Source organism: Thrips palmi, unplaced genomic scaffold (genome assembly GCF_012932325.1).
Source record: "Thrips palmi isolate BJ-2018 unplaced genomic scaffold, TpBJ-2018v1 HiC_scaffold_12, whole genome shotgun sequence".
Classification (NCBI taxonomy): domain Eukaryota; kingdom Metazoa; phylum Arthropoda; class Insecta; order Thysanoptera; family Thripidae; genus Thrips; species Thrips palmi.
Window position 1 is genome coordinate 5386246 of NW_023144623.1, and position 225012 is coordinate 5611257.

Genomic DNA, 225012 nt, shown 5'->3' on the forward strand with positions numbered 1-225012 from the left:
GCGAGATACAAAATGAATGCAGGCAGGCAGGCAGGCAGGCAGGCAGCCAGCCAGTCAGCCAGCCAGCCAGGCGGGCGGGCAGTCAGCGCTGGCAGACTCCTCTTCGCCATGCTCCGCCGGTGCAGCAGACTGATTCCGAAAATCGTTCTATCTCTCTCGCACTCATGGGGCGTCGCGCACAGGTGCGGGAGAGATAGAACGACTCTCGGAATCAGTCCGCAGGGCGGCAGGGTGGCAGGGTGGCAGGGCGGCGGTCCCCGGACTCCTCTCAGTTCAAATATTAGAGTGACACGACACGCTGGGGAAGCACCTGCGCGAAGCGGCGAAGCACGGCAGTATGGCTGCCAGGCGACACTCGGCTTGCCCTGCACTGGAAACCAAAACGGAACGGGCTGCCCAGTTTTTTAGTCCTTTTTTTGTTTTGTTTTTTATTTTCGACGTAAGCAAAAAATAAACGCGCCCACTTTATTGGTCTAACATCTATGAAAAGTCAACGCCGCGCACATCGACCATCAAGTACTCCGAGTCCAAGACTCGTTTTCATCGCTCTGTCCCTCTCGCACTCATCGGGCGTCCCCTACAGGTGCGAGAGAGACAGAGCGACAACAGCACGGTGCAGCGCGTCAGACTCGTCCACGGCCGGCGCTTCAACGTCTCCAACGGGATGGCCTGGACGTGTCGCACTTTTGGCAGTAATATGTTCTTTGAAATCCAGCCGGGTAATAGATGGCTGGAAATCACCCGGGGGAGGGGCGGGGGTGAAGGGGTCGCGGAGAGGGGGAGGGGGAAGGGGGAGGTGGCACTGCCGCCACCCGCAGCAGCGACAGGAGACCGATGCGATTCTGATGACCTCCCCAACCCCACCCGCACCCCCCCTCCTGATCTTTTCCCCATCCCGCCCGCTCTCCAGCACGGCGCTGCCAGCGCCCGCCGCGAGCCCCGCGAACGCAAGTGGAGCTTATTCCGCCCAATCCCGCTCGGCCACACAACGCCACACTCCTCGGCGCTTTTTGGCGCGACGCGACGGGCGGCACGGCGGCGCACAGTGGGCCAGAAGACCGGTGGAGGCGGACAAAACTCCCGACGCGTTTTGAGCTCCAGAGTCGCTAAGCAGGGCTCGAAGCGAGCGTGTGACCCCACCAATGGATTCCTCGTTCGGAGAGCAATCCATTGGTGGGGTCACACGTTCGGTTCGAGCGACTCTGGGACTCAAGAGTTTCGGCCGCCTCCGCCGGTCCTCTGGCCCACTGTGCGGCGGTGGCGGGTCGCGCGAAAGCAAAACCCGGTGGAATTTGAATGTTTTTTTGAGCGCGCTCCGATTGAAACCGTGCACACCGGAAGGACCCGGCCGGTGAGTCTCGATTCTAACGAGGCGGCCATCCGAATGGAAGGGCGCCCCGTCCCAGCCGAGGGACGTCCGAGGGACGTCCGAGGGACGGGGTCGGTCCGGTTCACGCATCGCGTGATGGATTACGGAGCGTGACGGTGTCGGCCGAACGCCCGCCCCCCCCTCCAGCGCCGTGTTACAATAAATCCGATAGTGACACTGCTGCCGCTGCTGCCCGTGTTCACCTAGTATCCCTGAGGGGGGCGGGGGAAGGAAGGGTTAGAGGCCATGTACCAGTGTACCAGCACTTGCAGCAAAGCACAGCACGGCAAAGCGGGTAATGGCAGCAGCAGGCGCTTTCCGAGCGGCCGACACTCTGTCTCTCTCGCACGCGGTCGGGCCGGCAAGCGAGAGCGAGAGAGACGGAGAGAGAGGGGCGCCTGGACGACAGGAATTCGCGCCATCGGAATTTCACTACGCTGCACGCGCTGGCTCCATGCTCCATGCCCGCAGGATATTATACCCGATATCTGTTTGCGCCGCCCGACACGGGAAATAACGAATTGGCGGGAACGAGGCGGGCATTTGAATTGTTCGGAGCGGAAGGGAGCAGTGGGGGGGGGGGGGGCTCGAAAGGGAAACGATAGAGAGTGGCGAACCGGGCCTACCGTCACAGCGCGCTTGTAACGCGGTCCGGCCGCGGCTACAAAAGAACAGAGGTCGTCTCGTGACCGTGAGGTTCTGGGTTCGAATCCAATATTCAGTCGGTCGTGTCAATTTCTATCAGCGTTTTCCTGAAAAGTAAACAACATTTCAAAACAGCTTTTTTTTTTCAAAAGCAGCACCGCAGTCACGTGCCAACTTGCCGGATTCCGCTCCAAAGAAATGGGCGGCTGTTCGGTTCGGGATCACGTCGTCCGTGACGTCCTTGACAGCACCCCCCCCCCTTGCCCCGACTCTCATCACCCCCCAGAGAGCATTAAGACCACTCCCCATCGGAATTATTTCCATGTCGGAGTCATCAGCCAGCCAGACGCGTCACTCACTGCCTCTCTCTCGCACTTACAGTGCGGCGTACTCTCAAAGCCTTGAAAACTATTCAAGGGAACGTGTCATTGCCGCATTCGTTTTGACGTGACCGTTCCAGATTCCGGGGGGTCTACAGTGTGTTAGTCAGGTTTTTACAGTAGAGCTGTCGTCAAGGGCCGCCAAACAGTGCGCCGCAGTAGACCGGTGGAGGTGGCCAAAACTCTAGACGCGCTTTGAGCTCCAGAGTCGCTAAGCAGGACTCGAACCGAACGTGTGACCCCACCAATGGATTGCTCTCCGAACGGGGAACCTATTGGTGTGGGGTCACACGTTCGCTTCGAGTCCTGCTTAGCGACTCTGGAGCTCAAAACGCGTCTCGAGTTTTGACCGCCTCCACCGGTCTTCTGGCCCGCTGCGGGCAAGGCCGGTGCCCTGCACGGCCTACGTGTCGTGCCCTCGTCCCCCGCGGTCTATCCGACCGCCATCGCAGTCTCTTTTCATCTTTGCCTCGTGTTCCGTCCTCGGCGTTGCGGCGTCGGCGTCCCTCGGCGTTCTACCGCCACACCGCAATAGCAAGACCTCCCTCGCGAGCCGCGCCGCGCGCTGCCTCAAAACTCTTCCCAATTTTCCTCTCCCTCGGGTCTGCGCGGTTTCGTCCTCTGCTCTCTCTCTCTCCTCTCTCCCTCTTCTCTCTCTTTTTTCTCTCTCTCCCCCTCTCTTCCCCTCTCTCTCTCTCCTTCCTCTCCCCCTCTCTCTCTCTCCTCCTTCATCCGCCTTTCTTTCGCCTTATCCGCCTGTGGCAGGCTTCGCAGGCTTCGCAGGCTGCAGCGCGTCACGGTAACGGCCGGCCGCTCATTGCGTCCGGACGGCCGTCTAAGACAAAGAGGAGCTATATGCAGTAATCCAGGGGCGGCCCGGGCCGGCGCGGCCGAGACGCAGCCAAGGCGAAGCCCGGGCCAAGCCAAGGCCCGCTGGAGAAGGTCGAGCTAACTGATAGCTGATGGTATCTGACCTAGACATTCCCCGGGGCTCCAGCTAGCTCCAGCTGAAGCCCCCTCCGCCCCCCTTTCTCTCTCTCTCCCTCTCTCGGCTCGTTGGGCGTCCCGTATGGGTGCGAGAGAGACAGACCTCGTTTGGAATCAGCCTGCGGTGCCCCGCCCCGCCCCTTCCAGCAGAGCTTCCTGCCTGGAGCCGCTGGAGGACACTAAACGTGACCAACAGAACCCCCACCCACCCCCACCCCCTGCCTACTTAGCTGGCCGCCCGGCTGCCCCCGCCTGCACGCGTGCGGCATCGGGGATTAGGACGCCCGGACATTCTTCAAAAGCTCAACCAGCGGCCCCAACCGGGCCTTCGTCGCTCCGTCTCTGTCTGTCTCTGTCGCACCCGCGCGGCGTCCCGCAGGGCACGCAGGGGTGCGAGAGGGACGGAGAGTGTTCGGCGGAGGCACGCGGTTCGGAGTGTCAGCCTTGTCGGGTCGCCGTTTGCCACCGAATAATACCCCGCCGCAAAGACGCAGCGGCGCGGCGGCGGAGGAGGGCGCGGTCCTGGCGCCGGGCGATAGCCCCGCCCCGCCCCGCCTCGCCACTGGGAAAACGTTTGTTGCGGTAGTTTAGGAATGAAAATATGGTTATGCCAGAAGCAATTTGGCGCCCTACCTGTCAGTTGCGGGGGACAGCGGAGGGGGGAGGGGGGAGCCGCGGCAGGATTTAGCGCGGCGCTGCCGGGCTGCCGTGGCTGCGGGGCAGACGGGAAGTGGTGGTGGGGGCGCCAGACGAAAGGAGTGAGAAAAGAATCCCGCCTCCCCTTTCGCGGCCGCGCCTCCAGACGGAACGCAGCGAGAGAGAGAGAGAGAGAGAGAGAGAGAGAGAGAGAGAGAGAGAGAGAGAGAGAGAGAGAGAGAGAGAGAGAAAAGAAAGAAGCTCTGACCGTCGAGAGAAAACAAGTCCGAAATATTAGAAAAAGAGTTGGCCTGCCGCAAACGCATTTAACACGTCAGCCGAAAAGGCGCCATATTTCTCCCCCAAGGAAAGTCGGTCGGCGGCGAGCGGCGCTGCTTGGCTGCATGGAATTAATCCCGGTCACCTCCTCGCAGCCAATTATTGGAGTCGAGAGGACAGCGGATGAAAGAGAGGGAGAGAGAGAGAGAGAGGGGGGGGGGTAGAAAGGGGGCAAGCGCAAGCCCTCTGTGCTCAGACTGGCAGAGAGTGTGAAATTGCTGCCATAATAGGACGGTCCGGCATGCAACAACTTTTCGAGGCCCTCTGAGGGCTGAGGGCTGAGGGCTGAGGGCTGAGGGCGGAGGGCCCCCCGCTGGAACGACTGCTGGCCGGGGAAGATATAGATGTCAGCGACGGCGGCCAACTTGGAGCGAAAAGCGAAAATAAAACAAAAACCAGAAGGATGCTGCAGAGCGATTATCGTAAAGAGTATCGGGTGACAGATCAGAACTACATTTTATTTGGGTCACCAATCAAAGCTGCGCCGGATAGGCGGGGGTTTCAGCAGGAAGCGTGGCTGGAAGCTGGGGGCTGGAAGGGCATCCAACTTGGACGCAGACTGAGAGTCGTTTTCGTCGCTCTGTCTCTCTCGCACCCGTATGGGGGGCCCAGTGAGTGCGAGAGCGACAGCAAGACGACAACGACCCTCGGAATCAGTCTGCTGGGGGACCGGGACCGACCGGGACCGACCGGGACCGGGAGCAGGGGAGCGTGGCGGCTGCGACTTCCACCTGCAATACGATTCCCTTCCGACACAAATTCCCCGCCAGCGGAGCTAGCGGGGCCACGGCGGGGCCACGGCGGGGCCCCAGCCGGGCCGGGCCGGCCGGGCCACGCGAAAAGACCAAAGAAAATAGTGTTGTGTTGGCGGTCCAGGTCGCTTGCAGGGGCGGCGAGGGGTGGCGGTTGGCGGGGCGGCGGGGGCGGCGGGGGGGCGGGGGCGGGGGGGGCGGAGGGGGGTAGCGGAACGTGTGGGGCCTTTTGTATGGAAATGAGAGCGCGGCGGCGCGGGGCGGACACATAGCACGCTTCTTTGGAACAACCCACGTGAGAAATTTATTGTGTGTTTTCCTCCTCGTGCTTCTAATGTATTTTAATGAGAAATAAGGCGTGTGCCCCCACTTGAGACTGGACCGCGCCTTGCAGCGCTTGCAGACTCTCCGCGGCTAATTACACTCGTATTAGATGTTTGAAAAAATTCAAACGAGGCCGACTTAGCCTCACTTGGCACCGCTTTAATTTACGAACTTTGTGAGTTTACGTGGAAACCTTTGGCAATATATTTTTCCAGAGTAACCTTTGTTCATTGCAAATTTACTCCTTACAGTAGTATATGCAGACCGTGACAAAAGTTCAAACTTTGGTCAGCAGCAGCAGACAGGGATAGACAGCTTCGTCCAAGTCTTTCATAGTTTGAGCACGCAAGCCCATCCTCTCTTTTTTCTATCATTCTCCTTTCTTTTCGGAGTTTAATTCAGAATTTTCCGGCCTGGCCGCCGCGAGTCCGAGTCGAGTCCTCATTGGCCGCCGGAGACAAAACAATAAGATCCCAGGAACGGCGGGGGCGCTGCGCTGCGCTGTGTGGCGTCGCGAAAAAGAGAGAAAACCAAACACAAAAAAAGAGGAATGGAGGCAGCCAAGCGTCCCGGCTCAACTTTTCCGATTTGGCAAAGAGTCGCCCTTGGCGCGGCACCGTACGTTTCCTGGCCGTTCCGTAATTTGCATCTGTTTCGACGCGTAAATCGGCGAACGAGCCGTAATTCCGAGAGGAGGCCCTCGGCCGAGAGTCCTATTTCTGTCTCTCTCGCACTCACGGGGCGCCGCGTGTAGGTGCGAGAGAGACAGAGCGAGGACTCGGCCGCGACGCCGTTTTCCCCCGGGCGCCCCCCTGCCCTGGTTCCGCCCTGTCCCGCCCTTGGCACCATGGCCGTGACACGCACAGTGGGCCAGAAGACCGGCGGAGGCGGTCAAAATCCCGGACCCCTTTTTAGCTCCAGAGTCGCTAAACGGGACTCCAACCGATCGTGTGACCCCACCAATGGATTGCTTTCTGAAAGAGTAATTCATTGGTGTCACCACGTTTCGTTCGAGTCACCTGGAGCTCAAAACGCGTCCGGGATTTTGACCGCCTCCACCGGTCTTCAGGCCCACTGTGGTACGGCCCGCTCCGATTCACACGGAAACAAACTAAAAATGGAGTGGGTTCGAAATCCGGAGCCCCCTTCTTTTAGAGTGTCGCGGAACAAGGCCGGTCTGCCGGTGAGGCGGCATCGCCACGGCATCGCCATCGAGTCGCAGTACAGTGACGGAGCGCCCCGTGAATTAATTACTGAAATCAAAACAGGATTTTCTCCTTTTTCTCCACTCGTTTCTTTTTCTTCCCCTTTTCTTCCTTTTTTGTTTCACCCTTCTCTCTCTCTCTCTCTTCTCTGGCGCCCCGCGCGCGTTCGGTTTTGGTTTCGCAATCAGAGAGTTGGCTCGGCCTGGAGCCTGGGACTCATTCAACGCGCGGAAAGGGGTTTGCAAAGTTAAAACAGGTGAACGTTATTTTTCGATGTGAGGGTACGTGAGTCTCTTTTTGCTGTTGTTGTTTTTGTTGTTTTTGGTTCGACAAACCCTCGCCTTTGCTCACGCGGCTAGTCGGAGCAGACCCACAAAACCGCAGACCGTACGTAAAGCCAAGGTTTCGACGTGTTGTGCACGTGATCCCCAGAGTGGAACCCTCCCCCCATTATTCTCCCCCCCCCCCCCCCCCCCCCCCCCCCCCGCGCGCCGGCGGCGCTTCCGAAACTTGACCTTCTTTTCTGCGCTGTCACTGGCAGAGAATGGGCCGGGCGTGGTATATGAAGGCAAAACTACCCCGCGCTGCGCCGCTGCGCCGCGATAGTGCGTCCGCGCAACTCGGGGCCGCCATTTGTAATATTCAAATAGAATGGCAAAAAATAAATTAAGTCAAGGCGGAATGTGCGGCGCAAGTGGCATGATTTATCGTCGCCGAGAGTGATGGTCCGATCCGGTGAAACGCGTCTCCCCCCCCCCCTCCCCTCTGTTTTTGCCCGGAACAGCGAATATGCGCGAAAATTCTTTCCACAATTTTAAAAAAGAAGTTTAGCTGGCACCTTACGGTGACTGGTACTGTTAAATGCGTGTTTTATAGAACAGGTATCAACTGCTCAAGAAATGTCAGCGCCTCATAACCTTGATCGAACAATGAACTGCAGAATCTCGTTTAAATTTCGATCCGTTCTCTCTCTATCCTAAACGCCGTCGTGGCATTATAACCCAGTTACGCTCGCATTAGGCGCACACCTTCCTTATCCATTCAGACGGACGAGCAGACAGGCAGACAGACAGGACAGACAGACAGCAGACAGCAAAAAAAAACCCCCCAGGAGGACAGGACACCCCCCCCCCGGGACGGGGCGGGGGGGGACGACCAGGAAAGCTCCTTTTCCTTGTTTAAGGGCGCCGGGGAAGGATGCCATTGTTTGTGTGGAGGGGGGGGTTTTTTTGGGGGAAGGGTTTGGTCCCCAAACCATTTTTTTTTGGGGGGCGGCGTAGGTTGGGTAGCCCTCTCCTCGCGTCCACGCACCCTTACCCTTAACGTTTTAGGGGCTTTACACGGGGGGGCCCCCCCCCCCCGGCGGCTCGAAAGGCCGCGACGCCCCCCTTGCATGGGCCCAAAACCCGGGGTAGGGGTCAAAAAAGGAAATTCAAAATTCGTAAATTACGAAAATGGTATTTTACCGTTTATAGGGAAAAAAGGGTAAAAAAAATTTTTCGACTTAAAAAGTCTGTGTTTTTTTGTGAAAAAGGGGGGCGGTGGGGGTAAAAATTTTTCGGGCTGTTAAACTGGTTAAACCCAAAACCAAACGCGTTTTAAAAAAGGGGGGGCCCTGGGGTAAAATAAAATTTCTCCCCCTGCCCTCCCCCAAAAAAAAAACGATCTTTTCCTTTTCCACGGGCTTTAGGTGGCAGAAATTCCCCAAATTCTTAAAAATTCAAAAAAAGGGGGCCTTTTTCCCCCGAAACCGTTGTCTCAACCATGAAGCTTTTTCCTTAAAAAAAGGTGGGGCCAAAAACCCAAACCGCTTTCATTTTGCAAAATTTTTAAACAAAATCCCCCCAGTTTCCCTCTTTTAATTTTGGTTTTATTCGGGGGAAAAAAAATTTTTGTTTTTTTCCCATTTTCCAAAGGGGTTTTTTTTCCTTTTCAAAAAAAAAAATTTTCACTTAAAATTTAAGGGTAACCTTACAGTCATCGGGGGGCTCCCAAATTCAAAAAACCTTTTTCTTACGTTTTTTCTAGGGAACAAAAAATTCATAACTTTTTTTTAAAAAATTAAAAAAAAAACCCAAATTTACCGTCCCGTAAACGGTTTTTTAGAACCGTTCTCTTCAGCAACAGTGGCCAGCAGACCGACGCCGGTGGCCAAAACTCTAGACGCGTTTTGAGCTCTAGAGTCGCTAAATGATGCTCGAACCGAACGTGTGACCCCACCAATGGATCGCTCTCCGAACGAGGATTCCATTGGTGGGGTCACACGTTCGGTTCGAGTCCTGTTTAGCGACTGTGGAGCTCGAAACGCGTCTGGAGTTTTGGCCGCCGGCGTCGGTCTTCTGGCCCACTGTGCGCCACCGCCGCCGCGATAAAACTTTATCGCGCAGTCGGCGCATCGCGTCCGGATTATTCCGCGGAGGGCGTGGCGTCGCGCGTCGCGGTCTGGCGTCGCCGAGCGTCGCGAGTTGGGAAAGGACACGACATCAAAAACGCATCACCCGTTGGATTTGCTGTATCGACTGCCCGGGCTCGGCTCCGCCACTGGCTCCGGCTTGGCACGGCTGGGCTCCGCTTGTCTCGGCTCGACTCGGCTCGCACAGTGGGCCAGAAGACTGGTGGAGGCGGCTGACACTCCACGCGCGGTTTGAGCTCCAGAGTCGCTGAATGGTACTCGAACCGAGCGTGTATTGCTCTCCGAACGAGGAATCCATTGGTGGGGTCACACGCTCGGTTCGAGCCCTGTTTAGCGACTCTGGAGCTCAAAACGCCGCGTCTAGAGTTTCGGTCGGTTTCGGCCGCCTCCACCGGCCCACTGCGACTCGACTCGCCCTCTCTCATCGGCCCGCTCCGGCGACATCTTCCGTTCCGCTTGTTCTTGCAGTCATTAAGTCGCGCCGAAATCCGCGAATCCCCGGCAGACGAAAAGCCCCGCATTGTCGAATCGTTGTGCAACCGTTGAAATGTGTGGGTGCCTCTCGTCTCGTCTCGTCTCGTCTCGGCGGGGAAGGACGACGTGGGACCGGCGGGCGGGCAGGGCGCTCGCTGCGGACCGGTTCGCTCTGTCTCTGTCGCACTCATGAGGCGCCCCGTAGGGCGGAGAGAGAGAGAGAGAGAGAGAGAGAGAGAGAGAGAGAGAGAGGGGGAGGGAGTGCGCGCTGCGCCCGCTGCGGGTCGAATCAGACGGAAGGTTCGCCATCGGCAGAGACTAGAACCGGCATTGGCAAGGATTGCGCCGCGCGGCGCTGCCAGGAGGGGCCTGGAGGGGCCTGGAGGGGCCTGGAGGAGCCAGGCGGGTGGAGAGAGAGGTGGCGGTTCGGCGCACGAACGCTCCTTGTTTATCGACGTAACGAAATATTTGAGCACATAAAGCAAGCCGAGGCGGCCGAGGCCCCAACAGCCGAGGATGGGGCGCGGCGGCCCGAGGAGAGCTGGCGCACAGTCTGTCTGATTTGTCCCCCGGACTTCTTTCGGCGGAGCTGCCAAAACTTGTGTACGCTCTCCCGCTTGCACTGGCTTGCGCGCCCTACTCTCCAAAAACGAGCACAACACGGCGGCTGGAAATTGGCAACACTTCTGGGAAGCTATCGCCGAAGCGCTGAAACTCCTGGAAGCCAAACCTTCAGCTCGCCGAGCCGAGCCATGCTACGCTTGGCGGCGGAGGGAGCGAGAGCGGAGACGCACCACGCCGACCGGGCAGGCACACTGTTAGCGGCAGACTGATTCCGAGAGTCGGTTTCGACGCTCTGTCTCCCTCGCACCTCTAAGGGACGCCCCGCGAGTGCGAGAGAGACGAAACGACTCGCGGAATCAGCCTGCTGCTAACAGTGGCTCCGGATGGGGTGTCTGTCTAACAACGTGGTGCACCGAGCGGATGGAGCACTGTGCCGGACGAAAACTTTGTGCTTCCAAAGGACCCAACGGCGACGGGGTTTCAAGGTAAAGCCACTGCCACGGGCCCTCAAGTCCGACGGCAACGCCTCGCCGCAGCCTTCACACAGTTCGCCGAAAGACCGGTGGAAGTGGCCAAAATTCCGGACGCGTTTTGAGCTTCAGAGTCCCTGAAAAGGACTCGAACCGAGCGCGCGGCCCCGGATTCCTCGTTCCCGGAGCAATCTGTTGATGGGGTCACACACTCGGTTCGAGTCCCATTCAGCGACTCTGGAGCTCAAAACGCGCCTAGAGTGTTTGCCGCCTCTACCGGTCTTCTAGTTGAAACCCTGCGCTTGTCCCGTGCCGCTTGCCCAACGCCTGCGAGTTTTAGGGTAGGCAACGCGGTGAACACCTCGCCGTGGCGGGCTGGCCTACACTGTCGTCTGCAGGCGACTCGAAGCGCGAATGTAACCAACGTGCATCAACTCGCCAACGCTCATCCATCACGTACATTTCTCATATCCCTTCCGATGTTGTTTCTCTCCTTTCGCCTCGCGTCATCTTTCGGGACGGCGTCCTATTCTTTTACGGGTAGTTAGGCAATACCAAAGGGAACTTTCAGAGCGGCTCTATGTCACTTTCCAGCAACAAAAACGTTACTGTTGTTACTGTTAACGGCAGCAGCAGCAGCAGCAACAACAACAGCAGCAGCTGACAGACGCACGGCTTGGCGGGGTGCCTACGCGTAACTCACCCCTCCCCTCGCCGAGAAGATTTCTCTCTCCTCCTAAGGTGTATTCTGAGTAGCACCCTCTTGCTCCGCGCGGCGGCGCACAGTGGGCCAGAAGACCGGCGCAGGCGACCAAAGCTCTTGACGCGTTTTGAGCTCCCAGTCGCTAAATGGAACTCGAACTCAACGTGTGACCATTCCTCGTTTGGAGAGCGATCCATTGGTGGGGTCACACGTTCGGCTCGAGTCCCGTTTGGCGACTCTGGAGCTCAAAACGTGTCCGGGATTGCAGCCGCTGCCACCGGTCGTCTGGCCCACTGTGCGGTGGCGGCCTCGGCGGAGGGCGCACGGATTTACGGCGATCCACGACGTTTCTCGCGCCTGCCGCCCGAAGGACCGTTCTCGTCGCTCTGTCTCTCTCGCACTCACGCGGCGTCCCGTCAGGGAGTGAGAGAGACAGAGCGACGACGCGGCGCCCCTCCGGAATGGGCCGGCTGCCCTCCGTCCTCGCCGCCGTCCCCGCCGTCCCCGCCGTCCCCGCCGTCCCCGTGGCCCCTGCTTCTTTGCGCTGTCGTCGCTCCGTCTCCCTCGCTCCCCCGCGGGACGCCGCGTGAGTGCGACAGAGACGGAGCGACGAAAACGGTCCTTCTTTACGGCGCCACGTCCCACTCGGTGCCGAGCCGCGCTTGCGGTGTAGGTGCGAGAGGCAATGGTGGAGCCTATTACCTTCACGCCCAGCAGCAGGCTGATTCCGAGAGTCGCTGTCGTCGCTCTGTCTCTCTCGCACCGATACGGAAAGTCCCATGAGTGCGAGAGAGACAGAGCGACGAAGAACAGTGCTTATCGTCGCGCTGTCTCGCTCGCAACCCCACGGAGCTGGGAGACCTCTTGAGTGCGAGATCAGAGAAAGCACTGTTCAGGCCAAAAAGGAGCTATTTAGTGCTTTTAAAGTACAATAATACAATAACTTTACGACGTCCCATCTAACCGTATGCCATGTGTTGACAGGTTTTTTTTTGTCTTGTCTTGTCGAATCCATTCCTCCCGTAAAGTGATGTCGATTTGCTACGATCGAGTTGAAGATCGAGGCCTGGACCATTCAGAGAGAGGGAGGGAGGGAGGGAGAGAGAGAGAGAGAGAGAGAGAGAGAGAGAGAGAGAGAGAAGCAGGGGAAGTTTTGTGAACGGCTGCACTTGGGCGGGAATGACCCGTCGAGTTGCGAGGCAGAAAGCACTGCCATTTGTAAGGAAAGGCGGCGGCCGTGACTTTGTTCTGACTCCGCGAGGGGAGGGGGAGGGGGGGGGAGGACCAACAAGAAGCGAAGCAGGCGAAGCGAGTGAAGTGGAGGTGTTTGACACAGTGGCAGCACGCTTAGAGCGGTCCCACACAAATGGACGATAGTTATGCCGATAATGGGCAGGGTGCAACGCATCCGTCCGATCCGACGCCGACAGTGGGAGCACAGCAGACTGATTTCTTGTCACTCTGTCTCTGGCGTCTCCTAAAGATGCGAGAGAGTCACAGCGGCGAAGCACCTCAGTCTGCACTGATACGGGAAGCGGCGAAATTCAAGATAGGAAAACGAAAATAGAGGACCAGAAATGAAAAGAGAAAATGCGGGAAGCAAAGAGGAAGAAAAGGAAAGAAGAGGAGAGAAAAGACAGGAAAAGAAAAGCGACTGTGTGTGTGTGCGCGTGTGCGTGTGTGCACTGTTTGTGCGTCTCCCTGTGGTAATGGCTACTTTATGTCCCCCGACCACGCCCGGGGCAGTCCGGCCCGCTCCGGCCGCCCCGCCCCGCCCCGGTCGAGGCTCCGGGCGAGGCTGAGGCTAAGGCTGGGTGTAGGGACCCGCGGAGGGGACGCGGCGGCATGAGGGCAAGAGGGCCACCCCCCGCGATCCCCGCACCAGACTCAGAGTCGCTTTCGTCGCTCTGTCTCTCTCGCACCTGCACGGGGCGCCCCATGAGTGCGAGAGAGACACGGCGACGCGGCTCGGCAACGGCCCCGCCAGGTTAGGCAGTGTTTCTGGTTTTTGCATTCCGCGCGAGAGGGGGGACCAAATGACGCGACCGGGGCGCACTCTGGCGGTCGCAGGCGGCACTGTCGCTTTCTCTCTCACACCATTACGAGACGCTCCGTGAGTGCGAAAGAGACAGAGCGACGCTCAGCCTGCTGGCGGCGTGGGCCTGCTGGAAGATTCGTCCCGTTCGTCGCGCTGTCTCTCTCGCACTCTCGGGGCACACCGTAGAGGCGCGAGAGAGACACAGCAAAGAGAGGGTCCTTGTGAATGAGGCGGCTGGTGGCCTTGGCTGCCGGCGACCTTGGGACTTATGACCGTCGGGCGCGTGGCGGCCGTGGCGGCCGTGGCGGCGTCCTCTTGTTTTAGGAAATCGGCGGGGTAACCAAAGGGCTGGAGGCGTGACGTCATCAGGTTGCGTCCGCGAGGGGAGGGGGAAGTGGCGCGAAGGGCCAGTTTATGTCCTGCTGCCCTTGCCCGCCGTTCTGGAGGCCCTCCTGGAGGCCGGGCGCTCCGGGCGGCCACAATAGTGCCACCACTCCGAGGCCTTCTTCGACCCGAATTCGGGCGCCGTGCTGGATGGCCTGGATGGCTGCATTCCGGGGGTACACTGCACAACTCACGACGTCGACACCGGCGTCCAGTTTTCGGCCTTGCGGCCGTTCGAGACGGAATGGAGCTCTCCCGGAAGCGGAGAGAGGCGAAGCGAGGATGCGGCAGCGCCGGCAGCCCCCTCTGTGGACTGATTCCGAAAGTAATCATTAGTCGCTCTGTCTCTCTCGCACCGAGACGGCACGCCCCATGAGTGCGAGGGAGACAGAGCGACGAAAACGACTCACGGAATCCTTGGAATCGGTCTGCAGGCCGCCTGGAGGGTAGGCCTGCCCGTCGAACCCGCCGTTCTGCCGGGACTGCCTACCCTCGACTGGTCAGGCGCTGAGAGAGAGAGAGAGAGAGAGAGAGAGAGAGAGAGAGAGAGAGAGAGACCCCTGCCTGGACCAAGGCAACCAAGGCGCGCGTGAATGCCGCGCGATGCTGGGGTAGTTTGTGGTGTAGGAGATAAAAGGCAAGGGGGTGGGGGGTGGTCGGGCGGGTGGCAACGGATTCCGAAAGACTCGTTGTTTACGACGAAGGGGATCGCGCATTTCGCCATCACCACCGCGCCAGCCACGCCTCTCTCTGTCTCTCTCGCACCCACGGGGCGTCCCGCAAGAGTGCGAGAGAGACAGAGCGCTCGCAGCTGCCATGCCAGTGTGGTGTGGTGGTGGGAGAACTCGCTGATTTGCTGGGTGACTCTCCTCTTCACCCAAAAATAAAAATAGAAAAAAAAAGGAATTAAAGCATCGTCAGAAGACATCCACTTCTCCGAACAGACAAAGCGACTAGACTAGTCCGACGGCCAGCAGCCTTACTCCGCCACTCCGCAAGCCTTTTTGTTGTTGTTGTTGTTGTTGTTGTTGTTGTTGTTGTTGTTTCTGCCCCCTTTTCCCGCGCTTTTGTTTCTTTCGATCCACTCCGATGCCTTTTCCGCGCCCGCTCTCTTTTTATTTTTATATGCGAACGCGCGCGCGCTCGCTCTGTCTCTCTCACTCGGAGCATGCTCTCGCAGACACACGCTCGCGTCGCCGTGGTAGTAGTGGTATGCGCACACACGCTCACTCACACTCGTGGAGAGAGAGAGAGAGAGAGAGAGAGAGAGAGAGAGAGAGAGAGAGAGAGAGAGAGAGAGAGGGAGAGGGAGAGAGAGAGAGAGACATGCATATATGCGGCCGGCCGACAAACACACTCGGAGCGGACGCGTCGCGTCCGTTTTTCCCGAGGGGTTGGTTATACTGTATGGGTCGAGGACGGATGGACCACGAGGGGGAGGGGGGAGGAGGGAGGGGAGGGGTTGATAGGACTGACGGGCGTCGCCATTTTGGGTCGGTCGTCCAACAGGTTTACTGCGCAACAGGAAAGGGAGGGGGTCGTTCTGTTGCTGTGTCTTGGCCGCGCGGTGTGGCGTGGCGTGGCGTCGGCGGGCGTCATCAAAAGTGGGCCAGCAAATGCCGAAAAATGAGAAGGCGGTGAGGGGAAGTTGGAGACGAAACAAAGGAGAAGGCGCGGCCGACGAAATGACGGTCGGCGAAGCCACACCGGTGGAGCGCCGAGCTGGCCGAGCCGAGCTGGCCGAGCCGTGCGGCCCGGTGGTGTACCTGTTGTTCGCAGCGGCCGGCTGCCCCGGTGGCCCTGGCAGCCCTAGTGTTGCGTCGGCAAGCCTTCCCTTCGGCCGCCCGCGCTGCGGGGACACTGGAGGAGGGAGTCCCACTCGGGCGAGAATCAACAGTCACAGCCCATGGTAAGGCTCAGCAGACTGACTCCGAGGGTCGTTTTCGTCGCTCTGTCTCTCTCGCACCTACACGGGACCCCCCATGAGTGCGAGCGAGACAGAGCAACGAAAACGACTCTCGGAATCAGTCTACTGGTCTGGCTGCTGGCGGTAGCAACAGCAGACTGATTCCGAACAGTGCTTTCGTCGCTCTGCCTCTCTCGCACTCGTGGGGTGGTCCCGAGAGGTGTGACAGAGACAGAGCGACGAAGCAGTGGTCGGAATCAGCCTTCTGGCAGGCTGCTGGCGGGCTTCCGAGGCCGAGACGCCGAGACGCCGAGACGAGGACCTGAAGGGGGAAAACTCCATATGCCCGCAACAGCCCGGAGTGCACGCGTTACACCCGCACGCCTGCATTATTTAACGCACACTCACTCCGTCCGAGGCAAGACCGGGCTGGCGGCGCTTGCGGCGCTGGGACAGGGAGCCTGGCCCACCCCGCCCCGCCCCGCCCCGCCCCGCCCCGCCCCGCCCCCCCGCCCCGCCCGCCAAAACATTGGAGGTTTCGTAATTTTTTCAAAAAACTGGAGACTATTTTTTTAATTTTTTTTTATAAACATTTTTTTTTACAAGATTTTTTTAAGATTTCTTTTAAAAGTGTTGCTTTTTTAGTTGAAGGAGGGTTTCGTTGCGATGCTTGTTTGGCGGGGGAGGACGACGCCGACGCGCCGCAGTCGGCGACACTGTGCATGACCTGCAAACAGACCGGGCCGCGCCGGCGCACCGCCCCGCCGGCAGGACCACCGCCACTGACCCGACTGTAGAAACTTTCCCAAACAAACTTGACAACTTCTGGGAATAAAATAATGCTGGCGGATCCCGATGGATAGAATCCCTCATCCCAGCCGCGGGCTGGTTTGCCTGCTTTGCCTGCTTCCCGGAACCTTCCCTCCCGCTTCGTCAAAGGGGCATGCTGCCGAACCATTCCGAAATGAACGCTTCCCCGCGGGGCGTCGCGGGGCCCCGCGGCCGGGACACCCCAAGGAGGCGTGGCAGGAGGGGGCACCACGGGCACCCACTGTGTAGCTCGGCGCGGCTTGGCGCCCAGCCAGACAAATTACCGGTTCCGTAATTAGTTCCAAATTTCAAAGTCATTATAATGCGATTGATACAAAGGGCGCGGGTCGCATCCCCCCTTCCCCTCCCCCCCCCCTCGTTTTAAGTGGCTCTGTGATTGTCCCTCGCTGATTACGTGGATAAAGTTGACTCAACCTGTCGTTGGGAGGGCCCTCGCTTTCATCTCGTAGCCTATTCTTGTTTGCCTGCCTGCCCGCCTGCTTGCCTGCCTGCGTGTCTGCCTGCCTGCCTGCCTGCCTGCCTGCCTGCCTGCCTGCCTGCCTGCCTGCCTGCCTGCCTGCCTGCCAGCCTGCCTGCCTGCCTGCTTGCCTGCCTGCCAGCCTGCCTGCCCTGCCTGCCTGCCTGCCTGCCTGCTCTGCCTGCCTGCCAGCTTTGCCTGCCTGCCTGCCTGCCTGCCTGCCTGCCTGCCTGCCTGCCTGCCTGCCTGCCTGCCTGCCTGCCTGCTGCCTGCTGCCTGCCTGCCTGCCTGCCTGCCCTGCCTGCCTGCCTGCCTGCCTGCCTGCCTGCCTGCCTGCTGCCTGCCTGCCTGCCTGCCTGCCTGCCTGCCTGCCTGCCTGCCTGCCTGCCTGCCTGCCTGCCTGCCTGCCTGCCTGCCTGCCTGCCTGCCTGCCTGCCTGCCTGCCTGCCTGCCTGCCTGCCTGCCTGCCTGCCTGCCTGCCTGCCTGCCTGCCTGCCTGCCAGCCTGCCTGCCTGCCTGCCTGCCTCCTCTCGTCTCGGCCTGATAGTGTTGGCCTGCAGTGCTTGGCAGCAGCGCTTCACAAAGTACCCCATTCCCCGCCGCACCGCGCGGACCTTCTATTCTTCATCCCCTTTCTCCTCCTTCTTCTCCTCCTTCTTCTTCTTGTCTCTCTCATTCTCCTCCCGCCCCTCTATCGTCTCGCTTTTTATGTCCCCGCCCTCCTAGCCTCTGGCTCAGTCCATCACCACTGAGAGTGAACTAGAGTGAACTAAGACATTTACCCGGGACCATCCGCCCCGCCCCGCCCCGCCCCGCCCCGCCCCGCCACGGCATCTCAAATCCAAATGCGGGGGCGGAGGGCGAAGGCGTCGGCGCAAAGAGCCGCCGACGCCGGCTGCACTGCGAAAAGAGAGACGTCTTTTCTCTCTTTTTAATTGCGTCCATCCCTCATTTTCTTTTTTCCTTTTCCCCCTTTCTCGACCTTGCGCGCCGCGCGGACACGGCGGCGTCTCGGTCGAAACAAATTTGGTGAGCGCGGTAAGCAGCACGCTGATGGCAGGACAGTGCTGCGTCGCTCTGTCTCTCTCGCACTCGCGGGCGAGGCGGGCCGGACCGACACCCATTCCAGGAAGGCCCCGAGGCGCGGAGCCCCGGACCCAACTCCGGCATCATTCTCACCCCAGCGAACCACTCTTCGCAGCCCGATACCGCCAGACCGGCCGAACCCCCGGACCCCGCGAGGCCCCGCCAGGCCCGGCCAGGCCAAGCCGAGGGCCAAGCCGAGGGCCAAGCCCGGCGCGCGGTGCGGTATTTTCCCTGCCAAAGTTGTGATCTCGAGCTGAAAAGAGCCCGCCTTTACATACTTAGCTGACTCGCGCGGCGTGCCCCCCCCCCTCCCCCTTACCCGTGCCATTCCTCCCAAATCCGACGCCGGCCAAAGAGCAATGCCCCAAATGGGGCCCCTCTCACCCCCTCCCGCCCCGCCCCGCCAGACACGCAGTCACTCAGGCATCGGCCATCAAATTATGAGGAGCGGGTTCGTCTTCATCTGGCGCCGCGGAATTTTATTATTTTTTGAAATAACCTTCCTGAGGAATCGTCATCGGTGTTCCCCGGCCTTCGATAGCATTCTTTTCGAGGCGGACTTTTCCATTGGCAGTTTTCAATCGAACGAGGAAGCGCCCACGATGGTGAAACTAACGAGTAGCCTGAAAGCAATACGTTCCTAATAGGGCCAGAACGATGGGTCCTAATGAAAAAGTGCGATCTCCAAACGACGCGCAAAGAAAGTTTGATCTCCTCTGGCCAGGCATAGATCGAGAAGACCCAGAGGCGGCCAGAAGAGGCGGTCAAAATCCCGGTCGCTAAATGGGACTCGAACCGAGCGTGTGACCCCACTAATGGATTGCTCTCCGAACGAGGAATCCATTGGTGGGGTCACACATTCGGTTCCAGTCCCATTTAGCGACTCTGGAGCTCAAAACGCGTCTATAGCTTTGGCCGCCAGCGCCGGTCTTCTGGCCCACTGTGGCTGCGGCTGCCGCGTCCAGCGTGTTGCCTATGCCCGACTCGGCGGGCGCGCTCGCTGCTCCCTGGCCTCGCGCTGCCCCGCCCCGCCCCGCCCCGCCCCGCCCCGCCCCGCCCCGCCCCGCCCCGCGTCACTCGAGAAGAGACTCCACCCACAACGCCACGCTTGTCGCGCTAGCTCGACCTCACACATCGGCCGATTCCGCAAATCAGAATTCTTAATGTCTCTCTCGCACTCACGGCGCCTCCCGCTCAGATGCGACAGGGAAAGCGGACGAAACGCTGCCCGCTAGCAGTCCGCAGTGTCCAAGGCAGTGCCTGCTTGACTCACCTTCAACCTCAGGACATCCTCGACAACCCGGCGTCTCCTTCGCCCATGCAAACCAGATTCCCGAAAGACCAAAATGAAGCAGGAAAAAGAAATGAGGAAGAAAAAACCGCTGGTGAAACGGTTCATTTTCCCTCGCCAGCTGGCCTCTTCCCTCTCAAAAATGACGGAAACATTTAACTGCGGAGCCCTTCATCACTCTTCATCACGCCTCATTCTTCACTCGGTGCCTGACCATCAGCACGCCCCGCCCCGCCCCGCCCCGCCCCGCCCCGCCACGCCCCGTCCCATCACGAGCGCTCCAGCACGATCCTGCGCGATCCGTTAGACGGCTATCCCCTCCAAATCCCGGTCCTTCTCGCAGAGCCCTGTCCCCCTCCCCCCTCCCCCGCGCTGTTCCAGGGTGGCATTATCCTCTTGCCGGCCCATTTAGTTCTTCCATAATCTTCGGCGGATTTTCTTCCGCACTGGCCGATGCCGCCGGCCACCTCCGCACCGCCACCGCCGCGGCGCGCCGCCTCCACATCATCCACTCACGCGCACCGCCCGCCCCCGCGCCGCCCCCGCGCCGCCCCCATCGAGCTTGCAGGTGCCCCGCCGTTTTTCTAGTCCCTCTCTCCACCGAGCTCGTCTCGTCTGCCTCCGCGTCATCGGGTAATTTCCAAGGCCATTTATTTCCCGGACACTAAGCTCGCGGAAGCGCCGCGCTGCCCCGCCGTGCCGCGCCCTGCCCCGCCTCCCCCCCCCGCCCCGCCCCGCCCCGCCCCGCCCCCCCGCCCCGCCAGCCCCGCCCCGCCCCGCCCCGCCCCGCTACGCCCCGCCACGCCCCGCCTCGCCACACAAGTCATATGGCCGCCGCGCTACGCCGCTGCGCCGCTCGGACTCGCCCGTTAGTAAACCCGAAATGAATGACCCGCCAGGAGAAATATATCCACACAGGGCCGAAGGCTTAATTGAAAACCAGGATTTAGCGTGTCACCTCTCGGCTCCGGGCCGCCAGGCCGCCGCGGCTAGCTTCGGTCGGCCGCCCCACTGTAGGGGTTGGGCCCCGCCGGGGGGAGGGGGAGGGGAGGGGGGCGGGGGGGCTCTCTCGCCTGAATACTAGGCCTGGGCCAGGCGGGGCGACGCGACCCGTCACACGGAATCATATCGTCTCGTCGTTCCGGCTGCCGCCTGCGATTCCGAAGGCTCGTTGCGTCGCTCTGTCTCTCTCGCACCCTTACGGCACGCCCCGCGAGCGCGACAGAGACGGAGCGAGGCGCGACTGGCCCGTCTAGCTGGCCCCGCCCTGACAGCGCCGCTGCCACCACTGCCGCCGAGCCACCGGCAGACTGAGTCGCTTTCGTCGCTCTGTCTCTCTCGCACTCCAGGGCGTCCCGTGTAGGTGCGAGAGAGACAGAGCGACGAAAGCGATGTTCAGAATGCTGGCAGTGCACGGCTGTCCGGCGTGCGTGCGGAATGATCAGCATCACCATTCGGCCGAAGTCCCCCCCCCCTCCTCCCGCCGCGCTTGTTCCGCCACTGCGAATCATATCAGCCGGAGAGGCGTGCCGGCGCATGGGGCGTTGCACTACGAACCGGCCAGTACACTGCACTGCATAATCACGGTGATTTGCATCAAGAAAGACGGCCAAAAATAAGTTCTTTTTTTTTCTATGACGGTTCTTTGCTCGGCTTCCTGCTACCCGGGCCGGTTGGGCTGCCTGCCTGCCAGGCAGTTGATGTCGGCTTTGATCGCTCTGTCTCTCTCGCACCGCTAGCGGACGCCCCATGAGTGCGACAGAGACAGCGCGTCGGAACGACTCCCCGGCATCAGCCTGCAGAGCCGATAACACGGTTGGAGACCACGGCCCAGGAGGACGCTGTGCTGCTGCAGACTGATTCCGAGGGTAGCTTTGGTCGATCTGCCTCTCTCGCTGCCGGGACGGCCCATGAGTGCGAGAGAGACAGAGCGACGAAAACGACTCTCGGAATCAGTCTGATGCTGCCATGCCCCATCGGACCCGGCCCCCGGCCTACGTCATTGGTACACCGCGGTGTGCAGGCATTCTCCTCCACCCTAGACCCTCCAACCTAGACCCTCCACCCTCCACCGTACACCCTCCACCCGGCACCCCACACCTTCAACCCTCCAGCCCGACCCCAGACCCTAGCGCACCGGCACCATGCCCGGCCATGCCCGGCCGTGCCGCGCGGCGGGACGCACACACGCGCACACAGCCGAGTCCCAAGCGTTTCCTCGCTCGAGGCTAGCTGGGACTGCTGGGGCTGCTGGGGCTGCTCGGGCTGTCAGGTGAGGGGGCCGGAGTCGGGAGTGCGGCCGCTCTGCTAATACCAACTCCAACTTGCTCCCATCCTTCTCCTGTTCGGGCTTCTTCAAACAGACTGCGCCGCACCCCGCCCCGCCGCACTGCGGCCCTTCAGTTGCACCCACACACCGCACCACGTTGACAAGCGAAGCGAACGGAGCGAGGCGGCACAGGCACAACACAGCAGACTGATTCCGAGAGTTGTTTTCGCCGCTCTCCCTCTCTCGCACTCGCGGGGCGTCCCGTGTAGGTGCCGGAGAGACAGAGCGACGAAAACGACTCTCGGAATCGGTCTGCAGCGACGCCAGGCCGCCTGCCAAGTTGAGGGTAGGCCACCCGTTCGACAGCTTGTGCGGCGTGCGGCCGACGGCGCGGGCCTCCCCCTCCCCTTCTCCCACACCCCCCGGCCAGCGAGATGAAGCGATGTGCCGCCGCCGGGAATCGAAGCCAGCAGCCAGCAGGCAGCACAGGCAGCGGGGGCGGTTTGGTCTGCAGTCTGCACTGCGCCATGCTGCGCCAGTTTCGACGTGTGATCCCGTCGGGCGGAAGGCGTGAGGTCTGGTCTTGCGGCCTGCGGATCCAAGTCCTGCGGGCTTTAGCGGCTGGACCTGACGAGTCGAGGACCGCGCTGGCGGTCAGCGCAGGTGCACCAGACAGTTTTATTTTCTGATGCAAGGAAAAAAAATCGAGATCCCTTTTTTTTAGGACTTCCCCTCCACCTCTTGCCGGCAGGCCGGCGCCGCTCTCTCTAAACGATTCGTTTGGTCCTTTGAGACGAATGGGTAATGCGACATCACTGCAGGAGAGTGTACCCGACCCTCTCGCTCCTTCTCCCCGGATTTCTTTCCCTTCCCCTGACACTTTTCCGCGGAATCTCTGCTTCAGCATCGGCCTCCCTCCGGCGCCCCCACCCCCTACTTCTTTTCCAACCCCGGTGTGAAGTGACCTGCCCCGTCTCATACCGTACCGTCGCGAGAAACAGTGTCACTTTTAGAAATGGGGCTCATTAGGGCCAAGATAAAGACGGAGGCAGCCACTTTACTTTCGTCGCCTTCATTCCCCGACGCTCCCTCCCCCTCCCCTCCGTCGTCCTCCACAACCAAGGCCAAAATTAACCACAGGCATGAATGTCCTCACCGTTTTTGCACTAACTTTCAGGTGCCAGAGAGTGGATGACTGCTTGCAAATACCCAGGAAGAATGAGACGGAGTTAAGAGAAAAGGAATCATATCCACTTTTTGCTTGTCAATTAGTTTATTTGTTTTTCATTCGTGAAAGAAAAAATGATAAAACTTGTGAAAGTGCAAATCAAGTGGAAAGTACATAAATCCACTGGTTTGCATGGGAATGAGATTGGATGTCTACAGTCCAATTGCGATGATCACAATGAATCCAAGCACCGTCACAGGCATATTTTGGTTCAATGATATCCCTTAACTAGAGAAAAAGTAGTTGACTACATAACAAAATAAATATAATGGCACACAATGTCTTCGTAAAATATGATGTACTGTATGTTAAAATATTTCACTTACAAAGGAAACCCACACATTGTTCTTGCAGAAAATCCTGCAGATCCTGAATATAACATCCATAACATCTTAAAAAATAAAACCACGGTGAAACAAAGAAAAACCTTGGTCAGCTAAATCAAATAGACAATCATTAAAATGCAAAGTTTAAAAATATAAATTTGAAACGACAAATTTTACACGATTTGATTTAGAATTTAAAAATCTAACATCACAAAACAATGTTAAAACATTCAATCACATGAGCAATGTTTAACAAGAAAAACAGTTTTCACAGAAATATGTGTTACAGGCACATGTTTAAGAAAAGAAAAAAAATCACAGACAAGTCATTCAAGACAGAATTACAACACAATAGCACGGAATTCAGTGAACTAAAGATGAAACTCAGTTTCTGATGCTTCAATCAATTTAATTAATTAAATTATCTGAGAACAGTCGGAGTTCCAAGTTCTATTCAGATTACATATATCACACTAATAAGAGCAAAAATTAATAAAGTCCTCAAAGAGAAGTAATTTTGAAATTGGATATTGTCCGTTTGTCAGCTGCACAGACAAATTCCTCACAAGCTGCCCTTAATTTGACTTTACATTAGGTTATAGAAAAAAGGTACACACAGTTCACAATTGCATTGTATCTAACACACCTTTGTTAAGGAATGAAAAATAGAGAAAAGCATCTACTGGTAACTGCATTGCAGCTAATCAGGTCCCTGGAATGGTCAGAAAAATCAAACCAATCATATCCACAATAATAGATATGGGTTATCATGTCATCATCCTGCAAGTCTGCATACTGTACATCAGTATCAAATTTGACGTAGAAAAAATAATTTGACACAACCTAGATTTTAAAATAAACAATTGAAGTCTTACAAATTAGTGGTCAAATCTATATATTTGAACAGATAACCTGTTCTTGGGGTAGTAAATGCGAATGATTTTGAATCTAGAAAAATCACATACACTTAGTAATAAAATTAATAATAATAATAAAATAGTAGTTTTCTCTGTCATGTACAAATTTCCTAAACTGGCTTCAAATTTTTCTGTTACCATGGCCAGTAGCAGGGTTTAGCCATCGATTCTGCAGAAAAGATGTCCAAAATTGCATTGTATGTTGAAGCTGTTCCACCAACAAGACCAATCAATATCAGCTCCCACATGTAGACTCGCATGTGCACCGGAATGAGTCTGCAAAAACAGGTTGATTAGCAGTCAACTCCGATAAGCTCTGCTCAAAAATTATCATTTTGGTTTAAACTCATATCTTACCTTTCAGGCCAGTCAACTCTTTTCTGGTCACATAATACCATGTAAAACAGTGGTGGGAAGACAAAAGTCAACAGTGTTATGGTTGATCCCCCAACCAAAGACAAGATTTTTCCAAATTTGGGCACAGTTTCACCGACAAAGACCATGATGCACATCATAATAGTCCTTAGCCCACAGCGTTTCAAACAAAACTCTAAAAATACAACACCATGTAATCCATTAGCAAACCATAAATTAAGCACTCTTTTTTTCTAAGCAGGAAGAGATGTGTAAATTTACCGTGTGGAACTTGAAAGATTTCCTCCAACTCTTGGCACACCGGATTGATGACAATGAGGAAAGCCAACACCAAATGGATGGCCATCAACACATTTGCCATGCTGACTAAGCTGCTGTGTCCAAGGGACAGAATAATATTAGGATCCACCAATTCACCGTATACAAAGTAGCCTCCGACGGCCACAGGGAAATAAAGAGCCATGATTGCTGAAAGAAAGAAGAGCATGATACGAACATTTACATTTATAATTGAATTTTGTCACCATTAGTTTACAAGCACCTTTGAGGGAACTTACTTGCAAATCCAATTAATATGCTTTTTGAAAACTGATGTTTTTCAGCCATGTCATTTTGAATGGTAGGGAAAGTTGATGCTCCTCCAAATGCAAAGAGTATGGTACCAAATGATAGGAAAAAGTTACTGAAGCCATGAGTTTTAAATGGAACAGGCTCTGTATTGTTCAAACCATCCATGACCATTTGGGCAAAGATGAATACGCACGCAAAAGCTGTAGTAAGAAGGGCTCCAATTCCAACAACCCTAAAAACAAGAGAATTTCAAAGATTTAAATCATAGCCAAGCTACGGACAAAAAATTGCTAATTTCCAGAAAGTTTTGAATTAGTTACTGCCTTACCAAAAATCTTTGGGAGATCCAAGCCACATTGGTACAGTAAGGAGAATGGCAATGAATATAAACCAGACACAAATTCCAACTTGAGGTAAAACATCACTCATCAAGTCTTGGAAAATTTGAGAAGCAAGCTGGAGGTACACAGTTCCAGCCCCAAATAATGTAAATTGAATGCAGCCTGATACAAGGTAGCTGTTGCAAAAAAAATCAGTTCTATGAATAAATTTCAAATTCAAACTAAAATGGGAAGTAAAATCAACCTTTTCATTACCTGCCCCATCTTCCAACAGCACGGAATGCAATTGTAGCATAGGGGTTCCGAACACGCTCTCTATACTCTGGGTATCTTTCCTCAACAATGGCCCAACATGCTCCAAGACGGGATCCTCCATAGGCAGCATTAAAGCAAAACACTACCAGCAAAACGATTCCAATCCATCCTGCAGTGGAAAAGAAACATGAACTCTGATAAGATAGGTGATCACATCTTCGTCCCGCAACTTTTTTTCAACAGCAAACAATGACTAGGAGAAAACAGATAACAACGTGAAAACTGTTAAGACTGACCTGCTTCAACCAATGCCCGTGGCAGGGCTAGCACACCACTGCCGGCCATCTCCCCAGCAATGAAGATAGCAGCAGAAGTGACATTGAGTCCTTTTCCAGTGCTGGATGAACTGCATTGAAGCTGAATCTGGAACAAATTTTTAAAAAATGTGTTTTAGACAGGGAAAAATACCCTGGGTCCTGGGTGAAACATAATCAATTAAACTATCCTCAGAAATTTAAAGAAAAGGTTGACAGAAAAAAATGGGAAAAATTAATAATTGAAGAGGTGTCAATAAGACTATCAACTTCAAAAATTCAGGGGAAGTTTCTTTTTTTTTTTAATATATGAAAATTTGAAAACAAAACAATTCAAAGTATCTGAATGAAACCACTGAAATTGGTCCGATTGGAGTTGGAAACTTTGTCAGGGCATCTGAAGAGCAAGTAAATTTGACACTGCCTCAAGAGCTGCTGCTGTTGCTGTTACATAACAAGACCCCTTCCCTTATCAGCCATACCTGCCATGCCAATAACCTGAAAGACACTTGACTGTCTAAAGAAACAAAGGGAGCGATTAGATGTGCTGCTGAAAGAAAACGGCGACACACTACCGATTCTGACACTTGTTGCAAATAAATTAATGTATGCCATTCTTGACAAAGCAAATCACCACAACACTAATACAAGGATGACAGCCCAGGTGCAATCGACGGATGAATAAAGGGAACCTTTCATTAGAATCCTGATCGAGCAAACTGTATAGTTCAATATTATTCAAAAGTAAAATGTGGCTTTGAGAAAGATCAAAAAACAAAGAATCAAAACACACCACTAACCTTCTCGTCAGTGGACCTAGAGCCGTCTGCTGAGCCCTCGTTTCCGGGGTCCCCTGAGACGCGGGTCCAAATAGGGTCCCTGGAGCCTGTGGACTGGTACCTCGCGCTGCTGCCAAAGCCCTTCCCTTTGCCTGACATTTTGACGATGACTAACTAAACGAAAACTAAAACAATGACATCCTTCACAACCCTAAACACGGACACCCACACCTCACACCCCTTGAGGCAGAAGTCCTTCCTTCCGTGATTGAATGTGAATGTGGATTTCCCTGTGTGGCCAGCTCGGAAGCACTATTTGCAGATTTAGTTCCCGTGTCGCTCCCCAGAGAGCGCAGCGGTAGCGGATGTGAGGTGGGGTGGGGGCACGACCGTCAACTGTCTTCAGTTGTGTCTCTCGTCTCTTCCGGTGCGTTCCGAAGACACACGTGTGAGTAGCGTCTCCTCCGTATTTTTGTAATATTTTGGAATAATTGTGAGATTTTGGACCTAATGTCCTACGCCTCATGGGCTCCAGCTTCCTGTTTCTCGATTACGTTTTCTTTTCCTGGTTCTATGTCACGATTTACTCGCATTGTCGATAAGTCTAAACCACTGTGCTTGCAGGCCTAACCGCGCCGCTCTGTTTTCAACTTTGGCTCATGTGTTAACGCATCCCCTTTTGTTTGGATAATATATCTGATTATAGCAGCTTTTCATTAATATTACATCCTAAATTCCCAAGTTTCGACTTGCGCCACCTTGTGACATGTCCTCTTCATGGGCAACATAACCCTCCGCGGGAGGCACCTGCGTGTACTCACACCGTAAGTCATCTTTGTCTTTCTTTGCTTTGCAGAAACATGGCGGACGCTGCGCCTGCCGCTCGTGGAGGTTTCCGAGGAGGTTTCGGGTCTCGTGGTGGTGACCGTGGCCGTGGCGGTCCTCGCGGTCGAGGCCGTGGCCGCGGACGCGGACGCGGCAAGGAGGCCGAGAAGGAGTGGGTGCCCGTCACCAAGCTGGGCCGTCTGGTCCGCGATGGCAAGATCCGCACCTTGGAGGAGATCTACCTCTTCTCTCTCCCCATCAAGGTCTGAAATTGCTTTTGTTTCGCAACAGGTCGCAATTTTGGTCTGTGGGATTTTGCGTCATTTTTATCTCTCTCTGTTTCAGGAAAGTGAAATCATCGATTTCTTCATGGGCGTGACCCTGAAGGATGAGGTGCTCAAGATCATGCCTGTCCAGAAGCAGACCCGTGCTGGTCAGCGTACCCGTTTCAAGGCCTTCGTCGCTATTGGTGACTCCAACGGCCACATCGGTCTTGGAGTGAAGTGCTCCAAGGAAGTTGCCACCGCCATCCGTGGTGCCATCATCCTTGCCAAGCTGTCAGTTGTGCCTGTCAGGCGAGGCTACTGGGGTAACAAGATCGGAAAGCCCCACACCGTTCCTTGCAAGGTGAGACGATTGTGGCTAAGGTCCGCATTTATCCACATGGAGTCAGCAGGCACTGTCTTACCCCTTGATAGTGCTAGCGTTACACCTGTGGTAGAGTAAGCCTGGTTGATGGTCTTTTAGGGTGCTCCGTTCTGGAGTAACCTAATCTGATATCTGCTTGGCTGTCCCTTGAGAGTTGATTCCGGTGCTGTCATCTGGATCTTAGTTTAGGGACGTACAATTTCTTCAATGCTGTATCGCAGAGTTATTTATCACCTTTCGTTATTGTTCATTTGTGTCCATGTGGAGTCAGCAGGCATTGTGTCAACTACTAGTGCTAGCGTTACACCTGTGGTAGATTAAGCCTTGCTGATTGTCTTTTAGGGTACTCTGTTCTAGAGTATTCTAATTCGATGTCTGCTAGGCTGTCCCTTGAGACTTGATTCCTGTGCTATCATTTGGATCTTAGATTAGGGACATACAAGCTTAATGTTTCTATAAGTTTTGATGTAACTACTTGACAAATGTAAAATCCTTGTCAGTAAAGCCTCGTAATGATTATGGAAACCCTGTCAATGCAATTTTCGCCCTCATATTTACTTGATAATGGTTTTCATTTTCCTTAATGGTTTTCTTTCTCTTTTTCCAGGTTACTGGCAAGTGCGGTTCAGTCCAGGTGCGTCTGATCCCCGCTCCCCGTGGTACTGGCATTGTTGGTGCTCCTGTCCCCAAGAAGCTTCTGCAGATGGCTGGTATTGAAGATTGTTACACTTCCGCCCGTGGTTCCACCGGTACTCTTGGCAACTTTGGTATGTACTCAGATACTAGTTATTCTTTAAATTGTTGTGAAGGGTTTCAATTGCTAATTTGCTGTGTTTTTTTTACAGCCAAGGCCACCTATGCTGCCATTGCCAAGACTTACGCGTACCTGACCCCCGACTTGTGGAAGGAGATGCCTCTTACTAAGGCACCCTATGCGCAGTATGCTGAGTTCTTGAGCAAGAACCACCGCCCTGTCACTCAGAGGCCTGATGCTTAAATAAACTCATTGGACTCCATTCCATCTCCACAACTCTGGATATTTATTTCTGATGTCATTTCTTGTGTGGTTGACAATCACACTTCACCCCTCTAATCCTAAGCCAAGTGCCCCCTCAGTCTACACTAACAACCTGACTTGATAGTTAATGATCTGAGTAGTGCTCCCCTCATGATTGTAGTCACATTAAAGGGGAGCCCAGTTACAAACATGGCTAATATTGACTATATGCCCAGTGTTTTGAGTTATTGCACCTTAAAATGAGCATAATAGGTTTCAGAATTGATTGGAAAGTTCTGTGACTAACTTTTCGGCTTTCTTGGGTCAATTATTACAATAGCTAATATGCTTCTCTGTAGTGTCATGTTGACTTAAAAAATTTGTTACCCTAAGACTTCCTGGTTTAAGCCTACATAAGGTGTTATGCTTGGAATCAGTTCAGTAATCTCTCATCTACAATTAAGTACGCTTGAAAATAAGTTGTTAAGTCCAAGGTATAAGAAGAATCAACCGGCTTCAAACAATTCTTTATTTACATATAAACTATAGGAAAACACTAAGGAAGACCATTACAGTAGAAAGAAAGTACACGTTGAAACACTTCTGGGTTATAGTCTTGTAGTTCTGGTCTTCCCTTAACATATGCACATTCACTGAACAAATCCATTGTTTGTGGAAGCATCCAAAAGATATTTCTTTCTTGAGCAGTTCCATCAAGATCCAATGTATTCAATTGTAATACAGCAAAGTGAAATCTTTTGTTATCTGTGTGAACAGCTTGAATGGTGATGGGTTCAGGCAATTTTTTCACATTATCCTGGAAGACATTCCACAAATTGAATGACAAGAAACTCAAAGTAAGGCACAACGAAAAATAAACTTCAGGTTTAACTTACACCATAAAGCTGCTGAGCTCGGGAAGCAGCGACTGCAAATGCCTTCACTAGAGTCCGAGAATAGAATTGGGATTCAGTCACTGGTTCCTCATACAAATTTTTCACCTCTGATGGGTCATAATGAAAGAATGCTGTGTGTGGATGGGACTTGGTGAAACCTTTTGCAACAGCTGTTTTGGGGATTAAAAACAAAAAAATAATGCAAAGATTCTTGAAGTTCTGAATGAGAAATAGAATCAATACTTGATGTTACATACGATAAATGCTTTCGTTGTGGTAGAAATGCTGTTTGGGAATTGAGACAGCAAAATTAAGAGGATGCAAATCTGGTAAGGGTACTGAGTTTCCAGCTGTTGAAGATGTTAGAGGGCTCATCGGACTGTTGGATGACACTAATACATCAGCTCGGTTGTTGATTTGAACTTGAATACCTAGAAATATCAATGAATTAAGTATACTGGATTATGTTAAAAGAACTGAAGGGCAGTACCCTAAAATATACCTTCTTTTACTAGATTTGCACAGCAATAAGCATCATGAATATGACTTCTTTCTGCTAATGAAGCATTTCCGGCCGCAAAATCACATAATTGCAACATTTGGGTAATGGTTAGCCGACTGTAATCAAACAAACAAACAAACAAATAAACAAGCAAAACAAAATACATCCATTGATATGAAAAAGAAGTCCATATTTACACAAAAAAAAAATATATATTAAAATAAAACTTACAATTTACGCTTGGCATCAATACCATAGTCACGAGCAAAGTTCCAAGCAGGCCTTTCGGGGTCTTTTCTTTTAGGAAGAACTACTTGCATTGCATCATAAACGTTTGAGTACATGACGAGCCTAAAACAATTTGAGACAGTTGTCACTTCTAGGGTTTTAATTGGGACATTTCTCAAATTCCTTTTACATTATTTCATGCTACCTCTTAACTCTAGTGTCTTGGAAGGGAATGGCACGAGTCCCAATGTTATCTTCCAACTCTTCTGGGAGACCTTCTTGAATTTGAACGGAGTTCAAGAGAAGCTTTGATTGTTCCAAACCTTCAAGCAACACATTACTGTCATCTATACAGAGACACGGGTCAGGTTTGTATAAAGGGTGACTCTCGTCCAGTTGCACTGGTTTGAACAGAGGCTCGCCAGGTTTAACATCATCATTGAATCTGGAGATTAGAAAAAAACAACAAATTTTGTTCAATTGCACAATTGCACATCATCACAAGTTTTCAGAGGATAGATAAAAGTGGAACTAACTCGACGGGGACAATTTCTTCTTCAACCTTTTGCAGAAACTCAGACGAGTCAACAGTAGGAAGCCCCAACTTTTTCACATGGATCAACTCTCTGCTTTCGGGGGCTTTCCTTCGTTTGATTTGCTCCCAGCGTAGTTGAAACACTCTGTATCGATTGATTTTGCCCAGTACTTGTGTCAGCCTCATATTTGGGCTGGGGCAGTACTCAAGTTTCCTAAAAACAAAGTGAAATGTACATTGATTCAAAGTATACAAAGTAGAATTCGTAGGTTAAGTTGCTGGTATAAAGTTTTACGCTGAATTGGTTACAAACTAACTAAATTTGAGAATTCAGGGTCGATTCAATTTTCAAGCCTGTGGATCTTATCCTTTGCCAAAACAAAAAATCTTCGTCAAATACGGGTAAGAAAGTTTTGAACCACGAGCAAGATTTAAAGCCTTCTGCGGTTAGGGGGGGAGGGGCGGCGAAACCATCCTGCCAATAATGTTGTCGTCTGCTAGGGAACAGATGAGCGGGAGCGCGGCGCGGCGCGGCGTCTGCTCTGTTTCGAACTTTTGCGAGTCGTCCGTGGTGTGTTTATAACTGAAAAACAAGTCGGAGGCATTTTATCATGGACAGTAGAGTATGTGGTGTGATGCTGATGATGATGCACCTACAGAATTTACAGGTAATGTATCCTATATTTACATGGAATGTTCTAGAACGGAGTACAATTGTCTGTCTTGTTTAGGTTAGGTGGCACTAATGGCACTTTGTTTGACATTTTGCATTTGTAGGGTGCCTTGTACCTTCTTTTAAAGATGCGAGAAAGGAGAAGAAGGAGGAGGTTGGTGGTTGCAGTATACCGACGGATGATGATGAGGAGGCTTGCACAAGCCATGCTGCTGGTCACAATTCTACAGCCGAGGCACCGAAGAATGTGGAAACGAGACAGATCCCAAGAATGGTGGAATGGTACTGCTCCTAATTTTGATGATGAACAGTGGCTTGAAAATTTTCGTGCACGCAGGCCTTCTTTTGATTATATACGTGACCAGGTAAGAGATGCCTTAGCACCAAACCAAACACCAGCGGATGGGGCAGATAGCTGATGTACGCTGCGAGGGAAAATTGAGAAAGAAACTAGACAGTTTTATCTGTACAAGCATGGACGCTTTTAATTTAAAAAAAAACAATTTGTACAGAATGGCTTTAATACAATAAAAATATGTTTATAATACACAACATTAAACAATTTTACATACTAGTAACAAGAATGTGCGTCATCATACCATATCATAAAAGATTATAATATGTGACTGCTAAATTTCTGAGGTACTATCATGGAGCATGAGCTCCATTTGATGAATGTTGACAGGAAGACGCCGTAAAAGACTAGCTGAGCCTGTGCGAAGGACATCAGTAGACTCTTGAAAATGCAGTGTTCCCTTTCAATGCAACCATAATACTTGCAGTAATGGTGACAAATGTGCACATTCTTATTAAGTGCTCAGAAATAACAAATGCCTTTAAATACATTAAAAAATATGGCATCAAGAATGTACGTACCCTATCACTTTAGAACAATAATGCTACATACCTTATGCAGCACTCACAAATGAAACAATGCTCATCTCTAAATTGGCAGCAGCCAAATGACAAGAATAATATTCAGTTCGCAAATTGGAAAACCTATGACTACAGCTATGTCTCTTTCCTGCACCAACTGATGAAATATTTTAAGTAAGGTCATTCAAGATTTTCCATCATTCAAGGTTGCCAAGATAATGAAGAAATGATTCTAACAACAAGCAATGCCTTAGCAAATGTGAGGTAAGTGATGCAGTCAGCAAAGTTAGCAATAAAAAATTGCAACTTTTTTTTAGAGAAAAAAAAAGAAGTTATTTAGAAAGGAGAAAAAAAAGTCTGACAAAGAGGAGTGCTAGTAAGAGCAAACATTCTTCCTTTGAGTTGGTGAGATATTTAGAAAAACCTTCTTTGAGAGGAGGTTGCTGTTTGTTGGAATTACGGAAGACATTGTTCACAATGCACCAGGACAAAATAAGCCTTTCATTTCATTCTTTTTGTTTATCACATTAGAATTTTTTACTAATTATTCAACATCACAGAGGTGCATTAAAATGTGATACATATTAAATGTAAGTCACATACAATAACGCAAGCAGACTAACTCCACAAGAAAAAGTCATGTGTACAAAAATAGAGAAAATCTACACGCATTACATTTAGCTGAGAGGTAGAAGTGCAGTTGAAATAAAAGATTTAAACCAACAAATAATGACTGAGTAAGATTATGAAAATCTTCATCTGGTAGATAATCTCAATTACTGCTATATCTGACTAAATTTCTGTTCTTGGTAGTTCCCCAACAGAGGATCCACACAAAAAAAATCAATGCAGGACTGAAACAAAAAAATCACAAAAGAATTGACAGTCTGCCAATGACACTCAAATTTATCTAAATATGAAAAAAATATTTTGGCCTTATAAGTTATATCTACTGTTAATTAGATAGTACAAATGGCAATTGAGAACTATCCAATGCAGGTTTCATAACCCTGTTATTTCTTTTTGTTGGCATGGTAACTACTGTACTTGCATACACTTACAGAGAAATTTCAAAAAGGGGTAAAAGGAGGAAAAAGACAAACAACCCTTTCAATTACTCGGAGGACTAATCTGCCATCAGGCTTATCTACAGTGCAGGAAAGGCCATCATGAGCAGAAGCCATTATTTTCTAATTTGTTAAATAGTCAAGGATCAAAATGAACTTATGTATAAAAGTGTTAATGAGGCTGCTGGATACCAGTGAGTCCCAAATATGAAAGGAGAAGGAGGAGCAAACCAGGTCTACTGAGAAAATAACACTAAAATGTACACAAAATTATCATTCTCCTCCAAAGATTTTAGAAATAGTCTGAGGCATTACACAAATTGAATCCTTAAAATGAAGCATAATGTAAATTTGCAAGGGAAAAAAAATCACAATTGCGGCAAGTGAAAAAGTTCATTTTCTACATTTATCTAAAATTATGACTCTTGATTGAATCATTTGTAACTGGATGGTGGTTAGTACATCTGAGCTAAGCACTCACAAGATAGTTATTACTAGAGATAGCTCATTCCACTTCTTGTCATGGATAAAATAAAGTACATAGCAGTCAAAACTTTCTGAATTCATAAATCACACCCCTGACCACCCTCTACAGCCTTCAAGAACAGCAACACATTTAAATTTATAACAAAAAAAAAATACTCACACAAGAGGCAAGACCCAATAGAATGCAACACCCATGAGACTTCTGACTGATTATCAAGATACTGTCCAAATGGATGCTTTTTTCCAATGAGTGTTTGAAAGAAATATTATTCACATAATGTAATATTGAGCACTGAAATAAGGTGGCAGATCAAATAAATCAATTTCATGTTAGATTGGGATTCTCAGTAAGACATGCAATAAAATGCCTGTGGACAGTGAGTTAAATACTTTTCTTGATCGACCAGATGTGTAATTCACTCAAATCCCAGAGAAGCAGAAATGCATGATGACGATCACTATACCATTGTTAACCAAAAATCAGAACAGTAGATCTAGACAAAATAATAAACACAGGTTGTCAAATTGTTAACATTACAAGGCTGAAAGTAACTGGCTCTAATTCACGCAAGAATCTGGTTCAAATTTTAAAATAACAAACAAAGAAACAGCCTTTTAAAAAACTTTGATACAGATATAAAGGCAACTTTGAAGGGACTACCTACAAAATTATAGTTACTGGATGGAAAATTATTATTTTGACTAGTTTTCCTAAAGACACAACAAACAGCTTCCACAGCGCAAGGAAGAGACTCATTGCCACACATTGTCACTGATATCAGTTTGATGTCTACGATGCTGAGATACGTAGTATGATTCACGGCATGTCAACTTTCATCTTGATTGGTGCTCTACACATAGGACATTCATGGAGTTGGTCAGCACACCTTGAGCAAAAGCCCCTAAAAAAGAGAGACAGATAACATATGTTATGAAAACTCCTCAGTAAACTAAGTACAAAATGCAGTGAATGCATCTTAATTTTACCTGTGGTGACATGGAACAAGTCTCACAGATGCTTTTTTGTCAAAGCAGAGAGTGCAAGAATCCTCTCTGACACTGAGCTTACTAAGTTGTTGCAAAAATATATGCCTGAAATGGGTGAAAAATCAAATGAGTACAATATTAGAGTGCACTTATCTTATTACCAAAGATCAACTTTCAAGAAATGTACCTTGGAAGGATAACCTTGTCTTCAGGATTTAGGTGAGCATTACTATTAAAACTTTTGAAATCTCGGTCAATAGGAGGAAAGCGGAATGGTTGAGAACCAAAGTTAAATCTACATTGTTGATAGGACATAAAGCTTGCAGCAGCAAAAAATCCAGTGCTGCAATGAGGCAAATGTCATTATTAGAAAAGCTCAAGAAAAATATTAAATGGCAAAGTCATCATGAAGCACATCCAACCTTGCAGTGTGGAAAACATCTGTGCAAGGTGGAAGGGGATCTCCATTGATATAAAATATGATTTCTTGCTTATCCATGTCAAGTAATGACCCTAGAATATCCCCAGGTTTCCACACATCTCTGTTTTGTTTCTGACTATGTGCTTTGTACCAGACCAAACGTCGGCATCCATCATAAGATAGAGAGTGTTCGTCATCACCAATCCCATATCCATCCTGAAATACGGTCTTCGGTTAAGAAATTTATCTGAGTTTCGATTTAACTTAGGTATATAGATCATTCTGTTAACATACGTGATTCAAAAATGAACTGTCTTTTGTGGCCCAACCAATTTGCATGACACCAGGAGTAATTATTAGTGTTTCATAATACCAAACACCACTATCAACCTGGAATGTGCAACGAACGCTTTCAAAAGAATAAGCATCACACCGTGCCTGCAAAAAAAGAGGCAAGTATTTAGCTCACTGGTGAACTTCAATTCTTTTATTGACAACAAATGAAGTTTAAAATTGTCAATGCCCTTACTTCCAGCCCATCTGGTGAGATTTTCAGGTACTCGCTCACATCCTTAGTGTTAAGCATAACATTGATACCTTCGACATTTACACATTGGTAAGAAAATACTCTGTCCTTAACAATAACTGGAAACAAAGAGATCAAACCAAGCATTAAAATTTTTAAAATGTCATTTTCTGCTAGAACAAATTAAGAGTAACAAATAGGAACACAATCTTACAGATATTGTCGAGACACCATTGTGCACAGAAGCCAACTTGGCGTTTGAAAAAGCATTGAGAATCAACCCATTTTTCTAATTGCAATATTGGGTGTACATCCATAGATTCTAATTGCTTATTGATAGTCACTTTGTTTTCAGCTAGAAAAAAGAAACAAAATCATTGTAATTATTCAACATTGAAAATGTTTACACAATGCCTCTCTTATTCAGTACTCACTGGTTTGAGCAAACTTTTCCAGAGCTATGAGGGAAAATAATATTACGGGTGGTTCTGCATTTGGGTCCTGCAACATAACGTAACTCATTTACAGTTTTACCTTCATCTGAACAGCAATAAAAAGGATGAAGAAGACTGGCTCATACCAAATTTTTGATAAGGTAGTTTAATGTTGTATCTGTCAAAATAGCTATGCTACTAGGTCCTGATAATTTCTCTGCTAATAACCCCAACAAGACGCATGTATTTCTATGTTGAGGTGCGCCTTGAGAGTAAAGTTGCATCGAAAGGTTGAGGATGGATGATAATTTCATGACACATTCCTGTTTAATACACAAAATAAAATAAAAATCTTTCTCAAACACAAATTTAAAAAAAAAAATTAAGAAGAAAAATATTTTGTTAAGATGGATATTTACCTTAGTGGGCAGGGGGCAGTCATCAAAGAGTAAAAATATGACAGCTGGACCAAGTGGGTGGTGAATTGGAATCACTCGAATCATGGAAGTAACAACTTGAATCCAACCATCTTCTTGATCAGCAATAGCATGTAGAGTTAATATTGATGATGGAGGTTCTTGATCTCTGGATAGTAGGACAAGCAGCAGTGATAAAAAAATTAAGATGGATAAAATTCTGCTTTATGTTTAAAACACAAAATATTTAAGAACTTACGTTTCAACATATGTATCTATTACATTTAAAGTAGCAAGTACTAAGTCATCTACCACAGTATCCAGAGCAGCAGCAGCTGAGGCCGATTTAAATCCACATTGAGAAATAGGTCTATAGTGGTCATCGATGAGTCCATTGCTGGAGCTGTTGGGCAGAGGGGTGGTGTCCTCTTCTTTACACACACATCCCCCCATCATTTGCTGAATAACCTGTGACGCAAAGAGAAGTAATTTATAGATATTAGTAGCACTGCTATGACACGAATATCATCTGATCTTAGCACAACATGGAACGTCCTTGAACAGAACTTAAAATAAATGAAATAGTGGTAATGGAAACTAACAGGACACTGGAAAAATTAAGAGAGGAAAATAATTGTAGTGACACAGTTAGAAGTGTTACCTAACGAAATCCGACTTTCCCTTGCTTTCAGTCAGGGAACAATCAACTGATAGGAGGGATAAAGCTAACTCCTAAACGACAGGTGGTAATATTAACGGAAAAGGCCACAAAAAAATCATACAGATATAAAAGTAAATTCAGAGGTTAGGGCGCAAGCAACAGAAGGCAGGTGGCACAGCCGACACAATCAGTTACACGGGAAGACCAACCTGATTATCAGGTTCAACACAAAATAGGATCCTCTGCAGACGACGTACCTTAAAATCGAATGGGAGTTTTCAGAAGGCAAAGGTTATGCTCTGCCGCAACATTCCACGGACTAATCTATAACCGTCTGTGCGCTAGTCGACCCACGGGCAGATCAACACAAAAATGTAAATAAGGTCACAGACAAGCTGTTCTCGCCCTTCATGCCTGCTCGAAAGATACAAATGCAATAATTCTGAGAAATTTTCTTCAATTCCTAAGTATTAAAAAACATGCGGACAATAACAAGAAGTGAAAGTCATATGTTTTGTTTTCCGATTTAGTGAAAGAGTACGGCAAATTTGGTGGGGGTGGGGGAGGGGCTGCAGGGGGGTGGAGGGGAAGGGGGAGGGGAGAGGGAAGGGGGGAAGTGAGAGTGAAATCGATTCATTCATTCAATAGGTCGACAGTCAAACGAAGCGCTACTCCATCTTGGAGAAGTCCTACTCTCATGGCTTCGGAGATGGAAGAAAAAAAGAAATACTGTCAGTCAATTCTTTATTGACAAAAACAGATCATGTGTCAGCTAAACAAACCCATCATTCTCTAATGAACACTCCGACAACCTCTCCAACCCTTCCAAAAGTTGGTACGTACTTTGGATACCTCTCAGAGACAGTCCAAAGTTCCTCCTCGTGTGTGGGGGAAGGAACGTTCGCTAACAGATAGACTGGGGCTTAACTGCCGACAAGAGTTCTGCCTGGGCGATCACACCGGGCACCGCTCTCGACTCAAAGCAAGGACTCGTCCCCATTCATTCACACCTGTTCGAACGTGCTAATCAAACCGCTTTAGCCATTTATTCTCGATTTGTGCTACTCTCTTGCCGCCGCCACTCCAAACTTCAACCGCGCGGGCGCGTCGCTTCGCACGTCACCCACCACCACCACCACCACACTGCGGCCCGCTCAGATGTTTGCGAAGTTGGCTCGCAGCTTGTTGGGTCGCCAAGTCGTCCTCGCCTCCGTTATCAAATCGCCTGCCCGATTCATCATGCCTTACACCACGATCGAGAGGGGACAGCCCAACAGCGTCGACTACCGTCTTTACATCCGTAAGTCGCCGTCGCTAGAAATTCGACTGGACGAGTGCACTCCCTCGAAATATTGAACAGTGTACTCGGTGGCTGCCGTGCCGGCGTTTTTCCCCCCATTTGGGTCGTCCGACCGTTGTCCCGTTGTCCTTGGCTAATGACGCAATTAGCTTTCCTGAGTAATACGGGCAGTATGCCTCCTGGCCTATCCTTGACCCGACGCAGTTGTAGTTTTGTCCTCGGTTGCGAAAGGGGATCTTTGTAGGTTAAGTGGATGCAGACGTCCCATTCCTGTAGTCTCACTTTGTATGAGCTGTAGGTGTCAGCTCTTGTCACTGACGTGCCTGTGACTCATTCTCAGCTCTGCATTTTTTGTGTCCCCCTAAACTCATCCTAATGTTTTCTTTTTGATCTCCAGAGGATGAGCAGGGACCAATCTCGCCACTCCATGACATTCCAATTTATTCCGATGCCGCCAACAAGGTGTTCAACATGGTTGTGGAAGTTCCCCGTTGGACCAATGCTAAGATGGAGGTAAGGACTCTCTTCTCATTTTTTGTTTTTCGTTTTATAAGCTCCAATAGCTTCATTTATTTATTTATTTATTTTTTTTTTCACTGATTAAACATTTTGCAGATCACCATGAAAGAGATCATGAACCCCATCAAGCAGGACACGAAGAAAGGAAAACTTAGGTTTGTTGCCAACTGCTTCCCCCACCATGGGTACATTTGGAACTATGGTGCCATTCCTCAGGTGAGCTTGCTACAATTTTGTATTTTGTGCCCTCATTTATGGGACGTCCATCTGACACCTTATTCTTTGTCAGACCTGGGAGAACCCCGAGCACCTAGATGAGTCCACTGGATGCAAGGGAGACAATGACCCTATTGATGTCCTGGAAATTGGTTACCGAGTGAGTACTCTACGTCACTTCAGTCTTCAATCCGGTACCATTTTTTTCCCTCCTTTCCTGATTTTTTTATAACTATTATTTATCAGGTTGCCAAGAGAGGAGAGATTCTTCAAGTGAAAGTCCTTGGCACTGTGGCTCTCATTGATGAAGGTAATTGAATCAAAATTTTGCGACCTGAAGAAAACTTTGTGCATGGTGACACCAAGGCTATTAGATTGAAACTCTTTCTCCTTTTTGTTCTTTTTCAGGTGAAACTGATTGGAAAATTATTGCTATTGATATCAATGACCCCCTGGCATCTCAGTTAAATGGTAATTTCTCAGTGGTTTAAAAAAACAAAAACATTTTTGTCGGCTTTTGAACAAAAAATTCCTACTCCTGTACTCTTTTTTAGATATCGGTGATGTTGACAAGCATTTCCCTGGGCTTTTGAAGGCAACCCTTGAGTGGTTCAAGATTTACAAGATTCCTGATGGCAAGCCTGAGAACAAATTTGCCTTCAATGGAGAAGCTAAGAACAGAGACTTTGCCCTTAAGGTCATTGATGAAGTGCACAAGTTCTGGCGTGCCCTTGTCAAGAAAGAAGTTGATGCTGGTGGCATTTCATGGTGTGTAGCTAGCTCTGTACCCTTCCACTTATCTTGCAATTTGCATGTGTTTATCTTTCTTATTTTCTGTGCAGTGCTAATGTGACAGTTGGAGACAGTCCATTTGCTGTTCAGCGTTCTGATGCCGTGGATGTAGTGGAAAAGAGCCCCAAGCCTGGAGATGCACTCCCCATCGAACCTATTGGTATGTGTCAATTTTCAAATATTTCCCAAATTATAACTTTCTTGATTGTGCCTTATTGTGCCTGTTGTGATTTCAGGCCTTGATACATGGCACTATGTCTCCCACACCAAAAAAATTTTCAAGCTCTAAGTGGTTTTTGCTCTTTTATCCATCCCCTTCCATTCTTCCCTGGTCTTGGGTGCATCCCTGTTTAAGATGCTGCAGTTGCAGCTACAAGATCTGCCATAGAAATAAGGTGCTCACATTAAAAAGAAATCAGTTCATCATTTTAATTTCTATTAATTTTTTATTATCAGATGTTGGCTAGTCCAGGCTCATTCCCTTTCCTTTCCCTAAGCTAGTGTTTTTTCAGATGTTTTCAACTGAGTTTTGTGGCTGATCAAATTGCATATTTTTTGTTACAGTGGACAAGTGGCACTATGTGTCTCTGAAGTAAGAAGGCACCTAACTTATCATGCGAAACTCGCTCTGCCAGTGCACCTGCTGCTAGTACTCTGCTGTGATCATCACTTCTTTATGTTACATTATTTGGGGATTTTAAGAAACAGTGCAGAATACTGCAAATAAAATATTGTTTTTTTAGAAATTTGTGGAAACTTTATTCACTTTACCAATTATGTCCTCATTTTGTTTTTGTGGAGAGGTGGGTGGGTCCAAGAAAACGCTGCAGTATTGTCTGCATTGTCCTCAGAAACATGACCGCGAGTCACTGGATAGCATGGCTATTATGGCTACCAAATGATTCCCCGGGACGCTCCGCCCTCTCATTGGTGAAATTGGCCCCAATCCGGCCCTTCACCGGTCAATATTCCGTCAATAGTGCGGCCTGAATGCCACGTTCTATCTTCCTAGCAATGCCGCCAGTGCACCTGCTTGCTAGTACCACTGCGTGATATCACTTCTTTATTTAATTTTTGGGGCTTTAGAAACGTGCAAATACCGGGCCAATAGGATATTGGCAGCCCCCTTTTGAAATTTGTGGCTTTATTCCTTTACAATATGTCCTCATTTTGTTTTTGTGGAGAGGTGGGTGGGTCCAGAAAAGCTGCAGTATTGTCTGCATTGTCCTCAGAAACATGACCGCGAGTCACTGGATGGCATGGCTATTAGGCTACCAAATGATTCCCGACGTCCGCCCTCCTTGGTGAAATTGGCCCAATCCGCCCTATCACCGGTCAATATCCGTCAATATCGCCGAATGCCAGTTCTATCTTCCTAGATGCCCCCGGAGCACTCAGTCATTGCGACGAAGCCACTGCGAGATAGCCCAACTGATTAATTAATTTCGTGATGGCGGCTGGGCAGGACGTTGCAATTATCCTGGTTCCGCAGGCATGAGGTAGTGGCAGTCGCCCCCTCCTGCGGCGTGGAGTATTGCCGTGTGGTCGGTGGTGCCTCTGGTGCCCGACCGCGGGCCACTAGGACTCCAACTTATTCGTTGCCAAGGTCAAAGTACAGTACCGATGACATAAGGCCCATAAGGCTGCCAATAAGTTCCCCCACCTCCATTCATTTCCTGCTTCTCATTCAACAGCGTTCAACAGTTGCCCCGCCCACGCCCCCCTCCCCCACCCACCCTCAGACCCACGACCCACGCGCCAGCTCAGCTCAGCTGTTCTTCCTTTGCTTTCCTTCACTTGGTTTTATCACACGGACCTCGCCGGTCACGGAACTTCCCCGTCTTTCTCTCTAATTTGAGAGGTCTCTCCTCCCCGTCTCAAGTCTGTCAAGCCAACTTGATCGAGGATGTCTCAGTTTGAAGGAAAGGTAAGTTGTTAAGATTGCATTGGCTTTGTTTCTCTGACATGGTACAAAGGTTAGAATCTTTCACCGGCGTGTCGCTCAGCATTTCTTCTAGTGATAAAATTGAGATGTTTTAAGAACTGCATTGGATTTAAAGAATCGAATCGGCACAATGAATTGAATTGGAAGAAAGAAATGAACAGTGAAAGCTTTCTAACGATTTGTGCAATCCAAAGAACAAACACTGCACCGTCTGTCATCGTTATCATGCGACCTTTCTTGATAACCGTGACTGATAGTTGGGTTATCAGTGAAACTGGTGCTTTCACCACCCTTATCGAATAAAGAAAGTTCTGTAGTATTCCCAAACAACTGTAGATTTGTTCTATTTTTGGAGAGTCATTTTTGGGTTGTACTTGAAACAAACTGTTGCAGGTCATCAAGTGCCGGGCTGCTGTCGCTTGGGCAGAGAAGCAGCCCCTCACCTTTGAGACGATTGAAGTCGCTCCTCCTAAAGCTGGAGAGGTACGATTACTCCTGGTACACATCTGTGCTAATTATCTGAATGTATCTCTGGGGGTTCTAACGTGGGCATGTTCACAGGTTCGTGTGAAAATCACATCCACAGCTATTTGCCACACTGATGCGTACACCTTAGATGGCCATGACCCCGAAGGCATGTTCCCCTGTGTGTTGGGTCATGAGGGTGGTGGCATTGTCGAGAGTATTGGGGAGGGAGTCACTTCTGTGAAGCCTGGTAAACATTTTGGTTCTGACTTTTTTTTTTCTCTTTGGAAGTTTCACTGTCTCATCTGAACTTTTGTTTCCCAAATTCCTTAGGCGATCATGTCATCCCTCTTTACATCCCTCAGTGCAGAGACTGCAAGTTCTGCTCCTCTAAGAAGACCAATCTCTGCAGCAAAATTCGTCTTACTCAGGTATTGTTTCAATTAATTAAAATGAGTTATAATGAAGTTTTCTTTTTCTTATTTTTGTCCTCTCCTTATTTCTATCTTTTATTTTCTGTGTAGGGCAAAGGTGTGATGCCTGACGGCACTTCTCGATTTTCTTGCAACGGCAAAACCCTGTATCACTTCATGGGCTGCTCCACGTTCAGTGAATACACTGTGTTGGCAGAGATCTCAGTTGCAAAGGTAAGTTGAGAACAAAAAGAAAAATTTTGTTGTATTTCATTTTAATGCTCTTTCAGCATGCAATTTTTATTTCATTTTAATCGTAATCCAATGACTGGGGTACGTTTTACATTTTCTGTTCCTCTGTAACAGATTGATGCAGCTGCTCCTTTGGACAAGGTGTGCCTGCTTGGCTGTGGTGTCCCCACTGGATATGGTGCTGCCTTGAATACCGCAGGGGTGGAGGCTGGTTCCAACTGCGTAATTTGGGGCCTGGGTGCTGTAGGTCTCGCTGTTGCTCTCGGCTGCAAGGCAGCAGGAGCTAAGACCATAATTGGTGTCGACTTGAACTCTGACAAGTTTGAAGTTGGTGGGTACCACTTTCTAAACAGCCGGAAAAATTTTTGAAACTATGGTTTAGAAGTTAAATTTTATTGTTTTGCTTTTGTAGCCAAGAAATTTGGATGCACTGACTTTATCAACCCTAAGAACCTTTCCCGCCCAGTTACTGAGGAATTGATTGAAAGGTTAGATGGAGGTGCTGACTACACATTCGAATGTGTTGGCAATGTCAAAACCATGGTAAGGAACTCAGTGAATTTATAAAAGACAATTAATTATGATATTTTATAATAATTCCTCAAATTTTGAACGCTGATTGATTTTATTCATTTTTTTTTTAGCGGGAAGCTCTTGAGTCTTGCCACAAGGGATGGGGTGTGTCTGTAATTGTTGGTGTGGCAGCTGCTGGTCAAGAAATTTCCACCCGTCCATTCCAACTTGTCACTGGCCGTGTTTGGAAGGGTACTGCCTTCGGAGGTAGGTTTGCCTTGAATTTTTATGCTTTATCATGCCCACTCAAGGATAAAAATTATACTTGAATTGTTTCCTTGTAGGTTGGAAGAGCCGTGACAGTGTTCCCAAGCTGGTTGATGACTACATGAACAAGAAGCTGATGCTTGATGAATTTGTCACCCACACCTTTACCTTCGACAAGATCAATGAGGCCTTTGGTGTTTTGCACGCTGGTACTGGGTAAGCCTTACATACTTTGAACAATTATTTCTGTTGATATATTTCTGTTTCTCAGAATTTAAATATTTAAATCTGCTTTCAGCATCCGCGCAGTGGTCAACTATTAAGCACATTGCTCATCAAATTTTCTACGAACATTGCTGTGTTACTTTTATTCTATTTTTGCTTGTCAATAAAAGTATGATGAAGATATTTTCAATCATGGTGTGAATTATTTTCTTTCTACACAGCAGTCAGTAAAATATAAATTCATTTATTTTTTTTATATACATTGACAGATGGACAGACTTAAGTTCTAAAAACTAGTTTTCCTCTTGCACCTCTGTTAGAGACAATTAAATTATGGGCATCTTTGGCAGAGTCAAGGTCAAACTCTGTGTCAATTATGGGATTAATCCACCCTGCATTGGCCCCTTTCAAAAGAAAATCTCCCATCTCTTGCATTTCCTCCTGAGTATAAAGAGCAAGTTATCAGTCTTGCTTTGTTGATGGTAAGAAAAAATTGAGATGTACAAGATAAATACTGACCTTTGTGTTTGCAGAGAGCTTAATGCCCACAATTGAAGCTTCTGTGTATATGAGATGCCTTGGAATAATTGTTACCTCGTTCCTGGAACCCACCACCTACAAAGGAAAAAAAGAATCCTGGTCAAATTTCCCAAAGAAAAATTTAAAATAGGAGAATGCAGTAGGAAAGAGCAATATTTTACCGCAAGTCTGGCCTTTTGGCTCAAAACCATTAAGTCATTGCCCAGGTTGACATGGGCCATATTTTCTAGGAGAACATCGAACCCTTTTCCATCGGTGACCTCATGAGCCTTTCTTAAGTGGTCCTCCTCTCTATGGTTGAAAACATAGTCAGCACCTGCCTTTCTGACCACCTCTAATCCTGCTTCAGTACCCGCCGTTCCTACCACACACAACCCTGTGAACAAACGGATATAAGGGTATGATTACACTTATAAATGAGGTCTACCAGAAAGTCAAATGGACATACCTTTGTGTTTGGCAAGCTGGACAGCTGCGATTCCTACAGCGCCACTTGCCCCATGAACAAGTAATTTCTCTCCTGGCTGCATCCTACATCTGTAATTTTTAAAAATTGTAGCCAAGGTAAAAGTTTGCTGGCAGATGCAGTTATTATCTACAAAGAATATTCGCTTAAAAGCGAATGCTCACCTACTTGATGACCAAAGCACGATATGCTGTGAAATATGGAACATACATTCCAGCTCCTTGAGAAAATGAAAGCCTATCTGACAATAAAAACGTATTGTCCTCTGAACACACTAAATTTTCTGCATAACCACCATTCCATGGCAAGCAACAATACACTCTATCTCCCTCCTGAAACCAAACAAAGTTTCATTTCTTACATACACAAAATAATTACCTACTAGTTAAGTACAACATTAGGAACAAAAAAGGGACTCACTTTGAATTTTGAAACATTTTTGCCTTTTCTTAATATTGTGCCTGAAGCTTCCTTTCCAAGTACAATGGGAAGAGGGGGAAGAATTGCAAAACCACCCTCTCGAGTGTATACGTCAATAGGATTTATACCACACCGTTCTACTTTCACCAAAACCTGAATAGGAAATAAGGAAATTTTTTATTGATTCAAAGTGGCAGAGTTCCAAAGGTTTTATGAATTTCTTGCGCAATCCAACTCCCATTTTGGATCGTTCTTGAAACTTACTTCGTTGTCTTTTTCTTCAGGTACTTCAATGTGATCTACTTGTAGAACCTCAGGACCTCCAAATCTATGAATTTGCACTGCTCTCATAAGAGACCGGATACTGGAAATAAAACCATTTAATATTACGTAAAGTTTGGTGATCCCAAAGACGTTGAACACAACCAGGTTATGGCATAAATGGTTTTCTTTGGAAAAAGTGATCCGAAACTTAAACAAGTTTTTAATTGCACATTTTTAAGTTTGAATCTTGTTGACAGTAGCAGAAAAATACACAGTTACCTAGTTTTATGAACTGATGAAATTTGTGAGAGTATGGTGTGTCCATGGCTCCCAAGTTTTGAACACATGATGGACTTTCCGATTGCTGTCAGCTACTTTTGGTTAAAGAAAACGAAAATTGCAAAACTTCAAAAGCTATGAGCAAGGAAACTAGCTTCTGACACGGATATATTTACACGGCTGGCCGTGTCCTAAATTAACTTCTTTCCAAGGTACTTTGAACTGGCAGACGACACGGTCGCTTCTGACACATGAATTTCTCATAGAAGATGAATAGCCGCCAATATTTCAAAACACTTTTTGTGTGGTTGGCAAGAAGCTACTTTTCCGCCCGGGGCAGTGAGGGGTTTGGGCGAAAAGCGATGCACAAATTTGGGCAAATACACAATTCGTCTGCCATAAAATGCAACTGGGATAATGGGTGTATGTGAGAGGGAAAAGGGTGTTGCAGAAAAACCATGAGTAAATAGACATATAATATATTTGTCTTTAGCGTATCTGTCACAAATATTTACGTACCATGGACAAATTTCAGTGCGAGGATTAATCTGAATTTCATTAGAAAACTGGCAATTAAGGAGTTCTTACCCTACCATATGCAAAGCAATGATAAGATATCTAAATAGCACTCCTCTTGTGTTTTTTCAAATGATTCTAACATGAAACAACAAACAATAAATATGAATCTTCTGTACAAGTTTCTAACATTATCACAGACTATTTAAAAATAATATGTTAAAATTTCAGAACGAGAAGAAAATCCTTACAATATAATTTACAAGTTGTGCTACTTACAAAATGAGTTATTATAACTTATTAACAATAAATGGTGCAATGCAATAATATCCTCTGTAGTCTTATTTGTTACAAAGAATATGAAGCATCATAGATAACACTAACATAAACCAATTTAAATTTGTTACACACTGCAAATTATTCAATCTATCCACAGAGTGCAACAGGTTTTGATGGATTAAACAAAATGATAATGAATTTTGCATAATGCTCTAAGACTATATTTTATCACTGGTGAAAATCAAGAATGATATGACTACTCTAACAGGACAACACTGGGTGGGCGATCAATATGTACAATGCCCATGCAATATAAAAGGCATCAAGAGTTTATTTGTCAAGACAAGTAAAGTTTGATACTTAAAGACACAATTTTAAAAAGAAAAGCTTCAATACATGAAACCAAAGGCCCACAGATGTAGATAATTATCAGGCACTGAATACAGCTTTTAATCTCGTTTCGGTTAATCATAAGACACCTCTTTCACTAGGGTATCTTAATTTACACATTGGGCATGATTTCAGCCTCTGTACATGTAACGATCACAAAACCAGGACACTAAGTCAGAGGGAGGAACGTCAATCCAACATACTATAGTCAAAAATAAAACTAAAATACTAAGACTGAATTTATATTCTGGAAGATTTGAAAATTTAATTACTGTCTTTTATGAGAGGCAATAGCCACAATTGGTTTACATAATTAATTAAAGAACCAAATTTTTAGAACAGTTGGCAGGATGAAAACATTTTTATCCACAAAGTTAGCAGAGCAAAAAAATGAAGTGAAAAAATTTAGACATCAAAACATTAGATTGAAACATTGTCAAACTTTAAGATTCACAGCCTGTGCTTCATTAAAGAACAGTTGAGAGTTAGAAGACAGGCCATGAAAATGAACACTGGGTAAAAATGGACTAGTAATTCCATACTTTACAGGTCTTAATCCAGTTTGTCGTATTGCAGAATGCTAATAAACAAAACAAAACAAAAAACGAAAACAACAATCAAGGCACCAGTACTTGCTACACATCGAATCAGTTGTATAATGTCACTCCTGTAAAAGGACAGCTCAAATATCAGCTCTGGTACCAGAGCTTCATCAGTCTTTACCATTTCTCATTTCGCACAAGGCCCAAGTGATTTTTTTTAACAACATAAATTACCAATCCAGTTGGCACACAAGTATGAGATGGTGAGTGAAGTTTATGAGTGACCGACTCAAAACCAACATTCTTGTGGTGGACCAAATGGCAGCCTCAGTGCGACGAAAGAAGAGCCCAATTTGTACAGCAAATACTGGCACAGCACTACCGGTGGAAGCCGAGAAAGTCTGTCAAACGGTCGTTCCAGTCCTGCAGCCATTGCGCTAGTGGGGTAGGCGGGCCTGCTTTGGTCGAGTTGCCAGGCTCCAATGGCATGTAGTCCTCCCCTCGTATGCAAAAGTAACTCTTGATGGGGCTGCGGCACATTGGACACCTGTCCAACCTGGAAACGAAATGTATTTTCAGACTATGTGTTAACCAAAGGGAAATCCTAACCCTACTGTTCCAGATTTAAGAAAAATGCACAAGGCACTAGGCAGACTGTCTTAAAGGTTTGAGGTAAATTCCAGAAAAATTTTTCGACAGATCAAAGCCCATAAAAAATTATTGTTCTCACCTGTTGAAGCAGCCGGCGCACACGCAGGTGTGCCTGCAGGGCAGCAGCGCCCTGGACAGCGGGTAGAACTGGCAGACGACGCAGAGCTGCTCCTCGCAGAGCAGCGCGGCGCGCACGCCGTTGGCGCAGCCGTTGCCGCCGTTGGCGTTCAGTCCGTGGCCGGCGAGTCCCAGTGGCGTCAGGCCGTTGGGGCAGAACGCCGTGTCCAGGGGGCTCGTCTCGTCGTCGTAGGACGTCATGGCGTTGCCCGTGGCCAGGTACAGTTGCTGCACAAAAGTCGAGCAGTTTGACGGAAAAGACGAAACCACAATGGAAGGTGAGCCGGCCGGGCCGACCGATACACCGCAGAGATGCGTATCGGTTCGCTCGCACTGCAGTGCACTGGCGGGGTGGCGTCGGCAGAGCCATTTCCCTCTGTCCCTCTCGCACCTATACGAAACGCCGCAAGAGCGCGAGAGAGACAGAGCGACGAAACCGCAGCTCGAAAAGGTGGCGCCTACCTTGAGACACGACAGCTGGCCGTTGGCCTGCTTGAGGTACTGCGCCAGGATGCTGGTGGGCAGCGTGCACACGGAGTCCTTGATGTGCACCACGTTCACCAGGGCCACCGACTCGTCCGGGTGCAGCTCGCCGCCCTGGCCGTCGTCGGGGTCGTCGTCGCGCACCAGGAACACGACGAGCGGGTAGCAGAGGCGCGGCGGCGTGCCCAGGTCCAGCACGGACGACGGCCTGCCCTGCCCGCCCTGCCCGCCCTGCGCCGCCGGGCTGCAGGGCCGCGGCAGGCTCAGGGACACGCAGCGCTCGCCGTGGCCCGTCGAGGAGCTGCAGAGACAGAGAGCACGATTAGCAGTAGGGGATCGATGACCCCTCACAGTGGGCCAGAAGAACGGCGCAGGCGGCCAAAACTCTACGCGCGTTCTGAGCTCCAGAGTCGCTATGTGGGACTCGAACCGAACGTGTGACCCCACCAATGGATTCCTCGTTCGAAGAGCAGTCCATTGGTGGGGTCACACGTTCGGTTCGAGTCCTGCTTAGCGACTCTGGAACACTGTCCCCACGGTGTACTTACTGCAGGACGGTGCCGGCCTGCTGGTAGTGGCCGTGCAGCAGTTGGCCGCGTCGCGCCGCCTCGCGCACGGCGCTCCAGGGCCGCCACAGGAACAAGTGCAGCTCCCGGATGGAGACGCCCCACAGCGCCAGCAGCGTGTAGGGCACCTGGCTCGACACGGAGCACTGCACGTCTGCAACACAAGGAGGCGCGCCACGTGAAGTCTCCACTCGCTTCGTACACATCCCGACAGTGCACAGGCGGCCAGCGCCTTACGGGCCGAGGGTAGGCAGTCCCGCCAGGACGGCGAGCTCGACGGGCAGGCCTACCCTCCAGGCGGGCCGTGCTCTCGAGGCATGCAGACTGATTCCGAGAGTCGTTTTCGTCGCTCTGTCTCTCCCGCACTCAAGGTGCGTCCCTTACAGGTGCGAGAGATACGGAGCGACGAAAACGGCTCTCGGAATCAGTCCGCCGCGCAGTCGCGCACGACGCGTAGCGATAACGGCGCGAACGTGCGAATCGGGCGCGCACGCGACTCGCCGACACGTGACGGACGCGTGCGGAGCGCGGGGAAGGGGGAGGGGGAAGCGGGGCCAGTGCCGCCATGGTGCCGCCATGGTGCCGCCATGGTGCCGCCGGCGCGCTGTTGTCTATTTACTGTTTACCAGCGGGCCGGAGACCTGAACGCACTAGCGGCAGTGGCCGGACAGACGGCTCGGGCCGGACAGACGGGCGTGCCGGCGTGCCCCACGCGACGCGGAGCCTTGGCGATACCGCCGACACCGTGTCCAATAACCCCCGACTAGGTCAAGCGCGTCGAGGGCGTGCGCTTGCCTTCACTTCACTGCAGCCACTTGCAGTGGACTTGCACTCAGCGGGCGACTTCCGCATCCCTGGAGCAGACTCCTGCGGCGGAGTTCCGGTGCGTTCGCGCACACACGCGCATGCGTACACACACACACACACACACACACACACACACACACACACACACACACACACACACACACGCGCACAGTGCACACAAACAGGCCGCGCGACCGGCCGGCCGGCGAGATTGGATAACCTTGCCGGCTCCTCTTTCGAGCGGCAAATATAGGAAAACTCCACAAGTCGCTACACGGCGCGCTCGGCTCGGCGGGCGCGCGGCGCGGAGCGGTACGGCGAGGCGGGCGGGGCGGGCGGGCGGGGCGGGGCGGGGCGGGGCGGGGGGGGGCGGGGCGTCCCGGAGCAAATACGGCGACCCCAGCCGAGTAGTTCCGAGCCACTCGCTGCCCGGAGAGGACCTCGCTGCACCGTAACAGAGTCCTGGGGAATTATCACGTCGCGGTCGCACCGCGGCGCCCGGCAACTCGCAGCGCTTTCGTCGCTCTGTCTCTCTCGCACTCGCGCGGCGTCCCGCGGGGGAGCGCGACAGAGACAGAGCGGCACGCCGACCCGCGACGCCAAACTCCTCGCCTCTTCTTCAAGCAGGACGTCGAGGAGCCTCGCGCTTTTTGCCTGGCTTCACGCGCGCCGCGCCTTCGCGCCTTCGGGGTTTCCCAGCCCCGTGTGTGGCACACTGTGTGCCCAATGACTAAGAAGAGTGACAGAGAGAGCGACAGCGCGGACAAAGAGCGCCGCCAGTAGCGAAGCGCGACAGACAGGAAAGTGTTCGTCGTCGCTCTGCCTCTCTCGCACCCACACGGGGCGCCCCATGAGTGCGAGAGAGACAGAGACAGACATGCAGGGAGACGGCTGGGCGCTGCGCTCGGTGCGCGCGGTCGGTGGCAGCACACTGATTCCGAGAGCCCTCTCCATCGCTGTCTCTCTCACCCCAATGAGGGCGCCCCGCGAGTGCGAGAGAGACAGAGCGACTCTCGGAATCAGTCTGCAGCTCGGCAGCAAGGCGACAAGGTCACCGCTCGCGTGGCCGGCTGCCCGGTGCTGCCCGGCTTGTGATTAACCAGCTCACCTAGGCACACCAGCACACCCATTCCGACCAGTCGTTTCTCGCCCCGTCTCTGTCGCACTCGCGGGGCGTGCCGTAGGGGTGCGAGAGAGACGGAGCGACGAAACGACTCTTCGGCATCGCTCGCTGCACGGCGAGCTTCAGCCAACGGTCGCGCCGCTCGCCGCGACTCGGCGGACCCCGGACCGTTATCGCCTTGCCACCCCCTTGGGGGCGCCGCGGGGCCGCGGAGCGAGCCGACCGCTTTACCGGCAACGGGCCGCACAGTGGGCCAGAAGACCGGCATCGTGCCGCCGGCCAAAACTCCAGCCGCGTTTCGAGCCCCAGAGTCGCTTAACAGGACTCGAACCGAACGTGTGACCCCACCAATGGATTCCTCGTTCGGAGAGCAATCCATTGGTGGGGTCACACGCTCGGCTCGAGTCCCATTTAGCGAGTCTGGAGCTCGCGTCCGGGATTTGGACCGCCTCCACCGGTCTTCTGGCCCACTGTGCGCCGCCGTGCCGCGCCGTGCCGTGCCGGTCCCCAAATAGAACCAATCCGATGCGAGTGGCGCTGCCGGCACTGCCATTCATCTGGCGAGGCGCGGCGGCGCGGCGGCGCGGCGTTCCGGGACCAGGCGGCGTAACCGGCACCTCGCCGATGACGCCTTCGTTTTGTTTTCGCGTCTCGGCGCCGCGTCGTCGCCCCGGCAAGGCGGCAAGGCGGCAAGGCGGCGTCTGGCGGGGCCAGAGGGGGGCCTGCTGCTGCACTGCAGTCGGGCCCGCTGCCCGCTGGAGCCGTGCTGGAGGCACGCTGGAGGCACGCTGGAGGCGCGGCGGCCGAGGACGGGGAAGGGGACGGACATGGGCTGCTCCGTGCTCCGCGCGCTCCGAGCTCCGCGTCGCTACGTGACTCTCGGCAGGTCTCAGTCCAGATAACCTGGCCGGGCCGGACTGGACCAGTGACCAGCCGGCCGGCCGGCCGGGCGTGGCGCGGCGCGGCGCGGCGGAGCTGGATTGGCGGCAGACACGACTCGCGACACGACCCGGGCAACGCACTGCCAGGGGCTCCGGCCGGACGGACAGCCAGGGGCAGCCAGGCCCTCCCGGCGCCGGTGCCTTTGCCGGCCGGCAGCCGGGGGCGGATCCAGGCGCCGCCCTCAACTCCTCGGTGGATCCGCCCTCGTACCGCACAGTGGGCCAGAAGACCGGCGGAGGCGCCCAAGACTCTAGACGCATTTTGAGCGCCAGAGTCGCTAAATGGGACTCAAACCGAGCGTGTGACCCCACCAATGGATTCCTCGTTCGGAGAGCAATCCATTGGTGGGGTCACACGTTCGATTCGAGCCCCATTTAGCGCCTCTGGAGCTCAAAACGCGTCTAGAATGTTGGCCGCCTCCACCGGTCTTCCGGCCCACTGTGCGCCGGCCCCGCGGCTCAACGGCCCAGCGGACTCGCTGCTCATCACAAAGAAAACGCGGAGCGCCGAAAACGCATACCGCGGTGCGCTCACTCCACTCCACTCCTTAAGATGAGCACCTCATAAACAGAGTCATGCATACACATGCATGCGCACACCTCTCACGCGCGTCAGCGAGGGCCAACGAGAGCGGTGACCCCAGCGCCCCCCCCCTCCCCCTTCCGCCTGCCGCACCGGCCCCACAGTGGCCCCACGCATGGGTGTGCAGCAGGCCGAGAGTCGTTTTCGTCGCCCTGTCGCTCTCGCACCCATACGGGGCGCTCCACGAGTGCGAGAGAGACAGAGCGACGACTCTCGGAATCAGTCTCAGTCTGCAGCCGAGGGCCCAACGCGACGCCGAGAAAGAAGACCGGCGCCAACAATAGCAGCCGCGTCGCCCGGGTGGCCTACCGTAGGGGTGCGAGAGAGACAGAGCGGCGGAGGGCGGTTTGCGAATCGATGGCGCCTGAAGGACCTACCCTGCATCGATTCCGTCCATTCCGTCCCGGTTCGAAGAACGCGCCCGGCAGCACGGGCAGCACGCCACCAGGGCCCTGTCTCTCTCCCACTCGCACCGCTCCCGGGCGCCGCTCCACGAGAGCGAGAGAGACAGAGCGACCGGCCCGGCGAGGCGGCTAGGCCGGCATAGCTGGCATTGAGCTGCACGCGTCCATAATGCCAATTCAATACGTGCCGGCAGCCAGCAGCAGCCGGGAAAGGCCCGGGCCGAGTGAGAGAGAGAGAGAGAGAGAGAGAGAGAGAGAGAGAGAGAGAGAGAGAGAGAGAGAGAGAGAGAGAGAGAGAGAGAGAGGCGAGGGGGCCGTCCGTGCGCCTTGTCGCGTTCGTTGGCTAGATTGTTCCAGTGATCATAGCACGCCAAAGCTCGACCAAAGGACGTACGTACGTACTTGGTGTCGTGCGGCTCGACACGGCACGCAGAGGTGCTATCGTGCACGAACACACACTCGCTCTCTCTCTCTCACACACTCACACGTGAGCGCGCAGCACAGCGGGGCGTCCAAATATTGGCGGTGGTATGGTCCGGGTGGTGCCGGTTCGGGGCACACAGAATTTTTAGCGGGATGCTCTCCCTCTCTCTCCCTCCACCGAAGCCGGGTCCGCAGATAAATACTCGCGATACGGCCAACCGGCACGCTCATTTCGAGCAACGCTTCTCTGTCTCTCTCGCACTCCTCTGGGCCCTAGGGACGCCCCACGAGTGCGAGAGAGACAGAGCGACTGCCGCCCGGCCGTATCGGACAGCGGCGCTGCAAGGGCAGCTGCAAGGTGCAATGCTTCCGTAAACACAAAAGCCCAGCCACCGCGGAGCCGGCACGCCGAAGGCACGCTGCACAGTGGGCCAGAAGACCGGTGGAGGCGGCCACAATTCGAGACGCGTTTTCAGCCCCAGAGCCGCTGAATTGGACTCGAACCGAACGTGTGACCCCACCGTTCGGCGAGCAATCCATCGGTTGGGTCACACGTTCGGTTCCAGTCCCGTTCCGCGACTCTGGAGCTTAAAACGCTTCTAGAATTTTGGCCGCCTCCACCGGCGCACTGCGTTGGAAGTTTACCCAACGCATCTCGGAGCAGCACCGACGGGTTTATCGCGAACGATAACAATCGACAATCGCTGCGGCTTGCCACCACTTTCCTTCGGTCGAGTCGGATTAACTCACGCTGCGGTAACCAATCTTTTTTATCCGTGCGACCCGGCACGCCGGCACACCGCCCGGCCGGTATGCTGGCTATGGCCATTTCCGGGACACTCACACACTCACATGCATTCACACACACACACACATACTTTACACTCGCAGACACACACCCGCGCGGCGCAGTCTGGTCGGTTTCTCTCTCAGCAGCCCTCGCCTCCCCCACCCTGGCCGGGCCGGCAGGCGGCAGATTGGCAGAGAAGCGAAAGTCGCTCGGGAGGCGCCGCTTGCGCCGCCGGAGAGAGAGAGAGAGAGAGAGAGAAGGAGAGAGAGAGAGAGAGAGAGAGAGAGAGAGAGAGAGAGAAAGAAAGAGAGAGAGAGAGGGGGGGGGTAGCGACACGCAGTCCAAGGAAAGGACACCGAGGAAAACAAACAGACGCGCATACGAGATCCCCGGCTCGATCCCGCACACTGTGAAAATGTGTTGCGTCACTTTATGACAAAAACGAGGATCATATTTATATCCTCTTTCAGATGTCAGTCTCATTACAAATTGATGAGATTTTCATCAAAGCTCCTTGCATGGGCGTGATAACGATGGCATCAATTGTTTTGATGGCATTGTTGTAAGGAAAATCAGCCATGAAACTGGCATCAAGTGACGACTCAAATTTTCACAGTGCACATCGCCGTTGTCCCTGTCTCTCTCTCGCACCCATGGTCCGGTCCGCTTCTTCGCGTGGGTGCGAGAGAGACAGAGCGACGAAGCGCTGCGCGGCGGAATCTCGAAGCCGGGACGATCAGGTCGCCTTGATGCATACAGGGGGCAAACACGCACAAACTCTTCCAACCGATGGAGTGAAAGTCGGAGCGACAAAGCCATTTCGCAACCACTGAAATGACCGGTGTATTACGTCGGTGACGGCATTAAAAAGGAGACCCTGCCGCCTCGCCACTGCACAGTGGGCCAGAAGGCCGGCGCCGGCGGCCAAAACTCTAGACGCGTTTTGAGCTCCAGAGTCGCTAGGCAGGACTCGAACCGAACGTGTGACCCCGCCAATGGATTCCTCTCCGAACAAGGAATCCATTGGTGGGGTCACACGCTCGGCTCGAGTCCTGCTTTGCAACTCTGGAGCTCAAAACGCGTCTAGAGTTTTGGCCGCCGGCGCCGGTCTTCTGGCCCACTGTGCGCCCCGCTGCTCCTGGCACGGCCGAAACGCCGGCAAAACGTGCGGGGAGGGGAATTCCCAGACCGGCCGGCCGACCCAGTGGAGTGTGCATCCAGCCGTGGCGTGCGGGTTCAAGGCCCGCCCGGGCCGCCCGACCGGCAAATCCGTTTTAAATGCCTCCAACGCGCCACTCGTCAACATTTACATCCATTACACTCGCGCAAACGTTACAACCTGCCGGCGCCCGTTCAGTGCTTCTTTTAAAAACCGTTTTCGTTTTCATTAATTTATTTATCACAGTGTGTTCGAAACTGGTTTGGCGGCTAGGACTTTCCCCGTCGCTGTTAGATAAGCGCCGCCGTCTTCGGCGTGCCGCGGCGTGCCTCGGCCAGACTTGGCAAATTTGGCCAACTTACAGTGCAGGTGCATTTTGGCTGCAGCGCCGTGTCGGTGCACCGCGAGGCGTGGCGAGGCGTGGCAGCGCGCAGCCCCCACGGCTCGGCTGCAGACCGGCCTGCCTCGCGCCATCATCGGCCAAACCGCAGAGTCGTTCTCATCGCTCTGTCTCGCTCGCACCCACACGGCGACGGCCCACGAGGGCGACAGAGACAGAGCGACGAAAACGTCCCTCAGTCCGCAGTGCAACGCAGTGCAACGCAGCCGAGGAGAAAGGCTATCATTTTCCCAAAGCGCGGTGAGGCGGCCCGAAGGCAGACGCCCGTCCCATCTGGAAAGAGTCACTGCACTTCGCGTGCGAGAGACAGGGGGAGGAGAACGGATAAACGAAACAAAATGGAAATGCACATTGGCCGTATGCATTCCGGTCGTAGCAGTGTGCCTCACAAGAGAGGACAGAAATCAAAAGCGACGCGTCAGCACAGTGGCCCAGAAGACCGGTGGAGGCGGCCAAAACACTAGACGCGATTTGAACTCCAGAGTAGCTAAACAGGACTCGAACCGAACGTGTGGCCCCACCAATGGATTCCTCGTTCGGAGAGCAATCCATTGGTAGGGTCATACATTCGATTGGAGTCCTGTTTTGGGATACTAGAGCTCGAAACGCGTCTAGAATTTTGGCCGCCTCCTGCGGTCTTCACTGTGGGCAGAGCGCCCGCGAGCCAGAGGATAGGCAGCCCCGCGCGGCAGCCGCGTGGCGCGGGCTAGTCTACCCCGCCGACGGCGGGCGCTCGGCGGTCAGGTCAGGGTGGCCGGCCGGGCCGGCCGGATGGTTATGCAGGCGAGACGGACGTCCTCGGAAGGATCACTTCGCTTCCATGAAAACTGTGGGGCGCCTCGCCGCGCCACGCCACGCCACGCCACGCCACGCCACGCCACGCCACGCCAGCCTGCAGGCTGCCAAGCTGAAACTCTCACTACGGGTTTCTCCGACCGCATCTCGGATGAGGCCCCGTTAAACCAACAGAGTACCGACTATACCAGTGGTTCTCAACCTTAGGGTCGCGACCCCAAGTGGGGTCGCGAAAAAATTTTAAGGGGTCGCGGCGAGGTAGCTGGGGTCGTGTTTTGGGCCGATTTTAAGCAGCCACTGCGTCTGATCCGAGGCGGGCATTTTGCTCCCTCAACCGGCAATTGGTCTTTGAACCTTCCTTTAGCATGCCTTTGTTACGGAGTGTGATTATCAGTCTTAGTTTGGAAGCAGTATTGTCTCAAAGTTTACCAAAACGGTCAGAAATGTCTTTGAAAAATCGTGTTTTGGGCCGATTTTAAGCAGCCACTGCGTCTGACCCGAGGCGGTATTTCGTCCTCCTTCAACGGGCAATTGGTCTTTGGACCTTCCTTTAGCATGCCTTTGTTACGGAGTGTGATTATCAGTCTTAGTTTGGAAGCAGTATTGTCTCAAAGTTTACCAAAACGCTCAGAAATGTCTTTGAAAAATCATGTTTTGGGTCGATTTTAAGCAGCCACTGCGTCTGATCCGAGCCGGGCATTTTGCTCCCTCAACGGGCAATTGTTCTTTGGACCTTCCTTTAGCATGCCTCTGTTACGGAGTGTGATTATCAGTCTTAGTTTGGGAGCAGTATTGTCTCAAAGTTGGCCGAAACGCTCAGAAATGTCTTTGAAAAACCGTTGTGACTGTTTTGGTCAACTTTGAGACAATACTGCTCCCAAACTAAGACTGATAATCGCATTCCGTAACAGAGGCATGCTAAAGGAAGGTCCAAAGAACAATTGCCCGTTGAGGGAGCAAAATGCCCGGCTCGGATCAGACGCAGTGGCTGCTTAAAATCGACCCAAAACATGATTTTTCAAAGACATTTCTGAGCGTTTTGGCCAACTTTGAGACAATACTGCCCCCAAACTAAGACTGATAATCGCACTCCGTAACAGAGGCATGCTAAAGGAAAGTCCAAAGACCAATTGCCCGTTGACGGAGCAAAATGCCCGCCTCGGATCAGACGCAGTGGCATGCTAAAGGAGGGGTCCCGTGGGGTCGTGAAACTTTTCCTGGGGGTCGCGGAAATTTTTGGCTACAAATTTGGGCTCGCGAGCCGAGAAAGGTTGAGAACCGCTGGACTATACCCACACCGACACGGAGACAGCCGATATCAAAGCCATCAGAACAACCCCACCTCACCCCACCTCACAGCACACTGTAGTCCGCCCCTTGCCGCTCTGTCTCTCTCGCTCCCCTAGGGCACACTCCACGAGTGCGAGAGAGACAGAGCGACGAGGGCGGGCAGCGGAATCGCACTGCTGACTATAAGGCACACTGGCTTGGAGACAGCCGCTATTGAAGCCATCAGAAAAATGCACGCATGTCGCGTACCACTCCACTGCACAAGTCGGCCGCACGAATCTGCAATTCATCGCTTGTCCTCGAAGCGAGCCGAGCGGGGATACAGTATGGGAACGGGCGCCAACGCCAGCGGGCAAGGAGGCGCTTTGCTTTGCATGGAGCGGCGCAGCGGCGCAGTGGGTCAGAAGACCGGCGCCGGCGGCCGAAACTCTAGACGCGTTTTGAGCTCCATAGTCGCTACACAGAACTCCAATCGAACGTGTGACCCCACCAATGGATTCCTTGCTCGGAGAGAGATCCATTGGGTGGGGTCACACGTTCTAGGAGTCCCACTGAGCAACTCTGGAGCTCAAAACGCGTCTTGAATTTTGGCCGCCGGCGTCGGTCTTCTGGCCCACTGTGCCACGAAATTTTAGTTGGTAAATCTAATAATTCGTTGCCCTGCGTAACGTTACTGCCAGTTACTGTCACTAAACTTACGTTTTTGTTACTGTAAAAACTTCAGTTGGTTGGAATGGCTAATTCTCAATCTGCAGGTCGTCACAACCAATAATCTTTTTCGTGCAGGGACACCTCACTACACACGCAGCACACACACACGAGCACTCGCTTGGCAAGCATGCACGGCCGGGCCGGTCCTTGAAACACTTCCAGTGGTATCGACAGGAACTGTTAACCTACTAGGCACGGCCGGAACACGGCAGATTACTGCTTGGTGCAGCTAATTGCAGAAACAGCTTCGAATCCCGCCAGCGCTCCATAGCTTAAGCAGCTGCCTCGGCGCAAACCCTGACCTCGGCTGCAGACTGATTCCGAGAGTCGTTTTCGTCGCGCCGTCTCTCTCGCACTCACGGGGCGTCCCGTATGGGTGCGAGAGAGACAGAGCGACGAACGCGCGACTCTCGGAATCAGTCCGCCGGCCACCAATCCCCGTCATAGCCCGTACACTGCCAGCAACTGGCCCACTCGCTGAAGACAGTCATTACTAGGCATAATGCGAACGGCCAAAGGCACCTATCTGAAAGAAAAGAAGGGGTATTCAAAACAAAATCTTTTGTTGTTGTTGTTGTTGTTGTTGTCGTCGTGGCGGGAAACGCCAGCATGCTTCGCGACACGATGCACTCGTCGGGAAGCCATTCGACTCGACCCCGAGGAGACGAAGACGAACGTAAATCACCCACTGGACGCGTCTCGTCTCGCAACCTTTGAGGGCCCCACAACGATCAACGTGGCACAGCACTGCAAAAACTTGTCGTCACTTCATGCCATCCCTTTCAAAAGATGACAACAAATTGATGATGTTTTCATCACAAATCGATGACATTTTCATCACAAATTGATGACATTTTCATCACAAATTGGTGACGTTTTCATCACAAATTGATGACATTTTCATCACAAATTGGTGACGTTTTCATCACAAATCGATGACATTTTCATCTCAAATTGATGACATTTTCATCACAAATTGATGACATTTTCATCACAAATTGGAGAAATTTTCATCACAAATTGGTGACATTTTCATCACAAATCGATGAAATTTTCATCACAACTTGATGACATTTTCATCAAAGCCCCAGCAACTAGGCCACAAAAGTGCTACATTGCCTCTCCCCCTTCTTTCCCAAGCCCCACAGGCCGTCTCTGGATCCGCCACTGTAGGGTGGCTGCGCTTCGTCCGCCGCCGCCCGCTCATGTCAGCAGTCACGTGCGGGAAGGTTAATCAGCAAGTGCCAACTTAACCAGAACTGCAACTTTTTTACGAGTCCATACATCTTGTAGCAGTAGCAGAACGCGGCTTAGTTGGCCCCGCTTACATGCGCCTTATGCATAAATTAAAACACGATTAAAAGTTTGATTCGAAGTTTTCCGATTTGGGCTGTGAATCTTGCGACAGTGTCATTTCAAAGTCAAGTTGTCATGTTCTAGTCACGTGACAATCATTTGAAAGTCAAAGGAGCCATCTTTTTTTAAGTTGAGTGACAAATATTTGAAAGTTGTCATCTCAAAGACCATAAACAAACAACCATTTTTTTTGCTAAATTTTTAAGGTGGGGGAGGTGCCCTAGTTCTGTCCTGTCATGCTGACTGCGGTCGTGCCGGGTGGTGCCCTCGGCGGCCCTAGGCTGCCCTGCACACGGCGAGTTGCTGGGCACCGCGCTCGGCCCGGCGGGGCAGCGAGGCCAGCCAGCGGCCAGCCACCACCGGCCGGCCAGGCAAGGACACGAAAGGCGCAAATACGGACTGCGCTGCTGCTGCGCTGGAACGGATGCAGGAATCGTTCCAACAACATTTAAAGTGGCCGTGGGGGACGCACCGCACCGCTCGCGGGGGGGGGGGGGCTCGACTGGCCGGGGCTGGCCGGGGCGTTCACCTAGGCATAAGCAAGCCAGCGCGGCCGGCACGGCCAGCGTCGCCAGCAGGGCATCCTTGATCCATTTGCAGCGAGCGCAGCCTGGCGCAGCCATCCCCCGCTGCATCCCGGCCTTCCTTCCCACTGGCAGTGTGCGCACTGGTCGTGTCCGACAGTGTGGTGTCGCTACGCAGCGCTGGCGAGAAACGCGACACTGTCAAATCAAACCGAACCGAACGTGTGACCCCACCAATGGATTGCTCTCCGAACGAGGAAGCCGCCATTGGTGGGGTCGCACGCTCGCTTCGAGTCCCGTTTGGCGACTCTGGAGCTCAAAACGCGTCCTGAGTTTCAGCCGCCCGGTCCAGTGTGCGCCGCCGGAGCAGCGAAGCCATATGCACAGTACAGCGCGGGCACTCGTGTAATATGCACGAGCCACGCCTTGCCACGCCACGTCTCCAGAAGTGCAGCGGTCAGGGCCGAGGCAACGGCCAAAAGAACCGCCCTGTTGATTTGCAGGCCGGGCTGGACAGCCCGCACACCAAAACAAAACAAAAAACAATCGTTTCTTGAACCAAGATATCATTTACTTGGAACAAAAACCTTCTTGCTTGCAAGAAATATTCGACACCAAAGAATTTCCTTTTCATTTTTTACGGGGATTAGGTCACCCACGTGAATGTTTCACGAGAGAAAAAGCACTTAGGCCTATCATGCAAACTAACTCCATAAAAAAGACGCACGACAATTGACTTGCACCGAGACGAGTTTTTCAACAACCACAACTCGACGACACACTTTTTATTCAACAGTGCAGTACCCGTTGGGACGGCGAGGCTGTGCTCCTCAATTGAGGACGGGCCCCACAACGGGATCGCGGGCGGAGATGCGGGCCCCTGGAAAAGGAGAGAGAGAGAGAGGGGGGGGGGCAGGAGGCCTGCCGCAAACAGCCTCACGAGGAGGCCTCACGAGACCAGGTGGCGTCACGTGGCCAGGTCAGCTGGACTACAAACACAACACTGGGCAACAACTTTCCCCCGGCAAACTAAAAAAAAAACTGACAAAAAATCGCGACAAAACGTAGCGCCGGCTACGTTTTTTTTGTTTTTTTTTTTAAGTCGCAAACAAACGTGTGGGTGGATTAGCGCTTCACCGGTGGCAGTCTCGAACGCCAAGTGCTCGTAGTCACACCCACACCAACAGACACACACACACACACGCGCGCGCACACACACACGCACACACTCACATGCCTGTCGGCGAAGGGCCGACCTTGGCAGTGCGCCGAAGCCATGAGCACCTCGCCCACTCCACCAGCAAAACACACTAAGCGGTTTAATAAAACCGTCAAACAGCGGCGGCCCGCGTGCAGTGTGCGAGACTCTTGTATACGCACACTTACACACGAACAGAAGATTTTAAAAAAAATATATTATCCAACGACAAATAAATTCGCCGATTCCGAGACAGCAGAAAAGAAATTATCGTTTGGCAAAAGGGAATTATGTACACTGGTGCGGCAGATCGTCTGATGGCGCAACAATTAAGAATTCGACGATTTTGTAAGTTTATGTTTATAATGATATGCAAAATACTTTTGCAGAAGCATACGGCGGTGTGCCCGTCCGACCCGCGGGTCCGACCTCGTCTGGAGGAGGATGGACGTCAGCAGAATTAGGTCATCGACTCGGTCATGCCATGGAAATGGGCGCGCCCGATACGGCCATTTCCCATTCATACGCTCCTCGCCTCTTTCATTTTCTGCTCCGGACGCCAACTTTGTTTCGCAGATCATTTACGTAAACAGATGCCGCGACCTCAGCGCGATACAATGCGGGCACACGGCACTATTAAATCAAGGTGACGCGACCGCTGACCCGGCCGGGGCGGGGCGGGGCGGGGCGGGGCGGGCATGGTGTGCGGGGGCGGGGCGCCACCAACTTGGCACCGACCCCAAAACAGTAAACTCCCTTCGCCGGCACGGCGTGCTTTTTGGTTCCGAGGGGCAACAGCCTGACAGGCAACCAACACACCAGACCGCCCACTCGTTCAGTCATTCCTGGAGCCTCCTGGAGGGTATTTTGCAGGGTTTGAAGGGTGTTTTGCCCGGCGTTTTGCACGGTGTTTCGCACGGTATTTTTGGGCGCGCGGGTCCTGGCGTGTGTTGGTCTGACCGTGAGTGCACGCAGCGACGGCGACGACAGGTGTCAATGTCACTTTGTTGATTCAGCCAAAAGCGTGCGAGCAGGCACGCCGAAGCACGCCGACTGCCGACCCGGCCGCTTTTCCTTGTTCTGCCAGACAAGACTGTCAGACAGCCAGTGTATTGTGAATTTGAATCACCAGGCGCGGTTCCAGGATTTTTCCAGGAGAGAGGAGATTGCCTACTTACAGAGATTTTTGATTTTTTACTACCTTCCAGGCGACTTATACTAGTAGTAATAGAAGAAATGATGGGAGAACGATCAGTCCTTCTGCGTGCTTCGAGCATAACAGGACTCGAATGGAACGTGTGACCCCACCAATGGATTCCTCGTTCGGAGAGCAATCCATTGGTGGGGTCACAAGTTCGGTTCGAGTCCCACTAAGCGACTCTGAAGCTCGAAACGCATCTAGAATTTCGACAACCTCCGCCGGTCTTCTGGCGCACTGTGCACTGCAAAACCGCGAAGCACTTCTGCAGTTCACGCCGTCCGTCACGATAGAGATAGCTTCACACCTAGGCTGCGGTGTAACGCAGTGCAGACGCCTTGATTATAGTGTAGTCGCAGCTCAGCCTATCGCAGCCAATGAAATGCGCGGGAGCCGCCAGCCTGCCTGTCTGTCTGTCTGCCTGTCTGCCTGTCTGTCTGTCTGCCTGTCTGTCTGTCTGTCCGTCTGCCTGTCTGTCTGTCCGTCTGCCTAGGTCGCCCAGCCAGCCTCGGCCAGTGCCTCCGCCCCGCGCCGCACCCCGTGCCCAGCCGCCCAGCCTAGTCGCCCAGTCTCCCAGTCTCCAGCCAGGCGACCGTCACGGCGGCGACCGCCCGGCCGCCCGGCCCATGGGATGGAAGCTTCTGGACCGCGCACCGCGACGCAGCGCTCCGCGCAGCACCGCGCAGCGCAGGCCGGCTGGCCGCGGCGCAGAAAGCCCTGGACGCGGACTCACCGTCGCTCTGTCTCTCTCACACCTTAAAGGGATGCCCTTCAAGTGCGAGAGCGACAGAGCGACGAAAACGACTCTTGGAATCAGTCAGCTGGAGTCTGGAGGCCACCGTCGCGGTCCGAAAACACGTCCCCAGTGCAGTGCATCTCGACTGGTATAGCGTGGCGAAGTGTGGCGTGGCGTGGCGGGGGTCGCAGCGCCACGCGCATGCCTGGCCACAGCGCTCAGCTCACATTCCAATTATCCCCAACACCTGTCCGCCGCGCCGCGCGTCCCCGTCCCCGGCCGCGTTTTAAATCGAGCGCTGCTGCCTCCGTGGCTGCCTGCCTCCGGCCCGTCCGTCCGGATCACTTCGTCGCTCTGTCTCTCTCGCACCCCGACGGCACGCCCCATGAGTGCGACAGAGACAGAGTGGCGACGGGTGAGGCGGACAAAACTCTAGACGCGTTTTGAGCTCCAGAGTCGCTAAATGGGACTTGAACCGAACGTAAGACCCCACCAATGGATTGCTCTCCGAACGAGCAATCCATTGGTGGGGTCACACGTTCGGTTCGAGGCCTGTTCAGCGACTCTGGAGCTCAAAACGCGTCTAGAGTTTTGTCCGCCGGCGCCGGTCCTCTGGCCCACCGTGCCGCGCTCGAGTCCACCCACGGCCGGCCGGCCGGCGGCAGGCGGCCCGTCCCACAGAAAGTTCCAGCGCCAGAAATTACACGCGAGGCCCGCCGAAGAAAACAGTCGTGTTCCCACAGAGAAGTATCTAATTCAGAGCTGCTCGGCTCGGCTCGGCCGCGCCACGCGGAAACGGGCCCAACAGGCCGATTCCGAGAGTCGTTCTCGTCGCTCTGTCTCTCTCGCACTCACGTGGCGTCCCGTGCGGGTGCGAGAGGGACAGCGCGACGAAAACGACTCACAGTGTGCACAGCGCGGTAGAGCCGGGCAGAGCACGGGCCCGGGGCGGCGCTGCTGGCACTGCGAGCATCCCATCCAGAATTAACAGATTCTTCCGAATTCACTGGAGACGCACATTGACCCTCATCGGGGGCTCTTTAACTAAGGCCCTCAGCTGGACAAGTTCTGAAGAACCACGACAAAGTTGTTTTCATTTTCGTGCGGCCCGACGGCGCGGATGTCTGCCGCCGCACAGTAGGCCAGAAGACTGGTGGAGGCGGTCAAAATTTTAGAAGCGTTTTGAGCTCCAGAGTCGCTAATTGGGACTCGAACCGAACAAGTGACCCCACCAGTGGATTCCTCGTTCGGAGAGCAATCCGTTGGTTGGGTCATACGCTCGGTTCGAGTCCTGTTTAGTGACCCTGAAGCTCAAAACTCGTCTAGAATTTTGACCGCCTCCACCGGTCTTCCGGCCCACGGTGCGACGGCGTGGCTGTCTGCCGCGCCGATGCCGACGGCAGAGCGGGGCTGGAGCGGGTTCTAGTTGATGCTGTGGCGTGCTTTATGTACAACAACTCCCGTTTTGTTTTCGTTTTTGAGCGTGCTCCCGCTTCAAAGCGCCTTTTGGGCGCGTTGCGAGGTGGAGCCCTGGAGCCGTGCCGTACGGGCCGCCGCTCCAGTGCCGCTCCAGCGGAATCTACCGCGCCATCTGGGCGTTTCCAGAACTGGACAGGGCGGCCTGGGCCGAGGCCTGGGCCGCCTGCGAGGCCTGGACGAGGCGCGGACAGCAAGGCCCTTGGGGCTGTAGACTCGCTCGCCCTGTCTCTCTCGCACCCCGACGGGGCGGCCCGTGAGTGCGAGAGAGGCAGCGCGACGAACGCCCTGTTCGGCGCGACCAAACAGTGTGGGCCCCGCCCCGTCCGCCCGCCCAGCCGCCGAAAATGGAAGTGAGCCGGTGTTCGAACCGCCGGCCGCGGCGGCAAGGGTCGCTGACACGGCGGACGCCTCGGAGGACGCCGCCATAAGACGAGACGACGGCGAGGACCAGTCGCCGCGCGAGTCGCCGCGTCACGCGAAGGGCTTCGTCGCTCCCTCTCTCTCGCACTCACAAATAAATTATTTTTTTCGCTCTGAACCTTTTATGTTCTTTCAACTTTCATATACCGCAAATATGCGGGCTTTTCCAGGCCTTCGTCCTGCTAGTACCGTACAGCGCGGTACAGCCACTACACCGCACGGTGGGCTGCGGCTGGGACTCGCTCCCACACGCCTTCACAGAGTGCCTCTGCCTGCAGACTGACTCCGAATCAGTCTGCGGACAGGCTCGACTTAAGAGACGGCTCGGGCTAAAGGCCCCCCGAGTTCGAGGCGGCCCCCGCGTGCAAGTCTCTAGGGGAAGTAAAGTAGAGATAATCGACGAATCCACCGCTTGGTCGAGCCGATGGCGAGGCAGGATCTCCGGTTTTAGCCCACGCACCCAGCTCCAGTCTCACATCAGGCTGATTCCGAGGGTCGTTTTCGTCGCTCTGCCTCTCTCGCACCCATACGGCACGTCCCATGAGTGCGAGAGGGGCAGAGCGACGAAAACGACTCTCGGAATCAGTCTGCAGAGTAGCTAATTCATCCATTGGCCACAGGCCATCATTGGCACTGCACGCCCCAAGCCACGCCGCCATGGCAGTGGCGTGGATGACGCGGCGCCGCGCCATGCTAATTCACTGGGCCGCGGCCTGCCGGGCTGCCCTCGCGTCGCTCCGTCTCTCTCGCACTCCCAGCGGCACGCCGCGCACGCCGCGCACGCCCCACGAGTGCGAGAGAGACGGAGCCTGCTGGCCGGCGGGGGTGGCCGCGCGGGGCGGGGGGCACAAGGTCGCACACGTCCCCGTCATTGGCAGTCCGACGACGCGCCGCCCCCCTCCGCCCCCCGCCGCCCCACTCCGCCCCCCGCCAGCCAATCACATCTCGCGCCTCGGAGGCGTCAAAGTCAAAGGCACATAGCCCAAACTACAACCGCACACAGGGGAGGTTGTCAACCCGAGGGAAACGTGTCACGTGTCCAAACCCGGCGCAGGAGTGTACCAGAGTGCATCAGAGTGCGACAGAGACAGAGTGCTCGTCAGGCCGACGCACGCCACTGGTGCAATAAAAAGAGGAAGCTAAGCCTCGCACAGTGGGCCAGACGACCGGGGGAGGCGGCCAAAACTCTAGACGCGTTTTGAGCTCCAGTCGCTAAATGGGACTCGAACCGAACGTGTGACCCCACCAATGGATTGCTCTCCGAACGAGGAGTCCATTGGTGGGGTCACACGCTCGGTTCGAGCCCGGTTTAGCGACTCTGCAGCTCAAAACGCGTCCGGAGTTTTGGCCGCCTCCACCGGTCTTCTGGCACACTGTGCCGCGACGCGCACCGGCCGCCACGCGTTCACACATAGCGCAAGTTTTTACAACCAACAACAACACCAACAACGACAACACTAGGTCCGGTCATCGCGAGCGGCCCCGCGGCCTCGCTTCGGATGAGTTATATTATATGACAAAAGCCGTCCCCCGTCTACCCCGCCCCCAAAAACAACAACAACAACAGGGCCCAACGACAGCGCGCGCAACACGGCGAAAATGGGCCCCGCGACCATAGCGCCACAGTAGACTGATTCCGGGAGTCGTCGCTCTGTCTCTCTCGCACCTATACGGGAAGCCCCACGAGTGCGAGAGAGACAGAGCGACGAAAACGACTCTCGGAATCAGTCTGCGGCGTGCCTAGCGGTGCCAGGCTAATAACCCTCATCTCATCGGAGTCACTGATAAGCGGCGGGCTGTACACTGGTACACTGGTACACTGGTCTACCACACTGTACCGGCCGGCAGGACAAACGCGTTCGCGTTTCGCCTCCAGACGCGGGTGCGCCTAGACGCCGCCGTTCACAGTGCCGCGGCACGTGAGAGGGAGAGAGGGGGGAATGGCGGAAGAGGAACACGCAATCCGACGACAATACGCCGCGCCCCCAAGCGAGCAGCCCGAGCAGCGGACTCATTCCGACTCTCCTCGTCGCGCTGTCTCTCTCGCACCTGTACGGGACGCCGCATGAGTGCGAGAGAGACAGAGAACGACTCTCGGCATCAGTCTGCAGGCCGAACGACGGCAGGCCCCGCGGGGCGCACCACGGGGACCTCAACAATGGGCAAGCAATGCCGGACCGGACCGGCCAGGCCGTCCAGAGATTCAGTCGCTTCGTCGCTCCGTCTCTGTCGCACTGACGGGGCGGTCCGCGGGGGTGCGAGAGAGACGCGTCGCGGGGCGCTAAAGGGGAAGGGACTCGCTGGTCACGCTCCGCTGCGCACGCTGCCGCTGCGCCGGCCTGCTGACGTCACTAAGGCTCCCTGCGGACCAAGGCACCAAGACCGGCCGCAGGGCCGCAGTGCCGTGGCACTCGCAGTGGCGTGGCGTGGCGTGGCGCGCGCAGGGACCGCGTCCAAGGCATCCTCGCGGCCCGCCCGCCCATGGCCCGCCCGCGCCGTCCCGAGTCCTGCAGACCGAGAGTCCTTTTCGTCGCTCTGTCTCTCTCGCACTCGCGGGGCGACCCGTGAAGGTGCGAGAGAGACAGAGCGACGAGAAGACCCTCGGCAGAAAGGCCGGCGAAGTGGCCTGCCCAAGCTGAACTGCCACAAGCCGCCCTGGAAATGGCCTGGCCACGCCAACGCACCGACTGGTCCTGCCTTCGTCGCTGTCTCTCTCGCACTCGTGGGGCGTCGCGGAGGGAGCGACAGAGACAGAGCGACGAAACTCGTCTTCGGGATCGCCGCGCTGCCGCTCCGTTTCTGGGCGCGCTGGCCGCCGTCATGGCCCCATGGCCCGCCCACGCGCCACACGGCTTGTCGCTCTGTCTCTCTCGCACCCTCGCGGCACGCCGGCACGCCCCATGAGTGCGAGAGAGACAGACTAGCAGAGCAGCACGCCAGTGCCGTGGGAGCGACAACCCGGGGCCAGAGTCCTGCAGGTTGGTTCGCGCTGTCTCTCTCGCACTCCTCCGGAACGCCCCAGGAGTGCGAGAGAGACAGAGCACTGTTCGGAAATCGTCTCGCGGGACAACGCGCGGGGCGCGGCGTGCGTGCGGGTTCAAACACCTTCCAGCCGGCTTGTCACTGTCGCACGCAGTCACATCGCAGACTCACGCCGAGAGTCGTTCTCGTCGCTCTGTCTCTCTCGATCTCGTGGGGCGTCCCGGTTAGGTGCGAGAGAGACAACGACTCTCAGTCTGCTGGTGCACCGGTCGGTGCGACTGACCGGAGAGGAGAGCCTTTTGCCTCCAGTGACGCACGTGAGGGGCCGGCGCGCCGACGGCGAGCCGACGGCGAGCCCACCCCACGGAGAAAGGGGCAACGCAGCGTCGCAGCGTCCACAGGCCAAGGCGTCACCACACTGACATTTCCAGGTGTCCCCTGCAGAATGATCCCGAGAGTCTCTCTCGCACTCATGGGGCGGCCCGTGTGGGTGCGAGAGAGACAGAGCGACGAAAACGACTCTCGGCATCAGTCTCCTGGTACCAGCGCACCTCTGGCATACAACCAGCCGCACCCGGCATACTGTACCATTCTGGTACCCCATTTCTGGTACCGGCTCATCCTTGGAGCCTTACTGCATGATAACCCAGTAGACGGACACTTTCCCAGCAATGGTTTGGAGGGCTCTACACGGGGAACGCCTGCTGCGTAGGCAACCGCTCCCCAAGATGCACCGGTGCTGTGCGGTCTGCCTACCTCAGCCTGTGTGCAGGGCTCTGCGTACTTAAGGCCTGGCCGTTGTAGGGCTTCATGCGCACTATAGGCAGCTAGGCAGACCGTGCTAGACCAGACCGGTGCATCGCGGGCAGTTGTTGCCTACCAGCCTGGCATCAGCCACAGGCTACACAACCACAATCACTTTGGAACGTGGTTGGGTACCAATGATCAGTGCTAGGCAGTCTGGAGAAGTGTGACCACCATCAAGACCACCGCAACCATCAAAGCCAATGCCCTCTTCAAGTGCACAATAACTCAGGTCCGACAACATTCCCTCCCCTCATGGGATATGCAACCAGATTTTGTCAGATGATAGCAGTACTCACCAGCATATGATGATTTTGATGATTCCACAAGCTTGAACGTGAAGGGTATGTGCACTTTCATCATCTTCACTTGAGGTATTCTTGGGGCCACCGGATGGACAGTGCTTCCAAACATCATGTCTTCGCCGTGAACACGGAACACCATCATATTCCTGATAAAACATTTCAAGCTATGTCGGCATCCACAGGCAAAGTTGTCCAAGATACAAAGTAAAGTTAAAAATGTGCCAATAGCTAAATAAAATCAGTTAAATCTGCTTTTGTAAGGGATGTGCTGGGACTTGCAACTACTCTATTTTTATGACAGTACTTCATGAGAATATTCTAATTATTTTAGCAGATCAACTGTGATTGGTCTCAGACTAAAGTATAAAGAACGGGCTTTTCCTGGGCACGAAAGGGCCTGAACATCAATTCAGACACCTCAGATGAACGGTAAAGTGGGGCAGCTTTGGCATGAGCCCAGCCATCATAAGGGTGTCCTGTCCCTGATGGGAGCAGGGACTCTAAATTTGCACAGTGGGGTAGGTTAGGGAAAATTTGGGCACTGACAGATGGAGCCTCACTTGCACTGACAGAGATTCGGACGCAGCTCACCTCATTATGAACAAAACCATCCCGCACAGACATACGAGCACGACAAACACTGAGAAAATGTTGGACAGTTCGGCGACCGACACCAACATCGCTGTCATCGCGACCATCATTGTCCTTTCGTGTTTGGATTGGAACAACAACACGTCAAAAATATTGAAAACACATCAAGAAGTCCTCCCGGTTCGCAGAAACGGCGACGCGTTGCCTGACGTTCGAAGGCGAGCCTGACGTTACACTCCGTTACACAGCCATGGCGTTTTCAAAGCCATCGCGGAGCAGACTGGCGAATGTGAAAGTGTTAGCGACAAAATAAAGCAGAAGGTTTAGTGGGGAGAGACGCCATCTTTGATACAGAGACCGCAAGCGCCACCTGGTGGGGAAGACTGGAACTAATTTCAACGGCATCCAACATGTGGATCAAAATTTCCATTGTAAAACACAATTTCACTCAACATAACTCATGTACCATACGTAATATTTATTTCCATCATTTTAAAAGTATTTTACTATCAAATTAGCGGATAAAAAGATCACTTTAAAAATAAAACTTCGATGACGTCGTAGTAATAAAAGTTGGTGCTACTGTTCGTAGTTTGTCTTCTGCTACCAGACAGTATTTTGTTGATGTTGTCGTTGGTAACCAATTGATGAAATTTTGTTTATTAGCAACATTTTTGACGTGCTTTGCACTGATAGCTCCTCTCGGACCCGTCATGGCATCACCCAAACTTTTAAGTCTTGAATTTGAGGTTTTCGGCAGAGTGCAAGGTTTGTTATTCGAGATCAAGCTGTTTCTTTTCAATGGGATAGGTTATGGAAATTTCTAGTGCACTAAATACACTTCACTAATTTCTTATTTAATTTTGTTGTTTCAGGCGTTTTCTTTAGAAAAGTGAGTATAAGCAAAGTAGCTTCTATCAGCCTGGCACTAGTTTCATGAATAATCAATTTGAAAAATATTTGTATTTATTCATTGTAATCGGTGAAGTAATCATTGCAATGCCTCAATTCTTGTGTTGCAGTACACGCAAAAGCAAGGCAAAGAACTTGGTCTTCGAGGGTGGTGTATGAACACGCCACAAGGTAGCGTCCTCGGTCAGCTTGAAGGAGAAGCGTCCCAAGTGGAAAAGATGTAAGTTAGCAGCGAAATTTTAGTTCTGTAATTCATTATAAATATTCTTTTAAACAATGGGGCCTTTTATTAACAGGAAAGTATGGTTGCAACGTACTGGAAGCCCAGAATCAAAGATTGACAAAGCGGAGTTTAGAAATGTTAAGGAAATTGATTCATACACATTTACCTCATTTGATATACGGGGCTAATGTGTGTAGTCAACCTGTACTATGATTCAAATGTGATATAGATTTAAATTTAATCAGAAAGTTTGTTGTACTTTTTTTCACCCCTTACTCCAAAAAGAAATACCAAAAAAATATGAACCATTACATAGTGTGGGCAGATAATCTAAAATTATTGCAGAAGTGGCAATCACTAGTACCAATATGCTAGTATTGTTGACCAATTTTGACTCAAGGTACCTTACTGCATGAACCTTGTCTTTCTTTCAGGAAAAATTGGCTCAGGAAAACTGGAAGTCCTAAATCAAGAATTGACAAAGTGGATTTCAGAGGAGAGAAAACAGTACCAGAGTACTCATTTGTTGACTTTTCTGTCCGCCGTTGAAGATAAGGCACGCATAATTGAACCTTTTTAAATCATTAACTTATGAGTTGCTGAAATGCCCACTTAAATAAGACTGAGATAATGACTGAAAAGAGTGACACTGACTTTCTACATTTAAAATTCCAAAACTGGAATGGCTTGCCATCCATTGTGATAGTGATACAAATTTGCTGTCCTGTCAAGTTTTATGCAAACAATCAATAAAATAAGCAAAACAGTCAATGTGAAAAACGTTACTCTGGCTTCCGCCAACACATAAAAGATAAATCCCTTTATTGCCACGCGTGCTTCGCAATTAAATATACCAAGATCACCCGGAGGGTAGGCAACCCAACGTGCTCGGCGCCCGCCGGCAGGCAACCCAACGTACACGCTATGGGTGCGCGCTCGTGGTTTACTGGTTCACTCTTGACGCACTCCGCACACGAACGGCCCCGGTCCGATTCCGGAGGGTCGTCTCGTCGCTCTGTCTCTCTCGCACCCCTGGGGAACGGGAGGCTGCATGAGTGCGACAGAGACAGAGCGACGGGACGACTCTTCGGAGTCGGTCTGCTTCCGCGGCGCACAGGTGTGCCGGTTAGGGCGTCCCTGCACGCCGTTTCCGAACGGCCGTCGCTGTCTCTCTCGCACTCACGGGGCGTCCCGTAGGGGTGCGAGAGAGACAGCGCAGGGCGACGGCACGCGGCCTAGGCTAGGCCCAAGTGGCAGCCACGCGCGGCGCGGCTCGGCGCGGTCGAATGTCGAATCGGATCGAATGGAACTGGTCGGATACTAATTACACGCAGACACATGTACACATGTGGCTGCGGCAGATGCACGTCCACGGCCCCACGGCGGAGGCGTGGCGCGGCGGCCGCCGATACTCCGCACTCCCCGCACTCGAGTGCTCGTCGCTGGTGGAGGCAGCCGCGACCGCCGCGACGGACATGGACAAGACCCCCAGCAGCGCGGACGAGGAGGCGGCGCTCACCGATCAGGTCAGTGAGCAGACTGATTCCGAGAGTCCTTTTCGTCGCCCTGTCTCTCGCGCACTCGCGGGGCGTCCCGTTTGGGTGCGAGAGAGACAGAGCGACGAAAACGACTCTTGGAGACAGTTTGCTGTCAGATCGAGTGCGGACAGCGGCGGGCTAATTCAGCAAATCTGTCAGCGATAGCTGGCCGCAGCCCGACTGAAGCCGTCCCTCGCGTAGCAGTGTGGCAGTACAGGACAGCAAAGAGGCGGCCAGCCGTCGCTGACTGATTCGCTAGATCATCCCGCGGGCTGCTTGGGGGTGTCTATCCTGCGTGGTGTGACGACACGACAGGAGAGAGGACATGATTTCGAACGAACAGTGCTTCCGCTCCTCAATCTCTCCTCACACTAAAGGGGCGTCCCGTGGGGACGCGAGAGAGATGCAGAGCGACGAAGCACAGTTTTCTCTCTCTCTCGCACTCATGGGGCGTCGCTTAGGGCCTGTAGGGGTGCGAGAGAGACAGCGACGAAACGATCCTTCGGCTTGCTGGACGGCCGGTGGACGGTGTCCGCACGCCTGCGACTCCTTGGCTTAGGCAGCTCACATCACTTCCGCGGCTGGTGGGATGCCTGCCTGCGGGCTGATTGCGAGCACTGCTTGTCTCTCTCCCACCCTTGCGGCACGCCCCGTGAGTGCGAGAGAGACAGAGCGACGAAAAGGACTCTCGGAATCAGTCTGCTGCACCGCGGGCCCGCGGTGCGCGAAGGGGGCAAGAGGGAAGGCCGGGGAGGGGGGACACGCTGGACACCACAAAGGATTTGCGGGGGAGGGGTACAGGTGCAGCGTAAAACACCGGCTGAAGGTCGCGAGCTCGGTCGCGAGCGGCAAGGCCGCGGTGCCGCGGTGTGGCGGCAAAGGCTGCGGCGAGCTGGCCAAAGCGCTGCGCTCCTCGCGGAGTCCTGGTGGAGTCCTGGCGGAGTCCGCGGAGCAGTAGAGGGGATCGGATTGAGGAGCAGGGAGCAGACAACGGGGCACACTGTGGGCCAGCAGTGCTCCAGCGGCGGCCCAACTGGCAGGCCCACCGCGACGTCGCGGCGAGCGTGTCCACGACACTGCCGCGTAGAGATCGAAATCCAACTTGGAACGCGCCGTGCGAACCGACAGCCGATTCCGGCATGACGCGTCGACAACGACAACGACGAGAAACTCGGTGATTCCTCCTCGCGTCCTGCCGCCATGGTGAGGACAGCGCTCCGTCTCTCTCGCACCCTCACGGGCCGCCCCGTGAGTGCGACGGAGACAGAGCGACCAAACGCCCTCCTCCTTTTTCCACGTTTCGCTTTCATTGGCAAGGAGACGACGCGCGTGGAGGAGATGGCGATGCCGGAGGAGACAGGCCGAAAGGTCAATAGACCAGTCCAGTCCAGCTGCTGGAGGCTGGAGCGGCCTTCCAGCACACTGATTGATACCGACACTCCTTTTCGTCGCTCCGTCTCTCTCGCACCTGTACGGGACACCCCAGGAGTGTGACAGAGACAGAGCGACGAGAACGACTCTCGGAATCAGTCCGCTGCTCGTCGCGTCGCCACGGTAACCCGGACCCGCAAACGGATCTTCAGCTCCAAATGTATACAATCAAGTTGTAGAGGTCGACCACGGCAGTGTAGTGCCTGGCCGGCCTGGCCGGCGAGGTTCGCGTGCCGCCAGTGTGCCGCGCGTCCTGACTGTCATTGTCGGTGACTTTGGTTGGTCCTTCCCCGTCCCCGTCCAGTGGCGGCCGGCCAATCCGAGCATGCGCGCCGCTTGGGCTGGCGTAGCGTCGCGTAGTTGACTTCCCGTATTTCGGCCGTTTGTTGTACGTAGTGTGACTGCAGAGGTCGCGCGGCTAGAGAGGGTCCCTAGCGCGTACCGTTCCGTAAACACGCGACTCGCACTCGACGCGGCGCCGCCTGCGGCCCGATTCCGAAGAGTGGTTTTCGCCGCTCTGTCTCTGTCGCACTCACGGCGCGTTCCGGCCGAGTGCGAGAGAGACAGAGCGACGAAAACGACTGTTCGGCATCGCCCCCGGCTGGCGCGGTGCCATCCCACCAACCTGTCCTACACCGCGGGCAGCATTCGCCGCTTCGACTTCACAAGGGCCTGTCTCTAATAGGAATGGGGAGGGGGAGGGAGAAGGGGAGGGAGTGACTCGACCACGCCGCCGTGCACGCCGGCGGCCGGCGCGTTGAGCGCGTTGAGCGGCCCGGTGGCGGGGCGGGGCGGGGACGGCACCGCGCACCGCACCGCGCCACACGCGCCCCATCAGTTAGTAGAGGCCGAGTCCGAGCATCGGCTGCCCGCGGCCCGCCACGCCCCGCCAAGCCCGCCGAACCGCCGCCGCCATGTGGCGGTGACCACCGCGACGACGGCGACCGCGGTGACAGCACGCCCCGGCCGATAGCAGCGATGCCCGCCGTGCCCGCCGTCGCGGTCCTGTAGCGCAGCCTGTAGTGCAGCCGGCACCACAGCCTGCAGTGCAGCGTCCCGCCCAGAGGCCATGGCCACCTCCAGGTCCACGTCGTGGGAGGGCCGCGGCTGGGACGGCCTCCCGATGCCCGCCAACGGCAACGTGCTCAATAACACCGTGAGTGTTCCGCCCCCGAACCGGCCCCGTCATGCCGTGCGACATCCATAGCCCACAGTGGGCCAGAAGACCGGCGCCGGCGGCCAAAACGCCAGAGTCGCTGAGCAGGACTCGAACCGAACGTGTGACCCCACCAATGGATTCCTCGTTCGGAGAGCAATCCATTGGTGGGGTCACGCGTTCGGTTCGATTCCCACTCAGCAACTCTGCAGCTCAACACGCGTCCGGCATTTCGACCGCCTCCACCGGCCTTCTGGCCCACTCCCACTGTGCTTGTACCAGCCGGCCGCGCCGGCCGTTCGAAATCTCGCGCCGCCTCCCTCCGCGTCGTCAACGTCCACCGCGTCACCGAAGTGGCGGCGCAGCGTGCAGCACGGATGTCTCGGGTCAGCGGGCGCGTTCGGCACTCCGCGTTCTGCGCCGGCTTTCGCGATAAGTGTTATCGGCCACGGTTTGTGGGCATCACGGACCGGCTCTTTATTGTGGCGCGTCCGAGGCGACGACCGTCGTCTTCGACCCAGAGTCGTTTCCGTGGCTCTGTCTCTCTCGCACCGACACGGGACGCTCCACGAGTGCGAGAGAGACAGAGCGACGACTCTCGGAATCAGTCTGCTGCCGGGAAGCTGCCGGTGCAGCGCGCTCCGTGACGCTGAGAGCCCTGCAATCCTCGAAGCGGCATCGCGAATGAGCTGTTTTCTGTTTGCATCACTGTTGGGGTTGTCCCTGTCGCGCGTGTTTGCGTCGCGGAGTTCCGCGAAGCTGCACTCCTCAATCCTACGACCTGACGGCTGCCGCGCTGCCGCCTCCGAGACAGCCGATTGTTGTCCGAGCCTCTGTGATGCTGATGCACTGATAAGCGCGGCTGCGTCCGAACCGAGTCCGAACGACCCACTGGGTCATCGGACGCGAGGGGCGCGGGAGCGGCATCCATGACGGCGTCCATGACGGGGCCGAGGTGCGTGCTGCCGAGCGATTCGCGCCGTCTCTCTCGCACTCATGGCGCGTCCCGCAGAGGCGCGAGAGAGACAGAGCGACGAACCGCGGTTCGGAAAATGGGTCTCGGCGGCGTGCCTCTAGACGGAGTCATGAGTGATCAGTGGCAGGCCGACGGCGCTGACGGCGAGGGAGCGGCGACCGCGCTGGCGCCCAGTCCCGGACCCGAGTCCCGTTCGCGGAAGTAAGCCGGTCGCGTCTCGCGTCCAGCAGACTGATTCCGAGAGTCGTTTTCGTCGCTCTGTCTCTCTCGCACTCATCGGGCGTCCCTTATAGGTGCAAGAGAGACAGAGCGACGAAAACGACTCTCGGAATCAGTCTGCAGTGTCGTCGCCGAGGTCGCTTAGCGCGCGGGCATCGCACGGGGACGCCTCGGACCGGAGTCGCTTTCACGCGCCAACACCGTCGCGTTACCGCCACGCCTTCTTGCACCGTGGCGCCAACCCGGCAGGCTCATTCCGTCGCCCTGTCTCTCTCGCACTCACGGGGCGTCCCGCAAGGGTGCGAGAGAGACAGAGCGACGAGCAGCGCTCGGAATCAGCCTGCGTCGCCCGCCCGCTAATTATGATTACTGAATGCGGTGGAGCGCCGGCGGCGTGGGCGCCACACTCGGTGCGAGCGCCGCAGACTGATTCCGAGAGCCGTTTTCGTCGCTCTGTCTCTCTCGCACCCTTACGAGGCGCCCCATGAGTGCGAGAGAGACAGAGCGATGAATACGACTTGTCTGCCAGAGCCTGCGATCGGGTGGGTAAGGCGGCCGCTGGCTACCCGGCCGGCCGCGCCTGAGTTGACTTGCCTACCCGGCCGCCGGCAGCGCAGACCCAGACCCAGACCCACCCGCTGTTGAGGTGGCCGGGTAACGCGCTACCCGCCACGGGTGCCTAGACCCAGCGTGCCGACGACGGCTCGACCCGAGCCAACGCGGCCGGCTGCCGTCGCCGGCGAGGCCGGTGGCAGTCAGCGAGCCGCCAGTCGACACAGCTGTCTCTCTCTCACTCGTTGGCTGCTTATGGGAGTGAGAGAGCAAGATGCCACTCGCCTGACGCCTGCCAGTCGCTTGGCGCGGCTGCGGCTAGGTTTGTCTCGCCGTCGGCGCTGTGGCTCGTCGAGCGGGCGCTGGTCGCCGCCGCTGGCCGCTACGAGTCTGTGTCAGTCTAGGTCCGGCCGGCCAGCGCCGACTGAACCTGTGCTGGCACCGGGTAAGAGCGCTCACCCGGCCGAGGACGGTGGGTGAGAACCCGGCAGCTTACCCACCCGATCGCAGGCTCTGTTGTCTGCTGGCGGATCGGGAGGGGTGGTGCAAGCCCGGCAGCATGCCGGCAGCGCTGCAACAGGCAAGGCAGCCGCGCGTTTCGACGTCGAGGCACAGTAGCCTGGTTTGGCACTGCGCTTTCGTCGCTCTGTCTCTCTCGCACTCATGGGGCGTGCACTGTAGGTGTGTGCGTGAGAGTGCGAAAGAGCGAGAAAACGCTGTGCGGAGTAGACGGGACGCACAGTGGGCCAGAAGACCGGTGGAGGCGACCAAAACTCTAGACGTGTTTTGAGCTCCAGAGTCGCTAAATGGGACTCGAACCGAGCGTGTGACCCCACCAATGGATTCCTCGTTCGGAGAGCAATCCATTGGTGGGGTCACACGTTCGGTTCGAGGCCTATTTGGCGACTCTGGAGCTCAAAACGCGTTGGTAGTTTTGGCCGCCTCCACTGGACTTCTGGCCCACTGTGGGACGCCTGGGTTTCTGCGATAGGCAACCCGCCGCGCCGCCGCTCGCTGCGGGTCTGCCTGCTGCCCGGGCGCTTCGGCGCCTCGGCGCTCCAGGCGGAGCCGCGCCTCCAGCCGATTCGACGCTCTGTCTCTCTCGCACTAATGGGGCACTCCATAAGGGTGCGAGAGAGACAGAGCGAAGAACCGCTCTTCTGAACCGCTCGACTGCAACCTGCTCACGGGAGTGGTCCTGGTTCTGCCGGAGCGGGCCTGGATGCCAGCAAGCTGAGTCCGAAACGGAGGTTCGTCGCTCTGTCTCTCTCGCACGCACGGCGCGCGCCGTTCGGGCGCGAGGGAGACAGAGGAGCGGTTCGGAGTGAGCCAGGCAGGCCGCTTGGCGTGGGGCCGTGGGGCAACGGGTTGCGCAACCTTTACGTTAGCTCGATGGAGCACGGCGGGCAAGGTGCCTCGCACAGTGTGCCGGCAGGGCAGGCAGTACAGCCCGGTCCAGGAGCCGCGCTGGGAGGCTGGGACTCTGGGACGCGATCCCGATGGACCCGCGTGGCCCGCTGAGCTTGTGTTGCGCCAGGCCTGGCCTCTAGGCCTGGACACCCCAGCTGGAGGGGTTACGATTGCACGCTCGGTGGGTGCCCCTTGGATCGCCTGGATCAAAACGCGCGCGAAAACGTCACTTTGGGACTTGCCAAGCAGTGAAAGTGGGTCGTGTGGACACGGCCAATGTACCCGAACGCTCGCACGTGCGGTGCGTCGTCGGTGGGGCGCACAGTGGGCCAGAAGGCCGGTGGAGGCGGCCAAAACTCTAGACGCGTTTTGAGCTCCAGAGTCGCTAAATGGAACTCGAACCGAACGTGTGACCCCACCAATGGCTTCCTCGTTCGGAGAGCAATCCATTGCGTGAGTGCGAGAGAGGCAGAGAGACGGTAGATAGCCCCACTAACCCTTGGACACCTGTTGCAGATGGACAACGCAGCCTTTGAGCGCGACGCCAACGGGGCAAGCCAAGCGAGCCAGTTCGGCGCGGCCACCACCGTGGAGATGGGCGAGTTCGGCGCCGTGCCGCTGCCGGCGGTCCCCGGCAGCCGGACGTCGCCGTCGTACGCGGCGCGCGCGGCCTCGGGGGCGCCGCTGTGCAAGCCGGACCTGTGCCGCGCCATGGGCGCCATGGCGCCGGGCCTGGCCAAGTCCCCCGGCCTGCGGCCCAACCCCTGGCACCGCAACAAGACCATCCTCCTGGTGGCCACCATCGCGGGGCTCGTCATCTGGGCCGTGGCCTACTTCGCGCTGCAGAAGACCGGCATCTTATAGCGCCCCGACTCCCGCACTGCGCGCGGCACTCCACTGTTATGTGTGTTTCAGTGCGTCCATATACTCTAACCACCGCCCCCGGACTGTGTCCTTGTTGTGAGAGTTTCTGTCACGACGGAAGAACAGATTCTGTGATTTTTGTAAGAGGCTTGTGACAATACTATTTCTTCCTTTTTATGTACACAATCGGGTTTTCCTCTGAATAATGGCCCTCAACTTGTTAAGTGCCATTAAGAGCTTGTCGCTCAAATGTGTCTGTGTATTATTTAGTGTATTGAGTGCGCAGAAAGTCCTTCTATTTCCTTCTCTTTTTTTGCCACCACTGCACGCTGCGTGCACACTGCGTGTCCTTCGAGGAACGTGATGGGTGTCAATTTGACTTTGACCGTTGTCGACCATGCATCGTCTGCGCGATCGTCTGCCTGGACGCTTTCCAAGTTCCAAAATGTGATATGTGATGACTGATTGAATAAACTTATGATACAACCGTGACTATTTTCTCAATTTTATTTCCTACGAATCACTACTTAGATTTGTCTCTTCACGACTTCCTCCAAAGACCGTTCACCGAAGTCGTTTGAAAATGGCGCCCTCCCGTCCAAAGCCATATGGATCTCTTCCCGTTTCTTGTGGGTCGAGGGGGCCGTGACAGACAAGTCACAACACGCGAGGGAAACTGTTCAAAATGGAGTGTTAGGAACACGTTCAAAGTTGTGTAGATTTTCAGTGTTATTGAATGAAAGGTTTCTGCTTCGGTCGCTCCCAGTTGCGTACTTACTTCAGCCGCGTAAGGATTGTGAAGGTTGTGTGAGGCGTCTCGAGAGTTATTTTGAAAGTGACGCATAAAGGCAGTGGGGCCGTTGGAAGTTCGTTACTTTCGAATCAGTTCATTGTTCCTTCAAAATGTAAGTACTGTACTGCCTTGATTTTGTTACGCACTGAACAAATATGGCATGATTTTGAATGTGGTTCCCCATGTTTCGCCGTAACCAAATGGCGAATCTTCATCTGAGAGGCCTGTTTCTGAATTCATTGAGAGAGCAGCTTCTCTGTTACAGCAATGTTGTTTTCTGTGTCAAGTTCTCCAATCAGATTTATTAATTAGTGTCGATTTTAATTCTCTAGATTGTTGACACACAACCAAACACTATGGAAAGATTTACATCAGTGCCTGGGTCGCCTATGACTGACACACCAATATGTGACAGTGACGAAGAAGTGTTTTTTGGACCTGTGACTACTAAGGAACTTAACAAAGCCTCCCAATTAAAACGGCGAACGCAGTTTTATTTCCCAACATTTAACTGGAAACCAAGGTAAAATTTATCCTTTTTTTTGATGAGCGAAGACTTTCTGCTGTTCTCTAGCATTGTTTTATTTTTCTGTATCGTAGCACTCCCCTTAACAATGCAGCCAATTCAATTGATGATAAAGGTATTCTTTTCTTATTTAGATGAATACTGTTACTAGTTTTTTGCTCTGTATTAATCTCATTTATGCAATTACAGAGAGTGGTACTAAAACTACATCATCAGATACAACAGATCGGGCCAATTTGTCACTTTCTGCTGATTCTTTGGAGACTGAAAGTTTTGTCACAATTTCTGACAGGCCAGAAGATAGTTCGAAAGGAGAATTTTGCTCAGCACTTTCTGGAAATACGTCAAACTCTCAACCTTCTCTGAATGAAGCCAACTTTTATTCGAAGTTTTCTGAGGACAGTTTAGAGTCTGACAAGCCTGTTGGCCTTGACAATACTGCACCAGAAAGCATACCTAGGATGAACTCTCACACCCCTCGGAAAGCATCCTCCTTTTTTTCCAACATGTCTGAAGACAGTCTTGAAAATACGGAGCATGCAATGAATGTTGCTCGACTTCATTCTGGACTCTCAGGAAATACCTGGAATAATTCTGAAGATCTATCACAAGAAGCACAAACATCTAATGAAAATATAGAGAGTAAGAATGTCTCTAATTTGAATGAGACTCAATCGGGGTCAGAGAGTGGCTTTAATAATGACTCGCTGCTGAGTACACCCAAGGTTGGTGCCAATGGCCAACTGCTGAAACCAGGTTGCATTGAGTCTAAGTCAAATAAAGCGCTTACTTCCACATACGAAGTTTTGCCAGAGATTGAGGATAATGAGACTTACACAATTGATGATGACTCGTGCGAAGTTATCGAGCCAGCTGCTTCTACCAATATTAATTTATCGGATGAAGTGCCTGTGGACAAAGATGGAGGCTTCCTCTCAATTTTGTCTGAAGCTGCCTTGTATCATGCTTCACAGCTTAAAGAAAATGAAAATGTGCCCTTTCATGGTGCGGAAGATTCTACCTCTACAACACAGTCCCTTGAAGATCGCTTTAAAATGTTTGGCATTGGTGCTAACGATCTTGAGGATCAGCAGCTTTCAAATTCTATCATGTATACGACTGGAAGGGAGAGCAATGTCCTCTCTTCTGAAACTGAATCTAATACTTACTACACTGGCTTAAATAGTGGTCCTGGTAGCTCCTTCAGTTCTGAGGAGCATTATAATAAACAATCTGTGGAAAATCTAGGGAACTGTGGTGCTTCATACTCTCAGTATGAGGAAGAGTCCACAGAATGTAGAGAAAGCAGTGTGGTAAATGTGACGAGTGGGAGTGAAAGTACATCAAGCAAGATGCAATATTCAAATGTACTCAACCAGCCCATTTCTAACGGTACTTTAGGGAGTGCTGGTAGTACTTTTGAAAGTTCCAATCATGAGAACTCCTCATCCAATGAAGTTCATCCTTGTAGTGAGAATGAGGGTGAGGCAATGGAACATACAGATAGTTATGATAATGAAAGCTCTGAGATATCTGGTGTGTGCAGGTTGAATTCAGTTTCTGAAAACCAGAGTAACTCTTCAATTCAGTCTTGTCATGATGAGGATGTGTTGACTAATGACTCTGACGTCTCATCTTATGCGGGAGAGTTGAATGACACTCTTGAGGAGTATGAAATGATGATGCGTTACGGTGTGGAATATATCCTTGGCCGTAGAGGCAACAAGAAAGGTAAAAATGCTGAAAAGGATGAGGAAAATCCCACAGTGTCTCCATCTCCTCTTGAACAGAATGTGTCTCCTTTGCATAAGGCTCCCTTGATGCCAAAGACTGTGAGTTCACCCCATACTCATCAACAGAACTCAAGTGCGAGTTCATCTGAGTACCATGACGCAGTGGATGTGTCTCCAAGGCTGAAACAGACAAGTTCTTGCAGAACAAATGACCATAAGGGTATCTCTCCTTTGCACAAGCAGCTTTTCAAACATACACCCCAGAAAAATGTCAAGAACATGCAGGGTGTCTCTACCAAGGGAAGCTCTAACAAGCTCCCATCAAAGCTCCCTCGTGTAGCCTCTATGACCCCTACAAAACTGGTTCCCATGACATCTCCTCAGACCCCCAAGCAATTTGTTCGTCCTATGACATCGTCTTCAGAAAGTAAGATCACTTCCAAATATCAGAGGCCAGTAACACCTAGTTCAGAACCTAAGATTGGTTTCTTCAAAAAGCCAGTGGCCCCAGTTGCAGGTGGAAGTCGCATACCCAAAAACTTTACCTCAAAACCTAATAACAAGGTGTGAATGTGGATCAGAAAATCGCGTTTTTGACAGGTGATGGTGTTAGTGGTCTTAATGTCTTCTCCGCATTTCAGGTATTGGAGAATATTCAGAGTCCTGTCGGTGCTTACATTCACAACAGCCCCTCACCGGTACTTGTTACAAACATTAAAGGCAAGTGCTCAGACCGATCTGGGTTTGAAAAAGAAATGCATGCCCGTGCATTATGGCGGGCTGGTGAGGTGAAATCATCAATTCCAAAACCAACAAGTTCTCAGGTATGTTCACTGTGCATAAAAAAACTCTTAGAACTTACAAAATAAAATGCATCCTGTCTTTTTTCTGCTGTGTACTATTTGTAGGTATCAAACATGGAAAACATAAATCCCAACATTGGCTGTGGTCTTCCACCAGTCAAATATACGAAGGCACCATGCGTCAAATTGGTTCGTGTTTCTTTGTCCTTGTAATTTAACATTTTAGGCTACAATCGCGGGACTCGAAAAATTTGTCTTGAACTGAACATATTTACAGGATGAGGCAACAAAGCTCCCAGTTCCCAAGGGTGGAGAAAAAATTAGTAAACTTATGGATGCCCCTGCTCCACAAGTTATTAAACATGAGGGTGAGCTCTCTGTATTCATGCTGTTTTCTGCTCCATTTCATTCTATAAACAATCACAAAATATCTAATGAAACCAATGGTTATTAACAGGTCGTGTTCGCGTGAACTGTGGAAGTCCCCAGCTGGCAGCCAGAATGCATTCTATGGCAGATACATTTGATGATAGTTTGATTGATGTGCATTCAGTGTCTGGTGACATATCTGTCTGTGTGAGCCAAGATGCTTGCCGTACAAATACTTTAGGGCATCATTAATTAATTTTTGCCATCAATTCCATATGTACATAAAAAATATATTCTTGACATGTGTCACAGATTTCACTAACAATCAACCATTGCTAGATTGCCTTGATTTATGTAAAAAGCTAGAGATACATATTCCTGCCAGCATAATGGTTAAATCAGGACTACATATCTTGTAGGCCTCCTTTAGTCTAATATCTTTAATCCCACTTCATGGTATTTCAGGTCTATCTGTCAACTACTAGTGTAGTGTATTTCATTATATTGGCAGTTTTCTGTCAGCCTTCTGTTGTCTATGCAAGTGAGTTCCTTTGCTTATAATCAATATGATGTGTGTACAAAGTTTTAATAATTTGAATGTAACTTGCAAAGCTTGTGAATGTTTATTTTACACAGTACCTTGTGACCAACAATACATATATTTCAAGTTTCATAGAACAGAATCATGTACTCCATGCCAAGGAGGCCAAGGAGTAAATGTACTGGTAGAATGTATAAAATCAAATTGAGACATGACTTTCATAAACTTCTCTCACGAACATGTCAATGCATTTATCTAATAAAATATATAGTGAACACTAGATGCAAAGCCTCATTATCAATTTTCTCTGGACGTTACAATTCTTAAATAGAAATGGGGGAGGGTCAGCTTGAGTAAGAGCTAATGCATCTAGCTGAAATACAGTCACAGAAAATTTTCAATATCAATACGTGCAGCATGACACCAGTCTTTTGGCTTCTTATTAAATGAGAAAACAACTTACACAGCCAATCAAACAAAGTTTCCATCCCCTTTTTGTAGCTTTGAGGCAACCTTTATAGATACGTCCTAAACTACAATAAAGTTTAAGATACCAAACATAAAGGATTAGAGTCACAAATGTGAATCAAGTAGTCGAGCAAATACATGAACCTAATATAAGTACTCAAACTTTTAACATTGGCTTTGCTTTTGAAAATAACGACCAAACATGGATAGAATAAATTTTAATCAAAGAATTAACAATGGAGCATTGGATCACTAACAGTAAAGTGGTCTAATAAAGAAACTACTAAACATCAACAGTCTCTAAAGTGATTCAAAAACAAACTATAAACAATAAATCTAACAATCAGTGGGTAAATCTCTGAAGAGAAAGACAACTGAGAATTAAAAGCAAACTTTAAATGTCTTATACATGAGGCTTTTTTAAATGATAAAATTACTAGGCCAGAATTAGTGTCAAGGTAGCAAATAAAATCATATTCCTTTTCAATCAAGTCCAACATCCCACCATGAAAATACACCTCAAGACCACAGCAAAGCAAAAGCTGATAGTCCTTTGGCATTCAAACCACTAACAGTGCAAAATATAAAGCTCCAAAACCCAGCTTCATATGTAAATTACCATGAATATACCAAAAAAAAAAAAGAATGTGATTCTCAAAAATTGATTACAAGTTTTAAAAACTTACAGAAAAAGAAAAAAAACCTTCTTTCAAACATTTTCAATGCACAAGATTCACACTCATTGTGAGCAGCTTATCATGAACACATTATTGTCAACTTTCCATACAGTAATAAAACTTAAATGAAAAAATGGTAAAATGAAATACCGTTGAGAAATACAACACAAGCACAAGTACATCAAACAGAAGCAGCTTCATGTGAAGCACAAAAACTAATTGTATGTATGTGGACGTATACCCGCACTTCATAAACAAGTAAGAAAAAGTCCCAGTCACTATTTAATAAAGCAATTCAATTGACATTGTCTAGTTAAAGCTTACGTAAACCATGGGCACTGGACATGAGAAATGATTGGAAAATATTCTCAATACAGATGTGGGCAAATAACATTTAACACAGAAAGAGAGGCAAGTTGTGCACATAGTATCTGGTTGAGATAAAAACACAGCCATCTAAACCTGGTAAGTACCACACTTCAGACTTACCTGTAATTTGACGAATAAACAATTTTTATCTATTACTGTGCTGGTAGTACTATCATGGTACTGCTAAATATCAATTGATAAATATTTATATAGCTATTCATCTTAAACAGGAAATATCAACAAGAATAATTTGTCTAAATATACCAGCTCACTGATTAGCGAGGAAAAGTGTACTATATGTACAGTTCTAGAAAATATATGCTACAGCATTTCTTGCAATCCTAACAAACATAAAACAATGAAAAGAAAGGAAAACAAACACTTGTTCAATTAAAAATATTGGTGGTTAATCACAGACAACTGGTCAATAAAATACAGCTGGTAATATGCCAGTAAATACTTTACTGAAATGATTGCACTAAATAGGTCACACTTTTCTTGCTGAGGATAGATAGAATAAGCAAGATCTTGAGAACAAACTGTCTGTTTCAAGAACAACAGAAAAAATATAAAACTGGAAATTTGTGTAACATAAAAGTCATAAGATTATAAGAAAGTGATAAGGTCTCTACTTTGATGGACTTTGTGGATAGGAGGGAATTAACTCGTTCCGTACTTTCCAGATTCAAACACACCCTTTCTGAAGAATGGAGAAAAATCTATCAAAACTGGACGGGTAAGATTATCCCTAGCCTGATGGAGAGGGCAACTTGCTACAGTGGAGCACACTCGAATGAGTGCCCGTAGATAAACCTCAAGTTGAGCTCGTCTCTTGCCAGCCACCACTTCAGAGCGCTTTGAAAACAAGCGACGTGGAGGAAATTCCAATGATGAAACCTTATACAAATGCACAAAATATTCTTGAATTAGTTGCTTGAAGGCTTAATAGTAGCCCCAAGACTACTTGAAGGCTTAATAGTGACCCCAAGATAATGCAACTTTTTACATAAATACCGGTACTCACCACAGATCCATACTTTTCACGCATTTGCAGGTGAAGTTCACGGAACCTCCTATAACGGCGCAACAGTGTCCAACGTTCGCCACCAGCATTAACACGCACTTCATACTCATAGTGAGTAGATGAGCCAGCTCCTCGTATTACGTAACTCGGAATGTGAATGAGTTCTCCATCATCTGTAAGCATTCAAGTAGAAAATCAAAATTAACATTGGAAGATTTCAGTGTACATCCCTTGCTAAAACAAGAAAGACTCTCACCACAAGAATGTAAAGATGTTCTGGAGCGTGCTAAGCTGACACTGCTGAAGTTATCATCTTGGCTCTGAAACAAGATGAGTTTGTTTGGATTATTTATCTGTGACTAACAACCTGCACAGAAAGCCTGGTAAACTTCACCAAAAAAAAAAAAAAAAAAAGCTCACATTTAGGGTGGCAGGATTTAAAGGTGATAGGGTGGCTTCCCTGAAAAGGGAGGAGAGATGTATAACGTCAATTTACAATCAATCAATCAAAATCAAATACACAAAAGAAAGTTAAGAGACTATAGGTTTTACTTTACCTGAGACCAGAATGGTCAAGAGATTCACGATGCCCATTAGTATAGCTTGGCTCAGACATTCTAAAATTAAATAAGGTAAATATTCAAAGTCAGCTGAAATAATTTTTAAATGACTCCTCAATAATTCTATTTGATGGTAAAACTCACATATCATCAGCAGATGTGGACATATCATCAGAGTCTTCGATGGAACCAAGAGTTGGAAGTGTTGACAGATTTCCAAGAGATGAACGATTTTCTTTTCCTGTGTGCTGCTCAAGAGCCAATTCGAGGCAAAGATACTGCTTTTGCAATTCTTGCAACACCTAATGAGAGAAATATTTAGATCAAAAAGTTATGGACATCAAAAGCTGAATTAATCCAGTGTAATGGTAACATATCACTCACAGCGATGCGCTCATTCAGCTCCTGTTTACCACAATCGTCCTCTAAACTTTGGATAACAAGCATTTTTTGGTTTGCGACACGTTGGTATAAGGCTTGCATGGCTCGCATTGCATCCCTCACATTAAGTTCAGATTCACCTCGACGCAAACTGATAAGTCCATTCTAGGAGCACATATCAAACAGATTAGGAAAACTCTTAAAATATTGGATAATGAAGGATCAGTACTACCATACGATCAGTTTAAAAAGGAGGGAACAGAAACCAAAGATCACCTTCAAATGGCGAGGAGGGCGGTGGTGAGGACGAACACGGCTTGAACTACCTTCACCTCGGACGTTAGGGGGCTTATTAGAGAGACAATCCTCTGTGCTCGAGACATCATCACTGTCATCACAATTTGGAAGAGCCCTTGCAACAATATTGTTGGTGCTTGCCTGCAGCTGAGGACCACAAAGTAGGATAATGGCAAAATAGTACTTTAAAATCAATAGGAGTGTAGAAAAAGGATGGAAAGCCTACCCAGCTATGTAAAAGAGGATCTCTTGCTAGACTACTCCTCGTGTCCAGCTCCACACCACTGTCACTTAAAACACCTGTGTCCACTCCTGCATCGGCACTTGCATTGTCTTGAATGGCACTGCTGAAACTGGCACTTAGCATAGCAGGTGACGCACAGGCAGTGTGAAACGAAGCATCATCAACGATTTCACTCAAAGCAGGCAGGTAAGGTGTTTCTAGAAACTCTGTTGCAGTGACCATTGGCGTTTCAGCTTCAGCTTGGCCAGAGAGACCCTTACTGGTGGATGCGCCAAGAGTACTCTGCTGAGAAGAGGAAGCAGCAGGAGCAGAACTACTGGGGGCTAACCTTTCCTTTAGGTCTAATCTGAATCTGTCCAGAACATAAGAAAAACAGAGTATTAATCACAAAAAGGGAGCTTTTCCAAGAAGTCTGATATAATTTGAAAGTTTTAAACCACTTACGATTTTTTGCGTTCCATAATGCGTTGCAATTCTTCTTGTGTACGTTCACTTATCAAACGTTTCAGATCTTCTATTGGTAAGCTGTTTGACTCTGCGTTTTGCACTATATTGATATCAGACTCCAGCCTTTCGGCCCGAGCGCGACCCTCAGCCAGAGCAGCAACTTTCCTTTGGAACTCAGCATCCAGCATCACCATGTGTCTCTTCTGGACAATTCAAGCCAGTAAGAGAAACTTAATTAGATCAACTTAACAATATAAAAATGAAATCGTTTACGTAAAGGCTTAAACTTACATGTTGTTCAATCAGTAACTTCATTGCATCGTTGTCCCCAACTTGCACAGCAGACCCAGGTGCAGTGCTTGCCCAGGAGTCAATACTTTCAGAGTCAATAGCCGAGGGGGATGAAAGAGGAGGGGGAGAAGTTGGATTGGAGCTGTCTGTAGTTGGAGTGATCTCACCAGACCACGAACTCAGCTGAAATTTACAGACAAGATGTTTTTTTAGAAACATTTCAAACCTGATTTTTAAATCATTGCCCATGGTAAAATACACACACATGCATTTCCTTAAACCCATCAAAAGAGAGAGTGAGAAATATAACAAGTCAAATATGGAAGATCAGATGAAAAGCACAGAAATTGTAGTATAAGATTTAAAACTGGAAGAGGAGAACAAGTGAATTAATTCTGGGAGATGCAGTACTATACCTTGGCTTTAAGATTACTCAATTCCCGCCCTCTCTTTTCCAGTTCACTTTGCAGACGTGCAACTTCCAAATTATCAGCCTCAACCTAAATACAATGCAAACATAAAAGAAAGTGTAACGTGCATACTACATGGAGAAAAGCTAAAATAAAAAGGTGCAAGGCACTTCTAAAAAAAATTGTATTAAAAAAGAAAAAGATCTAAACAGTAAAACAATGTTGAGAAGGAAACTGTAACTCTAAAATACTCTTGAGAAAATAAAAATAAAAAGAACAGCTAAAACTATATAATACTGTAACACGGCAAAAACAAACTCACATACAAAAAATAATAATTGAAAAATAAGAAGAAATTGGGCATTTGTACGGAGCTTCCCATATTCAACTCACCCTGGAGGCCTGCTGAGAACGCTCCCACTCTAATGATTCTCTTAACTGCTGCAGCTCAGTTTCTCTTTGAGCCAAGGAGGCTCGAGTTTCCTGTTGTTGCTGCTCCAACCTCTGCCAGTCCTCTGCTAATCGCCTACTTTGGGCTAGGTAACTTTGCTCCAGGCGCTCTCGTTCCTGAGAAAGAAAATGAGTAGTGTGAATAGAAGATTTCACATGAGGACTGAGTTATACAAACAATAAGTTCGAAACATAAAAATTATACTTCATCAAGAGCTTGTTGTGCCTCCTCCAGGGCTTGCTGTTTCATGAACTGGTCTCTTTGGGACTGTAAGATAGAAAATGTGGTCAGACTAATGTGATCTTGTGGTCATGAATGTGGCCAATAATAAGGTAAAATTGAACAAAAAAATAATAATGATAACCATCAAAGATAGTACACACTTTGCTTTCATCTTTGTCTCTCAGCAGCAATGATGAACGTCTCAGTTTGGAAGTTCCAGATTCATTTAACTCACTGTCTTGACTGCAAGTGTAAAACAATTTAAATTAATGCATTTCGTATCCTACAAACCACATGTTCTGGTGAATAAGTACTTACTTCAAGTGCAAATTTTCAAGAGATGCATGAAGATCTGGAGTAGACCAGCTCAGAAGTGACAAGCGAGATAAATTAAGATGAGAGCGTGAACCTTCCTTCCTTAGCTTTGCTGCTTCCACAGGATCATTGTACCGGAACATATTGGTACGCCCCAACAGGATAATGCAACCTATCAACAAAGGAGCCATTGCTTAAAAATGTACACTGTAATTTTGGTGGTAATAACAAACACAACTCACCCTGAGAAAGCTTAGTGGGTTTATCAACAGGCACAGTGTTGACCCAACACTGAGCTTGGGGAGCGGGCAAAAGTGTGGCCACTCCATTGCATAGCTCAATTGTGCAGTGGTGTTTCTCAACATTAAGTCCGCTCAGCATGATATCACAATCACCTCCTTCCTCAGAACCAATATGCGTTTGTCCTTCCTGAAATGCCAAGAACATCATGTTAGATGCACCACATTTTGAATGGTGAAGTGAGAGAGGGAGTTTCTATGAGGCAGATGGCTTACCTTAAGATGGTACAAAGTGACCCCAGTACTTCTCAAGTCGTCATCAATGCCAACTAAATGTGGACGATCTGAGTCTAGGACAACTCCTTTACCAGCTTTCCTTAAGCCTAGAGCATGCTGCTCACTCAATATTTGGGCAGTTTCTCTCCACTTTTCTGCCCATTCTTCAGTAAGAGCTTGTGCTCTTGCTTCTGTTTGGTGTAACTGTGCAAGAACCAGTCCTGACCCTGATGTACCTCCTGAAGTTGTCTGAAACAATGTTTGTCAGAAAACACTAAAACCTGTGGCACAAGTACAATTTTCAAGTCAAATCTGACTTAAAACTGATAAATTAATACCATTTCTGAATCTCGAAGAGCACGAAGTCGAGCTATTTCTTCTCTCAGCTCTCGAATAAGGCGAACATTAGGATCTTCATTGACCGTTGGTTTGTTCACAATATTCTTTGCTCTATTGGCATATCGAAGAGTGCTCAATGTTTCACCATAGTTACAATCAGCAGGTGAAACAGCTGGAATTAAAACATTTGTCAAACCCTAAAAATTTCTTCAATATTAGTGTTAACTGTTGTAAAAAATTACTGACCAGCAATCATTATTGTCTTTGAGTTACCACCCAAACTGTCTTTTAATAACCATGTCAGAACAGAGTCTCTGTATGGAATAAAGCTATTTTTTCGACCACTTCCATTACTTCCATCTGAAGCCGGACTGGATACATCAGCTAGAGCAGAAATAACTGACCCCAGCGTAACAAGGGATTTGTTGATGTGTGCCCCTTCTTGAAGACGCTTTCCTGTGGCTCCAGTTGCATCAGCACGCTCACTTCCAGCTAAGTCCACCAGATGAACCTAGAAAGTTTATGAGTACAGTAAATGAAACAATCAGACACCGACAGTACAATCTAAAAGATTTAAACAAACCTTAGATAAAGTTTCAGTGGGTAAGTCACCAGAGAAACAAGCCTGAGTGAACAGGATAGTGAATATTGCATGACTCCGGCTACTGACATCATTCATGTTAGTCGAAGCAGTCGTTCTCACATTGTTGCCTCTTATCATAAGCTCCTACACCAATAAAAATGGTTTGTATTAGTTAAAATCGAGTTACACAAGTTTGCATATTATCTGTGATGACACTATACCTCTATCTCAGGGTAATTTGTAACAAGATGTCTGGAGAGATCTTGCACATAGGGTCCGAGTCGCGGATGTTCTCGCACCCGTAAACTATGATTTGTAGCTGGGGTAAGGAGATCCCTTACTCGTTCATTGTAGATTTCAAGGTAACTGACTTCAGTGCGGTATGTATATTTGACCCCAGAGTGGGCCATATTTTCCTGTTGCTTTCTGAATAGAGTTTGACATATCCTTGGTATAAGACCGATACATTCCTAATCAGAAAGAACAAGAAAAAAATTAAGAAAATTTCATAACAGGTAAGGTAAATATAGTAGGAACAGGAGCTGTACGTACTGGAGCACCCATCATAGTGAAAGTTTTTCCACTTCCGGTCTGTCCATAAGCAAAGACACATGCATTATATCCTTCAAATGCACAATCTATCACATCCATTCCAAGATCGCGGAACACCTTGATTAAGAAAACAAAAATGAATCAAATGCACAATGCACACTTGATGAATACTTGTCCAGATTGAAACAATATTCTCACTTGTTCTTGTGATGCATAATGAGGGTCTCCGTGGTCAAAGGACCAGTATGAGTAATCAAATGTAAAATCCTTGTAGCGCTCTCTCCCTAAATCTCCATCTTTTCCATCTGCCACCTACAAATACACAAATTTATTGTGTGGAAAAAAAATCATCAGACTTTAGGAAAAAGATTCTTAAGGATGAATACCTTTGAGTTGACAATACGAGTTTTCTTCCCTTTCATATCTATGATCAGCTTAGCCTGCATATCAGTTTCCCTGAAAAAAAATAATGACAGAGCAAATTTTAATGTTTGCCACTAAACTTTTTTCTGCCCAGACATAAATTTTACTGATAGAATGTAGGCTGATGTTGGTCCTTGAGAAGAAAATGAGCAGGGCCCTATTGGTATGGTTGTGAAAATTGACCTCAAGGAGATGAAATCGATGCAGAAATGAGCTGGAATTTAGAGCCAATTCAGCAAGAACATGAGCATGCTAAACTGACATGATTAAACAAAACTTAGTCTCTTTTGACATGTATTGATTTGCTAGGTTAGGAAAAGTCTGTCATGTCCCAACAAAGCATATTACTAAAATAGGAATTTAGACTGCACATCACAAGGAAACGTAACTGAAGCGTAGTGGGTAAAAACGACGCAAACTCGATTCGGAAGGCAGCAGTGACATTACCTTTGATTAAAGGGCCGAACCCTTACGGCTACCTTCACAGACGCCATAGTTAAGTCGGTTCTAAATTACAGCCAACTTAGAATCACGACACTCTAATGACTCCTCACAATACTTTTGCCCAATCACTCCCAGTCTGTGCAGCATCTCTTCAGCATTTCCTTCCCTTCAAAGTTGCAACAGAATGTGTGAACTGTCCCACGACAGACAGCTGATGAGGACAACGACAGGAGCGACAAACAAAAAACACACGGCCCCCTGGATGTCCCCAAATCCACATGATTTTGCAAACTAGGGGTAGGCTACCAAAACATATCTTGGGATGAAAGAAATCAAGGCGAAAAAAATTAAACCTAAATAAAATTTTATTTCCGCCCAAAGAGGATTTACCAGTCCAAATTCAAAATTTTCTACCCCCTCCCCTTTTGTACGACGCTACCCCCACCCTTTCTTTTCACCCCCTCCAAGTTGTGTCACTTTGCGTGGTGAATCTGACTTCATGTCCACTAAAGGACACATCTCCCGCTCGTTAGGTGAAGACATAAATCCTCGCCACCCATTGCATCGGTTTCCTGCTAAAATGTGTCCTGACTGCATGTGAAATGATAAAGTGGGCTGCCCAAGTTGAGAAGATCTTTATACTTGGCTGGTGGCGGTGGCTTGGCGGATCGCCATCTTGAGGCTTGCTTGTTGTAACGGCTGCAACGCCCTCACACGATCATTCCTGAAAAACTAAGGTATGTGTTCTGGCCACAGCGCTAGTGGAGTCAAAACATCTCGGCAGCAAATATATTATCCGCGGGGATTTCGGCAAACTAGATACTATGTTCTCAAAGTTCAATTTTGCTTCAAAAGAATGAAATGTTGTTCCCGCTTCCTTAGTATTAGACGGCTCTGTCATAATTTGCTTCCACCATCTTGCTGCCTTGGCTTTGCTGTAGCCTGTGGCGCTAGAGCTCATTTGAAGAAATTTTCAAACCTAAGTTGACTTTGTATCTAGAAACTGGCATAACTGTGAGTTGGCGGTGTGCCGATAGATAGAGTTTTCTGACGGCGGTATTTTGTCGGCGGTTTGATTAAATGGAGACTTTTACTTCATGACCTTTGCGGATCCCATAGCCTTTCCTGACAATGTTTGATTTAAAAATGATCACTCACTTTGCAATGTATTCTCCGGTTAGACATAAGTTATTCATCTACAATTAGAAAGGTACATAGTTCTAGTAAATAACCAAGAATTGATTATGATATCTCCAATTTAACCCCAAAAACCTGTGCCAGGTTTTCATGTTTTGTCCAAATTCAACCATTAGCTGTCAAAATTTGTCTTTCATTGCTCTAGAATTAATTCAAGCTAAACAAAACAATATCTTTAGCCTACAATTTGACAAGCACATATTACTTCCTTCTTAGCAAGTCATTTATTATTCAGAATTCATCATTGATCAAAGTTTCTTCAAGATTTATTTTTGGCCAATTTTCTATCTATTGTGGGTGGTAATTAACCTATTGCGTTTTATCTTATTTTTTCCAGGTTTTGCCACCGATGACCCCCTTATAGATTAAACTTATTTCAGTGACTTCAAGATGAGTGCCCTCAAGGACAAGAAAACAAGTAAATATTGTGTTTTTGTGCAAAATAAACAGAGGACTCAAATTCATTTTATTCTTATTCTCCCTTGCTCTTTGCCAGTAAGTGTAACTTCTTATTTTCAATTATTTTGTTTTTGCAGCGCAAATAAAGCTTGAAGCAACTTCAAGTGAGACCATCACTGACATTCAGAACTACCTAGACAATTTTAACAAAGAAATTCAAACTGGTGATGGCACTACCACTATTCAGCCTCTTTCAGGTAAACTGCTTTTTCCACTGTAATTGGAAAATTACAAATCTTGTTTTGTTTTCTTAGTTTTAACTTCTATTTTTCATTTTTGCAGATGTTCAGCAATTGATCACTGACTCTGACAGTGCCAATGAAGGTACCTACTTTATGGACGAAAATGGACAATATTACTTTCAGTCAAATCCAAGTGAGACTCCAGTCCTTGTTTCAAGTAAGGTTCCTAACTTACCATTCCTGTGTGTCAGCTAAGCAAACTGTCTGAACTTTTTTTTTTATTAAATATGACCTTATATCTTGTAGATATTCCAAATGCTGCTCCTGCTGCAACTAATAATCAGACAACTTATGTTGCAATGCAATCCCAAGGAAATCAAAACCAAGCAAGCACAGTTCAAACTATCCAAACAGTTCAAGATGTAAGTAATTCTTGTCTACTGAAACTCTCGTGAGTCATGGAGCATCTTAGGTTTCATCTTCATGATGCATTTCTTGAACATTTTCAGGGGCAACGCATGATAATAAACCCCGGTGATTCATATCAAACAGTCACCATTGTCCCATCTGATACAAATCCTGGCGAAGTGAGCTATGTACTTATAGTGCAACAGCCTGAAGATGACAAGGATGGAGAAGAAGATGAGGACGAAGAGAAAAATGATGATCAAGACCTCACTGTTTATGACTTTGATGAAGGGGAGGATGGTGGACCTGGACCTTTGGTACTTAATTTATTTCTTTATCTTTTTCCTTTATTGTTGATGTTAGGATATGAAATCACTCATTCCAAACCTTTTTATTATTATTATTATTAGGAATCTGGAGATGAAGACGACAAAACCAAAATTGTGAAAATACTGCCAAAGAAATCTCAGACTGTAACCCAAGCTCACATGTGCAATTACTGCAATTATACAAGTCCTAAGAGGTGATATACTTATCTATTGGGGAGATTCTTTGTTATTTGTTCTGTGTTATTGGTTACTTACTTGTACTTTATGAATAATTAGGTACCTCCTGTCACGCCATATGAAGTCCCATTCTGAGGAACGGCCTCATAAATGCAGTGTGTGTGAAAGAGGTTTTAAAACCTTAGCATCTCTTCAAAACCATGTGAATACTCACACGGGTACCAAACCACACCGGTGTAAATTTTGTGACAGCTGCTTCACAACATCAGGTAACCTTTGTCTCTTTGACAAGGGAAATGCATTTTTCTATCTTATGATTTTTTTTGACTTATTAGCATGATATAGCATCATATTACCTGTTTTCTTGCGATTTACTTTTTGTAAAGCTAAGCTAAGCCAAACTTAAGTGACTAGTCCTCTAAAATTAGAGATTTTTGAAGAGCCAGTTGACCTTTTCTGATTTGTACGCGTCTTGATTCAGCGAAATAGTTTTTTCTTCTTTATCCAATCATTCTCACCTCTTATGGGCACTTTTTACAAGTTTGTATTAATTATTATTTGGAAGATTAAGCCTTTAAGTCATACTTCAAACTTCTAAAATAATACACACTGTACTACAGGAAATGCTAAACTTAAGTGGTTTGTACCGAATATATCTCCCTTGCTCTGGTCCTCAATTTTATAATCTTTATACCTCCACACCCTTATGCATGATTGGCAAATTTCTTTAGCTTTGATTTTTTTTTACCTACTTGAAGCATTTATGAAAAACCGAGTAAAATTTATTTTCTTTATTTAAAGTATAGCTTTCTTTATTTTCATAAAATTTTATTTGCTTTGAGCTTCTGTTTTTTTTTTGTTTTTTTTTTTTGGTTGATTTTGTTTGTTAATGAAAGTAAACACCTAAATGAGCTAATCTTTTCTTTCTTTGCCAACTTTTGGAGAGGTTGAATGCTGGGACCAGTAGTCCCTGTGTGAAATGAATGTTCAATTTGATATCTTCCACAGGTGAACTTGTAAGACATGTTCGGTATAGACACACACTCGAGAAACCGCATAGATGTAACGACTGTGATTACACTAGTGTGGAATTGAGTAAATTGAAGCGGCACTTGCGATGTCACACTGGCGAGCGCCCTTATCAGGTGAGGCCCTTTATGTTTGCATTGATTTTCACAGGTGAACTTGTTAGGCATGTTCGGTACAAACATACCCATGAGAAACCCCACAAATGTAGTGTTTGTGATTACGCCAGCGTGGAACTTAGTAAAATGAGGAACCACATGAGATGCCATACAGGTGAAAGACCGTATCAGGTAATTGTCACTTTATATTTCATGTTCTTCCCAAAGGAGATTCAATGATACGTTTCCAGATAACCTTTCATCTTGAATCACAAATGATGGTTATTGCGGTGTATGGTTCTCTTGGCTCTCTGTCATAAGTGGTGTCGAAGGCTTCCATGCATGTTGTTTCTTCTTCCTTTCCTTACCTGTATCATTACTCACAAAACAAATTAAAAATTTGGCCTGATAGTACCCTTTACTTTTAACTGTAAAAGACATAATTAACAAACTTGGACTAGGAAATGATAGTACAATCTTATTTTCTCGACTGGTTAAGCAGTAAATTATGTCTAAGTCACCCATGTGGTTATCTTGTGGATGTGTTCATGTACTGCATACATTACAAATTTTTTAAATGTGAATCAACTGAGTTTATCTACCTACATTGCTTTAAGCGGGATTTTCTCAAGGATTTAGTGTTGTACTGTTTTTGTTTTGGTCTTTTATAATTGCCTGTGCCTTTTTATCGGAGCAAAATTTTGTAATTTTTTTGATGCTGGTATTTTATGTTTAGTGTTTGCCTTATTTATCTTATTTAAATTCATATGAAATTTGATGGTTTTAAAAATTAGGGACTTGCTTAATGCAGAATTTTGTTTCTGGCTGATTTTGCTTTGGGCGTAACTTCATTGTTATTCCGTATAGCCAAGCACTTAGATGTGTTGGGCACATCATGTTGTGTGTTAGCTGTACCTGTACTAATTGTCTGTCTTCTGCCCTTTTTTTAGATGAATAAGTTTTTTATTTCTTTTTTTCTTTGTTGATTATAGTGTCCTCATTGCACATATGCAAGCCCTGATACATTCAAGCTGAAGCGCCACCTTCGAATTCACACCGGCGAGAAGCCATATGAATGTGATTTTTGCCGTGCAAGATTCACTCAGTCGAACAGTTTGAAAGCACACATGTTGATACATAGAGGTAAGTCTTTCTTTATTTTTAAAGAAAAAAGTGATAACTTGCGTATATTTTGTTCATGGGTGTTAACAATTCACTAATAGGTGATCCAAATTTCTCTTCTGAAGAAGTGGGAGATAAACCCATCTACAGATGTGAGCTTTGCCCAACTACGTGTGGACGGAAAACTGATTTACGCATCCATGTTCAAAAACTTCACACTTCTGACAAACCTTTGAAATGTAAGCGCTGTGGCAAAACGTTCCCTGACCGATACACTTATAAGGTGAGTAATAAAATGTGCAGTCATAAATTTACTTATGTTGAAAGAGATTGTGTAGGAGTTCTATTATCTGTGCTTTGCATCATTATGATTGTATCACTTTTCTTTTCCTTGTCAGGTTCACAATAAAACTCATGAGGGAGAAAAGTGTTACAAGTGTGACTTGTGCCCTTATGCATCAATATCAGCAAGACATTTGGAATCTCATATGTTAATACACACAGACCAAAAGCCTTATCAGTGTGAAATGTGTGATCAGGTTGGTACTTATGATTATTTCCATGATGTGATGTATATTTTTATGGTTGTACTTATATGCATTTTGGAAATTTGCAGTCTTTCCGGCAAAAGCAGTTACTTAAGAGACATCAGAATCTTTACCACAACCCACAGTATGTACCACCATGCCCACGAGAGAAGACACACGAATGTCCTGAGTGTGGACGGACATTCCGCCACAAGGGCAATTTGATCCGTCACATGGCTGTTCATGACCCTGATGCAACCACACAAGAAAAGGCCATGGCTCTGAAACTTGGACGACAGAAAAAGATTCAAATTATTGATGGCCAGCAGGTAATCTTTTGTCAAAGTGTGGTTTTGCAACTTTTGCTTTGGTGTCGTATGGGTGTGCCTCTATTTTTGTTTCTACTTCTGCAGGTGGAAGTGATGCCCGAAGATGAAATGGAAGATGAAGAAGATGATGAGGATGAAGACAGTGGTGGTCAAGGAATGATGGCTGTCCAAGGCTCCGATGGGCAACAGTATGTGGTTTTAGAAGTTATTCAACTACAAGATGGTGATGGTCAGGAGCAGGCTTTGGCTGTCGTCACCGACAATATGACTGGTGTTCACAATTCTGTTGGACATGACAGAGATGATGACAGTGACAGTGGAGAGCTCATTACAGGACATCATCCCTGTAAGTTTGTCCACCTTTGAACTGATCTATGGCTTATTGTAAAAGTTAAAAACAACATAGTAATTTCTTGAAATTCCCTCTTTAGCATTGACGAACGAACAAATTCTTCAAGTTCAAAAGATGGAAGAAACTAAAGATGGGATAACTCTGAAGAGAGTTGTAGATCCCAAGAGTGACATGCAAAATTGCTTCGGGTTTGATGTAAGTAGAAATCTTTTTTAATTACTAGTATTAGCTTATGTGCCAGTATCAGCCATGTGTGGAAGACTTACTCTGTATATTTCATTTTACAGGAGGATGATGATGATGCCGATATGGAAATAGAAGGTAGTAAAATTCATATATTGCAATCAATTACTTAAAGTATGAATTTGTGTGTGAAAAATCTGATAAGTACAATTTGAATGTGTTAAAATATCTCAGCATGTATATTATGTATAAAGTATTTAATTGTGTCTTATTGTAAGTGTACATTTGGTCATTGTAACACAATTGTGCCATTGTGTCATCAAGTACTATTAATTTGTTAAGCTTGTCATAAATTAGATTTATATAGAATATAACATAAATAAATTGTAATTAAATTGACTGTAAACAAGGCCAGAATTCTCATCCTCAGATACAATCTATCACACGTTTTTAGATGCTATGGTCAAGAAATTCAGTTCTGCTTCAACCATTGAGACACCAATGCCCTGATCTGCTTCCGTGCCGAAACCAGTTGAGGAGGGTCACTTTTGATGCTTGGATACATCACAGCACAATGGGCAGTATCTGGGAGGAAGAGACATGAGTCAGTACATGGAAGATTATTAATGGTATGTTACTTCAGTTCAAAAAACCAGTACCTTTAATATAGATTGCTGGACTTTCTTTGTGGAGAGTCTTTATGACTCCCAGAGCATGCCATGGATCAGTGGACCCGTGGGCAAACACTATCCTGCTGGCTTGGATATGGAGGTCACCATACATGGTATTTGTACGTCTTATGGCATTATTCATGAGATCAGAAGTAAACCTGTGGTATGCAATTGGTTAATAGTTAGTAACATTTTCCATTTATGTTAAAGCAAACTCTCAAAATTTCCTACTGACTTTGCTCCAAAGATGTCTGAGCACTGTTTCGTAAAAAAATTAACTGGGAATTTATTTGAAAAAATTTCTTGAGTCATTGTGGATGTCTGATAAAATCCAAATTCCACACAAGTTTGATAAGTCCACTGTCTGCCTGAAAAAGGTAAAAAGGTAATTCAAGACAAGTATTCTTTCAGAAGACAGAACATGAACAGTCTACACTGCTTATTACCTCCTTCTGCCACAGAACTTTCCCATGTAGTGTTGCTCATATCTTTAATCATCTTTTTATAAGTGTAATCTAAACATGACTGGTTAGTTGCTTTCAGTAACATATCATTTACAAGGGCCAGACGATGAACTGGTACGCCTTTCTCTCTGTCCGACATAACATCACAGACAACGTCAATGGTGATATTGTGCGTAGGAGACTTGGGTCGGTTATCCTTATTATATTGAACAATACCAGCGAAATTGCTGGCAAGATTTTCAAAGAGACTAGCAACATCATCTTCATTTGTAACATCAATCTTATCACACAGCCTGGAAAGTAGCAAGACAAGTTAGATTGGTCCTATCTGAAAGGGTTAGTGGCAAATAAAAATATTCATTTGCATTTGATAGTAACCTAAACTGTTTGTTCAAGTCTTGTTGTCCAATCATGTGTTTCAATAAAATCTCAACTTGTTGGAAGGCTGATTGTACAGATTTGATACAATCTTTGCTGTACTCAGACAAAGCATCCCTGACAACAGCATAATACTCTGAAACAAAAGTAGAGGACCAAATAAGAAATTTGCACCATTCATGAGTCAACTGCTGTGTAGGAAGACATTACCTTTAAAATCGAGTTTTGCAAGAAGTGGTCCACTTGCTGACATGGCTCCATGAACTAGGTGCGGATAACGCATTCTCATCCAAGCTGCCAAAGAACCAGGGTATGATCCTCCATGTACAATCCACTTAGTGCCCACAGGCAAATCAACATTCATGGCTTCAATGAAATACGCTAAGTCAGCTAGTGCTTGCTCACTGCTCAGATACACGAGGTTTTCTGTGCTGATATCACTGAAAATAGAATGTGTATATTAATATTTATGTTGAGCTAACATTAATTAAAGGGATTCTACAGTTTGTAACTTACTCGGTAGGATGACTTTTGCCATAGTATCGGTGTTCTAGCTGGAAGCAAAGGGCATTAAAATATGCAGCGTCTTCAATCCACTGGCCTTCCACCATCCACTTGGCAGTCGCTTCACCTTCACCACCAATCATCAGAAAAACAGGACCGCCCTGTTTGTAAAAGGTGTTGTTCGTGAAGTACCTCTGTAACAAGAATCTTTTCAGTCGAATCGATACCTTCCTCTGCCTCACCTATGTCATTTGACCAAAAGCCTACCTGTTTCCAAGTCCGTTGATTGGTTGGATCGAAATGGTCCAACTGTTGGGTGAACCATTGTTCAGGAGGAAGGAGGTTTTCAGGGAATTGAGATTTGGTCCACAGCTGAACATTGCCTCCATGTTGACGGCCGCGGTGAAAGAACCTCAGGCCGTTGGCTGTCCAAGCCATGCAGGCCAGACTCGTCAACAGAACCGCAAACCACACCGTTCGAGCCATCTCAGGGCAGTTCAGGTTCCAGTTTCAGGCGTTCCAGGCCTAGTGAGGTCCACACTTGCACAGATCAGCTGAGCGCCGCCGGCTTCTGCCTGGGTTGTGGGCTGCGGCGGCTGTAGCTTTGGGAAGACGATGTCGGATGACCTTTGCTCTTTCTCGTTGCGACTGCGATTTTCAGAGCCGAGCAGCGAGAAGTGCATCAACCAGCAAAATGGGACTCCAGACTTCTGACTTGAGGCAGACGACTGAACTGTGATTTGTGGTTTTGTTTGAAGAGTCGCTTTGTTGTGGAAGGGAAGGGAAGGGGAAGGGCAAACGAGGCAGAGGGGAGACACCGGCCATGAATGGAAGAAAAAAGGGGGGGGGATATGGCCGAGGAAGAGGGCAGCGTTATCCAGTTGTTCTCAGGCGTGGATCCAGGATTTCCCTGAGGGGGAAGGGGTAAAGTCTTGTTCTTTTTGCCTACTTACAGGGGTAAAGTGGGGCTTGTCTACGAAAATTCCTCTACTTCGGGAAGATTGGTTGGCCGGGGCTGCTTGGCTGCTGGGGCCTACAAGGGATTGGAGTTCTCGGAAGCCCGGGGTCACCCCAGAGAGGACGAGGCCACCCCTTGAGTACACGTCGTCTGTTTCCAGCCATAACTCTGGCCAACGGGAACATTTTCATCTTGCAAGAAATAAATCTTATTGCAGTTGTAGCGAAGCGAGAAGTCAGCTCGGCGCATGGCCCTCACCGCGACAAGGAACGGCTGTGAATGACAGAAGGGGGAAGACATTCGATGCGATGTCTATTTGTGCTTCTATTGGATGCCATCGAGTGAAAGTCGTCAGTTTGGCAATAGCTAGCTGAGTGACATCATCTGCTAAAATGAGCCAGTTTGGTGATAAATCGGGGCAGACACCGATAAGCACAGCACTGAGCCCACGCTTCACGCTACGCCCCCGCATCAGCGCGAAGCGCCCTCCCGGCGGCACGGTCCGCGGCACGGTGGCTGACGACCAGGATTGCCATTTTGCGGCTCTCCACCTACAGCGGCTGAACGATGCATTGGCATTCCCTTGAAGACAAACGCGGCTAACGCGGCTCTATTACCGTTCACAGAGCTCGTCGACAAAAAAAAACAAAAAAAAACGAAGATTGGCTCCAAAAATGAGATTTGTTTCGAGCGAAATGGAAATTTTTCCTTCGGTGGGTACTGGTCGTGGCTGACAGTGTACTGTAGAGAGGCGGCTACATGCCCTGTAGGGCTTCCGAGAGCTCTAGTCCCGCCCCTTCATTCCCCGTAGGCCTGGAACTGGACTTCCCGAAGCCGCTGCTGGACTGCTGGACCTTCGGCCAGCTTCGGCCACCTTCGGCCGCTTCGCCTGGTGCCTCTACCCCCTCCCGAGTGCCGATCATGCCTAGGGAGCCTCTCCCCCCTCCCTCTTCCTCTCCCCTTCCCCTCCTCGTCCAATGTTGTTTTTCAAGTTGAGCAAGTGGAGCCGGCAGCCGGCAGCAGGCAGCATCAACAAGTCAACAAGAGGACGGAGCAATCTTGTTCATCTGCGGCTTCAAGGAGGGCCCAGTCGCTCTTTCGCTTCGCCCTTGCTGCTCTTCTCTCCTGGTCGTGTCTCCGCGCAAGTGTTGCCGAGAGCGTCTCTGTGCCTAGTCGTGCGGGCCGCACTCGCACGTGTCCTGGATAACTTGAGCCTCCGTGCAGATTATGTAAGCACCTGCACTTTTCCTTGGATCTGACACTCGCGTCACTTTTGCATGTCCTTGCTTTTAAACGTAAATTACGGTGTACGCGCCACGCTCGATCTGCAACCCGTTGCTTGTTGGATTGAACAACAGGTGGTTTCCAAACGCAAGCGAAACTTAAAAATAAAACTTCTTTACTTTGTCGTGGTTTTTCATTGTGTGTAACTAGTGCATTATTTTGTTTCTATTTTCAGATTCGTAAATCATGGCATCTCAAGGGGATGGTGTGGCGAAGGTGCTCTCTGGCACTGAAGTCGCCAAGTAAGTTGTGTGGAGCTTACGCCCTGCGGAAGGTTCTGAAGGTTGGTCTTGTCTAAATTGTAATTTCATTTATTTTCAGGGAAATTCGTCTTGGATTGGCGGATGATGTTGCCAAGATGGCCAAAGTGCTGCCTGACTACAAGCCTGGTCTGGCAATCGTCCAAGTTGGAGGACGAGAAGACTCCAATGTTTACATACGCATGAAACTTAAAGCCGCTGAAGAAATTGGCATCTCTGCAACCCGCCACCAATTTCCAAGGACTATTACTGAAGCAGAGGTGAAATTTGGAAGATTCTTTGAAATATTTCAGTGTCAAAAGTTTCATTCTAACTTAATTATACTAAACTGCTCTAAATTGTTACAGCTCCTCATGAAACTCAAGAAATTGAATGATGACCCTAGCATTCATGGCATTATTGTGCAGATGCCTCTTGATTGTGACAACAAAATCGATTCTCATCTCATTACTGATTCAGTTTCTCCTGATAAAGATGTAGATGGGTAAGCGCCACTTCAAATATTCTTTTGCTGCATGTCACGGACGGTTGTCTAATTCCCCTTGTTCCAGGCTGAACACTATTAATGAAGGCCGTGTTGCTGTTGGTGACATGGGGGGATTTTTGCCTTGCACTCCCAATGGTTGCATTGAACTGATAAAACGGTAATGGACCTTTGTGTGTTTTTCCTATTAGTGTTAAGACTGTTGTTTAGTCTTTCATTACATTGTGTTTCTTTTTATTTACCGTTTAGGAGTGGAACTCCTATGCAGGGTGCTCAAGCAGTTGTCTTGGGAAGAAGTAAGATTGTCGGAACTCCTGCTTCTGAGCTCCTGAAGTGGAATAATGCCACAGTTACAGTATGCCATTCCCGCACTAAGAATTTGGAGAAAGTTGTAAGTATCTTCTCTTTTCACAAACAGTTGAAACCTACTACCACAAAAATTACAATTTTCTCAATTAATTTCAGACTGCTCAAGCTGATATACTTGTTGTGGCCATTGGTCAACCTGAGATGGTCAAGGGCAGCTGGGTCAAACCTGGAGCTGTGGTCATCGATTGTGGTATCAACGCCATCCCTGGTGGGTATTAATGCACTGAGAAGTAATCTGATAATCCACTGTTTTCAACAAAATGTGTGGGTGGATTGGGCATTTAGTGGAGCTTGCTTCAGTTGTTTGCTCTGTGATAAGACAGGTCAAAGGGTGAAGTCTTGCCTCATCCAATGCACGGCTCACAGCCGACCTTAGTGATCTTCTCATTTTTTACCGATGTGGTTTATGCTTTCCCAATCTTTGCTGTGATTGGAAAGCTTTTCTGAAGTTAAATGCATAAGCCTTCTCAACTGTTGTAAATCATTAAGTAGCTTGAATTTTATTTCCTCTTTGCCCTCAGATCCAACTAAAAAGACAGGCCAACGTTTGGTGGGTGATGTGGCCTATGATGAAGCTAAGTTGGTGGCTTCTTACATAACACCAGTTCCTGGGGGTGTTGGCCCTATGACAGTTGCCATGCTGATGAAAAACACAGTACTCTCTGCTCAAAGAGCCTTTGATAAACTTATCAGTTGCAAGTGGAATTTACGCCATCTTCCTTTGAAGTTGCAGTCTCCTATCCCCTCGTAAGTTCTCACTTAAATTTTTGCTTTTGGTAATGTATAAGAAAACTTTGCTGACAATTTTTTTATTTTTTTTATTTTTTTTAGGGACATTGCCATTGCCCGAGCCCAGGAGCCCAAGGATATTATGCAACTGGCTCAAGAGATTGGTTTGTTCCCTGGTGAAGTGGAGCAGTATGGAAGCAAGAAGGCTAAAATTAACATTTCTGTAGTTGACAGGCTGAAACATTCTAAAAACGGCAAATATGTTGTTGTTGCTGGGTAAGTGCATGTGTCTTGTGTCTGATAAACTTTTTGACATTTTTTAAAACCCTTTCCCTTTTTCTAGTATCACACCCACACCTCTTGGAGAGGGGAAGAGTACTACAACGATTGGTTTGTCCCAAGCCCTTTCTGTACACAAGGGTAAAAATGCATTTGCTTGTGTGAGGCAGCCTTCTCAAGGACCTACATTTGGCATTAAAGGTACAGCTTGGAGATTTTTTTTTTTTTTTTTTTGACTCTGTTAGAGCATTGACATCAGAGATTTCATACCGTTTATTTTCTTCAGGTGGAGCTGCAGGAGGAGGGTATTCCCAGGTGATACCAATGGAAGAGTTCAACCTCCATCTCACTGGTGATATTCATGCAGTTACTGCTGCCAACAACCTTCTGGCTGCTCAGATCGATGCTCGTATGTTCCATGAAGCCACTCAGTCTGACACTGATCTGTTTGACAGGCTTGTTGCAAAGATTGGTGGTGTTAAAAAGTTTTCCGAAATCCAGGCAAGTATTCATAACAAGATATTTTTTGGTTATTTAATGCTTTGAATTGTTATAATAACGGCTATCTACTTTTTTATTAGTTGAGGAGACTGCAGCGACTTGGCATTAACAAGACAGAGCCAGATTCCCTCTCTCCAGAGGAAAAGAAACGCTTTGTTCGTCTGGACATCAATCCTGAAACAATCACATGGCCAAGAGGTAAACAAGCAGCGAAAACAGTTGAAGCGGCTATCATTACATGAAGTTTGTTTAACAATATGATATTTTTGTTGCAGTACTTGACACCAATGACAGATACCTCCGTGAGGTAACCATTGGACAATCTCCCACAGAGAAAGGCAAGACTAGAAAGACTGGATTTATGATTTCTGTTGCTAGTGAGATTATGGCCATATTAGCACTTGCCCAAAGTATGGACGATATGATAGAGCGCTTGGCAAAAATTGTTATTGGCTATGACAACAATGGAAACCCTGTAACAGCTGATGATCTCGTAAGTAAACTCATAATTCATTTGTCTGTATTTTTTACCGTCCAAATTTGTATGAATTTTGTTGTTTTTGTAGGGTGTGACTGGAGCGTTGGCCATCCTTCTGAAGGATGCTATTCATCCTACTTTGATGCAAACCTTGGAAGGATCTCCTGTGCTTGTCCATACTGGTCCTTTTGCCAACATAGCACATGGCTGTTCCTCTATTGTGGCTGACTCTGTGGCTCTGAAGCTGGTTGGCCCTGAAGGTTACGTCATAACAGAGGCAGGTTTTGGATCAGACATTGGCATGGAGAAGTTCATGAACATTAAGTGTCGCACCTCTGGCCATGTTCCCAATGCCATGGTCCTGGTGACGACGGTGCGAGCCCTCAAGATGCATGGAGGTGGCCCCCCAGTCGTCCCCGGCATTCCCCTTAAGCCAGAATACACCAAAGAAAACCTTGAACTTGTCAAGAAGGGTGTTTGCAACCTGCAGAAGCACATATCCAACGGATTGAAGCATGGTGTGCCTGTCATTGTCGCAATCAATAGGTTCAAGGAAGACACAGATGCAGAGTTGAACCTCATCAAGGAAATGAGCGAGTCCAGTGGTGCTTTCCGTGCTGTTATTTGTTCTCACTTTGCTACTGGTGGTCCCGGGGCCCTGCAACTTGCGGATGCCGTGATCGAAGCCTGCAATAAGCCCTCCTCTTTCAAATTGCTCTATCAATCAAGTTTGAGTCTTAGGGAGAAATTGAACGTTGTTGCCAAAGAAATGTTTGGAGCGGGAGAAGTGGTGTGCTCACCTCTAGTGGAGCAAAGACTGAAGGACTATGAAGCCCAAGGATATGGAAATCTGCCAATTTGTATGGCTAAAACATCTTTGTCACTCTCTGGGGATGCTAATGTGAAGGGAGCTCCCACTGGGTTCACACTTGCCATAAACAATGTTACTCTCAGTGCTGGTGCTGGATTTGTTGTGTTGTACTGTGGCCAGATTACTTTCCTGCCTGGGTTGAGCACTAGGCCAAGCTTCTTTGACATGAAATATGATACAGCTACTGGTGAAATCCATGGCCTGTTTTAATCTATCTATATTGTGTGTTATGTGCTTGCCCCTTATACTCATGCTGTTTACTTCCTGTTACATTTTTTCTATATTCCTTGTAACTAGTCACTTCTCTTTCACTTTGGAATTTTTATTCAATCAAAAGTCGTAGGATATTTCCATCTAATACATAAAATTATTTTTGTACACATATTTTCAATAAATATATTTTTTTAAAATAACTTTTAACTGAATTCTGAACTGTTCATTTCTACACTATTCCACAGTCCATTGCTGCATTCCACTTTTATTCTCATTTTGTTTGCTAACGGTTGCTCTCGAGGTTCAAAACAGCTGATATCCGTGCACTCATTAAGTAAGCCCTTAAAAGGCACTTTAGATGTCACGCTAAAAAAGCGAGGCCTTGTTGGTCTAGTTTGAAAGAGTCAGTTGAAGTGGGCTATTTCATTTAATGTCTTTCAACGTTTTGGGTCGAAAATTTAAAATGGCACAAATTGGAGTATGTTGGGCTAGCACTCCCTGATCATTCCTGATACTCTTTGGAGAACCATTTCAGCCATGAACAGGCTTTTTCCACCAGAAAACTGGAATGATTTGAGTATGCGCCGAACTGGTAGGCAACCCATCGTCCACGACCTCTTCGCCGCATCAGAGCGCAACTAGCGTCCCAGGAAAAGTCATTTTCACGCCAAATGAAAGGCGTCAAAGACCATTGGATACCGGGCATCTGTTCCTCAGTCGCATAGCAACGTTCCACTTGAATTTCAGACAAATCGGAGGTGGTCGACCATTTTTGTCGAAAAAAAGCTAAGCCTATACATCATGGTTTTTTCACGTTTTGGGCAAACAATTTAAAATGGCCCAAATTTGAGTATGTTGTGCTGGAGTACTCCCCCAAGACTCCGGACACTATTCCGAGGGTGATTTAGGCCCTAAGTCTTTTTCTGGCGAAAAACTGATATGATTAGAACATGCGCCGCGTAGGTAGGCAACCCATCGCCCACAGGCTTCTTCAACTCAACAGTGGCACGGGAAAACTCATTTTCACGCCAAATGGAATGCGTCAAAAACCATTGCGTACCGGGCATCTGTTCCTTAGACCCATAGCAACGTTCCACATGAATTTCAAACAAATCTGAGGTGGTCAACCATTTTCGTCGAAAAAAAGCTAAGGCACATCATGGCTTTTTCACGTTTTGGGCAAAAAATTTTAAACGGCCCATAGTAGGGTATGTTGTGCTTGAGCACTCCCATAAGACTCCCGATACTATTCCGCGGCCCATTTAGGCCCTAAAGAGTTAGTTTCCAGCAAAAAACTGGAGTTATTTGAGCAAGCGCCGGGTAGGTAGGCAACCCATCGTCCACAGCCTCTCCTGCACCAGAGCGTCATGGGAAAAGTAATTTTCTAACGAAATAGAATGTGTCAGAGCCCATTGGCATTGGGCACCGGGCATCTGTTTCTAAGGCCCATAGCAACGTTTCATATCCTGGCCTGGCAAATCTGAGGGGGTCGACCTTTTTTGTCAAAAAAAAAAGCTAAAGGCTAGCCTTGCATGCTCAAATATTTCGAAGGTTTCGCTAGAAAAAGACTGGTAAAAAAATCTGTTTTCCCCCTTTTCCTGTTGGCCTTTCGTTATTGTCGGCATGTTTAAGGCAGGATGGGAGATAAGTAGGAAATTTGGTATTTTGAAGGTAGAATTATTTTTATTAACTTATTTTAATTATTATTACATCACAGCCTAGATTAATTTAAACCAGTAGCACAGAAACTTTGGCTAACAAAAATAAAACTCAACGCAAGATTCAATTCACTAGTTGGTTTAAATTAGCAAACAAAAACAACAACATAACAGTAATTCAAGACGTCCACAGGACGTAAACAACTAAAATATATCTATACATCTTTCATATACTGTACACACATTTCATTTTGTATATACACAATGTAGATGCTACACATATTGATTTTGTACACTATGCACAAATATTCTATTTTTTATTTATTACAACTGTGTTGTGTATTTCCATAAAAACCTCATATTCTAATACATTTGCTGGACATATTGGCACATATCAAGGGGAGCATTTAAACTAGAAGCTTTAAAAAGGAGGGGCAGGGATGTTAGATGGAACTATACAAAGTTGCATTTTCCCTAATACGTAGTACATAATTTTATGAACTTAATTTCAGGTACTGATTATTTTTTCCAAACTACAGAACAACACTAGGAGCCAAAGCTAGAACAAATTAATTTAAAAATTTTACTTGGATATTCTGTATGATGTACTTATTGAATAACTGAGTAGGTGTGGCGGTGTGGCTGCCAAACAGGCCAGTAAAATTTGTCAAAGAAAAAACAATTATTAAAAGTTGGAATCGAGCCACAGAGGACTTGGAATACAACAACCGGTGACCCCTCCTCGAGCACAATGGATTCTAACATAGAACACGAACAAGAAGAGGAAAATCAAGTTGAGCCAAAAACAAAATTTGACACTGACCTCTGACTTGAAAATTATTTGGGCGCACACCACACCTCACTACACGGCACATGCTAGCGTGCAGGGCGAAGGGCGCGTCCGGAGCGTCCGACACGGCCATGCCGGCACGGCCATGCCGGCACGGCCCGAGGCCCGGTCCTGCAGCTTGACCGTTCGGACGCCGCCCCCCGCCGCCCCCCGCCGCCCCCCGCCACGCCACCACGACCTGGTCGTTGATTGCGTTCCTCGTTCCCCTCGAACACAACACGGTCGTGGTCCTGGCAGTGCAACTGCAGCAACTGCAGCAAGCCAATGGAATGGAAAGGGAATGCACATGCACAATGCACATGCACAAGGGCCGTCTGTCCTTGTCGAGTCCTGGGCCGGGCCACTGCCGGGCCACTGCCAGGCCACTGCCAGGCCACTGCCAGGACTGCCAAGCCCTCCCCTTAATTGAAGGGAAAGGCAAAGCCCTTGGCGTCCAGTCCCTTCGGATGCTTCTGCTTTTTGTTCCTCCCTCCCTCCCTCTCTTTCTTTGCCAACAACAACAACAATAACAACAACAAGCGAGTGAGAGGACCCCCTCGTTTACATATCACAAATATTCCCGGTCGAGTCCACGCCGCGGCACGGCGGGGCACTGCACTGCACGGCACGGCACGACGGCGCAGCGCGGTCGCACGGTGTGTCTGCCGGGCTGGCTCGGCCTGGCAAGGCGCAAGGCGCTGCCCCGTCACGACGCGCCCGGGGCGATGCGATGCGGCCGTCACGTCCAGGACGTCCACGACATTGTCTCAGTCTCAGACGTCCGCCCGGTCGGGCCGGTCGGGCTGCTGCTCCGCGGCCTCGGCTCCAGCTGGGGCTGCGGCCGGCGGCGTCGACGGCGGCGATCCTCCGCGCGACGTCGGCGCCACGGTCGCGGCGTCGCGGCGCTGCTGCTTGAGGCGCCTGGCCGTCGCCGCCGCCTTGCCGGGCCTGGGGCTGCTCCTGGGGCTGCCCCTCGCCGCCGCCTTGCCGGGCCGCGGGGCGGAGCGTCAGACGTAGTCGGACGGCACGGAGCTGTCGGCCGGCACCAGCTGCTGCGGCGCCATCTGAATGTGCTGCAGCTGCTGGAACTGCCGCTGCAGGTGCTGGTGCGCGAGCTGGCGGCGTCGCGCTGCCTCGGCCGCCGCGGCCGCGGCCTCCCAGTGCGGGTTCACCTGCAGGCTGAGGCAGGGCATGGCCGACGGCATGGCGGGCACGGCCATCATGGGGTTGCCCACGCCGACGGCCTCGTAGGTGCGGTCGGGCGCGGAGAGGTCCGAGTAGTACGCCGAGGAGGGCGCGGAGGGCGTGTCGGGGCCGGGCTGGCCCTGCGGCACCAGGCCCTGCCCGCAGTGGCACGGCGGCGTCAGGTTGGCGAGCGGCGCCGCGTTCTGGTACTGGTAGGCGCCGCGCACGCTGGGCCGGTCCAGCTCGGCGTACAGCGCCTCATCGCTGGCCCCGGACACCCCCGAGTACGCCAGCTCCTCCAGCGTGTAGTGGTTCTCGGGGGCGGGGCCCTTGGGGCCCTTGCCCGCCCCCTTGGGCGCCTCGCGCCGCCGCCACGGCCACCCCGTCAGGCCGTGCGACGACCGCCCCCGCCACAGCGCCAGCAGAGGTCCAGACACGTCCTGGGGCGCCGCGCCCCCCACACCGCCCACCGTCTCCTTGTCCTCGCCGACAACCACGCCGCCCCCGGCAAGCGGGCTGGTCGGCGCGGACACACGGCCCGCGTGCGCGCGGCCCACGCACAGCGTGCACAGTCCTGGAACAGAGAGCCGCGTTAGCACGCCGTCGACCACCACAACACCACCAGTCACTCAGAGAAGTACGCTTACCTCCAGAACCAAACCCCGACGACAGCCGCGACCGGCAGTGCAGCACGGTGACCATGACGGCCGCGCCGATGGCCGCCGACAGGAGGGACACCACGGCCAGCGTCAAGACCCAGCCCAGCTCGGCCGCCGTCTCTGCTGCAACAAAACGAAGGCAAGCATGAGCGACCGCACATTGACACTGACACTCTCCGACAGGCCGCCTCCGTCTCTCTCATCGGCCGGCAAAGCGGAAAAGGGGAAACGGTCGCGGCGCCGGGACTCGAACCCGCGACGCCGCCATGCCGAGCCGCCTTGTGCACACAGATTGCACAAGGCAGTTCAATTGTTCACCCGGGCAGCGAGCGAGCGGATTCCGAAGAGCGTCGCTGCGTCTCTCTCGCACGCGCAGGGCGTTGGCGTGGGCGCGAGAGAGACGGAGCGCGGAGCGACGAAAGCACAGCACGGCTACCGTAATGAGTGGTCTGCCTTCGGCCTTCGCGCGCCGATCCACTCCGCGCTAAACTTCTTCCCGTTTTTCTCCATCCTCGCCTTCTTTTTTGCGGGCCATAACCCGTACCGCCCTTCCCGGCCCTTTGGCGAGCTCTCCCGCGGCGCGGCGGCGCGGCGCGGCCGACGGCCTGCAGGGCCGCAGAGAGGTGCCGCCGCCACGCCGCCAGCAAACTGATTCCGAGAGTCGTTTTCGTCGCTCTGCCTCTCTCGCACTCACAGGGCGTCCCGCACAGGTGCGAGAGAGGCAGAGCGACGAAAACGACTCTCGGAATCAGTCTGCAGGTCTGCAGGGCCGCCGCCTCGACACCTTTATGGCCACCTCGGAGTGCCTCGGCACCTCGGCGAAGAGGAGGCAGCGAGGCAGCGAGGCAGCGAGGCAGCGTCACGCCGACCTTTCCCCGCCGGCCGATCCGCCGGGCCCTACACCCTAAACCGTCCCTTCCCGCGCACTTTTTTGCCCATTTTGCGGGCGCGTCGCCGCTGGACTAAAAAATAGAAGGCAGCGACGCCCAACGTTGTCGCACCTGGCCGCGCTCGCTAGAATAACCAACAACAACAACAACAACAACAACAACAACAACAACAACAACCCCATCATCTTAATGAAGCCGGCCGATTTTATTGGGTGCCAATGGTTTTATGGGGCGCGCATGGCGGCGCGCGGCGGCGCATCGCGGTGAAGGGGAAGGGGCTCGGTCGTGCCTTACGGCCTTCACGACCAGGTAGGTGTCTCTGCGCCGCCACAGGGCCGCCACCCTGGCAGTGTATACGGCAGCGGCGTCGCTCCGTCTCTCTCGCACCGCGACGGAGCGCGTGGAGCGGCCCTCGAGAGTGAGAGAGACGGCTGGGCTGCCGCCTTGGCTGCCGCCGCCCAGGTGAGTGCCGGCATCACGGCCCTGCGCTGCTCCGCGCTGCCCCGCGCCAACCGCAATAAAACGCCATCCGGTGCATGCGCCCTTCCCTTCCCTCCCCTTCCCCCTCCCCTTCCCCCTGCACCTCGGCGTCAAGGGACACGCCGGTGTCTGTAATGAAGAGGGTGTGCTGGCCGTGCAGCTGCAAAAAAGGATGAGCGGCGGCGGCAACGCGATGCTGGACGACGGGGACGAGGAAGAGGACGGCGATGACGAGGACGAGGGGCATAGCGCTGCCGCCAGCCTCGCGCGTTGCAGTCTCCACAGCGCGCGGCGTCACGTCGGCGTCCACGAACCCACAGTGGATTTGCCAGAAGACCGGCGCAGGGGGCCGAAACTCCAGACGCGTTTTTGAGCTCCAGAGTCGCTAAATGGGACTCGAACCAAACGTGTGACCCCACCAATGGATGGCTCTCCGAACAAGGAATCCATTGGTGGGGTCACACGTTCGGTTCCAGTCCCTCCTAGCGACCCCAGAGCTCAAAACGCGTCTAGAGTTTTGGCCACCTCCACCGGTCTTCTGACGAATCCACCGCGCGGTCTGGCCTGAACGCTTTCAGGGAAAATGTGCCGGGAGTCGCACCTCGTCCGGGGGCTCGTGATTCATCGCGATCGGCGGCACCAACCTGACGTCGTCGCTCCGTCTCTCTCGCACTCACGGGCCGGGCAGCCGGGCCATGTGGGTGCGAGAGAGACGGAGCGACGACACGCCGTTGCGGAATCAGTCTGCTGGCGGCAACACGCCGTATCAGTTGACACGGTGTACGTACGCACCGGTCGCGGCAGCGCGGCATCGCGGCGCCGGGACCCTCCGCGGACCGGACCGGGCCGGCCACTGTAAATCAAGCCCCTCTCTCTGTCTCTCTCTCCGCCTCAGTTTCTCGCAAAACGGATGGGACGACGACGACGACGACGGACGCGTCGCGACGAGGCCCGGCTCGGCTCGGTCGCGGCGTCGCGCTCGGCTCGAACTCACTCCGAGGCTCCAACGGCGAACGGCCGCGGAATGCTTTGGGCCCTGCCACGGCCCTGCCACGGCCCTGCCATGCAGCAAGCTGCAGCACCGCGTCGCCGCCGCCACCATCCGCCGTCTGGGCGGTCCTGGCGGCAACGGCGCACGCGTCCACCGACCCCACGTTCCAGGGTTCAAGTCTCAGCGCCGCCGGAAGGACTTATTTTTTTCCGGCCTCCTGAGTGAGTGAGCACTCGCCCCGGGGTGCCTCCGGGAGGGTGCCAAAACGGGACGCCCTGCCCGCGCCGCGCTAATGCGATGATGGCGATGATGGCCCGCTGGGTGGCCGGGGAGGCCGTCAGGAAGGCCGCCAGGAAGGCCGGGCGCCGCAGCGCTGCCGCTGGGCTGCTGCTGCGTGCGCGGGGTGCCGAGCGGGGTGCAGCAGGGCGGCCAGGGCGTCGAGGCCTCGGCCGAGGCGCGGGCCGTCGTCCTGGGTGGTCCTCCTCGGTGCAGCGCTCTGCGCCGTCCCACTGCACTGCCGTGCCGTCCGAGGCTCCGGAGTGGAGCGGAGAGGGCCGGAGCGCCTCCCCGCCAGGCAGCCCGCGCGCCGCCCAGCTGCCGCCGCGCCACCACCGCCACGGCCAGGTGCTTCCCTGACCTGCACTCCTCCGCGGGCCCGCGTACGCACCCGCACACCACGCTGTGTGTGTGTGACGGCCGCGGGTCGCGACGTGACGAAGACACGCGACGCGGCGCCGTCACGCCGCCGCCACCTGTCGCCAGACCGTCACCACCGCAGGCCTCGCCGTCACTGTAGGGGGTCAACACCTGTCTCGGCCTCGCCTCGCCCACCATCGCGTGCGTCTATTCGCGCGGCACGCTTTTTACCAGTGGGGCGTTTGGAATAAGGACACGCACTCAGTGAACATACGCAACACACACACACACTGCAGCTGCAGCAGCCACCTAGCCGGTGTCCGGCGAAGGACCTCAACGCCTCGCGCAGCAGGACTGCATCGTGTTATGAAACGGCTCTCGTCATGAGCTCGGGATAAAACACACACACACACACACACATACACACACACACACACGACAAGAAGCATCCTGGACCGGACCGCTGCATCCAGCGGCGCGCGGCAGCGAAGCCGCAGCGGACGGAGCGGCGGTGGCGGCGGGCCGCACGAAAAACTGGTTTGTTGTTATACTTTTGGTTGCCCCTCCCCCCTCCCCCCCAAAGATAAGGACTGCGCTCTAATGAAGATGCTCTCCGGGGTACCCCCGAGGAGGGGCCCCTGGAGCAGGGGTCACCTGATACCTAGACGGCGGAGGCATCACCACCACACTGGGGTCCACAGCCTCGCTCAACCCCAACCTGCCGTGGTCCCCGACTCGTCGCTCGCTCGCCACACGATCATGTGATGACATCGGGGCCGCGTAGACTCCAGTGTAGACGGCCCGTGTCAGACTCCGCCGTGATTCACCCCGAGAGTCGTTCTCGTCGCTCTGTCTCTCTCGCACCTAGACGGAGCGCCCCGTGAGTGCGAGAGAGACGGAGCGACGAAGGCGACTCTCGGAATCGGCCTGGCCGGTGATTAATCGTCATGGTTCTACAGCGGACGACGACAACGATGACGACGGTGGCGCCCTCCTCCCCTTGGGACCCCTGGGACCCCCTCAACCCCAACCCCCTGGAGTCGTGGGACCCCAGCGCGGCACGGCTCGCCACGGCTTGCACTGTCATTTCGTTGATCGCGTCATCGGCCGCCGCGGCCGGGTTATCACGATGACCCGCCCTTTTTATTCGAGGGACCCCTGATCGTTTGATATATACGACATGACCCCCACGGTACACTGTCACGAATACGCACCAGGCAAAACCGCCTTTACTCCACGTTTCTTGTTATTGTCGTTGTTGTTTCTACAGTCTTTGAGCTCATAGTCCAAGATTCTAAGTTTTTGACACGTCCACGACGTATTCATGTCCAGGGCCTGTTGAGGTCCTCGGGCAGGGTCGACATGAGCCCCATCCCGTTTGAGCCCCGACGACCTGAGCCCCGACCAGAGCCCCGTTTGAGCCCGACTTGAGCCCCGACTTGAGCCCCGACTCGAGCCCCGACTGAGCCCCGATGGCCAGAGCCCCGACCTGAGCCCGGTTTGAGCCCCGACCTGAGCCCCACTTAAGCCCCACGCCAAAAAACTTCCATTTTTGAACTTTTTTAGTGAAGATTTTGCGTCATATTGCAACTTTTTGACGGGGGCTCAAATGGGCTCAAACGGGGCTCAGGTCGGGGCTCAACCGGGCTCGTCGGGCTCTGGGCCATCGGCTCAGCGGGGCTCGAGTCGGGGCTCAGTCGGCTCAAACGGGGCTCAGATCGGGGCTCAGGTCGTCGGGGCTCAATCGGGATGGGGCTCATGTCGACCCTGCCGGTCCTCGAAAACGACAAAGGCCTCTCTGTGTCCCTCACCTTGCGTGACCTGCATGGAGCTGGCGCCGTCCTGGTAGGCCCACGAGCACATCTCGCAGGAGGTGAGGCTGTCGGCGGAGGCGAGCTCGTCCAGGAAGGAGGGCCGCGGCGGCGGCGGCAGGAAGCCCTGCCAGCTGGCCAGGTTGGCGAAGGACTCCACCGAGTCCTCCTCCATGACGCCCGCCCAGTACTCGTCGTCCTGCGCCGTCCGCGATACCTGCAAACAACAAAAACAACTTTAGACATGCATCGCAACAACAACAACAACAAGTCTCCCTCCTCCGCCCGCACGGCACGCGGGTCGCACGGGGCCGTTGTCGTAAAAAGTCCTCTAAATATTCCACCGAGATATCCTTAAGGACTTTAGGGCCCCTCAGGATGTACTCGCAAAGCTTCATAAACGCGAGGGGGGGGGGAGCGGGGAAGGTCAGGGATGATATGATTTAGGTGCAAAGAGCTTTCCGAAAGGGCCCCCGCACTGGTGAAGGGCGCAGAGGGACAAGGGCCTGGCCAGGGCAGAGCCGGCAGAGCCAGGCACGCACGCGGGCAGCGAGCGCACTGCGAGGACTGCGACAAGGTGGACAATGCTAGGAGGAAGGGCGCGGTACGAAAAGCGAGAAACAAAAACACCGCACACACACACACACACACACACACAGCAAGAGTTATGGGCCGTTGCTTGTCGCGGGGGTCATCCACATAAAGTGGTTATATGCAAGGCGCGACGCGGCGCGGGTCACTCTCGCAGCGCCCGCCCTGTCAGGTGCAAAACAACAACAGCAAAAATATTTTCGAGGAGAAGCAAAAGGCGGTCGCTGCACTAAAAGTTATTACTACTGCCCTCTCCCTCCCAACATCCTGCCATCCTCCTGCCCGCCGCCGCTGCTGCACCTCTTTGGCGAAATGGAACGACTTCCTCGAAAAGAGCGGCAAGGCGATGCGCGCTTTTTGAGGCGGCGGCGGGGGCGGCGGGGGCGGCAAAGGGGGGGAAATGAGGGGGGGAGGCGTGGCTCCGAGGGGCCCGTACAGAAAAATTCAGTACGCTTTTGGGTCGTTTTCGGGACGCTTTTAGGTCGCTCCCCTGTCGACTAGGTCGCTTTTGGTGCGCGCGCAGTGAGACTAGTACGCTTTTGGTCATCGAAACAAGGAGGACTGGTTCGCGAAGGGTGCGCTTTGCCGGGACTGGGGCGTGAATAGGACGCGTCGTTGGCCCGTCGGAGGCGTACTAGGTCGCTAAAGGTTCGCGTGCGAAGGGACTAGGTCGCTTTTGGTCACCGGCAGAGCGGACTAGTTCGCTCGGAGTACGCGAAACGCGGCCTCATCACGCCCCAGTCCGCCCTGGACGGGTACTATTAGCGTACTGGTGCGCTCTGCCGGTGACCAAAAGCGACCCAGTCCTCACGAACGCGAACCTTTAGCGACCCAGTGCGCCTCCGATGGGCCACACGCACTGCCGTCGTCTTAGAGGCCGCACATTCTTCTTGCCCTCCGGTACCCTGTGCGAAGAGTTTGCCAAGGGGCATATTGGGGCCCCTTTGAACTACGTAGCCTATGTCTCTACCGTAGTTTAAAATCATGGTAAAAGTAATCCGACAGTTTTAAATGCTGCCTGATAACAATCTGCCAGTAAGATACTAATGCCACGTCGCCAATCTAGTCACTAAATAGATTCAGCTTTGGTAACAAAACAATGAAACAGTGCCGATATGCAATTTTCAGCTCGTGTAGTTTTCTTCGGGTCAAACCTTTACCTCGGGGTCAAATTAAAACAATTTTCCCGTAGCACTCCTGTGCGCTTGTGACGAAGTATCTAATCATGATATCCGCGTCGAAAACCGCATCTCTCTATCTTTATTCTGGCGCCCTCCAGAGAGCGAAGACTGAGTGCGAGCGGAGCGCTGGGCGCCGAGCCGCGCTGAGCCAGTGAAGAGGCTCGCCTGCGGGCCCAGTCCTCGTGTTTCAGGTTAGCGCAGTGGGCAGCGACGTCGACACCGAGGATCCAGCCAGGGGTTCGACTACCATCAGCACCGACGCCCTCAAAAGAAAATGCCAGCCCCTCCCCCAGTGTCGGCCCTCTCTTTTGACTCTCGGAATCGGACGGGGACTAAAAGCGTACTAGTCCCCCCGTCACCGAAAGCGAACTAAAAGCGTACCGGTCCGGCGCGGACTAGGACGCTTTGAGGGCGGTTTTTGGTACATTTGGGCCAGGAAGCGGACTAGTCCCCTCGTCGGAGGGGACTAAAAGCGACCTAGTCCACGCGTACCAAAAGCGTTCTGTTTGGGGACTAAAAGCGTACTGTATTTTTCTGTAAGGGGGGCGGGGGCGGGGGCGGGAGCGTGGGGTCGATCGATCTACGCGGTGATTCGATCCTTTTTCTTCTGTTCCTCAAAAAAAGTTGTTTTTCTTTTGTTCACGGGGAGGCATTAATTATTATTCCACCAAAAGGGGGCCCGTGTTTTACCTTTTCCCGCCCCAACTCTTCAAGAAAAAGAAACTCTTGGTGACCCGCTTTGCGGAGGTATCAAAACTTAAAACGGCAACAAGAACGTCAACGAGAGTCAGCAGCCGTGACGCGCGTGTCCAGCGCGCGCGACCCGCAATGAGCACGCTTGGAGCACGCGCGCCGCGCCTAGATTCGAGATTCCGGGTTCGAGATTCTCGATGGCGTATCGTTAGCACGACCCGCGCACGGGCCGGCCGGCCAGCCAGTGGGCCAGCCAGGCCGCACGTACGAGCCGGAGTGCATTGTGGGTCAGATGGCGGCAGCCAGATGCCGGGCGGGGCTAGACCAGCCTAGCCTGGACGGGACACTGTAGGCCGCGGACGCGCGACTGCAAGCACGCGCGCACTGCTACCGCGCTAACAGTGGCGCGGCCGGCGGCGCCGGGATTCGAACCTCCGCCAGCCTGTTTACGCTTTTACCGGCCAGGGCCAGGACAAGGAAGTCGAACGTCGGAGATACGACTCTTGAAAAAGGGCGGCGATCAAACCCCGTGTACCGCCGCCCTGCTGCAGTGCTGGACCCGACAGGTTCTCTCTCCCTCTCCCCAAACACATTAAACGGCGCGACACGTCCTGGTTGTCTCTGTCGGAAGCCACACCCGGCCTTATAACGACCCAATCCGGGCCCGGGCTCGGTGGTTCAGTTCGGCCGTGGCGCGCCGAGACCACGGCGAGGCGCGTTGGCCAGGGGGTTAACAAAGGCGACCGCTTCATCAAGACGCCCCAGCGGCCGGACACGAGAACACACTCCACTCCACGGTAGCCGCGTGGCTCGGCCGCATACCGCGCTGGTCGCGCACCCCTACGACGCCGAGCCCTCCGACACAGTGCCCCCGCCTGCCCCAGACGGGCCGATTTGTCTCCGACCTGCCCTATGCACTCTATAATTCTCCACGGCGGGGAGCGGCGCGCTCTATCGCCCGCGCTCCCACACTGGGCGGACCAGAGTGTCGCTGCTGCGTCTCTCTCGCACTCGTGGGCGGCCGTAGGGCACCGTAGGGGTGCGAGAGAGACGGAGCGACGGAGCGGGATGCTGCCGCATACGATAGCGCGTCGTGTGTGATAGGCCCCGCTCAGAGCCCAGGGCTGCTCCATGAAGACATCAACAACGATGCGAGGCGAGCGCTGCTGGTGCGTCTGCCTCGCTTCTGCCCTGACGAGAGAGACGCGAGCGCAACGCACGTCCGACGGACCGAGACTGAGAAGGCCCTGGGCGAGGCGCGCGACCGATCGCGAACGAGCGCTCCTCACGCACACAGACGCACAGACACACACACACATACACTCACACACAGAGCGTTTCTGACGCCGCCCCGCCTCTTAATTAAGACGAAGCAGAGGCAAGGCAAGCGGGACGGAAGACGCGCTGGGCCCCGCGGGGGCAAGGGAGAGGGAGAGAGAGGCATCGGACGCAAAGGTTGTCGCGCAGAGCGCCCCGCGTGTGTGCTTGTGTTTTACTACGCTGCCGACGGGTTTGATTGTAAAATAAAAAAGGAGGGATATAACGCGGGGGAGCGAGAGAGACAGAGAGAGGGCCCGTGGACCGATCATTAGGAGGGGCCAGAGCACGCTCGGTGCAGAGAGCAATGCAGGGCCGGCCAGTCGCTCTGTCTCTGTCGCACTCACGGGGCGCCCCGCGGGGCCCGCAGGGGTGCGAGAGAGACAGAGCGACTGGCTGGACCAGAGGGGCGCGCACACTGACAACCTACAAATCACGCAGCCCTTGGAGGGCCGAGGCCCTCTGAGGCTGCCTAAATCCCTGCGGCCGTGCAGCACCGACGTCGTCACCCACACTGCCTCGCCGCTGACCGCGTCCAATGAGAACGTCAAAAGAATTTTGAAAGGAATATACACACCTGGGCCCCCGCGGCCCCGCCACAGGCCGCCACAGGCCCGACAGGGCAGGGCCAGGGCCAGGGCCGGCCTGGTTCGAGCCCCCGGGCCTATAGGCCCCTTATGGGCCTGGCTCTCGTCCTGGCTGCCTGCGGTTTGGTGAGGCGCAGGCCGAGAGACAGGTGGAACGGTGGAACAGCCATTACCATGCCGTTGCCCTCCAGTCAGTAAAGTCCTCGGGGACTCAGGACACTCCGACTGTGTCGACTCACTCTCCCAATCCACTCCAATACGAAAATTAACAAAGCAAGAACAAAACGCGCTGGCACCACCAACCCAACCGGGCAATCCGTCCGGGGCGCGGGGAATTTAAACCCAATTTGTTCGAAAGGAAACAAGAAGAACAAAAGGCAGGCACCGCACCATCAGTCAGGAGGCGCAGGAGGGCGAGCGAGGCAGCCAGAGGCACACTGAATAAGATGATTGGTGGGCGGAGAGAGAGTGGAGGGAGAGAGAGGGAGAGAGGGCGAGAGAGGGAGAGAGAGGGAGAGAGAGGGAGAGAGAGGGAGAGAGAGGGAGAGAGAGGGAGAGAGAGGGAGAGAGGGCGCACGCAGGGCGGTACACTGACCACGGAAGTGGATTTTGGACACGCATGGATGGCGAGCGACGACGGCCACGTCACAACGGACGCACAGTATAGCAAACAAGAACAACAACAACTTCCGTCGCACCACAGTTACTCTTAGCGCCCGGCTGAAAAGGGAGACATTACGAGAACCGCACGCGAAAGGTACTGTGAAGGCAAAGACAGAGAGCGATGCTCATGAGAGACTTACGCCGCCGCGATTGGGCCGCCCAAAATTATGGCCAGGCGAGGAAGAAAGGCACCCGGGGGGGGGGGGGGGGGGAGGCAATGCCTCGCAGTGGACCAGCCGATCGAACCAACGCGCTGCGCGTTGCCGGCGGCGGGACCGCGTCCGAAGGACTAGAAGGACCGCACCAAGTCTTCCGACGCACTGCCAGCACTGCCAGGGGTGCCAACCTCGAGAGGTACCCGTCGGCCCCGCAGGCAGGCAGGCAGACAGGCGGGCCTGAGGCAGGCCGGCCGGACATCGGGCCTGACCACGCTAATAGAGTGGTTTTCAAAGGAAGTCCGCCCAGGCTGGCAGCCAGGCTGGCAGCCCTGCCAGGAGGGCTGGCAGGATAAGCGGCGGTGTAGTGGTGCCCCTGCGCCACCACCGCAGCAGCGCCATTGTGAACAGGTGATGTGAGAGAAGGAAGTAATGACGCTCTTTGTTTCACAAAAAGAAAGAGGAAAAAAAAGAGCACAGGTCGAGAGGGGCGTGGCGGGGAGGGGCGGGCCACAGGTAGTGCCGGCAGAATCGAACAGTTCCAATACCTATCATAGAGAGAAGAAAAAAAAAAACGGTTCTAGGACGAAATAATAAAAAAAATAAATAAAAGGGAGCAGAGCTAGAGGCGAATCTGATAACAGTAGAAAGTCCAAACGAAAATTCGCGACCCAACATTAAGGTGCGTGAAAAAAGAGCCCTACGAAAACTCCGCAACCAAATTGTTGCTTTTTTCTCGGCTGATTTTGATTTTCTTCGACCTTTTTTTTACAGAGTGCTCTCTGGGTGTAACACTAGTCGCGCTCACACTGTTCGCACTTGACACCGGGACAGCCGGGACGTTACACGAACCCTCCTACAGCGTGGATTCGCGCTGCGTCCCCCCCCCCAAGGCACCTGTTGAGGCGCTCGCTCGGGACGCCAATGACTTTATTATTGGCTCTGGGGCGCCTCCCCCTCCCCCTCCTCCACCCTCCAAATTGGCACATATCAGCGGGACGGCGCTGGCGGCGAGCAGGGCGAGGAGCACGGCGTGCAGGTGTGTGATGAGTCCATCCATGCTCCCATAGCCCTCCCAGACCCCTCGTTGCGGCGGGTCCCCCCCCCCCCCCCCCCGGGCCGCTCAATGCTCGATATCGCCAGTCGATCTCTGACAGATCATCTCCGCCTTGTCTTTGTATTCCGGAGAAGACAACCAAAGAGTCTGGGAAAGAGATACACACACGCATGCCCCCCTACTAGGATGCGGCCGGGCCGGGGCGCGCTCGGAGGGGAGGCATAGAGGCATTGGGCGGGGAAAAAATAAGCAGCAACATTTTGTTCTGGCCGCGCACAATGCACTGCGCATGGCGCTGAGAAGGCAGTGGTGCCCAAACGTGCCTGAAGGTGTTCGATGGTCCGTGAGCGCCAGAAAGGCCTTGTTTGGACGCGAAGCCGCGAGAGCGGAATGGGTGCGGGGGGCGCCAGGCAACACACACGTGTGTGTGTGTGTGTTTGTGCCGACAGCACAATCAAAGCTTCATTGGATTTCACTCCAGCTGGCGGAAACACGTCGGGCGCCGCGTTACTTCCAAACTCTGGGGCACAACAAACCCCGATGGAGGGTCTCTCTCTCTCTCTCTCTCTCTCTCTCTCTCTCTCTCTCTCTCTCTCTCTCTCTCTCTCTCGTTCGGCCCCGCGCACCCGGGGCTGCCAGCGCTGCCAGGGCGGCCCGTCCGGCCGTCCGGCCGGCAAGTCAGGCGGGCAGACAGGTCGGTAGCCCCGCCATGCTACGCCATGCGAGCGGCCGGACTGGCGGGCAGGCAGGCAGGCAGGCCCCTCGGGGCTTCATAACCTCTACCTGGCAGTGGGAAAGAAGACATAAAACACGAGATCGGATTGAAACGGGAAGGCTTATCTCGCGCCAAGTGCCGGGTCTAGTGCCGGGCAGCCGGCGGAAAGGGGGAGGGGGGAGGCCAGCGTGGCGGTAGTCCACAACTAGCCGCTCGTATTCGCCGTATAAATCAGGGGATTCACTTCACTTCTCGGCTCGGTAGCTGCACACTGATTCCGAGACTCGTTTTCGTCGCTCTGTCTCTCTCTCTCTCGCACTCATGGGGCGTGCCGTACGGGTGCGAGAGGGACAGAGCGACGAAAACCGACTCTCGGAATCGGTCTGCTGGCAGCTTTACACGCCACAAGCCGCAGCGCGGCCAGTGCCAATAATGCTCACTTCGCGTGCCCCGCGGGGCCCCGGCGTGCAGTGTGCCGGCAGTGTGCGAGCGAGCCGCGGGCCTCGGCGTGCCTTCCAGGAGCGCCGACACGTCCAAAAGTGTCGCGCCTCGAAGCGACACTCTTCCTCCGCCAGAAAAAAGTACAGTCACGCATAACTGGCAGTGCCTTACGTACATACGCACGAAGCACGGGATGAAGACCTCCTCCCGGCCTGTCTGTCTGTCACCTTGCGCGAGGCTACATAGAGAGCGCCCCCGCCAGCCCCGCCAGCGGCGCGCGGTCGACGGCCCCCGTAGAGGCCTCAGAGAGCCTCGGCTCGGCCGCTCGCTGGACTGCTGGCCGTGCTGGCAGTGTACTGGCCCTTTGAGATGCAGACGAACACACACACCGTTCACACAACATGAAACGCGGGGCCGGCCGAGCCCCATGCGCCACGCCCCCCCGCCAGACAGGCACCCCGCGAGAAGGCGAAGAGAGAGAGAGAAAGAGAGAGAAAGAGAGAGAGAGAGAGAGAGAGAGAGAGAGAGAGAGAGAGAGTCCTCACGGACGCTGTCAGCTTTCTGAACAACATAATTTAACAACTCACACCGCCGCCGCGTGCAGTCACATGCACGCACGCTCTCACTCACACTCGCGCTCACACACACACACTTACACACTCACACATATGCAAGCAGGTCAACCAATTATCGAGCAGGTCGGCCGCCAGGGCGGCGGGGGCGGCGGGGCGGCCGGTTGCGCCCCGGGAGACTTCAACGCCCGAGCGCCACGAAGGCGCCCCCGCCACCCCGCCCGCGCCGCCGCACTCTCGGACGGCAGCACAGCGCCGCGCTGACGGGGCTTCAGCCTGCCTGCCCACAGAGGGCCAGAAAGCTTTCAGCAGTTCTGGAAAACAAGTTTCCCAATTTTCATCGGTGTGCCCTTGTGAACTATCCGACTGGGGCGCTCGTCGACCGACCGGCCCGCCCGCCCCGCAGACAGTGCTTTCGTCGTCCCGTCTCTCTCGCACTCGCTACGCGGCGGCCCGTAGGGGTGAGCGCGAGAGAGAGGGACGGTGCCCCGCCCGGTGGAGCGCCAGGTGCGCGCGTGGCGGTGGCCAAGGCGGCCACCTCCCCGTCGACGGGGGCCGTGCTGGCCGCCCCGGGGCCCCGGGCCTCCACGACGCCCAGCCGATTCTGGGTGGTCGGGCCGGGCGTCGGGCACCCCGCCGTGGCCGAGCACGCCGAGCAGGCCGAGGAAATGAAGAGGTAGACGAGGCACGGTAGCCAACAGGCCGGCCAACCACCAACAAATTAATAGCCCACATTATGGGGTGCCGCGACAGCGTGCAGCCAGGTGCACCAACTGCACCACGCGCTGCAGGGCCGCCAGAGGGCCTCCAGGGCCTCCACGGGGACGGCCTGGGGGCACGGGGGCTTTTGGGCCCCTCCTCGCACCTGCACGCACCGGGGGTTGAAGGCGGGGGGCAGGACCTTCTTGGTGACGGCGGCTGGCCGACTGATTACAGGTCACACACACACACACACGCACACTGACGCGTGCATCCCGGGCAGCAGACGCTCCGTGCAACCGCCTAGCTAAGCCACCGCCGTGCCGCGGTGCGGCCGTGACGTGACGCCGCGCGGCCGCGTCTAGCGGTTCCACGCGTGACGGAGAAACGCCCCATAAAAAGCACGACACGAGGTCAGTAGGCGAATGACTCGCGGGAAGAACGGGGAGGGGGAAGGGAGGTACCATTGCACGCGGCTCGTCATGCGTCCGAAAACACGATCGAAACAAGAACCAGAAAACACATTCCGGAACCGATTCGAACCCGCGACACTGTAGCCAGTCGACACCGCGGTCGCGTCGCCTCGCCCCCGCGCGCCAACGACGAACGCGCTCGTGTCGGACCAATTACGGAACAATAGCCACTTGTGTATTCCCGGCGAATAAATTATGAAAAAATAATTCGGCCCGTTAATTAGAAGCTCCCCCTTTTTATTTTCCGTTATTGTTATTATTTGCAGGTGCGCTCCTCACCGGCGGCACCGCCATCCTTTTGACAGACGCGTCGGTACGGCCCCTCGCGCGCCAGAGCGGCCAAAGCGGCCAAAGCGCGCGCCAGGACCACTCCGTCTCTCTCGCACCCCCGCGGGAGGCCCACAGGCTTGCCCACAGACCCCACGAGTGCGAGAGAGACAGCGACGCTTCGCCGCTATCGCGACCGGCATCGAAATAATGATTGTCCGCTTGTCAGCGCCGTGAATCAGCGTCGCGGATCCATATTATTTACTGCCTTTGTCTTTTCGCGTGTGTGCTCATCCTCTTCCCCCCCCCCTTTTTCTCTCTCTCTGTCGGAATCCGCCAGGCCCAGCCGGCCTTAATATTTATTTTATTGCCGGACGAAACTTTCCGGAAAGCTTTCTCCAGTTTCCTCTCTTCGGCGTCCAGCAGCAAAAGCAGCGGCCCGCCGGATGGACAGTGTACCTACAGTACCCACTGCGGCAAGACCAGGCAAGGCACGCCCCCTCCCTTTAATTGTCCCACCAAAATAATTCACCAACACCGAGTCGCAGCGATGCGGCGCGGCACGGCCAGGGCGAAGCCGCCACCTCGGCCGGCCTCGGCCATACCTGCATAATTGCACACAATGCGGCAGTGCAGGCGCTGCAGGCAGTGCAGCAGGCAGTGCAGCGGGCCAGCCAATTTGAATTCGCCGCGTTCTTCGGGTCGGCCGGGCCGGCCGGTCGGCAGCAATGCCACGCCAGGCCATGCCAGGCCATGCCAGGCGAGCCCTGTTGGCTTGTTGGCGCCGCAGAGCATCGCCGCGCGAGTCGCCAAGCGTGACCACCGCGTTACAACGTACATTTCCCCTCCTTGTCCCCCGTTTCTTTCTTTTTCAGTTTTTGTTGTCCTTTAGTTTTCCCCTCTGCAGGCTCCGCGTCCCCCGCGAATTTCGCCTTCCTTTTTCCACGTGACCGTGTTGCAAGCCCGCCCCGGACACGCACTGTCCGTCTCTCTCGCACTCACGGTGCGTCCCGCACGGGTGCGAGAGAGACAGAGCGACGACTCTGGCCGCAGCCTCGCCTATTGACCCCCAGGGAATGCCGCCGCAGCGCAGCGCGCCGGACAAAGAGAGGCGATTTAAGGAACAGGCTCCTCAAATGAGGCAGAAAAGGACCCAATTGTTGCGAAACCGTGTGGGTACAGTGTGGGTACGGCACGGCGAAGGCATGCGGTCGCGGAGGGGCGGTGAGGTAACGGGAAGGAGCGGAGAAGGGAAGTGCACAAAAAACGCTGGTATCGTGCTGCATGGTAAACCATCGGGAATATTTTAGCACGCCAACTCGGCCACGGCGGACGCACCGACCGCACACCTATTGTCCGCGACGGGCGGGCGGGCGGACGGACAGACAGACAGACAGACAGACAGACAGACAGACAGACAGACAGACAGACAGACAGACAGGTACGTACCGGACGCGAAGGGCAGTCGCCGTCCCTTATTCAAATCAGATGGAGTACACACCCTTGACCCCAACACGGACCCCGACACGACGCCCACCGACGCTCTTACGCGCGGAACGCCCCGCCCCGCCCCGCCCCGCCCCGCCCCGCCCCAAACGGGGCGTGGCGCGCTATCAGTCCAGCCGGCCGGCCACTCCAGACGAGATACTCCAGTGTGGTGTGCGGTCCAGGCAGGCGGACGGGCAGGCCGAGGAATCCAAACGAAACAACATTACGCTGCGCCGCGCGTGTGTCGTGCCACCCACATTTTGAGTGACGGGCGGGGCGAGCCGGCACTGCCAGCACTGCCCTGACGGACGGGCCGGGCCGACGGGAGGAGTGGCGACTTTGGACGTGCAGCACACGCCACGGCACGGCATGGCATGGCAGCCCGCCTCCCCAAATCAATTAGAGCCATACATACGATAAGGCAGCCGATACATATCGACAGACTGGCATTCCTGGGCCAGACAGAGGCATGCCTCGTGGGCCTTCTCCGAAGGGAGAGAGGAGGCAAGGCGATGCACAGTGGGCCAGAAGACCGGTGGAGGCGGTGATGCACGTCTGCCGCGTCAGTCGGGACGTGTCGGCGTCTCGGCCCCCGCACGTGTAAAGTCCAATCGGACGAGACGACGAGACGCGCAGTCAGCCTGTGGAGACGGACGCCCGCCGGGTAGGCAACACAGCCGCAGCAACGCACGCGCGCGCCACGGGCAGGCCTACCTCGCCAGGCGCTTCGCGGCAGGCGCGGAGCCAACATACGCGCAAACGGACAGGCAGGCAGACGGACAGACAGACAGACAGACAGGCACACACGCGCGGCGTTGGCCCCATAAATGCGTCACGTGTCGGCGGCCGGACCGCCCGGCAGAGGAGCGCGCGTCAATTTAAATCTCCCGCCACTTTTACTGCGCGCCTTGGCGAAGCTGGCGAAGCGACCCACCCACACGCACACACACACCGCCGCGAAAACTTAGAGTTGCCCCCTCTCCCTCTACAATATGCGACACCGTCCGCGTCCGCCGCGCATTTTGATGGGCTTCGCCGTCTCGACGCGATGACCACCGCAAAGCTCTAGGGTTGCCAACCGGCCGCGGCCCGCGCAAGCGACATCGCGATATGACCAGTGCACTCAGGCCGTTCCGCGGACACACACACACACACACACACACACACACACACACACACTCTGCAAACCGAAGAGTGTACATAGTACGCTCTTATTGGAGCATACCTGTAAGTACGCTTCAACTTGAAGCGTACTTGTTAGGTACGCAACAAGTTACAGCATACATAACAAGTACGCTCAAAACTAAAGCGTACCTTAGAGGTAGATTACAAGTTAAAGCGTTCATGGTAAAGCCGCAGCAATTTGCAGCTTGCGTGCCAAGCATGGTGCGATTAAAAATATCACACAAGCAGGTTCGCAATAATGTCGCAGATGATGATTGAAAACTGTATTTAAATTTAAAGTATAAGAAAAGAAATCTCAAAAGATGATGTGTTTTGAACCTAAGGCCTTGCTCCCTTGCTGACTTAATTGACACGGAATCCAAGGAGCGCAGACAAAGCAAGGCATGAAAGAAGTGTGTTGTCCACTGTATTTCAGAGCTCACATGATGGGTGTAAGGGCCACAGTTATTCAGTCATCATCCCCGGCAGTGCCCTCTCACCTGTTGAATGGGTTAATCCAACACAAGGTTCCTGAAGTGAAGATTGGAGTCCATCAGCCTATGCCGGCTAACCTCAGCACAGAGTTGCACAAACACGAGTGAAATACCAGTCCTGAACACACTCCTAACCATGGTGCAGGCATTTCAGAAAAGAAAATCCATTAACTTTGATCACAGTTCACTCCCTCTCACGTGTCCTGTCCGATTTATGACTTAAACGAAGAAAAATAGTCACACAAAACGAAAGTTTGAACTTCACACTCAACTGTTTTCTGTTTTCGCTTTTTAAAAACAAAAACAATAGCCGCCTGCGAATACAGCACGAAGCAGACGAAATTTGTGTTGTTTTTGAAAAGTGAAAACAGAAAACAGTTGAATGTGAAGTTCAAACTTTCGTTTTGTGTGACTATTTTTCTTCGTTTAAGTCATAAATCGGACAGGACACGTGAGAGGGAGTGAACTGTGATCAAAGTTAATGGATTTTCTTTTCTGAAATGCCTGCACCATGGTTAGGAGTGTGTTCAGGACTGGTATTTCACTCGTGTTTGTGCAACTCTGTGCTGAGGTTAGCCGGCATAGGCTGATGGACTCCAATCTTCACTTCAGGAACCTTGTGTTGGATTAACCCATTCAACAGGTGAGAGGGCACTGCCGGGGATGATGACTGAATAACTGTGGCCCTTACACCCATCATGTGAGCTCTGAAATACAGTGGACAACACACTTCTTTCATGCCTTGCTTTGTCTGCGCTCCTTGGATTCCGTGTCAATTAAGTCAGCAAGGGAGCAAGGCCTTAGGTTCAAAACACATCATCTTTTGAGATTTCTTTTCTTATACTTTAAATTTAAATACAGTTTTCAATCATCATCTGCGACATTATTGCGAACCTGCTTGTGTGATATTTTTAATCGCACCATGCTTGGCACGCAAGCTGCAAATTGCTGCGGCTTTACCATGAACGCTTTAACTTGTAATCTACCTCTAAGGTACGCTTTAGTTTTGAGCGTACTTGTTATGTATGCTGTAACTTGTTGCGTACCTAACAAGTACGCTTCAAGTTGAAGCGTACTTACAGGTATGCTCCAATAAGAGCGTACTATGTACACTCTTCGGTTTGCAGAGCACACACCTGCGCCAGCTTTGGAAACTGGGCCTGCTGTTTTAAAACGCCATCCTTTATCCGACCGCGGCCGGGCCACCGCGACGCGCATCGAGTTCAAATCTCGCGCCAAAACGACCGCGGCGTCCGTCCGTCTGTCCGTCCGTCCGTCCGCGCACTCGCCGGCGACGCTGAATAATCGACCGCGCCGGCTGCGCAGGCCGCGCATTCCGATTGGGATTTCATTGGCCGTTTATTACAGTGCCGAGTCGCGGCGGCGGGATTACGCCATCCGCGCAAGTTTCTCCCACTTTTTAGCCTCCAGTGTACCTTATTTTTTTTTTCAGATAAGAAATTAGAAAACGAATTCGTCCGGGAAGGGCGGCCCGGCCTGCGCATCCTGGTCCTGATGGTCCCGCTGACCAAGATGGACCGCTAATTCGGACTAATGATGAATCGAATCGCCCGTCCATCGGGCAGCCCACACGGCCCACCGCGGCCTGCCAGGGCCCTATATGCCCTATCGGACACACACACACACACACACACACACACACCCACACACACACACACACACACACACATACAACACACACACACACGGCCGAAGGAATCAATTTCAACCAATACAGGGCCCGTCCTTCCTACACTACTACTGCTTGATGGCACAGCAGCCTCCTCCCTGCAGCCTGCCTGCCTGTCTGTCTGTCTGTCTGTCTGTCTGTCCGTCCGTCCGGTCGTTAGGGCCCTACTCTGTCTGTCTCTGCCGCGCGGGAAGTTCAAATTTACACCGCGGCCGTCCCGGTAGCAGCAGCATTCCGCCACTGCATGACGACTGGGGAAAGAAAGGACATGAAGAGGGAGGAGGGAGTGGCCGTGTCGCCGTGTGTGTGTGTGTGTGTGTGTGTTTGGACTACGATGTGTCGAGGGGATAAGAGGACCTCCCCGGCTGTAGCTGTAGTGGTGAGTACCTGCCGGGTACACGTCGGGTACTCCACCACGGACCCGCTCACACACACACACACACACACACACACACACACACACACTCACACACACACACACACACACACTGCACGGACATTCTGATTGGAGACAAGCGACGTGGGGCTGACGTCCGAGGCGCGGTGCCACCCCGTTTTAGCGGTACGCGGAATCAAGAATCAAGCCCCACCCTACCCCACCCAGTGCAGTGCATTGCGGCACGGCGTGGCCTGCACTGCTCCGCCCTGCCCTGCCACCGCCGCCAGCCGCGCCAGCCCTTGAGACGGCGCGGACGTGCCCAGGACAATCCCCGTGCTCGGCCGTGCCCAAGGGTCCTCGGCAGGACAAGTAGAGGCAGCAGCCCTCCAGGACGACGGCGTCGCTCGTGATGATGCACAAGTTGCATCCAGGTCAGCGTCGCGGCGTCTCGGGGTTCGCGCCTCGCGCCCGCGCCTGCAGAGCCATTCTGCGTCGCTCTGCCTCTCTCGCACCCAAAGGAACGCCCCGTGAGTGCGAGAGAGACAGAGCGACGAGAACGACTTTCAGTCTGCTGCGCTTGGCGGTTCAAAGGGCCGGCCGGCCACGCACTGGGGTCCAAAGGGCACGCCGAGGGCCGAGGCCGAAGGGCCCCAGGGCCCAGAGGGCAAAGGGCCGGACGTACAAGCACTCGGGCGCCAGCGCGCCAGACAAGGCCTTGCGGCCCGCGGGCTTTTATAGGGTACTTTGGCACAGAAGCCCCCGAGCCCCGGCACGGCCGGCGGCAGCCATCAGCAAGCCAAACAGCAGCCGTGATTGGAGGCGGGCACGCTGTCTCACTCGCACTCACGCGGCAGGGTGGCCGGACCGCGGGGGTGCGAGAGAGACAGAGCGACGCAGCCCGGCCGCGGACGGCCAGAGAATGCTTGTCCAGCCTTTGTGCAAACTGCTTGCCATGGCTTGCCGTGGCTTGCCATCCCGCGCCCGGACACATACTAGGGCGCGCGGCCCAGCGGGGGGAAAGTCACCAGAACGTCTCGGCGCACTGCACACACACAGACACACACACACTAGCGGACTCGTACCTGGAAACTTTACGTGTGCGTCTAACGGGGCTGCAGTACCAGCTAGCGAGCCAGTCGAGAGGGACTATAGGACTGAGTAGATGCAAATGCCCAATGCTGCGCGAGCGAGCGAGGGAGAGAAGGGGGGGGGGGCAGGCGGCGTCGCCCATAAGAGAGACAAAGCGATACAGATTGAACGGAGCGAGACAGCCGGCAGCCAATCAGGGCGCACTGCCTTCCTCGCTGCAGCACTGTAGCAGCCAGGACGGCTGGACTCTCCAGGACGAAGTCCAGGAGGAAGGAGAGATGCCGAGGGACGATCGCTCGCCGAGTCAAACGACCCAAATGCATGCGGAATTTCGCGAGACCATGCGGCACGGCGAGGCCTTAGGGAAACGAAATCCAGTCTCAAGGATCCTCAACCCCAAATCGATCCCCTCTCCTCCCCTACACCACAGCACTGTGCACACACAAACACACCGAGGCGGCCATTTCGAGACAGACACATTTGGAATGTCCGGCGCGGGCGTGTGTCGCTCGCGCGGCCCCACCTACTCCAGTATGCACGGACGGTAGCACACACACACACCAACACACACAGTGTGTCCCAAGACAAGGACCTTCGCGGGGGGGCCCTGAACGGGGACACACACGGCGAAGTGAGGGGGCCTCCTGTAAATCAAAACAGGTGCACACACACACACTGTAAGGTGCGCGCGCGCGGGCTTTATGGAGTGCTGGGGGTATATATGGCTCCGACTCGCTTATCGGCGTTTCACGATCGTCGCACCGCCGGACCGTGAGGGCCTGCGAGGGGCCTCCAAACAACAACAACAACATCAAGAAGAACAACAAGGCGATTCCAAAACGCGCCCCGCACCGGCTCGCTTATGTCTTCATCGAGGCGGGCAGCCACCCCTTTCCCCTCACGGTCCCCGCCGGCCCCCGCCGGTCCCCGCCGCCCCGCCTGGGGGCTCGGCCTGGCCGGGCGAGGGGGGTCCGCGCATCAAATATTCAAATCCAGCACCTGGGCATGCATGGCCTGGGCCGGGCCTGGGCCGGGCCGGCGCGCGTCGCGCAGGTACCCGTAGCCGCCGCGCCCCGCCCCGCCTCGCCCCGCCCCGCCCCGGCGTGCCGGCAGGTGTGTCGAACGTCGAGCGGCGGACCGCCTCCAAACGGCGCCTTCGTCGCTCTGTCTCTCTCGCACCCCCTCGCGACGCCGCATGAGTGCGAGAGAGAGAGAGCGACGAAAGCACTCGGCGGCTAGGGCATGATGAGGCCGAAATAAGCCACCATAGACCGTCGTCGCGTCCCAACTCCGCCTGGTTGCCCTGACCCTGGGAAAGGGAACCGAGTGCGTGTGTGTGTGTTTCTCATGTCGTTGTGTGTGTGCGCGCGCTCCCGTTTGCCATTCCGCCAAGGTGTTGCATGGCCCGTCGCCCAAGCGAGGGTCCCAAACACACAGACACACTGCGGTCGCAGAACACGGCGGCAGACAATGCAGGACGCAACACACACACACACACACACGAGATGCAATGGGAAAGAAATAAACAAACTGCTGCAGCGCGCGGACCAGCGCACAGCGCGCCACAATAGCGCCCTCCCGTAGTCCGGAGAGCGCGGGGGTGCGAGAGAGACAGAGTGTCCCTCTTCCCACCTCCCCCACCGGCTCACCCGGGCCCGGTATGGCCCCGGACTCGAAATGCGAGGATTTGTCAACGCGAAGGGGAGTCGCAGGCAAGGCAGCCCGGCCCTGGTTCCCGTGGTTCAGCGAGCGGTCCGAAGTCCCGTCGTCTCGAAGACGCCGCGCTGCGCCGAGCACAGCCAGGCCCCGCCAGGCCCAGCGGGGCGCTGGTCGGCGGACAGGCGGGTGCTTACCGCGCTTGCTGCAGCGCTGTGCCTGCTGCAGGCGAACAAGGCCGTCTGGCTCCCACACTGGGGCCACTGGGGCTAGCAGCGGAGTCACACACTGGGCCGACAACGCGTCCTCCCTCACCTCCATTCTTCGACTCTACCTGTCCCGACGGCGCGTCCCGAGCGTCCCGGGGGACGACTTTCGCCCACTGCCGGGTCCGAAGGGCGCACCGTCTCTCTCGCACCTCTAAGGGCCGCCCCATGAGTGCGAGAGAGACGGCGCGAGGGCGGCGCCGCTCGGAGCCAGCCCGCCGCAGTGAATGGTGCCGCTGGTCTCCTCCAACGAGTGCTGCAGGTGTCCGAGTGGACGCGCAGTGTAGTGGACGCGCAGTGGACGCAAAGGCTCGCAGCCAGAGCGCAAAGGGCATCGCGACCGCATCTCGCTATCGCCTCGCCATCGCGCCGAGCAGCAGACTCATTCCGAGAGTCCGTCTCTCTCGCACTCATGGGGCGGCCCTCACAGGTGCGAGAGAGACAGACTCTGCAGCAGAGCCAGGCACGCCGCGATAGCGATACGAGTCCGGCAGCAACTCGCGCCGCCTTGCCGCCGAGGTCCGCGTCGAGGCCTTCGAGGCCGGCGTCGAGGCCGGGAGGTACATTTATGAGCGCGGCAGATTCGAAGCCCGGATAACGCCGACCATCGCCTCGCCGCGCAAACGGCTTCCGCGAGCGGGCGGCGGAGGCGGGAGTCGAACCCGCGACCCAGACCGCGCAGAACAAGCTGACCGAGCCGGGGCGTGAGAATGGCGCATCGGACTGCCTCGCATCGCGCCGCATCGCGCATCCACGGCCAGATTAACTCACACACACACACACACACACACACACACACACACACACACACACACACACCGCCGCAGAATGCGACCGGACCAACCTCAACCTGCCCTACAGCACACCTGGAGATGGCATCTGCAGATGCGGCGCGGCGCCATCGCATCTCGCCCCGCTTCTTGCAGCGAGAGAGAGAGAGAGAGAGAGAGAGAGAGAGAGAGAGAGAGAGAGAGAGAGAGAGAGAGAGAGAGAGAGAGACGGACAGGGAACTCTAGAAGGGGAGAGGCTCTCACTCAGAGCGACGCCGCCGTGCGGCACCGAACTCGAAACCTCCGGACTCAATTTTCAAGTGGATTAATAGGGCCGCCGGTGTGGTGTGGGACAGGGTGCGACAACCGCACGCACCTCTCCGCCACTCAGTGTGTGTGTGTATGTGTGTGAGATAGAGAGAGACTCTGCACCCCTCCTAAAATTTCCGAGCTAAGCAGCTGGCATTCGAGCTGTGCTGTACAGTATACCGCGCACAGAGACCTTCTAATTACCCCCCGGCTGTTTGGCCCAAATGAAGCGCGCGCGCACAAACACAGACACACACACACACACACACACACACACACATGGGCGTCACGCATGTCAACTCGTAATGCCCGTTCCGCGAGCAGCGAGCATTACCATCGCGCTAACGCCGGTAGCGCCGCGCCATCCGGACCGCAGTACGGCGAGGCGGGGCGAGGCGTCCCAAAATTATGAGTCCGATTAATTTTGGCGCCACGGCGGCGTTGCGGCCGCGGCGGCTGTCGTCGCTCTGTCTGCCTCGCACTCACGGCGCGCGAGAGAGACAAGAGCGACGCCGTTCGGAAATCAACCCGCGTCGCAGCGACGCGCGCGCGGGAAAAAATGTCGGCCGCAGCGGGAGGGAAGCCTCCCCCCTGCGGGGATTCGAACCCACGACCCGACAGCTGCGGGCCGGACACCACTGCAGGCAGATGCGGCGAAGGGGTGGCGATGCCGGTGGGCATCTGCGGGCCGGCGTCTGAGGCTGTCTCTCTCGCACCCCGACGCAACGCCGGCAACGCCCCTCGAGAGCGAGAGAGACAGAGCGACGAGCCAGCCCAGCCGGCCGCGCCACAGTGTGTGGTCCGCTCGGCCTGTACCACAATTACTCTGCTACGCTTTCGACCAGCCGAAGCAGGGCGCCCCAAAAGGCGGCGACACCGCGTGACACGCCGTCACACCGCGTGACGAACGCGTGACGAAGGCGTGTGACGGCGTGGTCACACTCGGACCGCCATCGGGCGAGGCGACCGCGGGGACCACACGCGCGAGATCGACCGACACGGGATAGTTTGGGCTTCTCTCACACTTGTGACCGCATTCACCCACCAATGAATGAATGAATGACTGAATGAATGAATGGCGCCTCTTCAACGACACGGCCAACTCCAAGACGTCGACGCGGAGAAGCACGTGAACGTGCACATTTTCCTCGAGGGTCAACCTCCTCCCCCTCCCCCCTCTCTTTTCCCGTCACTGGTATGCCAGCTTGCACAAAGCGACGACCAGACGGAAGAGGCCTAACTCACATGTACACCTCCACCCCCGTCACACACACACACACACACACACACCACACACACACACACTTGCACGGCTTTATGTCACACAGGGGGGACGCTGCAAAGCGTGCAAAGTGAGGTCGAGCCCCGGCAGGTCGGTCGAGGGGCGTGGAGAGGGGCGTTGGTCGCGTCGCCCGGAAAGCGAGCCCCGCAAGGCGCAAGCCCCACGCGGAACAGGCGCGGGTTCAAATCCCCCCGGCGGCCGCCTGCTTTTCATTTTAACCTTTTTTGTTTTTATCCTCCACTTTATTCGGTCGGGCCTCCTCGGTCGGTGGATCGAGGCAGAACGGGCTGATTGACTCGACCGACCGGCTGGCGCTGCCGCCGGCAGGCTGCTCTCTCTGTCTCTCTCGCACCCGAGGGGCTTCCCGGAGGGGTGCGAGAGAGACAGCGAACCTGCCGGCCGGCCGCTGCAGCAGCGGCACGCTGCCTCCAATCGCTTTTAAGACGCGCTGCGGTTTTACGCCCGTCCACAATAGCTTAATCCTTCACCTGATGAGGACGACTCTCTCTCTCTCTCTCTCTCCCTCTCTCTCTCTCTCTCTCTCTCTCTCTGCCCCTCTCTCCCTCTCTTTCTCGCTTTTACGCGCGTGAGGCGGCGCCGGTCGAGCGGGCCGCAGCTGCGTGCGGAATGTAGGGGAGAAATAAAGTCACTCCTCTCACTCACACCACCGTGCGTCACTGTGTGTGTGTATGTGTGCTCGCGAGATGCACACACACACACACACACACACACACACACACACACGCTGCGGGCACTGCGGCCGCGCAGATAGCATCGCGGTAATCCAGTAAGCCCAGCCCATCCTGAGTGCGACAGAGAGGGGATGATCCTTTATCGCGATGGGAAAAGGGCGGAAGAGAGAGAGAGAGAGAGAGAGAGAGAGAGAGAGAGAGGGGGGAGGGGGGGTAGTACCCACACCAAACCGCAGCATGGCGGCAGCAACTTCTTTTCCCATCAAACGCCACTACTACTAGAAAACAACAAAAACAAAAGAAAAAGCACAGAGAAAACGAAGACAACAAAACCGACGAAAATGGCCTGCGAGCGAGCAGAGCAGCCCCGCGGTTTTCGGAATGCTAAAACGCGGAGGAGCTTTTTGCATTCGAGACGGCGCGCGCGTTAGAATGCACTTTCCTCCGAGTTTCCGCGGGGGCTCCGAAGGGGGCTCCGATTACCGGAATAAGGCGGACACGCCCAAAACGACGCCCCACAAATCTCGCCCAAACGCCCCGCGGAGAGAGCGAGGGAGAGAGAGGACGAAGAGAGAGAGACGCGCCGCGTTTGGGCAGTCGGAGCCCAGCGGGGCAATGGGGCGGCAACCTCCGAATTATCATGATTACTTTGATTGCGCGGTTGTGATGTCTCTCTTTCCTCGAGCCGGGAACGAGGTGGGGAAGGGGCGGGGCAGGGAGGGGGAGAGAGAGGGGGGAGGGGGGGGACAGCGGCCCCGGACGAGCACCGCAGCACCTCGGCTTGTGTGTTTTGGCGCCAGACACTGAATTACACCTCGTCGGCGAGGTGGGCCCAGACTATCTGGTTCGAACAGACGATTATCACACGGGGCTTGAACGCCAAATCCACACTATCAACAACAACAACCACGCGTCGGCCAAACCGGAAAGGTGGCAGAGCGCGGCAGAAGCAGGCAAGGTTCATCGCTGATGCGGTCGTCGGCGACGCGGCGACGCGCGCACATTGTTCTCCGTTCTTCTGGTCCAAGGCACGCGAGCGCGAATCTGTGGAGACATCTGCCGACGCCGCCGTGGTGGCGGAGCACCGCACAGTGGGCCAGAAGACCGGCGCAGGCGGACAAAACTCCAGACGCGTTTTGAGCTCCAGAGTCGCTATAATAAACAGGACTCGAACTGAACGTGTGCCCCCACCAATGGACTCCTCGTTCGGAGAGCAATCCATTGGCGGGGTCACACGTTGGATTCGAGCCTTGTTCAGCGACTCTGGCGCTCAAAACGCGTCTGGAGTTTTGTCCGCCTGCGCCGGTCTTCTGGCCCACTGTGCGGCGCGCAGACGGGCAGCGGGCTGATGAGCACCGCCATCTGGACCATCTGCGGCGACGGCCACGACGACGACGAGGACGATGACGCCTGGGAACGCGCGACACGCCGCGTCGTGACGGCTCGTGACGGCGGCGGCAGGTTCACTCCGCTCCGTCTGTCTCTCTCGCACCCGCAGGGCCAGGGGGAGAGGCCGGCGAGTGCGAGAGAGACAGACAGCCGCCCCGTTCGGCACCAGCCGGCAGGGCGGTGAGCGTCGCCACCAAATTGACGGAAATCGGGGCGGAGGCAAAGCAAGGCAAAGCAACCTCATTTCGTGATCAGGAGGACGACGACGGTGTCATTACGGACAGCGAGAGTCCGCCCCGCCCCGCCCCGCCCCGCACAGCCCGATTTCCAAACATAATTGTCGCACGAAAAGCAATCACCCCGCCTTTGCCTTCGCCTTCCCTTACGGAAAACGTGTCCCTCCTCGGTTCGGGGCGCATCCGTCCGAGAGAGAGAGAGAGAGAGAGAGAGAGAGAGAGAGAGAGAGAGAGAGACGCCAAGGCCCAGCGCAGCATCCTATGGCGACGCACTCGGACGCCGCTCTGGGATAGGCTACGCCGGGCTACGCCGGACTGCACAGAGGGTCATTTAGAAAGCCGCTCGGCTGGCTGGCTCGCTGGCTCCGGCAGAGTAAAGAAGTCAAAAGGTAAAAAAAGGGCGGCCGCGTGGTGGTGCTGGTGTGGTGGTACGACAGTGTGGTGGTGCACCTGGCTCCGTTTTGAATTTTACGGGGCCCTTTCCCTGTGACTCAGACTTCTCAATCAAACTGCACCTCCGTCGGTCCGTCTGCCTGTCTATCTGCCTGTCTGTCCGTTCGTCCGCTGGTCAGTCAGCGTGTGAGTTTGTGCCAAAACTCGTTTCACGCGCTGCGATGCACCGCGATGCGCCGCGAGCCGTAAGCCCTGCCTGCCCTGCTGCAGCGTTCGCCGAGGCGAAGCAGGCTGCGCCGCAGATGTCACTCGAAAAAAAAGAAAGAAAAACCTGCAAAACGCACTCCAGTTATTCGTCCCGCGCGAAACGGCTTTGGCAGTGTAGCCGCGTCGCCGCGCACCTGTAGTAATGAGTTGGCCAGCCCTTCATGTTGTTGTTGCTGCGGCGGCCGCGGGCGCCGGCCCCAGGGCGCGAGCCTCTTGTTGTTGTTGCTGCCGAGGTGCTCGGCGTTATACGGCGCCGTAAATTTTGAAAACGCCCGCGCGCGCCTCCAGTGCAGCGACTCCAGGGACTCCAGGGGGACTCCAGGGGACTCCAGGAGGGTGCCCGTTATCCCCATCATTGACAAGCAGCGCGTCAAACAGTCAAACGTCACCGCGTTGGCCCTAGACATTCCCACAGACAGACAGACAGACAGACAGACAGACAGACGGCCGTGCAACTTGTCAGCCCGTCGATATTTCGATATCTCGATCCGGAGCGAGAAGGGCCCTCGCGGATTAGGGCGAAGGGCGTCATGATTTAACGCGGATTAACGGGCCGGCCGGCCATTAAGGACAACAACTGGAGCGGTCTGTCTGTCTGTCTGTCTGTCTCTCTCGCACACCGCTGGGCCCCGCCCGCGAGTGCGAGAGAGACAGCACTGCGCGCTGCAGTGGGCAGGGCTTAGCGCGGCCGCTGCAGCACCCGACTCGTAAATACAGAAATGCAACCGGATAAAAAAAACAACAACAAGAATGCGACGAATCCGGGCGTCATTTCGAAAGCCTCCTCGATCTTCGTGGGGGACGGCTTGGGGGGCAGCGAGTGTGGGCGCCAAGTTGGCCAATACCAAATAAACTAGTCTCACCCCCGCACACCGCCCGCACCGCCCCACCCCCGCGGCCGGGGCCGTAAGCCGCTTGGCCGTCGCGAACCGCTGCACTCCGATTGCCAGCGTGTGGGTTCAAATCCCCACGGCACTCGAAAGCTGGCGACTCAATTTCTTTACTTGTTTTTTCGAGCGGCTCGGTCGACGAATTTTAGTTGTTGTTTTTTTTCGGGTTATCTGGCATCACGACAGCTCCGGCACGCCCCGCTCTCGCGCCCAGAAGCCGCCGGCCCGGATTTGGAGCACTCCGAGACACTGGAAGCGTTTTAATACGTGTCACCGAGCCAAGCCGCGCCGGGCCGCCATTAGAAGACAAATCGCGTTACTCTTTTCTCCTCCGGGCCTCTGCCTCGTCGCTCTGTCCCTCTCGCACTCACGGGGCGTCCCGCAGGGGTGCGAGAGAGACAGAGCGACGAAAACGACTCTCAGTCTGGGCCGATCGCGAGGAGGAAAAAGGCATTCGGCTGTCGCTGCACTGTGGGCCGCTTTCCGGCACGGCTCCGGTTGCACGGGGGAGCGGCGCGGCGCGGCGCGGAGTGGCGAGGTGTCTAATGTCACACCTCTTTCAGCGGGCCGGCGGGGCGCGGCGTTGCGGCCGGCGACACGACCGAAGGACTCATCGAAAAAAAATAATTCAAAAATTGAAGCAGCAACGGGATGCGAAGTGGCAACGCGAGCGCGGCAGTGGGGCGGGATTCGAACCCGGTCGTGAACGCGACGAACGGACTAGGAACCGAGCGAATTGAGTTCCAGAGACCACGCCGATTCGAGACACGCGGGGAGCCCTAAAATCGCGCAATTATTTCGTTAACGTTTGGCAAGTCTGAGAAGCGGCGGGTCACCCCGTGACGCGCGCACGTCCCCCCCTCCCCGTGGAGCCCGGTCCGTGAAAGCGAGAAGAGGGGTTCACATGCCGATGCACGTGTGACACATTTCCCTGCATTCAGACAGGACGAGTGTCAGCCCCCATCAAGTACACTGGAAACTCCACAAAGACGGCGGCGGCTCCCCCGCCGCGAACGGCCGCCTTTAATTGTGACTCGGCTCGGCTCGGCTCGGCTCGGCTCGGTCCGGCTCGGCTCGGCTCGGCTCGGTCCGGCTCGGCTCGGCTCGGCTCGGCTCGGCTCGTCAAAGCGTGTCGCCTTTTGGCTACCGATAATGACTCCGCTTACCGCCTCCGTTCTTTTCTTTTCTCGCCTCTCCGCATTCACGGAAAAATAAGGAACCGAATGGCCGCATCCGACAGGTCGACGAGTGGAAAGGGGGGGGGGGGGGTCCTCGAGGCGACAAACTTCTCACCTGCGAGACAATGCGCGTGAAGCGTGACAACGCGGCCAGACAAAGACAGCGAGAGCGAATGGTGCGGCCCCCCCGCGGCGGAGACAAGGACAAGTGCAGCTCCCGTGTGGTACACTGTGATGCGCGGCAAATCGGTCCCCGCGGCTTCCAGGTTCCGGGAAGGCGCGCGCGGCTCCGGGAAAAACGACGACAATTAGCAGTGGGCTCGCAGCCGCCGCCGCCGCCACAGCGACAGTCAGTCTGCCCGGACCGCCTGTCCTGCTTCGTTCCGATGACTGCCTCCAAAATGACACTTTGGGTCGTCTGGCGACGAGTCTAGTGACATGCGTGGCGTCGTGGGAACCGCGCTGCCGCCCCAAAAAGACCGCCAGAACGCCGCAGGCATTTCCAGGACCTCCTCGTCTGCATATTCGGATACAGAAAGAAAGACCGCTCCCGCATATGTCGCCGCGCGGGCAACTAGAAATCAGGAGCCGCGGCGTCGCATCCGCGGGTTCGATCCCCGCCCCCCTTTCCCCCTCGTTTTCGCGCGTGCATATGTCCGCGTGTGGCATGTGGGCAGCGAGCGACACAGTGTGCATGATTTGCTGCCTGTCCCGCGGCCCGCGGCACACACACACACACGCACACACACCGCGGATGACACTGGCGACGACACCCAGCTGCTGCGCCGTCCTAGGGGGTTCTTGCACCCCTCCTAACCACAAAACAAACGACATCGCCGCGCAGCGTCCCACTGGAACAGCAGTGCCGCGCGGGCCGCGGTCCTTCCAACATTGCGGAAACCCGGCACCAGAAATTGCGAAAAAATAGGCCGAAAACGAGAGCTTTTGCAGCGCGAAGAAAAGAAGCTCCTGAGAGGCCCCGCCACACCAACAAAAGGGGCGGCAGAACACTCCCCATTTTTTGTCTCTCTCTCTCTCTCTCTCTCTCTCTCTCTCTCCCCGTTTCCACCCACACGCCCCGCACCGTCGCCATTGTGGCTCGCAAAAATTCCTAAATGGATTACCAAAGACTGCACCGCCGCGGCGGTCGGTACGTATATCTCTGCCGGCCCATCTCCTCCACCCGAAACCGCCCCCATGTTCGCCACTCCAGACTTGAATGGACACCCCCCGCCCCCTTCTCCTGTTCTGGACCCAACGTCGCCAGCATTGTCGGGGGTCAGCAGCACCACAACGCTGCGAGGGAGGCGAGCACACCGGTCGGCCAGACTGCAGGCGCCCCTTTTCCCTTTTCACACACACACACACACACACACACACACACACACACACACACACACAGTGTGCAACGTGTTTGGACAGGAGGGAAACCGGATAGCCGAAATTATCGGTGACAATAATAATGATTTTCTCCTCATCCTTTTGCTAGCTATAGCCCGCATGGTCCACACCACGCACCAGCCAAGCCACGCGACACGGCAGAGAGAGAGAGAGAGAGAGAGAGAGAGAGAGAGAGAGAGAGAGAGAGAGAGAGAGAGAGAGAGAAAGAGAGAGAGCACACGCCAAAGCTGCAGCAGCTTGCCGACAATCTGCCGGCCAGCACGGGGACGCACACGCGCGTGACAGACAGACAGACACGCGTGCAAACACACTGGCAAATTGTCTCCATGTTGTCGCGTGCGTAACACGCCGCTAATCGTGCCGCAAATTCGCCAGTGGTGTGGCGCCGGGACGACGATGATGATGATGTGCATGCAGCGGATAGTAACGGAATCACTTATTTTAACGGCGCATCCTGATTGGCGGAGGCGGAGGCGGCTGCTGTGGTCTGCATGAGAGGCGCGGCACGGCACGGCACGGCGCGGCAATACATCATGTCCACGTTTCGTTTCACAGAGGCACGTAATAACAGCGTGTCACCGTACCGTAACTGGAGAGTCACATGCCCCGCGGTTCCCTTCCCGCGCGCGTACCCACACCACGCCGCACTCCGCGCGCACTTCATCATGATCATGCATAAGAAGGCGTTACTTCCCCGCCACGTGCGGGCACCGCCGGGCACCGCACTGCGAGTCCAGTTATGCCGGGACCGTTTCCAGTGGACTTCCCTTTCGGACTTTCGGAAAGCCACAGTGTAGGGGCAATCGCGGTGGGGTGTTAGTTCAGGACCCCTAGGTTTTGACCTTGAACAAAATTGTATAAAGCTGAATTTTGGATATGTTGTAGCGCTTGATTCACTGAGTCCGCCGCACTATTTGGTTTCGCTCCAGACCCTGTGCGTCATGCCGATAATTGAAAAAAAGGGGCCCTAAATGCACGACAACACGTCTGGGCCTCTAGCGTACTCCCTAATTAAATAGAAGGCTCGGGCAGGTGTCTAAATGTTCGCTAGACACGGGGGAAACAATTACAATGCTCGGACTCGCCGCGCCGAGCGGGGCAGCCGCAAATTCGAAATTTTTTCAACAGTCGTTTTTAACGTTTTTTATCTCTCGCCGTAGCTCGGAAATGAGCCAGAAAGTCGTAAACACCCCCCAAAACAAACGCCGTGCGCTCAAACCAGACCTAGACGACGGTACTCTTATTTTTACTATAACTTGAACCAGTGCTGAGAAAATCGACCAGAAGGAGAGCGGTGCAGAGTCGCCTGCCGGTGGGATTCCTGCTGGCAGGCGACTCCGCTACGCGCCCCCCTGTTTCCCCCCTCCACTCCGACGCGCGGCCGCCTCCCGCACGGCGATCTGTCTCTCTCCTCCACCCCTACTGCGGCAAGGCGTGCGACAAGGAAAGCACCAGCTCGCCTCGGAGCGGCTGCGCGCGCTCTTTCAAACTGAGTTTCGGGCGGCGGCACGTTGAATAGGAGAGGTTTGGCCAGGCTCGGACTGGCCAGAGCAGACAGGCAGAAAAAGCCGGGACCTTGGGGTTTTGGGACCAGTAACGTCCAAAGTTGGTCAAAAAGTGTTTGAATCTTCGAAAGTAGCCGTTTTCGCTGAATTTGAGCGGCCACTGCGTCCGATCTAGTTGGGGCCCAAACGGCCCCCCTAGACGCCCTAGTATTCAAAAGACCGTACTCTTTCATGCCCTGTATCGGGAAGACGTAGACCACAACGTTTTTGCCTTTGACCGCAACGATTTGGGACCAAAGTTGGCCAAAAAGTGGTCGAATCTCGGAAATTTGCTGATTTTACCTACTTTGGGCGGCCACTGTGTCCAAACTAGTTCCCGAAAAAGGCCCTTTCCTAACCAGGCCTTCCTATGGCCAAACGCAGGCTTGGACAGGCCCCCAAAAGGCCTCGGCGGATAAGACCGCAAAAGCGGGCCCCCGATCATCATTTTTTTTACCCTTCATGACCAACAATGTGAGGCTAACGCTCCCAAACTATTTGTGTCAATAGCCTTCTCGTACAGGATATGAAAGAGTTGGGTCTTAAGAATTCTGGGGCGTCAGGGAAAGGGCCCTTTTTACGGCAACTAAATTGGACACAGTGGCCGCCAAAAGTCAGTAAAATCAGCAAATTTCCGAGATTCGACCATTTTTTGACCAGCTTGGTCCCAAAATCGTTGCGGTCAAACCCAAAAATCGTGTGGTCAACGTCTTCCCGATACAGGGCATGAAAGAGTAGGGTCTTTAGAATACTCGGACGTCGGGGGAGGCCTTTTACGGGAACTAGATTGGACACAGTGGCCACCCAAAATAGGAAAAATCAGCAAAATTCCGAGATTCGACCATTTTTTGACCAGCTTGGTCCCAAAATCGTTGCGGTCAAAGGCGAAATCGTTGTGGTCAACGTCTGCCCGATACATGGCATGAAAGAGTAGGGTCTTAAGAATACTAGGACGTCGGGGTGGCCTTTTACGGGAACTAGTTTGGACACAGTGGCCGCCCAAAGTAGGTAAAATCAGCAATTTCCGAGATTCGACCACTTTTTGGCCAACTTTGGTCCCAAATCGTTGCGGTCAAAGGCAAAATCGTTGTGGTCTACGTCTTCCCGATACAGGGCATGAAAGAGTACGGTCTTTAGAATACTAGGGCGTCTGGGGGGGCCTTTGGCCGCAACTAGATCGGACGCAGTGGCCGCTAAAATTTCAGCGAAAACGGCTACTTTCGACGATTAAAACACTTTTTGACCAACTTTGTGACGTTACTGGTCCCAAACCCGAAGGTCCCGGCATATTTTTTTTGCCTGTCTGCTCTGGCCAGTCCGAGCCTGGCCAAACCTCTCCTATTCAACGTGCCGCCGCCCGAAACTCAGTTTGAATGAGCGCGCGCAGCCGCTCCGAGGCGAGCTGGTGCTTTCCTTGTCGCACGCCTTGCCGCAGTAGGGGTGGAGGAGAGAGACAGATCGCCGTGCGGGAGGCGGCCGCGCGTCGGAGTGGAGGGGGAACAGGCGGCGCGTAGCGGAGTCGCCTGCCAGCAGGAATCCCACCGGCAGGCGACTCTGCACCGCTCTCCTTCTGGTCGATTTTCTCAGCACTGGTTCAAGTTATAGTAAAAGTAAGAGTACCGTCGTCTAGGTCTGGTTTGAGCGCACGGCGTTTGTTTGGGGGCTGTTTACGACTTTCTGGCTCATTTCCGAGCTACGGCGAGAGATAAAAAGCGTTAAAAACGACTGTTGAACAAATTTCGAATTTGCGGCTGCCCCGCTCGGCGCGGCGAGTCCCGAGCATTGTAAGGTTGTTCCCCAGTGTCTAGCGAACATTTAGACACCTGCCCGAGCCTTCTATCTTAATTAGGGAGTACGCTAGAGGCCTAGACGTGTTGTCGTGCATTTAGGCCCTTTTTTTCAATTATCGGCATGACGCACAGGGTCTGGAGCGAAACCAAATAGTGCGGCGGACTCAGTGAATCAAGCGCTACAACATATCCAAAATTCAGCTTTATACAATTTTGTTCAAGGTTAGGGCCCTATTTTGACTAGGGGTCCTGGACTATGTGCCGCGGACTGGCCGCGCGGAGCGCGCACGGACAAACAACAACAACAAAATGAATTTTTATTTCACAGCCCATCCGCTGTTTACGTATTTAGATCCAGATGCGCGCTGTCCATCGGCGAAACTACTTTACTCTTCGCCATTTTTCCACACTGTGAGTGTGTGCGTGTGTGTGTGTACGTCATATAAAGTCGAAGGCTGGCGTGCACACGCCAAGACGCCTCGGTCTGAACCCCTTTGAATCCGGGAAGTGCGCGGTGGCGTCCGGAGTGCCGGGACCACGCCGGGCCGGGGCCCGCCCCTGAAGCCGGTCCCCGCGTCCAGCTGGGACGGCGAGCGGCCCCGTTGGCGAGGGCGTTCCGGACGCGGCCGGGCGCCCTGCACTGGAAGACCACGGTGCTCGCCGACGGCCCCCAACAAAGAGACTCCGATCCGAACGCGGCCCGGACTCTCAGCAATCGCAGCCACGGATCGAAGGATTAGCTGACCATAAATCGACTGTCGATGGCAGCGGGGAATGAATCATACCGACGGTACACTGGTACACCGTCTCTCTCGCACTCGCGGCCCGCCCGGGCCCGCCCCGCCGCGGCGCGAGAGAGACAGCGATGGAATGGAATCGACGCCCAGCAGGGCCGGCCGCGTGTTTACGGTGTATTTACACTGGCATTACCGGCACACTGTGGCACTCCCTGCCGGCCCTGCCGCGTGCTGTCTCCGAGGGTGCGAGAGAGACAGAGTCCGCTGTCCATGATTGTCAATATTCACTTTTATACCCGCGGCCGGCCCCGCCAATAAAACAGGGGCCAAAAAACTGTTACAGTGACAGCTGTATAGTGTAGTAGTTTCCGCCGCGGGGGAGGGGGGGGGGGAGGAAGCCGCGCCTGCAGTGTAAGTCTGCGATTACGCGATATTGGCCCGGCCGGGTGAGAAATGGTCGCCGCCCAGCGCGGAGACGGCCATTCCGAAGCGTAATGACCACCGCGGCCGGCTGCAGGCGTCTGGACAGTGTCACACACGCGCCGCGGGTTCGACTCCCGCCGGCGGCCGGCCCGTTTTTCTTCATTTTCCTCCTGTATAGTGTCGTGTAGTGCTTCGCCACGCTTCGCCCGGCTCCCCTGAGGCTTCATTACCACGCTGCCACCCACACACACGCGACGAAAATCCAATAAAGTACACACGCACACACACACACACACACACACAGGGGTGACGGCTGCTGGTCAAACCCCTCCTTATTGAACCTTTCCTAAGGTCATACACACACGCTCTCATTTCAACCCCTCCCCCTCCCCTCCCCGCGCTGCCTGGGAGTAATCCGTCTGGAGTCAGTCAGCGGGGGAGCGAAGTCCTGCCCCGTATGGCAGGCTGTGGCAAGCGCTCGTGCAAGGCGCACTGCAGAACACATACACACACTCACACACACACGGCCAATATTTACGATCATTCGAATGGCTGCAGCACACACACACACACACGACATTATTAAAATCCCCCGACTCGAGTTAATATCGCCGGCGAATGAGTTTATGGAAGGCGCAGAGCGAGGCGGTGCAGGCGAACGCTCGCGCGCGACTGTACAGTTCGCGATGGCAGGCGGCGGCGCCTTGCTCGAACGCTCCACAGTGGGCCAGAAGACCGGTGGAGGCGGCTGAAACTCTGAACGCGTTTTGAGCTCCAGAGTCGCTAAACGGGACACGAACCGAACGTGTGGCCCCCGCCAATGGATTCCTCGTTCGGAGAGCAATCCATTGGTGGGGTCACGCGTTCGGTTCGAGTCCCATTCAGCGACTCTGGAGCTCAAAACGCGTCTAGAGTTTTGTCCGCCTCCACCGGGCTTCTAGCCCACAGTGCGCTCCTTTCCGCCGTTCCTACCGCTGCGGTGGCACATCGAAAGCGGCGGCGGCGGCCGCGCCGCGTTTCCTGCCGTCAAGCCGTTTTCGTTTTTGCAGGAAGGCGCAGCATTTCTCCAGGAAACACATTCTGGAGCCGCCAGGGCCTCCAGGGCCTCCAGGGCCTCCAGGGCCTCCAGGCCGCCCTCCGGAGGGACTCGCAGGACGCGGCGATAAATCAAGCCGCCCACCGCCGGGTAATCTCCTTAACAACAACAAGACTGGAAGGGGCTCAACAACAACAACAACCCTAGGGAAATGCTAGATTGCTAGATGCTCGAACGGGCAACTGAAAATTGCAAATGATGTCTATCATCATGAGTACGAAAATGTTGCTGATCTCCCATCACACACAACAGCAAAATAACTTGTAAAAGGCTCCTCCCATTTCAGCAACAACAACAAAAACTATTCTAGGCTCTCTGCAACGGCAAACGGACCTTTAAAAAGAAATGCCAGGTGTTCCAGGAAGGGGCGGCGGGGCTCGCCAATTGGATTGGTCACCGTCACAGTATCGACGCCCCGCGTCACAAACGAACCCCCATTTGACGCGCTGCTACGGCGGGCCACGAGTGCGAGAGAGACGGGGCGACAAAAGGGGCGGTGCGGCCCACCCGAGCGGACACCTCCAGGACTCCTCCAGGACTCCTCCAGGACTCCTCCAGGACTCCTCCAGGACTCCTCCAGGACTCCTCCAGGACTCCTCCAGGACTCCTCCAGGACCACACGGACTATACACGGTCTCGCCGCGCCTAATTGTGCTCTTCCTTCTCAATACCTCCTTGATTCCGATTGTCGAGTGCGGCATAGCTCTGTCTCTCTCGCACCCACACGGCGCGCCCCACGAGTGCGAGAGAGACAGCCTGCTCGAGGGTCAGTGAGAACCGAGTGCAGCGCCACGGCAGCAGGGTGAGAGAATGAGCAATCAGGAGCCTCAACCAGGTTCTGTCTCTGTCGCACCCACTCGGCACGCCCTGCGAGTGCGAGAGAGAGAGGCAGACGTACGAGTGCGATAGTTCCTCCAGGCCCACGCAGTCACCCCGTTTTCCGTAGCGCCTATAACTCTGCCTGGTCCAAAACACGAGTGTGTCAGTCCGCGTTCCAGGCGTGGGCGTGGTGCCTGGGAATCTCGGTCGGCTCGGTGGCGTCGTCCGCGCCAGGGAAAGCCCCTCGGCGTCGTGGCCGCGGACACGACACGCCGGGGCAGGCCATGCAGGCCGCCTGCAGGCGTCGAAGTGCGTCACCGCGCACCACAGCTGCAGTGCTGCAGGCCGCCGCTCGTCCAATTTGTGTCAATGCCGAGCGACGCGCCGCTCGCGGTTCGCGCCGCCGTTCGCGCCGTGGTTCGCGCCGCCGCCGTGGCAGCCGCCTCCGGCCAGCACGCCATCCTGGGACCGCTCTCTCTCTCTCTCTCTCTCTCTCTTTCTCTCTCTCTCTCTCTGTGAGAGGAAGAGAGAGAGACAGCGGCGCTGCACTGCACCAGGCGCACTGATTGAATATGAAACACTGCCATTAGCAAGCGAAGCAGCGCGGAGCACCGCGCAGCACCGCGACCTGGGCTAATAGCGAGGGGCGTCGGCACGCACACGGCGACACACACACACACACACACACACACACACACACACACACACACACACACACGAGCGGAGCGCGGCCTCCTGACCTAGCGCAACCTAGGACAAAAGCAAGCCCTTTACATCCAGGTCACCGCCAGGCCGTGTCCGCCTCTCGCCGCGCCGCGCCCTTCGCGATGCTGCGCGTGGTCAAGCAACAAATCATCCCGGAGGGGCGGCACGGCGTGGTCGCGGAGGACGGCGACGGCGAGGTCCGACGTCCGCCGGGCCGACCGGCCGGCCGGGCGGGCGGTCCGGGTTTTGCACCGACGTGTCAACAAGGATGCTGGCTGGCTGGACCGGAGCCCTGCCGGCGGCTGGAGCGGGGCGGCCTGGACGGGCCGTCTCTCTCGCACTCACGGGGCGTCCCGTGGCGGTGCGACAGAGACGCAGCGACGAGACACCTTGTCGAGAGCACCTTTCAATAGAATGGCTCGACCCGTTCATCCTCCATTGAATCGCAGGAGGGCCTACACTGCCAGGGCCAGGGGCTTGAAGCTGAGGGCGGCGCTCCTACAGTGCAGCACTACAGTGTGCCAGCGAGCAGTCTGCAACGTGGCGACCGGGGCGACCTCCCCAACGTGTTTGCACAATTTGTTTTCACAGCCCGTTTCTGCAATCCGTTCGATTGTCACCGAGAAAAGGTGCACGGACAGCCTCCCACACGGGAGTCCCGACGAACAGACGGATGGACAGACAGACAGACAGACAGACAGACAGACAGACAGACAGACAGACAGACAGACAGACAGACCGGCGGACGGGGAAAGGTAAAAAGAGTTCGGAACGCCTCCAAAAATAGGAACGGGGGAAAACGCACATGTGGGGCGGCGGCGCCGCACATGGAGGCCGGCGGCGTTGACAAGCCAGTAATGAACGATAAATACACTTAAAACTCGAACACACACACACACGCACACACACACACACGCAGAGAGGTACAATTGAACGTAAATATGCAGTCCCGCTAAATTCCGTTAGCGGATCGGCTGCGCACGGCGGCGCAAGGGCACGGCCTTCTTGGCACGCCACGGCGGCGGCCGGTCCGGTACCCCTTAATTTCGGGAAGCGGCGGCCCGGCCCGGCGTATTTGAACCTGAATGTGCCGCCAGTTCAGACGCGTTTGTTGTTTTCGGCCGCCATGGGATCGAAAGCAGCAAATGAGCATGCAAACACGGCGAACATGCCGGGCCGGCAAATCCCGCAAAAGGAACACAACGCCGTGTTTGCCTCTCATTGCGGTTCAAACTCGCGCGCTGCGTGCTCATTAGCCGCCGCACTATTTCCCTCGTGATACCATTTTCATATTCATATTCGCGGTGGTGGTCATTCCACGCGCGCGGAGGCGTCGGGGTTCCAGAAAGCAACTCACCTCGTCCATGGCATTCATCACTGAGTTATCCGTCATTTGAACTTGTTCGCAGAGGGGCACATGTCGCAAAGCACACACTGACGCACTGGAACCGGGTTGGCGACACAACCACGGCGCACACACACAAAACAAAAACCACACTGCACTTTCACAGGGAGAGGGTCGCGCCGGATACACGGCGGGAAACTTGGAGGGGCTTGAAGCACAACGGGTGGCACCACACGGTAAGTCGGCGAGGTGACTCGAACACGTCGAACTGGAGCGGCGTCGAGGAGCAGAGCAGCGAGCGGCAGCAGCGTGCTTCCTCTACGACGGCTCAGCGGTGACTGACTTCGGTCGGCTTCGGCGGCGGCGGCGGCGGCGGCGGTGGCGGTGGCGGCTGGCGGCCGGCTTGGCAGGCTTCGTTCGTTCTCTCTCTCCCTCGCCCGCTCGGCAGACCTCGGCGCGGCCGGGGCGGGGAGGGTGAGGGAGGAGGACCCGCCCGGGGCGCGGAGGGGCGGGGAAGCGTCCCGACGACGACCAGGGGGCTCTCCACCTTCTCCACCACCTGAGACATAATGCCTACCGGCCGACCAGCCTCGGGCGCGCTCTGGCGGCCGCGCCGGAAAGTCTTCCTTCAGCTGCTGTGTTGCTGTCGGAGTCTCACCCATTCAGCCACTACTACGTCGGGCAGTTTTGAATCTGAAAAATCTGCAAATCTGAATGTTTCAAAAAACGCGTCCGCCAAGAGTTTGCAGCGACGTGGGGGCAGCGGTGACGCAAAAAGATGAAATACACAACCGTGACGCCGGGCAGACACATGCTGTGGTCGAATGGGGCACGCTGGCACCCCCGTTTGAGCGATCAATCACACACACACACACACGTGAGTGTCACACGCCTCATGTCGCGTTCGATCATCACCATTGGGACGAGAACCAAACCGGACGAACGAATAACCTCCGCAACTGCAACGCCGCCTGCAAGCCGAATCTCTCTCTCTCTCTCTCTCTCTCTCTCTCTCTCTCTCTCTCTCTCTCTTTCTCTCTCTCTCTCTCTCGCTGCTCGCCGGTCGCGCGTTCCGAACATTTTCATTCGGACTCTGCGCGCGCTTCAGATTCTGATTCCCGAGGGGGCTTATTTAGGCGGGATGCGGCGGCCCCGCGGGGGGGCCCGTCGTCATCGTCCTGGAGAGAGAGAGAGAGAGAGAGAGAGAGAGAGAGAGAGAGAGAGAGAGAGAGAGAGAGAGAGAGAGAGAGAGAGAGAGAGAGAGAGAGAGAGGGAGAGGTCCGCAGGGGGGCCGGCATACCAGCGGAGTCCGTCTGGGTGACCCCGCGGAGGGCTCCGTGCCGGCCCGGTGCCGCACCTCACCGTGCCCCCCCCCCCTTTTCCACTCACTGCCGCCCCTGATTGCAGCGCCGTGCATTGCCTTGCATTGTCGCACCGGTCCTTATTTATGCCGAGCTGCAGACCGCGAGTCGTTCTGTCTCTCTCGCACCGACGCGGGGCGCCGCGCGAGCGTGAGAGAGACGGAGCGACGACTCTCGGAGTGAGCGTGCCGCTTCGCGGATTTCTCCCGGCGTCGTCGCCGTCCAGCGCCACGCGAGCGGTATATCGCCGCTATCGTTGTTACTACCGTTGTCGGTCTTGTTGTTGTTGTTGCTGCACTGAAGGCCCTGGCCGAGGCCCTGGCCCACTTCAGGACACAGGGCAGTACCGGCGCCCGACTCAGGCGGCCCGAGCAAGCCTAGGCCGCCTAGGCGGGCGGTGAGCTTCGCCAGCTTCGCGAGCTCCGCGGCGTGCATGAGGCCGTGGCGGACGGTGCGGGAGCCATAAAAAATAAAAAATAAGAAGGTGCGGCCAGGACCCGGGCGGGGCTCGAACCCGCGTTGTCCGCTTTTAGCGAGCGCGGCGTCAGGGAGCGGCAAGGCGCCACCCACCGCAACAAGGCGACACTAGTGATAAAGTGGGGCTTTTAGCTGACGCCTATCTTGTTTGCATACGGCATGTTTTTCAGGCCGATGGCGGCCAATGGTCCAGCTGACCCCCCACGGCCCCGCGCACAGTGGGCCAGAAGACCGGCGGAGGCGGCAAAAAGTCTCGACGCGTTTTGTGGAATCAAACGTGTGACCCCACCAATAGACTGCTCTCCGAACGAGGAATCCATTGGTGGAGTCACACGCTCGGTTCGAGTCCCATTTAGCGACTCTGGAGCTCAAAACGCGTCTAGAAATTTTGCCGCCTCTACCGGTCTTCTGGCCCACTGTGCGGCGTGCAGCACCTCCTCCTCGCCAATAACGCGGAGCACGGCGAGGCTTGAGCCGCCTCAGCCTGCCTCAGCCTGCAGCCCCCCTGGCTGGAGTTTAATTAGAGGATCGCCTGGCGTGCGGACTCACAGGCAAGCGCTCACACACACACACACGCACACACACAGGGGGAACCTCTCGTGGGTGTCAGAAATGAAGAGATCAGCCTGTCAGGGCATACGCACGCTGCAGTGGTACCTACACGCGCACCTGCGGCGCGGGTCAGGGGAGGGGGGGAGGGGGAGGGGGCAGACAGGCCGTCGCTGACCGCGGGCAGGCGTCGGAGGCTCCCCCGTCGAGCAAGCGCCCCGCCCCGCCACGGCCTGGTTGATGTGTCGGCCGGTCTGGTTTTTCGGGGAACAGTGCGCGCGCTGCCTTATGGCTGACTTGGCCACGAGCAATCAGCCGGCATCAACCAGCGCAGCAGTGCAACTCATCCGTTTGTGTTCCAAAATTTAGCAGTGTTGCCAACAAATAGCCTGGATTCCGTGGGTACGTAACTTTGTAGGCTTTATTGGACTGTACACTGGCGAGACACCGAAAGTGAAGCAGTGGATGGGTTGCGCAGTGTGCACTTCCCCGAACCCAAACTTGGACTCGAGCCGGGATCCAGCCGCAAAGCTTATCCAGCATGTGGCTCCAGCTGTGGTGCATCTGCGTGCCTGCCATGCCAAGCCAAGGAGAGCAGCAGTGTCAAAGCCTTCCTTGCAGGCGGGAGATCTCAAAACGTCAACATGAATTTGTTCAATTCAATGTGTCAATTTCTAAACTACGTGTGACGCTCTGCTGGAGACTGCCAGAATATTCCTGGAAGAAAGTACTGGCGCTCACACTACAAAACGCAACACAATAGAGGCCATAATACGCATGTAACATGTAAAGTTCAATGCGGTAACAAACGGATTACCCCATAAACCGCTTTTCGAACAACTGAAACTTTGCGGTCGAGAGATGAATCACCTCGCAAAGAAAGTGTCTCATAAATGTCGGACAATGATTCAATTCCTTCACGATGTAGACACTGTACGGACCGGGTCGGGCCGGCCACGCCTAGATCTGGATCCTTTTCAGTAGTGCGGTATGCTGCCCTGACCTACGCGAATCCTGCACGCAGTAACCCCCTCCCCCTCTCCCTCACAAACACACACACACAGCTCAGGTGCATGCATGATGCGAGGCAGCTTTCCAGGAATAGCTGCCGGAGTAGCAGAACGATATGATGGATGTGTCGTTCCATATGCGTCGTGAGAACTAGCTGCTACCTAATGATTGACTGGTGGCAAGGCGCACGGATAGACAGACAGACAAGTTCTCCATTCTCTCACCGCCGGCGAAACTCTGGGCCGGCCGTTATCGTTTGTAGGTTTTTAACCAACTTGTCAAAATCACGACGACGACAGATGAAGCAGGCGGTGGCAGGCCGGCGCGGGCAATTTAGTAAAGTCACGAAAAGCGCGGGCCGCAGCGCCGCCTGGCGACGGCGGCGCGAACTAACGCGCCGTCCCTTTGTCTGACGGCGTGACTCCGGCTGATGAGTCTCTCCGACCTGCTCGGCCTGCCCCATGGCCTGCCCTGCCGTGCTGGCGTCTTCATCAAGCGCAGGAGCACCGACAATAGTGTTCAGAAATGTGCAGACATAAATTTGAGCAAAGTGCAATGTGACGTTTGGCCAAGTGTTTTGGAGTTTTTCTAATTTATCGAAACGGAGGAAAAAGTGGTCTACACCAGGATGGCGCCAGTCCGATGCGGAGTGAGCCAGAACACCTTGAGGGTTCCTTCTTCAGACTGTGATCGTAGCGAAGGTTTGGCGCCATTCACACACACACACACACAAACAGACACACACACAGCACCCTTCACTCCGTAATCGGGCATCCAGATCAAACCACACGTGTAACGTATTGGTGTGCAGTCGGCACAGTTATTACCCATGCGGCCTGACAATAGCGGTGGCGCGGCCAGGCGCGGCCTGCCAACACTTTTCGGTACAACCTGCTGCGCAACACAAGGCTGTGAACGGGTTAACGTGTAATCAGAATGACAATCCGAAAGAAGTGAGCAGCAAACACCGCACTTAGCGTCATGCAAAGGAACGAAAATTAAGGGGAGGAGAGGTGGAAGATAGATTCACCGTGTGAAAAAAAAAAGGGGATATAAAAACGGACGATGGCGAGTTAACTCAAAGGGCCATAGGACGCGACGCCTCGAAATGACTGGACCATCCCAGTGATGAAGCCAACTCACACACGCAAACAAAAAACACAACACGTCTAGGCCAGGGCCTGGCCAGGGCCGTGGCCTCACATGACCTGCTCCGAGACGGGGGCAGGCAGGCTGAGACACCTGCAGCAGAAGCAACCATCTTATGCAAACAAGTACACAGGGCGAGGCAGGAGAAAGGAGGCCCAGACGTTTGTCAAACACATTTTTTTTGGCCAAACTCAGGGCGAATTGGATCACGGGGGAGGAGCTCCGGGGAGGGAATAAGAACAGCAGGGACGAGATGAAATTTTAAAAGCCATTTCGGGCCGGTGCGACGAAAGTTTACACAGACGTGTCATGTTTCGCAATACTGCCGCGTCCCTGAACAAACACAAATTTGCTGGAATTGAAATGGTGTCAAGACCGGGGCAGAAACCATGAATTGAACATCAAGGTTGCCTACTGAATGAAACTGGGATGATAATTGAAATGATGCCAAGACCAGAGCAAAGATGATGAGCATCAGGCTTGAGTCAATGTAGAGTTCAACTCAATGGCCTCACAATTTCAGGACATTTAAAAACCCCACAACTCCTCAGCCAGACCGCTTGGCCCGCACTGTCTTGTATGCAGTGAGCTGGAAGTGGGTCCTCTGGGCTGAAGCTGCACGCTGAAGCACGCTGAGGGCGATCGGCACTCGTCGATAAGGGAAACAAACGGCAGTCCGACTCCACGCTCTATGCATGATGATCAGTGTGGCCAACCTTTAATCCTTCCTGGAACAATAACGTGTCATGTTGGCCACCCTGACCCCGCCCGCAGCCGCACGCCCGACGACAGCATGAGGTACGTTTCCGTTTCCGGGACTGCGATGCGAGCGGAGTGCGTCCCCTTGCCTCGGTCGGTTATCATCTTCTCGGAAAATTCACATGACGAAAAATGGAAATAGAACTCCAGGAATTAAAACAAAAAGTGTCCCCGACCCGAGCAATTACTTCCTCATCGTGTGGCGCAGGGCCTAACCGTGAGAGGACGGGCACACTGTGGGGTCGAGGCTGTCGCCGGCTAGCGGCGGCGTACCGACCTACGTTGAATATCAGCTCCCCTTTCTAAAGAACTGGAAGGGTCCTGGAGGGTCCTGGAAGGGGGAGTAAGCGCCAAGGGTGGACGAGTGGAGGGCGACATCGTGCCCAAGTGACGCGACCCCCTCCCTTCCCTCCCTCCCTCTCTCCCCCATTCATTTCTTTCATCGCCGAGTGCTCCTTCACAATTTCCATACCAGGAGTGGCCGCCATTTGCACATTCGTCACTGATAAGGCGCGTGCATGATGGTGCTGCGGCAGTCCGATTCCGCGAGCGATGCTTTCTCTCTGTCCTTTTCGCACCCGTTCGGCGCGCCGGCCGCGCCCCGCCAGTGCGAGGGAGACAGAACTTCTCGCGTGGAGTGGCGCACAAGCAGCACGGCCTGACGCGCCGTGATTATGCGCCATTTTTCCCTCGCGAAGCGCGAACCAGCCACGCTTTGGGGTTACCTGCCTTTATGACGGCATGTTGCTGTTGTTTTTGTTGTTGTCGACTTGCAGGATCTTTCTCAAAGCGTTGAAATTCCATGTTGAATTGAGATAGATGAGGTTCTGGTCATTGATCTCAATCAACTTTTCAAGAAGAAGAAGAAGAAGAAGAAGAAGAAGAAGAAGAAGAAGAAGAAGAAGAAGAAGAAGAAGAAGAAGAAGAAGAAGAAGAAGAAGTTTTTCGAGTTGCTGCGCCTGCAAGGCAGGCAGCCAGTCATCTCGACACGCGCCTCCTCGACACGACACAAGGCTGCTTAGTGACGTGCGAGGGGCAGATGCTTCCGAGCGAAAGCCCCCCCCCCTCTCACTCTGTTTCTCTCTCTCTCGCACTCATGGAGCGCCCCGTATGGTTGCGAGAGAGACAGCGCGATACGCCCCTCTCAGCCTGCAGGCCGGAGGGCTGCGTCCGGAGGGCTCGCTCCGAAGGGCCGGGGAGACGTGACTCCTCAGCGCGCTGATCTTACTCCGCGAAAGAGCAGGGTGTACAGTGAGGGCTAAGTCCACTCTCATTAAGGAGAAAAGGACGTACCATGGAGTAGACCCTCAAAAACACAAGGGCGGTGGGGGAAGGGGCGTTAATTTGAAAGGGGTGCACTACGCGTAAGCAGAGAGGAGATGAAAAAGCTCTGCCCGCGCGGCGCTGCACAGCGCATAGCGGCAGCGTTAGGCGAGGCCCTGCTGGAGCCTTGCTGGAGCCTAGCCGTTTCCAGGAAAAACTATTCATGCACCTCGAGAGATGTAAAAAAAGCCACAGGGTATGATTGCTGGCCCGGCGCTGCGCCTGTTTTTGATTGAATCACCGCCCCCCTCATTAGTATACGGAGACAGCGGTAAACAAGACGACACTGCCTTAGCTGCTGGCAGCCCGCTACTGCGGTCACTGCCTCATGCAGCTTGGCCTAGAAACGGAGACACACCCGAAAAGCAGGGGCGGGCGTCGCGCAGTGGGTCGGAGGCGGCCAAAATTCTGGACGCGTTTTGGGCTCCAGAGTCACTAAATGGTACTCGAACCGGACGTGTGACCCTACCAATGGATTGCTCTCCGAGCGAGCAACCCATTGGTGGGATCACACTCTTGTTTTGAGCCCTGTTTAGCGACTCTGGAGCTCAAAACGCGTCTAGAATTTTGGCCGCCTTCACCGGTCTTCTGGCCCACTGACTGTGAGCCGTGGAGCAGAGAACAGCTAAGAGCGGCAACGGATTAAAAAAAGAAAGACTCTTTCGCCATGAAAATGCAAGTGGCAGAGTTCTCAGTGTGCTCGCTTTAAAGTACCCGCACTGCAAAGGGCTTGGAGGCTTGGAGCAGTGACTAAATGGCACTTTATGCTAACTTGCCAGAGACCTCACGCGTCTTTTAAAACGCATTCTTCAAACACGTTCCAGCCAGCATTGACCCCAACACCATGAAAACGACTTGCTTAGCGCACTCTAAGTACCCTGTAAAGTGCCGTGAGCCCACCGTGCCGGTATCGGGCACCGGAGGAACCAGGAGGCAGGCCTAACTAGGATGACAGCCTTCATTTAGCCTGTCGTGCTCGGGCCTGCCCCACCGAGGTTGTTAGGCAGCTCTCGTTAGAGCGCACCGACACGGCGCCTGTCTAAATATAAGTCGGGAAAAGCTATGGCCGCTTTTGATGCATCCGGCGCGTCAAATATTTACACTCAGAAAAAAAAAGGCTCCAGGGAAAGAAGAACTAGCCGAGAGAAAGCAGTGCAGGATTTTCATCACAGACAAGTAGTGTGATGTTATCGTGGTGTGGGTGACACACTGTAGGCCAGGAGACCGGTGGAGGTGGCCAAAATCCCGGAGGCGTTTTGAGCTCCAGAGTCGCTAAATGGTACTCGAACCGAACGCGTGACCCCACCATTGGATTGCTCTCCGAACGAGGAACCAATTGGTGGGGTCACACGTTTACGTCTCCAGACCTGTTTAGCGACGCTGGGGCTCAAAACGCGTCTTGAGTTTTGACCGCCTGCTATCTGGTCACCTGGCTCACTATGTGCGTTGGAAATGGAATCTATGTAGTTTCCCCCTACCGTTCCTTGTCCGTACGTAGTTAGGCTGCTCTAGTGACGTACCTGATGCAAGAAGAGCCCGGTCCTGGCCGGCAAGTGCTTAATGTATCGCGATGCAATTACTCGTGTGATGGAAATGGGGTTCGCCTCGTGTGAGCAGAGCAGCCGGCGCTTGCGGCAATTAAAACTGTCCTTAATGAAGCCACAACGGTGTGTACTGGGCCGGGCCGAGGGCCGGGCCGCTCAACAACGGGGAAAGAAAGAGATTGATAGGGAATCTCTCGCGTGTCCCCGACCGCGCCGTCAGACAGTCTGTCCGCGGCAGAAAGACTGTCCGAGGCAGAAAGGCAGCAAACGGAACGGCATCGGTTTGTATCTATCCGGGCACCGCCGCACCGCAGCTGCAGCCGCCAGCCAGCCCTGCGATGCCTGCATCCCTGCACAGAGCTGCACAGAGCGGAGCGTGCTGGCCTGGATCTGCCAGGGAATCTGCGACGCCGGGGAAATTGTTTATTGCGAAAACGGAGACGGAAAATAAAACAACAACTACTGCGCTCACAATCTTGCGCACAATAGTTTATGTGGAGGAAGAGACTGTGAAAACTTTGCGGCAAATCGCTACCATGAATCGCTTCATTCACTTTGTTCAGCGGAGTATTGATTCTGAACTGTATTCTTTGTAAGTTTGGGAATGCTCAAACTACCTCGCGAATGCACACAATTTCCGAAGGAGAGTTTGAATACTTAAATTTCGCAATTTGACGACAGTTGACGACCTCTATGAAACGAGATGGCGAAGTACCCGCACGCCCACCTCGATCAACATATGACCGCTACAAAGTATCTGAGGATGTAGCAGACTCGTTCGTCTGTCAGCAATAAAACCCCGGGACCACACTTATGTCCCTTCGACGTTGCATCGATGCACGTCCGGGCTCTACACCGTTAACCGCACGGCGCCCTGCCACGCCCTGCCACGCCCTGCCCTTCCCCCGGGGCGGAACAGAATGCAAAAACAGTGACGGTGCAAAGCTCATCTGGCGTTGCGGAAAGGGGAAACGAAATCCTTTTCTTTTTCGCCACGGGGACGCTTGGCCGAGGCTGCGGTCGGCAAGAGGGCGCCCAGCCCGCATTATTTGGACTGGCCGTGTGTTTGATTTAAAACGGTCCGGGAGGGTATATGAAACACGTGTCTTGAGGTACTTTGGGTTTTCAAACGTGTTCTGCCCGCGGACGCCCGTGTGTGAGCGTGTGTCTGTGAGCGTGCACGTGTACGTGTGTGTGTATTTACGTCCGACGCCGAGACATCTTCGAAGGGCATCGGAACATGCTATGTCAGGAGGGCAAACATGCTTTTGCATAAGACCCACTACAGCGAACGAGGAAATGAATTTGGCTCCAACTCTGCCTGCTCGCCGCGCGTCTCTACGAGGGACAATCCTGTGTGTTGTCGTTTTGGATGAGCGCGACTGGATTGGCGGTGACAGGGCTTGCTCTCCTTTTTACTCGTCAGGGCAAAGCCAAGGCAAAGCCGGCCAAAGCCATGTGGGAGGACACCTGGCCGGGCCTAAGGCCTCGTGTTTGTTTATTTAAGTCCTGATCCACTTGTAGTACCCCGCCCCGCTGCTCGCCCGTAAAATATTGTTTTAGGATTGGCGGATGCGAGACGCACACTCGTCATGTTTGATAAATGTTTCCCCGATACAGTTTCACGGCAGCAGGAAAAAGAAGAAACGCTCCATTTGACGCCCCTTTCCGATAAACGAGGCGCCATTCTCGCAGCCACAGTTGGAATTAATTTCTCTACACTAAAAGAGAAAACTTCATTTCTAAAGAAGGCTGTGTTGAAACGAATAAGCTTTAAGTTGCAGTCGCCGCCTTATTCACAGGTGATTTTCTGGAGTATACTTTCCTTGGTGGACTCATCAGTACCAAAGAATATCAACGGAATTTGATTGCTGCCTTTAGTTTTAGCAAAGTTTTACTTCTGTAATCTCGTCGAAACAAAGAGTGGTGATTGACTGCCGAACACACACACACACACACACACACACACACACACACACACACACACACACACAACGTTCCTCTTAGGTAACAGCACATGCTGATCAGCCTCCGCAACGAAGCCTTTTGCGAGTACGCGGCTGCCGTCCGACCTTTTGGACCTTTGGGTCTCTGGTTCAGTCGGGGGGTCGTCACTGCACTGGGAGGGGGAATGCCAGCCCGTCGCGGCTGGCCTGCTCGACCAGTTGACTAAGGGAGACTGAAAGTGCGAACAATAGAATCGCAATGAAAGGTGCCCGTGCGATTGCGCAACTGCTCACTCAGCATTCCGCCAAAGTCGTCACTCCATCTCTCCCAACTTCTTGCCTTTTTTTCGCAGACATGGTCGCAGCTTCCGGCGGTATGCGCGCACAGTGCGCAGGTCAATTTCGAAACTATCTCAACTCGGCTGGGGCGTTTCGACGTCGTGAAAAACCAAGCATCCCGAACGACCGCCTCCTTCCCGTGTCCATCTTTGTTGCTTGCTCCAATTACGGGCAAGCAACAACAGATATTGCTTGGCAGCGCGGCAGCGCCGTGCCTGCTCTGCATGCCACTAACTCCCCAATGACTCTATACACCGCCTGACCTCCGCGCCGGCACGCCACGCCCCGCCACGCCCTGTCCAGTCCGGCCCGCTTACGCTGCTGTCTTCATTGTTGCGTTCCTGATCCAAATTATACTCATTGACGGGGTGCGTGCGCCGCGCCGGCCGGGCCGTACAATGCAGCGGTGCAGTGGAGTGACTCCGAGAGTCGTCGCTCCAGCTCTCTCGCCACCCTAAGGGAGCCCTGGGGGTGCGAGGGAGACAGAGCGACGAAAACGGCCCTCCTGCATGAGGCCTAGCATGCAGTGGAGCGGTGCATCGGCGGCAACGGGTCAGCGGGAAGGGGGTGGGGGGTGAAAGGGAGGGGAGCAAGGGTTACAAAAGGGAAACAAAAGGTCCAGAAATGTTGGTTGTGTTCCAAACGGGTAAATGTAATTACGGCTTTTCGAGTGCGTCGTTAGCATGCGGTGCCGCGCCGCGCCAGGCGCCAAGTCGCGTTTTGCGTGATGATACGTTTTTACCCTAATGAAGGGGGCCTATCGCGGGGCGCCTTTTGAGGCTCGCTTCGTCTCCGTCGCACTCGAGGCCTCTCGCGGAGGAGTGAGAGAGACGGAGCGACGAAACGGTTCCTCGGAATCACTTGACGGGTGTTTCGTGTGGCAGGCAAAGTCGTCTCGTTAAAAAACCAAGCACACTAATAAACTGTTCAGCTGTGGCAAACACGACATTGCACTGGGAGAGTTCGCGACAAAACAGAAGCAGTGTCCACGTCGGGGTGTCCTAGTGCGGTTAGCAAGGGGTGTTGGCAGGTTTGAGTTTCCTCGGTAAAATCGGATTCTTAGATGGGGGCCGCGCGGTATGTTGTTGGGCGAGGGAGACTGAAAGAGGGGGACGGAGGGTCTCTGGAGGCAGAGCGGAGAACGGAGGACACTGCTGCCGGAGATGCGATGGAATTCGAAGACGGGTCAGATAGGGCGGGGACCTCGCTATGATTGCAAATAGCGACTGCGCATGTGCGCACCTGCGCCCCACATTGACCCTTGGCAAGTGTGTGTGTGTTGCATCAGCGCTGCGTTACGTTCAATACCAGTAACAACTTGCACACACACCGTAAATTATTACATCGCGTAAGATAGGGCTCGCAGTACAGCGAACGACCAATGATCTATAATAATAGATTGCGAATCGCTATGCAACGCGAACACAATAATAATCCCAACACCGTTTCTTTTTCGCGTAGAAAGGGGCGCCAACCGGTACAATAACAAAGAGTGACGCAGAGTGACCAAGGTTGACTAAGAATGACCCGGTCCCACCGAGTCTTAGCGTCCCCCACACGCTCAGGCCGCGAAGGCCGCCACGCACCGGGCGGACTCCGAACGTCATCGCTCCGCCTCTATCGCACCGCCACGCCCAACGAGAGACGCGGCATTTCGGAATCACTCTGCAAGTGCCACGCCCCATAATTAACAATTACCCGTGTCACGGTGCAGATAAATCAGAGGCCGGGTCTCATTATCGGCTGTCATACGTCCGGACACTTATGCCGAGCAGCACAGGACTTTATTCTCCAATTCATTTTCCAAAGTATCGCGGGTACCACGCGTCCGGTCCGGATGGGTGTCCACACACTGCCCTGCACAACACACACACACACACACACACACACACACACACACACGCACGCGCGGAGAGCGCCATGCACACACACACGCCCACTCAGATCGATATCGAAACACGATTTATGAGAACGAGCCCCGTGATGACGCGCGGAGCTGTATTTGTGTTTGCGTTCCGAGGGGGATATTCTTCTTAGAGAGATCATTAAACACTTCTCTCTCTCATCTCCGATTCGTGGGTCGTCGCGTCGGGGAGAGGCGCCGGATGAGGACGGCGTGCGTTTCGTAGGAAACGGACTTGGGCCGGGCGAGGGTTCAAGGATCAAGGACGAACTCCCAAACGGTGCTTGACCCCATTTAAAAACTTGAAAACGATTTTGAGCCTTTTCAAAGAGTATTAGTATTCTACCAGGTGTTTTCTACCAAGAATTTTTTTGAGCAAACGATGAAAATAGTTGTACTTCACAATACCATTTTTCGTGACAAAAAAATAGTTTGTACCTTACAGTTGGTCAAATACTCCGGAATGTTTTTTTACTCAGTTCAAGTCAAACTTGTTTTCTGTGACAAAGCTGTTCACAAAGTTTTCGGCGACATGTATTTTGGACGACGCGGTTGGACTGCGGTTTTCGTCTCATCGTCACCTTATCTGAATATTCGCTGCGTGTTGCGCTGTCGGTACCGGTCGGTGCGTTGCACTAACAGGGTTTTACAGTGGCTGTAGCATCTCGTGTCATCAAAAACCCCTAAATTCCCGTTTTGTGCTTGCGGCCACGCGCCAAGCGGCCCCCGCTGCGAACCGCACCGCGACAGCATGTAAAGGGGCCGGCCCCCGCCGCGCGTACCCGCGTATCCGTGTCCGGTGGCATGGCGGCTTAAAGACGATCGCCGAAAGCCGCGAGCTTCAAAGAAAGCATAAACAAGAAGGCGCTAACTTTTTCCGCTCCACTCGGCGCGCGTATAGTACCGGTTCGGTCTCGTTGTCCCGCGCAGCGCTGCGCGGCGAACGTACGACCGCCGACGGCTATTGTTTCGGGCTCTGCTTTCGTGGCCGCGGCTGGGAATCGAACCAGCGACCTGCATCGGCGGCCGGCCCAGCAGGCGTATCGGCCGCCAGAGGTACACTGAGAAAACCTTACAAACTATTTTGGGCCTTACAAAGAAAAGTAGTTTGTATAACAAAGTATTTTGAGCATACGTAAGCTTACAAAGAAAATACTTCGTAATTTACGAACTATTTCTTCGTATAACAAAGTATTTTAGTTTGTTATATGAATGCTCAAAATACTTCGTAAAGTTTTAAGAGTGTACCCATTTTCGTGCCACACATATCATGTCCAAGCCGGTCCACCTCGCGCCCCGCGCTGCTCTCGCCTGCTACTGCTAGTCCTCTCTCTCTCTCTCTCTCTCTCTCTCTCTCTCTCTCTCTCTCTCTCTGCCGGTGGCAGCCTTGTCGCTGCACTAATGTCTAAATGATTATTTACTGCCCCCGCACGCGTATAATGACTGGCTTTCTCGGACTGCTCGTCGTTATTCGCAGAGCGAGAGAGAAAAAAATGGCGGCCTCTCCCTCGCGGCCCCGCGGCGTGTGAGTGCGAGAGAGAGAGGCGTGCTGGCGTGACGGTCGTGACTGATGGGTATTGGCACGTCGTTCTCCAGGCGGTCTCCAGCGAGTTCTTCTCCAAACTGATTTGCAGCGCGCACCGCTGGGAACACGGGCTGACTGAACAGACTGACTGACGACAGATCACGAGGAAGGCGGACAGGCGCATAATCAAGTGAGATGCCGCTTCAACTAGTCTTATAGCGTTGCTCGATCCAGAGTCAGAGTGACTTCAAATTTTTAACACGCTTCCTACCTAACAGTGAAATTTGTTCAACAAATCTAATTTTGAGTCAAAGGGAATACGTTCCGAAAATCAGGTTGTATCGTCTGAGAAGAGGGAATCGTGTGGCCTAAATGGATGAGAGCACTTAAATTCCAGGCAGCGTTTAAGAGTGTAAGCGAAGACGCGACAGGGACTCGGGCGGCTCGAATTTGCCTCCCAACCATCATTCGCTGTTTACTTTTTTCCTGGGCCGGCCCGGTGCGGCAGTGGCGCAGGTATGCGCCCATCCCAGGTGCAGCACGGAGGAGGCGAAGTGCACCGAGCCCGCCTTGGTGACACAACCGGAGGAAAGACCAGGCGCCAGAGGCAAGGACCCCGTCAGGATGTTTGCTCTCGTCAGCAGTTGTCGCGCTGAATAGCGACACCGTTGGGAAGAAGATGTCCTTTGTTTGCTCATCCTTCTCCAGAATCCTCTCCACTGCCACTCGTGTGTGTGTGTGTGCATGTGTGCAGACGTAAAATATTTGATCAAAACGAATGGCGCCTTTGAGTTGTTTAAGGACGTAAGGGTGGCGGTCCATTTCGAGAAGGCTTTTCCGAATAAGCGTTGGCCCCGTCAGGCGTCGCCAGACTGCAGCCAGGTCAGGCAGGGCCATGCAGACACTAGCACAATAGCTTTTATTGCCCCCCGACCGGGGAGGGGCAACGGCGCCTCGCCTCCGGAGCTGGGCTGCGATGAGCAGCCGAGCAGTTTTGCTTGTCCGGCCAATCGGCTGGAATTTTTCTAAGTCCGTGTTCATAGTAAAATGACAATTTTTGACAACGCTACCAAAATGCTTGTCACGAAACGGTTCACATTTCAGTGTAGGTGTGAAATGCAGTTTGTCCTGCTTCGTCAAAATGATCGCTCGAATTCAAATTTTGCATGAATAGATCCAGAATTTTGTCCCGCGTGCATTGGTCATCGTTGCAAACATGTCAAGCGACGCGTTAGAAATTTGACTCTCTGGACTAGGCCAGGTAGTCGCCCCCTGTCTATTGTGCCGAGGGCCTCATTCACTGCCGGCGGCTCGTCGCACCGAAGTGAGGATGGTGACAGGAGGATTTATTGCCCCTCAATCTCAGACAGAAATTTTTTGAACGGCCCGTTTCTCAGCGTCCAATCGGACAGAAATGGTCTCCTCGCAAAATCGCGGTTCCAATGATACTTTGAAAAATAGTCCTGCGACAATTTTGACCGAAGCTTCGACCTTCCGTTTTGCAAAAGTTGGAGATGGCTCCGCACTGGCTGCAGTCCGGTCCCAGACGGCGCGCGGTGGCGAGGGTCTGGGGCTCGCATTGTTCCCCGGCGAGGGCCTCGCCCGGCTACCTGCAGCGGGGGCTGCTTCGGAATCAACTCGGCGCGAGAAAGACAAGACATCGCTTGTCTCTCTCTTCTGTTGAAGGACCTGCAAAACTAGTCGCCTTTCGGAAAAACCTCCTGGATAAACCATTTGTTCTAGCGACACGGAACTTTTTGCAATCAATAGAGGAAGGTCCTGGCTGTGTGGTAAAGGTTTTTCAACCTCCTCACTCTTGCACTTTTGTCGCTGCGCACTTTGGAAAAATGGCCTTTTTCAAGGCGTTCCAGGAGCTTTCCCTTGAACCCGATCGCCGTGAAAATTCTTCGCAACATACCTACAACCTTCATTAACCTGGGTGCAAAATTTTATTGAGCTTCTTCCATTGGTTCTCCCGGGATACTTTTCCGAAAAGGGCTAAAAACGCTAAATTTTCGAACTTGTAAGCATCGCCACGCTTAAACTATGCGTCGGAGGGAAAAACCGCTCGGCAGGATTAGAGAACACACCCAGCACTATCAAATGCCAAAAATTTTTTTTCGCCACCCGTACGCCCTTAAACCGGGCAGCTGATGGGTTTGTCTCGTGTTTAGTCCTGGGTCCCGGGCAGTAGAGGCTCTATTGTGAAAATGGTAAAAATAACAACGAAAAAAATTACCACCAGAAAACTGGTTTCAAATTTCGTGACTCCATAAGCAGGGCCCGCGCAGCTCTACATAAAGCAGAATTATGCTAATTAGCACAATTATGGTAATTCGCGCTTGGTATACGTCCGCCGCACTTTGCACAGGGAGCAGTGAAAGGGACGAACGTATCGCAATCTGTGGCCTTCCACGCACGCCGCGTCAACGCCAATGTGAACGTGAATAACGTACCATGATTGTCTATGTGCGCCTGCGCCTCGCCTCTAACGACCCGGCCTGCCCGTTGACCGCAAGAGCATGCCCGCAGCGGGATTGGCTGAGCTTGGCGCGTGCAACAACAACAGTGCCTTTCGCGAAATGCGAGGGGGCTTTAAACTCGCAAGTCGAATCACAGTTAAAAACCTGGTAAAACAAGGCGGCCCCAGAGAAACCACGCCGACGTCTCTTTGGCGCGGACTGGCGCAGACCGGGCGCAGACACGCAAAGAGACCGGGTCGTATGTAATTGAGTGTGGCGACAGAGAGGAGGAAATGAAGACGTAAATAATAAGTCGGCGAATCGAGAGAAAAAGCATTTGTTTCACCGCGAAGCGCGGCCAAGCAGCGGAACGGCAATGATTATGGATCGGCCGTAATAGAAAAGTATCATTATTGGGGCGTATTGAAAGAAGGAGTTGAGATGTGAGTGCGTGCGTCTGTGTTAGTAGCCTCTGTGCGTGCGTGTGTGTGTGTGTACGGCGGCAGCGAGCCAAGCCGAGGGTTGTTCTGTGTAAACGCCGCTAATAGTGACAATAAGTTACGCCCCGACTTGGCGTTGCCAGCGAAAATGTGACGTCACAACAAAAAGCGGCAATCGCCGCAGAAAATACACTCATTGTTTCTGCGACAATCGCCTATTCATTTCCCGTATGATGGGTGTGAGGCAATACTTTGATTCACATTTCCATTCCGTGTCGTCGACAATCGATGACACACCTACGCTGTACGTATACGTACACTGTGGCACTGTGTTTCTTTGGAGCAATTTTCCATTAAATTTTCAAAACTTTCTGAACTAAACGATTGATGGGTTTTTTACTGTAAATTTTCAGGGATTGGGAACTAGACTTTCAGTTTGGGGCCAATTTTGATAAAATGTCAAAATTTACTGGAATGCCAACAATTGATGGTTTTTTTTCCTGCACATTTCTAGTTATCCGAGTTGGAACTCAAGTTGATCTTCTCCGTTCTGCTCAAGACATTTGAGCGAAATGCGACACACGCTTCGGGCCTGAATCGGCAGAGGGCCATTTCTGGACCAGCCTTTTACGTTCATCCTGCAACGATTCCCGCCTGTCGCTGGCGCGCTGGCGCGGTGCGTCCATCCGTGCGGTGCGTATGGGGTAATTGGCTGAGCAGGCTGCGAACGGCGCGGACGACTCGGCGTCAACGTGATGGAGGACGTTGTGCCGTCGGACTTTCGCGGCCGTCGAAGCGTTTAAACTGCCGGCATGCCCGGGCGGACCGATCAGGCGACTGGGGGGGGAGGAGGGGGGGGGGAAGGGGGCGTCGTTTCTGCACGGCTTTTCTGGACCGGCGCCACGCCACGCCACGACCCACGCGCGTTCCATCGGCCGAGCTGTGAACTGGACAGAGCTGATGTCTTCATTAATCAATACATGCGTGGCGTGGCGGGGCGTGGCGGTAGGCGCGGCGGGTCCGGCCCACAGCCTCGGCCGAGGCCTCAACCCGCCCGCAATGCAGATTCGGTTTCAAAGATCCGTGCCAGAGATCCACCGATTCGCCCGGCGTACACTGCGAAGGAGGTGAACTCAATCCTGGGCGTCGGTGAGTGGGTGAATCAGAGTCATCTTGCTGAAAAGAAAACCCCTCTGCCCAATTGATTTCGACGTCGCGTGCTGGGGCATTCCGGCGCCGAGTCACACACGGTGCACAGAGTCGACACAGAGCTCCACAGTCCCTTTTTGCCGGCCTCCTAGTTAATTTGAAACGGGACGCGAGCGCTAAGTCGCCTAGCGCGACCAGCACGCCAAACGGTCGGCGCGCGCACTTCGTCCCTGAGAACATCGTTAACTCTGCGTCGCCAATTTCATACAAGGGCAGTCACAGCATCTAAGGAACAAGGCGGGGTGTCGTTATTGTTTCGAAGCGATGTGTGCGAATTCCAGGACTCCCTAGCAGCACGATCCTTATAAGACAGAATCGTCGAAAATGATATTACGAGTACTATCGGAAGATTATTCATGGTAAAAGCCGCCCACAATAAACTTACTGAAAAGAGCTCAGTTTTAAAATCCACCTTTTGGTGTCGTGTCTCTTTACATACTCCCAAAATAATTTGTGCCCTTATTGCAGACGCTTGCAGAAGATAAGCAACAAATCTCTACAGAATAAATGAGAGTCTCGCTAGATTATCCAGAGGTCTCGTAGAGTAAGGTACACACAACCTGATTGGACGACTGGGAGCGCTGAGGAAGTTGCTGTTTCACCCCAACAGAATACATAGCGCTACGCAAAGAACGCAGAAGAAAGTATCGCAGCGAATCGATGCCTGGAATCGAAGCCCGGCCACATGGCGACGTGTGCTACCGAATCGCACCGCCGCAGGGGCCGCAGGCGTCGCGCGCCTTCCATCTGGAGCATGTTTGGAAATAGAGCAATTATTGACTCAAGCGTGACCACCCACCCACGCGTCCATCACCATTGACGTCTCTTTTATTTTCCGGCGTGCAATTATTGTTTCTGCGAGTGTAGCGCACCTGCCCACTCGCACGGGTGGTCCCCGGGACGAACCCGCCGTTTCCGCCTTTATTTAGTTTCCTCGTTTATTTAGTTTAATAAAGTTACCGTTGCGATCTTGCGTCAAAGTGTGACGCGTCGTTGCTGGGGACACCTGTTCTGTTGGGTCCCGTTATGTTCCTTTCAAGAACGTTGAGAGAAAATAAGTTTCCTCTTTTGTACTGCAATTCGTGTGTGACTTTAGAGAATCGTGGTTTTTGAAATTGGTCACACGTATGTCTAGAGTGGAGGAAATCTTCTAGCTGGCATTCATTTTGAATCAAACCTCAGTCCTCCCAGTGCTCCTCGTCCAGAATCACGAGTGCATTGTAAAACTATTAGGCCACGTTGTCAACCCTCGACAGAGCTGCAGCCTTCCAAAACGCGAGTATTGTTCCCGAATTAAAGGCGCACTCGGGTGACGTCTCTTCGAGGACCATGAATGTATCGCAGGAATTAAATTGGGATAAAGGGTGGGGCAGCAGACGACAACCCCTTCAGGGGGGCGTCCCTAAGCCACGTGGGCCGAGCTCAGCTCCCTTTGCATCTCATCCCTTTCGGATGACTTGTCCACAACCCTACTTCCCCATGCAAATGCCAATGATGACGGCAGGTCTTTGAGTGATGGGACCCGGCGGGCTCCTCAGCCTCGCACCTGGTTTGCGCTTGCTCCCTGGCGATGCGCTGGCTCGTGTCAAATCGACCGCATCTCCCGCCTTTTTTTTCCCCATCCTCGGTGCACCTTCACCGCTAACTGTCCTCCGATGGCACTCCGCCCGCCGGGAGACTCGGTGCACGGCGTTGAGTGCCGCGTGCGTCAATTTACCATCTGAATGGCACACAAAAGGCTTCCGAATCGTTAGAAAACGACGCACAGCCCTTGCCGCGCGCGGCCGCGCCTTGGTTGAACGGCGGGGCGGAGCACCAAGCACGGCGGAGGGGACAAAGCAGTGTGTCGCAGTGCAGGCGTCCTGCCGGGCGACACTCCCAAAGGCCAAAGGCGGCCCGACCGACGGCATAAAAGAATCATCGAACGCATCGCGGCATCGCGGCGGCCAGACGTCATCTATTCGGCCGCAAGCTGCACCGCACTGCACCGCAGCACGTGAGCCACAGTGTGCCACGCAACCGTCGTAAAGACCCTCCTCCGCCTCTTCCCTTGACCACACCCCCGCCGTCATCGCGAAACGTCGCCGCTCCTCTCAGCCACCTTCTGCCATCTTCGTTCTGTCATTCTGCGTTTTGCCTTCTTCCCGAGACATCTTTCTTCTTCTGCCTCCTTCTCACTTCCCTTGTTCCTTACGTGTGCCTTGCTGCAATTTTATCAGCTTCTAGTTTCTCTGTACCCTCTTCTGCACTGAAGCTTCTTCATGCATCTCTTCTGCTTTGAAACTTCTGTACACTCTTCTGCTTCCTATCTTGTATCTCACCAGCAAACACCTCATTTAGTTCCTAGCACCTTTGGTTACGCTTACCCTAATACCATTAGTACTCATCTTGCATGTCACCTACATTGCCTGGTTTCAAGTTTGTACTCACCTTTTTTGGTTACCTATTCTGGTTACCACACTGTTAAAAAAAGCAAGAAAATTCAAGACCCACTGGGTCTGGAAAATTCCCTGTCAAACTTGGAATCACGCGGTTCTGGACCCAGTGGGTGGGGAAATGCCCTTTTCCTCCTGGCACATGGATTTTCACTATCCAGTGGTAGGAGAAATTTCCGAGCTGGAGTTGGAAAATTGTCTGTCACAATGGAAATTTCACCTACCACATTTCGGAACAGAGCATCCCGGACCCACAACATGAATTTTCACACCCACTTGGTGTAGGGAACAGACCATCCCGGACCCACAACATGAATTTCCGCACTCAGTTGGGGTATGAATTTTCACCCACCACATTTCGGATGAGACCATCCCGGACCCACAACTGGAATTTTCTCATCCACTTGGTGTACGGAACAGACCATCCCGGACCCACAACGCGAATTTCCGCACTCACTTGGGGTATGAATTTTCACTAACCACATTTCGGAAGAAACCATCCCGGACCCACAACAGGAATTTCCTCTCTCACTTGGTGTTCGGAGGAGACAATCCCCGACTTGCATTTTTGGCATTCATTAGGAGTATCGAATTTCATTCACATATTTCAGAAGAGATCATCCCCAGCCCAGGTACTTTTCGGTTGTTGCATTTTTCAACGCATCGGCTAATAACGGTACGTTGCGGCAAACATTGTGACGTACGGTCGGTAAACGTCAAAAATAGGCGAAAGCAGTTGTCTCGGAGCGCTGAGCGCCTAGAAGCCTTGCAACCTCGCGTGATGAATCCGAGGATGACCTGGGGCTCTCTACCTGGAGCCTTGCCTCGTAGGCGCACTCCAGACGCGCATTTTCTAAGTCCCGGGCGGCGGCCGGCCGTCCCTCGGCACCCCCTCCCCCGCACACGAGCGCATCTCCCCCACCCCCGCACGCTGCAGCTCACTGCTGTGCGGCGGCTATGTGCGGCGGGGCGCGGCTGGTTCCACAACAGATCCTGTAGTCTCGGGGTAAGCGTCCGCGCTACGATGCTACAGGGTTAGGGTTCGATTCCCGCTCCCGGTGTCGGGCGGCGAGAATGATATCGTGGGTGGGGGGAGCGGGGCTGCTGCGCTTGAGGCCCTTGATGTTCGGAAAGACTGCCGCACACATTAACATTTTTGGAATAATGACATTCAAGCTGTCGATTTCAAGTTGTGGGTCCCGAAACACACAATCCCTACTGTCACTAACAAAATTCATGTTTTGGATCATGAAACGCAAGTTACCACAGCTACTAAGGAAATTCATGTTGTGGGTCCGGAAACACCCATTCCCTACCGTCAACATGAAAATCCTTCGGTGGGTCAGTAAATAAACGATTCTGCCCCCACTGGGTGGAGAAAATTCCACACCCATTGGGTCCCGAAATTTCTGCACCCACTGGGTCTTGAAATTTCACTCCGCTGGAGGGGGGATTGGGCGTTGCACTGTCCACAGCTGGGATTTCCTTGTTTTTTTTTTTAACAGTGCAGTTCTTCCCTTTCCAAGTTACAAGTTCTTCTCGATACATCTTCTAACACATCGACCCTGCTTCTTCTTCTTACCTTCTTCGTCCAGCTCTTGCTTCTGCCATTTCCTCTTCCCACTGCAACTTCTTTGGCCGTCCTCCCGAAATGGGATTGAAGTCCTGGCGTCACTGCGATGGCACATCCATTTTCCTTGAAAATGACCCGGTCCGACTCCAAGGCGTCCCGGTCCGAGCCACGCGGCCACGCCCTGCTCGCGCGCCGAGTCCAGGGGCGGGGCAGGCCTTGAGGCAGGCGGCGGGGTAGTTTGGGGTGTCGGTCCCAGCACCCGGCGTGTGTCTGAAGACGCCCGAGGGCGCAGACAGATGGTTAGCGAAGCAGGCCGGCGGATGGAGCATCTAGGGGAGGGGATATTAGGATATCATCGACACCGACACTGCAATTAACGCCCCGCCACAAAACTAACAGCTGCCGCCAGCCTCATCCAGAGCCTCATCAACCTCGGCGGCGCGCCGCTCTGCTCGCTCTGTCCTGCGCCGAGGTGCTCCAAGCGCCATGATGGCTTCATTATCAGGCCGCCCGCTGCACAGTGGGTCAGAAGACCGGTGGAGTCGGACGAAACTCTAGACGCGTTTTGAGCTCCAGAGTCGCTAAACGGGACACGAACCCAACGTATGACCACCAATAGATTGCTCTCCGAACGAGGAATCCATTGGTGGGGTCAAACGCTCAGTTGGAGGCCTGTTTAGCGACTCTGGAGCTCAAAACGCGCCTAGAGTTTTGTCCGCCTCCACTGGTCTTCTGGCCCACTGTGCGGTGCCTCTGTCCCTCTCACACGGAACGCCCCACGCGTGCAAGAGAATGTCCAGGCTGCTGATGACGGCTTCGGACGCGTCCAACTGGTTCACGCTCCGCGACAAAGTGTGCGCGCCCCGAACGCCTTTTGCTGCCTTTGGCCGGCACGCCAAGTCCACGATGAGACGCGTCTCGGAGATGGGCCTGGACCGGGGCTTTTAGGAGCAGCGCGGCTCAGCTCAAGTCAAGTCCAGAGACACGCGCCAAGAGACGCCGAGCGGCCCCAGCGAGGGGTCGGCAACTCATATATTACTTCGTACGCGGTGGCTATATTACCCGTATATTACCTGTATATTACCATATATTACTTGCAAATTACTACAATTTCGCCTCTCGAATACCCCTATATTACTATATATTACTTTGTATTACTTTATATTACACATATATTACCTATATTACTGGTAATATACGTATACTCCCTCGTACACGGCCAAGGGAAGTTACCGACCCCTCGGGCCCCAGGCGAGACACCTTCGTTCAATGTCTATTAGTTCCCGAGATGTTTCCAGACAGCTAAAGCGGGTACTTTTCATTCCCTTCTCTCTCACCTCTGACAACAAGGTTGGGTTAAATCGCACCAAACCAACCAGGAATCAGAGAAGTGTCCCGCCACCGTCTTGAAAACCCCAGACCTAAGACCATGAGCGAGGTGACCTGAAGAAGTTCGTTACTACTCATGTGTTATCAACTTACAGAAAATAAGGCTAGAATTCCCCGTTCAACTGCCATCAAGTCAAAAATAACTCAGGTCGATATCGATTTCACTGGGCTCCTAATAGACAGTACCTTTACCTTTGCCATTGAAGCTCTGCGAAATTTGTCACATATCGGTCAGCACCGGACAAAGAACGACTCCTGTTGCTGGACAAAGCCCGGCTTGTAGCGATTGTGTGACAACCGAACGCCTTGAAGACGGCCGGGCCTCAAAACAGCAGTAGCCGCGACACCCCGGCGCTGCCCTGAGACTAGACGCGACGCAGCTGTCGTCGCCTGGCTGCCTCTGAGACGACCAGACAAGGCTCGCTTCGGACGCCCTCCGTGGCGCAGTGTTTGTCTGCACTCTCTGTGTCATCACATCGCAAACAAAGCCAGATGCAGGCGCGCGCCGCTCCCACGATGCAGATTGCAGTACATGGGCCTAGGCCGGCCTGGGCTCAGTCCTAGACCTGCCTCGGGCGGTCGCAGGACGTTTCAATTGATGAGACTGCAGAGTCACGGACCGCTATGCCGCGGGGCAGCGTGCCCGCTAGGTGTCTTTGTGTAATTACAGGACATTTGAATGTAAAAACACTCCAGCCCTGCTTCCTGACAGTGTCCGTTCTTTTGTCGTTCAGCCCGACGTGGCTGCGGGTAATGTTTAGAGTGACTCACGTCTGCAATTGCGGCAATACGCGTTTAGAGAACAGGAAAGAGGAGGGAATCCATGCAAAAGGGGGCGAGGGCGAGCGGTCGCGTCTTATAAACGCCAGTTAGAGCGCACGATGAAGAAAGGAAGACAACACATCTCCCTCTGTCACGTCAGTCGATGTGACTCACGGCCGCGGCGTATTCTTGGAACACGGAGTCAACGTCCAAAGACGACCCGCGAATGCGGGGCCAATTTGTACACCACTTGTTGCTGCCTCGATGCATCAAACTCGATATCAGTGACGGTCATTCCCGGATGACAATCAGGACGCGACTTGAAATCAATCATTTTCCTCGGCAAATGGGAGATTGAGGCGCAGATTGATAGGGAAAAACAACAGAGCGGCGCTCGGGGGCTGCTGCCAGTGTGCTGCGCGTGGTCATTAGTGACCGATGGACAGACAGACAGCACGCCGGTAGCGCGGTCCGAGCCTCCTACCGTGCGGTGCGGCCGTACCGGTCGGCGGTACAAATAACACCTCAGCCCTTTGTTCAAACATTCCTCTCGAGGAAGGACAAGAAGGGGGGCGTTTCGGATCGGGCCGTCGCCATAAAGGTGTGGCGGGGCGTGGCGGGGCGTTCACGGTACCTCGCAGGGCTGAGGCTGGATTCAAAAACCGACAGTCACGTGTGTGTGTGTGTGTGTGTGTGTGACGTGATGGCGGTCGGGGATCTCTTTGTATAAGACCCTTCGCGGCTTCTCCACCCCAGAAGTCAGTTCACCCCGCGCCGCCGCCGCCACGCCCCACCTGGAGGCTCCGGCGCGCGCGCGTGTGTCGGGCTGAGATTTCCAGCAGCGGTGCTTTATCACTCTGTCTCTCTCGCACCCGCAGGGAACGCCCCACGAGGGCGAGCAAGACAGAGCGACGCGAGCAGCGTCCGGATTGGCCGAAGCCATCCTGCAGCAGAGGGACAGAAAACGTCGTGTGAAAGTTTTCCACTGGAGAATGCGACAGTGGGCGAGAGAGAGAGAGAGAGAGAGAGAGAGAGAGAGAGAGAGAGAGAGACGCACGACACAATCCATCATCACACTCGCCCCCGTACGTCAGGGCCCGAGAACTTGCACGGTGCTTTCATACATTTCTTCTTGCATCGCTGCTGCTGTCGTACAGTCCGCGGGAAAAGTACGGCAAAGCGAGGAAACTCCGGATGGACATTTCCGTGGCGGTTCTATCTCGCTGGCCGGCGAGCGTCAACACGGTTTGACTGGCAAAAACAAGAACAGGATGCCAATTACGCGCGAGGAGTCATGATTTACGCGACGCAGCTCCGCCCCTGCAGGGCCGGCTCCGAACGCGCGCTGTCTGTCTCTCTCTCACGCACGGGGACCGCCCCGTGAGTGCGAAAGAGTGCGAGAGAGAGAGAGAGAGAGAGAGAGAGAGAGAGAGAGAGAGAGAGAGAGAGAGAGAGGTGGCCACGAGCGCGGCCTCCACGGTGTGCTGCGGCATTCCTTTGCCGCGGCCGGCCGCAGTGATCATCTGTGTTCGCGCGCCCCGGCTCGGCTCGGCTCGCCGGCCACACAATGGGTCAAATGAAACGGCGGCAAGGTGGGACAAGAGCGTGCCGCCGGCACGGCCAGGCACAGGGGCTGCACAGCACCGCCCCTCTTGTTACGGTCCGAATTGGAAATCCCGTCCAAGACCCTCCTCTTTGGACCAGGACCGCCTTCCAGGCACCTCTGAGGAACCTCCCACCGCTCACTGACACCCTGACACAGGGAGTCAGAATGGGCTGAGATGTACTTCCTCGCAGGATTTCACTGCAATAAAAGCTAAATCAAACCGACTCAATGTATGTGTTTTAGTTATCTTGACCAAAAATAGTCGACGACAGCATCACGACGAAAGTAATCTAAATTCGACTCATTTGGAATTGACTTTTGTTGCCAGGGGAATGCCCCTTCGCTTGCATCCGAGCAGGGTGGCCAACCCCACGCCGCAGTCTGGGCGCGCCGTCAGGGGCAGTCAGGGGCACGCACGGGGCGAGGGTGGCTCCAGGCTCGCCAACCCGCCGCTCCGCGTCTGTGTCTCACTCCGGCGGTAAGACCGGGCACGCGTGCCGCAGCACGTACCGGGCCGCGTTCAACCGGCCGTTCCGAACAGCGCCGCTCTGTCTCTCTCGCACTCCTGGGGCGTCCCGCGGGGCCGCGAGAGAGACAGAGCGACGAAGCAGTGCGACAAGGTGCCTCTGCATCCCCACTCGGCACCGCCCGCCACACGCCGGGGCACTGCAGCTGACTCCGTGAGGGCCTTGATGACTTACTGCAAGAACAGAAAAAAAAAGTTCCAATTTCGGTGCAAGAAAGTTACGTGAAAGCTGCCTTTGTTCTTCCAATTCTCCGAAAATGGGATAAAGCTTCAACATTTTTATGGTGTGACCTATGCAGAACAAGGATGTCACCGCCGCAATTTTTTCTATTCTTGCCCACGTCTTCTTTTGACACTCACTGCTGGCTCTTTCCGAACAGTGCACTGTCTCACTCGCACTGCTGCGAGACACCCCACGAGCGCGAGAGAGACGGAGAGACGCTTTGGCAAGAAGCTTGCAGTGCCATGCAGACCTTGCAGGGTGTGACGTGACGCTGACGGGGCGTCGAACGCATTACATGGGGATGAAACTGCATCATGCTGTATCAGGTGGCAGCCCTGTCAAAGGTGGACGGGCGAGGACGCCCGGCATGGTCAGGCTTTGGTCATTGTGCGGACGCGTGCACCGTGTTCTCTCTTAGGGCTGCCGAAAACGCGCTCTCCGATTTTCTGATTCAAATCCAGTCAAAGTTCAACACGCCGCATCATGCAAAGTCAGAGATATTTAATTCTAGCTGCTTTAAGGACACCAAAAGGCGTTCTTTCCTATATGTAACGTTTCTCAAAACGTTAATGAGAAATTGACTGGTCATGTGGTTTTACGAGAAACAATATGTACCTATTTGGTCGTTTGACCAAATTAAGTCGATCTGGCCTGATACTTTTGACAGACCGGCCACTGCCATCGAGAATCTCGACGAATTCCGAAGTACGTCGCGTTGTTGCGTACTGATGACCCTGGCACCCTCCGTGACCTGTCCGCGCGGCGGTTTCGCAGCCCTAGCGGCGCAGGCGGCGCGGCTACTGTGTCCTGCGGTCTGCTTTGTGGCCTTGGTCGCCTTGGAGCGCGCCGCCCAAGGGTGCCGCCTGGGCCGCCCGGGCCGCTGACAGAATCATTGTCCACACCTCGAGAATTCTTGACTATGGGGAAATATGTGTCACATGAAGCGGACTACGGTTCCATGCCACTGCGCCCCCCTCCCTTCTTTTTTCGGTAGTCCACCCCGCCGCCGTAGGCATGCTGTGCACGGAGGCAATTCCTTCTGGACCGCTCAAGCGAAAATGGTGAACAGTTTCGGGGATCCCTTCTGCTCGGCTTGGCGTTTTGGCGAGACGGAGGGACACGGCAGACCGTTGTAATGCTGTTACAAGATGTCACAATGCAGCGATCTGCGCGCATTCGCATTAGTGCGGGATGAGCGGCGCATTGGGTTAAAACGAGCCCGCCTGGTTCAAGTACGAGGTGAGGGGTTCAAATACCACTTCAGGTAGTTCGAGGGGGCATTTTATCTTTTCTCTTTTGAGATTCATTAACTTTATCTGAGTAGAATGATCCCTAACCAGGGATGTTTATGTTTATTGGGGACCTAACCTTCTTTTTGAAAAGTGACGAATTTTCTACAAGTGAGGGGCCAAATCGTACCACACCAGATGTTTGAAAGACAAATCACTAGACGCATTTGGAGTGCATGCTCGAATTCAGTCGAGGGCTTGGCCAGATCTGGGTGGCGACACTGCGAAGAAACCGCTGGCACGATTAACAGGTCGTTTGAATGAATGAAATTCCTTGTCCCATTTTGGGCGCGCGGCTCGGCGGGATGCACTGGGCCCTGCAGAGAGCGAGCGTCGCTTTCGCCGCTGTCTCTCTCGCACTCGTGGGGCGTTCCATGTGGGTGCGAGAGAGACAGAGCGACTGTGCGGAATCAGTCTGCCGGCTGCCTTGGGGCCGCATTGGGGTGCGCTCAAGCGCGTTGGAGGAAGGAGAGAGAGAGAGAAAGAGGGGGCCGAGCTCGCTTCGCGTGTCATTCAGAGCTGGAAAAAAAAGGTCGACGACTTTTTGGTGAAAAAAAAAGAGAACCGTTCCATTATGCTGTATATATAGCTGTCTGTCGTGTTTAATTATTACAGTTAGCAGTTTGTACAAGATTCACGGACTTGAATTTAGTAAGTAGGCAGTACTGCCTGGAACAAGACTTCTTTTAAATGCTTTCCAATTTTCTAATCACAGTGCAGATAAATGAATAAATAAATAATGTGCATGCACGCAAAAGAAATTTATAGTCGTTTGCAATTCGTAAAAATGTCTGATTCCAAGCAGTGCACTGCTGACTTGGTTCCAGCTGGTCCGCAGTGCATATTGCCACGCTACTGCCCCGCGACGCTTGGCGACGCCGTGACGCTCTCGCACCCACGGAGCTTCTTGGCGGGGTGCGAGAGAGACAGAGGCAGTGCTGCGCACCCGTCCGGGGAAGAGTGGCGTCGAGGACAAAACGGTCGTGCAGAAGCACCCTGTGCTCACGCCTGGCAGCCCCTGGCTAAGCCGTTCCGAGCCGCGCGCCGGGCGCGCAGCGGCAGCTGTGGCACGGGGCGGGGCGCACGGGGCAGTGGATTTGCCAGAAGACCGGCGACGGCGGCCGAAACTCTCAACGCGTTTTGAGCTCCTGAGTCGCTAAACAGGACTCGAACCGAACGTGTGACCCCACCAATCGATTCCTCGTTCGGAGAGCAATCCATTGGTGGGGTCGCACGGTCCATTTGAGCCCAATTTAGCGACTTCTCAGAGCGACCCACCCCACAATTTTTAATTAGGCTAGATTTATTCTGTTTGCTAGGGTCGGATTTTGTAGCGGCTGGGCTGGGATGTCTTGCTTCGACCGGTGCGGCTGGCTGCCGCTGGCTCGATGGGCCGCTACTTCTCCGCCGCCGGGGACCACTGACCGATCTGCATACGTCTGCTTTCCATTCTCATTTTACACGGGCCTTCGTTACACCGCGCGCATCAAACACCGACACCCCTTTAACGGTCCGTTCGCGAGGCGATCCTACACCGCCATTCCTAGCAGAGGAGCCAAAAGGAGTCTGCCTCCGGCGTCCCCAGGCGGCGGACACAGGTGGAGTGGAACTCTGCCAGGAGCCAATACACTGCAACTTTTTACAGTCCGTCCGATGAGGACGTATCGGCTGCCGTTGCGGTCGCCGCAGTCCCCGCGGGCCTTTACAGTGCAGGGCATGCAGGCAGGATGCTGGGGGTCCGGACCGCACAGTGGGCCAGAAGACCGGTGCAGGCGGACAAAAGTCTAGACGCGTTTTGAGCTCCAGAGTCGCTAAACAGGACTCGAACAGGACGTGTGACCCCACCAATGGATTCCTCGTTCGGAGAGCAGTCCATTGGTGGGGTCACACGTTCGGTTAGAGCTCAATTTAGCGGCTCTGGAGCTCAAAACGCATCCGGGATTTTCACCGCCCTCACCGGTCTTCTGGCCCATTGTGGACCGTCCGGCCAGAGAGGATGAGCTCCTGGAGGACTCGCTTCTTGTTTCGCGCAGAAGCCGGATTGGCAGTCGGGGCGACTAATGCTGCAGCCGCACATCCTGCTGCACTGTGTGTGTGTGTGTTTTGTCACATGAGCGAGCTTCATTCGCCTTGTTAAAAAAACGGATCCTCGCAAAAATACTCAGGCAGCTGGGTTGTAGACGGCGAATTTTTGGTGGAGCGCTCATAAAATTACAAGCAGTCTCAAAATACCTGAAAGAGCATTCGTGAAAAAAAAATGAAAATGAATTTGGAGATTAGGGGTTGAACTGGAACTAACCATTCTCCTCTAATCTCCGTATTCCTCCTAAAAGGGTCCCGATTGGGGCCACACGTTCGGATGCCCGGGCTCGGGCCGTGCATCGCACCTAATCCCTAAAAAGCCAAGCAGTAGCGCAATCAAAGGCCGAGTCAGAGCCAAAGGCGGAGCCGAAGGCAGAACCGAAGTCCGTATCGGAAAATCGCATTCGCTGGCGCATCAAGGGCGGGGAGCATCAGATCCGGACCCTAGGGCATCCCGAAGGCAGCCTCAGGGTGTTCCGGTGTAATCCCGTGGAGAGCGGAGAGAGAGAGAGAGAGAGAGAGAGAGAGAAAGAGAGAGAGAGAGAGAGAAAGAGAGAGAAAGAGAGAGAGAGAGAGAGAAAGAGAGAGATAGAGAGGGAGAGAGGGAAGGTTGTTCGGACGGGATGTTGGCATGGCTGGACCAGGTGGTGGACCATCCCACCTTAATCACATCTCATCGCAGCCAATCGCTAAACTGACTGCTGCACCTTCCTAGGGCGGAAGCCTTGGGGGTGGAACGGGCTGCGGGGAGTGGGGGGAGGTGTAGATTGGGAGGGGAGGGGGGACGTCATGTACGACATGAAGGTTATCGAGACTGTCTGTCGGCCGAGTGGTGGCGGTCTGGCGGCATCTCCAAAAAAGAGCCTTTGCCGCGCGAACCGGATGTTGGACGCCGAGCCGCTCGCACGCTTCCGGTCTCCCCCCTCCCCGTTCCCTCCGTCTCGCCTTCGTCTCGCATGCGGTGCTGGACCCACTTCACACCCCGCGTGTGTGCTTTCACAATCAGCCTCAAAGGTACCGCCCTTATCCGAGAGGCTTGGTTATTTTGGCGGGGTACCGCCGGGGGTTGGGAAAGGTGGCGGGGTGGTGACAGCACTGGCAGTGTAGGGCCGTACTCGACGATTTATGGGCACCTTGGTCCTTGGGGCTGGAAAGGAAGCGCAGAAGACCGGCGGAGGCGGACGAAACCCTAGAAGCGTTTTGAGCTCCAGAGTCGCTGAATGGTACTCGAACCGAACGTGTGACCCCACCAATGGATTGCTCTCCGAACGAGGAATCCATTGGTGGGGTCACACGTCCGGGATTTTGGCCGCCTCCGCCGGTCTTCCGGACTGAGAGCAGGGTGCACTGGGTCACCACCTCGTTAGTGCAGAAAGTCATTTGGCGGTGGTGATAATTAGACACTTTGAAGGACACTGATGCAGACCGACTCGCGTATGAAAAGCTCTTCATACTGCTGTCCGTAATCCAATAACCACAGCGCGATAAAATCTGAGGGAAAAGGATATTCCTTTTTTTGGTGTCCGCACTTACTTCCTTTCTATCGATGAATAATAGAGTGCAGTCCCGAAGTGTCGCGGCGACGGACCTGTCGTGTCAACACACGCACCTGATGAGGCCGCAGGAAGGGCGACTCAGCTTCCACATCCTGCCACACTGTGAGCGACGCACCGCTCGGCGGAGGGGGTTCATTCACACTCATTTCGTGAATCAGTTCGCAATGCACGGGCCTAGCAATGACACTAAATTGCAGTAAATCTATGACAAATATGTCGCTCATTTTCATGGTCACCTTGCTCAACACTAAACCTCGAGGCCCTCCAAAACGCGACGCCGGCGACGCCATTTTGGAAGGTGCGTCCCGACGCGGTCCCCGTGTGTCCCTCGGCGTCCTTTCGCAAGGGCGGGAACCAGGATCGAATTTCAAACGTCAGCTGGGCAGTGTAAACAGAGCTTTGTCCCGGCTCGCCCCCGAGTCCGCTGCAGCCACACCATACACCACCGCGGTGCCTCATCAACCCGAGCCGGGCCGCGTCTGTGCCGGGCGGCCTCCCCGTCTCTCTCGCACCCGCACGGAACGCCCCATGAGTGCGAGAGGGACGGGCGCCGGCCGGAAGCAGCCTCGCTCCTGGCCCCTAATTTGCGCAGAATGTGTGCAAGGGGTTGTGTAGTCGAGTGTGAAGGACTCTGTCATGCTGTGCCCTTCGCCCGCCAGAGGGCACGTTCTCGTCCCGTGTGTGTGTGTGTACGCGCGTGTGACCACAGGCGACATGCTTGTGCCCCTGCCAGTATTGTGTCCTTGCCTCATCCTCTGGTGGATGACTAAAAATACCGCGATGTTTCAAGGTGCACCCTCATCCAAAATAACGAAAATTGGCTACAATTTGCCGTATCTATTTGACTTTGGGTGCGCCCCGTTTCCCCGCTTGCCCCTGAAATTTCAGGAGAGCTGCTCAAGGTGTGACGGGCAGATGGATCGGCCGGGCCGATCGCACTCGGCCGTGTTTGTTATTGCAGGCGCGTCATGTCCTTATCCACCTTTGTCATTATTTTCTTCTTCGTTTTTTCCGTTTTTCATTTCATTCTTTTTCTTTCTTTTTTTTTTGTGAAACCGCGAGCGGCGGTTGCCACATACGCCATTATGACTGCCGACGCCTTACAGGCAGATCGGATTAAACGTGGAGGAAGTGAGAGAGAGAGAGGAGAGAGAGAGAGAGAGAGAGAGAGAGAGAGAGAGAGAGAGAGAGAGAGAGAGGATTGACGCCCCGGACAAAGCCCCGCAGCCCCCTGCATTGTGCGGGTCTCTGTCACACCCCCAGCCAGACCGCGAGAGCCGCCGCAAGACGGCGGTGGAGCAGAAGAAGCAAATTCGGAACGGTAAAAAACCAAGTGGTGAAAAAAAATGTAAGCAAAAATACAGGCAGGTTTTGACGGGAAGCCTTGCATCCGCTTGGAGCAAACCCCGGCCCATAGGAGCGTCGGTTATTGGAGTAGGTTGCCCATTTTTGAATGGTCAAAAAATTGGAAGAAAATTTGAACTCCTGAAGGAAGAGTAACGTTATACCTTGTTCGCGAAATTAAATACAAGACGTTCAGTCCACACGAAGCATGTCCACTCCATCATGGAGAGTAGGGTGGTCCACTTTTTTTAAAAGTTTCAAAAATTGAGGAGCGCCGTCCAGATTCTGAAAGTAGGTGTAAAATCATGAATTTTGATACAAATATGATAAGATTTGGACCATTCTTAGGGGTCCATCAACGCGCCTGAACTTTAAAGAAAAGTTGAAAATGTAGCGGTATACTAAAATCGATGCTGTTACGAGAGTCTTTGTCCGATTTTCGATTGCAAAACGGCGATCTTTTCAGAAAAGTGCGCGCTACTTGATGATGTACATAAAATGACGATCCGACGCATTGCCTATTTTCCAGGGGCGTACAATCCCGTTTTTAGCCTCTAAATCCAACATGTTCTTGCGTTTTGAAGGTGTTTGAGTCGTCCGATCGGATTTTTGGGGTCACCATTCGAGGCGCCTGATCAAAACCTTTCGAAAAATGTCTCAGGCGTCAAAATCGGTTGGTTTGCCTACTGTACAGGAGCAAAAAACCACTGAAATTCGCTTAAAAATTGCTTTTTCGGGATACGAAATATCCTGTTTGGCATTGGGTCGGATTTCTTGTGGTGCCATTTGACGTACCTGGTCAAAAACTTCCAATTACCGTCCTGGGTGTACAAATCCGGTGGATTGCCGACCCTACAAGCAAAAAATGTCGAATGTCGAAAAATTCGTCTGTAGGATACGCGACCCTCTGGATTCAAGCGCTCGAAACGGTAATCGAAAGTTTTTGACCAGGTACGTCAAATGGCACCACAAGAAATCCGACCCGATGCCAAACAAGATATTTTGTATCCCGAAAAAGCAATTTTAAGCGAATTTCAGTGGTTTTTTGCTCCTGTACAGTAGGCAAACCAACCGATTTTGACGCCTGAGACATTTTTCGAAAGGTTTTGATCAGGCGCGTCGAATGGTGACCCAAAAAATCCGATCGCACGACTCAAACACCTTCAAAACGCAAGAACATGTTGGATTTAGAGGCTAAAAACGGGATTGTACGCCCCTGGAAAATAGGCAATGCGTCGGATCGTCATTTTATGTACATCATCAAGTAGCGCGCACTTTTCTGAAAAGATCGCCGTTTTGCAATCGAAAATCGGACAAAGACTCTCGTAACAGCATCGATTTTAGTATACCGCTACATTTTCAACTTTTCTTTAAAGTTCAGGCGCGTTGATGGACCCCTAAGAATGGTCCAAATCTTATCATATTTGTATCAAAATTCATGATTTTACACCTACTTTCAGAATCTGGACGGCGCTCCTCAATTTTTGAAACTTTTAAAAAAAGTGGACCACCCTAATGGAGAGTCGCGGTTCGCATCCCGTTCCATTTTTCATCCCCCCTCTTCCTCCGCGTTGACGCCGTTTCTGGAAAGAGGGGCCCCTGTCTCTCTCGCACCCGGGCGGGCCGGCGGGCCGGCGTGGTGGTGCGACGGAGACGGAGGCGATGAATGGCGCGAGGGCATGTCTAATTCCGGGCCGCCGAACCTCGTGGCGGATCAGCGGACGGGTCCAAAGGGGCGCAACAATGAATTGCAATGAATGCGGTAAAAAAAGGAAGGCCAGAGTGTGAATGTGAATCCGAATCCGCGTCGTGATTCATCACGCCAGAATCGGCCGCACTGATTGGCCGTGACGGCGAGGCGGGCAAAGCTGAGGTGTCCCCCGTCCAGGTGGGCAGACGGCGGGCCCGGGTTCGACTCCCCGCGGGGCCCGGGCCGGCGGGGCGCGAGGCGCGAACGCAAGCACTGTTGCGCACGTAATCGGGCCACTCCAGTGTGCGTAACGCGGTGAGGCGCGTGTTGCGGGAGGAGCAGCCAACAATATCAAAAAACACAAAAACAGACGTTGCAAAAATTACCAAATTTTCACCACAAATATTTCTCTTAGGCAACATTCTCATTATTGGGCCAGTTTCTACTGAGTTACGACTAAACTGTCCTACAAACGTAGGTAAGCAGTAGGTAAGGAAAAGGTAAAGATATCATCTGCGAGCTAAAGAGTTCGTTTACTTACTCCTTCAAAAAAGTAGGTAAAAAGGCAAAAGCTGTAAAATTATTTTTGATTTGTCAGTTTGAAAAATCCACAGCGGCTCCCTTGGGGCACCCAAACCGAGGTAGGGCACCAGAACGGTGCAGCAGTAGGGAAATTCGTAGCCGTGCGTGGAAACCACGGTGGAAACCACATGCACACAGACGGGGCAGGTGGCGCGGCCTCCGAAACGGCGTGAAAAAGAGCTGACCATTCCGCGCCGAGAAACGCTCACATAAATGTCAGTCGGCGGCACGACTGCGCGTCGTTTTCGTCGCTCTGTCTCTCTCGCGCCTCCACGCGACGCCCCACGGGTGCGAGAGAGACAGAGCGACGACTCTCGGACGGCGGCGCAGGCGTCTGCCGTCTTCGTATGCCGAAAAAGCCGGCCTGTGAAACCTGAGTCGGTGGGCCGGCACGCCTCGCGCGGCGGCGGGGTGCGTTCCACGTTCCGCCGCTCCGCGCTGTGACTGCGACCGCCGCGACCGCAGGGCCGGCAGCAGGTGGGCGGCGGGCCGACTTCTAGTCGCTGTTTGTAGTCCTGCAGTCGGCCTAGGACCGCGGTCGTGTGGTCGTTCGGCAAGCCCTTCGCTCTCACTGGCTGTCAGTGCTGCCAACCTCGACGGCTGCGGTCTGCAAGGGCGTGGTGACAGCGCTGCACAGCCCCCTGGACCGCACGCCGAGCAGCGTCGAGGGGGCCGGTGGTGGCACCACTGCACTGCATCATCGAGGGGGCGGTGGTGGCACCACTGCACTGCATTATCGAGAGGGCGGTGGTGACACAATTCGCTTCCCACGCGCACTTTTCGTTTTTCGCGCCGATCTGTGTAACGTGGGAGACGTTGACCCCGAGGCGGGGGCCACACAGTGGGCCAGGGGCTTCCTGTGTCGGACGGAGAGGGAAAGGAGAGACAGAGACGGGGCGGCGGCAGAGTCTATGGAGGGGCGGGGGAGGGGCGCACCGTTTCGGATTTCAGGTGAGAAGGGTGGCCACACTGTCAGGCGTCCGTCTGCGGTGCAAGACGCGGTGGTGACGAACAGCCTCCCAGTGTCAGTCAGGGAGAGAGAGAGAGAGAGAGAGAGAGAGAGAGAGAGAGAGAGAGAGAGAGAGAGAGAGAGAGAGAGAGAAGGAGAGAGAGAGACGTGCGCCAGGGCGCCAACCTGTGTGGAATTGCTGCTGCCGATGTTGGCAACACTTGACAAGGGTCTCTGTGTGCGTTACCTGAGCGACACACCAACCGCACATGTGGCAAGAAATCCGATTCAATCCGTACGCGCGCGCGCGCGCACACACACACACACACACACACGCACACACACGCACACACACACACACACACACACACGTACGCGACTCCTTCTCCAATTTCGCCCGGCTGCGAATAATCAGTTCGCGACGTCCGGACGACAGGTCGTGGGTTCAAACACAGAACGACCTGGAGGGCCTCTTTTTCTTCTTCTTTTCGACCGAAATTTTTCATTTTTATAGTAAGTCGGCTACTACTTCTTGCTCCGTGTAGAGACACTCAATGGGGTGGATGGATCCTTTCAGTCCCAACGTCCTCCGCGCGCGGTACAGGCCGTACGGCAGTTGAGGAAAAAGCGAGCCGCTGCCGGTTCCGTTGATCGGCTCTCCGTCTAGGATGAGCGTGCCCTGAAGCAGATTAAAAGCAGTAAAGAGACTACACTCTAAATGTAGGGTGTCCTTTGTCGCCTGCCCCACTTTTTAGGGTGCCAAATGTCGCCCAGTTTCTGGGCACCTTTGTCGTCCAGTGGACAAACCATTAAGGAACCTGCCCTCACCCTTGGCTCAGCAGCGACTAAGGTGCCAAAGGTGCCCAGAATCTGGTCACCTTAGTCGCCCAGGAACTAGACACCTGTGCATGCTCTACCATGGGAGAGGGCCGGTTACTGCATGTTTAGTCCACCCCGATACTGGGCGACAAAGGTGCCCAGAAACTGGGCGACATTAGGCACCCTAAAAAGTGGGGCAGGCGACAAAGGCGCCCAGTTTCTGGGCACCCCATATTTAGAGTGTAGACCTACACTGAAAAATAGTACACACGCAATTGACTTTAAAATTTATTTATGTGACTCACCGCTTGGGCGAAGCAGGGTCCTTTGTCGCTCAGCTCCTTTCCGTACATGAGCCGGTAAACGTTGACGTCATTTTTGCGCTCCAGTGTGCACGCGTCCTCGGGGTAGTTGTAAACAATGGCGTTGTCCTTCCACTGATTGTTGCTCCAAATGGCCGCGGACATCTTCAACTAAATTCATTACGTTTTTATTGATGCATAAAGGTGCTCACGCTTAAAACTTTACGAAGTATTTTGAGCATACATTATACAAACTGATTTACTTTGTTATACAAGGAAATAGTTCGTAAATTACGAAGGACTTTCTTTGTAAGTGTATGTATGCTCAAAATACTTTGTTATAACAAGCTGCTTTACTTTGTAATGCCTAAAATAGTGCGTAAGGTTTTCTCAGTGCTGATTTATTGCAATGAAAATTGTCTTTTGCGTCTTTTAATGAACTTTCAGCTGTGCGAAATGAAATGAGATACGTACGACGAAAGCCGCAAAGAAAGACTTACCCAGTACGTGTCGTTGAAAGGCATGGTTCTTGTGATGTTGCCGTACAGGAGCTGTGGATCAGTGGGTCGGAACGGGTTGTAGCGCGGCGGTCGAATGTGGTACATCGTGGCGCCTTCGAAGCCGTCTTCGCCGATTGGGCAGTTGTACATACGTTTGTAAATGCACCGATACGGACCCTTAGCGAAACAGGACAAAGAAACTGTGGGACTAACCTAAAGTTATGGTGAAGAATGACGGCAAGGAACTTACGGCGGTTGAATGAAGCCACTTCTTTCCAGCAGCGGTGGAAATCACAAGAAAAATGCACATGGTTTTTGTCCGAAGTCCGGACATGATTGGAAAGGCTGAAATCTCAAACACGGTCTATGACCTTGTAACTGGAATGGATGGTCGCAAGGTCGAAGTTGTCAGTTACCGTTCTTATCCGAAAAAGATGTTGTCACTTCTGTGCCTGAACCATCGCAGCAGTTGTTCGAAGCACTCTGGCGGGCAGGCCGCGTTGGCCGCAGCGTGAGCAAACGCAGCGCGCGACGTCAGTACAGACCGCCACAGGCATGACGGGTATTTTGATTCCGCAACAGTCAATCCAGATCGAGGGGGCTCACACGCGAGATGGTTCGTGTTCATCGAAAACCTTCGCGCTTTCAGTCCATCGTGTCATGTTTACGTGCTGTTGCTGCCGGCAGGACACTGCCGTGAGTGAGGACACCGTCAGGACCGAGCAGGACACCACCGGGACACCACACCACCGAGCAGGACACCGCCGGCACAGGACGCCGTTCGATACCTCCTAGCAACAGACACGTACTTCGGACCCGCTTCTCAAAACTCACGTACTTTCAGCAGCTTGTGCAACAAACACGTAGTTTCGCCATTTCTAGTCAAAAAGCACGCAGTTTGCGCATTTTCGTCCTCGCGGGCACGGAAATACATTTTGGGTAACTTTCGTGGTTGTGCTAGTGAGGTGCAGTCACTAAGTCACCATTGATAACCTGGAAACGGTTTCAGGAACGATCTGTCGTTAAATATAGGCCCCCCTTTAACCTCCAAACTTCCTGTAATATTTCAATGCAGATCACTCCTGAAACCGTTTTGAGGTTATTAATGGTGACTTAGTGACTGTACCTCACTAGCCCAACCATGAAAAATACCCAAAATGCATTTCCGTGCCCGCCAGGACGAAAATGCGGAAACTGCGTGCTTTTTGACTAGAAATGGCGAAACTGCGTGTTTGTTGCACAAGCTGCCGAAAGTACGTGAGTTTTGAGAAGCGTGCCCGGTCTGTTGCTAGGAGGTATCGCGTTGACGACACGTGTGCTGGGCCGTTGGGCCCATTGGAGTCACAGCTGCTGAGATTCGCCACGTTTCACGCCGCGTTCTCTTTCTTGGCCCGTCTCGGCTCGGCCCGGCCGCCTGGCCCGGCTTGACACGCGGGCCTCGGCTCGGCTCGTCACCGCATTGGGTCGCGTAGGTCAAGGTGGGGGAGGGGGACCGGCGTCACCCCTAGCCGTGCCGCGCGGGGAAGTCGAAGTCACAGACCGCAAAGGAAACATTTTAAACGCTCGCTACACTGCTGCACGCCGCCTGGGGCAGCTCAGCCTCGGCTCAGCCGCTGCTGTCCCGATTGACAGCATTATGGGGCACTATGGGGTCAAAGGGTGCGAAAATGCGACGCGCGGCAGGCATTCCCAGAAGTCGCGTCGCTTCGTAAAACACGCTCCGCATGGCTGCAGTGGCTCCAGATGCAGAGCTCAGTTTTCAGCCCACCCCTTCCTACACATAAATACTGATTCCCGATTTCTGTTCGCAAGGCACCAAGCCAAACCTTTTCGGAAGGGTTGATTGACAAACAAACAAACACATTCTCGGTGTCTGACGTCCTAAAAAAATGTCCCAAGAAATTGGGAACGTGACCACGAATGAGTTGAAAGCTTTGATTTTCTCACCTGACAAGGTGCCCGAGGTGGTTTTCGGCCCTTGCTCGCAGCAGGCAGTCGCCACAATCTCAGACGGTACCCCCAGGGCACCCCCTGGGTAGGGAGGGCCTGAACCCTTCCCGTCAAAACTGTCACTTTCGGACGCATTGTGGTCGTGTGTTTCATCCCACGGAACGAATTGTATTTGTCGACCAAGTGAGCATGAGCTCACTTAAAACAGTTTCTTTCATTTCAGAGATATTTCTACACATTGAAACCATTTCAACGCAGTGCAACTTGGTCTCCCCTCGCTGTCGAGATAAGCCTTCGGCTTGATGGCCACTTGCACCAACTGTGGCATGCCTCGGCACCCCGAACCACGAGTACAAATTTCGGCATTTATCGGTCTCTCTGATAGCGTCCGCCTGTCCGCACACATCGCCATCCCATGCCCGGCAAATTAGGACCTCTGCCTTAAACAACGACCGCGTCACTGCGAGATGACCGATAAGGCAGGGCAGAGCGGCCAAACGAGCGAGGCAAAGCCGACCAAGGCGACCGGAGTTGGGAAGCAAACAAGGGAACTATGGGTGTGAAGTGAAGTCCAGGTTTCAAGTCCATTGCCGCGGCTTTCTGATCTGTTTCGTCCAGCTACGAGTGTACCTAGGCTTATGCATGAATAGGGAGCACTGTGCTTTACAGAAAGGAGAATTATTATTTATTCAAAGCTTTTAATTTTCTTTCGGAATCAGTACATTTTCCCTGTCTTCCAGTCCAGGAAGCTAATGAATTTTGTTTCAGCAATTTCCTAATTTCAGAGAACCTGCAATGCCCCTTCTTTCTAGGATTCCGTAAATAGTTAGGATGGAAATTAACTTGAGTTTTCCACTGTATTATTTCGGGTCTCATGAGTGTCCTTCCGACTGGACGAAAAGACGCGGTCCAACAACAACAACAGCAGCAACAACAAAAATAGTCCACAGCTTTAAACGTTTGAAACTTTGGAATTTAATGAGGGGTGTCGCCGTGAAGAGTCATTACCGCTCCGGGGCCTGAAATTATTGCGGCCCCATAAAGGTGCCGGTCTTGTCGCTCTGTCTCTCTCGCACTCATGCGGGCTCCCGTGCAGGTGCGAGAGAGACAGAGCGAGGACTCTAGGAAACAGGGTCTGCGGGGCAGCGCTCGGCACAGGTGTGATGCTGTTTGGGGCCACCGGGGTGTTGTTTGAATATGATGCCCGTGGTGATAAGAAGGCGAGGTGTGAGACGCGGCTAGGCGGTGCCAGGACGGTGCCAGGGCCACCATTGTTGTCCTTGCTGCTTTGGAGGGTGTGAAACCGGTGCAACCGGGCCGGGGCTGTTCCAACAGACGAGCTGCCATAGGGGCCGCTGCGCCGCGCGCACAGAGCTTCCGGCACGCCGGTGGCCGACCGTTGGGGCTGAGGGTGGACTCAACGAAAAGTACGCAATGCCAGAAGCTCAATTGCCTCCATCAAGACTGTACTGGTAGCCAACGAATGTGACGTCATATTCGTTGGAGTATAAATTTTTTCACGTTCGTTTGAATATGACGTCACATTCGTTAGAACGTGGATCAACATTCAAACGAATGTGACATTATATTCAAACGAACGTGGCTAAATTCACATTCGAATGAATATGACGTCACATTCGTTGGCTACCAGTGTGCTCTAAAAATAGTTGGCAACGATTCGAAACAAAACGCGCCCAGCCAGCATCGTCACTCACACTAACAGAGTCGAACCGCCTGCTTCGGGGAAACAAAACACCTGTTGAAAATCACCGACTTCTGGCGCTGATCCCGACGCGAAGGCGCCTCCGCCCAGGGCGCCCCGCTGCGCCGCCGAGCCTCGCCAAAGCCACTCCAGCGACAAAGACATCACACAGGTGCCGTTGCCGCGCTGACAGGGAATCAGCGGCTGGCCTCTGGCTGGCCTCTGGCTGGCCTCTGGCTGGCCTCTGGCTGGCCTCTGGCTGGCCTCTGGCTGGCCTCTGGCTGGCCTCTGGCTGGCCTCTGGCTGGCCTCTGGCTGGCCTGGCTGGGCTGGCCTCTGGCTGGCCTCTGGCTGGCCTCTGGCTGGCCTCTGGCTGGCCTCTGGCTGGCCTCTGGCTGGCCTCTGGCTGGCCTCTGGCTGGCCTCTGGCTGGCCTCTGGCTGGCCTCTGGCTGGCCTCTGGCTGGCCTCTGGCTGGCCTCTGGCTGGCCTCTGGCTGGCCTCTGGCTGGCCTCTGGCTGGCCTCTGGCTGGCCTCTGGCTGGCCTCTGGCTGGCCTCTGGCTGGCCTCTGGCTGGCCTCTGGCTGGCCTCTGGCTGGCCTCTGGCTGGCCTCTGGCTGGCCTCTGGCTGGCCTCTGGCTGGCCTCTGGCTGGCCTCTGGCTGGCCTAGACGGCCTTCCCGGAAGGCCGCGCTGCATCCAGAGGTCCGGAGGGACGCCGAAGGGGCGTCCAGGACCGTCCAGGTCCGCGTCCACCGACGTGTCGGCTTCCCAATATATCACTCTAATTAAAGAAGCCCGGGTCGCCGACACGTGTTTCCCGATAATAGTTGGAGATCGTTAACCAAACCTTCGGGAAGGCGCTCACTGGTCGAGGGGCGACTCTAAATTCAGTTCGACTTTGAAATTCACACTCTCCCTGAAGGAGCCTCGTGGCGAGACGAACGGCTTCGCGCTCCGAAAATGTGTGCCACCCGAACGAACAAGCGTGTCGCTTCGTTCCCGCCCACAAGCCGTCGGGTCACGTCCGAGCAAGGTACGCTCTTGTTCGACTTGGCATCGATCACTGGACCGCCGCGTCGGCCGTCGGGTCCGAGTCGGGTCAGCCTGGGACGAACACACTCGCCGCATGGCGCGGCACGACGTATCGGATATCTCAAAACAAAAGTCCGACGACAAATCCCTCTTCGTACGGACACGGCAATGACACACGCCGAGTCGATCAGGACGGTCAACTGTCCAACTGTCGATATCTCGAAATCGAATCGTCTGGCAGCGTTGCCTGCGCTTGTCGCGCAGCAACAACAACAAGACCGCGTCATGGACGGCGCGACATGTGGTTGGCACTGCCATGCGTGCCATGCGACGACATGGATTCCAGCCCGGCACGACAACAAATAAGGGTCGGTATTCATGACGTGGATTACAACGAGAATAATCCAGATTAGCCCTTGGAAACTGTGAAAACAACCAAGTCAATTTTTACAGGCATCTTGAAATTTACCTTGAAACCTAACAGGTACCCTCTTCGGTCTCTTAGACCGATCTGAGATAAATCTCGATATCAGCACCAAACGTAGCCGGAAATGATCGGAACTGAGCTGGTTTCGAGAATCGAACCGATCGCACAGAACCAACAACTCCCAGACATCACACGCACGACTTGATGAACTCCGGGACAGGTGCGTTGTTGTCCATCGGCCGTTCCGCGCACCTTCTAATTGGGAAGCCCCTGCTCGCTGTCATACAGCCACCACTACACTCGAATAAATCTTCCCGCATCGCACCCAAATAGGCATCCTCATTCGATTCCAGTCAAAATAGCCGGAGGACGCAACGCGCCTTGGAACCATAAAACACACACATACACACACACACACGGTCCTGTCCAGTCGAGACTTGGGACCCAGTACACCTAACTGCCTGCTTGTGGAGCGCGCGCCCTGCTGTCGTCCTCGTCCTGGAGTGTACACTGGAAGGAAAAGAGGGGGGGGGGAGGCAGACGATACATGCGTTTTTATTGCCGGTGCGATCGACTGCCCCAAAACGGCACCAACACCAACAACGCCATGATCATCGGAGGGTGCTTTTTACTACACCGTACACGTGTGTGTGTGTGTGTGTGTGTGTGTGAGTGTGAGATGTGGCGCCATCCCGATGCACCTCACCGATGGCGACAGTTGGCAGGCAGGAACGAATCCTCTCTCTCTCTCTCCGTCGCACTCGTCGGGCGGTGGGTCCTGGCGGAGAAAATAAAAGTTTTGGGCGGCAGGACCCGGGCCGCTCGAGCCCGCTCGGCCGGGGCAGCGTCGTCGCCACGACCTGATTGACCCGTCCCGGCCGTCCCCAGTCTGTTGCCGGTCTGTTCCGGGCGACTGGCCACTGGCTTTATGTGTCTAATAAGCCGCTTGGAAGCGTGCGGCGCAGCGCGACAACTTTGAAAAAAAAAAGTTCACATCAAATCGGGAGAGGAGAGAGAGAGAAAAACTTCACATAAGTTTGGTGCTCCGGGACATCTATTCCACCTTTGTCACTGTCTCATAAACTATGTCGGGCGGGCGTGTTGTCGGCTTGCGGCCGAGGAGTCCTTGATTGGACGCTTTGGTCGCAGCGGTTGCATCCCAAATGAAGTCTTAATCCCGCGGGGCCGCTTTTTTGAGGACATAATTTGGACAGGAAACGTATTTCAGGTGGCAATGGCTCGAGATCGACCCACCTGTTTCAAAGAGGAGGTTCGAGCCGCGGGCTCGTGCACTCCCACTGCACTGCATCAACACTAGCTGGATTCTGTTCTTGGCCGCGTCGCACAGTGGGCCTGAAGACCGGTGGAGGCGGCCGAAATCCCGGACGCGTTTCGAGCTCCAGCGTCGATAAATGGGACTCGAACCGAACGTGTGACCCCACCAATGGATTGCTTTCCGAACAAGGAGTCCATTGGTGGGGTCACACGCTCGGTTCGAGTCCCATTTAGCGACTCTGGAGCTCAAAACGCGTCTAGAATTTTGGCCACCTGCACCGGTCTTCTGGCCAACTGTGCGTGGTGCGTAAATTGCAGCGGTGGTGCCGGCATTGAACAACATTGAACCCACCAGCACCCCACGCGCCTATGCAGTGCAGTGGACCAAGGACCCTGCATGGGTTGCAACCAGCTAATCGTGGCCAATTCGTCCCGCCTGACTTGATTGCGAACCGCGCCTCGCTTCTCCGCTATTACACTGTGTTACGCCTCGAGTTACGCGCCGCCACGCGCGACACTGCAAAATTTAAAAAAAAGTACGGGGCAGCGTGTGGGCGCGGGAGTCCGCCCGTTCAAAAGCGGAAGGGCGAAGGGGAGGGGTGTGTGATCGTTGTGAGGCCCGGACTTGGATCAAGTACAGAGGACGGGGAGGATAGGGTGGCCACAAAGTGAGGGGGAGGGAACGTGCCCTGGCACGCTCTCTCTCTTTCTCTCTCTCTCTCACACACACGAACACACACAGACGTAAGCACGTGCCCTGCACATGTGCCCCACCCTCTGTGGCGTCTAGGGCATCGCAGCGCGGCGCCGAGATCGTCCAAGAGGACGCCGACGGCGGCGGGGCGGCGTCGGCGGCGACGGGGCGGATTTGGCTGAGAAGACTCCCCCGGCCGCCCGGCCCCCCTGTCGCCTGGTGTCAGCTACTTGAGCCCCGAGGTGATTTTTCCTCACCCCTTAATAGGCCGAGGAGCCGACTACTACTCATCCGGCTGTGCGCTAAACGACCTCTGAGCCTGCCTGTGATTGGTGGGGTGGTGGCAGCAACACGACGCCCAGATTGGGGGAGTAGATGTCCCCGGCACGCACACACACACACACACGCACAAAGGCCACTGAAATTTCGTTATTCGAATTCGATGGTGTCAGGTGGCTAACTGCCGACAGCTTCGCTCCTTTTCTCGAAGTCCTACCCCAACCCTCTCCTCTCTCTCTCTCTCTCTCTCTCTCTCTCTCTCTCTCTCTCTCTCACACACACACACATACACACACACACACTCTCACTCCCGCCGCGTAATAGGTTCATCCTTGCGTCGATAAGTGGGGCTAAACGTCTTGATTATCTCGGCCTGCACTTCCCCGATGCAGGACGACGGCCGCCACAGATTCTTCACCATAACGAGGCATGAAAATAAGATTGCCTCCAACGTTTTCCCAACTTGCCCGTGTGTGTGTGTATGCGTGTGTGTTGTGTTGCAGGTGGACATCTTTCTCGCTCTTCCTCGCGGCCATATATTGTTCCACGTTTTCATGAACGAACGCGAACGGACGAACGGAGACACGGGGACGGCAGGTGCAGGACTGGAGAGAGAGAGAGAGAGAGAGAGAGAGAGAGAGAGAGAGAGAGAGAGAGAGAGAGAGAGAGAGAGGTTCATGAAGGCACCTTTACGACTCGTCCGGAATAACGACCCTGGAGAGGAGGAAGGGAAGGTAGCCTCCAGGAGAAAACACCCCAACGCCGGCGACGATATCGCTCCGCCTTTTGCATCGTAACTTTAGAGTGGCGGCTCGGGGCTGAGCCGCGACCCGCGGAAAAGCAGAGAGAGAGAGAAAGAGAGAGAGAGACAGAGAGAGAGTCGACCAGGGTAGGAGTAGTAGCTTTCAACCCGTGGAGACTTTTCCAGGCCCTGCCACACTGCTAAATGAGGAGGAAAACAGAGTCGATTGAAAGGACACAATAAAGTCCAGACGAGGATGGGAGCCGAATTCCGCGAATGAGGAGGCCGTGGCCGCGGGGCCGTGCGCTGGCGATGGGCCGGTTGTCATCGGAGTCCCTTTCTCTAGCCCTTCCCTTCAGCGTGTTCCAAGACGTGCAGCGCGATGCGCGATAAGCACGACATGATGGCTGACCGACCGCGAGAGAGAGAGAGAGAGGGAGGGAGAGAGAGAGAGAGAGAGAGAGAGAGAGGGAGAGAGAGAGAGAGAGGGAGAGAGGAGAGGGTGAGAAAAGGCTTTGTGTCATCAATCCTCAGGCCCTCAATCATTATTCAACATGGTTGATGATCATATCGTGATCAAAGCGTTGCCGCCGCCAGTGCAGTGCGCACGCCGCACACGCACTCGATAAGCAGCCAATCAGGGCATCTTTTGGTTAATCAGAAAGCCACTCCGGGCCTTGCCGCGCATTTTTCTCCTTGCGCGCGTCTTTTAAATTTTCAATTTATAACGATCGAGTTTTTTTACGTTTCGTGTTGGAGTTGTTCCTATCGGATTTGGGGAGACGAATTTTCGATCAGCAGTACGTAGCGATTTCTCTGACAATTCGTGGAGAACCAGTCACGCCGGACGAAGCAACTGTTCTGACAAATAATGCCCACAGTAAGACTACAACACATTTCGACACCTGTAAGGAAAAGGCACGCAGTAGCGGCCGCGCGATCCAAAAGGCGCTCAGTTGCGGCCCTGCGATCTGAAAGGCACGCAGTTTGCCGCGCGCGATCCAAAAGGCACTCAGTTTGCTTCGCGCGATCCAAAAGACACGCAGTTTATGGCTGGCGGCCGGCAAACTGCGTGTCTTTTGGATCGCGCGGGGCAAACTGAGTGCCTTTTGGATCGCGCGCGGCAAACTGCGTGCCTTTCAGATCGCAGGGCCGCAACTGAGCGCCTTTTGGATCGCGCGGCCGCTACTGCGTGCCTTTTCCTTACAGGTGTCGATTTGGTCTCTAAAAGTAGCGATGTTTTCAGATTTCGCGCGACATCGGCGTCCAATCTAGTTGCGGACAAAGGTCCCCCTCAACGTCCTGACACTCAGACCAAACTCTTTGCTGCACATTTCGAATCATAATTTTCAAAATAAATGTTTTTTTTTCTCTTTTTAAAAATTTGAAAGTTTACGTTATAGCAGTAGTTCCCGGATTGTGCGCCACTCCTCTCTCGCACGTGACTCACGTGACGCCGTGACAGTGGCGCACGCGCGGCCTGCAGACTTATGGGACAGCCCGGGGCACGCCTATGGAGCCCATGGGAGGTATGGGAGTCACTCGCCGTATCACGGTCTGGACGTGTCATCGCAGCGTATGGCTCAAACCTTGGCGGCTGCTCGTATTTCTGAAAAGAAAACAAACAACCCATAAAGAAAACACAAAGAAAAAAAAGTTTTAGATTCATATTTTGAATTTTGGTATAAAAAAGGGGCAGTACACAGTGAAAAGAGCTGTCACGTGATGACAATACCAAGGCTAATTTTCCTTACAGGGATGTCGTCAAAACAATTGAGGAGGTTGTTGTCACGCTCATGCAATAAGTATAGGAGCTTTGATGAAAACGTCCATTGAAATGAAAATATCATCCACGATTTTGTCATAAAGTGACGACAAATTTTCACAGTGTATATTGCAGCACTTAATGACGATTTTGCGTTCTCTCCTTCAGCCGGACGACAGATACTAAGCCGTTCGGAAACTTACCTAACCTGACCTAACCTAACCTTCCCGGCCGGACTTTTCCCGGAACGACGCCGCGTTGATTGGCTCGTATTGTATTTATGTGAATGGGAGAAAGTGGCGCGGCGAGTGCGAACCGCAACCGCGTTCGAACAACGAGTAATTACGCAGAAACGCGCAGCAAAAGCTCTGTCTCTGTCTCTCTCGCACCCGTACGCCCCACGAGTGCGACAGAGAGACTCTCATTGCGATAGAAATAAAAGAGACGCCAGCGAAAATTTCGGCGCACGGTCGGGGCATAAATTTGGAGGTGACCGCAGCACTGCAGGAGTCGCCAGGAGTCACACCATCTCGACACCAGCGGTCCAGCGGTCCCGTTCCAGCAGCGGGGTTTCATTAATTATTCCACTGCAGTTTCGCCCGAACCAGGGCAGATCCTGAATATTGAATCAGGCAATTGCCACTTGGAGACAAGACAGGACGCGGCGCGGTGCTTTACGCAATAAGTACTTTATGCGGAATGCTCGCAGCAGCCCGGCGCGAAATGAGCCAACGGAAGCGCGTTATTCATATTGGCGGAGTGACCGGCGCGTGCGTGTACACCACCGGCCCATTAAGATCCGAATTCAAGTTGCAGTGTGTGACCGAAACGGAAACATTGCGCGCCGAGGATAGGAGGGCGATTTTCCAAACGAGCCCTTCCCCACCCCCTAAAAAAACCTACTTAAAAAACTAAAAAAAAATAAAAAAAATTAGGCTACTTTGTGCCTAAAAATACAAAAAACAACCAATCGTGTTATTTTTTTAAATTTTTCTTTATAATTTATGATCCACTTCTTTTCTGCATGACGGCAAATAGGCTACTCCAGCATCGAGATATTTTATACGAAACAAGAGATAATTTTTTTAAGGCGTTCATTTTGCAGAAGTATCAGGGATACACGTACGCTGGGAGTGAAAATTTTTTACCATTCCAGTGTTTGGTGTACAGTAACACTGCACTGCATCGCACCTCCCCCTGAATCGGCCTGCCCCTTTAAATTCTGAATAAATAAAATGTTGTTGTTGTTGGGTGCAAACAAGGGTGTTGGAGCTTCGCACTTCCCGGAAACGGCATTAGCACCCGGGCCGTAAGTAAAGTCGCCGTTCCCACACCGCAAGGCGGCGCACCGCGGTGGGAGCGGCCCGTGTTCGAACCGTGTTTTTTTCGCTGAATTTTAATTCCCGGTTTTCTCGCTTGTTTCTTAGCCCGCCGCTTTGCGCTGCGGCGATTCGATCCCTTTCGCGCTCCGTGACTTTGAGAACGTATTTTTGAGTCCGCGTGGCATATTTGTGAGCGGACACGTCGGAGAGAGAGAGAGAGAGAGAGAGAGAGAGAGAGCAAAGGGGGAGCGGCGGTGAGGGGAAGTGTCCTCCAGTCATCCATCTTTGAGAGGGCGGCGTAGACGCACGTGGTCGACTTGCGGACAGCCCCCGCGACACGCCCCAGCGAGTGCCAAGGACACGTGTATACGCAGTGTGTGTGTGTGTGTGTGTGCCTGAGGCGCCGCCTTTGGGCCCCAAAGCCATGTGCCGCTAATGAAGTGCAGAAGTGCGCAGTCGGAATGCCGAGTGCCCCGAGAATGCGGGCCGGCCCGTGTTTCCAGTGTGTTCACGGGGTTGTCATTCGAAGAAACGCCCAAGTTATGCGTGCATTATTTTCCCCACGAGGCGATCCTGCTTGCCTGCTTCGCTGTGCTTCGCGCACCTGCTGCTCAGCGGGCCAATTATCGGTCCAAATGAGCGATTTTGCAGTGACGTGGGGGCCTTTCGACGGCATGGCAGGGGCATTCACCCTTTGATCGACTATTTGCCAAGGTGAAGTGGCACTGTGGGCCTTGTGGAGGTGAACGAGACTCTAGACGCGTTTGAGCTGCAGAGTCGCTAAACAGGACTCAAAATCGAACGGGTGACCCCACCAATAGGTTGCTCTCCGAACGAGGAGTCCGTTGGTGGAGTCACACGTTCGGTTGAGACCCGCTTAGCGCGCTCTGGAGCTCAAAACGCGTCTGGATTTTTGTCCGCCTCCACCTGTCTTCTGGCCCACTGTGTGAGTGGCCCTCTTGGTGATTTGATTCGCAAATAAGAAATCAGCGACGAGTTATGTCCGTGTTGTTTTTGTCCGGAAGGCATTCCGAGGCCGGAAGAGGCAAAACATTGCGCACGCACACACACACACACACACACTCACACAGTGCTGCATACAGTGTAGCACATCCGGCACTGAGCCGCGTCATCAGCAGACGACCCCAGCGACGCCAGCAGCGCCCCCCAACCCCTCTCGCTCTCTGCCGCTCTCTGCAGACGCCAGGTGTCAGTTTTCGCGAGGCGTTTGCACATCGCGTCTCGCTGCGTTCCTGCGGTCTGACCCCGCCCCGCCTCCTTCCCAGTGATGACGAGCCGAGTATGCGCCATTCCTACGACTGCGCCTCCACTGGCTGCCCGCGCGAAAAACAACAACAACAACAACAACAACAGCAACAACAACAACAGCAACAACAACAGCAACAACAGCAACAACAGCAACAACAGCAACAACAACAACAACAGCAGCAACAACAACAACATCAACAACAAAGAGTCGACTCGACTTCTCACACAATTTTTCATACTCTTTTTCACACAAGCAACGCGTCGGTGCGATTTCCATTTATGACAAGTCGCGGCAGATCAAAGCGTGCGGCTGCGAGGCGGGGGCGGCCCGCTGCGCCGTCTCTCTCGGTCTCTCTCGCACCGCCTGGAGACACCGCGCGCGAGTGCGAGAGAGACGCATCGCCACAAATGACGCAGGGGGTGGGGACGTGCAGTGCAGGACACAGTCAGGACACAGTCAGGACACCGAGTCGGGACACCATTCGGCGCAATAAAAGGGAATCCAATCTGTCCAGGTAACCGAGGTAAAGGTAACCGAGGCGGCCAGGGCGGGGCGGGGCGGGGCGGGGCGGGGCGGGGCGGGGCGGGGCGGGGCGGGGCGGGGCGGGGCGGGGCCGTGGCGGGGCGCGGCCGGCCGGGCGGTGGTCTTCTGAGGGATGAGGCGTGTTCTCATCGCCCCGGATCCACGGCGGCACGGCTTTGGCCGCTTTGCCTCCACTGTGCCTCGGCAGTGCCGGAGACCGGGTGATTGTGTTATTAAGTGCGTCCCAACACTTGTCACCCACGGTGGCGGCCTGTGGTCCACTGATTCCGAGTAGTCTTCGTCGCTCGGTCTCTCTTGCACCGACACGGGACGCCCCATGAGTGCGAGAGAGACAGAGCGACGACTCTCGGAATGAGTGTGCTGCGCGGCCACGCCCAGCACCCACCCCGCGGCACAGCGGCACCGCCAAAGAGGGAGTCCACAGTGTGTCCTCGCACCTCGCTGCCGTCGACCTGCCGCACAGTGGACCAGAGGACCGGCGCGGGCGGCCGAAATTCTAGACGCGTTTTGAGCTCCAGAGTCGCTAAACGGGACTCGAACGGAGCGTGTGACCCCACCAATGGATTCCTCGTTCGGAGAGCAATCCATTGGTGGGGTCACACGTTCGGTTGGAGTCCCATTTAGCGACTCTGGAGCTCAAAACGCGTCTCGGGTTTTGGCCGTCGATGGACGGACCAAGCGTGACTACTACTCCACTACTAAACACCTATGGACTTTACCTCGCATTTCGACATTCAGTCAGTGACATGATTCACTTATTTATTGAAACAAATCATTTTTTTGATTATTTTTGGCATCGCGGTTGGCACTGCTGTCATCGCGGCCGTGTGAACGCGGAACCCCCCACTGGGGCCCAGGGCGCTGCGGTGGATCGCCACGCCCAGGCACGCCGTGCCGCTCTTCCGACAAATAACCGACTTTGAATAAAATGCTCCCCCCGGGGCCAGGATGGCCAGGATGGCATGGCCAAGGACCGGGCCATTCTTGTTTGTTGACGCCGTTGCCTTTCGGCGATCGCCGCTCTCTCTCTCTCTCTCTCTCTCTCTCTCTCTCTCTCTCTCTCTCTCTCTCTCTCTCTCTCTCCCTCTCTTCTGTCGCCTCCTCCTCCTGCCTTTTGTTCCCATTCTCACCTCGCCCTTTGTCGGCTTGCGTCTCACCTCGCGCTTCGTCAGGTGCAACCTCCCCCTCTCCCCCCTTCTCTCCCCCTCCCCTCCCGCCTTTTCCCCTCCCCCCCCCTTCTGCCCCATCCGCCACCCCGTCCGCCGTCGCACCTTCCTTCCACATGTGAATGAGTAAACTGCACCACTGCTGCGAGAAGGCGCAGCTCCCATGTGTTTTGGGACCTTCTTTGAAACTTAAATAACAGGAAAAGTAGCGATATACATCGGCAACTTTGGCCCGTCCCGCACATTGAGAAACGTACGAATTTCGCCTATGTTTGACCCTGACGGGAATTAAACCTGAGTCTGGGGTTAAAATAAATGTCGTTTTCGTCATCAGCACCCTCAAAAACATCAGAAACAATGAAAAAACTCGAATAAAAAGAATGTTCAAAAAATACCCCGCTGGGATTTGAACCCGGGTCCGAACTTCTCCGATTCGCTCGAAACTGGCACCATTGGTTTTTTCTCGTCACCCCGATTCCAAAAATACCCCTACATGCCCAACTAGCTGCATCCGTTGCCGAGATCCTCCTCGACCCCATGTAGACCATGATGCACCTGCAGCAGCGCCCCCGGGGCTCGGATCGGATTTGCTGCCACCGGGCGGTTCTTAGGGTCACCCAAGGAGGCTGCATACCAAATTTGGTCAAGATCGGACCACGGGAAGTCCTCGGACGGACGAACGGACGAACGGACGAACGGACGGACGGACGCACAGCATGGATCATACTATATGCCCGTCCCTCCGTCATTTTTTTACAAAAAATAAACGGGACGGGCCAAAAAAGGACGAAAATAACAAACAAGCGGACTTACGTTCTCGGAAAATGCGTACCTTTTGTACATGCTACTGGAAGTGTTTGTTGCAACATTTAGCAACAGCAATATTTATTTTTCTAAGTAGTATTATTTTTAATTTTTTAAATATTTTTTTCACAACTTTTGTACATTATTGCGGCGGCCTGCAACCCTTCTAGTCACATAAATCGACGCAGCGGTACGCTGCCGGGAGTTTATCATAAAAACCGATCCTGAATCACTTCTTTGCCTCCTTCCGGGAAGGCGGGGCGGGGCGGCCGGTGGCGTCGGGGCGCGGCGCGGCCAAGGAGGTGAACCGAAGGACTTTCTTGCCGCCGCTTCGTGTGAAAATCCGCGTCGACAGAATAAATTTCAACTTCTTTGGACGTTTCCTTGGGATGCGCGCGCGTCTGACTTATGGGTTTGTGGGCCGTTGTTGATGATGCCTGCACGTCTGCCGAGATAAGCATCGGCGAGAATGACGCCAGGGAGCGCACCCGGGCTGAAGCTTCAGTCTGAGCGATACCGGGTACCCGGCGGGTACCTCAGAATTATCAGCCCAGTGGGAATAAAGGTCTCTAAATGTCTCTTGAAATTGCAGCATCTTCTCCTGAACACCGTGTCTTCCATCTCGATTTCCATCCCCATTTTTTCACCACCGCCTGCTGCACGATCGCAGGTGAGGAAGCCTCCCTGTATAAACCCTTTCGTTCTGCCCGGCCTCGTAAAAAGTGGCCTCACCTTGCTACGCCTTGCTACGCCTTGCTACGCCTACGTCCCCGGATGGCTCAATCACCAATCCATCCCATCCATCCAGCAGCAGGCTGCCTTCAGGCTGCCTTCAGGCCTCAGCCTGGCTTCTTTCCCATCGCCTGGAATTTTCACGGACCAGGAGTCTTGTTATAAAGACATCGGCGCGCCGGCTACCGTTTCTACACGCCTATCCCACCCTATCGCCCCGCAGGCACTCCAAGGCACTTCCGTCCCCGTCCCACTCGAACAGCGCACAGTGGGCCAGAAGACCGGTGGAGGCGGCCAAAACTCGAGACGCGTTTCGAGCTGCAGCAAATGGGACTCGCACCGAACGTGTGACCCCGCCAATGGACTCCTCGTTCGGAGAGCAATCCATTGGTGGGGTCACACGCTCGGGTCGAGTTCCATTTAGCGACTCTGGAGCTCAAAACGCGTCTCGAGTTTTGGCCGCCTCCACCGGTCTTCTGGCCCACTGTGCAGCAAGGGCGAGCGCGACGAGCGTCGACTTAGAGCGAGGCCCGCGACTGGGCACGGGTATCTGACGCCGCCAGTGTGGTGGATACCCGCCTTTCGGTGCCGCTCGCCGCCGGAAGTACGGCTGCAGGCCGAGGGGCGACTGTCTCTCTCGCACCCACAGGGACACCCCGAGAGTGTGAGAGAGACAGAAGACTCAAAGGACGCGCGGTGTAATGACACGCGAAGCAGCGCGAAGCGACAAGTGGATTTTTCGTTCCGAGACAAAGTGCAACAATGGGCAAACGGAAGGCATTTTTAACGTCCAGCACAATGAGTGCATACATTACGTCGATGGCGTTTGGGACACGCATTTTCGGCTCCCCTCGGCCGTCAGTGTCACATTCATTACCTCACATCACTCTACAAATCAAAGAGTGTACATAGTATGCTCTAACTGGAGCATGCCTGCAAGCACGCTCTAGCTAGCGCATGCCTGCCAAGCATGCACTGACTAGTGCATACATGCCATGTACACGCTTCCTGATGCAGAAAACTCCCTATCCCTTACGCAGTAAATGTATGCTTCAGTTAGCGTGTACATGGCATGTATGCACTAGTTAGAGCATGCTTGGCAGGCATGCGCTAGCTAGAGCATGCTTGCAGGCATGCTCCAGTTAGAGCATACCATGTACACTCTTTGATTTGTAGAGCACCATCATCATCAAGAAGAGATCCATACCAGAGTACAGTACGTGTTCACCACCGAGGTGTCAAGCAGGTGTCAACGATACCCGATGCTGGGTCCTGTTGCGCCCGGGGCGGCGGCGAGCCCCGCCAGGGGTACCCTGACCCTGGACCCCGTGCCGCCACGCCGTCGCTACGCCCCGCCCTTCCCCAATTCAAGCCACAAAACTGCTCGTCAGGTGAGCCCCGCCCCGCCCCGCCGTCTCAAGGATGCTTGATATATGAGAAGGTGAGGCGGCGGTCCGCGGGTCCAGCACCCACCGGGGCGCACCCCTTGGGGGTACTCGTCAAAAACTTGTTCGGTATTGAAGTTGCCAGCACCAAAAGCAATCCATTGGTGGGGTCACACGTTCGGTTCGAGTCCCATTCAGCGACTCTGGAGCCCAAAACGTGTCTCGAGTTTTGGCAGCCTCCGCCGGTCTTGTAGTCCTCTGGACGGTTTCTCAGGTAGGCAGCCCGAACAGCGTCATACATTTCGCCAAGCCGTTCGGAAACGGAATCGGGGGAAGGGGTGGGGGAAGGGGTGGGGGAAGGGGGAGGTCCCAGGCCGTCCTGGGCGATGACTCCATCAGGAAATCCGAGATGTCTAAAACAAAGGGACGGACAGGATGGAGGGAGGGATGGCTGGGAGAGGAGGAGCTCCGAGAGGCGCGCGAGCGATGGGTCCACGAGATGGGCCAAGCAGGCTCACTCCGAGAGTCGTTTTTCGTCGCTCTGTCTCTCTCGCACTCATGGGGCGTCCCGTAAGGGTGCGAGAGAGACGGAGCGACGACCCTGGGAATCGGTCTGCCGGCCACAGGCTCCACAGGTGTAAGGGGCCGCTTATTTACTCTGGGCTGTGTTCACTGCCGGCCCGGCCAAACTGCTCTGTTCTCACCCAGAGTAGGGCTGTCAAATGTTACACCGGAACGAAGGACGTAAACCCGACCGACTTTTTGTATACACTACAGAGGAAAACGCTGAGTTTATATCCTAGACATATCCTAGACAATTTATAAATTTGTCCTTATGTTATCATTGTGTACTTCTACATGAATTATGCACAGTGTTTCCACACCAACCAGCTCAAAATTTCCACACGAGACAGCCTTTTGGAACAATTTCACATGCACGCACAGTGCCGGGAAAACCAAACACTTTTTGTCTGATGAGCGCCGCTTTAGTTCGCGTCCTTTCCACATCACGGGCATCCGGTGCGATCGGAACGACCGCGATCCGCGACGCCCCTTCGTCAACGTGTTTTCGGACTGCCCCACTCGTCGCTCCGTCTCTGTCGCACTCACGGGGCGTGCCGTAGGGGTGCGAGAGAGACAGAGGCGCGCTGACGCAGGCGAGCGCCGAGAGGTCCAGTTCACTCGGGTCCGGCCCGTCCCATATACAACGGAGCGAGCCCCAGTGGGGCCCCACAGACAGAAAGCAATCGTGATAATTGAGGCTGCATTTACATATCGCCTGATCGCAGTGAACTATGGGCAGGCTGCCACCAAAAACCTGGGCAAACGCGTAGCCGGACGGCCTATGGGCACTTCGAGTGTGCCAGGCAGGGCGGCTTGTCGAGGTTGTAGGCTTCCATCGGAGGGGGACACTAGTTGGGGGTGTGTCGCCACTGTCAGGCAGAGCCACCCATCAATTGGAAATTTAGACAAAATATTTATTTCTTAAAATCCCATTCCTGAATATTTTTTTTGCCACTAGGCCACCAAACCACTCCTGCCTACACATTTCACAGTGTGTCACGGCAATGACAGCAACGATCGGATCGGGAGGGCTAAATTGAAGGCGGATCACAATCTGGGTGAAAAATCTCCGTGATTAACGGAAATATTAGAATTTGAGGAAAGGCGGCTGCGGCGCGGCGCTGCTGAGTGTCGGCGGCGGGCGGCCCGACTTCCTCTAATAGCCTGATAATGCGCCTCGCCTCAAAAAAAGGCGGGGCGGCACTTTTGAAAGGCATGAGCGCCTAGAACAGCCACTCAGGTCCGGCCCAGATAGGGAGTGGGGCTGCGCCAGGGTGCGCCTCGGCTGCGCTGAGTGCTCGGGGACATCTGTTCCCGGCGCGTCAACGGCAGCGAGACCCGAAAAACAGCCATTTCGAGCCACTGGCCGTCACGCTGCGTCTCGCTGCCCAGGGCGGGGAGCAGTGCCCAGGGTCAGCACCTGTTCACAGCGTCCGAGGGAGAGCGGTCAAGGGGTGCGGTGCGGTTGTGAGAAATTCAGTGACAACTACGTACCGCTATCCGCAATCATGACCGACGGAGAGAGACAGAGCGACGACTCTCGGAAGCGGAGTGCCGGCGGATGCGGACGGTGGCGCTAGGGTTCGTAATTGGCCCTCTGCTTCACACCGCCCGCCTTTTTCGACTCTTCGGCGCTCCTCGGCGCCCTTCGATACCCTTGGGAGTCTCTCGGCCGCTTTCTCGAAGGCGCTGCATCCGCTGCACTTCCACACTTTGCACAAGTGCCTGCAATTTCACAGTCCCTGGCCAAAATGGCACCGATCGGGGTTCTTCTTTCCGTTCTTTCCTGCCGTCCTTAGCCCCCCCCCCCTTCGCCAGTCCCTTTGTCAGGACCGTTAGCCTCTGGCAGACTTCACTTTTTGGCACGGGTCTTGTTGGCCAGGCCGGCCGGCCTCGTGCCATCGGACTCGACATCTCGTGATGTGAACTGAATAGGCCCTTACGCATCCCCTGGTGGACCACGGGCACGGGCTCCGGCCAAGGACGTTCTCTGATGCAATCATCTTTTTCTCCCTCGTACGACTAGGTGCAGCCCGCGTGGAAGGATCTGTAGTTTAGGCTACACTGGAAAAATATAATTTTTTTTGTAATTGTCTATTTAGATTTAAAAGAGAGATTTCTGTACTTTAAATACAATTAAACTGTTAATTGAGTGCATAAAAATGTAGTCAAAGTATAGATAAAGTATAGAAAACTATAGTTAAACTGTATAAAAACTACCAGTTATTTCGGACAACTATAGTTTTTGACCCCAGTTTGTCCCACTTGACTATATAGTTCAAAGTACAGTTTTACTGTAGTTTATTTACACAGGTAGACTTGGTTTAAAAAAGAAAAGAGACTGCAGTTTGAATTTTGCGGTCAAAATTCAAAAATAATAATTTTCGAGCCCTGTTTTGAGGAAACTCTTCCTCCCTCCCACCCCATGGGTAACTGAAGTTGTGTTGATTGTGTTTCTTGGGTGAATGTTGCCGGGAGTTGAACCTCGGACACTTCAGTTGCGAAGCAGAGGCCTTGACCACTGCTCCACTGAGCTTCCATGTGGGACAGGGCTTGGCCACTCGACCACATGGAAAGGCCTGCTATCCCCAGGAACTAGAGTGCAACTGCAAGAAAAATACAGTTTTACTGTAAACTGCTCTGTACTATAAGTAAATTTTGCAAATCCAAGAAGTAATTTGTATTAAGTTTGCCTCTGAAACAAAGAGACCATGAAGTGATTTAATTTAGAGTGCCTCTTCAGTCTTATTTTTCAACGACAGGAGTCGTTACCTTTTTAACTTCTGAGACGTTCTGGATCAAGACGCTTCCTAATTTTTGTTGCGTTTAACATTCAAACACCTGGTTATAATGAGTTTGATGCTTCTTAACTTGAACTTGTTTGTCATCTTTGTCAAACTAGTGACACATTGTGGTTTGTTGATTTCCACGATTCCTTGTCACATAATACCTGACCAATATGGAACGTTATAAAATAATCAAACAGATTACCAGATGGTGTTTTAAAGATTTGGCTACATTCAGTCATGTGTTTTTGTTTTTGCTTTTTTTTAAATTTTAGTTTAGTTGTGCCTTCTAAAAGTCTCCAATGTCCAGTATTTCAACGTAAACTGTTGGTCTGCGCACTTATAACTTCCTAGGCTCTTACATTATAGAGACTAAAACCAACCTTTATAGCTTGAAATTTTTTAAAAGAAATGACTAAAATTTCTAAAAAATATATCTATTCCCATCCTAATATTCTATATTTTAGTTACATTTTATAATTGTTTCTGTGTCTTCATATCAAATTGCAGTGCTTGACTTATCTTTAAACCATGCCTGAAATGCAAAATTACTGCAAATTGTAGTAAACATTCAACTTGCTTGTCATTGTGTATAAAAATGTGACCAGAAACTACATTTGCTTTGTGGATTGTGCTGAAGATACAAGTGTAGGCAGATCTTCAGTAGTAGACTACAGAATTAAAGAATTAATAACTTCCCTTTAAAGTACAGACCGTACTCAATACCTAGTTAACAAATAACAGTTCAGATAGAGTGCAGTTTTAAAGCACAGCAACCTTCAGTTCCAGGAGCAAACTGTACAACTGTACAACTGTACAAGTTCTGAAGTTTGTTCTAACAAAAAACTGCAGTCAGCAACTGCAGTTTTGGCACTGTAGTTTAAACTGTAGTTTCACTACAGATCCTTCCACGCGGGAGCACCTTCCAAAATCGAAAGCCCGTTCGAACTTCACGCAAGCTTCCTCCTCAGAACCACGCTGGCCAAAACTTTTGCTCTCGCTAGCGAACGCCGGGGTCAGGCCCAGCCAGACCTATTCAATAGCGATGAACCAGCAGATTAAATTCCTAAACGCACCCAGGCGTCCATTCACGCGTCCACTCGTTCATTCAACAGATCGGCTCAGCGGTAATCCCCCCCAGTCATAGCGTGCAGCGCGGATTTTCGAGTGTTGGCCCCCGATGACCACACAGCCACTGCCATTGTGTCCGTCCTTCGTCAAGGACACACGCTTCACTCGCTTCTATTCAAAACACCGGGCTAGTCACAAACAAAATTTGCAGTTTTGGAGTCAGACCAAAACCTACGGTTATTTGGCTGGATAAGTTAGAAATTGTCTTACATCAAAGAAATTGAAAATTTTTAATTAAAAAATATTATGTACTAATGTTTTTCTTTACCAAGAGTTTTGCTCTGGAAAGATCCAAGGAAAACATGTTTCCTTGATCTAATTTTCATTTTAGGCGTACGAATCACGAATTCAATTTTCATAAAACTTGGTGGTAGTACACCATGCCACTACACATTGTTGGCGCTTTTCGGCGGCGCCAAAACACACACGTGCCTCTGAGAATATCGCTCCACCCGTCTCTCTCTCTCTCTCTCTCTCTCTCTCTCTCTCTCTCTCTCTCTCTCTCTCTCTCTCTCTCTCTCTCTCTCTCTCTCTCTCTCTCTCTCTCTCTCTCTCTCTCTCTCTCTCCCCCTCTCCATTGTGGCGCATCATTCATTTCCTCGATGAGCTGCAACATCCTAATTCGTCCGTCTAATCCTCTGCCGCTGCCCGGCTTCCTCTCCACCATCCTCATTTTTCGGTCCCCTTGGTAATGAAAGAAGCGAGACGGACGTCGGTAAGTAGTTCATCCATTCGTAATCACACTTCCGTGGAAATTGTGGAAATAAGCCTCAGGAACATCTGCGTCCGCGCGCACTGGCCGAGCACTGGGCGGGCATCTGCCGCTCAGAAACGGGAGTCCGATAGGGGAAATTTTGGAGCTGTTCGACCAACGTGCGGACGGGTTCCAAAATTCGGGAGGGATGGAATCTAAAGCAGATTCGGGAGAAACAGCACGGCAAGTCAAGGAGCGCACAGTGGGCCAGGAGCCGGGCGGAGGCGGCTAAAACTCTGGACGCGTTTTGAGCTCCAGAGTCGCTGAACAGGCCTCGAACCGAACGTGTGACCCCACCAATGGATTCCTCGTTCGGAGAGCAATCCATTGGTGGGGTCACACGCTCGGTTCGAGTCCTGCTTAGCGACTCTGGAGCTCAAAACGCGTCTCGAGTTTTGGCCGCTGTGGAGCGCCTGCGAAACATGGATAGGCAACCCGATATACACGACTGCTGCGGGGTGGCCGGCCGCAAGAGACTTCACTCTACAAAAAATGTCCTGTCAACGCCGTTAATTTATTACCAATGTTTGCTGTTATGCAATTCACGGCGTTTGCTGTGAACTAGTTCACGGCGTTCACTGTGATCTCGGTTACAGTGTTCACTGTGATCTGGCCACAGTAAACGCCGTGAATTGGAGCCTGATTTGCAGTACTTCCTTGCTCAGCGGCGTCAAACTCACAGTGTTTACTGGGGACCAGATCACAGTGAACACCGCGAACAAGATCACAGTGAATCCCGTGAGCACATCACAGTAAACGCTGTGAATTGACCTACAGTGAAAACTGGTAATAAATTAACGGCATTTACAGGATATTTTTGGTAGAGTGTTCGACGCAAGAGGCAGCCGAAAGAGTTCGACCGGAAAACTAAAGCGTCCGCTTTTAAATTTGAGATCGGAGTAAGGAAGCCGACAACGAAACCACGGACAACACGCGAACCGCGTTAAAAATGTAAACGAGTGGGGACCACTGTACAAACGCGGCGGAGAAACAAGCTCCCTTATCGAGACAGGTGACGCGCTGCCCAATTAACACACTGACTCCGTCGCTCTGTCTCTCTCGCACTCGTGGGGCGTCCCGCGTGGGTGCGAGAGAGACAGAGCGAATGACGCGCAGGTGATACCGAGAATTAAGACATCGCGACGGTGGCGCCGCCTCGGCCGAAGCGGCAGCGCCAAGACAGCGCGGCGCGCGCGCCCTCTCATCTTCGTGTGGTTTGGAGTTCCCTCAATTAAGTTCTCTCCGTCTCTCCCCCTGCCCCTTCCGCCCCTCCCCGCGTCGTCTGGGGGCTCCGGCCGGAGTCCCCGGGGCTGTTGTTCCCACAACACTTTGTACCCTCAGCGCCGTACCGGTTCGTGCGCGGAGGAGTGAGTGAAGGGGGAGGGGGAGGGGGGATTTATCGTGGCTTTAGAGCTGCGCCTCACGAGATGGACTTGATGATCGCTTTTCAGGCAGAGACTGACTGGCGGGCTTATGTTCGGCCCCCTTGCCCCGGGAGAGAGAGAGAGAGAGAGAGAGAGAGAGAGAGAGAGAGGGAGAGAGAGAGACGACAGACAGACAGACAGACAGACAGACAGACAGACAGAGCAACGAAAATACTAAACAAAAACAGCTTGGTAGATTTGCAATCGGTTCCACCAATTTAAATAAACCATTCACAAGCAACTGGGATGATGAGAACTCAGGGGAAAAAAATGTACCACATTGTTCTAAGGTGTGTGGAGCACTACTCTCGAATGGACTTACTGGTCGAAGGGTGTACTGTTGTTGCGTTACACAAAGGTACTTATACTGTCGCCACAGCTCCTGCTGAAACACGCATTCCTTACCCCCCCCTCTCTCTCTCTCTCTGCCCGTTCCCATGATCCATATGCAGATGCACACGCAGAAAACAAACGGCCTGCGGCCCCGATCGAGGCGACATGAGATAGAAACAGAGAGAGAGAGAGAGAGAGAGAGAGAGAGAGAGAGAGAGAGAGAGAGAGAGAGAGGCGGATAGACAGCAACGCAGTAAACGCTAGTTAGACCGTCATCAAATCGGGGCGGAGGGATGAGAAATTCAGCGGCGGACAAAAAGCGTTGTTTGTTCTAGGCTGATGAGGCCGGCGGCGAGATGACACCCCGATCGCACCTGCGTCTAGATTTACGACCTGTTGCGCCACATAGGGGGGCGGGGCGCATCGCGGAGGGGGAGGGGAGGGAGGGGAGGGGAGGGAGGGGAGGGGGAGGGGAAGAGAGGGGGAGGGGAGGGGTGCCGTGTCGGCGCGGCGTAATGATAGCCGCGTTCCATCGTCACCCGCCAATGAGGAATGAGATCAACATAACAAAAACCCACAGTGGGGCCGCCCTGCCTTTGGCCCTGCCCACTGCACTGTCGGCACTGCTACACTGCGGGCTGCGGTCCGAATGGCATAATCACTCAATTAAAACATGGCTCCGCTCGGACGGGGTGTGAGAAGGGATAGAAAGAGAGCGAGAGAGAGAGAGAGAGAGAGAGAGAGAGAGAGAGAGAGAGAGAGAGAGAGCCACTGAATTATTATCACTCTACACGAAGAAGCGGCAGCCGCGCTTTCGTCGCTCTGTCTCTGTCGCACTCATGGGGCGTCCCGTAAGGGAGCGAGAGAGACGGAGCGAGCTGGCGGCGGGGGTCTGCTGGAGGCGTTGGCCGCGCTGCCAGGCCCACTGTTATTATTTTCACCAGGACTACTCACTCCCGCGGGAACGCTGTGGAGGACCCAACGGCCAGTGGACCGACTGGGATGGCCGTCGAAGGACACCGCTTTTAGGCTATCTGGGGGGATGGGCCAGGAGGACGCCTATGTCGCATGCGCGCAGAACAACTCCCGATTGGGAAACGCTACTTCGGAGGACACGAAGAAGGGGAACCCGGGCGCCGTCCCAAGAGCGTCAAATTTTGAAACAGAATATTTTAAGTGTACAGTACTATCTACAGTGCAAAAATTTTTTTAGACCCATAAAAATTTTTTGCTTGTTTACTTTTAACTATTAGTTTTATTCATTATTAATTTTGGTCTTTTCTATGATGTCGCAACGGGCCGACCTTCCCTGAAAGCCAAACACGCGTTTTCCACCGCAACCCGCTGACAGTGCAGGCACTTCCAGGCACTTCCAGGCAACTCCAGGCAACTCCAGGCAATTCCAGGCAATTCCAGGCGGCAGGACCTAACGAGGCAAATGACGACTCCATTCCCCGCTTGGCTTCGCTTGCTCTCGCTTGCACCTGCGCGGAGGATGGATTGGGCGGAACGTCCCAAAAGTAACCGCTGCGGCGCATCAGCCACGCCACTGCCAAGGCAGTGCCTTTGCAGTGCCTTGGCAGTGCCTTTGCAGTGCCGTGGCCGCTGTCTCTCTCGCACTCCTTCGCGAAGCCCTGTGGGTGCGAGAGAGACAGTCGAAGCCCTCCGAGGGACGCTCATCCTCCACGGAACAGAGCGCCACCGCTACCTGAGCTACCCGCCCAAAAAATGACCCTCGAACGAATCAGAGGAAGAGAGTGAGAGAGAAACAGGGCGAGGGCCGAGAACGACGGAGGGAGAGAGCAAGAGAGATACGCGATAGGAAATTGGCCGTTGCTGCTGGCGGAAAATATAATAATACCCGATGGGCTGCGGCTGGATTCGTCGGCCCTCGTACCGAGTGAGATGTTCTTGTTAGCTCCTCACCTCTCCGCCCCCTCCGCTCCCCCGCCCTCTCTCCCCGCGCGGCCTCCACACGCCTCACAATCATTATCATTATCGTTTTTCATGTCTTAATCAAAGCAGACCCTCCATATTCTCTCTCGCTCTGTCCCCCCCCCCTGCCCCCGCTCCCTTTCCGTTCGACCGACCTGAATCCGCATGCGATGCAACGGCGTTTGCATATCTCGGAATCGCCTCCGCCCCACACCTGCTGCGGCCGAGCGAAGGAGGCGTTACGTCGCTCCGTCTCTGTCGCACCCTTACGGAGAGCCCCGTGAGTGCGACAGAGACAGAGCGACGAGACGACGCTTCTGAACCGCCCGCCAGGCACCGCGGGGCCCGTGTACAGCGCGCCGCCGTGCCGGCAGGCAGGCCAGATTTGTGACTCTATTTCAATTTCCCATCGGTACTTTACGCGGGGGAAGGGGGGGGGGCAGGGGGCGCGACAGCCGACTCGCTTCCAAATCAACCAGCGAACCGGGTTTGTTGTAAAACCCCAAGTTATGCGATGCGGTACGTTTAACTGCGGATTTGGGCGCACAGTAAAATTCGCATTGTGCTTTATTTTTGGCAAAACCTATAAATACCTGACGTCGGTGGTTGCCGTATCCGTGAGTTGATAGTCCATGATGAGGTTAGGCGGCCGCCGGGACGAAATGCACTTGTTGCTATTCGGTGACGTATCTCCACAGATGAACACGCACGACTTTTACCCACTTTCTGCTGATCACTTAATTTCAAAGTCCGAAAGAAACCGCACTTGATCAAAACTCCTACAACAATTTCTTTTTTCGCGAAAAACGCCAACAAACAACACATTAAAAGAGCACATAAACAAAACAATAATAAGAAACATGTGCACCAACGGATGGAAATGAAACCGTGCTGACTTTACGTGAACGGCATTTCAGAGGAATGAATATAGCTTTTCAGCAATCTAAACTAAGATCTTCGTTTGGATTCGCAGAGCGACTGCTATTATCACCTGCCGAGTGAGAGGACTTTATTTTCTGAGGCTGGCACCACTGCGCTGTATGATATGCTCTCCGGGTGTGTTCCATATAACCGAATGTGACAAAGTGGGCGACACTGATAAGGTGTTGCTGAATTTGGAGCGTTCATGCTGTGATGCGTTATGCTTTTAGAAACCTTCATAACAGCGGCCTCCTTTTTCATCAGCCCTTGTGCCCCATACTGATCCTCATTCCCCTCCCCTCCCCTTCCTCATCTCAGATGGCTCACTGCTCTAAACCAGACCAGGCATAAAACTGCCAACAACTTTGCTGGCCAGAGGCAGCCAGCAGCCAGAGGGTCGGTGTCTGAGTGGCACGAGCGGGACGGACGGTGGAATTCGCTCCGCAAAGCAAAAGTGGCAGCTCTGGCGGACACTCTCCGAACTACGTCGGGCCGAGGGTTTGGCTGGTCTCGCAGGTGCGTGGAGGGGAGGCACGCACTGCTCGGACACTGCACCGTAGCGCACCGGAGACCAATGGACCCTTTACATCGTCCTCCTGGCTAAACGAAGTCTTTAAAGAAAAAAGACGTCGGGATCAAAATTGTAGAGCTTACCGCTACACTATACACAAACCAAATCCGAATCCAATCGGACCAATAGCGACGTCTCTATGACAAAAAGTCTGTTTTTCAGAAAATCTGTTGGCTTCGGAAAACGGTTTGAGGTTTTCAAAATCAGTTTTAGGCACATGATAGTCCTTGACGAGCCTCACAATCGCCTCGCTTTGACCCCCCATAAATTTCGACTCCTTCCCCCTGAAAAACGAGATGCAAAATAACCAACTGCGCGCTGCCAAGAGTCCAAACGCTTTTACTAACACATTTCTGAAACAAATAATTGTTTCGGAACACGAAATAGTGCCTTTTTATCTTCAAGACTTTTCCTATGATATGGAAAAGACTGCAAGTCGATACGACTTCGGATAAGCCCTAAAAAAGGTGCCGAGTGCGAGGTGGTCGGTGTGCATTTTTGAAGTCCGGTCTAGCCTGGCGCCGGAATGCATGCGCAGAAGAGTGCGCAGAGCGCTGATCCCGGAGCTCTGCCAGAGAGGTTAGGATCTTCGAAGTTTTACGTTTTAATGTCATTTTAGCTCGATTTTTACAGTACCCCGCGTGGAGGTTGGTCTGTGTGGGAACATTGAATAACTAGGGCGAAAATTTACGAGTAATCTCACTCAAATGTAGCATACTGAGACATCGCAAGCACGGAGCCGAACCGGCGCGGACCAAGGCAGGTGACGAGTGACGAGGCCAAGACCCGCTTCACCCTGGGGCCGCGCGCGACGGTGCTGCCATCTAGCGGTAGCTTTGCGGGGCGAATGGCATGAGGTCCATGAGAGGTCCGGGCCGGCCTGGCCCTGCCTGCCCCTGCCGGGCACGGCGGCACGGCACTGGCGGTGGCCTCGGGCCTAATTGGAATTTCTGCATTGAGAACCCATTCATGTCGTACAGTATCGTTTTCGCCGCTCCAAAGTTTCCACCGTTTATTCCACCTCAACGCGCCCGTCCTCTTCTCATTCCAGTTTCGAATCAGCTGCGTCTCTCGCCTCGAAATGTATTTAGGAATGTATTTGTATTAGTAATGTATTAGAAATGTATTTTGGTGGTATGAATGAATGAATGAATGAATGAATGAATGAATGAATGAATGAATGAATGAATGAATGAATGAATGAATGAATGAATGAATGAATGAATGAATGAATGAATGAATGAATGAATGAAGGATGAATGAACGAGTGAACGAATGAATGAGTGAATGAATGAATAAATGAATGAATGAATGAATGAATGAATGACCCCAAACAGGTGGGGTAAATTGCCAAGACGATATTTCTCTCCTCACTCTGGCTCAAAAACTGTGTGGACTTCCCCTTCCTCCCCTCCCCTCCACTCCCCCTTCCTCCCCCTCCCCTCCCCCCCCACCTTCCCCTCCCCCCTCCCTCCTCCCCACGTCCGCGGAATGTCCATTCATTAGCTGACGGCCCGCCGCTCACCGTGAACGTCACGAACGTCGTGAACGTCGTCGTCCTGGACCAAAACAAACGCCGGCCTTGCGTCGTTGGCATTCCGGTCCACAGCTTAGCGCGCGACTCCGCGCCACGCTCAAATTCGCCGTTTGGGGCTCGTCTTCCCGTGGACCTACTCGCACGCCACTGGCTCATTTTCTGTCTCTCTCGCGCTCGCGTGGCGTTCCGTTGGTGAGAGAGAGAGAGAGAGAGAGAGAGAGAGAGAGAGAGAGAGAGGCTGCACCCACGCGACGCTCCAGATCGTCGTCCCGCGTGTGGGCACGGCGGCACGGCGGCGCGTGCTGCGTGTGGGACTCGGTGTGGGCCAGGCTTTGGCCAGCGGGAGGCCCTCCACTAGATTGCTTGGCCGCGATCCCCTTAATGTCCTTTGTAATTAAGGAAGCAGCGGACAGATTATCCTGGGATCAGTATGGGGAATAGGGGGTCAGTATTGCAGTCGCCTTCTCTCTTTCTCTCTCTCTCTCTCTCTCTCTCTCTCTCTCTCTCTCTCTCTCTCCCTCTCTCTCTCTCTCTCTCTCTCTCTCCTGCTCTCCTGTGCGTGCGCGTGAGTACAGGACCTCTTGCTTGTTGGGAGTGAAACCTCCTAAACGGTTCTGTGAACGAGTGAGGTTCAATGTCGAAGGAAAACACACCCGAGTCGCAACGTGATCCTGGTCCGCGCGGCAAGCGACTTCCCTGCCGCCGTCGCGCTGCCCTTGCGGGGAGCGTCTCTGCCTCTCTCGCACCCGCGGCGGGGCGCCCCGTGCGTGAGGCAGGACGAGGGAAGCACGCGCCGTTCGGAATCAACCTGCTGCCCGGCAGCGCGGTGCGGCGCGGTGCCGAGTTCCAGACACATTCGAACGGCGGGGCGGGGCGGGGCGGCGTCCATTGTGTACTAACTCGCCGAGTTATGTGAGTAATGTGCCACTAACGAGGTTGAAGTGGCCGCCCCCTGGCCGGCCCCCCCTTGGCCTCCCCCTCGGCCGCCCCTGGACTGCCGGACCCGCCGCGAATCCATTGACGAATGTGACATCGCAGACATACCGCGAGACGCGCCGGCCGGCCTGCCGCTGCGCTCAACGGACTGACGGACCTAATCAGTTTTTTCCGAGAGACGTCCGCAAAAGGAGGGAAGGCCGGCAGGACGACGACAACACTGCAAAAAAATATAAAAAAGCAACCAAAAAACGCTGTTTTGAACGGAAAATGGTTAAGGAGCGGTCGTTTCAGGTAAAATAATGACTCATGCCACACGCTTAAAACATCACGAATTATTTTGAGCACACATAGTACCAACTTATGTACTTTGTTATACGAAGAAATAGTTCGTAAGTCACGAGGTATTTTTTGTAAGCTTATGTATGCTCAGAATACTTTGTGATATAACAAGCTGCCTTTGTAAGGCCTAAAATAGTTTGTAAGTTCTTCTCAGTGCATGTTTGCGTGCATTACGTGCTGTTTTCGTTTCTACCAGTGAGTCAACACGGGTTTTTCTGACCAATTTTTGATTTCCGGACACGTTTTCGGGCAGTGTGTGCGAAACCCAATCAAGGGCAATCCGGCCCAATCCGGCCTGGCCAAAAAGTACGCGCCGAAAAACAGAGGGCCCCCTGAGTTAGGGCGAACGAGTACCGGAGTACCCCAGCGGGTACCAGTTCGTAAAGCACGTCGTGGGACTTCTTTATAGGCATCAAACATACAGGCCGACTATCGGCCCTTCTCCCTCTGTACCCACAAAAAATATGATAAACTGGAGATATTTTTTTTTCAAACCGATCCCGCCTTGTGTCCCCTCAAAAAAAGAGGGGTCGTGTAATAAAGTTTGAAAACTTGCCATTGTTAAAATTTCTTATGGGATTAAAATCTTTGTGATTTAAAATAAATCATTTTGAATATCTTTAATTTTTTTTTTGATCAATTACTGACTCTTGTTATTGCTGCTGTGTGCGATTTTGATGTCCTTCCCTGTTGCTTCATGCGCTCTCCCCTCTCTCCAATCCACGCACAGTGCCTGTCCTTATCGGCGTCCAATCAAGTGCGATGCTTACAGTGTGTCCGGAATGCGGTTGGGGGAATGCCCAAAACATAACGAGCTGCTAAACCGGCGGCGGCGCGGTCGCGGCACTGTGTTACACGAGGCTGTCATACAGTGTGGGGCACGGTGATTAAGCCTGCATTTACATGGCGGCGTTGGACTGCACGATGTATGGCGCGAGCGTGGCGCTGAGGTGGCGGCCCAGGCGTTGCAGCGGACCGAGAGCCGTCGCTCTGTCTCTCTCGCACTCATGGGGCGTGCCGTGTGAGTGCGAGGGAGACAGAGCGACGATAACGTCTCTCGGAACCTTGCTGCAGTGGCGTAGCCAGGCGCCCTCCGCCGGCCAACTAATCGTCTGCAGCGCGCAGCGGGGAGTCCCGAAAACGGGCTGCCGCCGCTCACGGCGCTCTGTCTCTCTCGCACTCGTGGGCCAGAGAGAGACAGAGCGACTGTCCGACCGCGGCCCGCCGGACCCGGTCCGTTCAGCCGCAGGTGGCAGCACTGCCGCGGCCATGCCATCCGTTTTGTGGGGATCGAAAAAGCTGTTGCCTCGAGATATCTAATCTGAATTCACTCTCCGGACTCCTGCGCGGCGCGCTGCCGCTTGTCCGGGACTTGTCCGGGACTTGTCCGGGACTTGTCCGGGACTTGTCCAGGCCCTTGTTCGGGATTGGGCCGCTTACTCCACCCCGGAGCAGTGTGCCCACAGTGTGCCCACAGACAGTGCGCCCGGCCCAGGGCGCCTAGGGCCCAGGGGGCAAGCTTGCGGTCCGCTGTCTGCCGGGAAAAGAATGGAAGCGCACGGCCAAAAGACCGACGGAGGCGGCCAAAACTCTAGACCCGTTTCGGGCTCCAGAGTCGCTAAATGCGACTAGAACCGAACGAGTGACCCCACCAATGGATTGCTCTTCGAACGAGGAATCCATTGGTGGGGTCACACGTTCGGTTCGAGTCCCATTTAGCGACTCTAGAGCTCAAAACGCGCCCAGAGTTTTGGCCGCCTCCGCCGGTCTTCTGGCCCACTGTGCAGCGTCAGTCAGCCCTCGCTCGGCCAGTCTGCGGCGCAGGCAAGCCGCTGCAGCAGCTCGGGGCCGGCCTCCTGCCTGATGCACGCCCCGCCCCGCCCCGCCCCGCCCCGCCCCGCCACTCGAAGACTCGAAGCTCGGGGCGGCGGCCGCGGCGGCACCTCGATCAAGACATTAGAGGTGTGGCGTGGGGGAAGGCCCCCTCCGCCGTCCCTCTCGCACTCGCGGGGCGTCCCGTCGGGGTGCGAGAGAGAGAGAGGCAGCGCGAGGCCGCATCACGCCCGGCATGGAGCCCCGCGGTGCCTGGCGCGGCCTGTAGACTCATTCCGAGAGTCGTCGCTCTGTCTCTCTCGCTCTCATGGGGCGTCCCGCGTTGGTGCGAGAGAGACACAGCGACGAACGAGTGGCCGTATGGGCCCCATGGCAACGCGCAACGCTGAGCCGACATCATTACAGAGCTACTGTGCGGCACTCGCTGCAGCCATGCTGCGCCGCTGCCATGCTGCACCGCTGCACCGCGGACGTCCACGCCGACGGCACACAGTGGGCCAGAAGGCCGGTGGAGGCGGCCAAAACTCAAGACGAGTTTTGAGCTCCAGAGGCACTGAATGGGACTCGAAACGAGCGAGTGACCCCACCAATGGATTCCTCGTTCGGAGAGCAATCCATTGGTGGGGTCACACGTTCGGTTTCAGTCCCATTTAGCGACTCGGGAGCTCAAAACACGTATTGAGTTTCGGCCGCCTCCACCGGTCTTTTGGCCCACTGTGCGTGAGGCTCACAAAAAGGAAGTTGCCGGCCGGACGGACAGGGATGGACGTAGCGGAGGCCTCACCGCGCACCCGCTATAGAACACAAAACTTAAAACAAATTTCAAAAATTTCAAGGTTTTAAACTTTTTTTTAAAAATTTCCCTTAAGTTTAACTGAACGTTTTTCACAAGGAACTACGTTGCTCTGTCTCTCTCGCACTTATACGTGGCGCCCCAGGAGTGCGAGAGGGACAGAGCGACGAAGACGAAGCGTTATCAGGACGGGTTCGTAACGAAGCGCTAGCGGGGCGACATCCATTGGGGGGCGAGCCGAGCCACGAGTGTGGCGACTCGGTGTTCCAAACGAGAGAAGCAACAACCAAACTTGCAGCGGCTGGGATGAACTCTACGCCCAAGTTGCGTTGGGTGTCCGAGGGCTCACGAGGGCCTTCCCTGACGAGCCTCGTGATAAATCACAGCCCTTGCACCTGGCGGGGGCAGGCCGGGGCTGGCCGACAGAAGCCGTCATCAAAGCATCATCAGCCGTATGACGCGGCCAGAGCGACCGGCTCACTTCGGTAGCCGTCAAGCGTTAAACGTGGCCCGTTCCGCTATGGCGGGCCGGGCGGGGCTCCCAGAGTAAACCTCTCCTTCCCTTGAGCACCGCCCCGCCAAGCGGGTGGCGGCCTCGGTCTCAGAGGGACAAGAGTCACTGCATGGTCACTGGGGCCGTCCTCACTCTTCGAGAGCATCGACAGACGGGCGCAGCGAAGTGCCATTGTTGAACCGCGTCGGCACAGCAGTGTGTGCGTGCGCGCGTGCGTGCGTGCTAACGAGTAATGAGTAGACTCCCCTCCTGCATATATGGAAAATGTCACCCACATTTGGCCACTTTGATGAGATTCATTTGGTTCAATCCGCACGACGAATGGCCGATTGGACTTGAAATGCACTAAAACCAAGCGCAAAGAAGAAAAGTCTTTCGGTCCGAGTCCATCGTGCACCAAGTGCTCCGGTAACGAGCTCGGTGTGACAGCGTCGTCACGACACGCGTGTCCGTGACAACATCGTGACAACATCGTGACAACGGGGCGACACGGTAACGCCCCGCAGCCGCGGCAGTGTTACCGGTGGCTCCATAATGATAACAACCAACCAGCCAACCGGTCTCCTCTCTCTCTCTCTCTCTCTCTCTCTCTCTCTCTCTCTCTCTCTCTCGCTCTCTCTCTCCATCTCGCCCCTACACGTGTCGCGGTAGTGCTGACGAATACATTGTGAGGCCGCTATCTACACACACCGGCCACGCTCCCTGAGACCTGTCTTTATAGGCTGCTCGAAACACGGCCGTGAAGGCGTT

At 53.4% G+C, this 225012-nt stretch overlaps 17 protein-coding genes across 27 annotated transcripts; 8 read left to right on the forward strand and 9 right to left on the reverse strand.

Annotated features, from left to right (window-relative positions):
* Positions 1 to 22774: 22774 nt before the first annotated feature.
* LOC117640594 (amino acid transporter AVT1J-like) lies at positions 22775 to 26919 on the reverse strand. Its single transcript, XM_034377187.1, has 8 exons — positions 26650 to 26919; positions 25832 to 25958; positions 25536 to 25704; positions 25268 to 25456; positions 24927 to 25171; positions 24631 to 24837; positions 24352 to 24544; positions 22775 to 24270 (listed from the first exon to the last, which is right to left on the reverse strand). Exons 1-8 carry the CDS (start codon positions 26785 to 26787, stop codon positions 24129 to 24131), a joined length of 1410 nt encoding a protein of 469 aa, XP_034233078.1. The 5' UTR covers positions 26788 to 26919; the 3' UTR covers positions 22775 to 24128.
* A 30-nt stretch (positions 26920 to 26949) lies between these two features.
* On the forward strand, positions 26950 to 29131 carry LOC117640599 (40S ribosomal protein S2). Its single transcript, XM_034377192.1, has 5 exons — positions 26950 to 27076; positions 27485 to 27716; positions 27799 to 28080; positions 28709 to 28868; positions 28947 to 29131. Exons 2-5 carry the CDS (start codon positions 27489 to 27491, stop codon positions 29096 to 29098), a joined length of 822 nt encoding a protein of 273 aa, XP_034233083.1. The 5' UTR covers positions 26950 to 27076; positions 27485 to 27488; the 3' UTR covers positions 29099 to 29131.
* Positions 29132 to 29612: 481 nt separating this feature from the next.
* Positions 29613 to 31737, reverse strand: LOC117640595 (39S ribosomal protein L37, mitochondrial). The gene is made up of 8 exons (XM_034377188.1): positions 31577 to 31737; positions 31261 to 31473; positions 30930 to 31169; positions 30728 to 30847; positions 30497 to 30612; positions 30252 to 30425; positions 29995 to 30164; positions 29613 to 29915 (listed from the first exon to the last, which is right to left on the reverse strand). The coding sequence occupies exons 2-8, from the start codon at positions 31443 to 31445 to the stop codon at positions 29655 to 29657; spliced, it is 1266 nt and encodes a 421-aa protein (XP_034233079.1). The 5' UTR covers positions 31446 to 31473; positions 31577 to 31737; the 3' UTR covers positions 29613 to 29654.
* Positions 31738 to 33312: 1575 nt separating this feature from the next.
* On the reverse strand, positions 33313 to 38377 carry LOC117640593 (RING finger and SPRY domain-containing protein 1-like). The gene is made up of 12 exons (XM_034377186.1): positions 38064 to 38377; positions 37405 to 37613; positions 37149 to 37314; positions 36876 to 37052; positions 36730 to 36796; positions 36510 to 36650; positions 36299 to 36414; positions 36064 to 36207; positions 35771 to 35985; positions 35536 to 35691; positions 35349 to 35453; positions 33313 to 35263 (listed from the first exon to the last, which is right to left on the reverse strand). The coding sequence occupies exons 2-12, from the start codon at positions 37599 to 37601 to the stop codon at positions 35179 to 35181; spliced, it is 1569 nt and encodes a 522-aa protein (XP_034233077.1). The 5' UTR covers positions 37602 to 37613; positions 38064 to 38377; the 3' UTR covers positions 33313 to 35178.
* A 368-nt stretch (positions 38378 to 38745) lies between these two features.
* LOC117640598 (inorganic pyrophosphatase) lies at positions 38746 to 41379 on the forward strand. 2 transcript variants are annotated; one of them, XR_004587440.1, is made up of 10 exons: positions 38746 to 39106; positions 39504 to 39619; positions 39722 to 39841; positions 39915 to 40001; positions 40088 to 40151; positions 40250 to 40312; positions 40396 to 40609; positions 40684 to 40793; positions 40870 to 41028; positions 41198 to 41379. XR_004587440.1 is itself a non-coding variant. In XM_034377191.1 (9 exons), the coding sequence occupies exons 1-9, from the start codon at positions 38965 to 38967 to the stop codon at positions 41227 to 41229; spliced, it is 948 nt and encodes a 315-aa protein (XP_034233082.1). In that variant the 5' UTR covers positions 38749 to 38964; the 3' UTR covers positions 41230 to 41379. The 2 variants fall into 2 exon arrangements, 1 of the variants encoding a protein (XP_034233082.1); XM_034377191.1 differs by lacking the exon at positions 40870 to 41028 and having other exon boundaries at positions 38749 to 39106.
* Positions 41380 to 42375: 996 nt separating this feature from the next.
* Positions 42376 to 44903, forward strand: LOC117640596 (alcohol dehydrogenase class-3). The gene is made up of 10 exons (XM_034377189.1): positions 42376 to 42560; positions 42972 to 43061; positions 43140 to 43293; positions 43377 to 43474; positions 43568 to 43690; positions 43823 to 44039; positions 44121 to 44251; positions 44353 to 44488; positions 44566 to 44704; positions 44787 to 44903. The coding sequence occupies exons 1-10, from the start codon at positions 42540 to 42542 to the stop codon at positions 44809 to 44811; spliced, it is 1134 nt and encodes a 377-aa protein (XP_034233080.1). The 5' UTR covers positions 42376 to 42539; the 3' UTR covers positions 44812 to 44903.
* Positions 44904 to 44937: 34 nt separating this feature from the next.
* LOC117640597 (zeta-crystallin-like) lies at positions 44938 to 46942 on the reverse strand. The gene is made up of 8 exons (XM_034377190.1): positions 46683 to 46942; positions 46404 to 46503; positions 46140 to 46292; positions 45888 to 46051; positions 45702 to 45790; positions 45415 to 45629; positions 45233 to 45328; positions 44938 to 45154 (listed from the first exon to the last, which is right to left on the reverse strand). The coding sequence occupies exons 1-8, from the start codon at positions 46748 to 46750 to the stop codon at positions 44993 to 44995; spliced, it is 1047 nt and encodes a 348-aa protein (XP_034233081.1). The 5' UTR covers positions 46751 to 46942; the 3' UTR covers positions 44938 to 44992.
* Positions 46943 to 47145: 203 nt separating this feature from the next.
* Positions 47146 to 71604, reverse strand: LOC117640272 (cell growth regulator with RING finger domain protein 1-like). Its single transcript, XM_034376632.1, has 6 exons — positions 71246 to 71604; positions 70649 to 70800; positions 50209 to 50380; positions 49640 to 49961; positions 49140 to 49405; positions 47146 to 48965 (listed from the first exon to the last, which is right to left on the reverse strand). The coding sequence occupies exons 1-6, from the start codon at positions 71353 to 71355 to the stop codon at positions 48788 to 48790; spliced, it is 1200 nt and encodes a 399-aa protein (XP_034232523.1). The 5' UTR covers positions 71356 to 71604; the 3' UTR covers positions 47146 to 48787.
* Positions 71605 to 71853: 249 nt separating this feature from the next.
* On the forward strand, positions 71854 to 73151 carry LOC117640052 (acylphosphatase-1-like). Of its 2 annotated transcripts, none has more exons than XM_034376271.1 (4): positions 71854 to 72013; positions 72121 to 72137; positions 72268 to 72377; positions 72815 to 73151. In XM_034376271.1, exons 1-4 carry the CDS (start codon positions 71893 to 71895, stop codon positions 72927 to 72929), a joined length of 363 nt encoding a protein of 120 aa, XP_034232162.1. In that variant the 5' UTR covers positions 71854 to 71892; the 3' UTR covers positions 72930 to 73151. The 2 variants fall into 2 exon arrangements, with proteins under 2 accessions (XP_034232162.1, XP_034232161.1); XM_034376270.1 differs by lacking the exon at positions 72815 to 73151 and adding an exon at positions 72454 to 72631.
* A 592-nt stretch (positions 73152 to 73743) lies between these two features.
* On the forward strand, positions 73744 to 81018 carry LOC117640235. 3 transcript variants are annotated; one of them, XM_034376571.1, is made up of 2 exons: positions 73744 to 73906; positions 80179 to 81018. In XM_034376571.1, the coding sequence occupies exons 1-2, from the start codon at positions 73856 to 73858 to the stop codon at positions 80524 to 80526; spliced, it is 399 nt and encodes a 132-aa protein (XP_034232462.1). In that variant the 5' UTR covers positions 73744 to 73855; the 3' UTR covers positions 80527 to 81018. The 3 variants fall into 3 exon arrangements, with proteins under 3 accessions (XP_034232462.1, XP_034232464.1, XP_034232463.1); XM_034376573.1 differs by lacking the exon at positions 73744 to 73906 and adding an exon at positions 74920 to 75121; XM_034376572.1 differs by lacking the exon at positions 73744 to 73906 and adding an exon at positions 76250 to 76505.
* A 140-nt stretch (positions 81019 to 81158) lies between these two features.
* Positions 81159 to 85361, forward strand: LOC117640230. Its single transcript, XM_034376563.1, has 8 exons — positions 81159 to 81431; positions 81652 to 81842; positions 81920 to 81960; positions 82035 to 84142; positions 84220 to 84402; positions 84487 to 84570; positions 84659 to 84749; positions 84839 to 85361. Exons 2-8 carry the CDS (start codon positions 81676 to 81678, stop codon positions 85000 to 85002), a joined length of 2838 nt encoding a protein of 945 aa, XP_034232454.1. The 5' UTR covers positions 81159 to 81431; positions 81652 to 81675; the 3' UTR covers positions 85003 to 85361.
* Positions 85362 to 85388: 27 nt separating this feature from the next.
* LOC117640229 (kinesin-like protein Klp98A) lies at positions 85389 to 94556 on the reverse strand. 3 transcript variants are annotated; one of them, XM_034376561.1, is made up of 26 exons: positions 94307 to 94556; positions 93823 to 93892; positions 93635 to 93748; positions 93437 to 93553; positions 93106 to 93354; positions 92885 to 93028; positions 92548 to 92812; positions 92301 to 92473; positions 91963 to 92211; positions 91690 to 91876; positions 91451 to 91619; positions 91294 to 91375; positions 91115 to 91177; positions 90853 to 91026; positions 90466 to 90549; positions 90050 to 90232; positions 89756 to 89961; positions 89294 to 89663; positions 89047 to 89214; positions 88774 to 88935; positions 88555 to 88691; positions 88387 to 88446; positions 88250 to 88289; positions 88086 to 88149; positions 87830 to 88002; positions 85389 to 87702 (listed from the first exon to the last, which is right to left on the reverse strand). In XM_034376561.1, the coding sequence occupies exons 1-26, from the start codon at positions 94351 to 94353 to the stop codon at positions 87466 to 87468; spliced, it is 3987 nt and encodes a 1328-aa protein (XP_034232452.1). In that variant the 5' UTR covers positions 94354 to 94556; the 3' UTR covers positions 85389 to 87465. The 3 variants fall into 3 exon arrangements, with proteins under 3 accessions (XP_034232452.1, XP_034232451.1, XP_034232453.1); XM_034376560.1 differs by having other exon boundaries at positions 88534 to 88691; XM_034376562.1 differs by lacking the exon at positions 90466 to 90549 and having other exon boundaries at positions 88534 to 88691.
* Positions 94557 to 94765: 209 nt separating this feature from the next.
* Positions 94766 to 101098, forward strand: LOC117640233 (transcriptional repressor CTCFL). 4 transcript variants are annotated; one of them, XM_034376566.1, is made up of 16 exons: positions 94766 to 95040; positions 95838 to 95918; positions 96037 to 96156; positions 96242 to 96358; positions 96448 to 96563; positions 96651 to 96866; positions 96960 to 97072; positions 97155 to 97324; positions 98064 to 98200; positions 99172 to 99322; positions 99403 to 99584; positions 99700 to 99840; positions 99918 to 100157; positions 100242 to 100503; positions 100589 to 100704; positions 100797 to 101098. In XM_034376566.1, the coding sequence occupies exons 2-16, from the start codon at positions 95891 to 95893 to the stop codon at positions 100863 to 100865; spliced, it is 2178 nt and encodes a 725-aa protein (XP_034232457.1). In that variant the 5' UTR covers positions 94766 to 95040; positions 95838 to 95890; the 3' UTR covers positions 100866 to 101098. The 4 variants fall into 4 exon arrangements, with proteins under 4 accessions (XP_034232457.1, XP_034232456.1, XP_034232460.1 ...); XM_034376565.1 differs by lacking the exon at positions 98064 to 98200 and adding an exon at positions 98235 to 98371; XM_034376569.1 differs by lacking the exon at positions 98064 to 98200 and adding an exon at positions 98235 to 98371 and having other exon boundaries at positions 99427 to 99584.
* LOC117640234 (putative serine protease K12H4.7) lies at positions 100933 to 103508 on the reverse strand. Its single transcript, XM_034376570.1, has 8 exons — positions 102977 to 103508; positions 102722 to 102903; positions 102416 to 102645; positions 102206 to 102341; positions 101810 to 102120; positions 101599 to 101731; positions 101352 to 101521; positions 100933 to 101277 (listed from the first exon to the last, which is right to left on the reverse strand). Exons 1-8 carry the CDS (start codon positions 103193 to 103195, stop codon positions 101165 to 101167), a joined length of 1494 nt encoding a protein of 497 aa, XP_034232461.1. The 5' UTR covers positions 103196 to 103508; the 3' UTR covers positions 100933 to 101164.
* A 1149-nt stretch (positions 103509 to 104657) lies between these two features.
* LOC117640232 (C-1-tetrahydrofolate synthase, cytoplasmic) lies at positions 104658 to 109327 on the forward strand. Its single transcript, XM_034376564.1, has 14 exons — positions 104658 to 104896; positions 105127 to 105193; positions 105273 to 105471; positions 105559 to 105695; positions 105763 to 105855; positions 105945 to 106086; positions 106161 to 106272; positions 106586 to 106811; positions 106896 to 107069; positions 107137 to 107273; positions 107359 to 107573; positions 107654 to 107771; positions 107849 to 108066; positions 108140 to 109327. The coding sequence occupies exons 2-14, from the start codon at positions 105138 to 105140 to the stop codon at positions 109130 to 109132; spliced, it is 2820 nt and encodes a 939-aa protein (XP_034232455.1). The 5' UTR covers positions 104658 to 104896; positions 105127 to 105137; the 3' UTR covers positions 109133 to 109327.
* A 3291-nt stretch (positions 109328 to 112618) lies between these two features.
* Positions 112619 to 153538, reverse strand: LOC117640457. Of its 2 annotated transcripts, none has more exons than XM_034376962.1 (4): positions 153190 to 153538; positions 118275 to 118491; positions 113455 to 113586; positions 112619 to 113381 (listed from the first exon to the last, which is right to left on the reverse strand). In XM_034376962.1, the coding sequence occupies exons 1-4, from the start codon at positions 153223 to 153225 to the stop codon at positions 112630 to 112632; spliced, it is 1137 nt and encodes a 378-aa protein (XP_034232853.1). In that variant the 5' UTR covers positions 153226 to 153538; the 3' UTR covers positions 112619 to 112629. The 2 variants fall into 2 exon arrangements, with proteins under 2 accessions (XP_034232853.1, XP_034232852.1); XM_034376961.1 differs by having other exon boundaries at positions 113455 to 113589.
* Positions 153539 to 189688: 36150 nt separating this feature from the next.
* On the reverse strand, positions 189689 to 191393 carry LOC117640487. The gene is made up of 5 exons (XM_034377006.1): positions 191218 to 191393; positions 191052 to 191146; positions 190802 to 190978; positions 190305 to 190472; positions 189689 to 189859 (listed from the first exon to the last, which is right to left on the reverse strand). Exons 2-5 carry the CDS (start codon positions 191133 to 191135, stop codon positions 189689 to 189691), a joined length of 600 nt encoding a protein of 199 aa, XP_034232897.1. The 5' UTR covers positions 191136 to 191146; positions 191218 to 191393.
* Between the last annotated feature and the right edge of the window lie 33619 nt (positions 191394 to 225012).

Bases quoted from the DNA above. Each gene is read 5' to 3' on its own strand.
- LOC117640594 (XM_034377187.1), bottom strand. From the start codon at position 26,787: ATGTCAGGCAAAGGGAAGGGCTTTGGCAGCAGCGCGAGGTACCAGTCC. The intron at 25,959-26,649 runs GTTAGTGGTGTG...AATTTGTTCCAG, and splicing joins CTAGGTCCACTGACGAGAAG to ATTCAGCTTCAATGCAGTTC. The intron at 24,838-24,926 runs GTAAGTTCCCTC...TCTTTCTTTCAG, and splicing joins CATATTAATTGGATTTGCAA to CAATCATGGCTCTTTATTTC.
- LOC117640599 (XM_034377192.1), top strand. From the start codon at position 27,489: ATGGCGGACGCTGCGCCTGCCGCTCGTGGAGGTTTCCGAGGAGGTTTC. The intron at 28,081-28,708 runs GTGAGACGATTG...CTCTTTTTCCAG, and splicing joins CCCACACCGTTCCTTGCAAG to GTTACTGGCAAGTGCGGTTC. The intron at 28,869-28,946 runs GTATGTACTCAG...TTTTTTTTACAG, and splicing joins CGGTACTCTTGGCAACTTTG to CCAAGGCCACCTATGCTGCC.
- LOC117640595 (XM_034377188.1), bottom strand. From the start codon at position 31,445: ATGAGGCTGACACAAGTACTGGGCAAAATCAATCGATACAGAGTGTTT. The intron at 30,613-30,727 runs GTAAGTTTTATT...GTTTGATTACAG, and splicing joins ATTGATGCCAAGCGTAAATT to TCGGCTAACCATTACCCAAA. The intron at 29,916-29,994 runs GTAAGTTAAACC...AATGTCTTCCAG, and splicing joins GAGCTCAGCAGCTTTATGGT to GATAATGTGAAAAAATTGCC.
- LOC117640593 (XM_034377186.1), bottom strand. From the start codon at position 37,601: ATGATGGGGGGATGTGTGTGTAAAGAAGAGGACACCACCCCTCTGCCC. The intron at 37,315-37,404 runs GTAAGTTCTTAA...CCTACTATCCAG, and splicing joins ATAGATACATATGTTGAAAC to AGATCAAGAACCTCCATCAT. The intron at 35,264-35,348 runs GTAAAATTAAGA...TCTCTTTTTTAG, and splicing joins CTTGTTCCATGTCACCACAG to GGGCTTTTGCTCAAGGTGTG.
- LOC117640598 (XM_034377191.1), top strand. From the start codon at position 38,965: ATGTTTGCGAAGTTGGCTCGCAGCTTGTTGGGTCGCCAAGTCGTCCTC. The intron at 39,842-39,914 runs GTGAGCTTGCTA...ATTCTTTGTCAG, and splicing joins ACTATGGTGCCATTCCTCAG to ACCTGGGAGAACCCCGAGCA. The intron at 40,152-40,249 runs GTAATTGAATCA...GTTCTTTTTCAG, and splicing joins TGTGGCTCTCATTGATGAAG to GTGAAACTGATTGGAAAATT.
- LOC117640596 (XM_034377189.1), top strand. From the start codon at position 42,540: ATGTCTCAGTTTGAAGGAAAG. The intron at 44,040-44,120 runs GTGGGTACCACT...TTGCTTTTGTAG, and splicing joins CTCTGACAAGTTTGAAGTTG to CCAAGAAATTTGGATGCACT. The intron at 44,705-44,786 runs GTAAGCCTTACA...ATCTGCTTTCAG, and splicing joins GTTTTGCACGCTGGTACTGG to CATCCGCGCAGTGGTCAACT.
- LOC117640597 (XM_034377190.1), bottom strand. From the start codon at position 46,750: ATGTGTTCAAAACTTGGGAGCCATGGACACACCATACTCTCACAAATT. The intron at 46,293-46,403 runs GTAAGTTTCAAG...TTTCCTATTCAG, and splicing joins CTGAAGAAAAAGACAACGAA to GTTTTGGTGAAAGTAGAACG. The intron at 45,630-45,701 runs GTATGTCCATTT...GTTTGTTCACAG, and splicing joins CCAGCTTGCCAAACACAAAG to GGTTGTGTGTGGTAGGAACG.
- LOC117640272 (XM_034376632.1), bottom strand. From the start codon at position 71,355: ATGATGGTCGCGATGACAGCGATGTTGGTGTCGGTCGCCGAACTGTCC. The intron at 49,962-50,208 runs GTAAGTACACCG...CTGTCTCTGCAG, and splicing joins CAGGCCGGCACCGTCCTGCA to CTCCTCGACGGGCCACGGCG. The intron at 48,966-49,139 runs GTGAGAACAATA...TTTCGTTTCCAG, and splicing joins TGCGCCGGCTGCTTCAACAG to GTTGGACAGGTGTCCAATGT.
- LOC117640052 (XM_034376271.1), top strand. From the start codon at position 71,893: ATGAAATTTTGTTTATTAGCAACATTTTTGACGTGCTTTGCACTGATA. The intron at 72,378-72,814 runs GTAAGTTAGCAG...TCTTTCTTTCAG, and splicing joins GCGTCCCAAGTGGAAAAGAT to GAAAAATTGGCTCAGGAAAA.
- LOC117640235 (XM_034376572.1), top strand. From the start codon at position 76,419: ATGGCCACCTCCAGGTCCACGTCGTGGGAGGGCCGCGGCTGGGACGGC. The intron at 76,506-80,178 runs GTGAGTGTTCCG...CACCTGTTGCAG, and splicing joins GCAACGTGCTCAATAACACC to ATGGACAACGCAGCCTTTGA.
- LOC117640230 (XM_034376563.1), top strand. From the start codon at position 81,676: ATGGAAAGATTTACATCAGTGCCTGGGTCGCCTATGACTGACACACCA. The intron at 81,961-82,034 runs GTATTCTTTTCT...ATGCAATTACAG, and splicing joins CAATTCAATTGATGATAAAG to AGAGTGGTACTAAAACTACA. The intron at 84,750-84,838 runs GTGAGCTCTCTG...GGTTATTAACAG, and splicing joins ACAAGTTATTAAACATGAGG to GTCGTGTTCGCGTGAACTGT.
- LOC117640229 (XM_034376560.1), bottom strand. From the start codon at position 94,353: ATGGCGTCTGTGAAGGTAGCCGTAAGGGTTCGGCCCTTTAATCAAAG. The intron at 93,893-94,306 runs GTAATGTCACTG...ATTTTTTTTCAG, and splicing joins GTTCGGCCCTTTAATCAAAG to GGAAACTGATATGCAGGCTA. The intron at 88,692-88,773 runs GTGAGTGATATG...TTCTCTCATTAG, and splicing joins AGCTGAATGAGCGCATCGCT to GTGTTGCAAGAATTGCAAAA.
- LOC117640233 (XM_034376566.1), top strand. From the start codon at position 95,891: ATGAGTGCCCTCAAGGACAAGAAAACAA. The intron at 96,867-96,959 runs GTACTTAATTTA...TATTATTATTAG, and splicing joins ATGGTGGACCTGGACCTTTG to GAATCTGGAGATGAAGACGA. The intron at 100,705-100,796 runs GTAAGTAGAAAT...TTCATTTTACAG, and splicing joins AAAATTGCTTCGGGTTTGAT to GAGGATGATGATGATGCCGA.
- LOC117640234 (XM_034376570.1), bottom strand. From the start codon at position 103,195: ATGGCTCGAACGGTGTGGTTTGCGGTTCTGTTGACGAGTCTGGCCTGC. The intron at 102,904-102,976 runs GTAGGCTTTTGG...TTCTTGTTACAG, and splicing joins ATCAACGGACTTGGAAACAG to AGGTACTTCACGAACAACAC. The intron at 102,121-102,205 runs GTTACTATCAAA...GCTACTTTCCAG, and splicing joins GACTTGAACAAACAGTTTAG to GCTGTGTGATAAGATTGATG.
- LOC117640232 (XM_034376564.1), top strand. From the start codon at position 105,138: ATGGCATCTCAAGGGGATGGTGTGGCGAAGGTGCTCTCTGGCACTGAA. The intron at 105,194-105,272 runs GTAAGTTGTGTG...ATTTATTTTCAG, and splicing joins TCTGGCACTGAAGTCGCCAA to GGAAATTCGTCTTGGATTGG. The intron at 105,856-105,944 runs GTAATGGACCTT...TTTACCGTTTAG, and splicing joins TGCATTGAACTGATAAAACG to GAGTGGAACTCCTATGCAGG.
- LOC117640457 (XM_034376961.1), bottom strand. From the start codon at position 153,225: ATGACGGATAACTCAGTGATGAATGCCATGGACGAG. The intron at 118,492-153,189 runs GTGAGTTGCTTT...TGTTGTTTGCAG, and splicing joins TGATGAATGCCATGGACGAG to GTATCGCGGACGGCGCAGGA. The intron at 113,590-118,274 runs GTGAGGGACACA...GTTTTGTTGCAG, and splicing joins CTCCATGCAGGTCACGCAAG to CAGAGACGGCGGCCGAGCTG.
- LOC117640487 (XM_034377006.1), bottom strand. From the start codon at position 191,135: ATGTCCGGACTTCGGACAAAAACCATGTGCATTTTTCTTGTGATTTCC. The intron at 190,473-190,801 runs GTAAGTCTTTCT...TAATGAATTTAG, and splicing joins CTTTCAACGACACGTACTGG to TTGAAGATGTCCGCGGCCAT. The intron at 189,860-190,304 runs GTGAGTCACATA...AATCTGCTTCAG, and splicing joins GACCCTGCTTCGCCCAAGCG to GGCACGCTCATCCTAGACGG.